Source organism: Diabrotica undecimpunctata, chromosome 5 (genome assembly GCF_040954645.1).
Source record: "Diabrotica undecimpunctata isolate CICGRU chromosome 5, icDiaUnde3, whole genome shotgun sequence".
Lineage (NCBI taxonomy): Eukaryota > Metazoa > Arthropoda > Insecta > Coleoptera > Chrysomelidae > Diabrotica > Diabrotica undecimpunctata.
Window position 1 is genome coordinate 83,313,010 of NC_092807.1, and position 265,536 is coordinate 83,578,545.

At 33.4% G+C, this 265,536-nt stretch overlaps 1 protein-coding gene across 2 annotated transcripts; it reads left to right on the forward strand.

Moving 5' to 3' along the window:
- Positions 1-19,644: 19,644 nt before the first annotated feature.
- On the forward strand, positions 19,645-234,530 carry LOC140441423 (uncharacterized). 2 transcript variants are annotated; one of them, XM_072532146.1, is made up of 8 exons: positions 19,645-20,211; positions 112,268-112,482; positions 125,736-125,959; positions 150,200-150,370; positions 153,165-153,243; positions 192,804-192,964; positions 226,757-226,916; positions 232,843-234,530. In XM_072532146.1, the coding sequence occupies exons 2-8, from the start codon at positions 112,280-112,282 to the stop codon at positions 233,114-233,116; spliced, it is 1,272 nt and encodes a 423-aa protein (XP_072388247.1). In that variant the 5' UTR covers positions 19,645-20,211; positions 112,268-112,279; the 3' UTR covers positions 233,117-234,530. The 2 variants fall into 2 exon arrangements, with proteins under 2 accessions (XP_072388247.1, XP_072388246.1); XM_072532145.1 differs by lacking the exon at positions 19,645-20,211 and adding an exon at positions 72,312-72,632.
- The last annotated feature ends 31,006 nt before the right edge of the window (positions 234,531-265,536 follow it).

A 265,536-nucleotide genomic window follows, 5' to 3' on the forward strand; every position in this document is an offset into this window, starting at 1 on the left:
ACTATTGATCCAATAAAACCATTCCCGAATTCTCTGAAGGATTTTTTTACACCGAAGTGCCCTCCTGATGAACTTTCGTGTAACTAACGAAGTACTTCGGCTATTCCGTTAGTTGGAATCTGTCTTTTCTTTTCTGAACCATCATCATTTTCCAGTACTCGTTTAAGCAAGCTGTCTTCCATGATAAAGGAGTCTCACTGGGCCCAATACATTGTAACTATTGAGCATAGGCTTGATATTTCTTGCCAAGATATTCGACGGTTTTCTTCTTTCCATTTTAGAATTTTCTGTAACATTGGATCCTTCTATTATTTTTCTCTGATCTTGGTACGCGTCCAGTCGTCATTGACAGGTGAATTTAATACACCTGCATTCATGTGTTTTATCGACCTCACTAAAGCCTTCGATTATATAAGACTAAAAGATGTAATTGAACTACACAGAGAGACTATAACAACCACTATTGCACAGATAATATAGGATATTATCTATGATCACAAAATAAGAATAAAAATAGGAACCAAACTACCGGAGAAAGTCCACATTCAATCAGGTATAAGACTTACCTATAAGACGTATTACGTATAAGAATCGTTATTTATCTTGATTATGGACAAACTAATAGAAGAAGTAAAAAGTCAGGAAGTCAGGCAGTAATAATATCAAATAATGAAGATAACCTACAACGAATGGTCCACGCTTTGGAGGTTAATGCAGAAAAGTTTAACTTGAAAATATCAGCACTATAAACAAAGTCCTTCGTTATTATTAGGGAGCCGGTGAGATGCAAAATTGTAATAAACAAAGGAATATTAGAAAAAATATTGAAATTCAACTATCTGGAAACGCAAATATCGTATTATGAAAACATCTGCGAAGGAACCCGCATACAAGCTAATAAAGCAGCGTAAGTATCAGGATACCTACAAGACGCGATATGGAGAAATAACAACATGAGGATAGAAAATCTTAAGAACAACAGAGATGAAAACACTGAGGGCGATGGCAGGTAAAACTTTATGAGACAGAATTTCTAATACACAAATCAAAGACATGTATCAAGTACATAATATCTTCAGATCGGGACGCAAAAGAAGACGAGAATGGAACCAACACATTAACAGAATGGAAAGAGAAATACTTGCACGAATAGTAAGAGATATAAAACCAGAAGGTAAAAGACCACAAGGCAAATCCCCTAAAAGATGGAGAGATAGCTGTCACACAACATCGTAAATACTGCTAAATAAGACCAGAAACAACAGGCCTTAAGGTCTAACATACGAAGAAGAAAAACAAGATTTAGAGACAGACCAGCAACTGCAACCAGTCGATTGAATTATCGACTGATGGTCGTTGGAATTATCGGATGTTGTTGTTTGACGGATTATAGACGTCACAGGTACACAGGTTCTTACTTTTATCTCTTTCTTGATGGTCACTGGGTAGTCATTGACATAAGTCTTACAGGAATTTCTTCAGCAGAAGTCACCAATTCCTTTCCAATTATAATTCCTCGGCCAACCTCCTTGGTATAGTTCCAAGGGTCGATCATAACAGGTCTTTTACAATTCTCTGTAGCCGCGCTACTATAATCCTTTCACTACTCGCAGACACAACTGTTTCTTCTTTAACGACTGCTTGTACAGTGTTGTCATTATGTGGATGAAGAAATACGTCTTCGTTACCAAATTTGATTACCTTATTCTTAAAATCTAATTGAAATCCATGCAAATTCCTTACGTCAATTACGAACAATCTCTTCCATGTCAGCAGAACAATCTCTTCTATGTCAGCAACTATGCAACAGTATGGACGAACTTTTTCTGTTCCAATTCCTAATTGTATCTATATTTCTCCATGGATGTTGGCATTTTAACCTGTGATGGTTCGCAGTCGCAACCTCGTTGGTAAAAGTTTCTTACGTTTGTTTATAACGGTCGGCCGTATAATGGTCCTGGTCGTTCTGGTATCCACGAACAATGTATGTTGCTACCATTTATTTTTCCATCTACATAAACACTATATTCATGACATTTCAAAGAAGCTATTAGTACTAGATGGTCTTTGGAAAAGTTCCTGGTCGAAACTGCACCCTCAGGCATTTCCTGCTGGCGAGTTTCTTGACTTGGGTTGTACTTAGGGTGTTTACTTTAACTTCATGCGTGTTCCTTTCCACCACTATTACAACATTTTATGGTCCTCGTTTTCTTGAATGTAATGTCTTTCATCGTATTAGCAAGCTGATCATGTTTGTCTTCAATCTCTTCCTCTTTTACAGTTCTAACTTTACTGTACCCACCAGAGGCCTAAGTAGCTGATTCGTGTTCGAGGGCTGTGGATAAGACATCAACCAGCGTCTTGTGACTAGCTAATCGCAGTATTGTCTGTGAGACCATCAATAAATGTCTGAACAGCCAAATTTTTAATCATGTCTTCGAGAGCTGTTGGATAAGCATATCGTACTAACCTGGCAATATCTACCTCATATTTTTGATAAGCCTCATCTCTTTTCTGTCTTCGATTTCTAAACTGCGACTGGTAGACATGTTTCAAGTATTCGTGGCTGTATCATATGTGTACCCTCTTCTTAAGTTGTTCGAAATTATCTGTCTTCTCTATGGCTATAGTTTTAAGCACATCCAAGGCATCTGCTCGAAGAACGATAGTCAGGTTTAGAGCTTTTTCTTTCTCGGATCATTCATTCGCACTTGCAGCTGATTTGAACTGTTTAATATAGTTGTTTCATGATGATTTTTCGTCTAAAGTTGGGACTTTACCACGAACCATGAACATTTCGTCTTGTCGACCTTTGTCTCTACTGTAATTGATTTGATAATTCTGTCTGTTGTCCCTGTTTCCTCCATCTTCTTTTCAATATCTTTTAGTTTCTGTTCAGAAGAAGAAATCTTCTCAATCTCTTTGATCTTTTCTTCAAACGACAACATATTGGCAGCAAGTTGGTTTTTTAATGAAGATATTCTATCGTCGAGGGCAGACATTTCAGAAGTAACTTTAGAGATTTCCAAAGAGATTTTAGCAGAAACGTTGCTTTCCAGAGAAGAAATCTCGTTACAAACTTTGTTTTCCAATGAGTCAATATCCGTAGAGAAACTTTGGCCACATCGGAAGAAACTTTTGAAATATCAAAAGAAACTTTGTTTTATAAAGATGTAATGTCGCCGGAAACTTTTCTTTTCTAAAGATGTAATGTCACCGGAAACTTTGTTTTCTAAAGATGTAATGTCGTTGGAACTTCGACGAAATCACAGCAGGATTCCTGTCTTTAAGTTCATAAGTTTTCAGATCAAAGCCTTAGTGTTTCAAGGCGTCCTTTAGTCCTTGTACTAAATCAGCCTTTTTCCGGGAAGCATTAAGTTCTAGTTCTCTTCTTAAATCGATAACCTTTAGTTCACACATCGTAGCCATGTTTCCATAATTTGTTTAAAAATATCCTTCTTCTGACACCGATGTAACGATTTTATTAAAGTCTAATTTATTGTCTTTTAATTTATTATTAAAATGTTCTTAAAACACTAATTTATTTATTTATTTATTTACATTATATAATTTATTACAGTATTCCACGCTTATTCTAATTCACAAAAAGAAACATAATATTAAATTAATATACAGCTTATGCGGTACAACTTCTTCAAGTTTCAAGGCCCGTCGAATAATTTCGAGGGCGGCACGGTATCTCGCAATTCAATGGACCGACTACTGGTTTGACAATTACCGTTACATCGAATCCGATGGAACAAACGAGATCAGACAGGTAGCTTCAGCAGTGACTTTAACACATTGCCATTGAGGATCAGTAGCGTAACATTAAATTAAATTTGACCCAATAGTTTATGCAAAATTAACGATTGAATGTCCAAAAATGTCAATTTTTCGCCATTTTTTATTTTTAAAATAATTTTTGATGCAAAAAGCATTATATTGTAGCGCTTTTAATTAAACGTCGAATGAGACTTCGTAAGATATTATCGGTCAAATTCAGATATGTTTGATTTTTTATAAAAAAATAATTAAAGGTTTATAAATTTTTCAGGGGCAAAACTAGATCCAATTCTAAACGGATTCTCTTCTAGGTCGATTATAATAGGTGTGAGGTAATATATGACAAAATTTATCTTATATAATATATAATGACGGCATGAGATAAAGATCCTGAGCTTATTTTAATTTAAATTAGGCTAAATATTTGTTGAATACCTAATAACAAATTTACGGATTAATTTGCAAAACTTATTAAAATTAGAAGGTTTTTGTACTGTTAATGTAACATATTAAAATCAACTTTTGAGTTCAAGAGGTAATGTCACAATTTTAATTATTACTAAATTGATCGAATAAATCGTAACAGTATGTATACTTAATTACAGGATCGGAAGACTTTTGAAGGGGATATATATTTTATATGTACCTATACAGAAACAATGAGCAAAGAGTTGACGTAAATATAAATTTAGATTTGTTGTTTATAAACAGTAGTCTACTATTATATACAGTTGTGGTAATCTGAAAACTATATATAGCACCCATAATTAGTGCGAAAAGGTATGAGGTTGTTCTGCTAACAGAGAGACCGAATATAGTATGAAACTAGTACCAATATTCGAGCTTGTTTTTAACACCTATTAGATTAAATTCTAGTTTTGTCAAAGTGACATTCAGTTTTGATAACGTCAAATATACGTTTATTTTTTCATTACTAATAATTCTGGCTTTATTAGCAAAAAATAGAATAAAGAAATGGATATTTAAGTTAGGAAAAAGATAACCTTTACAACTGAACTTAAAATTCTAATTATTAAATGACATTATTCTGAAAGTAGTGCCGACGATATAATCGAAAAAAACTGGTTGTGTCAAGAATTATAGAAAATGCACGGATAGTGATGAAAATGTAAATTAACCAGCTCGTACAATTAATAAAGAATGGAAACAGCGTGAAACTGCCGTATGTAGTCTAGCTGAAATCAATTTTCCTTGTAACAACACCCTAATTTCAAGAGAAACTGGTATTAGTGCTAGAACTGTACGAAATATTTTAAAAAGAAACAATTACCATTGCTACAAATTGCAAAAAACTCGGTAAATTTTCCCTGCTGATTATAAACAACGGACGGTGTAAGAACATGATGGAACGCACTAATCAAAAACAAGATTTCATAAAAAAATCTTTGTTAACAGATGAGTCATTACAATCCATCTGCTACCGTAGGGTACTCTACAGAAAATAGGATATAAGTGTTCCTTCCAAAACACAATACCGTCAAAAGTCAAAGTCTGGGCTGGTATTTTAGGTGGCAACGTAATTGGCCCTTTTTTCATTGTGATCCCTTTGTTTCGTAAATATCTAGATCTCCTAAAAAACTACATAATTACAACAGTTTGAGCATTACCTATTAATATGGATAAAATTTGGTTGCAGCAAGATGGCTGTCCAGCTCACAATGTACAAAAGGTGTTAGATTGTTTAAACATTTCGTTTCCAGATAGAGTTATTGGTACAAAAGGGACCATAAAAATGCCGCATCGCTCTTTTGATCTTGCATATTTGGATTTTGTCGTATGGAGTTATGTGAAGCAACAAATTTACCGATATGCGCATGAACGTGTTGGAAATTTAGACGAATTACGTTAAAAAAAATCATTCAGGCCTTTCAAAGCATAACACCCGAAATGTTGCCGAACACTCGAAGGTAATTTTACAATAATAGATTGGGTACAATACTGCTTGGCTGAACGTGGTGGACTTTTTGAACATTTAAATGAAAACAGTTTTAATTAAAATTATAAAATTGTTATTTTTTAGAACAAATTTTTTTAATTTATGCCATTAAAAATTTATTGTTTTAATTTTTAATTATATATAGTAAGCGACTCTTCTACAGCTGGCGCCGTTTCTCACATCCTAATTTCCAGCGTTTTCTGTCGAAACAATCTTCCGTTTTTAAATCTCTGCCTGCCATTGCATCTTAGACATCTTCTCTCTATGACCATCTTGGTCTACCTCGTTTTCTTCTAGTGGGCGGAATCCATTTATCTATCCTTTTGGTCATCTATTTTCAGGCATTCTCTGCAGGTGTCCATACCAGTTTAGTATTTTGGCTTCAATAGTTTATGTCTAGGTCAATTTCTATTTTTCTCCTAATGTCTACGTTCCGCACCCTATCAAGTCTGGTATTGTCTAGAATAGTCAATTTCCACTGCCTAAATTTTTGATTTTTGATTTGATTTAATTTTGAAAAAAAAGTTCTACATTGTAAAATTTTTTATTAATTGAGATTACAGAAACTGTTGATTTAATCAAAGATATGAACCTGCGTTTAAATCTCGTAATCACATCTTTGAAATATTTTCTCAGACCATCTAAAAAATAAACTTTATTACGGCAACAATGTACAGACAAGGCTACCCATAGTGCTTATGGGTCTATCATAGACATGTGGTTACATATTATTCTCTCGAACATACCAGTCTATATATTATTTTTTCTTAGTTCGTTGCGTTGTCTTAACGCCCTATAGGCCCTTTTCCAAGTTAATCCTTCGTCAAATCTATAACTACTTTTGTTGGGATAAAAAAATTCTTAGCATTATTGTTTTCTTCTCCGCAGTATACTTTAAGTTATACAAATAGCCGCCTCCTCAACATAACTTAGATATTTTAATGCCAAATTTGTGGTGCTTATTGCTATGTATTGTTTAAATTTTAATCGCCATTTAAATAAACTGGAGTTTCATCAATACATAAAAATTCTGATGGTACAATAGGCTTTGACAAAAGAGAACTTATAACAGCTTCGTAATCAGCGAAGCAGTTAACGATTGAAAACGATTTCTTGACATTAGCTGACAATGTTCATTTTTATATATGAACTTTTTGGACCATTATAAAGAAACTGTAGGAAGAGGAAGAAGTCCCATCCACATTATTAGCCCCAAAAACTTACCATTTCTTCTGTTATTATATCTTTCCATGATAGTATGCGTGATCTACGTTTACATTGAACATTTTGGGCGCGGCATATCGATTAATTTCATTTGTAAATAGTTCAATTATGTCATCAGTAATTACAAGTTTTTAAAAGTCGTATGGAGTCATATTGTATTTATATATAGAACTACGGATCCCTAGATTTTTCTCTGAAAATACAGTTTTTCAAATTATCCAGGACCCCTGTCAGTTGATTGTAACATTTCTACATTAATCGTAGTATTATTGTCGTCAGATTCAAGAAAGACTGTATTTTGCTCAATAACATCCTCGATAGACTTTTTAATATCACATGTATTGGCTTTAGGTTTAAAATCTGTTATACATTATCAGGAAAAGATACTGTTCTGACAGATCTGCTTCTGCGACATTTAATGTCTATTCAATTTCTCCTAAACAAAACCCTTGTGCTATCGGTTGTTGAGAACTAGTTGCTTTCAAAGTCATATATTGTGTTTTAAAACCAATCCTGGTGAATCCAATAACCTCTGACATTTCTTTGGAGATATTGGCTCATCTATCATCGTCAAAGGACGCCCTATTTCTCACCATAGTGATATCAATTGTTCAAAACACACGTGTGCCTTATCCACACACGTTTTATCAATAAACCATCAGGCTGATTTTGAGAGTACTGAGATTTTAGCCACTGAAAATAATGATTTTAAAAGAACTTTCCTTGAGATGTGTCACATTCTCAAATAGCCTTTAACTATGAATGGGCGCAATGATATTGACCATCTCAGTGAAATTTATCATTCGCTCATTTTGCACAACAAAAAGAGTCTACCTTCTTACCTTTTTTTCTCCTGTTATCCCTCTGGTTTCTGGGAAATTGCTTTGTGAGTTAGTTGCCCCCTTTTCGTTCCACTTTCAACATTACAAATATATATATATATATATATATATATATATATATATATATATAATATCAAAATTACTAAGTTCTCGGGAAGAACCGCGTTGAGAATTGACAGCTCGACGTTTCGGCACCCATTTTGAAACCATTATCAATAGTGATACGGTTTCGTTCGAGTTCGGGGTCTCAATCTGTCTACTCCCCTCACTCGTGATGTACTTTTATCTTGTTCTGTATAAATACAAGAACCGTCAAACGGCACTGAGGTCTCAATCTGCTTACTTCTCAGTGTCGAGTGACGACCGGTCTTACCCTGTGTGGCTGCTTTTATACTCTCAGTATGCACGGGAGCGGTATGCGCTGACATGGTCTGAGCTGACGTGGCCTGAGCGGTGTGGGCGGGAGGTCGCTGAAGCAGGGGTCACCATGTTGCCGGTAGTCGTTTAGCGTCATCGCGTGTATTTAAGCTGTTAGGCCGTTTTTCAATTTCGATAATTCTTGATTTTAAGGAGCGGATAGGGGCGACGGTTTTTGCTGTTTCGAAATCTATTTTGTGGCCTGTCTCAATATGATGTTGGGCTAGGGCTGAAGTAGTATCGGAATGTTTGACTGATATAGAATGTTCGTAAATACGGTTATGGATTCGTCGGTTTGTCTGTCCTATGTATGTACGTGGGCAACTGGAACAAGGTATCTCGTAGATACCATGCTCTTCATTGTGGATTTGGTCTTTTACGGATCTGACGAGATTGGACTACTTGGAGTGAGTAATGAAGATCGTTTTGATGTTTACAGGAAGAAAAGTTCTACTGATCTTGTCAGTGACACCTTTAATAAAAGGTAGAAAGATTTTGGGTTCATCCGGCGGCGCGGTTTCTTTTTTGGATGGAATTAGGTTTAAATGTTTTTGAATGCTCTTATTGATTTAAGTTTTGTGATAGCCGTTTTGTAAGAGTGTTTGCCTTATTGAACTGACTTCTGAATTAAGTTGGGCGGGGTGATGATGTGACTGGCCATTAAGATGAAAAACTGTGAGGTGGCTTTTTCTGAATAAGAACATCAAGAAATGGCAACGATGCTTCAGACTCAAGCCGAAGTTGCCAGACAAGATGTCGCCAGAATTCTCGGTACTTCCAAAGCCCCACCGTCAAATATCAGTCTTTCAGAAAGACGCGCTCCCCTCAAAGAACTTTATAATAACCCTGACATGTCATTCATGTGACCGCGGAAATTTATCCGAACATATATATATATATATATATATATATATATATATATATATATATATATATATATATATATATATATATAAATATATATATATATATATATATATATATATATATATATGTATATATATATATAAGTGAAACTCTTTGTTCTTTATCAAGCTTTCGCAAAATTTATTTGCTTCTTTAGAATATGCTAAAATATGGTATCAGTAAATACAATGAAATTAGAATTAAATAGCATTGTATAAAACTAGTATAAAAACTTACAACGTGAGGTTAATCCATTAAATTTTCAAATTTACAAAACATTAAAACTTAACTTATTAAAATGATATAGTTATCTAAGTACAATATTTTAATTTTATTTAATTTTGTACAAATTCATTATGACATTGATTATGTTGATGTTTGATTTATGTCAGAAAGACACTCGTTTCTGTTTATTATATCTTTTGTTGTTGATAACTAGCTCTTGATTTTTATTATGGTTACGTACAAAGTAGCGCCAAATATGAATATTTAAATTTTTTGAAATTATAGTATTTATGGTCAGAAAATCTAATATTTGAAAATTATAGTATTAATTTTCGTAAGACAGAATGTAATTATAGATATTGCTTAGTTTATCAATATCAGTTTTTTTATTAACGCATTGATATTTATTTATGCATACCATTTCTAAGAATTCTCTTTTATTTAATTGGTTTTCACGTCTTAATATATTAGTTTCATTGAAATTAAATGAATGATTTTTATCAATTGCATGATCTATTAATGCACACGTATTTTTATTATTTCTAAGGTCACTTTTATGTAATGTTAGTCTGCCTATTAGATTTCTAGATGTGTGTCCGATGTATGACTTATCACAATTTTCGCATGGTATTATATAAACTACATTTGAGCTTTCCGTAATGCTAATAGGTGATTTAGTTTTTGTATACAATGATGCTAATGTTTTAACATTTTTAGTTGCTATTTTAATATCAGAATAGTTAGCTGGTATGTAAGGTAGTGATGTGAAAGTAAATTGAGATTGCACGATTTGTTGATTTGGTTCTCTTGTTTGATTCATGTCAATCATTCTATTATTAGGATTGTTAAATAAAAATTTGTTAATTATTTTAATTGGGTATGAATTCTCTAATAGCCACCTTCTTTGTCTTTTATTTCTCTACTTCGACCGAAAAACTCACCACTCTTCGAGTGTTTCCTTAGTATATATATATATATATATATATATATATATATATATATATATATATATGTATATATATATATATATATATATATATATATATATATATATATATATATATATATATATATATATATATATAGCGAAACGTCTTCAATAAATAGATGAAGTAGCCACCTTCTTTGTCTTTTATTTCTCTACTTTGACCGAAAAACCCACCACTCTTCGAGTGTTTCCTTAGTATATATATATATATATATATATATATATATATATATATATATGTGTTATTTTAAGAAAATTTAATATATTTTTAAATTAAATAAGTACATTTTCCCTGTAACCAGGTATTGCAAAAAACAAGACAGGTATATTGGTTTATCGCTGGAATTTCGCTTCCGGTATTTTACATACATATAAAAATTCATATAAGAATATTTAAAGTTTCAAGGATGCAGTTTTTATAAAACATATTTTTGTAATTGATAAATATTCTGCTTATTTCCGCTTGTCTAGATAATCTTATAGGCAACCACACACGTAAAGGTATGAAAATTTGGTAGGTAAAATAAAATATACATAGAAGGTGTTCTAAAATGACTTAGCATGTAAAATGACATGTCGTTACTTATTTCAAAACTACTGGTTCACCATCTAGTAAACAGGTACGGTTTTATTTGGCAAATAGCTAGCGAATTGCATGTTGGCACTCCATTTGGTTTGAAACTATGATACATCAAAGTTAACCTCAAAAAATTATTTTTACTTGTGTAAAAGTTTTAATTTGTATCGCCGCAAATTAGTTTTTCCTGGAAAATACTATTTGTTTTAAAGTCAAACTAATGCTAGGCACTAAGTGTAAGTATTTACTACAGATACACATACTCGGAATTGTCATTGAATCTTAGATAAAATAATTTAGTATGAATAAAAAACCACGTGTTGTTGCTGATAAAACGACATACCCTGCTATCCGTGAAGGTAATGACAGACTACAGAAGGTAACGTGAAGGAAATGACAGACTATGTCATTTTAAAAACAAACCTAAAATTAATTTTTATTTAAAAGTTATCATTTTTGTTTTTTTTTTTTTTTAGTTACATTATGGTGGCTAAACGCGAGAAAACATCAATCAGACAACCATGGGATGAAGCAGCATGCAAAATGCTATTGAGATAGTAAAAAGTGGTCGAATGGGATGGTTCAAAGTAAGCAAACTCTTTAATGTCCCCCAAGTGACATTAAGACGAAGAGCAAATGACGTAAACAAAAGAGCCAAAGGATGCACAAAAATTTTGGCATGTTTTTCAATAATTTTTATAGTCCATATTCTTTCAGATAACTACTACAGACACAAAAAAAACTTGTCACTAAAATAAATTTGAATTTGTCACTAAAAATATCATTTCAAATAGATTTAAAGATCTCAGCGGTGGACGAGAGTAGCTGAGAGGATTTCGTATGCTAGATCCTGAAATATCCTTAAGGCAACCTGAATCTGTGTCTGCAGCTAGAGATATGGCATTTAATAAGCCTCGAATAATAATTTAATACGTTGAAAATTTTCCTGCAAAAAGAGAACATTGAAGTTCATAGCATTTATAATATGGCCGAAAATGGTTTGTCCACAGTACAGAGGCTTCCATAAATGTTTGCAAAAACTGGAAGAAAGCAAGTTGGATAGCTCCGAAAGAGGTCAGCATGTAACATTTGTCTGTTGTATAAATAGTATAGGTAATTTCGTACCGCCAGCTTTGATTTTCCCTAGGAAAAATAGAAAAGAGAAACTTCTAGATACTTTACCTTCTGAGTCCTTGGGATTATTTTATGAAACTGGGTGGGTGACAACTGGTACCTTTGTTTTGTGGTTGGAGCATTTCCAGGATTTGGTTAAGGTATCTCTCGAATCAAAAGTTTTATTGCTTCTGGATCGACACACTAGCCATAAATCACTAAAAGCATTGACATTTGCCAAAAAAAAAACGGAATAATTAATTTATGCTTCCCTGCTCACTGCACACATCGTATACAGCCACTTAATGTTTCCTTCTTTGGTCCCCTGAAAACAATTTATAACCAAGAATGTGAACTATGGTTAAAAAAACCATCCCCTGGGTAGCGAATGGAAATTTCCGCTTTTTATTGCTTTTTGTCTGCTGTTTATTGCTCTTGGTGGACAATAAACAGCAGATAAGATAAGTTTTCCATGCCAGTCTTGAATTAATATTAAGGTAGCTTGTATGTTTATTTCTCTAGTTTTATTTGTGTTATGGTGTCCATGTGTCGTGGTGTCATCTTGTCATTTATCTTACTATTATTGCAGTCTCGCCATGAGCTTTGGATTTTGGATGTTCAATGGAGGTTTGATGACTTTGAACCTTAAAATAACTTTAATTTGCCAGATGTGCCCTAGAAATCAGCATGACGTCAATTTTGTTATGGGAAATAAAAACTTTTACTTTCCGTTTGCTTTCCAGACTTCAATATTTACATTTTTATTGTATGCCAATAATGACATACAAATTCGTTTAATCAATTTTAGAAATAAAAGAAAGGATAAAAATAAGAAACATATATTTTATAACGTCAAAGAGATATATAACACAAAACTTCTGTTATATTTCTGTTTTACAATAGACAAATATAAGAAAATCCAATTTATTTGTTTAAAAAGCCTATAGTATATAAGATTTCAAGTCTTAAAGGATCTTATAAAGCAAGAAAGGAATAAAATCAACAAAATATTCTTATCTGTAAAAAATATTTATTCAAAGAAGGATGAAATGGTAAAATAAATCATATAAGAAATTAAATAGTAATCCTTTATTTTTAAGGATTGCCTGCACATGTATGGTTACCTATATTTAGGTATATGTAAAGTTAATTTAGCAAATTATAAGTTGTGTGAATTCCATTGTAAAATTATTACAATCAGCTGTAGTAGTTTTTAATGAGTCATCCCGCATCCGTTGTAGGCGCTGTTTATATGAATTTGCACTATTTCGTCAGTTAAAGTAGTTGAAACAAAAGAGACTTAAAAAATAAATTATTAATTAACTTGTCATAGTGCACTATATTTATATTCAACTGTGCGTCTGTTCCCTAGCTCTTGCCTGTGTTAGCATTTTTGCCCTTCGAATATTTATTTCTAGTCCGGTAGTTTTTGCTTCTGCTTCTAATTGTGAATATATTTCTGCGGCCTCTTTCGTTCTGTCAGACCTAATGCTAATGTCAGAGGCATAGGCGGCAATCTGTATTGATTTATATGTTAGGGAATTACCTCTTCCTATATTTAGCTGTCTTATCACACATTCTAGAGTCCGGTTGAATAGTGTTGGTGCCAGCCCGTCTCCCTGCTTTAATTCTTTGACTATTAAAAAGTTATCAGTGAGCTCATTTTGTACTTTTACAACTACTGTGGACGAGTTTATTCTTACTTTCACTAGTCGGATGTATTTTTGAGGGATGTTAAAGCTATTATATGCAATATTTAATATAACTTTTGTCTATTAATTGAGTCGTAGGCCTATTTGAAATCTATGAATATGCTGTGGACGTTAATGTTGAATTCAAACGATTTGTTTTGAATTTGTTTTACTGTTAATAGCAGATCAATAGATCTTTCTTTTAGGACGCCGCTTTGATATTTTGCGACAATATTTTTAGTTAGTTGTGGGAGTCGTTTGTTTAGTATATAAGTAAAAACTTTGCTATGCTATCCCCAAAGGAGTTATGCCACGATAATTTTCGCATTTCAGTTTATCCCCTTTTCTATAGATTGGAGATAGTCCAATTTTCCAGTCACTAGTGATCTTTTCATCATTCCAAATCTTGTTCATAAGTATATGCATTTGTCCTACCAGCTATTTGCCAACTAATGTTGTCAATACGTAGAGCCGTGTTATTCTTTTGTGCTAGTATTGCTTGTTTTATCTCTTTCATCGTCGAGAGTAGAAGAGATTGTATTTATCTTGGATCAATATCTATATATATATATAGCAAAAAATACGACCGTTGATTAAATTTGGAATATATTCAATGGTTGAATAGCATAGGTTTTATCGGTCAATAATTGGCAAATAAAAGTCGTCAACTACTTTATTGATTTATTCGAATACGTTTCGCTTTTATTTTTTGAAAAGCAGCATCAGTTCACTACAAATAAAAAAGATTTTAGAATATGAGTAAACAACCAACAGGGTTCATACTTACAAAAACAATTTGTAGGGTTTTATTGTAGATGTTATAAGAACTCTACGATAACTTAACATTAAAGATTAACAACTAAACGAGAAAAACGAAACAAAAAAAATACAAGAAAAACTGTAAGAACATTAGTTCATTTAATTTTAACCGATGGCTTCATTTGAATGTTGGTTTAAGCTCTTTCGAGGGTCAAACCACACTAATCTTTTCGATTGTTTTCAATCAGCTCTAGGATGTCATAATTTTCACATGTGGCTTATTGTCGTACATGTGTTTCTTTGGAATGCTTGGTGCGGTTACGATTCGTGAGGGAATTAACAAGCGGAACGGGGACAGACTTTTTTTAAAAAAGGATTCATTTATTCCTTTTTTTTAACAAACAAACAAAAAAAATGGAAAGAAGAATGAGAATGAAATTACTGTCTTGTAAGGTTTTTTTTTTATTTGTTTTGTATGATGAGAGAGTGATATATCTGGCTCAAGTTGTCGATGTCGGTTCTCTTATTTAGGGACGATGGATGTTTTAGAATTTGACAAATTTCAAGGATGGATCGCTTATGATAATTTTGGTGTTTGCACAGTATTTTGGTATTCGTGAAGTCGATACTGTGTTTAGTTATCGACTTCGTTGGTTATGTTACAGTATCGACATCACGAGTACCAAAATACTGTGCAAACAACAAAATTATCATAAGCGATCCATCCTTGAAATGTGTCAAATTCTAAAACATCCATCGTCCCTAAATAGGAGAACCGACATCGACAACTTGAGCCAGATATATCACTCTCTCATCATACAAAACAAATAAAAAAAAAACCCTTACAAGACAGTAATTTCATTCTCATTCTTCTTTCCATTTTTTTTTTGTAAAAAAAAAGAATTAATGAATCCTTTTTTGAAAAAAGTCTGTCCCCGTTCCGCTTGCTAATTCCCTCAAGAATCTTAACCGCACCATGCATTCCAAAGAAACACATGTACGACAATAAGCCACATGTGAAAATTATGACATCCTAGACAGAGAACAACCGAACACAGAGAAGCGACAGTCCTTTGAAGTTACGTGGCCAAGCCGCCAATGACAGCTAACAACCAGAAAATTAATAGTCAGTGGGCATATCACACAATATAAATTCTTAAGAGCGTAGGCGCAAAATTTCGGGCCAATGTTTTTTAAATGCAATCATTTTTTTCGAATCCTGAAAAAACTAATAAGTATTTTTGAAAAATTTAAACGCAGAATGAAAGACTACATTATTACTGAGGGCCGAAAGTCCCTGAAAACTTCTATAATGTTTATTTTAATAAGTTACAGGGGTGAAAAAAAAGAGATAATTTAGTGATTTTTAATTTCAAATATCTCATTCAAAAAAACTTTTTGTTTATTCTAAGGGACTTTCGGCCCTCGGTAATAATGTAATCTTTCATTCTGTGTTTAAATTTTTCAAAAATATTTGTTAGTTTTCTCAGGATTCGAAAAAAATGATTGTATTTAAAAAGCATTGGCCCGAAATTTTGCGCCTACGCTCTTAAGCGAAACAAAGAAATTAATAAAAATCTTAAAATTACAACAGAACAAGACTTCAAAATTGCAAAAACATGGTTGCAAATAAACAAACTTACATTAAATTATGGAAAAACTAAATAGGTAGTCATCTACTTTTTGCTATATACAAAAGTTGTCTGCCAATTTTTAATTCGTTAAATATAAATAACAAAGATCATTGAAGGTACTGCGTCATGCGCCAATGTTTTTCTTCTATTTCCTTTTATAATAACATTATCTTCAAAATGCAGGTCACAAATCCTATAATTATTATAAAGTGAATCCATTTTGAATAACAAATCTTCTCGTCTGCAAGCTTCTAACCACACTTTGGCACTACAAATTTTTAACAGAACATATTTTAAACAAAGAACTTTTTCTGTATTTATAAATAATACTTTATTACTTACAACTATAAGAGTATTAGTATATTCTAAGTATATTGTATGTAATGAAATATTTAACTTTTGTCAATATCTAATCTTAATAAATTTACAGTTTTCTCCTGACTAAGTCACAAAAATGTCACTAAATATTGAGATATGCAACAAATAAAGTTTTAATATTTTTTATTTGTAATTCCCATTTAAAACTCCTAAATATTTTATGTACTTCGATCCATATATTTGATCTTTTTTATTTATATTTAACGAATTAAAAATTGGCAGACAACTTTTGTATATAGCAAAAAGTAGATGAGTACCTATTTAGTTTTTTCATAATTTAATGTAAGTTTTTTTATTTGCAACCATGTTTTTGCAATTTTGAAGTCTTGTTCTGTTATAATTTTAAGATTTTCCCAATTATCGGTCTAATTATGTTTCCAACAATTTTTAGTTTGAGCATTTTAGTAATTTCTTTGTTTCGTTTAAGAGCGTAGGCGCAACATTTCGGGCCAATGCTTTTTAACATTTTTTTGGAATCCTGAGAAAACTAACAAATATTTTTGAAAAATTTAAACACAGAATAAAAGATTACATTATTACCGAGGGCCGAAAGTCCCTTAGAATAAACAAAAAGTTTTTTTGAATGAGATATTTGAAATTAAAAATCACACTAAATTTTCTCTATTTTTTTCACCCATGTAACTTATTAAAATAAACATTATAGAAGTTTTCGGGGACTTTTGGCCCTCAATAATAATGTGGTCTTTCATTCTGCGTTTAAATTTTTCAAAAATACTTATTAGTTTTTTTAGGATTCGAAAAAAATGAATACAATTAAAAAACATTTGCCCGAAATTTTGCGCCTACGCTCTTAAATCAAAAATATTCTCGTGTATAAAACCCTCTATATATTTTTATTTCCTAAAAATACTATATTCGTATTGTTGTCTTCGAGCGCGCTGACACCCGGCAACCATCTGTTGATTTTTTGACCTGAGCCTTCGGAGACTTGCGTCTTTCAATAAAAGAAATAGCACTGACTCCAAATCTAATGTTTTCATTTTGAACTATCCCTTGGCAGACCAAAGTTTATTTTTTATAGCTCGGACAGACACGTCGGCGTCGGCTTACTGTTCGAAAGTCAAACCAATACTATTATGTAATAACTAATAATAATTACAAAGCAATAGTAATTACCTGTTATTATTCTTAGGAAATCTAAATAAACTTATTCCTTTTCCTGTCACAGATGAACATCCGCGAATCGCACAAATATATCCAGACATTTTAAATATAAATTAAACTTTTAACTATAAACTATAACTATAAAATTATATATTTAACTATAACTATAACCTTTTAACTATAAATAAATTATATAAATGGTCAAATGCACTTGTTGTGTCGAGTATTTACCATAGACGCCTACGGACTATCGAAAACAACCAGAATTAAAGAATAAGCACGTGTTTTTGACAGTTACACAACCAGAATCGGGCATGCGTATACAAAAATGGTACACGCTTTTGGACCGTTGCGTCGCTTCTATGTGTGTTCGATTATTCTATGTCCTAGAGCTGACTGAAAACAATCGAAAAGATTAGTGTGGTTTGACCCTCGAAAGGGCTTAAACCAACATTCAAATGAAGCCATGGGTTAAAATTAAATGAACTAATGTTCTTACAGTTTTTCTTGTATTTTTTTTGTTTCGTTTCTCTCGTTTAGTTGTTAATCTTTAATATTAAGTTATCGTACAGTTCTTATAACATCTACAATAAAACCCTACAAATTGTTTTTGTAAGTATGAACCCTGTTGGTTATTTACTTATATTCTAAATTCTATTTTATTTGTAGTGAACTGATGCTGCTTTTAAAAATAAAAGCGAAACGTATTCGAATAAATCAATAAAGTAGTTGACGACTTTTATTTGCCAATTATTGACCGATAAAACCTCTGCTATTCAACCATTGAATATATTCGAAATATATATATATATATATATATATATATATATATATATATATATATATATATATATATATATATATAAATATATATAATTAAAAAAAAAACAAAGACCAACAGATAATACAAATTCCAGTACCACGTTTGTAAAAAAATGTTTTTACGTACATTAAAAATTTGGGAATGGACAATACATGTTTTGGGTGGGTATTAAAGATAAAATTAGCACAACAAGAAATCATGTCATCGAAACTAACGAAAGCAACAATAAACAAAAGTTTATGATTTTCTTGACAGTTTACCAAAACTGATGTACAATATTGTAGAAGATACCGCCAAATTATATTTCGAGCCTATGTGGCAATCAAAAAAATCTAAATTGTATACAGAATACTTAAACTTTCCTGTTTTAAATAATGAACAACAGCATTCAGTATTTAAATTTGCTAGAGAACAGAATGTAACTGAAATTTTTTACACAATAGGCATATTGGGAGTAAATATGGGGCGAGAAAGAAGAAAGAGAAAGACTTTAGGGTCACAACCAAATGGAGTGTAACTCGATGCACGCCACGTTTGAAAGACATCTTAGAAATAGGGAGATCTATTCACCAGCAGGATACGTAGAAGTGGGTAAGATAGTTCGTACGCATTCTAGATCATACCAACTAAGGTACTTGGAATGCGACTTTTTCTTAAAATTTAAAGATGTCCCTTATGTAAACTCAATACATCCTGGTAACCGTATTGGAGATCCTGTTGTAGTGGATTTGTATGCAATACAATACCATCCTAAAGGTACGATAAAACTGAAGAAAAAACTCTCATATCCTTAGAAGAACTTTGACAGCTTTACAAAATTATATACCATGAGGAATTCTATTAAAATACACAAATTTAATCATCTTCAAGAATTAAAGATGGTTATTTCAAAAGATATTCGTTCATTGAACAAAAATTGCCTTTAAATATACTATCTATTAATATATTCATTATAAAGTACTTTACTTCGTTTGGAGTACGAGAAACTGAATTTACTACGAATTTTGACCATGATGAACGGCAGGTGGACTGCAATTTTTAGATTCCCTTGCCGAGTAATTTATCACGCTGGCGCTGTTTGCTTTGCAAGTTTTAGAAAGCACAGTAGTAAAAATTTAAATTCGGTTTGGCCAGGTAGAAATCGTTTGATTTCTCTTTTTGTATAAGGAATTTTATTTATTCTTGGAGCTACAGAAAGAAAAAACAAATACGAAAGTTTGAGAATTTCTTTATAATTCCAAGAGAAGGTGAATTTAGTAAACTATATGGTATGGTTGAAAGTTTTTTGATTGGATGAAAAATAATGGCGGAAGGAGAGAACGAGCCGATGTCTGGAATTAATGAATAGATTTTGGCGAGTTGTGTTTGTTCGATCGAAAGAAGAAGTCCAGTTTTGAAGACCGTGTGTTGGAAAAGTACCGCAGGTTGTGTTAAAAGTTACAAGTGTTATTAGCATAATAATGGAACGGGTGATAGACCAAGTAGAGATGTTCTTTTGAAAATTCCTTGGAGTCTGATGTGTCCAGTTGTGTAAGTAACGAGGAAAAGTTTGTTTGAATTTGTCGCACCGAGTCGATAAAAGAGGATCCTTGGGTCATAAAAAGTAGAAGTGATTAAAAAAAAAATGGAGATTTGCATCAGAAGAAGATAGGAACGAGCACTGTGAGAAGCAGTGAAAAAGAAGGAGAGCAGAATTTGCACAGTGGCAGAAACACATTGTTGGGGAACGTGGACGAGTTCTTTTGGTTACAACACAATCCAGGAAGGTCAGTCGTTTTCTTTTGTGACATGAATCTATGGGTTTTTCGTATTAAATACCATATTGCATATTAAATTTCATAATATTTCATTATTATAAAATTATCCAAATTCAATCAGATTTGTTTTTTATAAATTGTTAAAGTTGGTTTTAGTTACAAAGGAGGCAATAAGAAATAAGACTCTTTATTCGTGTTTTTAGTATGATATAAATATACTAGGATTAAGATAATTGCAATATTTAATTTAATGTTTGTGTAATGAAAATTCATGTTATAGTACCTGTGTAAGTGGCCATAGTAGCCGAGCACGTTAAAGTTGAAATAAAAAAAAAAAAAAAATATTTAATATTTTAATTCCTTTTGATAAAATAAATGGTATTGATAATTTCTATTGAATTTATGTCTGTATTTTTATTTTCCCGTGCCTATAGCGATAAGGAAATAACTAAGAAATACTAGAAGCCACGATTAAAGGTGATTTATTTGTTTTTTGTTTATGTTTTGATCCGCTTAATTAATAAATTTTTTTTTAATTAAATAATTAAAGTAGTTTAAGTCCCATCAACACCAACAGGTTAAAAGCAGACCATAACAATATATATATATATATATATATATATATATATATATATATATATATATATATATATATATATATATATATATATATATATATATATATATATATATATATAGATCTAGCGGTTAATGTGGGCCCCGTACTAAAACGGTATTATACTAACTCCAGGAGAATATACACCGTGTATATTATTATCTGGGTAGCGCTTTATGTAGACTCCGACCAACACGTAGGATTAAATGAACTCCGTAATAGGGTAAAACACTTTTGGGATCCGTATGTATTCTTCCCCGTACACAACTAAACTCCTCCGATGTTGCCAATAATTTGATTAGTCGTAGATTTTTAAATTTTATAGCAGGTACGTTTTGGAACTTGAAATTTATTTAAATATCAATCAATTTAGTCATCTAGAAATTTCACAAATAGGTACTCGGTTAATGTAGTTAAATACTTTATGGTGGTAATTTATATTACTTGCTTTAATTATTTTTAAACTTAAGTTAGTGTCTGTTATAAGCTTGGAAAAGGCAATTTTTATGTATTAGTATTTTTTTAATGCATTGACACTGAAAAATTTATTATATAAATGTACGTTCCGATGTTTCGATTGCTACGTTTTATGATGTACAATATTTGTTTCATAAAGTAGTAAAATTTAAATTATAATAATTTGTAAATCAATCTTAAAATTACAATTTTTTACTGTCTAATTTCAATATTTCAATTTTTAAATGTAGGGAATTCAATATCTTACTATAATACTTTAGTATGTAACTTGTAACAGATACTAAAATAATAAGTAGGCATAACACCTAATTTCGCTTTAACTATAAATGTATCGTATAACGTAACGTAGCAATCAGTAGTGAATCATTACTCAGATAAAATATTTCGGTGACTTTATGGTAATTTGATTATAGCCAACATATCTATTACAATTATTACATATAATATGTTCGGTTGTTTTAAAAAATACTTTGTCGCTTGTAAATTTTGTATCTTTCGTGATCAGGCATACGAGTATTTTATTTTTAATTTAGAAGTAAATGTATATATAATATTCTTTTTTCTGTCACTTATTTTAAATATGGTTCACTTATATTCTTCTTGCTTATTTATTTTTATTCGTAATACTTATAACGTACGTAATAACGTACCCGTTGTTGCAAAAAGCAACAACGGGTACGAAAGATATCAGGTATCAGGGGTGGTATTTGTCAATCTAAATGCCGCCTACGACACATTAAATTAGAGGACATTTCTCCAAAAACTGTATGACAAACTGTAAACATCGTTTTATCCGCGTATATCTACAGAACAGAAGATTTTTCGTATCATTCAATGGTAATATGGAGAACGCAGACAAACGGTCTCGCTTGGCGTAGCGTAATGGCACCTACACTGTATTACATTTACACAAATGATCAACAGATACCAGTAGATACTAGGATTTTCATGTAGACCATACATTACACAACCAAAAACTTTTGTTGCTGGAGTGGAGAAAAATCTAATAGATGCCTTAAATATAATAAAAATGAACTACGATTTAATTTTAAGCCAAACCCCGAAAATCTTAGGAACGCTCCTTCAATTTTCCCAACACAGGCGCTTTCACAAAACTCAACATCCAATAGTGTGATGAAATCCTTGAACTCTGAATTTCCTATAAATACCTTGTAGATAGTTTATATCGCACGTTGTCAATCACAGAATCTTGTTTAAAACTAAAAGGCAAACTAAGGACCAGAAATAGTATGCTCCGCAAGCTTGTCAGCTAAAAATGGGGCGCACATCCTTTCACCCTTAAAACGTAAATGCTTGCACTTTTCTTCTTGCTTAACTGTCTTTTTCCTTTTATTCCGATATACTCTGTACGAGTACTAGAAACCAATTCGTTAAGGATTTTTGCTTAGTTGAGGAGATATGTTGTGGAATGCAATTTTTAGATTCCCCATGTCTCTAATAACAGTTTTATCAACGTCTGTTTTTCCTTGCAATTCTTAGAAGGCACAGATTAAAGCAAAATACTGAATTCGGTTTCAAAAATTAGTTTACGTTTTTTAACCAAGTTTGACATCTTGGCGTCTATGCATGTGTCCGATCTACCTTAAGCGATTTATTTTCCTAAACAATATATTTATAAGAGCTTTCTTTATTTAGTATGTGTTCTTATTCTATACGGATTTGTAGCAATATGATAATGAGGTTAAAAAAGTTTTCTTATTATTTTTCTTTCAAATATTCGGAGTTCTTCCTTGTTTGTTTTAGTCACTGTCCATGATTCGCATTCATGTATTAAAATAGGTCTTAAGTGAATTATGCTCTGTATTGAATTGCTTTCTTCTGTTGATTCGCTTGTATTTGGTTTTTATTTTGTTGATTTTAAGTAAAACATTTTTCGTGCCCTCTTCACTTTGTTGAAGATGTCGTTTGCGGAGAGAGTTTCTTATAAGATCAATATCATTAGCAGATGCTAGGACTGCTTTGTACCTTGAGCCATTAATGAATTGCATTTTAAATAGACGTTATTTCTATTTTGGTAAGCTCTTCATTAAATTTTTGAATATTTGAATCGAGAATCTGTATTTTATTCAACTGTTTTATAACACAGAGTTTCTTGGCGCCTATCTTCATCTCTGTTTTTTTTTTTGTTTAGCGTATCATTATTTTTCTTCCTATGCCATCCCCATTAACGGAGGTTGGCGACCACATTTCTAAAAGTATCTCTGTCTTTTGCAACGTGGAATAATTCGTCTACAGTCATCTTTGTCCAGTCACGAATATTTCGCAGCCATGACTTCCTCTTTCTACCTATTCCCTTTTTGCCATCGACTCTACCCTGCATGATGGTCTGCAGAAGACTTTATATTCCTTAGTATGTGTTCCAGGTATGCAGTCCTGCGTACTTTTATTGTTCTCAACAATTTTTTGTCTCGACCCATCCTTCTCAGCACTTCCTCATTGGTGACCCTGGCAGTCCATGGAATTCTCAACATTCTCCGGTATATCTAAAATTCAAAGGCTTGAAGCTTCCTAACTATTTGCACTTTTACCGTCCATATTTCTACTGCGTACAATAGTTGAGACCAGACGTAACATTCAACAAACCTCAGGCTCAGCGCAGTATTAAGATTTTTGTCACAGAACAATTGCTTGAATTTTAAGAACGCTGCCCTTGACATTTCTATTCGTACCCTGATTTCTTAGTCTGAATCTAATTCTTTGTTGATGTAAGCTCCCAGATATTTATATTTTTACTCCCGCATCATTATTAAAAGAATTTTGCTGAATGTCGATCTAGGGAATCCGGTGGTATGTACATGATGTTTCCATAACCAACGTTCGAAAATTTGTCTTACTGTAAAGTCATGAGGATTTTACTAGGAAATATAGTGCTGTTTAATAATAATAAAGTTCAAGCAACAATTCCTATATGCACTAACTTGGTACTGATATCTCTCGATACCAGGTAGCAGTCCCGAAAACATTATAACTGCTACACTCATGCTTTCAATTATCCAACGATTAGCCAGTCCAGGACTATACGCCTTATTATGGTACTGATATTGCTGCTGTCCTTCATAAGTAAATATAATATGCAAGAAAGGTTTTGGCAATTTAATAGGATTTTGTATGTTAGAATATTATTTCTCCGAGAAAGTGAAAAATATCTATTTGCTATCCGGATTTAATTCATAGATTAAATATTAGAATGCTACAAAATAATGCTATTAGCAGCAAAAAACGGTCTGATAGTAAGTAATGAGAAAACTAAATAAATTTCTTTAACATACAAGAGAGAGGACGTAGGGTAGGGCATAACGTAACAATAAACCCATATAATTTTGAAAGATTGCAGCGTTTTAGGTATCGTAGATAACGCTGTTACATAAGAAATAAAATGGAATATTCAGGTAGCTAACTGATGTAAATATAACCCACATAACACTTTTAAATCCAGAAGTCTAATACAAATCCCCAAAATCAGGATATATAAAACAGTGATTAAACCAGTGCTATTGACTTAAATGTGACGAGAACGCTGACAAAACAATGTAAGTAAAACTTAGGTATTAATTAGATCAGGATTACTAGAAAAGCCATCAGAATTATTTTCCAACTTACAAAGGTCCGAATACTAACCAATACCGAACCGGAACTAATGCCAAGGTCTAACAGATATATAAAGATAGCAACGTCATACAAGAGACTAAATCTCAACGCCAAAGTTACGCTGGCTACATCCAAAGGCTTTCTAATAACTGCATTGCCAAGTTAAACTGGGAGAATGCCCCGAGAGAAAAAATGCCCTTAGGACGTCCACGAATCAACAGGGGAGGTAACATATGGTCAGATTTAGGAATAATGGAACTATCTACCGACCCATCATATTTATCAACACATGCCTGTACAACCAACTGCTATCCAACCTACAATCAATACTTATCTGTTGGGAACTATCAAATCCATTACATGTAGTCAAACGAAGTAGGCTTAAAAAAAGTTATCTTAGGAAAGGCACTAAAGAAATATTGATACATATTTTTAAAACGTTATTTACGTGGCTAAGTTTTCAATAGGAATGAGGAGACAAAAAGCAGAAAAGCCAATAGAACCTTGTTGCGTTCTGACTATACTATGACGATAACCTTTACAATATAAACAATACTTGAGGCAACTGTTTGTCTCAATTTTGTCATTCAGAATAATTATGTCTGTATTTTTTAATTTGCTAATTTCCATAGATTCTAATTTCCATAGAATCTAAATATATCTTAAGGCCTTTATTTTAAATATACTTTTTTAGTAATGAAAATACGTAGATAGAACCTGGAATATACATTTAACCTTTAATCTCTGGGATAAATCCATCTCCTAAACAATGGCGCCGATGTATTTAGTTAAAATTCTGTGCACTTATTTTAACCGTTTATGTCCTTATCATTCATATATGAGTTGTGACCGATATTACAAACTCATTTACTTTTCACAAGGAGACTTCATATTAACTATACTTATTACTATACAAATCTGATTCGAAATATCGTCGAAAAGTAACAGTGTGTAAAATTATTTTTAATGAAAAGTTAATTAGCCATTTCTTATGGGGTTAAAAAGAAAAGCCTTTACGAAAATTTGAGTACAAATAAGACCACCGAAATCAGTTGTACCCTGGGTAATGAATAATTAATTAATCGGCTAATCAGAATCACCCGGTCAATATGATTTTTGTCAAATCGGTCCTTTTTAGGATCAATTATTCTAATAATGTCTATAAATATTAAGGGCATATCTAAAGATAAAGACACTTTACTTTACTTAACCTTATCAGACATATGCGCTTAGCACAAATGTGACGCATTTCTAGTGCAGAAAATACATAGAAGGCAAAAAATAGTGTATTTGGTATTAAGCTGATCGCTGAAAATCACATAATAAATGTAAAAGTGCTATCTCTGCCGGCAAAGAAGCAAAGAAAAACTTAAAATGAGAGAGGACAAAACCAGTCAGCTGAAGGAACCTTTTAACGATGTTGAGCTTGGATCCACTATCTACGTATATAATGAAGAATAGTACGGCACTGACTGAAGATCTGAGCACAAAGCTTATTATAAAATTTGGACCAAAAATACAACAGTTACTGATATCCAAAGTCTTCAGACAAACAAAGCAAAGACAAAGTTGTTGCCTTGCTTAAACCTGGCAAAAACTCCAACGACCACAAAAGCTATCGGTCAATATATTTATTTTGTCAGCTTTACAAAATACTTCTCAAGAGGTAAAACAGAAGAAAAACTCAAATTAAAAGACAAAAGTTGCTATAGACAGGAAAGATCGTGTACGTCACCAATACTAAATCTTGCCCAACACAGCAAAGATGGGTACAAAAGATATTAGGTATGAGGAGTGGTATTTGTCAATCTAAGCAGCAATTTGCAGTTTTCATTCAACATCTAAGTTACGGTATGCCCTACTCTACGTCCTCTCTCTTGTATGTTAAAGAAATTTATTTAGTCATCTGGGAAAAATTTCTCAAACGATATTAATATTAAAAGGGACTTTAAAGAGCCAAAGCACGCTAAACCGTAAGGTGACTAAACCACACAAAATGGTTATTTGAGAAAAATTATAGCTCGTTCCAGAAAGAATTGTAAATATAACATTAATGTAATTTAAGAAGAAACACTGAAGAAAAAAAACAGTAGCGGTTAGCCTAAATAAAGAAAGACAAGAAGATGTAATTTAATGTTTTGAAAAAATTTTGAGAAAATAAAAGTGTTTTTATTTTCTCTTTTGTTCAACAATTAAAATGTATTACTATACTTCTAGATGTTCCAATACAATAAAGGATAATAAACATAAAGCACAGGGTACAAAATTTTATTATTTTCTATGTGCTAGTTATTATAAACACATAAGCTATACTACAATCAAAAACTATGACCACTATGAAAAAATACGGTAGACTATAACTACATTTGTGCTTTAGCACTATAGTAAGAACAATATAAAAAATCTAAATTCCTACATAATTATATTAACGAGAAGTTAAAAAAACTTTTGTTCGTTATCAGTAATAGAAAGCGCATTTCAGAATATATTATGAAAAATGTTGTTGATATTACAATATCAGATGATAGGAATACAAAAATAAAAAACAACTTACCTTTTCAAAACAACAATGAATCACTTCATTTTATCACGAAAATTTTAAAAATTGCAATGTAATTGAACCCATTTTGTGAGCTATAGTTACATTGATACTTATGTGGCAATTAGCTGTAAAGTCATTAGTCTTTTCCGTCGTATCATATTTTCCTAATATTTTTTGAAGGCAAGCGGTTTAGTTTGTGTAATATAATATCCCCAATTCGTCTCATAATATTTAGTTTTCAAAACAGCTGTTAATAATTCGTTCACATTTTTTAGAGCTCTTTGCAGTACATTTGAAAATAAGTCGACAGTAAGATACTTTACTTGTAGATTACTCCTTGTTAAATTAGTTTATTAGGTAAGCATAGTTCTGCCATGGTATTTCATAGTTTTATTCTTATGATTATATCAGTGTTTGTTTAAAATCTATAAATAACTAGTAGTTTAATGTTTTTTTTTTTTGTATTCCCAACATTTCTCATTAACTGCCTAATAGTGAATAATTGATCAACGATTTATTAGTTTTTCTAATTCCATACTAATAGTCTCCTATTTGATAGTTCACCTATTCACTCAATCGTTCCAGGTGTATTAGAAAAAATACTGTATATCCTAATAATTAATAGATATATAGCTTATATATAGCTTATATCGCTATAGTTTGTGCAGTACATTTTATTATCCCTTTTGTGTATGGTATGCTTTTCAGCAAGTTGGTACTTGCTCTTACTTCTAAATTGACAGATCAGCTGTTTAACTGCCTGTACTGAACTTTCTTCTTCATTTTGCAAATATATATAAAAATTAATAAAACTCTGACATACCGTTAATTAAAATATTGGATACCCTATACTATTCAATCAACGGAAATACTAAGATCACAAGAATCTATCTCTATCTAATTAGCCTTTTTCGGTCCATCTTTGGACATAGGCCTTCCCAATCCTTTTCCATTCTTCTCTGTCTGTCGGTATAGTCATCTACCTAGAGCCCACGTGCTTCTTGATATCATCTGCCCATCTCATTTGGGGCCTTCCTCTGCTTCGTTTATATTCCCACGGTCTCCAACTTATAAGAATTTTGTTTCATCGGTCTTCTTTTTGTCTTATATTGTGACCGGCAAATCTCCATTTCAATTTTGCAACTTCTTATCTAACATCCCTCACTTTTGTTTTCTCTCTTATCCACTCGTTTCCCTTTTTATCCATTAGTCTTATGTGCAACATTTGTCTTTCCATTGCTATTTGGATTTTTATGGTTATGTCCATGTTTACTTTTGTAAATGTCCACGTTTGGGAACCATAAGTTAGAACAGGGAGTACGCATTGATTGTATACTTTGGTCTTAAGATGCTGTGGATATCTTTTGTTTTTAAGAATGTAGCTTAGTTTGCCAAATGCCGCCCATGCCAGTCTAACTCGTCTTTTTATCTCTGCTGTTTGGTTTTCTTTGTTACGTTTTATAGTTTGACCCAGATATATATAATCCTGAACTTGTTCTACTTCATCTTGTCCGATCCTCATTGTGATGTTTTCATCTGTATTTGTTATAATTTTGGTCTTGCTGTAATTCATATTAGGCCTATCTTTCCAGCTTCTACGTCCAGTTCTTTCATCATTTCAAATAATTATTCTCATTTATCTGTTATCAATGCGATGTCATCAGCGTATATTAGATGGTTCAAGCGTTGTCCATAAATTTTTATACCTTTTTCTTCCCATTCTGATCTTTTAAAAATATCTTCCAGAGCCTGATTGAAAAGTTTCGGTGATATTGTGTCACCCTGTCTCACGCCTCTATTTATTTGTATTGATTTTGTTTATTCATATACTTTAATTGTTGTTTTGGCTTCCTTATATATATTGGCGATTAGTTACGTATATCTGTGGTCAATTCATTTTCTTATTCATTTTTCATTATTCATTTGCTCGTTCTATAAGTATTTTCATACTTAGTAAATGGTCACTTGTGCTGAATCCCTTTCTAAAACCAGCTTGTTCTTTTGACTGGTATCCATCGAATTTTGTCGTCAATCTATTGGTTAAAATTTTTGTTAGGAGTTTATACATTACATTGAGGAGTGTTATAGGTTGGTAGTTTTTTATATCTGCTTTATCCCCTTTCTTGTGTAGGATAATGGTTACGGATTCCTTCCAGTTGTTTGGGATTCTTTTTTCTTTTAATATCTTGTTAAAAACGGAATGCAGATTGTTAATTACCACTTTTCCACCATATTTCAGCATATCTGCAGTTATTCCATCTTTTACTGGCGATTTGTTGTTTTTCATTTCTTTCAATGCCTTCTTTATTTCTGATTTGCTTATTTCTGGCTGTAGCTCTGAGTTGACATTTTTTACTTTAGCCTTAAGTTGGTTTTTAATTGTTTCTGGTGGTTCCTTTTTTGTTTTATATAGTTCTGAGTAGAAATGGTGGATAATATTTATAATGTCATCTTTAACGTTTGTTTCTAGTCCGTTTTCATCTTTTTTTTTGTTTATTTCACACTTACCTAATTTCGGTCTTAAGCATTTCATATTTTTGTTGTTTTGTATTACTTTTTCTATTTTTATTTCTTGTTCTTTTCTCTTATTTTTTCTTATTATTCTGCTTATTGTTTTATTGATTTCTACATATTCTATAGCTTCCTTCTTTTATCCATAAGCTTCTTTGTTTCTGTTGATATATAATTGTTCTTCTTTAGATCCTTTTTTAGATTCTTTTTTGCTATTTCTTTTCCTGATGTAATCATCGTTGCTGTAAGTATGTTGTCTATTTCATCTATATCTTTGTCATCACTGTCTAATTTTTAAGTAAGTTGTTCTTTTAATAGGTCTTTGTATATCTCTTTATATTGCCCTAGTTTGTTTCTATCTACTAGATCCTAGTTTTTAATTATTTTTCTTTTCATTTCATAGTTATCGTCAACACTAATTTTTGCTCTGACCATCCAGTGATCGCTACCTGTTGTGAATCTGTTAAGAACTGTTACATCTTTAATGATATATCGTTCCGTGGACAGTATGTAGTCGATCTCATTTTTTGTGGATCCATTAGGGCTGACCCATGTCCACTTTCGTTGGGGCTTCTTTTTGTAAAAGGAGTTCATTGCGTATAGATGCTTTTCTTCTAGGTAGTTCATCAAAGTAGCACCTCTATCATTTCTCTGACCATAGCCGAAATCTCCTATTTTACTTTCTTCATTGTTTAGTTTTCTACCCAGTTTGGCATTGAAATCTCCAATTACTAGTATAAGACGATTTTTATGTTCTTCCATAGTCTTTGATATATCTTCATAAAATAGTTCGATATATTCCGTCATCATAAGCTGTCGTGGGGGCATATACCTAGATAATTTTAATTAATGTTCTTCTTATTTTAAGTATGACATAGGCTGTATTCGGGTTTCTTCTTTTCGTCGAGTTTCTGATAGGCCTATGATATCTCATTTTATGGTTGTTAATTCTTCTTTCAGTTCATGTACTTATTCATCCGTAGACATCGATCTAATATTGTATGTCCCTATTGACAGGTTGACGGATTTTTTTGATTTATGTTGTGTTCGTCTTAGTGGGTTTTTGTTTATATCTATCAAAAGCGAATTATTGCGTCTCTCAGATACAGCGAGGCAGACCTTTGAGGTGTGGGATAATATTATGGGTTATTTCTGCTTTCGTCATAATTTACACTGAAATTACTAACAAGAGAGTGCTCTTACTTCCACATGTTCAAATTGATATATAGTACCAACAGATGCTAGTTATATACCATCAGTACTAATAAAATGGAAACTATCAAATTAATGTCAATTTCATTGAATAATCAAAACAATCGAAAATATAAAATATACCAAAACAACACAATAAAAGTAAAAGTAGAAGAAGAACTAACCGACCCTATTGAAGCTGGTAATGGGATAAGAGAAGGAGATTTCCTGAGTCCTCTATTGTTCAACCGGATTATGGATGAAATAATAAAAAGTAAGAAATAAAAGAGGATACCAAATGGGAGAAAAACAAATTAAAATAATCTGCTATGCAGACGACGCAGTACTATTCTTTCAAAGTAAAGATGATTTACAACGTATGCTACACCAATTTCATATAACCGCCAGAAAATTTAACATGTTAATTTCCTCAAAAGAGACAAAATGCATGGTTACAACAGCAAGTTTACTAATATGTTAATTGGAGCTGGAAGGTCAGATAATAGAACAAGTGATGAAGTTTAAATATCTAGGTATCACATTATCTAGCTACGGAAAGCTCGAAACTTAAGTGGAAGATCCACTGAATAGAGCAAACAGAGCCGCAGGCTGCCTAAATGAAACAATATGAAGAAATAAAAATATCGGGAAAGAAACCAAAGGCAGAATTTACAAAATTTACAATAATGACATACGCAGCAGAAACAAGACCTGACATAAACAGGACAAAAAGGATGTTAGAAACAACAGAGATATAAACACTTAGAAAAATTGATGGTAAGACACTATGGGACAGAGCTAGAAGTACAGATATACGATGTAGATGCAAGGTGAAGAACATCAAGAACTGGTTAAGAAATAGAAGAGTAGAACGGAACGATCATATAAGCCAAATGACAACAAATAGAGTAGTAGACACGGCAAGAGACGGTTACCCAATAGGAAGACGATCAGTAGGAAGACCACGAAAACCATGGAACGGCAACTTACTGGAGGCACATTGAAAAACAGACAGAGTCATGGCTATATAAAAAGAAGAAGAAGAAGAAGAAGAAGAAGAAGTAGAAAAAGATACACAGGATAAACATTAAAATAGCTGCAAGAAAGAGAAAATGAATCAGTCATATTAATGTAGAATAGCAGAGGACAGAATGTTTAGAGAAAATAATGAATCAGTCATATTAATTTAGAATAGCAGAGGACAAAGTATTTGTCATAGCCTTGGACAAGTGTCCAATTGAAAAAAGACCACAGGTCGTTCAAAAAAGACGGAACTCTAGAAAGAAAATAGAATAGATTTAAAAAAAAAGCATAAACGTGTCTTTTCCTACTCTTTTAATATTGAAAATACGCAAATAGAACCTTGAATTAAAATGTAACCTTTGATATCTGTGATAAACCCATCACCTGAAAAATGGCGCCGATGTATGAAGTTGAAATTTTTTACACCTATTTTAACTGTTTTTATTTTTTTATTATCTATATATGAGTTGCGAACGATATCACAAACTTATTTATTTTCCACAAACAGGCTCTTTAATACCTTAAATTATTACTATACAAATCTGATTCGAAATATCGTCAAAAAGTAATACACGGCATGTAAAATTTAAATTTTCAATAAAAAGTAAAATATTAGGCATTACTTATGGGGTTCAAAGAACGAGCCTTTACGAAAATTTAGGTACTAAGAAAACCACCACAATCGGGTATACCCAGGGTAATGATTAAATAATTAATCGGCTAATTCTTCAGTCACCCCTTTAATATGATTTTGTCAAATTGGTCCTTTTTAGGACCAACTATTCTAATAACATAATGTTTATAACTGTTAAGGGTATATCTAGAGATCAAGAAATTTTACTTTACTTAAACTTATCAGACATATGCGCTAAACACGAATCTGACTTATTTCTAGTGCAGGAAACACATATAGGGCCTAACGTAGGGTATTTGGAATAAAGCTTATCGCTGAAAACCACATTATAGATATAGACATGCTATCTCTGTCGGAAAAAAAGCAAAGAATAACTCAAAGTAAGAAAGGACAAAACCAGTCAGCTTTCAGAGAAACTTTCAACGATGTTGAGCTTGGATCCACCATCTACATATTTAATGAAAAATAATACAACTACCGACATTGAGGATCTGAGCACAAAGCTTATTACGAAATCTGGACCAAAAACACCACAATGGCTTATCCGGATGATGAACAACTGTATTCAAATTATGGAAACACCCAAAATCTAGAGACAAGCCAAAGTTGTTACCTTGCTTAAACCTGGCAAAAACTCCAACGACCACAAAAACTATCGGCCAATATCTTTATTTTGTCAGCTATTTAAAATACTTTTGCACAAGATCGTTAATATGATTTCACCGATATTTGAAGAAAAGCTCAAATTAAAAGACAAAAGTGGCTATAGATAGGGAAGATCAGGTACATTACAAATGCTAAATCTTACCCAACACATCAAAGACGGGTACGAAAAATATCGGGTATCAGGGGTGGTATTTTTCAATCCAAATGCCGCTTACGACACCTTAAATTACAAAATATTTCTCGAAAAACTATACGATATCCCCTTAGATAACAAACTCACTTATATTATTTGCGTATGCCTACACAAGAGAATATTTTTTGTATCACTCAATGTTAAGAATAGCAGATGAAGAACGGTCTCGCTTGGGGTAGCATAAAGGCACCTACACTGTATAACATTTACACAAACAAACGATTCATACCGGTAGATATTAGGACTTCTATTATATAGACGAGACACCTATTATTGCACAATAAAAATAAACTATGAATCAATTTTCAGCCAAAACCCCTGAAAAACTCGTGGGTGCTCCTTCAATTTCCTCGACATAGACGTTTTCACAAAACTGAACATCCAATCTTGTCATAAAATCATTGAACTGTAGACTTCCTATAAATTCCTTGAAAATAGTTTGTATTACACCGGGTCAGTCACAGATTATTGTTTAAAACTAAAAGGTAAATTGAGGACCAGAAATAATATTCTTCGCAAGCTTATCAGCTAAAAATAAGGCGCACGTCCTTCCGCCCTTAAAACATAGACGCTTGTACTATATGCTTCTGCTGCCGAATATACCTTGTTAGACAAATTAACCATTCTTTCTATTAATTTTAACACAAAAATATCTATTGTAGCACTTAACCATATTTATTTTGAGATAACCTTCTATCAAGATATCATATGTAGTACACAAATAAGACCAGAACTAAAATATTAAAAAAGCTTTATACAATATATCGCAGAAGATTGGATAAAATAAAAGTAGTTTTTATTATTCAGATGCTTACATAAAATGTACAAAGACATACTCACGTAAACAAAATATATTACGAAATTTCTTGAACTAATTGAACTAATAAAATTATATTAAATAAAAAAACAACATCTTTAAAAATACAGAAAAAATAAAATTTTCGATGCAAGCGAACATTCCATTCAATAATAAGCCCAAATCCTTTTGTATCTACATACCTGTTTTTTAAAGAACCAGTTACATTTTAGTACTTAGTTATACCAGGTAATATAATATCCTCTGTTACACAGTGTAATGCGTATGACATTCCACTGTCTACAAACAGTAGATAAAAATAAGGAGCCCATATAAACCGTTCAGGGTATATGTTGAAAACATACGGTATAATCGCACAGTTGCCAAACTCTCAGAGCTTACTTAAACCGATAAACGTATGGTTCAAATATACAATGAAGAAGATCTGAACGACCCCTATAATATATACACGTGAACTAAGCGATATACATTTATGATACAGGGGTATTTACGGGCTCCAAAAAATTTTTATAAATTATTAAACTCTACATGTTGATGAATCTACTGAACCAATATTACGGAATTGTCAAGTGAGCTCCGTATATCGGTATCCACTTGACCACGGAGCTCAATTGAACCTGAATTTTAACATGGGCGGAGTTCACTTAATGCCGTAGATATATATATATATATATATATATATATATATATATATATATATATATATATATATATATATATATATATATATATATATATATATATGTAAATACTTTTTTCTTTTTGGGTGTGGTAGTCAATAAAAACAGAGCTTTGCTAAGGCGTACTATTTATTCTGAATCCAAGCTTTCGGTGGTTTTTTGCCACCTTTATCAAGGTCTACAAAGAAAATTACTATGTTGTAACAGTTTGAATGGTGCCAAAAAAAAGGCTATAAAAAACTATAAAAAACTTACCCGAATGTAAGATTCGTGGCAGAAAAAACAACGTTAAATAACATGATATACTGAAGTTGCAATTACACTTTAAAAATTACTGTTACAAAAAACACTTTAAAATTACTAAATACGTTGAAAGTTAAAAACAAAATGAAGGACGACATGTTAAAACAGTCGTCGCTGCAGGCTTGATTTCAGTCACATTTCACGAGCAGAAAGGGAACGTGGGTGGACAATTATTGTTTAAATAGTTAGGAGAAAATACAAAAAACAACTTTGAAATTAACGTCTCACAAAATACTGTTTATGAATTTTGAGTACTACCAACTGTATTACCAACTTAAAAATAAGCGGGAAGTTAAAAATGTTATTTATGACATAAGCAATCGAAAGAAAATAGTATTTAGTAAATAGGTTTAGAAAAAATAATAACTCAAACAAAACAAAACTAAATTAGTAACTGAAGTTTGATCACAAGTATTCAATTAATACTGAAATTTTTAACAAAAGAAAAGAACAAAGAAAACTCTGAGATGCAAAATAGCTCAGTCAAAAGTCAATATAAAATTGTAAATTTTGCTAAGATTCTGGATCTCAGATCTCTTATTACGATTGTTATTATCACTCTTGCTGATATGTACCATCTCTAAGAAAGTTCTCTTAAATTTATTTTTCTCTCTGGCTAATATTTTTACATTGTTGAAATCTATCTTCATTTTGTTTTTAACTTTCAACGTATTTAGTAATTTTAAAGTGTTTTTTTAACAGTAATTTTTAAAGTGTAATTGCAACTTCAGTATATCATGTTATTTAACGTTGTTGTTTCTGCCACGAATCTTACATTCGGGTAAGTTTTTTATAGTTTTTTATAGCCTTTTTTTGGCACCATTCAAACTGTTACAACATAGTAATTTTCTTTGTAGACCTTGATAAAGGTGGCAAAAAACCACCGAAAGCTTGGATTCAGAATAAATAGTACGCCTTAGCAAAGCTCTGTTTTTATTGACTACCACACCCAAAAAGAAAAAAGTATTTACATATATTTTTTCCAAACTATTCAAAAAATTTTGGACTACTTATACTATATATATATCTATATAGATCTAGCGGTTAATGTGGGCTCCGTATTAAAACGGTGTTATACGAACTCTAGGAGAATATACACCGAGTATATTATTATCTAAGTAGCGCTTTCTGTAGACTCCGACCAACGCATAGGATCAAGTAGACTCCGTAATACGTTAAAACATTTTTGGGATCCGTATACACCTTGTCTGGTACAAAACTAAGCTCCTGCAATGTTGCCAATAATTTTATTAGTCGTAGATTTTGAAATTTTACAGCAGGTATATTGTGGGACTTGAAATTTATATTAATATTCATCAATTTAGGCATCGAGGAATTTCATAGATACTTGGCTAACGTAGTTAAAATTTTTATAATATAAATTGTTAACCGACATATAAATTTATATTACTTTTATGTTTAATAGGCAAGGTAGTAATTTATATTACTTGCTTTAATTATTTTTAAACTTAAGTAAGCGTCTATTATAAACTTGGAAAGTTTCCATTTTTATGCATTAGTATTTTCTTTTAATGCATCGGACTGAAACATTTATCATATAAATGTACGTATATCGAGTGGAGTTTTCGTGTAACAGTTTAAGAAAGTAGTAGTACTCTAATATTTGTTACCACATAAAATTATAGAAAACTCTGTACAGCAGGGAGATCTTAGTAACTTTCTGATTGCTACAGTTTATGACGTGCAATATTTGTTTCATAAATTAATAAAATTTAAATTACAATAATTTATAAATCACTTTTTAAATTGGTCACTTATGTTAATAGAGGTCATCGTGAGTGCAAACAGTAACAACGAGTACGAAAGATATCAGGCATCAGGGGTGGTATTTGGAAATCTAAATACCGCTTACGACACCTTAAATTAAAGGGAATTTCTCTAAAAACTATATGACATCCCCTTAGATAATAAACTCACTCATTTTAATATATTAAACCTGCTGTATATAGAGATTCGCGGATAGCGGGTAGGAACTACTTTTTGGACAGTCCTATCAGGGAAAGTGAATCAATCCCTGCCTTCCGCAGATTCCAGGTGTTTCCTGGCCCGGGAAACTAGTACCTGTTAAGGGTCCCTTCTCCAGGGTTATGGATGAAGACCACAACGGCATCCAGGGTGGAGAAGAAGGTCTTTACAAGGGTCTGGAGGGCGGAGGTGGCAGCCCAATGGTTTTAGGGTTTATATAAAATCAAACCTGGAACGGGTCATAATGATTCAGTTGAACGCGAAACCCAGAAATATAAATTTAATACAAGTGTATGCACCGACAGCGGAAAGTGAACTGGAAGAACTTGAAAAGGTCTACGCCGATGTAAAGACCGTCACTTACCAACTCAAGACTAGAGATCTTACTATTCTGATGGGTGACCTTAATGCTAAGATAGGAAAAGGCAGACAAAGTAACATTATTGGATGTTATGGACTGGGCGATAGAAATGAAAGAGGAGATTATTTCTCAGATTTTGCAAAGAACATCATCATCATCATCAATCAGCCCTGAGTTGTCCATTGTTGAACATAGGCCTCCTCTAGACTTTTCCATCTGCTTCTGTTCTGCACCTCTGCTATCCAATTGGTCACGATTCTTTTAAGGTCGTCGGTCCATTGCGTTGGGGGTCTTCCTCGGCTTCGCTTGTCAGTCCGTGGTCTTCACTCAAGCAATTTTTTTGTCCAACTGTCGTCTTTCATTCTTGCAACATGTCCTGCACATCTCCATTTTTGCCTTGTAATATGTTCGATAATGTCTTCCACTCCGGTTCGTCTACGAACTTCCTCGTTTCTTATTCTATTTCTTAAGCTTATTCCAAGCATTGATCTCTCCATTTTTCGTTGTGTACTTCTCAATTTTTCGGCTGATATGTATTTTTGTGAGAGCTAAGGTTTCTGCTCCGTATGTGAGGACTGGTAGAACGCACTGGTTAAAAGCTTTTCTTTTTAAATGGATCGGTATATTTGTTTTAAATACGTCTCTTATTTTTCCGAATGCAGCCCAACCCAGACTTATTCTTCTAAGTAGCTCGCATGTTTGGTTATCTCGCGTTAACCTTATTTCGTGACCCAAATACACATATTTTTCCACAAGTTCTATGGGCGACTTTTCGATTTCTATTAGCTCATTGGGGACGAGATTGGTCATCATTTTTGTTTTTCCATAGTTTATTTTTAAATCGACTTTCTGGGTTACTTGCTGTAGTTATTGTAGCATAACTCTGGCTTCTCCTAAGTTGTCTGTTATGAGAACAATATCATCGGCATATCTGAGATGATTGAATATCTTTCCATCGATGCTAATACCCTTTGATTCCCACTCTAGCCGTTTAAATGCGTACTCCACAACTGCTATAAATAGTTTTGGCGACAAGGTATCTCCCTGCCGTACCCCTCTGCCAATTTTTATCTTCTCAGTTATGCAGTGGAGGTTAACGGTTGTTGTCACATTTTCGTATATATTTCGAATAATATTTGCATACCTGTGATCTATTCTGCATTCTGATAGTGCTTTTAAGATAGCAACTGTTTCGACTGTGTCAAATCCTTTGTGGAAGTCGACAAAGATAAGAGCAAGGGGTCTGTTATATTCGATAGACTTTTCGACTAGAGTTTTAAGGCATTGCAAATGGTCGTTTGTTCCGTGTCCCGCTCGAAATCCTGCCTGTTCTTCTGATTGATAGAAATCGAGTTTTGCTTCTAATCTGTTTGTCAGTGTTCGAGTAAAAAGCTTGTATAGGTGGTTAAGCAAACTAATTGGCCTATAGGTTTTGAGATCTGATTTATCCCCTTTTTTGTGGAGGAGGATTGTAACCAAATTCTTCCATGTACTTGGAATGTTTTCACTATGCAGACATAGATTAAAAAGTGTTTGGATTCGGGACATCAAAAGTGGACCTCCTAGTTTAATTGTCTCAATGACTACACCATCTTCCCCCTGAGCTCTATTATTTTTCATATTTTTGAGGGCATGTTGAATTTCCTCTCGTGATATATCTGGTATATCCTCCGATCCTACATTATGTACCTTTTGTATTGGTTGTTCGATGAGCTCTGGAATAACTTGACTTTTATATAATGTTTCATAGAAACTTTCTACTATATGTAATATGCTTGGTCTATCTGAGATATTTCAATTTTTGTCTTTAAGTTGGAAGATTTCTTTTTTGCCATTTTCCATTTTTCTCCTCAATGCTTTCATGCTTTTGTTGTCTTCTATAGTTTTTATAATTTTCTTGTTGTTGTATTTTCTAATATTCCGTCTGATGGCTTTAGAGATTTCTTTATTGATGCTGTTTATATCTTGTGAGTCAACATTTCCTTGACTTCTGAGCATTCTACGGTCTTCCATTTTTTGTTTCGTTTCTTTACTAATTTTTTGTTCTTTTCCATGTTTAGGGCCAGATTTTTCTTGAACTTGTGTTAATGTATCTACTATTTCTTCGTTTAGGTTATTTGCGTTTTCTCTTGTTGTATTTAGAAATCTCTAAATTGATTTAAGACTGTAACATCTTTGACTATATGTTTTTTGTCAGTGATGATGAAGTCGATCTCATTTTTTGTCTTACCATAGGGGCTCTTCCAAGTCCATCTTCTATGGATTTCCTTATAGAAGAAGCTATTCATTAAATATAGATTGTTTTCTAATAGGAAATTTAAGAGTATTTTGCCCCTTTCGTTTCTATCTGGTGTGCCAAAATTTCCGAGGGCATTTTCAGCTGGATCAGTGCTTATTCCTATTTTGGCATTAAAGTCGCCACATATTACCGTAAAATGTTCTTGGTCTTCTGAAACAGCTGTGTACAAGTCATCATAGAACTGTTCTATTTCTTCGTCAGCGTGACTCGATGTTGGTGCATAGACTTGAATGATCTTTATGAAGTAACGGGTGTTTAGTTGTAATTTTGCAAGTATAACTCTTGTGGAAACTGCCTTTACTGATATGATATTCTCAGCTAGTTTTTTATTAATAAAGAGCCCAATACCTCCATTCCCATCGTTTTCTCCGACATGATAGAAAATATGACCGGATTTTATAGTGGTTAGGCTTTCTCCTTTCCTTCTGACCTCAGCGACTCCAACAATGTCCCAATTGATTTTATTAAGTTCAGATTCTATTTCTATGAATTTTTCTTCTGATAGCAGGGTTCTTGCATTGAAAGTTGCAATTTTTAGAAATATATATCTGTTAGATGGTTTTCTAAAATATGTCAGAATTTTGTCCCCCCCAGAATCCGTGGGACTGACTGATAGTCTATCAGTGTGAGATTCTGAATTTTTCTTTTTACTCACCTGGGGTAAATCCGTTTTTGTATTTGTATCTGACATAATAAGGGGGTAATAGCAATTAAAACGTCACGCTTGCTTTGCGTGTTGACGAGTTTTTAGTTCAGCCGCCCATTATGGGTACAGACGCTATTGACAACCGCCCAATATGGGTCAGACGCTGTCGGTTTGATTTTATACCATCCCTAAAATCCAGGGATGCCACTTCCGCCATCCACGTCGCACCGAAGATCTTCTTCTCCACCGTGCCTACCGTTGTGGTCTTCACCTGTATCCCTAGGTAGGGGTCAGTGTTATACCCCACAGAACTGGGTCCCGATCTGGACTTGGCCATGTATTCACTCCGGCCTACTGAAATGATAGATGCCAATCCCCGCGACATGGACGCGCCAGATTGGAGTTACCCACGTGAGCGACAGAGAAGGTGGCTCTGTGCTCCGCAAAGAACATAACCTATGTATAAAGAACACCTTTTTCAAACTACCTAAACGGAGATTATTTACATGGAAATCTCCAGCAAACACTCCCCGTAATATCGTCAGAAATCAAATTGACTACATAACTATCAGTGAGCGTTACAGAAATGCAGTAAAGTCTGTAAAAACTCTTCCAGGTGCCGATGTTCCATCTGATCACAATCTGTTGTTAGCAGAAATAAAATTAAAACTTAAACGGATAAAGCAACAACGATCCTATAACAAACTGTATATGGATTTTATTAGAAACAATAGCCAGATGATTGCAAACAATTTAGAGAGCAATTTTGATAATTGTGAACAACAAGAATCCATCCAGGATCATTGGAACCAAATCAAAACGATTATAAGCAACTCAACTCCAAACTTAAAAGAGAGCAGTCAAAAAAAGCAACGGTGGATGAACGATGAGATTTTGAATTTGATCGAAAAAAGACGCAATTTTAAGAACCAAAACGTAGAAATGTATAAAGTAATTAATAAAGAGATAAGGACTAAAATAAAATCTGCAAAACAAACATACTTCGAAAACAAATGTTCAGAAATTGAAGAATTACAGGGAAAACATGATTAATTTAATATGTATAAAAAAATAAAACAACTGACAGGTCAGAACAAAAAACAGGCAAATAACAACGTTGATAGAGACGGAAAACTGACTATCACTAATTCGCATAAAATAGACAGATGGAAAGAGTATATTGAGGAACTGTTTAGTGATGAAAGGCCCGAGCTTAAAATTAACGAAGTAGTTACAGGACCTGACATAACTATGGACGAAATTGAACAAGCAATACGATTAGCAAAGATCCGAAAAGCGACGGGACCAGATGAAATACCGAGTGAAATAATAAAGTGCTTCCAAAGTTCAGGTAAAATATCTCTCCTTCATCTGTTTAATAAAATTTATAAAACTGGCTATATACCAACAGATTGGCGGCTGTCGATTTTTGTGACGATACCTAAAAAAGCAAATGCAAAAAGATGTAGTGACTACCGAACCATCAGTTTGATGAGTCTCAAATCTCAAAAATCCCTCTTTTATACCACTTAAAAGAACATAGTGAAGAATGACGGTACGCTGATCTATATCATGTGTTGAATCAATAATTAGAGAGTAAAATTTCGCTTTCTGTAATCTGTTCACTCTTATGAGTTGCAGATATTTCAATACAATAGAAATAAATTCATCACATATTGTAGAGATAAATAATTTATTATACCAATCTTGCAGTTAGATTGAACTCAATAAATATTCCAAAGCACCTATTTAATTACCATTATTTTCACACAAAATCATTTTTACCACGAAACGTTAAAGTGTAAGAAATAAATTTGATTGTCGCTACCATAGGTAAAAGTACTTCCCTTCAATATATTTTTTTCAAATATTATTTTTAAACACGTGCATAGTAAATAGGAATGGGAACAATATATCCTCCATACATTAAATATATCAATATCGCTCAACAGTATTAGTACAGCATATTGGCACGTATGTAATATGATCCAGAATATATTACATACTAAAAAATACTATGTCTAAGTAGCCATTGTCAAGATCAATAGCGCCGATATAGGTAGTTAAAATTTTGAATACTTATTTTAACTGTTTATTATCCATATAAACGACTTGTGACTGAAATTACAAACTTATTTACTCTGCATAAAGAGATTCTTTATTACCTACAGTTATTAGTACACAAATCTGATTCGAAATATCGTCGAATAGTAATAGTCTGTATATAAAAATTAAATTTTTCATAAAAAGTAAATGATAAGCCATTACTTAAGGGGTCAAAAGAAGGAGGCTTCACGAAGATTAAAGTACTAATGAGACCATTGCAATCGGACGTACCCTGGAGAATGATTAACTAATTAATTGGCTAATTATTCAATCACCCGTGCAATATGATTTTGTCAAATCCAACCTTTTAGGACAACCTATTCTAATTATGTTTATAAAAATTGAGGGCATATCTAGAGATAAAGAAACTTTACTTCACTAAAACTCATAGGTAAGACATGTGTCTAACACAAATGTGACGTATTTCTAGTGCAGATAAAACCATGTGATTAATAGAAAAGTGTTATCTTTGCCGGCAAAGAAACAAAGAAAAACTCAACGTGAGAGAGGAAAAAACCAGTCAGCTGAGAGAACTTTTCAACGATGTTGAGCTTGGATCCACCATCTACATCTCTCTCTCTCCAATAGCGCTACAGCCCAAATCGGGCCTTGGTCTCCTCCAAACTATGCCTCCAACCTTGTCGGTCTCGCGCCGATCTTCTCCAGGTTCCCACGTCTAGCAAATTTTGCGCGTCCGCTGCCACTTTATCCTCCCATCTTCTCCGTGACCTTCCTTTTGGTCTTGCGCCCTGCATTTTGCTATCAAGGGCTCTTTTCGGCAATCTTTCTGTCTCCATTCTTACTACATGACCAGCCCAGGGAAGTCTCTGAAGTTTAACGAATTCTGAGATCGGTGTCTCTTTGAACAGTTGGTAGAGTTCATGGTTATACCTGGATCTTCATATTCCGTTTTCGTTAATAGGTCCAAATATCTTTCTTAGGACTTTTCTTTCGAAGACTTCCAGTTTTCTTTTTGTCTCTTCTGTCATCACCCATGTCTCGCATCCATAACATACTATTGGTCTGATAATAGTTTTGTAGACCCTGATTTTCGATCTCCAGTGTGTGTTGTTGGAGCGAAACACATGATCGAGTGAAAAATAAGCTTTGTTTCCCTTTACTATTCTTCTTTGGATTTCTGGCTCTTCTGTTCCATCCGTGTTTAATGTAACTCCTAAATATATGAAACTTTCTACCGTTTCAATATCGTCCTCTAATTCAACTGTGCGTCTCCCCTAACTCTTGCCTGTGTTAACTTTTTTGTCTTTTGAATATTTATTTCTAGTCCGGTCTCTTTTGCCTTTGATTTTAATTTTGAATATATTTCTGCCGCCTCTTCTGTTCTGCAAGACATGATGCTGATATCATCGGCATAGGGCAATCTGTATTAATTTATTTGTTAGGAGATTACCTCTTCCAATAATCAGCTGTCATCACATATTCCAAGGTCAGGTTGAATAGTGTCGGTGCAAGCCCGTCTCCTTGCTTTAATCCTTGAGCTATCGTAAAATTTTCAGTGAGCTAATTTTGGACTCTGACAGTTGCTATTGGCGAATCCATTGTTGTTTTTACCAGTCGGATGTATTTTTGGGGGATATTAAAGCTCTGCAATATTTGATATAACTTGTTCCTATTAATTAAGTAGTAGGCTTGTTTGAAATCTATGAATATGTTGTGGACGTCAATGTCGTATTCCCACGATTTGTTTAAGATTTGTTTCACTGTGAATAGTTGGTCAGTTGTAGATCTTCCTTCTCAGAAATCGGTCGTTTGTTTAGTATGTAAGTAAAAATTTTGTACGCCGTGCACAAGAGGGTTATGCCGCGATAATTTTCGCATTTAAGTTTATCCCCTTTTTTTGTAAATTGGGCATATAATCCCGGTTTTCCAATCATTAGGGATCTTTTCATCATTCCAAATCTTGCTCATGAGCACATGCATTTGTCCTACTAGGTGATCGCCACCTAATTTATATAGCTCAGGTGGGACGTTGTCAATACCTGGAGCCTTATTAATCTTTCGTGCTCGTATTGCCTGTTTTACCTCTTCCATCGTTGGGGGTTCTATATTTTCGGTGTCTCCCTCATTGTGATGCATGTCAATATGATCTTCATTTTCTTGTGTCCCTAAAAGAGTTTGGAAATAGGTTTTCCAGACTGATTTTATTTCTTTTGGACCACTGGTTATTTGCCCTTCTTGATTTCTGCATAGATTTGTTCGGGGTTTATATCCTTCTCTTAAATTGCGTAGATATCTGTACGCCTGTCATATTGTTGCTCTGAACATTTTCTTCCATTTTCTGTATATTCCGTTTTCGTATTTTCTTTTCTTTTTTCGGCATATTTTATCTGCCCTCCGTCTTGAATCTCGGTAACTTGCCCTTCTTTCTCTGGTTCTTCTTTCCATATATTTCTTGTGTTCTTCATTTCTTTTCTGTATGGCCTTATTAGACTAGTCATTGAACCATTCCCTTTTTTTATTTTTCTTATTCTTGCCTATGATTTTTCTTGCTGCGTCAATAACTTTTGTTTTGATTTCTTCCCAATGTTCTTCGGTACCTAGTGCTGTCAGTGTTTGTGTTATTTCTCTTTCATAGGTCTGTGTGACATCTTGTTGTTTAAATTTTTGTATATCTAGCTGTTCTGTTCTTTGTTCCTGTCTTTCTTTCCTGTTTCTCTGAATTCTGCATTTGTATTTTATCTGTACTAGGAGATGGTCAGATCCGCAGCATGCTCCTCTTCGGCTTTTCACATCTTGTATGCTTGTTGTGGCCCATTTGTCTATCAAGACATGAGATTAATTTGGTTAGCGATTGTTCCTCCAGGCATAATCCATGTCGCTATGTGTAAATAGGTGACGATAAAAGAAAAGCTTTCTATGATCAGTTAGGTGGTATACTTAGAAATATTCCAACTAAGAAATGACTCATAATAGAAGGTAACTTCAACGCTAATATAGGCTAATTAGACAGAGGAAATGAACATATAGATGGAGGATACGGCATTGGAACTAGAAATAACGCAGCAGATAATATACTGGAATTAGCAGTAGCACTAGGTATGGCCACTGTTAGTAAATGCTTTTAGAAGAGAGAAAGCCAACTTACCAACCAATAGAAATATTAGAAAATCAGTTTAAATTCACGCAAGGCAAATCAACAACGGATGCAATTTTTATCATAAGGCAAGTAATGGAAAACTAATGTTAGAACAGGTGAGGGTAAAACTGATAAATTTCATTTAAGAACAGTATTGCATCAGGGGTCAGTGCTAATCCCTTATCTCTTCTAATTAGTGTTGGAAAAATTAACAAAAACATGTCAAGGAGATATTCTATGGTGCCTGATGTATGCTAACGATGTGGTGTTAGTAAGAGATAAGGAGAGATAATTCAATTAATGATTGAGACAATGAAGATGGGCGCTTGAGCAAAAAGGTACTAAGGAAGACAAAAACAGAGTATCTAAAGTGTGCATTTAAAAATTAACTTCAACTTCACTTTAAATCAGGTTGTAATGTTGGCTGGTGAAATTATTGAAAAAAAAATCGTTTTAGGTAGGAATCTAGATTTGATGTTACAAAGCAATGGGGAAATAGATGGAGGTATAGTAGACTCAAATACGGATGGATAAAATGGAAAGAAGCAAGTGATGTCTTGTGTGATAGAAAGGTTCTTACGAAACTGAAAGGTAAATTCCATAAAACGGATATAAAACCGTAATTGGACAGTTAAAAAAATAAGAACAATGAATGCATTTGAACGAAATGACAATGCTTAGATGGATGGGTGGCTTAAAAAGAAAATATTAAATTAAAAATTAAAATATTAGCAGAAGTCTAGGCGCAGCACCTCATCTATGCAAAAATGAAGAAGCATAGGTTACGATAATTAGGGCATGTTGATCGTCGACACGAGAGTCATGCAATACATAGGATTCTGGTTTTCCAGGTCCCAGAAAGTAGTAGGAGAGAAAGACCGAAAAAGAGATGACGGGAAACGAATAGGAGAAATATGTGTATGAAAGAAATTCATCTTGATATGGCGAAAGATAGAAAGATATCTCTGTATATAAGGATAAGGCGTAAAGGGATAAAGGCAAAGAGAATGATGATGAAGAATCAGTAAATATGGTGATACTTGCATATATACATAATTTTTCAAAATAAATGAATCGCTTATTTTTATTAATTATTCGCTACTCGATTTATTCAAAATATTTTATAACAAATTGTTCATATTTGTTAAATCAGTAATGTTAAAACTGTTTGAGAAGCAGCTAGTTAAGAACCACCTTAAGTTAATGAAACCAATAATAAAAGAAAAGAGCTGATTCCAAACTGATAATTTTTATTCAGAGATAAAAAATATCCTATGATTAATTGAATATACAGAATTATCGATATAGGTAACTAAGTGAGAAACTTGTTGAGAAACACGTTTTAGAAAAAAAAAATTGTGCTAGTCTTTTTTGACATAGCTTAGGCCTTTGCTAAAGTATAGCATGGGAGTTTAACCTGCAAATAGTATATCTACATGGTCATAGTTGGAAATGACACTGTCATACTCACAGTATTTGACAACAGCAAAGTAGCAGCAAAAAAATTATAAGTTATTAAATAAAATTCATATGTACTTAAAATTGGAAACCTAAACTAAATGAGTCCAAATTAATGAACGTCAAGTTTATACATCTGAAAATCTAAAACATTAATTTTACAAAAAACGATGTCTAAATACCTTATGCATTTTTCACAAAATACATGGAAACTGTACTTGAGACTTCTATAGTATATGTTAAAAAAAGGGAGGAACTCAGAAAAGTTATCAGAAAATGTATCCGCAACTCCTATAGACATTAACTTGGTACTGATATCTCTGCTCCCCGATTTTAGCAAGCAGTCATCAAACCATTAAAACTGCTACATTCATACTTCCTATTATCCAACGATTAGCCAGTCCAGGAATATATGCATTATTATGGTACTGATATTGCTGCTGCCCCTCATAAGTAAGTAGAATAGGCAAGGAAGTTTTTGGCAATTTAATAGGGTTTTTGTGTGTTACAATATAATTTCTCCGAGAAAGTAAAGAATATCTATCCGATATCCTGATTTATTCCATAGATTAAATATTAGAATACTATAGAATAGAATATAGTAATTTATAATACTATAAATTACCAGCAAAAAAACGGTATAATAGTAACGAGAAAACCAAATAAATGTTCATTAACAGACAAAAGAGACGATGTAAAATAGGGCATATAACGTAACAATAGACCCATATAATTTTAAAAAATTTGAGCGTTTTAGATATCGCAGATAACGTTGTCACATAAGAGACAAAAGGGAAAATTCAGGTAGCAAACTGATATATGTATAACCTCATAACACTTTTAAATCCAGAAGTGTAATACATACTACTAAAATCTGGATATATACATATATAAGACAATGTAAGTAAAACTCAGGTATTAATTACATCAGGATTGCTAGAAAGATTGCCCTCAGTCAGAAGTGTTTTACGACCGGGAACTAATGCTAAGGTCAAACAGGTATATAAAAATTGCACCGTCGTACAAGAAACTAAATCTCAACGATAAAGTTATTGTTTTGCACTTCGTATTGATTTGTGATCTGATTCATAATAGAATTATATATTTCTCTAAAAATTCTTCTTTCTGCGATGCTCATCGGCTCTTATTTTATTTTTTCATTGTTCGTGTTTTACTTACATACGTAGAATATTATTTTTCTTACTGCGGGATGTATTTTTGGATTTAATTTTTTGCTTAAAACGTAGCAATATGTAAATTACAAATTACTTTGTGTAATTTTACTTTTTAAATAGAGTTTGGAATGGAATCTTCCTGTTTGAAATCAATGTACATTTGAAAATAAGTCGACAGTTTTCCTTGAAGTCTGATTTTACTTGTAGATTATTCCTTGTTAAATTAATTAGTTTATTAGGTAAGCCTAGTTCTTCCATGGTATTTCATAGTTTTATTCTTATGATTATATCAGTGTTTGTTTAAAATTTATAAATAACTAGTTTAATGTTTTTTTTGTATTCCCAACATTTCTCATTAACTGCCTAACAGTGAATAATTGATCAACGATTTATTAAGTTTTTCTAATTCCACACTAATATCCACCTATTTTATAGTTCACCTATTTACTCAATCGTTCTAGGTGTATTAGAAAAAATACTGTGTATCCTAATAATTAATAGATATATAGCTTATATCGCTATAGTTTATGCAGTACATTTTATTACATATTCCTTTTGTGTATGGGTATGCTTTTCAGCAAGTTGGTACTTGCTCTTACTTCTAAATTGACGGATCAGCCGTTCAACTGCCTGTACTGAACTTTCTTCTTCATTTTGCAAATATATATAAAAATTAATAAAAACCACTCTGACATACCGCTGATTGAAATGTTGGATACCCTGGCCTATACTATTCAATCAACGAAAATACTAAGATCACACGGGGAGAATATTATGGGTTATTTCTGGTTTCGTCATAATTTACACTGAAATTACTAACAAGAGAGTGCTCTCACTTCCACATGTTGAAATTGATATATAGTACCAACAGATGCTAGTCATATTATACCATCAGTACTAATAAAATAGAAACTATCAAATTAATGTCAATTTCATTTAATCAAACGTACTAACCTTAGACATGGTCATTTAAGGAAACACACCTCAAAAATGTTGACAATAAATTAAAAATATCTTAAGCGTTATAAAAGTACCAGAGCAGCAAAGCTCACAGCATGAGAATATTGCCTCGTACTTTTATATAGCAATTTGTTCTCACAATTTTATAGTTTTGCGAAAAATGAACTCCGATTCGAAGATTAAAACGTCAAACAAAATGTAAAAACCTATTCATATTTTGAGATATAAAATCTTCAATTTAGATATTGAACATTCTTAATAAATGTATAATCTAATATTTAAGCCTGTTTAAGTTTTACAGACTTGGAAAACACTGAACAGACAAATATTTTTTCGTTAATGTACTAGGTTCTAAAAAAAGTGTACTCAAAACGAATAAACATTATCTACCAAGTGTTTTATTCCAGTTTCATATGAAAGCACCAGATATTAGATATTATAAATTTCATAGGTACAAATTTGAGATAAAAACCAAATGATAGAGCATATAGTGAAATATAAATATCTTAGAATAGCTGTATCGAGCGAGGATAAGGTTATTGATGAGAAAAAAAAGACCTATCGCTGAGGAAGTAAGAAAGTAATTGGCAAACGCAAAGAGCACTTTAATTATATTAAATGAAATATGCATTACAATCTATTATGATACACATATATTCGTACCGCAGAAACAAGACAATAAATACGTTAAGAGAATCTTAATAATAACCAAAATTTAACTTTTAATACACAGAAGAAATAATGATATACAGAAGATATATGAATTAAAAAACTTTATCCACTTATTGTACGCAAGAGAGGTACCTCTAGAAAAACTCAAAACGATCGAAAATATATACCAAAACAACACAATAAAAGTAAAAGTAGACGAAGAACTAACCGACCCTATTGAAACTGACAGTGGGATAAGGCAGGGATATTCCCTGAGTCCTTTATTGTTCAACCTGATTATGGATGAAATAATAAAAAAGTAAGAACTTAAAAAGGATACCAAATGGAAGAAAAACAAATTAAAATAATCTGCAATACTACTCTTTCAAAGTGAAGATGATTTACAACGTATCCTGCACCAATTTCATATAAAATTTAACATGTTAATTTCCCCAAAAGAGACAAAATGCATGGTTACAACAGCAAATTTATTAAGATGTTAATTGGAGCTGGAAGGTCAGATAATAGAACAAGTGATGGAATTTAAATATATAGGCATCACATTATCTAGCTACGGAAAGCTCGAAACTGAAGTGGAAGATCCAGTGAATAGAGCAAACAGAGCCCCAAGCTGCCTAAATGAAACAATACGAAGAAATAAAAATATCGGGAAAGAAACGAAAGGCAGAATTTACAAAACAGTCATCAGACCAATAATGACATACGCGGCAGAAACAAGACCTGACACAGAGAGGACAAAAAGGATGTTAGAAACAGCAGAGATGAAAACACTTAGAAAAATTGATGGTAAGACACTATGGGAGAGTGCTAGAGAGCTAGAAGTACAGATATACGACGTAGATGCAAGGTAAAAAACATCAAGAACTGGTTAAGAAATAGAAGAGTAGAATGGAATAATCATATATGCCGAATGACAACAAATAGAGTAGTAAAGACGGCAAGAGACGGTTAACCCATAGGAAAATGATCAGTAGGAAGACCACGAAAACGATGGAACGGCAACTTACTGGAGGCACATTGAAAAACAGACAGAGTCATGTCTATATAAAAAGAAGAAGAAGAAGATACACAGGATAATCATTAAAATAGCTGCAAGAAAGATAAAATAAATCAATCAGTCATATTAATATAGAATAGCAGAGGACAGAGGATTTGTCATAGCTTTGGACAAGTGCCCAATTGAAAAAATAACACAGGTCGTTAAAAAAAGACGGAACTCTAGAAAGAAAATAGAATAGATTTAAAAAAAATAAAAGCATAAACATGTCTTTTCCTACTTTTTTAATATTGAAAATACGTAAATAGAACATTGAATTAAAATGTTACTTTTGATATCTATGATATACCTATGACCTAAACAGTGGCGCCGATGTATGTAGTTGAAATTGTTTACACTTATTTTAACTGTTTATTTTTTTATTATCTATAGATGAGTTTCGACCGATATCACAAACTTATTTATTTTCCACGAAGAGTCCCTTTAATACCTAAAATTATTACTATACAAATCTGATTCGAAATATCGTCAAAAAGTAATACACGGCATGTAAAATTTAAATTTTTAATAAAAAGTAAAAGATTAGGCATTACTTCTGTGGTTCAAAGAACGAGCCTTTACGAAGATTGAAGTACTAATAAGGCCACCGCAATCGGGCATACCCCGGGTAATGATTAATTAATTAATCGGCTAATTCTTCAGTCACCTCTTTGATATGATTTAATCAAATTGGTCCTTTTTAGGACCAACTATTCTAATAACATGTCTATAACTATTAAGGGTATTTCTAAAGATCAAGAAACTTTACTTTACTTAAACTTATCAGACATATGAGCTAAACACGAATCTGACTTATTTCTAGAGCAGGAAACACATATAGGGCCTAACCTAGGGTATTTGGTATACAGCTGATCGTTAAAACCACATTATAGATATAGACATGCTATTTCTGTCGAAAAAGAAGCAAAGAATAACTCTAAGAAGAGAGTTATTCTTATATTGTAGAGTAAGAAAGGACAAAACCAGTCAGCTGAGAGAACCTTTTAACAATGTTGAGCTTGAATCCACCATCTACATATTTAATGAAAAATAATACAACTACCGACATTGACGCTCTGAGCACAAAGCTTATTACGAAATCTAGACCAAAAACACTACAATGGCTGATCCGGATGATGAACAACTGTATTCAAATTATGGAGATACCCAAAGTCTAGAGACAAGCCAAAGTTGTTAACTTGCTTAAACCTGGCAAAAACTCCAACGACTACAAAAACTATCGGCCAATATCTTTATTTTGTCAGCTATTCAAAATACTTTTGCACAAGATCGTTAATATGATATCACCGATATTAGAAGAAAAACTTAAATTAAAAGGCAAAAGTGGCTATAGATAGGGAAGATTATGTACATCACAAATACTAAATCAAAGACCAGTACGAAAAATATCGGGTATCAGGGGTGGTATTTTTCACTCTAAATGCCGCTTACGACACCTTAAATTACAGAATATTTCTCCAAAAACTATATGATATCCCCTTACATAACAAACTCACTTATATTGTCTCCGTATACCTACACAAGAAAAAATTTTTTGTATCACATAATGGTAAGAATAGCAGTTGAAGAACAGTCTCGCTTGGGGTAGCATAAAGGCACCTACACTGTATAACATATTTATTTTGAGATAACCTTCTATCGAGATATCATATTTAGTACACAAATAAGAGCAGAACTAAAATAATAAAAAAGCTTTATACAAGATATTGCAGAAGATTGGATAAAATAAAAGTAGTTTTTATTAATCGGATGCTTACATAAAACGTACAAAGACATACTCACGTAAACAAAATATATTACGAAATTTCTGTAATTAAAAAAAAACATCGAGTTCAGCATTGAACTAATAAAATTATATTAAATAAAAAAACAACATTATTTTTAAAAATGCAGAAAAAATAAAATTTTCTATGCAAGCGAACATTCCATTAAATAATAAGCCCAAATCCTTTTGTATCTATATACCAGTTTTTAAAGAACCAGTTACCTTTTAGTACGTAGTTATACCAGGTAATACGATATCCTCTGTTACACAGTGTAATGCGTATGACATTACACTGTCTGCAAACATTAGATAAAAATAAGGAGCCCATATAAACCGTTCACGGTATATATTACGGTATAATCCCACAGTTGCCAAACTCTCAGAGCTTACTTAAACCGATAAACGTATGGTTGAAATATACAATGAAGAAGATCTGAACGACCCCTATAATATATACACGTGAACTAAACGATATACATTTATGATACAGGGGTATTTACGGGCTCCAAAAAATTTTTACAAATTATTAAACTCTACATGTTGATGAATCGACAGAACCAATATTATGGAATGGTCAAGTGAGCTCCGTATATCGGTATCCACTTGACCACGGAGCTCAATTGAACCTGCATTTTAACATGGGCGGAGTCCACTTTATGCCGTAGATATATATATATATATATATATACATATATATATATATATATATATATATATACATATATATATATATATATATATATATATATATATATATATATATATATATATATATATATATATATATATATATATATATAAACAGCACAGTTTATTAGGGTTGCAGTCAGAAAATTGGCGGGGATGTTACACTGTAACACTCTTTTGACTTTTGTCTAGCTTTCGGAATGGTTTTATTCCTTTTTCGATACACTATAATAAGAAAAATCTGTAAATATTTATAAAATATCATAATACTTCAGTGCAACTTACTAGTCGTTGAGATTATTTATAAAAGCATTGACACTCAACATTAATAACACACATATAAAATATAAAATAGTAGACAAAATACGCTCTAAAGTTTTTCAAATTTGGGTAAAGATAGTAAAACTTAGTTTATGGCATCTTTTACTGGCGTGTTTTAACTCTGACACATAGAGAACAGAAAGTAAAAACCCTATGATTAAAAAGTAATTAGGTGTACTTAATATTATATTTCTTTTTAGTAGCCAGTAGAAAAAAGAACAAGAGAAAGACCGAAGCTGAGATACTTAGAACAAATAGAAAATGATATGACAACCTTAAAAATAAAAGACTGGAGAAAAAAAGCACGAAACAGATCAGAATGGAGAAGAATCCTGGAACAGGCCAAGACACAAAAAGGGTTGTCGAGCCAGTGATGATGATAATGAAACCTAATAAACTGTGTTGTTTGTATATATATATATATATATATATATATATATATATATATATATATATATATATATATATATATATATATATATATATATTAAACCTAGAGCTAAGATTAATATTATTATAAAAATTAATATTAAACTCACCAGTCTTCCGGGTTGAACCGCGTCGATATCCATTAGGCCGAGCTTTCGACATCCTCTCTGATGTCTTCTTCAGGGCTTCCGAGATCTTAGTCTCCCGAGCCCCAGACATTAATACACTCACTAGTCACTGAACTACTCACTACAGTAGTTCTTGAGAATCTGACACATTTCAATAAAGAAGCTGAAACAACTCAAGTTGCAAAAGCAAAAGCACCAATTGAAACCTAACCAAATTGCAAACGCAAAAGCGCCAATTGAAACCTAAATAAAATTTAGGGGTGGTATATGGAGAAGGAGATGATCAATTAGAGAAGAACTAGCAAAGAAGTTATAATAAAAAGAATGGCTTAGCTCAAAAGAACACAGAGACACAAAACCTCAAGCACGAATTCGGGCTAGCCTCACTACACTAGAATTTGGCTTTGAGATAAGGGGAAAAGAGATCTTTTAACCAAAAGAATACAATATAATAATGCACCGGAAAATCTGGAACTATAAAAGGGGTAAGATAAGAGAATATACGGAGATGCCTAGGAAAATACTAAAATGGGCGCCAGCTAATTTCTGAAGGAAATTAACAAAAAAATAAATGAAGTTATGAACAACAAGGAATAAAGTACTATTGATTTAATACCCTGTAATAATGTTTAAAAACCGAAAAGACACTATTGACCTTGTTCTGCTATATTATAACTGTAAGCAGGAACTGAAATAAAAGCAAAACTATTTGTAACAAATATATTTATAATATTAACAACTAACAAAACTCACCTATATATATATATATATATATATATATATATATATATATATATATATATATATATATATATATATATATATATATATATATAGAAAATATAATTACAGTAGTGGGGCTACGGTATGCGAGGACCAAAAGGCCACGACAAAATTAGATATCCCCACTACTGGGCCAAACGAAGGGTGTATTAGTAAATCTATAATCTAAGTCCATGGGAGAAGCGAGATCTTAACACTAAGGTTAGTTACGAAAGTTAAATCCTAGATAGGTAAGGTAGGGAATATAAATACTAAAAAAAACCGTGACGGTTATACAAAAGAAACTACCTTACCTAACAAATATACGACTAATATGTGTCGAAGCAGCTAAACACCAGATCTATGTGTAAGTGTTATGCTTACACACAGATGCTGGGAGATATCTAAAGTGATCAAGTGTGATGAGTATGGCCAACAGACTCGGAAAGATATATATATAATTTTTAAAAACCCTGATACATAAATTTCTTCCCTTCCCTTTTAAAAACCGCTATACAAAAATCATGAACCCCTTCCCTAACAATGAATCTAATTTAATTAATTAATAACTGTTTACCTAACTTTTTATAGATGTTACAAAAACTGTAATAAGTACTAACCTTGGTATATGCATATACAAAGTTGTAAATTACAAGAAAAACCTTAACCCTGAGAAACTAGTTGTTACTGTCTGTCACAACACTACAGCGGTCCTGGATAAGTCCCCTTAAGACTCTGACGATCCTTGAGGCTCCGAAAAAAAACGAATGAAGAGGAACGCTGTGGTTCTAGAGACAATCGGTTCCTGGTTTCCAATGGGTTGAATTAGGTGTTTGGTTAAACTAATTCTAGTATTAAACGTTATCCTAATCGGGTGAAATCTACAAAAAATAACATTTAGAGAAACATCAAGGCACCCAAAGATGACTGTCAACACATACTCTTACATCGAATTACCACAACAAACAAACATTTTATTTTATCAGCTGACTGTCATCCTGTCTATTTATTGCGTCTGCGCATTTAAAGAATATCTAGTAAATCAGGCATGAAACTTTTTATACCGAGTAGGTATACAAAAAAACAGAAAAACTAATTAGGTGTCCGATAAATTAACGATCTAGGCTCAAGGCCACATGATACATATGAGAAAACTCGGATTTTACACTTTTAATATTTCAAAAGACAATGAAAATATCAATAAAATGATAGGCCTATAAAACTAAATGATTTAATTGCTCACCTGGGTTTTAAATAATTATTTCAGTAGATTTGGAAGCCGGGTCTTAAATATTCATTTCTATAGATTTGGAAGTCGGTTTTTCAATCAAGATTCTTTATCATCTGTTCTAATTTCTCCCTTGATGTTCGGGTAAAATATTAAATCCAATCCCAGATTTTCTACCCGATTTAAAGACAAAAAAATGCCGGTTAAGGCTTGGAGAAATACACCTCTCTGCTTGAGTTGTTGGCCAAAACTGACTTTAGCGAGCTCTTCTTGACCTGTAGTTCGCGCATCGTACCGTCTATTGCCCATGAACGTTTCATAAACGGGATTCTGAGGGGTTTTAGGATTTCAATAATAAATTATATTAATTAATTATATGTTAGTAGTTGTGACTGCTACATCCTCCCTCAACTCCAGAAAAAAAGGAAAACTTTCCACTTACCAGAAGTTTCCTTTTTTTTTTTATTGTCTAGGACAATCTAGCCTTAAAGACAAACCAGATGATGAATATGATGAAGCCGAAACGTTGTGGTGTCAACCACAAGGATTTTGAGCTTATCAGCCACACTGTTTACTCATTAGATGGGATAAAAGTAATGACACTGACAGACGTACAGTAGACAGACAGCATGTGATCTATTTAATAATGCGTAATTTACCAAAAAAAATTAAAATAATTTAATTTATTTAGACAAAGTATTAAGAAAAGTAAAAAAAACATATAACCCAATCACTTAGGTACTTTCTAAATATAATTCAATAACTTTATAGCAATATCAATCTCAATACCAATATATTCAATATAATTCAATTCAACCTTATATAGAGTAAATTAACCTTCGACAATACTTAAATTCTATATTTCCAAGTATTAGTAAAACTATTAATAAACTACACTACTGAGGTGTGTTAACAACCTCTAAAAGATAGGACCAAGAACCATTCACAACACAAACTCAAACAAAGTCCTATCAATTTTACCCAACGTTGACACTAGAGCGAACAGATTCTATTAATCACCCAAGAGTTCAATGAGGGCTTAATTTATTAGGACTAGTTGAAACTATATTACTACAAACCTAAACATCTATATGATATGGTTCTGGATATCAGCAATATATTCGAAAATTCAAGGTAAAAGATAATTCAATACATCTACTTGCTTTAGCAGCGGTAGGAATAACACACAATCGGTAAAGGCACTAGCAAGCCTAGATACTAGCAAGCCCACTATACTCATGGTATAGGGTATGCTAAAAAAAATAAGTGAGTTAACTGCAATCCCAACTCGTAGTAAAGAATATGCACAAAAGGTAAAAGATAATTGCAAGTCCAGATCTACTCATGGTAGAGGATATGCACAAAACTCACTTCTACCAGCTATACACTTGGTAGAAGGAAAGGTAAAAGAGATCCTAACTGTAATACCCAAACTGTACTATTGACGTGGTCCAATTCTTTACTCACGACAAGAACAGTAAAGGACAGATTTTTAGGACTCCATAATCAAGATAAAGATAAGATATATATTCATAAGATATAGATAAGAAATAAACTTATCAAGGTAAAGGTAAAGATAACTAACTTAAGGTAAAGGTATGAGATAAACCAATTAAGGTAAAGGTACGAGATAAACTCAATTAAGGTAAAGATAAAGGTACACTCAAGGTAAAGATAAACTCACATCTACCAATCCGTACGAATGGTAGGTAGACAGGTACAAACTCAAGATACTAAGATATGTTAAACTCAAATTCTTGAGAAGATAACAACATAGGAGATAACAAACCAAGTTAAACAGACTTACTTATTGCTGAATATCAGAACGATCCAATTCTAAATGACACATTCTAATTTCAACCTAAGAGACATTCAAGAAACAACTAATATGTATAGATATATTTCTGAGCCAAGTGAGGGCACACATCCAGGGTGATCAATCCTGAACCCACGCTAAAACACCGACACAGTAAGTGAATATGAATGCATAAGCTTTATGGCCATGGTCCACAAAACCATACAACCCTATTAAAGAAAATATTTGGAATGTTTTCCGCATTATCCCTGTAAATATCTATTCAACTCAGAACTCAAGATGGGGAAATTCCCATATATCCATCCTGTACTCCTATGATATGCAGTTGGACTTTTTAGAGAAAACAAACAACAAAATTAACAAGTCCATAAACTAAGATAATAACCAACATTAAGATAAGATAAAAAAATAGAAGGCAAAATAGCACTACTCTTATTGTTTTGCCAGGTAAACAAAAATAGATAAACCGATCCTAAACAACCAAACTGGTACAGCATTGATAAGGGACCAGTTAATCTTCATCTGAAGATGAAGAATCCAAATTATCTGACAAGTTATGTGGACCTACTGTCTTGTCCTCCAGTAAGTCTTTGACATGAAACCTTCCTAGTTTCCTGCCAGTGGAAGTTTCCTTCAACTCATAAATTAAAGGAGAAATGACCTTAATAACTGTGCAAGGTATGTACTTCTGACATAACTTGGCCGAATGAAAGTTCACTTTATCAGATTTGACAAAGTTTCTTTTCAACACAGAATCTCCAATTCTGAAGGATAACTCTCGCTTTCTCAAGTCATAATGGCATTTATTTCTAGCATAAGATGCTTTCAAACGTTTGCGAACATCCACATAAATATCAGGAAGATGCTGGATATCTTCTAAACGGTGTAATTTATCTGATATAGTGGGAAAGGTATTGGCATTTTCTGAAATTGTACCAAAATAATCACCAGAAAGAGGAACATGACGACCAAACATCAAATAAGATGGAGGACATTTGGTTATTTCGTGAGAAGAAGTCCTGATAGCCTGTACTATAGAGTGGATATGAGTATCCCAAGCTCTTTGATCAGGAAAGGAATATGACCTTAAAGCAGTCACGATTGATTTATTAACTCTTTCGGTATGATTGACTTGTGGATGATAGTTCGCATTGTACCAGATCTTTTGGACATTATATTTAGACATGAGGTCGCAAAAAGCCTTAGCTGTGAACTGTGGTCCATTATCGCAAGACACGATCTGTGGAACACCATAAATTAAGAAAACCTCATTCTCAAGATACTTGATAATGGATGAAGTAGTTGCCTTAGACATAGTATGAACCAAAGGAAATTTTGTAAAATAATCAACAACTACCAAGGCATACTGAGAACCTTTATAAGACCTAGGATAAGGACCAATGAGATCTAAAGATATAAGTTGAAATGGAAAATCAATCCGTCGATAACTACCCATTAAACCTGGTTGGGGAAGATTTGTCGGTTTGCATGTAGCACAGATTTTGCATTTAGCGATATAGCTACGTACAGTTTGACGCATCTTCGGCCAGTAATAGAGTTCCGATATACGACGGAAAGTTTTGTAAAAACCAAAATGAGCTGCAGTAGGATGGTCATGAAAAGTGGCCAAAACCTCTGCTCTATTAGGAGTTGGAACGACTATCTTCCAATCCGACATTCCAGTAAGGGCATCCATGGAACTTAAGACATGTTTATACAAAACACCATGTTTAACTTTAAAATCAGGAAATTTACCTGGTACATTCTGTACATCACACAACATTTTTCGATACCAGTCATCTGGTTGCAAGGAAGATAAATCTAACAAATTAATATCGAACGTTCTAGAGAGTGCATCAGCGACTACTACACCTGCAGCTTTACGATGAATAATCTTATAATCATATTGTGCCAATTTTAAAATCCACCTAGCCAAACGAGGAGATGGGTTCTTCATATTCTGTAACCACACCAAACTACTATGGTCAGTTATGACCGTGAAAGAACGACCCTCAAGAAAATATCTGAAATGTTCAATACCAGTAATTATAGCTAGCAACTCTTTTTCAGTTGTAGTATAATTTTTCTGGGCTTTATTTAATTTCTTGCTTGTATAAGCTATAGGGTGTTCTTCTCCATCTACCATTTGATAGAGTACACCTCCAGATGCAGTGTTAGAACAATCTGTCATCAGATAAAAAGGCTTAGTAAAATCTGGGGCTACCATAACAGGAGAATTTGTGAGAGCCTCCTTGATTTTAATGAAAGCTTCATTAGCCTCAGGAGTCGACACAATATTTTGTCCCTTTTTCCGATTTTGAAGTAAATCTGTGATAGGAGACAACAAGGTCGAATAAGACTTAACAAACTTCTTATAATAACCAACCATTCCTAACAATCGACGGACCTGAGTGGTATTTTTAGGCACAGGAAAATCCCGAATCGCTGACATCTTATCAGGATCAGTACGAAGACCCTGAGAATCTACAACATATCCTAAAAACTTAATAGAATCACGACAAAAGCTGCTTTTATCCAAATTAATAGTCAAATTTGCGTCTTTTAAACGCTGAAACAACTGCTGCAATACAGAGATATGAGTTTCGAAATCAGGAGTAATGACAAGAATGTCATCAAGATAGTATTGACAAAATGGGTCTAAAGCAGGACCTATTACCAAATCCATTAATCGACACATAGTCTGAGGAGCAGACACAAGACCAAAAGGCATTGTAGTGAACTGATACAATCCTTTGCCATTTACTGCAAAGGCAGTAAGCTTTTTGAAGAGAATGATGTGATGACACTATTTAACTGCTCTAATTCCTGAGCATTAAGTCGACTCATATCTTTAACAGCATTGACACAAGAGATATTGAAAGAAGACACAGATAAGGAAAATTCAGTAAAATTTAATTCACTATTAAAAGTTTTCAGAAAATCCATACCTAGGATGACTGAATTCTTAACTGAAGGAATAACAAAGAATGTAATCATTCTTTTACACAAACTAACAGAAATCTCAGTAGTGAATTGACCTAAAATTGGTTGAATTTGACCATCAGCTGTAGTCACTTGCAAACTTTGATCTATTCCTATATTTACATTTGAATTCTGGAGAAATTCCAGACCTAGAGAACCGAAAATAGAGATATTGGACCCTGTGTCCAGTAAAGCTAAACAAGAATGTCCTAAGATAGATATCTCAAGATATGGACGATTATCCTTGTTTTTTCGAACTAACAATGAGTTTATATCTAAATCAACAAACGACGACAAGAGATTACTTGAAGAAACTACAGAAGAATCACGGTGTTCATGCTCAATTAACGTTGTCCTCTCTTCGGTTGGTATTTGCCGTTCTGTGGTCTTTTGTCTTTCGGTAGAGCGTGAGATGTTTGGCTTGTGGAAGCTTGGGCATCCAGACTCGAGAAACTGGTTCCTTGGTTTTGAGGAGTTTGGACAGTGTTTGTATTCCCTGTATTTTGACGAGGAGTAGGAGCCAGGGCCAACCCACCCCTTCTGTCGTTTCCCGAACAGAATTCACACTCAAATTTACGGACACCTTGACGTCCACAACCATAACAGAACCGAATTCTAGGCTCAGGACATTCGCAATACCCATGTCCTGACTGACAACAATTCCAACAGGTAAGCTTCGAATTAAAAGAAGAGACATTACCAGACCGAGAATAGTTAGGCCTACCAGAATAGGATGAGTCATTATTTCTGAAATTTCTACTATTACTAGACCGTGAATAATTGGGTCTATCAGAATAAGATGAGTCATTATTTCTGAAATTCTGATGAATAGGGACTCTAGACACGTTGTCAGAAGACCATGACAAAACTTCCTCTAACTTCTTACACTTTTCCGTTAAGTCAGCAATTGAAGAAATATCTGTAAGTGCCAGACTAGAATGATACGATGGCAACAAATTTTTTCTAATGATCCTTATGATATGTGACTCAGACAAAGGAGTCTCCAACCGTTTACACAAACTAACAATCTCATTTACAAATATAGTTACCTTCTCCTGCGGAGCTTGTTTTCGAGACTTAATTTCATCAAGAAGATTGTCCTCATAGTTATATGGAAGAAAATCTGACCTAAGTTTGGCAACTAACTCTTGCCATGAAGCAAAACTACCTCGGTTATTGAGATACCAAGTGAAGGCTGAATCCTTAAATAAATCGGCAGCAGAAGAGTAACACTCTTCCTCGCTGTTACCACGCGCTATACGCAGACATTCTACCTTCTCTAAGAAACTAACAACATTTTCATTATCTTGACCTGAAAAATGGACACCCCATTTATGAATAGGAGCAGACTTAACGAAGGGAAATGGATTTACTGAAACACTAGCATTATGAGGAGTTGACTGTGCCTGTGGAATCACTTTACAATCAAGTTCACCTTCCAGAATCAGAACCCTGAAATTAAGAGACCTCTTCACTTCCTCCTCTTCCTCTGTTGTAGCTTCTAACAGATGGACTCTAGCTGCAACATGACCTAAGCGAGAAGTATAGCGAGCATAGGCAGTATCACTAGGAGAACCCACAAAAGAACCAATTTTGACCACCAGATCTGCAAGAGTAACCTCTATTTCCGCAATCTCGTCCTTAAAATTAAGATGGGAAGCAGACAGAACAGCATAACTCCGATTTGCTGCAGCTTGCTTTAATGCACCACGCAACACTACCCTTTTTCTTTCCACTGTTGTCAAAGATGGATCGTTTAAGTGCCGGACTCTCAACTCGTACTCTAATTCTGGACCTAACAGATGCTCTACCTTGAAAGCAGACATTTTATACAACTTGGAAATATACCAGAAAATATATGAGGAAAACTATGATAAAATAGGTAAAGTCTAACTTACTCTATGTTTCCAGGTTATTATTATAATTGAATTATTTTACCAGTAATGTTTGCTTGTTTATCCAGTCGTGAACTCAGATGCAAGGTACGGCTACAATCCCTGAGAAACCTAGAAATTTCAAAAAAATGTTACTTCCAGACAGTGGTGAATTACTTTGGTGCTACTCCGGACTTTTATAGTGTTAAGATAGTTAAATTTAAAATATTTAAATAATTTTCCTTTTTAATATATACTTATGTTATTTATTATTAATCCAATATGGATATTTAGTTAATCAAAAAAAGCAATTTATTCAGTCTACCCACAATATAGCAAAAACAAGGGTACTACGGGTATATTTAATAGATAATGTAGATAAACTAAATATTGAAATACAAAACCAATGTTGCAGTTAAGAAACCACGAGTTAAAGAAAACAGCTGAAAATTAAAATACAACACCAAAGGTACACAACCAGAAATTAAAGTGGGAGAAAAAAAAAACCAAAGATATAAAGCCAAAAGTACGTGCAAAAAAAAGAGGCCCCACGTTGGGCGCCAATTGAAACAACTCAAGTTGCAAAAGAAAAAGCACCAATTGAAACCTAACCAAATTGCAAACGCAAAAGCGCCAATTGAAACCTAAATAAAATTTAGGGGTGGTATATGGAGAAGGAGATGATCAATTAGAGAAGAACTAGCAAAGAAGTTATAATAAAAAGAATGGCTTAGCTCAAAAGAACACAGAGACACAAAACCTCAAGCACGAATTCGGGCTAGCCTCACTACACTAGAATTTGGCTTTGAGATAAGGGGAAAAGAGATCTTTTAACCAAAAGAATACAATATAATAATGCACCGGAAAATCTGGAACTATAAAAGGGGTAAGATAAGAGAATATACGGAGATGCCTAGGAAAATACTAAAATGGGCGCCAGCTAATTTCTGAAGGAAATTAACAAAAAAATAAATGAAGTTATGAACAACAAGGAATAAAGTACTATTGATTTAATACCCTGTAATAATGTTTAAAAACCGAAAAGACACTATTGACCTTGTTCTGCTATATTATAACTGTAAGCAGGAACTGAAATAAAAGCAAAACTATTTGTAACAAATATATTTATAATATTAACAACTAACAAAACTCACCTATATATATATATATATATATATATATATATATATATATATATATATAAATATATATATATATATATATATATATATATATATATATATATATATATATATATATATATATAGAAAATATAATTACAGTAGTGGGGCTACGGTATGCGAGGACCAAAAGGCCACGACAAAATTAGATATCCCCACTACTGGGCCAAACGAAGGGTGCATTAGTAAATCTATAATCTAAGTCCATGGGAGAAGCGAGATCTTAACACTAAGGTTAGTTACGAAAGTTAAATCCTAGATAGGTAAGGTAGGGAATATAAATACTAAAAAAAAACCGTGACGGTTATACAAAAGAAACTACCTTACCTAACAAATATACGACTAATATGTGTCGAAGCAGCTAAACACCAGATCTATGTGTAAGTGTTATGCTTACACACAGATGCTGGGAGATATCTAAAGTGATCAAGTGTGATGAGTATGGCCAACAGACTCGGAAAGATATATATATAATTTTTAAAAACCCTGATACATAAATTTCTTCCCTTCCCTTTTAAAAACCGCTATACAAAAATCATGAACCCCTTCCCTAACAATGAATCTAATTTAATTAATTAATAACTATTTACCTAACTTTTTATAGATGTTACAAAAACTGTAATAAGTACTAACCTTGGTATATGCATATACAAAGTTGTAAATTACAAGAAAAACCTTAACCCTGAGAAACTAGTTGTTACTGTCTGTCACAACACTACAGCGGTCCTGGATAAGTCCCCTTAAGACTCTGACGATCCTTGAGGCTCCGAAAAAAAAACGAATGAAGAGGAACGCTGTGGTTCTGGAGACAATCGGTTCCTGGTTTCCAATGGGTTGAATTAGGTGTTTGGTTAAACTAATTCTAGTATTAAACGTTATCCTAATCGGGTGAAATCTACAAAAAATAACATTTAGAGAAACATCAAGGCACCCAAAGATGACTGTCAACACATACTCTTACATCGAATTACGACAACAAACAAACATTTTATTTTATCAGCTGACTGTCATCCTGTCTATTTATTGCGTCTGCGCATTTAAAGAATATCTAGTAAATCAGGCATGAAACTTTTTATACCGAGTAGGTATACAAAAAAACAGAAAACTAATTAGGTGTCCGATAAATTAACGATCTAGGCTCAAGGCCACATGATACATATGAGAAAACTCGGATTTTACACTTTTAATATTTCAAAAAAAATGAAAATATCAATAAAATGATAGGCCTATAAAACTAAATGATTTAATTGCTCACCTGGGTTTTAAATAATTATTTCAGTAGATTTGGAAGCCGGGTCTTAAATATTCATTTCTATAGATTTGGAAGTCGGTTTTTCAATCAAGATTCTTTATCATCTGTTCTAATTTCTCCCTTGATGTTCGGGGAAAATATTAAATCCAATCCCAGATTTTCTACCCGATTTAAAGACAAAAAAATGCCGGTTAAGGCTTGGAGAAATACACCTCTCTGCTTGAGCTGTTGGCCAAAACTGACTTTAGCGAGCTCTTCTTGACCTGTAGTTCGCGCATCGTACCGTCTATTGCCCATGAACGTTTCATAAACGGGATTCTGAGGGGTTTTAGGATTTCAATAATAAATTATATTAATTAATTATATGTTAGCAGTTGTGACTGCTACAAAGCGTTTCTGATGGTTATTTTGTTTCGCCAGTATTTTGATATTTGTGAAGTCAATGTGATGTTTGGTAGAATTGGCGTGTTGTACAAGGGCAAAAGAGGGTTTGGAAAATCTAATATCGCTTTTATGTGAAGTTATACGCCCTAGAAGTGACCGACTGTTCTGGCCAATGTAGCAGGAGTTGCATTCAGAACAGGGTACCTATCTAACACCTGTATTTCTTATAAACTCTATGACATCTGTTGTATTTTAGATTACTGATGAAGCTTTAGACATATAAAGCCAAACGTCTTCGATAAACTAAAAAAGTAGTTGACTTTTTTTTTATTTGCCAACCTGAATGGTCGATTAAACCTCTGAATTCACTAGTTGAATACCTTTGAAATATATATATATATATATATATATATATATATATATATATATATATATATATATATATATATATATATATATATATATATATATATATGTATATATATATATATATATATATATGTATATATATATATATATATATATATATATATATATATAATTTGGTAATATCCCTATTTAAAAAAGCTAAGACAGGTCTCGTGGTTTAAAATTTCAAAATGAATAAAACTTTTTTAAACTGAGCTGAAAATTAAATAACTGCCAAATAATAAATAAATGGAGGCCATCTTTATTATAGCGATATTATTTGTTGCTTATAAAAAAAATGAAAATGTGCTACCCTTTACTTAATAATTTATAACTTTGAAATGAATCGAGACACAAAGAAAACAGCGTAAGGGAAATGAACCAAGCTTGCATACCGGATAGTTTTGAGTAACCACTAAAAAAGACATATTTCACCTTAGAGTGTTGTAAACCTAGATGATAAAAATATATATATATATATATATATATATATATATATATATATATTTTGTTTTTCGTATAATGTGTAAAAACCCGACCTCTTTTGGAAGTCTGAATAATGTGAATTAATATAATATGGGATAAATTATTCTACTTATCAGAAAAATACTTAAAATAAGTCATAAATAAAAAAAGTTATGAGGGACCAAAATTGACATTTTGATCTCTTACAACATTTTAAAACGGCTGTTTTAAATACACCTGAGTGTACTTAAAGATTTTTTTAATTTATACTTTCAATTTAAATTAAAGTCTATTAATATGTTTTACAAATTTATTCAGGAGTTTACTGTGTTCGGTTTTACCAGTAAATCCATGTTTTTTATAAAGCCTAAGAAGTAAGCAAATTAAATTTGCTAAATTTTGCATTTTAAATACCTTATTTAACTAAAAATGATAATGGCCTTTAAATAACTCAACCCGCAAATTCCTGGAAGTCACAACTAAAAAGATACTGTTATCACACTTGACAATTAATTATCATTACATATATGACGTACATACTTTGTTACCTATAAAAAATATAAAAAAGCGAGTAGGCCAGTTATATATATATATATATATATATATATATATATATATATATATATATATATATATATATGTATATATATATATATGTATATATATTTATATATTTATTTATATATATATATATATATATATATATATATATATATATATATATATAAATATATATATAAATATAAATATATAAATATATATATATATATATATTATATATATATATTATATATATATATATATATATATATATATATATATATTATATATATATATATATATATATATATATATATGTATATATATATATATATATATATATATATATATATATATGTATATATTGAGATAATATTAAATATAGGAGAAACGAAGGTAATCTAGAATGAACTTAAATAGTGATTAGAGAAATAATTTATAAGTTATATACTAGAGAATATTATAAAAAGTATTTATATGGGGGTATTCGTAACAAATTAGCATAATAATAAGTTTAAAAAGTTTTGTATTTTGCAATCTATTTAGTTATTTTCATAATTATGATATTATAAATATATTTGAGTAAGCCATCTTTATAGGCAACCAAATATACACTGAAGTAAATTTAGTTGTGGGAACTTTTGTAAATAATATAATTTGTAAATAATTGATTTAAAATAGTGTTATTTATTAATTTAAAATGTTTAATTTATATAAAAGTTTACATTCTGATCTGAAAAGCCTAAATTTCTATAAAATTCTCGATAGAAGAGTAAAGAATTATGTAGAACTCTAAAATAAGACGTCAATAGAAAGAATTTAACCTTTTTTTGTGGTAGAATATTCGCGAATATTGTAATGTCTATGAAATAGAAGGATTCGAATATATTTTCTTTCAAGAAGATTCGTGAACATTGAAATGATGTAAATACGATGTGATTTGGATTCAAAATGGTTCAGTCAGTAGAGTCAGTCAGTCAGTTAAGATAGTCAGTCAAGATAGTCAGTCAGTCAAGATAGTCAGTCAGTCAGTCAGTCAGTTAGTATAGTCAGTCAGTCAGTAGGTCAGTCAGAATAGTCAGTCAGTAAGTCAGTATGGTCAGTATTAAGGTAATAGTACAGTATTCAATAGTCATTAATGCAGTAGTCAAGATAGTCAGTAATCAGTAATTCAGTAGTTGGAAAGTATATTAGATGAAGATTAAAAAATAGAATAAGGAAAGTATTAATTGGAGATTAAAAATTATATTATGTATATGGTGATGGGAGATTGGAAGAGAAAAAAAGATTATTAGAAAGAAGAATAAACAAAAAAGCAATAAAAAGGAAGAATATTTACCGATTTATAAATGCTATTAAGAAGAAAAATATTTTAAAATGGTGGAAGCTGATAATTAAAACATTGTGGTGTATTTGGCAATGCAAGTTCACAAAAAAAAAAGGATAACAGAGGCTGACAACGAAGACATTGAGTGGTGATTAAAATCTTTATTTTGGAAAACAGTTTCATTTAGGCATTCAGTGACAGAAAGGTACCAAATTTTGTTAATATAATTTAATTAGTGTCTTAAGAATTTCAATTGAAAGATAGTTTGTTGTAAATTTACATTGTCTATATTAGATATATATGTGTGTTTCATAATAATTATAATAAAGATAATTTCAAAAAGTGCTTACAAACTAATTCTTTGAGAACCGCGATAAAAACCCTATATATATGTTATTTAAAAACACTCACTACTCATGAAACTATACACAAAAAAAACATCATAACAATATATATATATATATATATATATATATATATATATATATATATATATATATATATATATATATATATATATATATATATATATATATATATATATATATATATATATACAGGGTGGTCCTTAAGTAATTGTACAAACGAAAACCGTAAATTCTACACTTTAAAATATTACGATTTAAGCCAACTTGCTTTAATAAAATATTGATATTAAGAAAGATACAGGGTGTTAAAATGAAAATTTAAAATTCTATTTTTCGCTATAACTTTTACGTTTGTAAATATTTTTGGACAAAAATTTATAATTAAATGCTTTAAAGCAGGATAAATTATAATTTTATACAAACTTTAATGTAACTGATAGAGGGCGCCACATATGCCACATGTGTAGCATAGATTTGCGCTTAACTTTTTTGCTCTCAAAGTTAGCTCTATTTGTGTTAAAAAATATTAAAGATACATTATTTTTACAAGGAAAAGGTATACTTGTTGATAACCTCAAAATTTAACCGTTTTCGAGATATTCGCATTTTATAAGTCAGCTGCATAATAATTCTTAGTTGTAATATTTGTGCGGTGAAGCATTGAATACCTGTAGATAAGCATAATTCACAGTTTATTCTTATTACAACAACTCAAAGATGATAATGTAACATTACAAAATTTTTGTTATGGCTGCTAAATGTCTTATTTTAAGAAAATATTCTTCATCTTCTTTTTTAGGTGCCGTGTCCGTATTCAGACGTTGGCCGTCATCATGTTTACAATTTCCCTTTTCTATTGCTTCTTAAGTTTCTATACCTACTGGAGTTGTATTACTTTTTCCCTATTGTAAAATGCTGAAAACCCAAAATATGTGGTTTATGTAAGATGGTAGACCACCACATTCTAGAGAGAAGGCAGTGAGAACATACTTAAATATAACTGTTCTGAACGTTGGATTGATCGTGGCAGTCATATTCCTTTGCAATGTGGTAAGATATTGATATAATTATTTAATTTATAAAAAATTCCAAAAGAACACTTATCATTCATTACGTAAATTATTTAACCATTTTTATTAGGACAATTAGAAACTAAAGCCCAGATATTGAATAACACATATGTGTCTTGTTTCATAATACTTTTTCTACCAATCTAACCTTAAAGACTCAGCATTTTTACAAAAACATCATCGTTGGCCTAATAACCGATATTGTTATAAATATAGTAAACACACAGGTAATTTAGTTCAGCATAATATTAGTTCGTTAGTTAATCATAACAGACCATTTGTTCGAAATGTAATTATAGTTACTCGTAAGCTGTAACGTAATCATATAAATAAGTAATGACATCGATAGGTTATTCCGTGTTTATATAAGTAACCCATGAATCAAATACATCACAGTTTAACACATTATTTAAACTCTGCCACAAATAAGATGTAGTTCCATAATATAACATATAGTTTGGATATGTATCCAAAAGAATATATTCATCCATTATACATTATAGCCACCACGTATCCCAGAATTTAATCCGCTTGATTTTGGTGTATGGGGCGTATTAAAACAACGTGTCTATAAGAATCCCATAAACATTCGCAACCAACTATGGGAAGAAATAAATACTGCAGCAGTTTCTTTAGAACCAATGATGCTATTTAACATGAGACGATCTTTTATGTAATATATTCACAAATGAATTAAAGAAAATGGTGGACATATCGAACACTTACTTTGACAAAAAGTTATGTTATTTAGTTTAACTATTTCTTAATTTGGTTTTGTAAACAAAATGTTTTGATTATGACTTTAATTTAACATAAAACGTAAAATGTTTGATGTAAAATCCTATTATTCTGTTTTTGTCAAATCCTATTATTAATTATCCTGCTGATATATTTATTTTATTTAATCTTTCGTTAACTATTAACTTTAGTTAAAGGTATTTTATACCAAAATTTAGATTTATTAATGTTTTTGTCTATTTTTTCCTTCGTTGCCTGGAGTAATTGCCTTAAATCAGAATTATACAGCTGATTTGTAAAATGCGAGTATCACGAAAACTGTTAAGTTTTGAAGTTATTAAGAAGTATACCTTTTCCTTGTAAAAATAATGTATCTTTAATATTTTTTATCAAAAATACAGGTAACTCAAACAGCAAAAAAGTTAAGTGCAAATTTATGCCACATATGTGGCATATGTGGCGCCCCCTATCAGCTACATCAAAGTGTGCATCAAATTATAATTTCTCATATTTAAAAATACCCAGTTGTAAATTTTTATGGATAAATCTTTACAAACATGAAAGTTATAGCGAAAAATAGAATTTTAAATTTACACTTTAACACCCTGTATCTTTCTTAATATCAACATTTTATTAAAGCAATTTGGCTTAAATCGTAATATTTTAAAGTGTAAAATTTACGGTTTTCGTTTGTACAATTACTTAAGGACCACCCTGTATATATATATATATATATATATATATATATATATATATATATATATATATATATATATATATATATATATATGTATATATATATATATATATATATATATATATATATGCTGAAAAATAAATAGTACGTTAAACGTAGCGTTATTTAAACATAAGAAGAAAAGTATGATTTTGAAGAAACCAAATATAAACAGCCTTAATAAGTTATCATTTTACTTCATCACAAATAATATTATTTCATATCATATCTTTTATTGAATTTATTTTTATAGTTTTTTGATGAACCATCTTACGTTGTTAATGAGTAACGAGTTCAATTTTAGTTTAGTATAATAGCCATACCATTAAGTTCCAATGATAATACATAATGAGTTCAAACTACTAAACTTAAAACTGGTCATATAGCTAATGTTTTTAGTTCTCGATAAGATGGTATACAATCTATCGTAGGTAAATGTACTGTTCATCATTTAATTATATAAATAAATGTATAAATTACTGGCCTATATAATTATGTCTGATTATATTTACTTTCAAAAATTTAAATCGCAAGAAATCTTACCAACTAAATGTGGTTAAAGTTTCCACTTCCGTCCTTAGCTTTGTGTATATTTGGTTAATAATAATAATTTCAATTGTTATAACATTAAATTAAAAATTAAAGATCAACAGGTATCACAACTGAAAAATTCATAATATATTCTTGATCTCAATGGCATATATTGTCGAAGTGCCTACAGTTTGTTATAAAAGAAATAATAACATCTAAACTTCATTGCTTTAATAAAAAATATTTAAATATATATTAATATGTTAGTTAATTTACAGTTAGTTTTCTTATTGCTAATATGTCGGCATTATTGTTGTGCGCAACAATCTACATCTAATCCCGAAGTTTGTATCACAAAGGTATGTATCCGAAAATGTTTTCTAATTGTTTTAGATTACTCCAGGAAAGTCAGTTTTTTTGGGATTCTAAACCTATAAAAAAAATAAATGTTTCCAAAGACCTCCAAAGGTGGTTTTTCTTATTACTGAATTTTTACTTACCAGGAATTTTCAAAATTTGTCTTCAATTCTAAAAGTTGTAGATAAAACTAATTTTTTGCTTCAAAAAGTGTAAAATAAGGCAAACTCCTTATTTGTGTGTAGGCCTATTAAAATTAATCTACGCCATTGACATTGCATCCAAACTTGGGACCTGTCATGATTCTTAAACCCATTAGATCGATACATCGATTATTTTAAAATTGAATTAATTTGTTCATTCATGAATTTGTTTGCAATTATTACCCATAAAATAATAAAAATACTGTAATACTTGGCGTACTATATGAAAGAGCCACAGTTGTACCATCAATATGTATGTATTAAAAAGAATTATTTTTTTTGTGAAAAAGGCTTTTACAATCATTTTTAACGTATAAACTTTTGGAACAACTTTTAGATTACTTTGCTAGATAACAACTTTTTTATCTTAATTAAAAAAAAATATGCTGCACGAAAATTTGGAGCAATGTTTATAATAATTACGAGATATGGGTAGCGAAGTTTTACGATTTTTAAAAATTGGCCTCAATTGAAGACAACAAAACTACAACAAAAATAAAGAAGAAACTATTGTAGTTTTCTATATCACCGGATTTTTTATAGATTTTTATATTTTTTCTTTTGTATGTACTTTTTGCGTAAATTGCAAATATGTAATTGGTTGATAAATCTACTAACAATGCTTTTCTTTTTCTTGTTTCATTTTTGTAACTTGACGAAACCTAAAAATTAAAAGGATTAGTGGTGCCATTCTTCTACTTTAACTGGGATGATCCCTGGATTATCTTTCAAGTTTTGGATTTAAACTTATTGGGCTGCTACTAAGATACATCTGCGAAGCAGTTTTAGTGTTGGTCTTTAGGATTGGTTGGTGTTTAATGTGCTTTTTGCGTACTGATGCATCTTAAATGTCGATTGTCACTGGATTAATATTTTTCACAATGCGGAAGAAAGTCTCGATAGAAGTTTGTTTCTTTTTACTGTTTTTCTACTGTACACTTGGAGCTTGGTTTATAAGTTATCGGTGCTTCTTTTTTTCAGTTATTTTGTCGATATTTTGCTGTTTATCTTCTTGTAGCATTTCGTTTATTTCTTTTTAGATGTCTTTTGTCTTTAATCCGCGGTTTTGTCTATAGTAGTTTATTAGGGTTCTATTAACATCGATGTCGAATGAAGCTTAAGAATCCTTATGCCCATGGAGGGTTTCAATTAGCTTTTGTTTAGTTGATAATCGATTAGAGATGTTATATCCCAGGATAGCCTATAACATTTGTTCCTTAATATTAAAGAATCCTTATGCCCATGGAGGGTTTCATTTAGCTTTTGTTTAGTTGATAATCGATTAGAGATGTTATATCCCAGGATAGCCTATAACATTTGTTTTTTAATATTAAAGAATCCTTATGCCTATGGAGGGTTTCATTTAGCTTTTGTTTAGTTGATAATTGATTAGAGATGTTATATCCCAGGATAGCCTATAACATGTGTTCCTTAATATTAAAGAATCCTTATGCCCATGGAGGGTCTCATTTAGCTTTTGTTTAGTTGATAATCGATTGGAGATGTTATATCCCAGGATAGTCTATAACATTTGTTCCTTAATATTAAGAGTCTTCATTTTTTCTGATGAATATTTATAGGTGTTCTAAAATTGTAGAGTTAAAACGTTTTGAAACGTTCTGAAAATTTACTTCTAGACCCGTCTTGATGGCGAATCTTTTTATACAGGAAAATTACTCATACCTTTTTCGGTGGGGCAATTTCAGCGTCGCCGTTTGGGGGTCAAGCCAAGTTGACGTCAGCTGTTTCGATGTCGGCCATTTCGGCGTCGGAATTAATTGGTGACGTTACAGGTTACTTCTGCCAGTGCAATAATTAAAAAGTTGACTCCAGACTTTACGTTTTTAAGGTAACTGATGTTGCCATGGTCACTTTAGAAAACGAATAAACAAAAATAGTACCACTATAAAAAATATTTTATTTGTAAATACAGTATTACATTTATTACATATTACGTGTTTATATCTAACCTACAAAAATTATTCAAACAATATAAATTAAAATAAAGTATTTACATATTGTAATTATGTGCCAGTCCTCTTAATAATTGTAAAATATTTCGGTTTAAATGAAATTTTCTAACAAGCCGTGAAATGGGGATCATCTGCCACAAGTTGCTCGAAGTATACGTTTCGACTTTTCTGTATCTGATGCAAACCATCTATAAATTTCCATATGGTTGGATGTTCTGCCCCCATTTCCATCTTAAGTCTTCTATGTGGGACCTCTGTACTCTGTGTGGTTATTTGTCCGGTCTTCTTGATCCAGAGTCCTGGGGTATAGGATCCACATTCTTTAGGGGAATAAACTTGGTCGACTTGCATTCCCTCTTCTGTTCATATTATGGACGATATATTTATCTTAAAACCAGTTTATAAGTGATTGGTGTTCGGCAGGTAGGGTTTGCGCTAGAATGTCAAAGGCGTGATATTATGACATTCTGCAATTTAAAGCGAATTATGGATCATTATTATATTCTATCATATATCCTTTAGAAGCTACTTGTTTTCTTGTATTTTAAGCTAAATGGGAGGAACAACCGTTGATGGCGACAATGGCGTTGATGAAAAACAATCTTCCATTACTTTGAATGCCGCCTGTTCGAAATCGCAATGGATTGCTCTGGGTTGCAAATTTGAAACAATTCGTTTAATCAGTTCAAACATACAGGTGTATGTGGCTATTGATTTATTTGACAGCATGGCGTAAAGTATTGGATGGACTACATTGTTTTGTGATCCTAATGGTGTACACTTGCGAAAATAAGGACGGTGCTATCGCAAATGTACCGTCAGCATACCACACATCTGAGGTCTGCAGATGTTATAGCCACTATTTTCTCCCGAAACTCAAAATCTTGTGTAATCCTTCTCCATAATCTGCCAATAGAAAATGTTCTTCTACGCTATCCTGTATCGTGTAAGACAATAGCGCTCGGGAATTACTAATCCTTCAAGAGCTCTAGGATTTGGCGCGTAGCAGGAATTTTGTTTCGTTTACTCCTAATTAATTTTCTCATCATGCCAATGTTTGGTAGCCGATCATACCAAGCAGGAGTTGTTGTCTCTTAGGCACTTGTTGATTACAACTATGTCTAAATTCATTAGTTTTTCAGATATTTTCTTTTTTAAAGCAAATTATTAATAATGTGTCTAAATTTTTACAAATTTTACGTAAGCTATGACTAAGTTGTCTAAAACTGACAGTTCACCATAATTGTTTGTATACAAATTACTACACCGTTAAGATGAATTTTACTGATGATGAAATTGTAGATATGATCCGGATATTGGGAAATGCAATAAAAATGCGTTATTATCAGGAAGAATTTATCGTGAACAGTTTCCTGGGAGGCAACAACTTACAACAGCAAGCTTTGAAAGATTGTAGGATTGGTTTAACCACACTTGTTCTGTTATATATACACAACATGAACGAACAAAAAGTACTATAATAGGGGAAAACAAAATATATGTATTGCTAGCAGTTACTAAAAATGCATATATACTTACGTAAGTATACGGAGTATTTCCAAAGAAAAAGAACTTACTACTTCTACTTTTCTGCAAAGAATTCTTGCAAAAAAAATAAAATGCACTTTTACCGTATTCCATTGCACCAAGAATTAACTTAGGAAGATTTTGAAAGGAAAATCATATTTTGTTAATAAGCCTTAATAAAATCAATTAACAGAGAGATTTCTTCGATAATGATCTCTTTGGAAATGAAGCTACGTTCCATAAAAACGTTTCTGTTAATAGGCATAACTTTCACTATTATTAATATTTAACAACTAATTTACAACACATATTTTCTTGAAGAAAATCTAAATGGAGAGATATATTCAGCTTTGTTGGTAAATCAATTGAACATATTAATGGAAGACGTTTCACCTCGTATACGTGAAAAAATGTAATTTTTGCATGATGGTGCTCCTGTTTACCATAATGATTTCATTCAACTTGAACTTGACGATCAGTTTCAGATCAGAATTTAATAAAATGGACTCTTGGATGGATTGGATTTTTTTTCGATTACATTAAGAATGAAGTTTATAAAATACCTCCAACAACAAGAGATAAGATGAAAGATAGAATACGAAATGTATTTCGAAGTGTTAGTGTACAAATGCTTAGTAATGTAAGTAGCTCATTCAATAACCGTTTTCAAGCGTGCATAAATATTTTAGGAGGTCATTTTAAATACCTTATGAAATTAAATATTAAAAATATTTTATAAAAAGTAATTTCTAATTTTTTTATTATTTTTTTATTTTGTGTTTGTGTTTTTCTTTAGTAAAATTTAGTAATAATAAATTATTTTTCTTTCTTTATGTGTTAGATTATTACATTGATTACCGGATTAATAATCACTAATTGTGAATTGTCAGTTTTAGACAATTCAGTCATGGCTTACTTAAAATTTGTAAAAATTTAGACATGTAATTAATAATTTGCTTTGTAAATTGAAAATATTTTAAAAACTAATAAATTTAGACATAGGGAATATTAAATAAAAATTTAAGCATGGTAATGGTACTTTTCAATGGTTACATAAATAGCAGAGAGTTTTATTTAAAATTACTGAGAAAATAATGTACTTGCATTTTGCCTCACCCTGCACTCGTTATAAGGAAAATTGGCAATATCAATCATTTTTGAATATTTTGAAAATCAATAAAAATTGTGGAAGCAATAGATTATTGTTATTGTGCTTCTTTTTAATTATAAAGGAAGTTAAACTTATTACGATTTTCATCGAAAATTGTTTATAACTTTGTAAATACCCTATATAACATAAAACAACTTTCTATTGTTGTACAAATGGGCGTAATGAGCAAAAAATTTGCGGATAAAGTTAGAATTATTCAAGCATAGTGGATAAAGCTTTATATTAGTGAATATTTCATTGCATTCTGAATTTATTCGATTAATATTATATAATATTATCCTGTTCAAATTAATACCCATTTCTAATTTGTTATAAAAAGGAATATTATTTTTATCCCTGTTAGTTATATTAAGACTTAAATGCTAGATCTATCTCTTGGGCAATATTTCTGTAGTAGATTGTGAATAAAGATAAAAAAGCAAATAAAATTTACACGTTTTATCCATTTGACATTCGGTATATCTAAATTAACCCGGATAAATCAAGAAGTTAACATATATATATATATATATATATATATATATATATATATATATATATATATATATTGATATGATATAGGAGAAAGAAAAATAGTAATTAGAAATTAATTTATAGATTACACATTAGATAATATTAGATATTTGGTTATTTTAATAAGTTATATACTAGAGAATTTTATAAAAATTATTTATGTGAGGGCATTTTTAAGAAATTAGCATATAATAATTGTAAAAAGTTGTATTTTAGTAATTATGATTTTGTAGATATATTTAAGTGAGCCATGTGACTAGGCAACCAACTATACATACTCTCCAAGTGACATTTTATGTAATAATTGGGAATATAAAGTGGGGTTATAATATGTTGTTTAAAATGTGTATTTTATTAAATTAGAGTTTTAGTTACATATTTAAATGTATATTCTGATCTGAAAAGCCTAAATGCCAACAAAATTCTCGATAGATAAGTAAGGAATTCTCTAGATCACCGGAGATGGCTTTGTTTGCGAAACGTATTGTTCCAGAAAATTCTTTAGATATAGATGGAACAAATCGAACATGATTTATTACCAGATGATTCTAGAACATGAAAAAAGATATAAATACCCGGTGATTTGGTTTCAAGATGGCCAGTTTATTATGAAAGTTAGTAGAAGATAGACTCATTTAGTTAGTGAAGTCAATTGTTCAGAATTTTCAAGATAGTCAATCAGAAAATTATATATGAAAGTTAGTTGGAGTCAGTCAATCAGTTACAAATAGTCCAATTGTTTAATATAGTGAGTTAAATGAAGATTAAAAATTATGCACATTTATAATTATACACAAATAATTATTGAAGATTAAAAAAAAAGTATATTAGAAGAATATTGGTTGGATATTGGAAGAAATTAAAATTATATTATGATTGGAGATTAGTATAAATCAACTTATAATAATTATATGGTGCTTGGATATTAGTATCTTGAAAAGAAGAATAAATATAAATGCTGTTTGCTGGTTTGCTTGGTGGTTTATAAATGCTGGTGAAGAAAAATATTTTAAATTGGGGGAAGTTGATAATGGGAAAAAAATAATTTTACAAAAACAAGGATAACCGAAGAAGACATTGAGTGGTGATTAGAATCCATATAGTGGAAAACAGTTCATTTAGGCATTCAGTGAAAGAAAGGTACAAAATTTTGTTAATATAATTTTGTTAGTGTCATAACAATTTCAATTTTGAAGATAGTTTGTTTAAATTTTACATTGTCTATAGAATTTAATTAGTTTTATAAGAATATCAATTTAAAGATAGTTTATTTTAAATTTACATTGGCTAGGTTAGATATATATGTGTGTTTCATAATAGTTATAATAAAGATAATTTAAAAAAGTACTTACAAACTAATTCTTTAAGAACCGCGATAAAAACCCTATATTATTAAAAATACTCATTGCTCATCATTCACAAACAATACATCATAACAATATATATATATATATATATATATATATATATATATATATATATATATATATATATATATATATATATGTATATATATATATATATATATATATATATATAACCAAAAAGATGATAACGGGTACTAGTAATATTCAGTGAAAAGGAGATAATGCTGTGAGATACCCGTTTATCCCTGACGAAGCAAAATAAAACTCGGGTGCTTTGTTAGATGTGCTTTTTATTTATTAGTCTAAGCTTTCGTCAATGTTTATTAACATCATCAGAGTAAACTACAAACAACAAATAAAAGTCATCGATGATGACCTCGATCACATCTTCTTTGAATGTCCTATGTCCTAAATTTATTAAGCATTCAAACTCCCTGTATACAAAATTAACTAAATGCAATACATACGCTCCATATAATATACAGTCCTTGTTAGTCATAGGTTCTGTAACAATATATTATAATTTAATTATAGAATTTTTGTCAGACACATGCATAGCTTTCTAAATCTGGTACTCGTTCATGAAAATTTTCTTGAACGTGTATAGGGTTAGACTTGTACCCTTTGTTTATCCTATATATAACAATACCTTATCCCTGGTCCAGTAGTGTTTGTCTGTTAGAATAAATGTTTTGACGGACCCCTAAACGAAAAGCGAGTGTCCTTGTATTTTCCTTCGACGTATTCTTCTATTAATTATTCGTCTATTTCGTTTTAGAGATATCGCTGTGCATTTGTCTGAGAGATATAATCTGTACTTATGTGTATATACTTTCTTAAGGAATATATTATAACCTTTCGAGACTGGCTGAATGACGAAAGTCTATGCCACAAAAAAAAGTAAATAAAATAATTAAAATTGGTAAATTAAAATAGTTAAGAAATCTAACCTATATCACTCATATATCTGGGCGACAATTTTTTAATTCCTGAAATATTTTGTTTAAGCAGGAAAGTGTAGATGGAACTTAAATTATCCACTTCCTTCTTGTGATTGATGGCATTTTTCGCACTATAAATGTAACACGTCTCCAGGATTTTTCGTTGAAAATCTCTATTAGATGCATTTAAGATGAATGTGTCATTATAGAGGACTCTGTGGTCTTTGCTATTAACGTGAATACTAAGACTTGTGGATTGTGGTTTGAGTTTGCAATAACTTTTATGAAGGGCCAATCTTTTGCTTAAGCTTTGGCCAGTCTGACCAATATAAACTAAGCCACATTCACATGGGATGCCATATATTACGTTAGAACGTTGTAAGGTTAAACAAGTTAAGCGTTTTTTGGTTATAAGTAGATATTTTTATATTAAACTCACCAAATAAACTAATGAGTGATCTAGATAGATTTTGTATAAAAGGTAGTTTACCATATCTCGCAGGAGTATCAAATAGAGTAACATTGTGATTTGCATCATTGTTTACAATTGGATTCGAGAATAACAATTTGTTAAGCAGTTTTTTTGGATATTGGTTAGATAACAATATATCAAATAAAATTTTAATGTTTTTATTAACAAATTTTAGATGGCAAATCATGGTAATTCTATTTTTATTGCTAGAACAACATAAATTTTCTGTTTTTCGGGATGATAGGAATTGTATGGAATAAATCTCCCGAAATTAGTGTTTTTACGATACCAATCAATGCAAATCCAATTACTGTCAGTTCTAACAACTTTCATTCTATATACACAGATAACAGTTTTTTGCTATAATTTGGGTAAGTGTTTTATTATTTTTATACTTAGTTTCCACCTGTTCATTGTTTGTTCTGTTTGTTTGTTTGTAGTTTACTCTGATGATGTCAATATTCATTGACAAAAGCACATCTAACGAAGCACCCTAGTTTTATTTTGCTTTCTCAGGGATAAAAAGGTATCTCCCAGCATTATCTCCTTTTCACTGTATATATATATATATATATAACTGTTTTGGATAGGTTGGAGTCAATAAAAGGGCTATTGGTTAACTATTTATTATCTCGAGCTTGTGTTTACAATTATTATTATCAAGAGCTGCTAAAAAAGACAAAATATCTTACAAAGTTGAACTAGAAAGAAAAAAATTTTTGTTAGCTCACCAAATAAAATTAGTTTGGTAAATAAAAATTGCTGCTAATACATCTCAAAAATAATTAATATAAAAATGTCCTAATCCAATAAGTGCTTCTCTGAAAATTTTAGTATAATTTTGAAAACATTTTCTTAACACAAAAACAATTGAATTTATAAATAAGTTAGAATAGCAACCGATTACAAATAAGCCTCAATGTCATAAATGCCAACTTAAAATTTTTATTTTTGACAATATGACTTGATAATAATTGTAAACACAATTGAAAGCTCGAGATAATAAATAGTTAACCAATAGCCCTTTTATTGACTCCAACCCATCCAAAACAGTTATATATTTTTTCCAAACGAGTCACAAGTCCTACTTTTTTCTTATTCTTATATATGTATATATATATAAATATATATATATATATATATATATATATATATATATATATATATATATATATATATATAAGAAAAAGGATAATGCGAGTTGATAGTAAAATAAAGGTAAAAGATATCGGCATAGCTCGCAACAAAGGAAAAAAAATATAATAAAATATGTGTATAAGATGGAAGGCAACCGTACTATATACGTATTTCTGACTATTGGTCGTCTTCAGTACGGTGCAGCCAAGTTAGAAAAGGAACATATTAACTTGGAATTATATATAATAATCACATTAATACTCCTGTACTGATCCTTTCCCAAGTTAATATGTTCATTTTCTAACTTGGCTTCACCATACTGAAGACGACCAATAGTCAGACATACGTATATACGGTAGCCTTCCATCTTATACACATATTTTATTATATTTTTTTTTCCTTTGTTGCTACCTATGCCGATATCTTTTACCTTTATTATATAAATATATATATATATATATATATATATATATATATATATATATATATATATATATATATATATATATATATAGAGTGATGTCTCTTTGAACGGAAAACTAATTGTTCATAGGTATGGTGTCCATCTAGGTATGGTGTTCGTTGAAGGGAAAAATTTAACAAACTGAAATTTTGTTAAATTATGTGTATATAGCTAGTATATGTATAGTTACGTAATTCATATTTAAATTAAAATTGTTTAATAATAAAATAAGTCTGCAATACTAAATATGTAATTAAAATAGGTATAAGGGTAAAGTACATAATTATATATAACATTTAATGTTATTGAAAAAACCAGCAATTGTGGTTGGCTTAAGGCTAGTTAAATTATATTATAAAATTGAAGTTTATATCTAATTTGCAAGTTGAGAGACAAGTAGGCAAGCTAGAATTCCCCTTTAATGTTCCCCAAAAAATTTTTCGAAAACTAAGATTTTTGTAAACTTCGTTAATGTCTTTTGTATTCGAATCACTGATTTCTCCATTGTCGACTTAAATTTTTGATAATGTTGCAACAACTTCGTTCAGCTGAAACTCGCGTACACACTTTTAAATACCTATATCAGGATTGTTCACTGAACAAGGTACCATCAAATTATAGTGTAATTTAATAAATTGTTTAAATAACAGTTGTGAATAAGTATTGTTTATTTTAGACAACTCAGGAAATGGCAAATATTTCTCGGAATCTTCTTCAGGGTTAATATCGATCTGTTTACTATAGTGTATTTTTATGTATGAGAGAGTAATAAAACAATAAATTATGTATGCAAATCCCTAAACTGTTGATACGGGTGACTCAATGAAAAACAGATATTTGTCAACAAGTTTACAGAAGTATATAGGAAAACAATTTTAAATTGAGTATGACCACCAGGTATAAAGGTTGGAGCAGAATAGAATACAATAGTTGTAAGGGTTACTAATCCCTAAATAAGGTTGCCAGTGTCGGAGTGATGGAGGTTAACAGGTACTAATGAATTTGCAAGAAATGTAAGATGTTTATTTTATTGGTTATATATAACCAATAAAAGTTTAATAAGTACCTACCTATTTGCAAAATAAAGTTTAATTCTTTAGATAAAATAAAACGTTTTATTTTATCTGAAATGAGTGCATTCCACGAAGTAAGGGTTTCAACAATCAAACATTTAATTCCTTAATTCCAGGAATCTACGACAGTAATTGACTAGATAATTACCTTCTAAACTTATTCCACAGAAAATGTGATAGTGGGTTTTTCCATTTTGTAGGAAGGTCCAAGTGGCGTATTCAAAATTCTTAACAGTTCACTAAAAGTAGGTACTTCAGTTGCAAGGTGCAGTTTATTGTGTATACTAGTGTTATGGAAAATTTGGAAGTGCCGTGTAAACGCCGAAAAATTGGTCCTCTAACAGTTAATGAAAAAACATTAATATTTAATTGTTTTAAATCATTTACAGACAAACGTTTATGTGAAAGTGTTGATGAGACCGTTGAGTTAGTTAGCAGTACACTTGGTGTTGGGAAATCTACGATTTACAGAGTTATTTAAGAAGAGAAATGTGGTAGTTTTCAAATGCCACGTAATGCTCCAGGGAAACCAAAATTTCAAATAGAATATCATTTTAAAGAAGGACTTCGACGGAAAGTGCATGAATTCTTCTTTAGACAAGAATTTCCAACATTGGATAAAGTTCTTGTCTCAGTTCGAGATGATAAGGATTACCCAGAAATGAGTCGAAGTACGTTATGGAAACTTTTAAAAGAAATAGGCTTCCGCTGGAAAAAGAATCCCAGAAAGTCTATTTTATTAGAAAGAAGCGATATTGTCATATGGAGAAGACATTTTCTAAGAACCATAAAGGAAATGAGAAACCAAAAAAGAAAAATATTTTATCTTGTGAAACATGGATCAACGAGGGTCATACACCAAATAAATTTTGGCAGGATGAAACTGTTACAAGTCAAAGGCACGCTTTTGTACATAACTTATCTACTGGTTTAAACCCACCATCAGGAAAGGGACGCAGGCTGATAATAGTACACATTGGCAGTTCAGACGGTTTTGTTGAAGGTGGTTTATTAACTTTTGAATCAACTCGTACCGGTGACTACCATGAAGACATGAACGCTAATGTCTTTCAAGAATGGTTCGAACAAATGATAGATCTTCTTCCTAAGAACTGTGTAATAGTAATGGATAATGCAAGTTATCACTCCAGACTTATAGAAGGACTGCCCACAACCAAGTGGTTAAAAAAAGACTTGCAGAATAGGCTGAGTTCAAAAAATATTACGTACCATCCCGGATCTATAAGAAAGGAACTTTATTCGTTGTGTGCCCTTCATAAAGAAAAATTTAAAAAATACGAAATTGATGAAATTGCCAAAAATCGTGGAATGACAGTACTTAGATCCCCACCATATCATTGTGAATTAAACCCGATTGAACTGGTATGGGCACAGATAAAGAGTGAAGTTTCAAGAAAAAATACCACTTTTAAAATTCATGATGTTAAACAGTTGTTTTTGGAGGCCGTAAATAATGTAAAACCTGAAAACTGGGAAAAGGCAGTAAATCACACTATTAAAGAAGAGGAAAAAATGTGGAAGCTGGAAAATATTACTGATAAAATGATCGAGCCAGTTATTATAAATCTTGGTTCTGAAAGTTCATCTTCTGAATCTGATTTGGATTTGTAACAAGTAGCTGTAAGTTTTATATTAATATTTTTATTCATCTATTTAACATACCTTAGACGGTTTTAAAAACTCTTTTTCTCTTTTGTAATTTTTAAAAATTAAAAAAAATGTGAATTTTTTAAAACCCTTTTTAATGTAGGCCAGTCAGTTCTAATATAGTGTGTGATAAAAGAGGTCACTTTTGTTTACATACACATAACACTTTATAACACTGAAATAATTCATTTATTTTTTACAATTATTCAAAGTAATTTTTCAATTAATCTTGAGCACGCCCATGGAGTGGTCAGAGCTACCAGTTAAAATTATGCTAATTACTCTCTCGTTTATAAAAATAAACTATAATTCCAGCTTAGTTTTGAATAAACGTTATTGCATAGAGTTATGGTCTAAATTAAAGCGTTGATAGTGTTGATAGAAGTTTTAATCTCGTTTGTAAAATAATGTTTGTCAGAACGGAACATTGAACATTTGTATCTGAGTCTGAATTAGATAATATAATTTTCGATTTTTTAGTAACTTTACGTGACAATGTGGAATCCAGATCTCAGTCGCGATAAAATCCTACTTGAAAATGTTCAGCGTAGAGCCACAAGACTGGCATACGGCCGTGTAAGACCTAACTATGAAGATCGACTATCCATGGCTCATCTTACGACATTCGAGCAGCAATATCTTCGAGGTTACCTAATTATGTCCTTCAGTATTTTAAAACATAATTTTGGAAACCTAAACACCATATTCACTTTGAATCAAGACGAAAGATTAAGAGGCCATCGATACAAATTAAAGAGGGAACAAACTACTACAAGGTCAAGGGTGAACTTCTTGCCAAATAGAATCTTTAATATCTGGAACAATTTGGATCAAGACACCATATCGGCAACTAGTGTTAACATCTATAAAAATAAACTTGATAGCGCTTTATTTTATTTATAGGATTGTGTTATTTTCGGACAGCATTATTAATTTATTTATTGTTTCACAATTAAATTTTTATATAATATACTTAATTGATTAACTTTACTTTATAATTGGTATTAGTTTTATAAGGATATTTTTTTTAATTATTTTTTGCTTTTTGGGCATAATAGGAACTCGCTCGTTTGCTCTTATTTGTTATATAATAATAATAATATAATATAATATAATATAATATAATATAATATAATATAATATAATATAATATAATATAATATAATATAATATAATATAGTATAATATAATATAATATTATATAATTAAAATATAATATAATATAATATAATATAATATAATATAATATAATATAATATAATATAATATAATATAATATAATATAATATAATATAATATAATATAATATAATATAATATAATATAATATAATATAATATAATATAATATAATATAATATAATATAATATAATATAATATAATATAATATAATATAATATAATATAATATAATATAATATAATATAATATAATATAGGGTCACCAATGAGGAAGTGCTGAGAAGGATGGGTCGAGACAAAAAATTGTTGAAAACGATAAAAGTACGCAAGACTGCATACCTTGGACACATACTAAGAAATAATAAATATAGTCTTCTGCAGGTCATCATGCAGGGTAGAGTCGATGGCAAAAAGGGAATAGGTAGAAAGAGGAAGTCATGGCTGCAAAATATTCGAGACTGGACAAACATGACTGTAGACGAATTATTCCACGTTGCAAAAGACAGAGAAGCTTTTAAAAATGTGGTCGCCAACCTCCGTTAATGGGAACGGCACACACACACACACACAATCACGCTAAGCGATCAACCCAACCTCTAGGAACATGTGTATACCATACTAAGCATGGGATCCACATGTCCGAAGATCAAACCGGTCACACCTCGCTAGTCGAAGTGGTACCTATCTGACCCCCAGGTTTTTCCACCACCCCTCCTCATCGTGTGACATACGTGAGGAGGCTTATGATCTTGAAAGTTACTAGAGTTGCCTTGGGTAATGAGACAACTCCCGTTTTTAATTATTGTGGTTATGCCACCTAACTGTAGGGGTAGCCACATCTAGGCTTTTCTCCCTAATTACTTTACTGATTCTATAGATTTTACTCTAACTGCACTTCGGGACTTGAGTCCCTAAAACAAAAAGAAAAAGTAGCGTGTGTGTTCCGTCCATGGAGTCGACAGCCTGAGCTGTCGACTTCATGTTCGGAAAGAGTGTGTGCTCGATCACTCAGCCGCCGATTTGGCAAAATAAATTTTGTTCTCCTCGCCGGCTGGGTGTCCGATGTGGGTCCGGCCACTGAGCCCATGTTTGCCGCACATGACCTCAGTGCTCGGGTGTCGCGAGAGGATCAGTATCACTCGATCCGCCTTAAGGGCCTATTCCGCATCAGCGGTATATAGAAGGCCTGAGGGGTCTTCTATATGGAGAACTTAAATTGACTTTGCGTTAAAACGTTTAATGATTAATATTGATTAGAAACTAACTGTATTTAAAAGAAAACAACCGATTTTTTTTTTTTTTTTTTTTTTTTTTTTTGTGGGGTCTTCCTTGGCGTTGGGACTTTAAAATGCCGGCACAATTCTTACCCTTTTATTTCTTACATGCTAAATTGTGTGGGTGGGTTGGGGTGTGCATTGCAGGGTGTATACGGCCTCCACACACCCCGGTGTATAGTGTCCTTAACTAAGTGCCTTGGCACCTGTATCCTCTCGCCAGAGTCCTAAAAGAGAAGGATTTTTTTTGGGTGGTTGTTTTCTGATGACTGCATTCTTTTATTTAGACGTCTTTGCGACCATCTCATTCTTCATTTATTGGTTTGGGACCCTATATCCGGCTATTTGCTGTTTAGGTCTTCTGTGTACCGTCCTGGTGTTTGCGTTGTAGTTTGTCAGCTCTCTCAACATGCTACTTGGGTGGTTATTTAGTCCATTGAAAAGTTCGTATGCCTTTTTGTCCATTGTGTGTAGGATCCTTGTTTGTCCTGAGTCTCTGTATAGATTTCTCAGAGGTACGTATCTTGGCAGATTCAGTGCGTCTCTTATTATTTGATTTTGCGCTGTTTGTATTTTCTTCCTGTTAGTTTTACAGGTGTGTCCCCACGCAGCAGAGGCATACGAGAGGACTGGTAGGATAATGCTATTCGCCATCCTAATTTTGGTTTTGAACCTTAACTTGCTTCTTCTGCCAATTAGCGATGAGAGCTGACTTTTCAGCGCTTTGGCTCTATACGTTTGCTGATTTATGTGCTGCGTAAATGTAAGCTTTTTATCAAGTAACACTCCTAGGTATTTGGCCTCATTTGTCCATTGTACTGGGGTGTTTCCAATTGTTAGTTCTTGATTCGGTACACTTTTCCTGTGACTAAACATTACAGCCTGTGTTTTATCTGGGTTTATGGCTATTTTCCATTTGATGCACCATCTTACGAATCTGTTGAGTGCTCTCTGCAGATGATTAGCTGCATGATTTGGATTTCTCCAGCTAACAGCTATTGCCGTATCGTCAGCGTAAAGACTTAACAGGGATCCTGGTTCTTTTGGCGTGTCGGCCGTATAGATGGTGTACAAGTAAGGCGACAAAACAGCTCCCTGAGGCACACCTGCCTCCAGGGTCCCGACCTCGGACAGGGTTGCCCCTGTCCGAACTCTGAACCTTCTGTTGGCTAGGTATGATCCAAGGAGGCATGTCATCGCCTCGCTGTATCCCATGGTGTTCATTTTATAGATGAGTCCATCATGCCAGACCCTGTCAAATGCTTTACTGACGTCCAGAAATGCTGTTGCCGTGTACATTTTTTCGTTATATCCTTTAGTTGTGAATTCTGTGAAACGTAGAACTTGTAGTTCACATGAATGTTCGCTTCTGAATCCAAATTGTGCTTCTGGTATGGTGCCTAGTGCTTCCGATTCTTCATTGAGTCTTTTTAGTATAACTCTTTCCGCTATCTTGCTTATTGATGATAATAAGGTGATAGGTCTATAATTTTGCGGAAAAGTGCCATCTTTCCCTGGTTTTTTGATCATAATTATATGTGCCTCCTTCCATCTGTCTGGGAAATATCTTAATTTGAGCATGTTGTTTACTATGTTCGTTATATAGACAATAGCTTTGTTGGGTAGGTTTTTGAGTGCCCTGTTTGTGATGTTGTCAGGTCCTGGGGCTTTTTTGGCATTAGAGAGTTTGATTAGCTCTTTAATTTCCTCGGGAGATGTATGAGTTATTCCTATTCTGCCCTTTCTTCTCTTTAATCTTCTAGCTGTTCTTTCTACCTCTTCTTCGAAGTCTATGTCTTCGTTGGGATTTTCGTTGTTTCTGCATGCTCTTTCTAGTTCGTCCTTTAGGACTTCAGCTTTATCTCTCTCCGTATGAACAATCCCGTTTTCTCCGTGTAAGGGAGGTATGGGTTTCTTGTCCTGTCGGAGTATTTTCGATAGTTTCCAGAAGGCGGATTTGTTTGGGTCTAATTCTTGGATATAGTTGTCCCAGTTTTCGCTTCTATGTTCTCGTAGTTGTCTTTTAACTTCCCTGTCTAGCTCATTGGCAATCCTTTTATCTTCTAGAGTTCTAGTACGGTAGGCTCTTCTTCTTTTTCTATTTTTTTCCTTTATTAGGTTTTGTAGTTCGAGACTAATATCTCCGAATCTTCCTTGTTGTCTGGTAGTGTTTTCGGTTTTTGAGCTGGCATCGATAGCATTATTTATGGTTGTTTCTAGTTTAGTTACACTGTCTTCTAGTTCTGTGATGTTGTTTATTGTTGGGATGTTACCGATGTTTTCGCTAAAAACCCTTCTGAAGTTTGACCAGTTTGTAATCTTCTTTTGGTGGGGCTGCAAGTAGTTTAGTTCTATTGCACCCAGGGTCAGGACGATTAGATTGTGCGTTGAATCGCCTTCATTTAGAGATTGTATCTCGTGTTGTTGACCCACGTTGTGTAGGATTGCTATGTCTAGATGTGTTGGGAGTTGTCCGTGAAAACAGGTCGGTCCTGTTGGTCCGGTCACGTAGGTGTTAGGTCTATTTTCGAGATGGCCGCAAAGTCGTCTCCCGTTGTTATTGGTTGCTCTGTCGAACCATAGGGGAGATCTCGCATTAAGGTCTCCTATAATCACTGTGGGCTCTTCTGTATCGAGGATTAGGCTCAAGTCTTCATCGAATATCAAATCGTTAGGTCTGACATAAGCTGACACTATTTTTAGTGTTTCGTTGTTGGCCTTTAATCTGACTAGCGTGGCTTCCATTGTCACCAGTCCATCTGGTGTTGGTATGTGTTCATGTTCTAAGCCTTTTTTAACTAGTATGGCTGTTCCTCCTGATATCGCTCTATGGTCAGTTCTATAGATATCGTAGCCAGGGAATTTGGTTTTCTTCCTTTCCACTAATTTGGTTTCTTGAAGGGCTACGATATCGAGCTCTAATCTGTTGATCATCTCATCCAAAAGGTTGAGTTTTTTGAAAATTCCACCGGAATTCCAGGACCCTATGCGTAGATCCTCCGTACGGTTTGCTAGCATTGTCGGTGTATTTCTCCGAATGCAGTCATCATTTTAGTTGCACGGTCCATCATGGACATCATCTCCATCATCTTCTTATTATACTCCGTATGAAACGAAGCAATAAGTGTGGCAGCATCATGCATGGTAGGAGCTGCTTCTTCTGTAGTTGTTTTGGCAGCTTGAGCATAGCTGAAGCCCGTTGTTGTTGTTGCTGGTGTGATCGGTTTGCTCGCCGGTTTTACGGGGGCAGGGATCTTCTTCTTAGGAGCTTTGGAGCATCCTCTGTAATTCGCTGTGTGTGCTTGGTCACAGTTAGCACATTTTGGGGCTGTTTCTTTGCTCTTTTCACAATCATTGCTGAGATGGTTTCCTCCACACTTTACGCATCTGGAGATGCAGTGACAAGCCTTAGAACTGTGGTAGTAGCCCTGGCAGTTGAAACATTGTAGGGTGTCTTTTGTCATTTTGAGTTCGTCTTCGAAACGAACTCTCATGAAGCACAAATTTGTGACTCCACGTATTTTTTGGATATCATCCTCTTTGAGGGTGATCAAGAAGAAAGGCAAGATCTGTTTTCCTTCTTTTTTAGAGTACATGTTGCTTACTCTAGTAACGTCGACATTTTTTTCCCTTAATTCGTTGAGAATTACATCTGTTTTTGTATTTGCAGATAGCCCTTTTAGTATGACCCTCTTCAGTTTTTCGTTGTCGATTGGGTAGGCAATATACTCTACCTTAGGTGTGTACTCTTCGAGTATTTTGACTACTCCTAGGTAGTCTTCCCTTGATTTTGTATTTATTACTATTGTTCTACCAGATCTGGCGAACTTGTTGTCAGAAATAATACCTGCTTTTGCCGCTTTTTGCAGGATTGCTTGGTGTTCTGCGACCGTCTTTAAGATGATCGCAGGAGGTTTTGGTTTCTTTACGTTAACCTCAGCAGGTTTTTGAGGGGTTACGCTGTTTTCTTTTTCTACTTGGGTTTCTTTCGGAGACTCCAAGTTTTTGTGGGCTTTTTGCTCACTTCTTTTTTGTAGATCTTTCGCGGCTTTTGTGAGCGCTTCGTCATTTCTTTCTTGTATTTTTTGCGTTTGTTTTTCAACAACGCTTATTGGTTTTTTTGGTTTTACTGTCTCACTACTGTTTACTGATTTCTCAGTAGCGGTGCCTTTTTTGTTTTTTTCCTTCTTTTGGACTTTTGTCCATCCTGCTTCTGATTTCTCTGGTTCTTTTCCTTCTGTTTTGCGTTCTTTAGGCTTGGCTGCACCCCCAGATGTCGAGGGAGTGGTTTTCACCGTCTTGCATGGGGTTGTTTCTCGGGGCCTGTGGGTTTCCCACAAGGCCTGGTCTCTTTTCTTCTCGCTTTCTATTAGCTTTTCGTTCCTCTCGGTCAGGGCCATTATGTGGCCGACCAGTTTCTTGATCTCTAGGTCCTTCTCTTGATTCTCCTTCCTTAACTCAGTCATCTGAGTTAGGAGATCCTGGATTTGGGCCTGTGCCTGTTTTTCGCGCTGCCTGCTTTCTTTCTGGAGTTGTCTTATTTGTTCGGTCAATAAGTCGACCGATTTGTAAAGACCGCTTTCGTCTTTATCCTTAGTAGATTTTTTTGGCACTTCTTCTTCGTCGGAGTGTTCCGCTGATGGCCTTTGTCTTTTATGTTTCTTGCCTACCTCCGGCTCGGCATCGTTGCTGGTGGAGATGATGTCCACTCTGGGGTCCTTCATTTCGATGAAGTCTAATGGGGGCGGGGCTTCTACGCTTGCTGCGTCAGTCTTGGCGTTCAGTTGTTCGTCCGTCTGAACGTTCAGGGCTTCGTCCGACTGGACGTTCAAGGATTCGTCCGACTGGACAGTTGATTCGGTGGCCGGGCTCAGCTCCTCGTCGGGGGTGACCTCCATGGTGGTAGAGACGCTATCGTCTGTATCCACCTCGCTGTGGTTTTCTTCCTCGTTTGGTACGAACGATTCATCATCGGAGGTATCTTCGATTAAATCGGAATCAGGGGATAATTTGGATTGAAAATTATTATAAAGCTTAATCGCTGAAGCGACCGTAGGGGTGAGTGACTCGGGATAGTCACCTTCTTCTTTTTCTTGTGATGTCACCTGCGTGACATCACTTTTTTGGGGGGGAATTTCACTCATCTTGCCGTAAGGCAGTGAACATAAGTGTTCAAAAGAAAATAGGATTTTATTACACAGAAGACTCTGTTTTTTTCGTTCCGCCAAGCCGCTGCCTGACGGTTTTCCTGGGTGTCGTCCCAGCAACCTCAAGGTAGTTCACTCCCTGATTTCTCAGGGAGGGATCCTCTTGAAGTTTCTCTCACCTCAGAGGCAGGGGCCGTTTCTGTCCGACTTAGAATACAAATTACTAAGCCTTACAGTGTCATCCCTGTCGACCCACTGAGATGAACCCGAATTTTTCGTAAACACGAAGCTATCAAAAGCCTCCTACGAGGAGCCCATAAAGGCAACCCCTCGAGGTTTAACTTAGTGACAGCCTCGCATCCACTCTTCACTTATTTGAGATACAAGTGCCTGTGTCACGCACGGTGTCTTACACACCGGGAGCTGAGAAGCTCCGTTGGCAACAGGTCAGTCGTCCTCACAAGTACACTGCACGTCCTTACCGTCCGACCACTAGAGCCAGACTTGATAATGGGAACGGCATAGGAAGAAGAAGAAGATAATATAATATAATATAATATAATATAATATAATATAATATAATATAATATAATATAATATAATATAATATAATATAATATAATATAATATAATATAATATAATATAATATAATATAATATAATATAATATAATATAATATAATAAAGACTAAAATTCACCTTCAAATACCTGGTGAAACCATTATCGAAACTGAAGATATCTCTATTAACCGGGGCCTTTTTCAGGGAGACTCGTTAAGCCCACTTTGGTTCTGCCTAGCGATGAACTCACTATCTCAGCTGCTGAACTCCACTGACGCAGGATTTAGCATCAAAAATAACAACACTGTTGTGGCGAAGCTTAATCAACTGTTGTATATGGATGATTTGAAATTAATGGCTTCCACTCGAAACCACCTAGATCAGATGCTAAAAACTGTAGAAACTTTCTCAAATGATATTAGTATGCATTTTGGACTAGACAAGTGCCGTATACTAAATAAAGTCAGAGGAAAGGTTCAGCCTGTAGGTTTCGATATGCAAGATGGCCAAAACATCGAGGCAATGGGTGAAAATGATATGTACAAATATCTCGGAGTACAGCAAGCGCGAAAAATTGACCATAAGCTAATGAAAACCGAACTAACATCCGAGTTCGTAAGAAGAGTAAGACAACTAAATCGGTCATATCTTAATAATAAAAAATTGTTTAAGGCATTAAATACATACGCCTGTTCCGCGCTGAGCTACACATTTGGTATTATAGAGTGGTCAAAAACGGATATAGAGAGTCTTCAGCGGAAAGTAAGAACACTTCTCACAAAGGCGCAAAAACATCATCCACGCAGTGCAGTAGAGAGAACAACATTACCGCGATATCAAGGGGGAAGAGGACTTATGGACATACGTGAGCAATTGGATAAACAGGTTGCTAGTTTAAGAACTTATTTTCAGGTGCAGGCTGAGACATCTACCTTACATCGAGCAATTTGCGCAGTAGATGATATAACCCCGCTAAAACTGAGGGAACAAGAAATGCGCGTAAACCATCTGACTAAGCAAGAAAAAATGCGCACCTGGATGAGTAAACCTCTGCACGGGCGACATCTCAATGAGATCAGCCAAGAATATGTCGACAATACAGCGTAGAACTATTAGTTGACATCAGAAAAGATGTTTCCCGAGACTGAGGGCTTTCTACTTGCCATTCAAGATCAGGTTATTCCAACTAAAAATTACCTGAAATATATTGTTAAAGATCCTCAAGTCCAAAATGACAAATGCCGATATGGATGCCAAGCCCAAGAAACCATTCAACATCTTACCGGGGGCTGCCAGGCGTTTGTCGGAACTGATTATAAAGAACGCCATGACTCAGTAGGAAAGATTATCCAACAAGAACTAGCTGACAAACTGGGACTTCTCCAAACCGACCATCTTCCATATTATCAATATGTACCTGACAGAATGCTTAAAAATGACAACTACAAGCTATACTGGGACCGCACTGTGCTCGCAGACCAACCAGTGGCACATAATAGATCGGATCTCATACTAGTTAATAAACTTACCAGGTAAACAACACTTATTGATGTGGCGATAACTAACACCAATAATTTGCGTGTTAAGTACAACGAAAAGATCGCCAAGTATAAAGATCTAGAAATACAAATCAGGAGACAATGGAGAATGGAAAGTACCCAGACAGTACCTATTATTCTATCTACTACTGGTGTTATTCCCAAAAACCTCCTAGTGAACATCAAACAGCTGGGTCTAAATGAACATCTTTATAAGGCCATGCAGAAAGCTGTACTCCTCGCGACGTCCAGATGTGTACGAAAATGTTTGGGAGATATTTCAACATATCAAGTCACCTAGGGTTCGATAACACGAAAAGAGTCCCACCAGAGTTTTGATACCATAGGTATCTGGGATGAGTGAATTTTCCCCTTAGAGGTAGTGTAAGCCGTATGGCTAAATCTAAAAATATTAATATTACTGATTATAAAGAACGCCACGATGCAGTAGGACAGATTATCCGCCAAGAACTAGCTGACAAACTGGGACTTCTCCAATCCGACCATCTTCCTTATTATCAATATGTCCCTGACAGAATGCTTGAAAATGACAACTACAAGCTCTACTGGGACCGCACTGTGCTCACAGACCAACCAGTGGCACATAATAGATTGGATCTCATACTAATTAATAAACTTACCAGGCCAACAACACTTATTGATGTGGCGATACCTAACACCAATAATTTGCGTGTTAAATACAACGAAAAGATCACCAAGTATAGAGATTTAGAAATACAAACCAGGAGACAATGGAGAATGGAAAGTACCCAGGCAGTACCTATTATTCTATCTACTACTGGTGTTATTCCCAAAAACCTCCTAACGAACATCAAACAGCTGGGTCTAAATGAACATCTTTATAAGGCCATGCAAAAAGCTGTACTCCTCGCGACGTCCAGATGTGTACGAAAATTTTTGGTAGATACTCCAGCAAACCAAGTCACCTAGGGCTCGATAACACGAAAAAAGTCCCACCAGAGCTCAATCCTTTTGATACCGTGGATATCTGGGATGAGTGAATTTTCCCCTTGGAGGGAGTGTGAGCCGTATGGCTAAATCTGGATAATATAGTCAGAGGAACGTTCAGCCTGGAAGTTTCGATATGCAACATGGCCAAAATATCAAGGCAATGGGTGAAAATGTACAAATATCTCGGAGTAAAACAAGCGCAGAAAATTGACCATAAACAAATGAAAACTGAAATAACTTCGGAGTTCGTGCGAAGAGTAAGACAACTAAATTGGTCATATCTTAATAGTAAAAATTTGTTTAAGGCATTAAATACGAACGCCTGTTCTGCGTTTAGCTACTCATTTGGTATTATAAAGTGGTCAAAAACGGATAAAGAGGGTCTTCAAAGGAAAGTAAGAACACTTCTCACAAAGGCGCAAAAACATCATCTACGCAGTGCAGTAGAGAGAACAACATTACCGAGGTATCAAGGGGGAAGAGGACTTATGGATATAGGTGAGCAATTGGATAAACAAATTGCTAATTTAAGAACTTATTTTCAGGTACAGGCTGAGATATCTGGTTTACATCGAGCAATTTGAGCAGTAGATGATACAACGCCGCTTAAACTGAGGGAACAAGAAATGCGCATAAACCACCTGACTCAGCAAAAAAAAATGCGCACCTGGATGAGTAAACCTCTGCATGGGCGACATCACAATGAGATCAGCCAAGAATATGTCGAAAATACAGCGTCGAACTATTGGTTGACATCAGAAAAGATGTTTTCCGAGACTTAAGGTTTCCTACTTGCCCTTTAGGATCAGGTTATTCCAACTAAAAATTACCTGAAATATATTGTTAAAGATCCTTAAGTACAAAATGACAAATGCCTATATGGGTGCCAAACCCAAGAAACCATCCAGCATCTTACCGGTGGCTGCCAGGCGTTTGTCGGCATTGATTATAAAGAACGCCATGACTCAGTAGGAAAGATTATCCACCAAGAACTTGCTGACAAACTGGGACTTCTCCAAACTACAAGCTATACTGCGACCGCACTGTGCTTACAGACCAACCTGTGGCGCATAATAGATCGGATCTCATACTAGTTAATAAACGTAATAGGCAAACAACACTTATTGATATGGCGATACCCAACACCAATAATTTAGGTCTTAAATACAACGAAAAGATAGTCAAGCACAGAGATCTAGAAATACAAATCAGGAGACAATGGAAAATGGAAAGTACCCAGATAGTACCTATTATTCTATCTACTACTGGTGTTATTCCCAAAAACCTCCTAGAGAACATCAAACAGCTGTGTCTAAATGAACATCACTATAAGGTCATGCAGAAAGCTGTACTCCTCGCGACGTCCAGATGTGTACGAAAATGTTTGGGAGATATTTCACCATACCAAGTCACCTAAGGCTCGATAACACGGAAAGAGTCCCACCAGAGCTCAATCCTTTTGATACCGTAGGTATCTGGGATAAGTGAATTTTCCCTTTAGAGGGAGTGTGAGCGGTATGGCTAAATCTGAAATAATAATAATAATTTACTTAATATTTCTTCAACCTGTACAGCTATTTGAAAATGACCTTTAGTGTCACGATTATTGTGAACTATTGCTAGATTTAGAAACAAAAATGTTTTTCTTTTCTTAAATTATATTATTGCTTTAATATATCACTGAAAGCACCATGTGTGCAACTGACGTTAATGGAGTAATAATATTTGTCTTGAGAGGCGGGAAAAAGTATTATTATTATTTGAAGAGATAAGAGACACCGTAAATTTGGTTATTGTCGTTGAATCATGTATATTTATCTCAAGAGTGGCAGGAAAGTGTAGAGAATATTTTTGCCAATGCACTACTAAAAGCTAAAGCATTACTTTTTTCTAATTTAACGTGCACTGTGCAATATATAATCAATAAACTTGACTTGTGGACAGATAAATCGGAGAGATTGTGTCAAAACAGCATTTTTTATATTACACATAGCAATTAATTGATCATGTTGTGCTAAGCTAGCTTGTCCAATTTTTTTTTGTTGACTCTAGTTGAATTTAATTTAGTGGGAATTTGAACAGTTGTTATCCCCATTTCATTTAAATATAATGTCGCCAGGCAGCAAGTAAAATTCGCTCAGTACCATATTGAAACAATAAAGACAAAAATCTATTTTTAACCAATGTTAAAACGAAATTTTTTTTTGAAAAACAATAATTAAAGCTATATTATGTTATATAGTTTGTATTAAAATATATGTATTTTTGAAGTTTTTGGTTGGTTTATTCTTGTACCTTGTTGTAATTCTTGCCACATGTTCTGAATCTGGTAATTTTACCAAGTTAGCCTTGTTCTGTTCGGAATTCAGAAATCGGTAATAAATTAATATAAGCTGGTTTTAACTCAATAACAGCTGTTCGGATTTAATCGAAACTGGCAACAGCGCTCCCACGTCTTACCCCTTGCTGAAGCATCGCGTGGTCCAAAATTTGACTCTGCGAAAGAATATTATTACTATTTATCTTTTGAAAATTCACTAAATAAATACTTTTAATATTTTACATATCGTAAATATTATACTTATTGATTTCACAGTGCCTTTATATATTTAACAATTTTATAAATACTACACATATTCTACGACACATTTAAAAAATTCATTTTATCCATATTTTAATTGATATTTTTATTGATTTTGTTGTATTGTATTGTTTTCCTTTAAGGGCGCTTATAAAATTTGTGCTTTATCTAACGCGGTAGTACTTTCGCAGTGAATTTAGGGTGTTTTTAGCGATTGCATATCATACTTGTTTAGATTTAAAACCTATATTTAATAATGGACGCACTGAAGAAACAACGAGTAACGGCAAAGTCGGTAACGCGAGCATATAATTGGTGTGATCAATTTTTATATTCTCAGTTAACTATCAAAAATCAATTATTAAACATTTTACACGTTATAATGTTATACAAGATTACATAGCACAAGCCACTGATGATGCCGATGCTCTTGAAAATCGTGATCTTATTGAAAAACACTATTTTAAATATTTAACTTTATTACGCGAAAAGTGCAAATCTCTCGTAGAATCAAATTTACCCACGCTTTCCACTTAAACTCCCACTGTTACACAAACCACGCCTACTAATGTAACACTATCCCAATTATCTCTTCAAATCTTCTCAGAAAACTACGATTAATGGATACCATTTTATCAACTCTTTACCTCTCTAATCATTTATAACCCCTCTCTGAGAAATATTTAACGGTTTATATACCTGAAATCTTCCCTAAAAAATGAAGCTCTCGCTTTAATTGACTCTCTCGAATTAAGCCACGAAAACTTTACCTTGACCTCTTGACCTGTTGGAAAAACGATACTCTAACAACTTAAGTATAATCAACGCGCACTTAAAATCCATTTTGGACTACACCACTCTCATTAAGGTTAATGCCCAAACACTCAGAGACTTCGTAACTACAATAAGAAAACACATACAATCCTTAAAGAACTTAAAGATTCCAGTAGACACTTGGGATATCATCTTAGTTTATATTTTATCAAAAAAAATTGACTATAACTCCAAAAAACAATACGGAGAAAAAAGAATTAAATCAGATTTACCCACATTAGACGAGTTTCTAGACATTTTTGAAGATAGGTGCAATTTATTGGGTGATTATAATGACTCACGTAACTATAAAACGAAAAAAACTATTGCGAAATTCTCTCGCACTACTTCTCTTCACACCAATGTTACCTACAATAATTCTTCTACTTCTAAATACATATATTGTAATGACTTGTCTCATAAAATATATCGTTGTCTACGTTTCTCATCTCTACCACACTCTGATAAATTAAATTTCACACATTCTCATCATATGTGCACAAACTGTTTGGGCACAGGACATTCTTACAATGAATGTATCTCTAAAACTTGCTCCATTTGTTCTAAGAAGCATCACACTCTCTTGCTCATGCGTAAAACCCACAACACGAACTTCTCGCATCCATCTCCCAATTCAGGCGAATCTCAAGGCCAAAGAACTACCTATTTTAAAGGCAATCAGCATAATTGGAGATACAATTCAAATCAAACACATTCTAATGTCAATTCCAGAAAACATAATTATCGTCAAACTCAAGAACAATCAAACTGTAATTTAAATTCTAATAAAAACTGCACAGAATTCGACAACATGCCATCCTCCTCTGGTAATAACATTCTCCTCAAGTCCGTCACAGCGTTATCTGTAGATACCATAAGCGACCTTACATTCTTAGCTAAACCTTGTAATGTTCTATTAGCAACAATTAAAATAACCATTCCATCAAAATCAGGACATATGATAACAGCCAAGGCGCTTCTCGATAATGGTAGTCAAAGTAGCTTTATATCAAGGAATCTTTTCAAAAAAATTAGCTGTAAAACCCACCAACAACCACTTCAAATTTCTGGAATTGCCCAGAGCTCAATAATGTCTAACATAATGGCAAAACTTACATTTTTCTTGACTAATAATAAAAGCAATAGATTTAACATGTCTTGTTACGTACTCGATAAAATAACTACCCCACTACCATAGACACACATACCCCTAGAATTGCTCGAAATACCACACAACATTTCCTAAGCCGACAATGAGTTCTTCTCAACTTCAAGCATTGACATTTTGATAGGTGCTGACAAATACTGCAAACACATTACCGATGGCATCGTAAGATAATAAAAAAATCTTCCTGTACTTCAAAACACATTTTTTAATTGAATTCTCGCTAGTAGTGTACCTCATAATCATCTACAAAATAAAAGAGTATCCTTTTTTACTCAAACTTCTAATGTTATCTCTGAAAACACTTCTTCCCTTAGTTCGCTTCTTCCCAAATTCTGGGAAATGGAGGAAATACCCACTAAAATACTTCTCATCCCAACTGAAGAAATTGCTGAACTTGAATTTAAGAAAAACTTTAAAATTTAAAAAAATGGACGATTCCAAGTCAATCCTCCCCTTAATTGCCCCCCAGAGCATACCAAACTAGGTGACTCTTTCCTTATCGCTAAAAAACGATTCGAAGGTTTAGAAAAGAAATTTCAATTAAATTACTCTCTATTTCTCGAATACAAAAGGTTTATCGATGAATACATTACACTTAATCATGCACGATATATCCTACTCACACTATACAATAACTTATCCGAACACAAATATTTTTTGCTTCATTATTGTGTGATAAAAGAGAGCAGTACTAGCACTCGATTACGCGTTGTTTTTGATGGATATTGTAAATCCTCTTCTGGAACGTCTTCAAATGAAATCATGCTCACAGGTCCACAGGTACAACCTGATCTATTTGACATTCTTTGCCGTTTTAGAATACCCCAATTTGTTTGTACCGCTGATATTCAAAAAATGTACTGTCAAATAAATATCAACCCAAATCAAACCTACCTGCAAAATATACTGGGGAGAGATAATCCCTCTAAACCACTTGAATGCATTGAACTTACTAGCGTAACGTACGGCCTCAGATCCTTAAGTTTCTTTTTTACTTGGGCTATAAAAGAGCTTGCATCCACTAATATACAAAAATACCCCGTCGCTTGTGAAGCCTTACTTACACAAATTTACGTAGACGACAGCCTCTATTGTGCCGAAACTGAAGCTGACCTAGAAACCACATATCACGAAGTAAATACCGTTCTAGGCAGTGCTTGCATTTGAACTCACAATTGGGTTTCCAATTCCACAAGGTTCACTGAAAAATATTGTAATAATGATCAACCCACTTCATCTGATATTTGAATTGAAAATGTCTCTAATAAAGTTTTAGGACTTTCATGAAATCCTTCTCTAGATACACTCTCAATTTCAGTACCTGAAGCCCCAACTGACACTCACGTTACAAAAAGAATTGCCTTATCCACTTTAGCTAAACCCTTAGGGTTGATAACTCCTGTAATTCTACATGGAAAGTTATTCATTAAGAAACTTTTTCTCAAACGAATGGATTGGAACGATATCTTGCCTCTTGCCTCTTTTTAAAAAGAATGGAAAACCTTTGTAAATAATATACCTTACTTAAAATCCTTAAAAATCCCACGCTGTCTATTTCTTAATAGGAAAATCGCACACATACAAACTCATGGCTTTGTTGACAGCAGCGAAAAGGCTTATGCAGCATGCATTTACTTTCGTACTTTCGTACTGTATACTCTGATAACATAGTTTCCTGCATACTGGTTACAGGAAAATCTCGGGTAAGCTCTATCAGGACAACTACCCTACCTAGACTTGAAAACTCTGTGCCATGTTACTCCTCTCAAAACTCATTAAAAGAATCATATCAATATATGAAAACAAACTGTCATTCTCTAGTGTCAATTTGTGGAGCGATTTAAGGATAGCACTATCGTGGATACAATCTCACGCATCCCGCTGAAATACCGTTGTTTCCAATCGAGTTGCTGAAATCACTGAATTGACAAATGCCTTTCACTGGCGCCACATAGAATCTGCAGAAAATGCTGCCGACTCCCCATCTCGAGGATTACTAGCCCAAAACATTTAAAAATTAGATTTATGGTGGTTAGGTCCTTTATTTCTACAAGACCCCAATCTGAATCTCGCTCATTTTAATGAAAAAATTAATGAATGCAATTTACCAGAAGAGAAAAAAATCTCACTTCTTACCACTAAACCTACCGAAGAAAATTTTTGGCATAAAATATTTCTAAGATTTTCTAACTTTTCTAGATTAGTGAACGCAATAGCATATGTTCACAGATTTATTCACAATTTAAGATTTCCCACTAAAACTCTTACTGGTCCACTATCTGTAGATGAACTCCTAACGTCCACTAACTCAATTTGTAAAATTGTTCAACACCAACACTTCAGTTTAGAAATTTGTGAAATCCAAAATAGCAAATCACTGTCAAATAAAAACATGGTCTCACTTAGCCCATTCATAAATGACTCTGGTTTTTATGTGTAGGTGAGCGCTTAAAAAATGCAGACATTCTAGAATATCACAAATACTTTATTTTACTTCCCTCTAAATCACATGTAGTCACTCTACTGCTTTCACACGAACATACTAGACTTGGTCATGTCGGACCACAAGCCATACTTTCCAACGTCAGACAACGATTTTGGCACTTGAATGGCCTCAGGAAAATTAAAAAAATTATTCGAAATTGCTCTACTTGCTATATATTTCGCGCACAACTTGCACAGCAAATCATGTCCGATTTACCAAAGGAAAGAGTTTCGACCTCACGCCCCTTTCAAAATGTTGGGACTGACTATGGTGGACCATTTATGATAAAAACATGTCACCTTCGTAAGGCTCCTCTCACAAAATGTTATGTGGCAATCTTTATCTGTATGAGTACAAAAGCTGTCAATATAGTGCTCGTATCCTCTCTCTCTGGTGACTCCCTTTTACTAGCACTAAAACGTTTTATTGCTCGTAGAGGGAACCCCTCTATTATATTTAGCGATAACGGTACCAATTTTACTGGTGCTAATAACTCAAAACCTCTTAAAATTCTACTTCAATTCAAAACTTTGCCTCAGAAAATCTAATAAAATGTAAGTGGATACCCCTCATAGTCCTCATTGGGGAGGAATTTGGAAATCCGCCATAAAATCTACAAAATTTCATATTCGTCGAATATTAGGCAACGCCCACTTGACTTTTCAAGAATTAGCTATTGTATTAATTCAGATAGAGGCTATATTAAATTCCAGACCAATTTGCCCTCTATCTAGTGACCCCGCCTCATATGTCTTACCACTCGCTGCAGCATCGCGCGGTCCAAAATTTGACTCTGCGAAAGATTGCACAGAGAATTTCTTTCTCTTGTTTTTCAACTGTCGACCAAGGAAGACACACCGCTTTTACGTTTCAACTGCCGACAAAGCAGCCACTCGGTGAAACATCAAATCACGGATTAACCATTTTAAGTTATATTTTTCTTATATAAGCAGAGAGCAAATAAATAGTAACTGTATTATCTATCAAACAATTTAAAGGTATACTGTTTATAATTGAAATACATTTCCTACTGAGTAAGAAGTACTTTCTGGCTGATTGACACCTAGTCTATGCCAATAAAAAAAAGAAGTACTTTATTTAAATACACACAAAAAAAGAGCCACCGCTTAATGGAAATATACCAAAAGTCGAAGGAATAATCTGAAGTAATTATACTTACCTAATTACTTGCATCCGGCCGAAATATTTATTCGGCTACAATTGGAGGGTGTTAGAGAAACCCTGCCCGTTTATATGGTCCTTCTCCCCGATGATATAAACTAGGATTTATAGCCATTCAACACAAATAAATATATTTAAAATATATATTCTACAAAATGCTACACGTGCTCACAGAATAATTTCGATACTAGGGAAGACATTATTGTTTTGCGTAAAATAAAAATTCTAATAATAATTCGTTTAACAAATTCTTTGTAATAATTAGTTTTAAGAATTAAAAACATTTATTTCCTCAATATTGTATTGTATAAAATTTGTGCTTTATCTAACGCGGTAGTGCTTTCGCAGTGAATTTAAGGTGTTTTTAGTGATTGCATATCATACTTGTTTAGATTTAAAACCTATATTTAATAATGGAGGCACTGAAGAAACAACGAGTAACGGCAAAGTCGGCTTTAACGCGAGCATATAATTGGTGTGATCAATTTTTAGATTCTCAGTTAACTATAATAGAAATACAGCTAAGAGAAGAATCAATTATTAAACATTTTAAACTTTATAATGTTATACAAGATAACATAGAACAAGTCACTGACGATGCGGATGCTATTGAAAATCGTGATCTTATGGAAAACACTATTTTAAATATTTAACTTTATTACGCGAAAAGTGAAAATCTCTCGTAGAATCAAATCTACCCACTCTTTCCACTCAAACTCCTACTGTTACACAAACCACACCTACTAATGTAAAACTACCCCAATTATCTCTTCAAATCTTCTCAGACAACTACGATGAATGGATATTATTTTATCAATTCTTTACCTCTCTAATCATTGATAACCCCTCTCTGACAAACATTTAATGGTTTATATACCTGAAATCTTCCCTAAAAAAATAAAGCTCACGCCTTAATTAACTCTCTCGAATTAACCCACAAAAACTTTACCATTGCTCTTGACCTCTTGGAAAAACGATACTCTAACAACTTAAGTATAATCAACGCGCACTTAAAATCCATTTTAGACTAATCCACTCTCACTAGGGTTAATGCGCAAATATTCAGAGCTTTCGTAACTACAATAAGAAAACACATACAATCCTTAAAGAACTTAAACATTCCAGTAGACACTTGGGATATCATCTTAGTTTATATTTTATCAAGAAAAAAATTGACTATAACTCCAAAAAACAATACCGAGAAAAAAGAATTAAATCAGATTTACCCACATTAGACGAGTTTCTAGACATTTTAGAAGATAGGTGCAATTTATTGGGTGATTTAAATGACTCACGTGACGATAAAACGAAAAAACCTATTACGAAATTCTCTCGCACTACTTCTCTTCACACCAATGTTACCTACAATAATTCTTCTACTTCTAAATGCATATACTGTAATGACTTGTCTCATAAAATATATCTTTGTCTACGTTTCTCATCTCTACCACACTCTGATAAATTAAATTTCACACATTCTCATCACATGTGTACAAACTGTTTGGGCACAGGACATTCTTACAATGAATGTATCTCTAAAACTTGCTCCCTTTTTTCTTAGAAGCATCACACTCTCTTGCACATACGTAAAACCCACAACACGAACTTCTCGCATCCATCTCACAATTCAGGCGCATCTCAAGGCCAAAGAACTACTTATGGCCTGGGTGGGTCTTGGCTGACTGTTTTCCAATTTGTTCGGTCTTCCATCATTCTTCTTCAGGTTCCTTCTCCTATCGGAGGTTGGAAATCATCATCGCTATCTTAATTTTATTGGCCGCGCTTCTGAATAATTCTAATGAGCTGCAACCGAACCACTCTCTCAAATTTCTTAGCCAGGATATTTTGCGTCGTCCTGGGTTTCTCTTCCCTTATATCTTCCCTTGCATAATTAATCTAAGTAATACGTACTTCTCGCCCCTCATTATATGACCCAGATATTGAATCTTTCTAATTTTAACAGTTTTTATGACTTCACATTCTTTCTTCATTCTTTGTAACACCTCTATATTAGTTACTTTTTCAGTCCACGATAGTCTGTGGATTCTCCTGTAGCACCACATGTCAAAGGAGTTTAATTTTTTGATTTCAGACTGTTTTATTGTCCACGCTTCCATGCCGTATAGTAAAGTAGAAAAAACGTAACAACGTAGCATTCTTGTGCGGATCTCTAGATTAAGGTTACGGTTGCAAAGTAAGTTCTTGAATTTTATGAACGTGTTTCTTGCCATTTCTATTCTAGATCTGATTTCTTTTTTTTGATCTCCATCTCCGGTTAGCCACGTTCCTAAATATTTATATGTTGTTACTCTTTCGATCGTTGTATTATTGATGATCAGGTTATCTACATTTTGTGTTTTTTTTTGAGAATATCATTGATTTCGTTTTCTTGAGATTCATTTGCAGTCCGTACCTTTCACATGCATTGTATACATGTTGTATTATGTACTGTAGATCTTCCATGTCACTTGCAAATATGACCGTATCGTCCGCATATCTAATATTATTAATGCTATTTCCGTTGACCAAAATACCTTCCACAATATCCAATAAAGCTTCTTGAAATATCACTTCACTGTAGACGTTGAATAAGAGTGGTGAAAGTATGCACCCTTGTCGAACACCTCTAAGTATACTTACTTCCTCTGTCAGTTCTCCTTCGACCCTTATTCTTGCTTTCTGATTTTTTCATATTTCTGATTCATATCCAGACATCGTTGTGTCAGAACATTGACTCCGAATAATCCTTCTCTAGTTTCTAGACCCTTTCTAAAACCCATCTGTGAATCACTTATTTCTTGTTCTAGTTTCATGTGGATTCTGTTATGTATGATTTTAAGGAAGGTTTTCAATGTGTGGCTCATTAATGCAATTGTCCGATAGTCATTGCAATCTTTAGCATTTGTGATTTTTGGAATCGTTACAAAAGTTGAGAAAAGCCATTCTTTGGGTATGTGTCCCGTCTTGTATATGAAGTTAAAAAGGTCTACCAAGACATCAATATTATCTTCATCAATTATCTTCAACAGTTCAATTGGAATATTATCGAGTCCTGGAGCTTTTCTACCTTTTGTGTGTTTTATGGCATAAATAACTTCCTCTTTCATTATTTCTGGTCCCGTGATTTCTCCGTCAACTTCTAATTGTACTACTTTTTGGTCATAAAATAGGTGTTCAATGTATTCTTTCCATCTACGTAATTTGTCTTGCGTTTCAGTTATAGTAGTACCATCTGTATTTGTTAATATCCCGATTGGTTTGTTACGATTTCCTGAAATCATTTCTTTAACCTTCTTATGGGTATTGAAAGTGTCATACCTTGTCTCACATTCCTCAATTTCTCCACATTTAATGGACATCCATGTTTCCTTAGCTTGTTTTATTTTCTGTTTTATTTGTTTATTAATTTCTTGATATTTAATTTTATTTTTATTTTTATGTATTCTTCTTTCGTCCATCTTTTCGAGAATTTCTTGTGTCATCCATTCTTTTTTGGCAGCTTTTGTAAATGTTAATGTTTTCCGTCCCACAGACTCTATTGTGTTCTTTATATTCTTCCATTTTGTTTCAATATCTGTAGTGTTCTTATTTTGTTGTTTTATTTTCTTGGATACTCTGATTTATTTTATTTCGAGTTTCTTGGTATGTATTTGGTTCTCTTAGTTTATCGATGTATATTTGTGGTCTAGATCCTTTCATTAATGGTTTTCTCAATCTTACATTCATATTTGCTACTACTGGGTTGTGGTCCGAGTTTACATCTGCTCCAGAGTAAGTCTTCACTACTGTAATAGAGTTCTTGTACCTGTTACTTATCAAGATGTAATCTATCTGATTTCTTATAATTCTATCTTTTTTGTCTCCAGGAGCTTTCCACGTGTAGTGCCGGCGATTTAGTAATTTAAACATTGTATTCATAACTACCAGTTCTTCTGTTTGGCACATCTAAATGAGTTTTTAACCACGCTCATTTCGCTCACCCAATCCATACATTCCAACACAACTCTCCACACTTCCTCTACCCACTTTGCCATTGAAGTCACCCATTAGTATCAGAACTTCACGTTTTTTTGTTGTTTTCATTCTTCTATTTAAGAAATCTTCTATTTCTTGTTCCTCCTTGTCAGCCGTCAGCCTTGTCAGCCGAAACCAAGTACGGATTTATGTATTTCCTTGCTTACCATTATGGCCACACCATATCGGTTTGTTCTATCAGAATATCCACTATAATATATAGCTTCGTTTCTAGTTCGTTGTTTTCCAGACCCTGGCCATTGTACATCGCTTATTCCCAGAATTTCGATATTTAATCTTTCCATTTCTATCGCAGTATTATCTACTTTACCTGATTGTAGTAAGCTTTGTACGTTCCATGTTGCAATTCTCATATTTCCTCTTGTGATATTTTTTAAAAGTGTTCCATTATTTACATCACAGGGATTTCGCTGGCTTACGACCTGGGAAGCCCTGTGGCTAACTTGTGATTTAATTCCCCTGCCGGATCTTGGTTTCCGCGGCCCATGATCAGTAAGGTTACTTATTTGGTTTTTGCTAGCCATTATGATTGTACTAAGGATGCTCTTGTGAGCCTTTACTACAGTGGTTTCCCGTGGCCTTCTGTAGCCCTATGTCGTTGACCATCTTCCTGGTTCATCCATCTTTGAGACCGATTTCTCGATCTCAGGACAAAGGAGTGCTCTTCCATTAACCAGCTCGTCCGCCCGAAGCCGTTGGCCAGTAGGTGGGGGATTGCTTATACCGGCAATCGCTCGGTGGTTTTTCGCCATATCTGGCTACCCTCACTTAGTTTAGCCTGCAGACTAATGCAGTTGCCCAGGATGTGGCACGTGGAGCCATAAGTGAGAGTTAGGTGTCTTATGAGAACCAGTTATCAAGAACCATCTCCCGTCTATGACGCTCGATATGGTCGTTCCGATAAAAGGTACTACCTCTATAACACACCCCAAACACCCCTGGTCTTCCATCAACCTAGGGTCAAATGGAATGTTCATTTTCCGGAGATCTGCTTGGATGTTATCTCTCCATCGCATTCTGGGACGTCCGAGTGGTCTTTTGCCTGTGGAAATCTCCTCCCATACCCGTTTTACAAGTCTCTCATTATGCAGTCTGTGCACGTGCCCTGCCCATCTTAGTCGCTGTGATTTAATTTCTTGGACAATATCGGCGTCATTGTAGAGTGCTTTTAATTCGATATTGGTTCTGATCTTATACTGGTTTGTGGTGATGTCATGGTGAGGTCCGAACATTATTCCAAGTATTTTTCGTTCAAAGCGTCTGAGCTTTTCTTCGTTTGCTTTGGTCATGGTCCACGTTTTGCATCCGTATGTTATTACAGGTCTGACGATGGATTTATAGATTTTTATCTTTGAACTTCTTGTAAGATTTTTTGATTTTATGAGCTTATCCAGTGCGAATAGACAGCGGTTTGCAGATTGGATTCTGTCTTTGATTTCTTCAGTAACATCGTTGTTACCTGTGATTACGGCCCCCAGATACTTAAAACGTTGTACTCTTTCGAAATTGAAGGTGTTGGCCGTCACATTTTGTCCTATTCTGTCTCTTCGTGTCGTTCTATTTATACACATATATTTCATCTTCTCTTCATTAATCTTCAGCCCTACTTCACTTGTTGCTCCTTCCACCTTGTTGAAGATGTCTTTCGTGGATAGAATGGAGTTTCCAACGAGATCTATGTCATCTGCATATGCGAGTAATAGCTTGGGACCTTGAACCGATAGCAATTCTGTTTTTATTTCGGCCGACCTCCTGGCTTTCTCTAATACAAGGTTAAAAAGTAGTGGAGATAACGCATCACCTTGTTTAAGTCCACTGTTGATTTCAAAGCTGCCAGACAGTTTATTAATTACTCGTACTTTAGATATTCCACCCTCCATACAGACTTTGGTCATCCGAATGAGTTTCTCTGGTATTGAGAACTCCGCCATAGCATTCCATACTTGGCTTCTTTCTACGCTATCATATGCCTGTCGAAAATCTATGAAAAGATTGTGTATGGGTCTATATTGGTATGTATTTGTATGTATTGGTATGGATTGTGTATGTTATACCCCATCCCTTTTCTAGAAGTTTTCTCAGCGGCAATAGTTGATCTATTGTTGCTCTGTTTGCCCTTAAACCGGCTTGATATTCGCCTAGGATATTTTCAGCATAAGGGATTAGTCTACTAAGAATGATGTTTGAGAGGATTTTATATGCCGTGTTTAGGAGTGAAATTCCTCTATAATTCGCGCATTTTGTTTTGTCCCCTTTTTTGTGGATGGGAACTATTATGTTTTTCTTCCATCGTGCTGGTATCCTTTCTTCTAACCATATGTGGGTTATTAGCTGGTGGATTTGACGATGTAGTGTGTCTCCCCCATATTTCGGTAGTTCTGCTGGTATCTCGTCCATACCCATCGCTTTGTTATTTTTCAGCTTATTTAAGTCCTTTTGGGTTTCTTCAATGGAGGGATATATCTATATCTATATATATATATATATATATATATATATATATATATATATATATATATATATATATATATATATATATATATATATATATGTAGACATTGCAAAAGATACGACCGTTGAATTAAATTTAAAATATATTCAATAGTTGAATAGCAGAGGTTTGATCGGTTAATAATTGGCAAATGACAGTCGTCAACTACTCCATTGAATTATTTGAATACGTTTCGCTTTTATTTTTAAAAGCATCAGTTCACTATAAATAGAAAAGATCTTAGAATATAAGTAAACAACGAACATGGTTCATAATTACAAAAACAATTTGTAGTTTTTTTTCTAGATGTTATAAAAACTCTACGATAACATTAAAACTTACTAACTAAACGAGAAACAAAAAACACAAGAAAAACTGTAGAAAAGCACTATTGTTCATTTAATTTTGACCGATGGCTTCAGTTGAATGTTGGTTTAAGCTCAACCTGAAAGAGCTGTTAGTTAGTTAGTTCTGTTCTGAATTCAGAAATCGGTAATAAATTAATATAAGCTGGTTTCAACCCAATAACAGCTGTTCGGATTTAATCCAAACTGGCAACAGTACTCCCACGTCTTACCCCTCGCTACAGCATCGCGCGGTCCAAAATTTGACTCTGCGAAAGATTGCGCAGAGAATTTCTTTCTCTTGTTTTTCAACTGTCGACCAAGGAAGATACACCGCTTTTACGTTTCAACTGCCGACAAAGCAGCCACTCGGTGAAACATCAGATCACGGATTAACCATTTTAAGTTATATTTTTCTTATACAAGCTGAGAGCAAATAAATAGTAACTGTATTATCTATCAAACAATTTAAAGGTATACTGTTTATAATTGAAATACATTTCCTAGTGAGTAAGGAATACTTTATTTAAATACACACAACAAAAAGAACCACCGCTTAATGGAAATATACCAAAAGTGGAAGGAATAATCTTAAGTAATTATACTTACCTAATTACTTGTACCACGCCGAAATATTTATTCGGCTACACTTGGACGGTGTTAGAGAAACCCTGCCCGTTTTCAACAGCAGTTTCTGGGCTTACCTTTCCAGCAATATTAATCTTTTATAATCAGATGTATAATCGTATCTCTAAAGCAGTATTTTAGGGTATTATTTTTAAAATTTTATGGTTTTTATTTTAAGCCATAAGACAATTTGACAGCTTTCATTTTTGTTATGAATTTTAATATTGATCGAAGCTAAAATCATTCAATTTCAGCAAATTAATTTAATAAACCCCAATCAAGTCACATTCCAGATTATTCGAATGACCGGACTCTTTTGAACTTTTTCATAGCATGTAAAAGTTTTATTTTTTGGAAATGTGCTATAATTTTTTACGGAATAAAGTAATATTGCTACATTTTGTTGGTTTTGGTTTTGGTTTCGGTTGGTAAGCATATACAAAAATCACAGCAAGAATAAAAATCAGGTCATAAGATAAAGCTAAAATTACTTGTTTAATGAAACAAATACAACACAATATTATTTTTTTTAAGCAATTTTATTATTCTGATTAACCTTGCATTCCTCCATACCTCCCTTTCCTTATCATTTCCATATCAAATAGTTCTTCCATTAGTTCATTTATTCTAAATAGTTCTCTATTCACATAGCAAATAGTTTTTTAATATAACTGGAACCTTATTATAGCTGTAACATAATTATTGCAGAAAATATACAATTTATTTTTTTAGGATAACATTACAATGCCAAAATTTCCAAAATGTTGTAAGTATATAAACCAATATTGGAAGCAACCTAATTGCGCTAATATATCAGAAAAGGAAATGGAAAATATATACTGGTATCATTATTTTTATGAAAGCAATGAAACTCACATTAATAGCAACAGTGTAGTTTTTGATCCCATTTTTGATACCAAAGACCGGATGCTGTCATGTCCATCATAGTAAGTTATAAAAGAGTATAATAAAACTAGAAATTTTCATTTTTCTTTTTTTTACATACTGCTATAATACTTATTACTTTAACAAGTATTCAGATATATTCTAGCATAATTGTTTCATCTTTATAACCACATATACTTGATTTTAGATATAAACAAACTGTTTTACAATTTGTGAAACTAACACTGTCTTTCAACTGTTTCACAACATCATGAAGAAAATAATTTTTTATCGACTTTTTAACGCAACAAAGATATATTTTATATTGATACAGCTTCAAAATTACTTAAATAAGAACTAAAAATAATTGTTTGTTACACATAAGCGAATAGTCAAAGAGATCTAAAGGTAAATCGTCCACTTTTTGCTTTAAAATTATCTGTGTAGCCTAAAACTCTGTCTTTTACAACACAGCCAACCTGAGTCAAACAAGTACTTGTAGAAGGTTGCTTGGCCAGAAGCAACCATTCGGACCTTTGACTGCACAGTTTGACTTTGATTACTAATGAATTACTTGCATGTCTTAAAGAAGATTCAGATATAGAGAACAACCTCATTCAAGAAGACAATATTGATGCAGAAATTGCTGGAACATATGAAATTTACATTCACGAGTAGTTCATTCTGATGAAGACGATATCGCACTGAGTAAAATTCGCAATAAAATGCGAGAACCTAATAAAAAGAAATTAAAAATTTTGCCAAAATTGGAAACAAACACCACTACAGCAGTCCCGTCTCACCCTGAAAACACCAGCAGTCGTTTATTAGAAAACATCAAAACCAGCCATGTAGAAAAGTGGATTATTGGCATATTTTCATTATTTTTCGATGATAAAGTCACAAGCTAGATAGTACATTTTTCAAAAACTTTGCAGCACAAAACAATCGACACAAATTCGATATGAGTTGAAATGAAACGTTTTATCGGTATCTGCATATTATCGGCTATCACACTTTGCCACAATATGACATGTATTGGTCTAAAGATGAAGATAAAGAAGAAGCTATTTTGAGGGAAACCATGTCTAGGAATAAATTTTGATCAATCAAACAAAATATTCATTTGTCTGATAATACTCAATTAGACCAAGATAATAAATTTTTTAAACTTACTCATATCTTTCATATGATGAAAAGGGTATTTTTACAATTTGGTATATTCGAACATAACCTTTCAATAGACAAGTAAATGGTAACATCTTTTGCAATATATTCATTTGGGGAAAGTCTGTAAGATTTAATTTCAAATTATGATGTCTTTGTTCACATACAGATTATTTATATAAATTCATACCATATGGATGAAAACAAAATAATAATGTGGATTTAGGTAATAGTTTGGACACGAAAATAGATTTAGAGTTACTTTCTGACGTTGATAAACTACAAGAGCATCGAGTATTTTTCGACAATTTTTTTTTATCTTATGTTCTATTTGCGACACTTCAGGATCTAGGCTTTTCTTTTACAGAATTCAGCTGTTTGTTTTACAGAATAGCAAAACATTCAACAAGACAGCACGGGGAACATTCGAATCTACATTTGATAGTGTGTCTTGCTCGTAATATGGAATGATAATTCTGCTGTTACGGTAATAACAAATACCCGCACTTACTACTAATACTACCTGTTTTTTTAAACAGAACGGCACAGTCGGTAAGAACACAATATTCTCGTTTCTCGGCTTAAGATAGTAGCCTAATACAATCTATTGATGGGTAGTGTGGATGTGCATGATAATGGCATTGCTAATTACCAAATTAGAGTAAGGGGGAAGAAATGGTGGTTGCTTCTATTTATGAATCTTACTGATAACACAGTCGTAAATGGCTGGAAGATTTATAATATAGCAAATGATAGTAAAATGTTACAATTAATATTACTTATGAAATTTGAACGTCGTGCTGAAACTGTAAACTCGGAATTAGCTGCTCACTCATGTTATGGACTTCTCTAAAGATAGTTAGTCTGACGATGTAAGATTTGATAACACTTGTTATTGGATTACAAGGCACAATACAAGTGCACGAAAAAAAATGTACGTTATGCAGAATTTATACAATACATTTATGCAAAAAATGCAAAATTCATCTTCATCTCAAATGTTTCGTGATCGCAGAATCTTTAGCTGATGTCGATCAACAAAATTTTAGCGACAAAATAATTTCTTACGAATCCCTAACTTACAAGAAACAGATAAGAAAAAAAAACAAATACAAAACACAGAAGCTTCTATAATTCCCATTAGCAACTCTGACAGCCCCTTAAATGTTTTTATAACTCTTTAAGAGTTAGAATTTTCTCTCTCAAATCTAAAAAACACATTTACAAGACCAGATGATATTCTACCAGTCTTCATAAAAAACTTACCATTCGGAGCTAAATTGATTCTGTTAGATCTATATAATACTTGTTTCCTAAAGCATGAATTCTCAGACCTCCGGTCGTAATCAACAACCCTACCTCTTAACGACCCATCTCTCTTACATGCTGCATGTGCAAGATACTAGAAAAAATTTTAAACCTTTACCTTATATGGTACTTAAAAAATAATAATTTTCTTTCTTGGTTTTCGAAGAGATAGATACACAGACAATCACGTTGCATTGGAGACTTCAATTAATTAAGATTTTGCAAATAACCGTAAACTAATAGCAATATTTTTCGATATAACATCAGCCTACGATAGAGCATGGAGGAACTGTATTCCACAAGCATTGAAAGATACTGGCATTAAAGGTCACATTTATAAAAAACTTTTTAAGAAATCGCGTAATTTAAGTTAGAATAAATGGTGTTATAATACAAGCTCATCCAAGATATTAGACAATGGAATCACTCAAGGTTCGATATTCTTAATTTCTTTTAATAGTATTATGGATTTAATTAAAGCACCCATTAAAGCTAGTATTTATGAATATGACATTGTTGTTTATACTAAATCAAATAATGTAATGACAGGAACAAAAATTATACAAAGTTTTCTAAACCGGCTTCATAACTGGCCGATAAAAATGGAGAAAAATCGCGATACTTAAAATTAAAACCCACCTAACACCTAGTCTAACATTAAATAATTTACCTTTAAAGCAGTCAAAAAAATAAACTTTTTAGGTCTTACTTTTGAGAAAACTTTAAATTGGAATTCGCAGATAAATTACCCACGCTTTTCTGCCAAAATAGATTAGAATTAGGCCTTACAAATCGCTCATTAGAACTAAAATCGATTATGGTTGTATATGTTACGATGCTGCATGTAAAACCACTTTAAAAAAACTAAACAGTATTCAATCCACAGCTTTGAGATTACCACTGGATGCTTTTAAAACTAGCCCGGTTAGTAGTATAAAAGTTCTAACTGGAGAACCTGAATTACATACATGACGACAACAACTAACCTTAACACTTAAAAAAGTATCCCAAATCAACTACAAATTCCAGAATAATTAAACATCTATTCATGGAAATTCTAGACCATTATCCTACCTATTTTCCAATCTTTACCGGTGCCTCTAAAACTCTCAATCGTCACGCTGCTGCCTACTACTGTAAAGAAAACTCTGGTAGCATATCAATACAAACAAACTGCAGTATACTCACAGACGAGGTCACTGCTATTTTGGGAAGCCCTAACCTTCTTCAAAAAAACTATAACGATGAAGTACATTATCATAATAGACTCACTAAATGCGTTACTGGGATAGAAACAAATATATACCAACGAACCTATTTTACAGACTATAAAAAACGAACTAGAAACATTCCGATCATTGGAAAAAGAAGCGGATTTTATTTGAGCACCTTCACATACAGGTATCTACGGAAATGAAAAAGTAGATCAACTGGCAAACCAAAATCGAATGAGCTCAAACCATACTGCGAAGTTGAAAACATATCCATACACCGATCTAAAGAACCTGGTTAAAATCCACTGTACTAATACAAGGTAAAATTATTGGGAAAAATTAGGTACCAAATTAAATATAATTTGCCCAAAAATAAATGCTGTCCTGGAAAATTCTTTAAACAGAAGAAACCAAGATATTATTAATCACCTAAGAATTTGCCATACTACCTTAACACACAAATACTACTAAGAACCTGTACCAATCTGCTTCAGCTGCTCTGATCCACTAACCGTTAAACATATCCAGCTTGATTGTCCGCAATTCATGGAAGAAAGATTTCACGGATTCAGTTCTCACCAAAAAAAATTTCAACAGTGTTAATCTATTTAAAAGACATCAAGTTATACAATTCTATTTAGTGTAATGTTTCTTGTGTTTGTTATATCCACTAATAACCTTCCGCGGTAGATGTGGTTTTGTGTTTAAATAAAAAAATGATTGGCTAAAGATGCGTACACGCACCCCTAATTTTTCATACATAACTTAGATGAGGTATTTTCAAGTAGTTTCAATAAAAAAAAATTCGAAAAAATTGTTGTTTTTCATTGCTTGTCCGTTAATGGGCTAAAATTTTTTAATCTACAATGATTATTTTTTAAATATGTCACACGAACAAAACCTAAACCCTCGTAACCTAAAAGGGCGTATCTCAAGGAAAGACAACTTTAGGGAATCAGCATTTTAGTAAATCCACAAACCTCACTCACTTCCCCCCTTTCATTTACATTTTTAAAAGTGGTTATAATCAAGTTCATGTGTATATTTTATAATTATGTTGTAATAGTTTGAAAATTATTTGTAGTTATTTATTTTTATGAGATACGTCTATTTGGCTAAGGATCAGCCTTAAAAGTAAAAGACTTATCTCAAAAATGTAAGACTATCTTTCTTAAATGTTTTCTTAAAAAATACATCTACTAATTAGAAATCAATTTAAAACTTTTTATTATTGTAGTTTTATAAAATAATGCTCCTAATTTATTAAAAATATTGTTTCTTACCTTCTCATTGACTAAAACAACAACGTAATAAAAACCCTCAAGATATAAAATACATCAAGCACATTTATTTTGATGCATGATGAAATATTGAATTTATTCCTCTTTTTATTGAAATATAACTCCAACTATGTATACCTTTTTATAAAAGTATAACTAAGTAACTAATAATCAGTAATATGAAATATTTATCAAATGCAACACAACTATTAAACTTTTATTTAAACAAAAAACTTAAACTATACATACAATCAATTAATATTTGATTTCAATTCTCTGGAATGTTTTCCCAAAACTTTAACCTATTTTTTTCAATTAACCTTAGATTTTAATGATATTCTGCTTTTTTCCCAGAAATTCCACAAAATTTTGTTTCCATTTTTGGTCCTGGTAAATTGTTAGTTTTTTTTATTTCTGCACTTAAAAAATCGAGTTCAATAAATTCCCGGTCATCAAAATCATTTGTATATTTCATTGTCTTATGACCTCTCGTAAATATCACTTCTACCATATAGTGTAGATATGGTCTAGGCTTTGTGTTACTTAACTTGTAGGTTGAGGAATAATCTTGCCACTGATAAAAGTTCCTCATCTCCATTTGATATGCTTCAGTTTTTGATGACACGTTTTTCACAACAGAGACAAAATCTTGTAAATCGTAGAGTTTGTTTCCCATTTTTTGCATTGATTGTTCTACTTTATAATAAAAAAAAATCTGCTGCCATGAATGTATGTCCTGGTTCAAAACACCTAAAAACAATTTCAGAAGTAACAATTTCTTCTGAGTTAAGTATGTGCAAAAAAGGGAAAACAAAGACCAATTTTTATTCTCCGCAGTGCAGTTATTAAGCTAGATAGTAACACGTTTAGTATCCCTTTTTGACAGCAAAAATTGATTAAAAGTGCTGATGAGCTCATACTTGCTTCTTCCAAACATGCCCTCATGACACAAGGCAGCAAAGGATTTACACTACTTTTGTTTTTGTCAATTGGAACAAAACTCTTATTGTACACAACAATTCTATGCATAAATAATGCAGCTTTGACTATGTCCAAACGCGGCAATGTTATAACTTTTTCCATATCCGCCCAACATATTATATAATCTAAGTGTACGTCTTTATTTTTGTCATTGACATACTGTAAACGGAATTTGTCAGCTCTATCTATGTTTTTTCCACTTTTTACACATTTAGCACGATTCATCTATGTTTTCTTTTGTGTGGAAGATGTCATGGAATGAAAATTCTTCACACAACTCGCACTCTTGATGTCCCAACTTAATCAAAGAAACATTCATTCTCTTTGCAATGACTCGATATTTTTCATTATACATGGAAACAAATGATAAATAACTTGTTAGATACAACTTATTAGGGGTATGTTCTTTTCTATAATGTAAAATGGTAGGTTTGAAAGAATTAATATTAGTTTTAATAGATTCATCATCTATTTTATTTCTAGGTTTCTTCAGATACCTTTTGTCTTTAGCTGGGACCACTGAGTTCTTAGAACCTTTTAGAACATATTTCTTAAAACCTTTTCATTATTTTTTTCATACTCAAGACTGGTTAGAAAGAAGAACTTACAAACCGTTTGAGCTGTACTGTCATTGTCTTTTAGTGAGTACTTAAATAAGTGGTTTCGTTTAAAGCCATTATTGTTTTTGGGCTGAAGCATCAAATAAGTTATTTAATAACTGATTTACGCACACACACACGCAGTGATCAACTCTGCCCCTAGGAACATGTGTATACCAATGTAAGAATGGGATCCACATGTCCGAAGATCAAACCGGTCACACTTCGCTGGCTTTTTCACCACCCCTCCTCATCGTGTGACTTACGTGAGGAGGCTTATGATCTGAAATTTACTTAAGATGCCCTGGGTAATAGGACATCCTCGGTTTTTAGTGAATGTGGTTATGCCACCTAACTGTAGGGGTAGCCACATCTAGGCTTTTCTCCCTATTTGCTTTACTGACTCTATTGATTTTACTCTAGCTTTACGTCGGGACTTGAGTCCCTAAAAATAAAGAAAAAAGAGCGTGTGTTCCGACCATAGAGCCATCAGCCTGAGCTGATGACTGTATGTCCGGAAAAGAGTGTGTGCTCGGTCACTCAGCCGCCGATTTGGCAAAATAAATTTTGTTCTCCTCGCCGGCTGAGCACCCGAGAGGGGTCCGGCCACCAAGCCCATGTATGCCGCACATGACCTCAGTGCTCGGATTTCGCGAGTAGATCTTTCATTCGATCTGCCTTAAGGGCTTGGTCCGCGGAGCGGTATATAGAAGGCCTGACGGGCTCCTTCTATATTTGCTATATAAGGTAAATTTACGTTAAACGGTTTAATGAAAAGTATGAATATATCAATATGAATTTACGTTATTTAATCAGAAAACACATTTTTTTTTGTGGACTTCCTTGTGGCTTCGGAACTATAAAATACCTGGGCAACAATTCTTTCCTTTTTTTCCTTAATCCTATTTGTGTGCGTGTATTGGGGTGTGCATTCCCAAGTGTATAATGCTCTCATACACCCCGGTGTATATTGGACTTATAATTACCTAAAAACCTAAAAACCTAAAAAGAAAAGCGTACCCTCTCGCCAGAGTTTTTTTGGTGTGTTTTCCGATTGACTGCATTTCTTTGTTCGTTCTTCTTGCAACCATCTCATTCTTTATTTATTTGTTCGGGTTCTCCCTATATCGAGATATATGTTGTTTTGGTCTTCTGTGTACCGTCCTTATGTTTTCATTGTAGTTAGTCAGCTCTCTTAACATTCTGCTTGGGTGGTTTCTTAGTCCGTTGAAAATTTCATATGCTCTCTCGTCTAGCGTGCGTAGGATTCTTGTTTGTCCTGAGTCTCTATATACGTATCTCAAGGGTAAGTACCTTGGTATCTTAAGGGCATCTCTAACTATTTGATTCTGAGTGGTCTTTATTTTCTTCCTGTTTGTTTTACAGGTGTGTCCCTACGCTGCGGATGCATATATTAGGACTGGCAGGATAATACTATTCGCAACCCTGATTTTGGTTTTAAATCGTAGTTTACTTTTCCTTCCTATAAGTGTTGAGAGCTGACTTTTCAACGCTTTGGCTTTGTGTACTTGCTGATTGATGTGCTCAGTGAACGTTAGCTTCTTGTCTAGATGTACCCCTAGGTATTTAGCCTGGTTGGTCCAGTCTACTGGGGTATTTTCGATTGTAATTTCGCGATTTGGTACACTTTTTCTGTGAATAAACATTACAGCCTGTGTTTTGTCTGGATTTAGGGCTATTTTCCATTTTATGCACCATCTTTGGAATCTGTTTAGTGCTCTTTGCAGATGATTAGCTGCATGATCCGGGTTTCTCCAGCTAACAGCTATTGCTGTGTCGTCAGCGTAAAGACTCAACATAGAGCCTGGCTGTTTTGGCGTATCGGCCGTATAGATGGTGTACAGGTAAGGCGACAGCACCGCTCCCTGAGGCACACCCGCCTCCACGGTCCCGAATTCGGATAGGGTTGCCCCTATTCGAACTCTGAACCTTCTGTTGGCAAGATATGACGCAAGGAGGCATGTCATCGCCTCACTGTAACCAAATTCATTCATTTTATAGATGAGTCCATGGTGCCAGACTCTGTCGAAGGCTTTGCTGACGTCCAGAAAAGCTGTAGCTGTGTACATTTTTTCATTAAATCCTTTGGTGATAAATTCTGTAAGTCGTAGTACCTGTAATTCACAGGAGTGTTCGCTTCTGAATCCGAATTGAGCCTCTGGTATGGTTCCTAGCATTTGTGATTCTTCATTGAGTCTTTTTAGTATGACTCTTTCCGCTATCTTGCTTATAGATGATAATAAGCTGATAGGTCTGTAATTTTGCGGAAATATGCCGTTTTTACCAGGTTTTGCAATCATTATTACGTATGCCTCTTTCCACCTATCTGGGAAATATCGTAGTTTTAGCATGCTGTTTATTATGTTAGTGATATAAACAATAGCTTTTGTTGGTAGATTTTTCAGCGCCCTATTTGTGATGTTGTCGAGTCCTGGGGCTTTTTTGGCATTTGTCATTTTTATAAGTTCCTTTATTTCTTCGGGAGATGTATGTGTAATACTTATTCTGCCTTTTTCCTTCAAAGTCTTCTCGCTGCTCTTTCTACCTATTCTTCAAAGTCTATGTCATCGTCGGGGTGTTCGTTGTTTCTACACGCCCTACCTAATTCGTCCTTCATGACTTCGGCTTTGTCGATTTCCGTATGGACAATCCCGTTTACTCCGTGTAGGGGAGGTATGGGTTTCTTGTCCTTTCGGAGGATTTTAGATAACTTCCAGAAGGCGGATTTGCTAGGATTTAGCTCATCGATATAGGAGTCCCAGCTTTCATTTCTATGATTTTGAAGTTGTTTTTTCACTTCCCTGTCTAGCTTATTTGCAATCCTTTTGTCTTCTACCGTTCTTGTGCGGTAGTCTCTTCTTCTTTTCCGGTTTTCCTCTTTGATTAGGTTTTGAAGTTCTATACTTATATCCCTGAATCTTCCTTTTTGTCTTGTGATTGTTTCGGTTTTGGAGCTGGCATCGATAGCATTGTTTATTGCTTGTTCTAGTTTTATTACACTATCTTCTAGTTCTGTAGTATTATTAATTGTTGGGATGTTACCGCTGTTCTCGCTCACAATTCTTCTGAAGTTTGGCCAACTTGTCTTCTTTCTGTTGTGGGGCTGCAAATAGTTCAATTCTAATGCGCCCAGGGTCAGGACGATTAGGTTATGTGTCGAATCGCCTTCATTTAGAGAGTGTATCTCGTATTGTTGACCCACGTTGTGTAGGATTGCAATGTCAAGATACGTAGGGAGTTCTCCGTGGAAACATGTCGGTTCTGTTGGTCCGATGACATGTGTGTTCGGTCTGTTCTCGAGATGGTTGCAGAGATATCTTCCGTTTCGGTTGGTCGTCCTGTCAAACCAATTGGGAGATCTAGCATTTAGGTCTCCAATAATTATAGTTGGCTCTTCTGAGTTCAGTATTAGGCTCAAATCTTCGTTGAAAATCGGATCATGTGGTCTGACGTAAGCTGACACTATTTTTAGTGTTTCGTTGTTGGCCTTAAGTCAAATAATTGTGGTTTCCATTGTCACCAGTCCGTCTGGTGTTGGGATGTGCTGGTGTTCGAGTTCCTTTTTGACTAATATAGCTGTTCCTCCTGATAATGCTCTATGATCCGTTCTATAGATATCGTAGCCTGGAAATTTTGTTTTTTTCCTTTCCACTAGTTTGGTTTCTTGAAGGGTTACGATATCAAGCTCTAATCTGTTTATTATTTCATCCAGAAGGTTGATCTTTTTGAATATTCCGCAGGAATTCCATGACCCAATGCGTAGATCTTTGTTTTGGTTTTTGACAAATTTGACAAATGCAGTCATCATTTTTGTTGCTTTGTCCATCATGGACATCATTTCCATCATTTTGTTATTATACTCTGTATGAAAGTTTGCGATGGGGGTAGCTGCGTCCTGTACCGACACTTCTTGTGGTTGTGCTGGAGCTTCTGTAGTGGTTTCAGCGGATTTTTTCGCTGCCTGTGCGTAGCTGACTCCTTTGTTGATTGGAGCGCTGTTTATGGGTCTTCCTACCGGTCTTGTTGGGGCAGGTGTTTTCTTTTTGGGGGCCTTAGAGCATCCTCTATAATTTGCTGTGTGCGCTTCACCACAGTTTGCACATTTGGGGTCGGTTTCCCGGCTTTTCTCACAGTCGTTACTAATGTGGTTTTCTCCGCATTTTACACATCTGGATCCGCAATGGCAAGCCTTTGAGCTGTGATAGAACCCTTGACAGTTATAACACTGTAGGGTGTATTTGTGATTTTAAATTCATCCTCCACATAGATGCGCATGTAGCATATATCAGATATATTTTTTTAATTGTTGCAACGTCTTCCTCTTTGAGGGTGACGATGAAATGTGGCAGTACTTTTTTATCAGCTTTTTTGGAGATCATATTAATCACCCTTGTTGCTTCCATTCCTTTATTGTATAGTTCGTCTTTAATTGCTACTGTGCTAGTAGTAGCAGATAGCCCTTTTATAATGACTCTTTTTAGTTTATCGCTATCTATGGGATATGCGATGAATTCTACTTTTGGAGTGTGTTCTTCTAGGATGCGTACCATTCCTAGGTAATATTTTCTAGTTTTTGTGTTAATAACAATCGATCTGCCTGACCGTGCAAACTTATTGACTGACATTATGCCTTGGTTGGCTGCTCTCTGCAGGATTTTTTGGTGTTCTCATACAGTTTTTAGGATTATCGCCGGTGGTTTCTGCTCTTTTACTATTAACTCTTTTACTGTAGGCTTCTCGCTTGTTTGCGGTGAGTCTTTTGGTACGTCGTTTACTTTTTTAACTTGGCTATTTTTGCTCAAGTTATTTTGGGCAGTTTTCTTTTTCTGTCTTCTTTCATGAGCCTCTTTCGCAGCCTTGTTAAATTCGTTTTCTTTCCGCTGATTTATTATCTGCGTTTGCTTTTCGGCGACGCTTATTTTTGTTTTCACACTACTGTCTGATTTCTCAGTAGTGTTGCCTGTCTTTTTTCCTTTTTTGTTTTGGACTTGTGTCCAACCTGCAGGTTCTTTGGTTGTTATGATTCTTTCATAACAAAAGGACAAGGAGATACAAGTTTTTGTATCTCCTTGTCCTTTTCCTTATTTTCGTTTCTCAGTCATCTGAGCGAGAAGGTCTTGGATTTGTTTATTCGCCTTTTCCTCGCGGATACGGCTTTCTTCTTTTAGAGATTTGATCTGTTCCGTCAGTACATTGACCGACCTTAAAAGCTTATTAGCCTTTTCCCTTTCCGCCATTTCTCTGGCCTTTTTCTTTACTTCTTCGTCTTTTGGAGAGTCTTCTTTGGGCCTTAGCCTTTTCATTTTCTTGCCGATTTCGGGCTCGGCTTCATTTTTGGAGACGTTGTCCACGACGGGTGGTGTCTCTACTACAGTTGGGGGCGGAGCTTCGCGCGATTCTGCGGCTGGGCTCGGCTCTTCTTCGATGGCGTCCATCGTATTTACATCGTCATCGGTGTCGATTTCGCTTTTTCTTCCTCCGACTCGGGCAGATAGGAGTCATCGTCAGAGGATATCACGATTTCTATGTCATCGATCGCGGGATTAGTCGATTTAATAAATTTATTATATAGCTCGATCGAGCTGGCATTAGAGGGGTTTGATGATTTGGCTAAATCAGCCTCTTCTTCTTCCTGTGTTGTCACCTGCGTGACAACACTTTCTGGGGGGGGGGGGGATATCACTCATATTGCCGTAAGGCAGTGAACAAATAGTTCATAAGATATAAGAAAATTCTACTTAGACGAGACTCTGTTTTTTTTTCCACCGACTGACCGCTGTCAATACGGCTTACTGGGTGCCGTCCCAGGTACCTAGCGGTAGTTCACTCCCTGTATTCACAGTGAGGGATCCTTTTCCTGTTTCTCACACCTCAGGAGCAGGGGCCGTTTCTGTCCGACCTTGTCAAATGTCAAGGCCTTACAGTGTCATCCCTGACGACACACTGAGGTGATCCCGAATTCTTCGCAAACGCGAAGCTATTATAGCCTCCGCGAGGAGCCTATAAAAACAGCTCCTCGACGGTTTCACTAGTAACAACCTCGCATCCGCTTTTCGCTAATATGTAGGACAAGTGCCTATGCCACACTCGGTGTCTTACCCACCGGGAGCTGAAAAGCTCCGTTGACAATAGGTCAGTCGCCCCCACCTAAGCACGCTTCTCTCTTGAGCACGTCCGTACTGTTCGACTGCTCGAGTCGAACTGATCTACAACTGATTTACTTAGCGGCTTGGACGTATAAATATGTTTAGATATGTCTATTTTCCTTATCACAGCTGACCATTCAGTTTGTGCATCAGGTAGCGAAATGGCCGCATCTCAGAATTGCGACCTTTATGCTAAGTAAAATGAGATATGGTAAATTTGCTTAGGATTTCATGACTTTTTTTAGATACGTCTTTTTTAATAAGTGATTTTAACTTGAGATATGACTTTTTTGCTTGGTATATAGATGAGGAAGTAGTTTAAAAATACCATGCCACCAAAATCTTTTTTTTTTTGCCTAGGAGGGCAGTATAGTGAATCCACAAATTTTTTAAATACGTTTTAATGTCTTTGGCTACATTAACTATTCGTTAAATAAATAATATCTTATTGGACATAAATCAAAAAATATAAATATTTTTCATATTTAACATTTCAGTTTCAGTTTTTTGTACTTAATTATCTTGTTTTATAAACAAAATTTACTTTTGCACCATATTAACTACCACCAATAATATTAAATTTTTCTTCTTTATTTTAGTTCTTCAGTAGGGTTCAACGAGATTGTTGGATTTACTAGTAACGGTTCAGCAATTATCAAAGTAGACAGTAGAGTTATACCAATTTATTTCGAAGATTATTGTTTAGATCTTTTATACGATGCCAGGCTCGGCATGTATGTTTGTAAAACAGCATTATCTAGCAGTTCAGCAGGAATGTTTTTATTATCCAGTGAGACATTGGATGCACAGACTTATATACCAAGTAAGTTTTTATTATGTTTAAATCGTGATAGGTTAAGCGATACAATATAATAGATATGTTATAGTCAAACCTCGAATCTCCGTCGTTCCTAGATTTGACTAGTCAATCCTAGGGTCTTACTTAAGGTATTAGTCAAAGCCCGAATGAATGACATCTTTCGACCATTGACTAAAGACTTTTCTTCAAATCCAGAAGATACTAATTTGGTCAGGCAAATGTAGAAACTTAATTTCAAAGTCCAATCTATTTTTCTTGTGACACTTTTCGCACAACTCTAAGTAATAATAGTCCATGTTATGAGACCGCTCTTGTAGAAAAAAATGTTTCTGATTCAGTTTCTTTACGGATTCTTGTTCAAAAATATCATCTTTAAACAAATCTGAAGGGTGTCGGGTGAAATTTTTATGCAGAAATTGTTTAGGCGATTTTTTCAAACAAATTCCAAAAAGCACCTTTTTGCTCCGGAAAACAGTGTTATAGGATTTTGTTTCGTTTTAAGCAAAAAGGGTTTTTTTTTGTAATTTTTCTCTAAACTTGACAGTTTTCGAGAAATAGGCGAATTAAAATATTAAAAATGCAAATATACGCATTTTCTAGTCTTGAAAACTCATATGTATTTTTGAGGTTGGCAAGTGCCAAAATTCAAATTTAAACATTCAGTTTTAAGATTCTGAAGAGCGATTGGAACTTATTTCAATTTAGACCGTTGTTTTTTTAGTTGTTAATTATGCGCGTTCACTCGATTATTAAGCTGCGAGTCTAATAATATTTTCTCTAGGGTTGCTAGTTTACGAAATACAATATTAAAACCCTTTGCATCCCTTTTTTCAAGATGACGGCCGGGTGACAAGGGTGGCGGATCCCACAAACTTGAATTTAAGTTTATTCTTACCCCTCCAACACATAAAAAAAAATAAAATTGCATCCTCTTAAAAATGCAACCCTAATGTAACTTTTCAATGGACTACTAAAGCTTCTTTATCCACGTTTTCAGTAACAAAACTATTTGAAACACGCATCTTCAATCTTACACACCTTCACTCTACTGTACAGCGTAAGAAGTAGGAAAGTAAATTTGTCTAGCAGTTTTACCTTTTTTGCTCAAGCCTAAAGACAGTTTTATGTTAACAAGGTAATGAAAAGATTCAGATTTTTGAAACATAATTTTATTTTATACTTTCCTGCAAAATATTTGTTACAATCAGATTAGTTTTTATTTAGAATTAAATGTGGTTATACTTAGTAAGCTCTGAGAGATTACCGGACTACAAGCCCATGGGAGATTTTTAATGGGTCATTTGGCCCAGCATGAATCACATGTAAAAAAATACTACATTACGCAATAACAACTTTAGAAACTATGCCGTGAATTCTTATCGGTACAGGTGAAAGAGAGGTAAGATAAACTTACCACTCAAAGGAGGGGAGTATTTGGCCCGAACATACTTAACAAAAATAATGACCTGTGACCTAATAAAATACAAAAATATTGATACAATGAGCAGGGAAAATTTTTTATTTTCGAAAAACTTTTTTCCCATTTTCGGCAATTTGACACTGTATATCATTCATACATAAAGTTTCGGACCGGTATATAGAATAATTTTTTGCAACGCTGTACATTTCGGCTGGAACAGCCGAACCTTAGATTACTAACCTTGAACCACCATGCTTTAAGTATCGATAAGAATTTGCGGCATAGTTTCCAAAGTTGTTATTACATATTGTAGTATTGATTTATCTGTGAGTTATGTTGGATAAAATGACCCCCTAAAAATATACCATGGGCTTGTAGTCTATGACATAAGCGTAATATATATTTATTAAATCCCCCATAGCATGTATTTGGGTTTTTGACCATTCGGAGAAACTGATACCTTATGATGAACCTTACTTTAGCGATACTCTCAAACCGGTTGCAAATTAATGGTAGCCTAATAAGTTTTTATAGTAGGACTTTTGATTGGAAAGAGTTTGTTTGTGTTTTGATAGCGAAAATGGCGGGACGTATTTTAGACATAAATAAAGTCATATTTTATTTGCACGCTTACTTTACTGCTGAAAAAGCCAATGGAGGCCCTTTGCAACTGGTTCAATCCGTACGTAAACTTATATATGTATGAATTGGGTATTAGTAAGGCAAAACTCAACTCAGTTTTGAAAAACAGAAAAATTGTAAATAGAAACGAACAAGTCGCACAATATAAACGTAGACCACACCATAAGACTAGAGATATCCTTGAGGGCTGTTTCAAGTTTAAAATTAAGACATTACATATAAATATCGTGAAAACAAAGAACATGTTTCTATACAGTCAGTGTTAAAAAAATTTTAAGAGAAAAATATATTCGAAATTTTCAGAATAAGTGCCTGGAAAGTTTTCTAACAGATTAGGTTTAGGTTCAAACTGAAAGACAATAGAAAAGCCTTGTGTGACAGATCTGGTGTCCTTCACACAAGAATTGAGTTTTAAAAAACTGTAATAATTAAAAAAAAAACACGTTTTATTTGCTTATTTAGACGAAATATGGATTTCTGCTAAAGGTGGAATAAAACGGCTTTGGCAAGACGGGAGTATAAAATCCATAAAATACACCGAACATGGTTTTGTTGATGGAGCGGATCTTGTGTTTTCATCAAAATCAAATTTGGCTAATTATAAGGATGAAGGTGAAATAGTTGAAAGAAAATGGATAATGCACCATATTATAAACAACCAACAAATTTCTGGATAGTACATAATATTAAATGATGGTTACCGAATTAAAATATTTTCATATCCTCAGGATTCTTTCAAGCCGGAATTACTTCAGTTAGCCAAAAACAATAAAAACCCAAAAATATTTATAGTAGACGAAATAATGAATAGTTTTGGACAGAGTGTGTTAAGGCTGCCCTGTAGCATTGTAAATTCAATCCTGTTAAACATATTTAGGAAATATGCAAAACTTACTACGATCACTGTATTGAACGTACCGGTGTATATATACCGGTGTAATATATTGTGTAGTAGAGATGGACGTGTAAAGTTGTGTTATATAGGTATCACCTTTTATCGGAGCGACCACATCGAGCTTCATAGACGGGAGATTAATAACTGGTCCTCATAAGACAACTAACTCTCACTTATGGCTCCACCTGCCACACCCCGGGCAACTGCATTGCTCTGCAGGCCTAAACTAAGTGAGGATAGCCAGATATGGCGAAAATTTCACCGAGCGATTGCCGGTATAAGCAATCCCACACTTACTGACCAACGGCTTCGGGCGGATGAGTTGGTAAGTGGAAGGGCACTCTTATGTCCTGGCGCTAAGAAATTGGCATCAAAGGCGAATGAATCAAGTAAATGGCCAACGGCATAAGGAGGCAGAAGGCAAGTATGTTACAGGTTTAATATTTCCTTTGTTTATTTTCCTTATGTGGTCGATGAAACTAGAAATAGAATAGACAATAAATTGGTTTTGAAGTTATTTTATAAAAACTTACTTTAATCTAATTTTTCTTAATTCTCTACCTATTTTTTTTTCTATATCAAAACTGTCACATGTTAGGTTAATGGCAGGGAATGCTTACCTTGAGTGACATGACATTTAACCTCTTCCGACAGGTTATTTGACATCAACTTCTAAAGGTCAATTTATTGGTTCATGGAACTAAAAGTTGTACTTTGAATTGTTGGTCCTAATAGGTTGGAGACAGGATATCTTGTCATCAGTTCAGTTAAAAGTTGGATTTGTGTTTTTTTTTTTTTGGTTTTTTTTGAGAAAAAAAGTTGAGATTTTTGGGTTCACGTGTGCCAAGGGTACTGAATACACAGGAAATTTCTGGATTTAAATCTTAATTTTACCTTAACAGGATCAGTAATCAATTCTATTTGTCAAATAGGCGCTTAGAGCGGATTAAATTCTTAATTGAGAATTATTTTACATTAAGGTCATCTTACATTAACGGTAAGTCCTATCTAAGACCTATTATTCCATAAATCACAACTGAAACACTTTCTAAGACTATTCGTTTACTTTCAGACCTTATACTTTTATTTTATATTCTTCTCCTCCTTCAAATCTTCTATTTGGTGTTTACTTTTTATTGGCTTCCATACCAGCTGTTCGTCGTTTGGATCTACAACTTCAAGAAGCTGATTGTAGGGTTATTGGATATAAAGAAGTCTATAGACCCTAAGAAGGAAAGTGAACAATAAACTTGGTGAGAATTAAACATCTTACCTTCCCTGCAACCATCTTGTCTACCTTACCATACTTCTCTTCCATCAGACGTTTAGATAATTGAAACTCTTAATATCTGAAATAAAAGTAATCTTAAATTATAATTAGTAGTTTAAAGTATAATTAGATTAAGTTAGATTACAAGTAAAGTTAGATATTTAGTTACTAATTAGGGGTATAGTTAACAAGGTTTATTTAATTTAGTTAAGTTAGTGTTAGAAACTTAGTAGGAATAATTACTATAAAATACAGACGGTGTGATATTATATTAAGTTAGAAACTCACCGTTGACAAAGTAGTGTGCACCTAAGGTATATATATAAAAAAAAATTAAAAACGCCATAAGAAAATAGCTTCAGAACAATATTAAAAAACCGTTATGTTCCCGGCGTTATTCAAAATTTTCGGAGACTGGAAATTCTACACAAGAAACTGGCACATTGTCAAAATTCAATTAAGGTATATATATATATATATATATATATATATATATATATATATATATTGTTATGATATGTAAAATCAAGAAAATATTGGTTTGTTTAAAATATTTCAAAGTTCAACAAAAAATTAAAATAATTCAGATAAGTAGGATAATATCCAACAAACATTTCGGAGAAGGAAAGTTATTAAATCCTTGAATTACCTGTACCAAACAAAATGTAAGCTTTACATCAATCATTTCTTTGTTATACTTAAGTGACCCGCATAAGTTTAAGTGAAAGCCAAAGAATTGAACGGGGTTTTTCAAAATCCATTAATGCAGTGATTAAAGACAATAGAAGGGATTATAGAAAGAGGTTTTTATTAGTTTTTAAGATTTATAGAAAAATATTATTTGTAAATAAGTTTTAGGAAATTTATAATTATAGGTAAAATTTGTTTGTTATCGAAATGAAGAAATGGGGGAATTGTGACGAGTTGTGATTGGCGGAGATTGAAAAAGGTGGGATAAGTGTGTGGGAGAAAGTTTAGCGAGATTGAGGAGAGAGAAAAGATAAGGTAGTTGGTTTCCAAGTCTGTGAGGGGAACAGGGATTGTTCTCTGGCGGTTCCTGAAATGTAGCAAGCAGTAGTGTGGAATGTTAGTGAGTTTTTGGAGTTAGTGTATCTGACAGGAGCTGAAGCAGCAAAATATTGTAAGTCATATTTCTCTACTTATATTCCAAGAGTCACTGTTCAGGCCAACGAGAGATTCAGTTTATCGTAAAGAGAAGATATTTCAAGAGTCATTTTTCACTCGGGCCAACGAGAGATTCAGTTTATCGAGAGGAGAAAAGGCTATCATAATTTGAATGATTTGTGCTTTTGAAGGAGATCATTAAGGACGATATACTTGCAACAATCTGTGTAAGATTGCTGATTACATAGGGAGCGGTTGAGAGGAGATAATACAGTCTATAAGGAACAAGGATTTGGACCACTCATCATCAGAGAGAGATATTTTGTTTTCTGCAGTTTTTCTTTTATTGATAACACAATTTTTACACTTAATTTAGAAAGGATATAAATATTTTGATTAGGAGAGTTAGAATAGTTCGGAATTTTGAGATTTCAATTAATATTGTTTGTACCATTTAATTTGATTGTTCTCGTATGTAGAACAAAATTTTTGAGAATCATTATATGAGATTTGTTTATTGAAAACTTTTGAGTGTGAATTATTTCATTATTTTTATTTCAATATATAGTGTTAGATCATATGTGTTTTTTATTATTCCGGTATTCTCTGGACCTTACCTTTCACATGTAATAACATAGATATTGAAGCACGAATTTAACCCTGAGATAAAAGAATTAAAAATTGTGATAGAATCATAATCATATCATTTAAATAATTTTAATTAATCAAAAAATTAATTAGCTAATTATTGCTTGGCGCACCAAGACTTTAAATATCGCAATAACTGGCTTCCAAAACGTGGGGCTTGAAAATATCGCAGCTTTACATGTGAAGGAAGGGAAAGAGATCTGGAATAAGTACAGGTGATCCAGAGATAAAAACATATAACATTGAGGGAATTTGAATTTGAAAGTATTTTGACAATTTTTCCAGGGAATATAAATTTGATTGATTGATTGATCGTAGTTAGTGGATATTTACTGCTATTGAATTATTTGATTTTATTTTCTTTACCAATCGTACATTTGATATTTATTTTGAATTATTTGAATTTTACTGATTGCATATTTGATATTTGTCGTGAAAATTTAATACATTTGGGGAGAAATATTGTCGTGTTCTGAAACATATAGAGTGTTGTAAAATTTCACATTTGGCGGGGACAAAAACAATAACAAAAAGTAACAACATGTCTGTCACAAGGAGACAAAGTAAAATGCAGGAAAGGAAGGAGGATAACAGAGAAGATGAAACAATTTTGGAAGAAGTATCGGATAATGAAGGAAATGTGACAATAGTTGAGGAGAGAAAAGAACTATCAGGAATAGATAAAATATTACAACTAATGCAACTCCAGTCACAAAAAATGGATGAAACAAAACAAACAATAGAGAAAAACCAAAATGAAACATCACTAAAAATGGAAAAAAAACCAAATTGAAACGAAACAAACAATGGAAGAAAACCAACGGGAAACAAGGCAAGCAATAGAACTAAATAACAGGAATATAGAGAAGCGTTTGGAAAACTATGAACAAGAAATTAAAGGATGTGTTGAGGGGATAAAGAAAGAACTGATACAACAGATAGAAGAAATAACCATAAAGAATGCAAAACAAGAGACAGAGATTAAAGATATCCAAAATACAATGAAGGAGATGCAAAATTGCCAGAGAAAGGAACTAGAGATGCAGAGAGAAGAAATAGAAACTAAAATGAAAGATAGTAAGACTGTCCAGAAAAAGGAATTAGAACAGTTAGAAGAAAAATTTGAAATGGCGCTACAAGAAGACAGGAAGGAAATAGAAAGAAGATTAAAGCAAAATGAAAAACAAATGGCAGAAATTGAACTAAGAGGGGTAGAGAGAAAAGAAGTTATCATCCATGGAACAAGCGAGTCGAAAATACAATTTGGCGGGGATATTCGGAAAACACACCCAGTACCGTTTGTTAAAAATTTGAAAACCAAATTACAACATATTAGATATTTTGACGATTGCAAAGAAACAATTAGAAACCATTTGAAAGAAGGAGCAGCGTTATGGTATGAAAGCAAGGAAGATGAGTTTGAAAATTGGACAGATTTTGAAAATAAATTTCTCAACTATTTCTGGGGGAAAAATAAACAGAGAGAAATCAACCAAGAGCTACAGAATGGAAAATATCACGAAAAAATGGGAATATCTGAAGAAAGATATGCTTTGCAGATATATAACAATTCAAAATATCTAGAATACAAATATTCTACCGAACAGCTGGTAGAAATGATCAGCAGACATTTTGAGGAAACGTTGGAAGATCACGTGATTTTGAGAAACTATCAAGATATTGATAGTTTGTGCCAATTCCTTCAATTAAAAGAAGCGAAAAGAAAAGAAATGAGAAATAGAAGACAACATGACCAATATAATGGACCGGAAAGAAGGTATTCATCAAATTATGACCAGAGAAACCGACATCCCAGATCAACAAACGAATATAGGCCGAGAAATTATAAAAATTACAATAGACAACAAAATTACGATAACAGGAATGACACACAACAGAGAACATATGAAAATCACAACAGGAATAGAGATGCACAAAATCCTCCGAATAGGAATACTAACGAACAAAGGGACGATAGAAATAACCAGAGCTTCCAACAACAAAATAGAAGGGAGATGAATCATGTAGCAATAGGAAACGACAGACAAATTTCTAATTCTAATCTAATATTTTTAGATGCATTTATAAAACATAAAGCGATTAAAATTGTGATTGATTCTGGATCGGAGATATCGCTAATCAATAAAAAACTAGTAAAAGAATTAAATTTGGACAGATTTGTGTATAAGATTCCTAGGGTTGATTTAGTGGGTGCAAACAATAAAAATTTGACGACAGTAAACGAAGGCTTGGGAGTACAGATAAGAGTGGGAAACAAATTCCATATTATGAAATGTGTGGTGATTGAAGATTTAAATCATGATATGATAGCGGGAATTGATGAATTGAGGAAAAAAGATATCACCATAAATTTTTCGGAAAATAAACTGGAAATCAGAGCAGAACCAGACAACACAGGAGAAGAAAAGCAAACAGATAGGAAAACAAATTCTGGAAGGATCAATGCACAGGAAAAACGCAAAGAAATCGATATGACTGTAGAGGATAAACCGAAAGTACAAGAACAAGATCTAACAGAAAAGAAAAAGAGAAGGAAGAAAAAGAAGAAGAGTTCGAAAAGAAAGCAGGAAAATAAGATGGAGACCAGAGAAAAACAGGAAATAGAAGGTACAGAAGAATTGTTGGCAACCGACGATAAAACAGAATGGAAGCAGGAAGAAAAAGAAGGTATCATCAGAGAAATGAAAGGAATAGAAACATGGTGCTCGGAATACCAAAGGGAATTAGAGGATAAAAAGAAAACAGAAAAAAAAATGGCACTGATGGACGAGAATCCAGAATTTTGTGAAGAAGTATTATGGACAGTGAACACATGTGAACAAAAGGTGGATGAAAGAAAAATAAATTGTGGAAAAAACATGGAGAAGGAAATAGAGAAGATTTTAGGAAACCATGAAGATTTTGTTAATAAAGTAAATCAAGTGGTTAAAAATTATGAACTTTCTTTTAAGGGAAAATACTTGGAAAAATTTAAAACGAAAATATATCCAATCCCGTATAAAGACAGGCAATATACGGGGTATTTGAACATTCACGACATTTGTCAGTATCATAAGTAGATTTTAATAACATAGTGAAATAATTTGATCCTAGAAAACTTTTGTCATTTTAAAATTTAACAAAGAGTTTTCGGCAGATCAAATGGCGGGGATTTGTTATGATATGTAAAATCAAGAAAATATTGGTTTGTTTAAAATATTTCAAAGTTCAACAAAAAATTAAAATAATTCAGATAAGTAGGATAATATCCAACAAACATTTCGGAGAAGGAAAGTTATTAAATCCTTGAATTACCTGTACCAAACAAAATGTAAGCTTTACATCAATCATTTCTTTGTTATACTTAAGTGACCCGCATAAGTTTAAGTGAAAGCCAAAGAATTGAACGGGGTTTTTCAAAATCCATTAATGCAGTGATTAAAGACAATAGAAGGGATTATAGAAAGAGGTTTTTATTAGTTTTTAAGATTTATAGAAAAATATTATTTGTAAATAAGTTTTAGGAAATTTATAATTATAGGTAAAATTTGTTTGTTATCGAAATGAAGAAATGGGGAAATTGTGACGAGTTGTGATTGGCGGAGATTGAAAAAGGTGGGATAAGTGTGTGGGAGAAAGTTTAGCGAGATTGAGGAGAGAGAAAAGATAAGGTAGTTGGTTTCCAAGTCTGTGAGAGGAACAGGGATTGTTCTCTGGCGGTTCCTGAAATGTAGCAAGCAGTAGTGTGGAATGTTAGTGAGTTTTTGGAGTTAGTGTATCTGACAGGAGCTGAAGCAGCAAAATATTGTAAGTCATATTTCTCTACTTATATTCCAAGAGTCACTGTTCAGGCCAACGAGAGATTCAGTTTATCGTAAAGAGAAGATATTTCAAGAGTCATTTTTCACTCGGGCCAACGAGAGATTCAGTTTATCGAGAGGAGAAAAGGCTATCATAATTTGAATGATTTGTGCTTTTGAAGGAGATCATTAAGGACGATATACTTGCAACAATAAGATTGCTGATTACATAGGGAGCGGTTGAGAGGAGATAATACAGTCTATAAGGAACAAGGATTTGGACCACTCATCATCAGAGAGAGATATTTTGTTTTCTGCAGTTTTTCTTTTATTGATAACACAATTTTTACACTTAATTTAGAAAGGATATAAATATTTTGATTAGGAGAGTTAGAATAGTTCGGAATTTTGAGATTTCAATTAATATTGTTTGTACCATTTAATTTGATTGTTCTCGTATGTAGAACAAAATTTTTGAGAATCATTATATGAGATTTGTTTATTGAAAACTTTTGAGTGTGAATTATTTCATTATTTTTATTTCAATATATAGTGTTAGATCATATGTGTTTTTTATTATTCCGGTATTCTCTGGACCTTACCTTTCACATGTAATAACATAGATATTGAAGCACGAATTTAACCCTGAGATAAAAGAATTAAAAATTGTGATAGAATCATAATCATATCATTTAAATAATTTTAATTAATCAAAAAATTAATTAGCTAATTATTGCTTGGCGCACCAAGACTTTAAATATCGCAATAATATATATATATATATATATATATATATATATATATATATATATATATATATATATATATATATACGCTGGGGTTATTCAACAAATCACTGTAATCATAATCCATATTCTCTGCTCTAAGCATTAAATCATACCAACCATTTGATACTGATAATGTTATTATTTGATTTCTTACAATTAACCTCACTTTTGAATAAAAAGATAAACTATAAACATAAAGTGTAGTTCTTGACAGGTGATAACAACACCTCCGCTGGGTTATGGCTAATGGTCTGATACGCGGCATTATTCGATAATTTGGGCCATAACATTTTATCCACCCCACTCTCCGGGTATATATTGGATTTAAACCAAATCTTAAAGAGCTGGTACGACTATTTACCACCTTTAATTTTAAAATAGAATTTTTTTTGTAACAAGGAGAAACCACTGCATTAAAGATCCCATTAGATATCTCTAGTACAATCGTCATGGCAATGAGTACTAAAAGAAAAAAGAAACTGATTATTCATAGATTACAACAAGGCTTTCGATAAAGTACGCCACAAAGAGCTATTGGACTCAAAGCAACACAATTACAATACAATGACCCTCGAATTATAACAAATTTATATTATAAACAGCAGGCACACATACGCATTAATGAACACTCATCAGAAGAGTTCGAAATTAAGAGGAGTGGGACAGGGGTGTGTATTGTCATCACTATTATTCAATGTATACTCTAAAGAAATTATGAAAAGAGCTCTTGAGGGAAAAACAGCAGGAATAAAGGTCAATGGAATACCAATTAACAACATAAGATATGCAGACGATACTATCGTAATAGCAGACAACCTCCAAGACCTCCAAAAGCTAATGAACAAGATAGTTGAGTATGGAGAAGAATATGGATTATCAATAAACATCAAGAAAACTAGAAGAGGCAGAAAACTTCAAGGAAAGGCTAAATATAAGCGGTGAGACAGGGCTCCACGAATCAGAAATCCAACTCGAGGACATTGACGACGAAAGAGAGAAATATAACATCCCAACAGAGGTAAAAGTCATCCAAGCTATACAAAAATTAAAAGAAAATAATTGGCAGGTGGCATTCCTTCAGAACTTTTAAAACATGGCAAAAAAACCTGACATACTGTATATGTAGACTGGTAGAACTGATCTGGAAGCAAATAAAGTTGCCAGAAGACTGGAATGTAGGTATAATTGTACCTATCCACAAGAAAGGAGATCAAACAATATGTGACAACTACAGACGAATAACCCTCCTAAACGTAACATACAAAAGATTGGCATATATTCTTTACGACCGACTATCGGGATATTGTGAAGACATAATAGGTAAATATCAGTGTGGGTTTCGTAAAGAAAGATCAACGACCGATCAAATATTCCTTCTTAGGCAAGCTCTGAAAAAAACATATCAGTATGACATTGATACTCATCACCTGTTTGTTGATTTTAGATGTGCCTATGATAGTGTTGAAAGAAACGCACTGTACAAGGCTATGATAGAATTCAGGATACCAGTACACTTAGTGAATTACAATACAGTAAGTAGAGTACAGTACAATAGAGAGTTACCAGTACAATTGGTGAAAGCGACCCTCTCAACAGTCGAGTGTAAAGTTAGAGTACAGAACGGAGTTTCCAGAACGTTCCAGTCTGAGATAGGACTTAGACAAGGAGACAGCCTATCATGCCATTTTGTACTAGAGAAAACGATAAGAGAATCTGGAATAACAACTAGATTAACTATTATTAATTGCAGCGTACAATTACTAGCGTACGCCGATGACATCAACATTATTGCAAAAAGAAAGGCGGACGTGGTCGAATCATTCAAGGCGCTTGATGCAGCAACAAAAAAAATGGGACTAGAGGTTAACACTAGTAAGACGAAGTATTTGAAAGTATCAAATTATATACAAGCAGCACAACCCGAAGATCTAACGATCGAAACATATACTTTCGAAGGAGTAAGAGAGTTTATATACCTAGGCTCACAAATTAATCAGAATAATGCAGTAAGGGCAGAAATTAACAGACGGATATATCTGGCAAATAGAGCCTATTATTGATTTAAAAAAATTTTTAACAACAAGCCTAGTTACAAAAAGAACGAAACTAGTGATATACAGAACTCTTATCAAGCCCATCCTCACCTACGAGTCGGAAACATGGACGATAACAAAGAGCGATGAAGAACGTTTAAAATGCTTTGAACGTAAAATCCTCCGGCATATCTATGGAGAAGTACAGGAGGGCGGATTATGGTGTAGACGCTATAATTTCGAACTTTACCGCCTGTATGACAGACCTGATATTATTAGGTTCATCAAAATAAACCGGCTGCGGTGGTTAGGTCATATAGAGAGAATAAATTATATGGAGCAGCCAAAACATATTTATAACCAAAGAATAGATGGAGTGAGAAGGAGAGGCAGACCCAGAGCATGATTTAAGGATCAGGTGGAGGAAGACTTGAGAATGTTGGGAGTACGAAACTGGAAAGCCAAGACGAAGAAGGAGAGAATGGAGACTTATCCTTAAGCAGGCCAAGACCCACCATGCGTTGTGGAGCCAATGATGATGATGATCAAGAAAACTAAATTTATGAGGATATCAAAAACCCAAAATAATTATAAAAGACTGACAATTAACGGTAAAACTTTAAAACCAGTTGAGAACTACAATTATCTTGGCATAATAATTAGTCATACAAACGATTACTCCAAAGAAATCAAAGTTTGAATAGAGAAAGCACGAACAAACTTCAATAAAATGAGAAAGGTACTTTGTGCAAGAGAACTGAAATTAGACTTAAGAGTTAGGCTGGCAAGCTGTTATATTTTCTCGACTCTACTTTACGGGATAGAAGCATGAACACTTAACGCATCGACTACTTAAAAGTTGAAAGCATTTGAACTGTGAGTGTATAGAAGAATCCTGAAGAAATATTGGAAACCATCAAGACACGAAAGCTGCATACAACCATGAGATTCTTCAAGGAGAAGCATCTCATGGTTGTGTAACTTAAGGGAATGGTAGGGATGCACATCAATCGAATTATTCAGAGCGGTAGCATCTAAGATCAGAATAGCCATGATCATTGCCAACCTCCGTCGCGGAGATGGCACGTAAAGAAGAAGTAGAGATCGACTTTTGACCAAGTCTCTTAAGCTACGGTTTGTTAGAACAGTGCGTAGCGCACAGCATACACGTATAGCGGAATCTGTTGTACTCGGCTCACGGTAGTTTTGGGTGAGTCGGTTTGTTAGATTAATTCGCATAAATATTTTGTCGCTCTGAAAACAAGTTTAGAACTAAGTTTCACGTTTATTCTCTCATGGTTGTACGTTTAAAAAATGAATTCTCGCAAACTTAGCGCAATAATTTTATTACTCCAAGAGGAAGAAGAAGAGTTGATAACGTTAAATCTAAATAAAAGAAATAAAAATGTAAACGAAATTTTTTCATGTCTTAACACATAAGGTGCTTTTAAATTAACAGTCGAAGAAAGATTGTTTCAAAACGAGGAAAAATTTCGAGAATATTTTAGACTTTCCAGGGATTTATTTGAAACTGTCTTACAATTTGTACTAGATCCACTAGTTTTCATCTTCCTCGGGAGAAAATTTAATGGACATCACTTAATTATTACAATAATAATAACTACATGAAAATACAATTATAATTTCGGTATAGATGTGTAAGCTGTGAGCTCAGCTGAACGTTTGCGTCCAAATCAAATCGCAGTTGAATCCAGCGCACATCATCGACGTACACGGCTATCGCTCTGCAGTGCGCGCAGCTCAGCAGAACCTAACAAACCGTTATCATAGAGAACCATTTCTTTGAATATGACGAACGTGCGCGGCGTTCGACTGACTGTGAGTTATGCGTCGCTCACTGTTCTAACAAACCATAGCTTTAAGCTACGGTTTGTTAGAACAGTCCGCAGTGCACAGCATACACGTACAGCAGAATCTGTTCTACTCGACTCACGGCAGTTTTGGGTGAGTAGGTTTGTTAGATTAATTCGCATAAATCTTCTGTTGCTCTGAAAAAAAGTTTAGAAATTAGTTTCACATTTATTCTCTCAATGGTTGTACGTTTAAAAAAATGAATTCTCGCAAACTTAACGCAATAATTTTATTACTCCAAGAAGAGGAGGAAGAAGAAGAGTTGATAACGTTAAATTTAAATAAAAGAAATAAAAATGTAAATGAAATTTTTTCATGTCTAAATACAGAAGGTGCTTTTAAACTAACAGTCAAAGAAAGATTGTTTCAAACCGAGGAAAAATTTTGAGAATATTTTAGACTTTTCATGGATTTGTACTAGATCCACTAGTCTTTCATCTTCCTCAGGAAGAAAATTCAGTAGACATCACTTAATTATTACAATAATAATAACTATATGATAATACAATTATAATTTCGGTATAGATGTGTACGCTGTGAGCTCAGCTAAACGTTCAGTACCTTATGTAAGATATATAGTGCTTCTGGAAATGATTACGTGCGAATCATATACGCGAAGGCCAATCAGGGTTAAATAGCTTAGCAAATATAGAAAAGAAAATAGATACAGACACAGCTAATAATACGAAACCCATACGGAATTGCTCGATCTTTCATAGGCGTCAACATGGTATAATAATCAGAAAAATGTAATCATGATTATATTGGGAATTTTAGAATTATATTGATTAGATAACCAAAAACATTTATTATTATTTATAATATAAATTTTATGAAATAACTCTTTAAGTCTAATATTCCACAAAATAATAATTTTAATTAAATATATTAGACATTTGTACGCAACTGATACGAGAATACTTCAAATTTTTTTACAGTTCAGCGTGTGGCAAAATTGTTTTAAAGGCGCTTTTTTAGAGTAAGAATTTTGTTTATGTTTTAATTTCTTACACAATTTGATCATAATATATTATATATTAATAAATTGTATTTATAAATACATATTAAATTTAGATTAATAGCTTTAAAAACTAATGATTGTTGTGTATTGTGATTGTGCTATGCCACAACAACCAAATCGTCTGTAGAAAGCTGATAAGCTTTCATATAAGATAGATTATTTTGAACAAGAAATAATGGCGGGACGTTTTTACTATTAACGCTCTAAAAGAGGTAAGTTTAAAGTTTAGAATATATAATTTTGTATTAAAATGTTTTCTTATGTATTTTAGTGTGTTGCAGTAATCTTAAAACTAAGTGTATTTACTGTTAATATAATAGTTTGACAAATAGTTGACATTTTAAAAATTCCTCACTTACTTACTATTCTGATGTTTTGGCAACGATGTGGGGTTCTGACGTCATAAATCTGGAATGACGTGCACGCATTTTTATATGAAAAATACTATATATTAAAATAATTGTAGTTTCGCATTTAATTAATAAATATTCTAACGTTCGTCTGTGGTTAATTGTCAAACAAGTTGACGTTGACCTAAAAATAATTAGAGAATTGAAAAACGTCAACGTTTTGACAAATAACCAGAGGCGGAGGTTTTAATATTTATTAATTACATGCGAAACTACAATTTTAGTATTTGTTTAATTTATTCGTCAAAATGAGCTTAAACTCAAATAAAATTAGTATGGTTGAATAGGTATTTTCAATACCTTTCAAACGAAGGTATTGAAGGTATTTAAAATTATCTGTCACAGTGGCTGTAGCGTCATCTGTCACTATTACGTCACTTGTTATGAATAGTTAAAAAGCCTCCGTCTGTTTATTACCTCCCTCTAAATTTCACTATTACATATAAGTATAACCGTTCAAAAGATACGAGGGGCGAACAGACTTTTGACTATAGAAAATGTCACACTGAGAGTGCAGTACGGGTAAGATACGGCAATGCTTTTCTTATGGAGAATAAACGCGCAGGGTTGTCGGTTTTCTCCAGCTGTTGATTGCTCATTGTCTCACAGGACCGGCTTGGATAAAATGCATCTGCCGGCACGGCAGTACGAGTAAAATATTTTATAGCATGTATACGTATACAGTAGAATAAAAAGGCATTGATGAGTTATTGACAACGAAAACTATGAATTTTGCATATAAAACGTCAACATGAGATATACAATTGAATCATATTCATAAGAGTAACATTTGAACATCTCTTTACAAGAACAACATACAATAACTGTAGTTTTAATGTTTTACATAAAATAGAAAAAACTTACATAATTTCTAGGAAAGAATTTGGAAACTTGGAAATGATATTATTTATAGATATTATATATAATATTCAAATTTCCAATTCTTTCATAGAAATTAGATTTTTTCTATTGTATGTAAAATATTAAAAATACAGTTATGTTGTTTCTATAAATAGGTCTTCATTTCTTTTATAAAACTTCTGCTACAAATTATCATCATTAACATAATCACCCAAATATGGCCATAAACTTGTTTGTCATAATTAGTATTTGATAAACTCCAAGCTTTCCCTATTTCACCCCCTACCCATCCTTAGAGTGAAAGTGCTTTTGGAAAACGAAACAATACTTCAAAATTTAGTCCGAGTTTCAACAGAGAGCATGGAGTCCCATAAGTTTAAATCCGGTGAATTATTTAACGGTTGCGCTAAACTCGTAGTGTTAAATGTGTTGTGTTTTTTTACAAAATACGGAACAACTTAATGTAAGTGCTGCTGTAAGACGTACTTCGTTGATGACTGGTGTTAGCGAAAGAAGCATTTACAATTTCAAAAAAGAAAAAGAACAGAGTGGAACGTTGAAATCGCCAAAAAAAACGAGTGTGTCAATCAAATTCTAGAATATTCACATATGACGAGGGTGTAAGAAGTATTCTACGGAGAATTGTTCATTGAGAATTTTTCATGAAAAATTTGCCGCCATTCTTAAAGCATATACATAACTTCATACAAGGTAATGAGAATATACAGCCGTTGTCTCTTTCTACTTTATACAGACTTCTGAAAGATATTGGATTTGTTTATAAGAAACGTGGCCGAAGAAGCATCATGGTGGAGCGAGAGGATATTATTCATTGTCGCCATAATTTTTTGAGAACTATACGACGTTTGCGAAAAGACCATTGCAATATCATATATTTGGACGAATCGTGGGTTAATGTTGGCCAATCTTTAAATTACGAATGGTGCGATACTACGATACAAAACAGTCGTAATGCTTTTCTCAAAGGTTTAAGTACTGGCTTAAAAGCACCTACTAAACGAGGTCCACGATATGTTTTATTGCATGCAGGTTTTTCAGGAGGTTTCCTTCCTGGCACACAGCGTGTTTTTCTGGCAAAGAAAAATGATGGCGACTATCACGATGAAATGCCGCATATTTTAAGTCGTGGTTTAAGGAGACATTAATATCAAATTTACCAAATAATGGACGCAGGAATGTCATTGTAATGGACAATGCATTGTACCACTCCCGTAAAGAGAGATTCCCTAACAATTCCTGGAATAAAGCTGCAATCAAGGAATGGCTAGTGGAAAAAGACATTTTTTTCGACGAGTGTTATTTGAAATCCGAGCTATTGGAAGCAGCGCGTGCTTTTAAAGATCAATACGATAAGTATCATCTTGATGAGTATGCTTCACAACATAATGTTTATATTTTAAGGCTTTCTCCATATCACTGCGAATTGAATCCTATAGAAATGGTGTGGAACCAAGTTAAGCGATATGTAGGTACCCATAATACCACTTTTAAAAACGACGAGGTACGCCAGTTGATCGACGACGGTTTCGCATGCGTCACAGAGCAAAATTGGCGCAATTATGTCACTTATGTTGTTGAGAAAACGGAAACTGAGATGTGGACTGCGGACAACCTGCAAGATGACGTAGACCAATTGATAATACAAGCGAACACAGGGGAGAGTAGCGAAAGCGAATCCGACATCTCGGATGTAGAGGACGACTTTAGTATAATTAATTGAATATCTGTGAGTAAGCTCGATTATTTTACACTGTATAACCAATAAAATGCATTTACCAGTCCAATCAGAGTATGGGCTTTTCGGATATTGGGCTAGGTGCACGGAAATCGAGTTCCCGGAGGTTCCACCCTGTATATTTATAGCTATCAAGAAATGTAATTTAAAATATATTTGTCAGTTTAATAAAGTATAAATATAATATAATGTTAAATAACTTACACTGTAAACCTTATACCTGCTCATCTGGTCAAGTGTGGGCAAGAAAAACCATTATCCCATATGGACTAACACAAGGTTTCGCTAAAAACTACCAGGTTGCTATGCCAAGGAACTAGGTAAACTTATGTTGTGTGTAAAAAATGCGAGACTGCATTATGTTTTAACAAGGACAAAAACTGCACTTCAGATTTCCACAAAAAAAAATTTCATAGTAGGTGTTAAAATTTCGCAGTGATTCAAGTGCGCAACTTGTTTTTTTAATAACATCGCCGGGATTGAAAAATGTGCAAAGCTTTTTCGATGTTCCCGTTCCTGATAATTTTTCACATATTTACAAAAGAAAAAGTTTTTCTTGGATATTGGGCTGGGTGCACGGAAATCGAGTTACCGGAGGTTCCACCCGGTATATTTATAGCTATCAAGAAATGTAATTTAAAATACATTTGTTAGTTTGATAAAGTATACAGTTTTATAATAAAATTCTCGCTAAAAACTTAAGGTCTTTTTATTCAAATTCATGCCTCTTATTTGGCTACATAAAGGCAATTATTTTATCAATATATTATTTTATAATAAATAACAGAGCCAGGCGTAGAGATCTGGGTACGGTTCTGTGACTACCACTTGGACCTGTTTGTATCGCCAAGCACAAGGCGTGAAATCCGGCAATTGTGCATTCCTATATTAGCCGTACTGCACTCTCGGTGTGACATTTTCTATAGCACTGCATAGAGTGGTATTGTTGTTATGATTTTTTTTGTACTAAATTCATATTTTGGCGTAGTTAGATGTATTATTGTAGGTGTATGTTTTTGGTACCAGACTCCAATCTCAAACAGACACGCTCTGACTAATCCCAGAAGCTCAGTTAGTTCGGATTTAGCGCAGATCATTTCAACGAGCTACAAGTACTCAGACTAACAGAGTACATAACAGCCGGATTTAACGATAAGTAGTATACAGGAGCAGTCTTCTTGGATGTAAGCAAAGCATTCGACAAAGTCTGGCATAAAGAATTGGCATGAAAAATAAGAGGATATGTATACAGTGGAGCTATGACGAGACTGATTACTTCGTAGTTGGGCAACCGAAGCTTCAGAGTTCTTGTTCGGAACTCCGGAGGCTGAAGTGCCAGAAGGAGAGGTCCTGTCACCCTTACTGTATACAATATACACTGCTGATGTTCCAAGAATACCTGGAAACGCTTCTTCTTCTTTGAGTGCCTCTCCTATCGGAGATTGGATATCATTAGGGCGATTCTAATTTTATTTACTGCTATTTTGAATAATTCATTAGTGGTACAGCCAAACCACTCTCTTAACTTATTTTTAGTATACGGCGGTAGCACCACATCTCAAAGCTTTCAAGATTTTAAATATTCCTCTATTTAAGAGTCCATGCCTCAACACCGTAAAGCAAAGTACTAAATACATAGCATTTTAACATTCTAGTTCGTAGCTGAATACTAATATCACGATTACAAAATAATTTTTGTCATTTTTATAAAGGTAGACCTGGTAATTTCAATGCGTCTTTTTATCTCGTGATTTTGGTCACCTGTTTCATTGATGAGGGTTCCCAAGTATTTGTATTTGCTTACTTTTTCGAGTTGAGTACCGTTTATTGCGATACTAATATCATGTATTGAATTCTTACTGAGGGTCATATATTTGGTTTTTTGACGTTCATCCTTATGCCGTAGTTATTACATATCTCATTCATACTTTCAACTAGATGTTGTAGATCCGCTGTTTTAGCCATTATCACAGTATCGTCAGCATATCGAATGTTATTGATAACTTCTCCATTGACTATTATCCCTTCGTTTGCATGTGAGAGAGCTTCTTGGTATATTTATTCGCTGTAGATATTAAACAAGAGCGGTGACAATATACAACCCTGCCGTACTCCTCTACGTATTTTTATTTCGTCCGATGTTTGGTCTTCTATTTTTATATTAGATCGCTAATTCCAGTACAGATTTAATATTATTTGTATGTCTCTGGTGTCAATGTTTTTACCCTCCAGGATTTCTTTGAGTTTAATGTGGCGTACTTTGTCACAGGCCTTTTCAAAGTCTATAAAGCAGGCGTGTACCTCTTGGTTAACATCTAGACCAGATCTCTGTGTTAGGACGTTCAAGGCAAAGAGAGCTTCTCTTGCACCTAATCCTTTTCTGAATCCCATCTGTGTATCGTTAATATCGATATCGAACTGTTGATAGATTCGGCTGTGAATGACTCTAAGAAATATTTTAAGCAGATGACTCATCAAGGAGATTGTCCGGTGATCTAAACATTGCATTGCCTTAGTTTTCTTTGGTATGGTGACAAACGTAGACAGCAACCATTCCTGAGGTATTATACCAGTACTGTATATTGTATTAAATAGATGTAATATTATGCTTACGGATTTATCATTCAAAAGCTTCAACAATTCTGTAGGAATTTTATCAGGTCCATTTGATTTTCCATTTTTAGCATTTCTTATTTCGTATTCTACTTCTTCTTTCAATATGTCTGGCCCAGTTGTATTGATTATCTGAGTTAAGTTGTTTCTATCGTCTTCAAATAATTCATTCAGGTATTCTGTCCATCTTTTATTTTATTCTCTAGATCTACAATAAGATTTCCATCTTTGTCCTTAAGTTTACCTATTTGGCATTTCCTTATGTTTCCTGTTATCTCTTTTACTTTTTGTGCATATTGAACGCATCGTACTTTTTCTGATAGGTTTCCATTTCTTCACACGTTTCTTTAATCCACGCCTCTTTGGCTTCTTTTATTCTCTTTTTTATGTGTTTGTTTATTTCTTTGTATTTATCTAGGTAATTCTTCATATTTCTTCTTTGTTCCATCAAGTCTAGTATATCTTGTGGCATCCACCCCTTATTCTTTGTTGTTGTTTTTGTAAGATGTTTCTTTCCTGCTGTTTGTATAGCTGTATTTATGTACTTTAATTTTTGGTTAACTTTATTTATATCGTTAATTTGTTGGTGCACTGAATGGAGGTTTTCATTTATTTCTTCTCCTGTTTCTTGTCGTATATTTTTGTTTTTAAGTTTATTTTAATCTAGTGCCTTTCTGTGTGGTCTTCTTATCTTTTTGGTCTCGCCTCTATCACAGTTACTACCGGATTATGATCTGAGCCTATATCGGCTCCTGGGTACGTCTTAGTACATTTAACAACATTACGATACCTCCTTGCTATCATAATATAGTCTATTTGATTTCTCACTATTTTTTCTTTGGTATGTTGTGGAGATGTCCATGTATATAACCGCCGAGGAGGTAATTTGAAAAAGGTGTTTGTTATTACGAAGTCTTTGCTTTGGCAAAATTGAATCAATCGATCTTCTCTGTCATTTCTGTTTCCAAGTCCATAGTTTCCTACTTGTTCTCCTACCTTACCTTGACCCACCTTGGCATTAAGATCGCCCATAATTATGTTAATGTGTTGCTTGTTTATTGTTTTCAGCATTTCTTCTAAATCGTTGTAGAATTGTTCTATTTCATTGTCATCTTCATCTGCTGTTGGTGCATAAACGTTACTCAGATTTATCCAATGGAAAATTACCATTAACTCAAAAAAACACAAGTGTTCCTCTTTAAAAAGAGAAGGGAGAGCCCAGAAGAACAGCTGACGGTGCAAAACAATCCCAACGAATGGAAAAGAAATGCTAAATACCTGGGAGTTACAATGGACCAAGGACTGTAGAGGATCACCTTACTGATGTGTAACATTAGAGCTTAGAGTCTATAGTTGTTACAATTATTAATTGGACCTTTCTTATGTAGAGGTATGATTATGGTTTTTCTCAAATCCTCAGGCCAGATGCCTGTGTGTCAGATTTCGTTACATTGCATCGATTGTTCATTACACAATCGATGTAATATTCTCACTTCACATACCAGAAAATGCTTCAAGACATCAGCAGTAATGAAATCCTAGCCTGCTGCTTTGATTAACTTAAGTCTTCTTAGAGTGAATTTAACTTCGGAAAAAAGTATTTTATGTTCAGATTTAAAGCTGGTATGGTGTGTCCCAGGGAAAGAAGAGTAGAAAATGGAGGCCTGACATTCAGGTACATACTGGGTGTCCGCGGGCATCTGGTCCATATCAGCGTATTAAGACTTACAATACGCCCTCCAAACATCTATAACCTTGTCTGTAACGTCTGTACATTGCCTTCATTATCTTTTATAGACCAAGATTTCTGCTTGAATTTACATGTGAGTAGTCTGATAAGGTATTCTTTGATGTTATTTCTGTTAGCATGTAGTTAAATCTCACTGCAGATTTCTTCTACGTGCTTGTTCTTGTCTCGTCTACAAACAGCCTGAATTGCTCTAGATACCAGTCGGTACTGGGAATTCGTAAGAGGGTTCTTTTTACCAATTTAGAGTTTTCTACGTTTTTCAACGAGGTCAAAAGTATCTACAGACATCCACACTTTTTTGGTCCGGTTGAGTCGGCATTAGATTGGTGCGTTGCAGTCAGTCACGAGCTGTATTAAGGTAATTTTAAAAGATAGCCAAGTCTTTATGGAATCATGAGTGTCGATGGTTGATAAAATATTTTCCAATCTTTCATTACATTGGCTTTTAAATTGTTGTGTATCTTTTATTTTTGATCTTCTCTTATTTCGGACCCTAGCACATGCTTTGAATTTTTGCTTTCGTGTTGCAAAAAAGAGTTGGTGAGTCGCAGTCAGCTCCAGGTCGTGTTTTAAATTGGCTAATACATGTTTTCCAGCGATGTTGAATCGTTATGTAATCAATCTGATTTCGGTGTTGTCCATTAGGTGGGATCCCAGTGTATAATCTTCTGGGGTGTTGCCTATACACAAAGTTTATTATGGTCCAAATCATTGTCAACGCCAAACTGGATAAGGCGGTTTTAAATTACGTTCACCAAATTTATATATGCCCACAACATTAATTTAGTATATGTTCGTGAGCCATAGTAACACCGATTTTTAAGTTTAAATCGCTCATGGCGACATGGCGTTACATTCAGAAACCAGAAAATTGTCAAAAAGAAACCGAATTATTATTATCACATTAAGGTAAGCAGAAAAACTAAGTTGGAAGCGTATATATACCTTGTATCAGTAACAGAAGTGCACTTGGTGTTCTGCGCTGACAGTTTGGGTTGTCTGTGTACCTACGATTATAGGTTGATAGCATCTCCGCGTCGGTGATGCAATATAAACACAGAATATAATACACTATGAATTTTAGGATGCTAAGTGGAAGATTTCATAGCTCGAACAAGTGAAAATGACTAAGTCTGCATTCGTATTTTGTGAAATATTCTGCAGTCCTAGACATTTTCTGATGATATTTTCATTTTCAGCATATCAAATTGGTGTAAATTATTCAAACAACTTTTTGGTTGCAGACCTGTGTTATGGTTATAATGGTCTTATTGGCTTAGATTATCCTATACTAAATAATTATTGTAACGTTAATACTTATAGTTTTCTATTGTTTTAGGTATAGTAATTTCAACCTGTTGCTACTACATTGCTGCGATTATTTATCAATTTGTTTTGGAATCACATGAAGGACACAGAACGTGCTTTACAGCTTACTCAATAAGTATGGGTACAACTTTTTTATGCTTAATTTTGCTCCAAAAGGTTAACCTACACTGCACATGCTTGGGTAAGGACTATAACCGAAATTTAATACCTTCTATATTGATAATATAAAATCAATAGATAATGTATATCAAAACCTAACCGCGGTTATTGTACTAACCACGGAAATCTTTCCGAACATATATATATATATATATATATATATATATATATATATATATATATATATATATATATATATATATATATATAATATATATATATATATATATATATATATATATATATATATATATATATTAATATATATATATATATATATATATATATATATGTATATATATATATACATATATATACATATATATATATACATATATATATATATATATATATATATATATATATATGTATATATATATATACATATATATACATATATATACATATATATATATATATATATATATATATATATATATATATATATATATATGTATATATATATATACATATATATACATATATATACATATATATATATATATATATATATATATATATATATATATATATATATATATATATATAGCCAATAGCCCCTTTTATTGACTCCAACCCATCCAAAACATATTTATATATTTTTTCCAAACCAGTCACAAGTACTTCTTTAGATAAAAGTTTTTGTAGGGGGTAAAAAAATTCTTAAATCAAGAGGGGTAAAGACAATATTAAACTAACATTACTGACATTAAAAATTTTAATTTTTAAGTTTATATATATAAAATTTATTGATGTCAACTTTTATATAAAGTTCCATAAAAGAGGTATGAAAAGTTTGATTTTTGCTCCAAATAATTACATTATTCCAAATTATACCTATTAATTATTATTCACTTAACCGCTAATTGAAGCTCAATATTTTTTGTTAATTTGTTTTTTTGCTAATATAAATAAATTTTATGATTTACCAACTCGTGAGTACGCAACATATAGTTGACCATGTGAGAAACATGGATTCCGCTTCTCTGAGGCTGTTATTACGGGCTACTTGTATCCTCTTTTTATTTCTGTTACTTATGTATCCCTAATACTTATGCATTTGTAATTATTGGAAGTATAATACTGTTGATCAATCTTACTTTTAACTTTATTTGTAATTTGTTTATTTTACCTGTGAGCTCTTATTGCAGCTCTGGCTGTTGTTGTTTTTTGGATGGTTTTGTCCACATGCTGCGTGAATTTTAATCCTTGATCCATTGTAAATCCTAGGTATTTTGCTTCTCTTTTCATACCATGGGATTATTTTGCACTGTCAGCTGTTAGTCTAGGTTTCTTCTCTTTTTGTTCATAACCACTTATGTCTTCTCTGAATTAATGACTATTTTCCATTGGATACTCCATTTTGCATTCTATGTTATCCAATGCTGTATGTAACTTATTCCTGTGTCGTCTGCATAAAGGCTGAGTAGCATTCTTAGTGGTCTTGTAACATTGGTGGTAAATATTGGATACAGTAGTGGTGACAGGACTGCTCCCTGTAATACACCTGCCAGCGGAACTCCGTGCTCAGACAGGACTTGTCCTATCCGGAATCTTAAGCCTCGGTCGTCCAAGTACGAAGAGTTTAATCTCGTCATGGCTCCTCTGTATCCGTAGTCTCTCATTTTGTATGTTAGCCATTTATGCTAAACTCTATAGAAGGCTTTGCCTAAGTCAGTAAGGCTGCTTCTGTGTACTGTTTGTTGTTAAATCCAGCTGTTATGTACTCTGTTAGTCTGAAAACTTGAATTTCGCTGAATTGTTCTGCTCTAAATCCGAACTGAGCTTCTGGTATTATTTCTAGCCTGTCAGTTTCTAATTGGAGTCTGTTTAGTATGACCCTTTTTACAATCTTGCTAACTCTGGAAGTAAGTTTATCGACCTGTGGTTTTGCGGAAACGTGTTGTCTTTTTTTGGCATCAAAACTATGATAACATGGGCTATCTTCCATTGGTTTGGGGAGAGCTTGTATCCGAGTATCGCATTTGTTATATTGGTTACAAATAAAATTGCTTTCGTTAGTAGATACTTTAGAGCTGTAGTTGAAATTTCATCTAAACCAGGTGCTTTTCTCAGTAAACTATTTTTAATTAGTTTACTTATTTCTTATGGAGATGTGAGTGTAATTATCTTGTCTAGTTGTTCGGGCATTCTTTGGTGTTCTTTGACTTCTTCGATAAAGTCTACGTCTTCGTCTTGGTGATAATTTAGTGTACACTTTCTCTCTCTCTCTCTCTTGAGAATCTTCCCTATCACCATGGTTTTTTTTCAATGGAGTAGAAAATTCCATTTTCAAGTGTAGTGGGGATATGGATTTTCTGTCGTTCCTTAATGTCCTTTGAAGTTTCTAAATATTTTGCATATTTGGACTGTTTCTCCATTTCTTGTACGTGGTTATTATACTTTCAGCTTCGATGTTCTGCTAACGCCGTATTCACTTCTCTGTTTATTTTTCGCTAATTAATATGCAATTGACTACTTTTATTTAAACGTCTTTTCACTACGTAAAGATTGCAAAAAAATGTTTTTTAAGGGTCAACTGTAGATGTATTGTCGGAATAAAAGCTTACTCCTAATATCGTCCAATAGCTACAAGTAAGCTTGGACCTTCAGTTCACCTAATTCGCTATTGAAGAGAAGTCTTCTGATTTCTCGTTAAGACAAAAATATTTAAAAAACGGTACTAGGATATAGATGCTAAAAATGATTACATTATACACCTAATTAATTATTGTATTTATTTTCTCTTGATAATAAAAATTTAATTTCGAACGCGATAAGAAATTTCTTTGATTTGCATTTATTTATTTTTTCAGGTTCCATATTCTTTTTGTTTATGTTAGCTTCATGTGTATGGCTTTATTGCATATGCCACAATACAACATTTAGTGTCAAGTAAGTATCTCAAAAAAAATAAAAAAAATATTACGTACTAGTTCAAAATTCCACTGTAGGATCACTACGTTTACATACATTTAAAATTAGGAAAATATATTAATAATAGGTTTACCAGTCAAAAAGTGACCGCAAATATTTGTAATTTAATTAATAGTAATTAATTTTTGAACAAACTTTTGTTTCGTTTATTTATTTTTTAAATGAAAAATGCTGCTCATGACGTATGTGAGAGAACCGTCAGCGAGGGCGAATACGAATAACTCAGAATCCAACGTTTGTTATTTATATTTAAGTTGTACAGTCAATCATTGTTTAGTAAGAAACTAAGGTAGGACCTTTATAAAAATTTACGGTTAGAACATGATATGTTTTTCACTCTTTAGAATTAAGTTATCCTCTTTAGGACTTGTTGATGATTTTTTGTTATACAAAGGGTTATCCGGTAGTCCATCCTGGAGTATTCAAAGTAAGAGTGCAGTGCATATGTGGAGGTCCGCTCGAGAGGTTCTTAGAGATGTTTTTCTAAATTGAAGGAGAGAAAGACTGATTGATCAACAGATGTGAGTGCGTTGCTTTTCTAGTGGAGATAAAAAGACATACTTTGAAACTTTTGTTAGTAAGATAGATTTTTAATAGCAGGGGTTACTGGGGAAATATTTCTCAGTAACCCCTACTAATCCCTTCCGAGGAAATAGAAATTGGAAAACCACAAAAACCAATCTGTCCGTGGTTATGATGTAAATATTAAGTGATAAGGTGCCGTGTACTAGAGGGTTGTGCTGAGATTAATTACTCTGTAATTAAATCTAACTAGTTTGTATCAAGAGGTCAATATTAATCTGGATATCTTTGTAAAATGAAATATTGCGAAACCACAAAAATCAATATCGCCCTGTCCGTGGTTAGGATGTGGAGATTACGTGATAAGATACGGTATGCTAGGGGGTTGTGCTGAGATTATTTACTCTGTAATTAAATCGAACTCGCTTGAACCGAAAGATCAAAATTCATCTGGAATTGACTTTCGCAAGTAAATAAATAAACGTTAAGCAATGTTAAATAAACATAAGTACGTCGCAACCCAATATAGCATTGCAAAAGAGACGATTATTTTGATAAATACTTACAAATAAATAATATGAAATACGAAAGACAATAAATTATTATTAAGGACCCTTAAGCTAGCGGGGACAAATGAGCGGAATTCAATTTAACCTACGTAATATTTTTCACCCATTTTTCACTAATTTATTACCACCTTAATAATTTTTCACCATCAAACCACCCTTAATGGGAGCGATTCTGTTGGCTTAAGGTTTAAGCTAGTAGAATTAAAAAAAAAAAAATATTTATGGTATACCACAGTGCTGTGCTAGGTTTTTACGAACTTATTATCAAACTAGTAATTATTCACCCCACAACTACTCCTTATGAGGTTAATAATTCTGTTGGGTTAATATTTAAGGTGATAAAAAATCTATTTTTACAATTTTATTGTACTCTGCTTGTAACTGACAGTATAAATTGCTTGCCAGGATTTTACTGAATTTTATCCATTCTCATAAATTTTGACCCCCTAAGCCACAGTTAACCCTTTCGATACTGTAGCCGTAAAAGTACGATTTTCATTTGCAGCTTTGATGAGCGAGCGCCGTAATTACGCAAATTAATCTCCATCGTTCAGATTCTGTCAACGTACATTTTTAAGTATTTGCATCTTTGAAGAGCTATAATCGTAATAGTACGTTCTACATTGTCCATCTTGCTTACTAGTATCGTTCATGTACGTTACGATCCACAAATACACCATACTGATGCCGTACATACGCAGCAGCACATCACCCACCCTAGCGCCGTTCTTTCTGAATACCGTTTTTTGAAGTTTTACGAAAACAAATTCCACTACTTCGATAAAACGAATTAAACAAACTGCCGTCAAACGAAAAACGATTCAACCACTTTAATATAAAGAATGTAAACTACTGAGTGGCCGTCTCAGTAGTTTACACTCTTTAAAATTTTCCCGGCGCCGTATATGAGCAACGCGCAACCGATACTTGGCCCGTAGCGAAAGGGCTAATGAAAAACATTCAACAAGCTACGCATTCACGCTAGCTAAATGCAAAATCTTTTTGGAAATATAAAAGTGCTCTGCTAGATTTTTACTATATTTTTACCAGCCTAGTCATTTTTTCTTAACTACCCTATTTGAAAACATTCTGAAATGTTCCTCTGTGCTAACTAATATTTATTTTTTAAATGTTTAAATATTGAAAATATGATAATACTTTATTCCAAAAATTATAAGTTTTAACTGATTTATAAAATTGACTGTGATTCGAATAGTGAGTACATGGCTAAGCGAAATCGAATCGTGAATTTTATTATGAATATAAAATAACCGAAATCCAGTTGAGTTTTAGTAAATACAATGGAATTGTTATATTTCACAGAATAATTACCAGGTAAGAAATATTCAAATTGAAATAATTTTATTATATCTATTACATTAATTACCTAACTTTAATGAAGAGTCGGGACACCTTACGCACATATTGTTAAAAGACTAAAAGATTTGTATTTATTAGGTACATCCATAGACCTGAGCGAAGCGTACGGCCAATCAAGGAGTGGGGGCTGCAGTCTTAATCGGATATTATATTGATATCGCCCGCTTCACTAATATTAAGCTTTGGCAATACATTACAAATAAAGCGCCTCTGTACTGTCTCTGAGTGTGTTTTATGCTGAGTACAATAGTTTTTGAGTAATTTTTAATAGTAAAAACCAGTACACATTCATCTACGCACGATCACGTCTGATTTGTATTGTATTTGACTGAAGAGCTGAACGCCTGAAAAGTTGATTTGTATTTTTTTATAACAGACAACAAAGTACGACTTTACACCCCCCAAAATTATTGTCTAAAGTGCGGAATTTACGCCCAGTGTGTTAGGTGAAAAATATGAAGATAACAAAAAATAGTAAAATGTTGAAGTAAAAGTGTAATACAAAAAAAATATTAAAAATACCTTTTTTAATTTTGTTTTGTCAGTTCAAAATTCAACCTAGAGCAATTCTTGGCTTCTCATCGAGGGATAAACAATTGTGAAGGTGGTAAATGAATGGAAAAAACTTTGTAGCACACAGTGATGTTTAAAAATTACTTTTTTTTTATTTTAACCTACGCTACTACAGGTTAGTTGAGAGGTGAAAAATTAGTAAAAATCGAGAGTCATGTGGTATTTCAAAATTTTTATTTGAATTAGCTAGCTTAATATTCGAACTTCCGCTCAATAGCTTAATATTGACTTCCCAGAAGGAGTAGATAAGGGATGAAAAATTAGTAGGGTGGTAACACATTTGTAAAAATCTATCAAAACACTGTAGTATTTCAAAAATATTTTTTTTAATTCTGCTGGCTCGAATATTTAGCTAACGGGAACGTTTCCAAATAAGATTGCTGTAGTGGTGGAAAATTGTCAGAGTGGTGAAAGTCTAGCAAAAACTTACCAGAACATTTTTTTATTTTAATTATACAAATAAAAAAATAAAATAAAATTATAACATATTCATTATCTGACTCAGGAGCAACGTCGTCAGCTTGCTCACTGGTACGCCACTGGAAAATTTTCTCGTAAAATGGTTTATTATTCTTCTAAAATGCTGTTTTGAACTTGCTTGATATTTGCAATTCTTTTGGGATTAATGGCTACAGCATTATTTGGGTAAGCTAATGATGTTGGTAGCAACACGGGGTGTTTGGTTTTGGAAAGACGAAACGTATGACTAATGAAACCGTCAATAAAATCGTGAGTCACAATTGTACCTTTTGCATGCTTATCATATTCAAACGACAAAAACGACGATGGAGAGAAGGTTTTTTTTGTTGTTTTTATACCTTTGAACCTAGGCTTTCATTTCAGAGGCAGTTTCGCTTGTAACATGTTGGCCACCAATTACGATAATCTACTATCTGACGTGTCTTCATCTCAAAAACGGAAAAATTTGTCCCAGCTCCTGCCATAAGGGAATAATATTGGTCTGGCACATAAATTCTCTCATGCTTCTTAAGTTTTTGATTTTAGCACCCAAAAATCAATGATGGCAAAAATAAATGTCCTCTGATTGGAAAGTAATGGATTATTTTGAAAAATCTGCCTGTATCCGTCAATGAGAGCAAAAACCGGATCATCGTATGGTTCTTATTTTGTCCAGAACAGTTGTCGCAGAACAAAAACACTTCTTGTACGTTATCAGGTAAAAAAGTTTCAAAATAATGGGACAACATGGAACAAACTTTATTAGCGCCTTTATTGTCTTGGCCTTTATGATAAACATAAAACACAAATTCCTTGGTTTTAACATTTTTTATACCGAAGCAGTTCACCCATAGTTGACGCAAATAAAATATCTCTTGTATCGGTATACAGGGCAGAGGAAGATGTTGCAACAGAGAACAACTGCGTCCTCTCGATTTTCACAAATATCTTTCACAAGATTTATCTTGTAAAATTTTTTGTGCTCCTAGGTACTGGCAGTTGATTTTTATAAAAAATTCTTCGCACTTAATACAGGTATCAACTTGGGCTCTACCAAAACGCAAAGAAAACTGTTCTTCAAAATATTTTGCGTAGTATTTATACTTAACATCCACATTTGGATTTTTTCTTTAAAAAGACTATTCATGGTTTTGAAATCTAGGCGTGCATCATTCCATTTTTTACTTGCATAGTGTGTCTGTTTTATAGGAAATTACAAAATATGATCATAAATGAGCTTATGAACTTCAGGTGATTTGGTATTCCATTTCGGGTGTTGTCCTCGCCTATCACGGGGGTCAAAGACTTAAGAAGCAAGTTGCAAATTCTTCTTACACGACCTTCTGATATCCCATAAATCGAAGTAAAAGCCTTTTTACAGACCTTTTCGTTCTTCTTTCGATTTGGAACATGATAGGTGAATTGAAATTCTTTCAACACTACTCCTTCTTTTCGGGCACGGTGTCTCTAAACGGGCACCTTTTTGATATTTTGCTGAAAGAATATATCTTGCTCATTTTTGGTGAAAAAGTTGTTTAGTCTGTCAACGCAAAAAGGCAATTCTTCTTCAGAAAATTTTTTGAAACATTTTGATCTGCATCTAAAAAGAAAAGAGATTTTTAAGAAATGGTAAAATTTCTAGTACACTAGAACATAAAATAAGTTTGTAGCTCATAAATTCCTGTATAGTGATATTAAACCTCTTATTAATATTACAAAAATCGCCGATTTTTATCCTTGGAACAAGTGTTCATTGAACTGACACTAAGTTTATATTTTTAAAATTTGCAAAACAAGAATTTTAACGACAATATAACATTACTGTAGTTTGTTTATATATTGCGGAAAAAATATGGTTTTATTAATGAAATATTAAACTATGTTATGGAAACTATAAAAATTTGCCTATTGCTGATACAAATGGTAATAAACAAACCTCTAACTTTGTCATTACGTAGAACATTATCTCTGTATTTGTCTGGATTGAGTTTTCTCTTTTTTAAGGGTAAATGTTCATGTACACTATCGTCAGATGAAGTAGGCATATTATTTCTTTGTTTAAATAACAAAAAACCAATAAATTTAAATTAATCGTTGTCAAGCACTTAACCTCACAACACAACACATTAATGAAATCTGAAATGGTAACATGGTAACGTAAACGACTCAACAATCATACGATCTCGGCTACCAACCAAATTCTTAGAAATTATGTTTACAAATGCACCTCAAAAACTGCATACGTCCAGGACTCGCGTTGTTTTTGCACAGACCTTCAATTTTAGTTGTAGAATATTTCGATAGGTTATCTACGGACTGGTGTCGTTTTTTGCACACAACGTGTGTTTATCTTAGAGGAGTCTGTTCCTCACAAAAAGTTAGTTTCTGAAAATTGTGGACTTATGCACTTTTTGAAATGACTGATTCAATTGTAAAAATAGATTTTTCATCACCTTAAATTTTAACCTAAGAATTGGGGGTGAAAAATTACTAGGGTGGTAATAAATTCGTAAAAACCTAGCAGAACACTGTGATATTTTAAAAATAATTTTTATTAATTTCTCTTGCTCGAATGTTGCTAGCAGGAACGTTTCCAAATAATATTGGTTTAGGATTGAAAAAATATCATGGTGATCAAAGTTTAGTATAAACTTAACAGAACACTTTTTTATTTTAGTTATAAGTAGGGGAGACTGAAATTATAAAAAAATCACCTTAAATTTTAATCTAACAGAATTATTGACTTCCCATATGGGGTAGTTGAGGGGGGGAAATTACTAAGGTAATAGATTAATAGAGTTGAGGTAATAAATTCGTAAAAACATTGCAGAACACTGTGGTATATTATATTTTTTTAACTCTGCCAGTTTTAACTGTGAGCCAGCAGAATCGCTCCGCTTCATGGTGGTTTGGTGGTGAAAAATTTTTAGGGTGGTAATAAATTAGTAAAAAATGAGTGAAAAAATATGGGGGCAGCAAAAAGTTTTTTTTTATTCTGCTAGCAGAATCGCTTCCATTAAGGGTGATTTGGTGGTGAAAAATTATTAGGGTGGTAATAAATTAGTAAAAATGGGTGAAAAAAATATTACGTAGGTTAAGTTGGATTCCGCTCATTTGTCCCCGCTAGCTTAAGGGTATCTTATTATTATTAGAGTTACAGTCGACATGTACCTAGTTTGATTCGTGCCAGTAGAATTGTTAACTTAGTAATATTGACCCAGCCATTTCATTTACCATTCTGCAGTTGTAAAACTAATGACCTAAGGACCACAACACATGACAGTACCTATAACAATACAGGGTGGCTTCAAGGCGATTTGTGTACTCGTCCGGATGTTTGACTAAAAATGCAGGTTTCCACTAAAATTGACGAGGGATGAAGTTTTCTGTTTTTAGGTATATGGACTCATACGTTTTCGAAAGCAGCACATGAAGTTTTAAAGGGTCTCTTGGGTTCTGGAGTGTTACCCATTGATAACTTGAAGGGTCAAATTCCTGTTTCGAGAGTTTAACCTCTAGATAATTGTAGGGATTTTTGAGATGTCATGAATTTCTCGGGAGGGAAATCGCTAGGTTTCCTAACTTGCTCTATGTGGGATAAAGAGTTCGGTATAAAGCAGTTTTTGTTTCAGAGAGGCATTTAAAAACAGCAGGTGTTCCATCTGTACTTTATTAAAGGTCAAATATAGGCTTCAAAAGTATAGATAAATGTTTTTACATGCCACTTTCCAATTCTTCCCGAAAGTGGATTTAGAAGTAGTGCTCTGTTTTTTATGCTATCTAAAGTTGCCTTTAGATCAACATATCAGCTGAGAATCCTGGTGAACTGGACTCCAAGATAATTTGCTATCGTGCAGACAGAGAGTCTTTCTATCATTAGATCATCAGTTTATTATTTTCTATCATCAGTTTTAAGAGGTACTGGTTTTCTCTTCACTATCATCAGAGTAGAGCAGAAGTTGAGTGCCTGAGATATTTTGGGTGGTCAAATTGTTGTTGTACACGAAATATAACAGCAGAACTAGAATTAAGTGGGTAGGTGGGTAGTTGTGAGATTTCAGCTAGTGGAGTAAAGTGTGTTGAGACATGACCACGTATTTTTGCTCTTACGGTTGCCTCACTCAGATATGATTTTTTAATTTTTATAAATTGTACAACACCTTAACACCCTCTCGAACATCAGGAAACTTGGCCATAGCGACTATGGTCTATTAATACATGTTGGGTAGATTTACTAGATTTAAGTCCATATTGAGAGTTAAGGATAAAGTGGGTTTCGAAAAATCCGATGAGTCTTTCCTTAAGGATATACTCAAGGATTTTCCATAGCATGTTAGTAAGAGAGCTAAGTTGGCAGCATTCAACATGAGGTCAAGGTTTACAACATAATCGTATCAGCTATTTTCTGAGGAGTAAGAAAAAGAGTTTTAGACATACATTAATGATTTTTGCGAAAAGCGGAGTAATACTTTCTGGAAGTTGTTTTAGACATCTACAACTTAAGTCATCAGGTTCGGGAGAATTATTTTTACTTATGTGGCAATAAATGTAAATTGACGATGAGAGAGTATTTCGAACGAAATGTTCCGTTTGGAAATTTTTTCCAAGCAAATTTTTAAAGGATTTTTCTATTTTTCCTTAAGAATTTATTATTAGGACTTTGAGTTTATTCCAAAATTTAGCGGCTTCTCTGGAATCTAGTTTAGAGATTTCACTATCCCACTGGTAAGCCTGTACGATGGATATTTACCTCTTAATTCTAGCACAGGAATGGTTGTATCCTTTTTTGATTTTGCAAATTTTGTTGATATTGCATTGACGTAAAAGCAGTATTTTTTGTTTTATTTTGGCTGGATGTATGGAGGGTGCATCGGAGAGAAATAGCTTATTTACCGGTTTGGAATGAAGCATGTGATAGCCTTAAGTATGAGACTTTCTATTTGAATTGCACTTTTACGGTACTTTTAGTTGTATGGAGTTCATCTAACTTAGGGAGATTTTAGAAGATATACTTTGTATACAGGTTCTAATCAGCGTGTCGATAATCTCGTATTATTCTGGTTGAAGTTTTAGGAGATAGTATGTTTGAATTGACCAGAATTGAAAGGTGGTCAGATGTTATCGAATTTTCTATTCGAGTCGAACATTTGAATTGGCGTTTAAAAATGTGATGTCACTGTGAGTGATTCTAAAAATGGGAAGGTTTAATAGTAGGTATGTCCTAAAATTATACCCCTCCTTGACTTGTTCTTTGATTGCCGAATTGGGTATTTCTACAGATGGATACAAAACGATTCGAATAACTGTAGTAAGAGATTATTGTAAAGGTTATGTTGTTTTTAAGAGGCAGATCAATTGCCAGGTAGTGCACACCGGTAAGTTGTGAAAACTTATATAAAGATTGTGGTATGCCATGTTTAACTAAGACTTCACAGGGAAATCTGACAACGGTTTCAGTGTTTTGTTAATACTTTGCAAAAGTAGGCTCAGTTTTACTGCGAGTGTCGATAATCTCGTTTTGAAGAATCCCTGCCAATTTTCTGCACCTATGACAAAATCAATGAAAGGGTTTAGTAGTTGGTATAGAATGTCAGTGAGACGTTATTGTTTTAGCCAGTCATGAGACAGGGGTGACCAAAAATTTTTTTAAACCAATTTAAATGACACCGCTCTAAATACCACATGGTATTTAGAGCGGTGTCATTTTTTATATATGTGGTGAGATTTAAAGATGGTATACTCCCCTCCACAAATACTAGTTGGATCGTACTAAAAGTTTGCGGAATTTCCTGTCTGTTAGGGATGATTTAGATAAGGCATGGTATTCTCCACTGGAATTTAGGTATTTTGGTCTGGTGCTGGTCTTAGGCGCTCTGTTTGATTTGATTTTCTGTACTACAATTTGGGCAGGTAAAGTTTCTGTTTCTACGTTTAGAGATAAAGTAGCCGTTTTTGCATTATTTGTTGCAATATTTTCTATTGAGCTTAATGGGGTTTGATTTTGAACGAAAAACGTGAGTTATAGTCGTTGACCCTATAAGCCAATACCCTAAATTCGATACGTCAGCACCTGAACTATGATCGACCTGAATATAAAGGTGCAACTCGTGAATTTTATTGTTTTATTTTCCAATGTGTAATGTATTTCATTTTTATTAATTATTATTCAGTCTCATTTGAACCTTTGTACAGTGAAGTGTGATTTTAATATTGCAACGTTTAAGAACGTAACAAAGTTCTCTCGTATTGGTTAATTAAATATTAATTTTTGCTATTATCCTGAAGGGCAGAAACTATTAGTGGCGAAGTTTTAGTGGATTTTTCGTAGAATTCAATTGCGGATATTGGTGAGTTTTATCTCTTTGACGAAAAAAGAACCAGTTTCCGTTTTTCATTACCTTTTCGAACTGTCAGTGATTTTGGGCTACATCAGGACATCCAGAATTTCCAGGGACAGTGATTTTAATATTGCAACGTTTAAGAACGTAACAAAGTTCTCTCGCATTGGTTAATTAAATATTAATTTTTGCTATTATCCTGAAGGGCAGAAACTATTAGTGGCGCAGTTTTAGTGAATTTTTCGTAGAATTCAATTGCGGATATTCGTGAGTTTTATCTCTTTGACGAAAAAAGAACCGGTTTCCGTTTTTCATTAACTTTTCGAACTGTCAGTGATTTTGGGCTACATCAGGACATCCAGAATTTCCAGGGACACCAGAATGAAGAAGCAGAAGTAAATAAATGTGGTAAGCTAATAATTTTTATTCATATTCAGACTCCTCTTTGACTATTAAATCCTTTTGTGAAAATAATAGTCAAGAGTACGTATTAGTTACTTATTATTTTTGACTGGTAAGAATATAATTAAGAAAGAAAAAGAGTAAATAAAAAAAAATGACTTCACCACGTACTTCAAATGCTACTATTATCGTACCTAAGTTAGATATCGCAAATTTAGCCATTATTCCTTGTTTTGATGGCAATATCAATAAACTTTATAGATTTATAAATGCTACCGAATCAATCTTAAAACATTATTTTGATACAACTAATCCTAATAGCTTTCAAAATTGTTTATTATTGAACAGTATATTAAATAAATTAAAAGGAAGAGCTGAAAAAATAATTGCGATTAGCGGCAATACTGATTGGAATGGTATAAAAAATACATTAATTTTAAATTTTGCTGATCAAAGAGACGAAAATTGTCTAAATCAGGATTTAGTTAATCTTAAACAAAACCCCAAAACTATCAGCATAATGTCCAAAATTCTAATAGGTCAACTCAAAATGTTTGGCGACTAAATCCAAATTTTGTTCCTAACAGATCCACTAACATGAGTATATCTACTAGGAATAGTACTCCCCAGTTCAAAAATAGCTTTCAAAACCCTAACAAGCCAGCTTAGAACGCTTGGCTACCAAATTCCAATTTTGCTCCAAACACATCTACTCCTATGAGTACAACAACTAGAAATAGTACTCCCCAATCCAGAAATAATTTCCACAACCCTAGAAATCCAAATCAAAATTTAATATTCGAAAAACTATATAATACCGAATACAAATCGATTAATAATAGTGATCATCAAAATACTCCTCAGACTTCTCATCAACAAGCTTTTGATATTGTTAACGAAGAGCATTATCAAAATTTTCAAGACAGCATCTTTCAAAACCAACCGACTTAATAGAATTAAATTTTTCCACAAATAAAAGAGAACTGCCATATATTCAGATTCATGATCCTCCATTAAAGTAATTAATTTTGACACATTGGCGGCATAGTTCGCGTAAAGAGGTGTTTATGTGTAAAGTTACTGTGTCCTAGTCGCAAACGTGTTATTTTCACTTGGTCGTGTCTATTCGCTGTGGGTTGGAGCCACAGTTCTACTAATTGTTTGATTTCCTTGAGTTTATTTTGTGATGCACTCCACTTATTTTGCCACGCACTTAACACTTTATATTTTATTTCTGACTTGAAGTCATCTGAAAAAACCTCATTAATAAGAATGGAGTCCTGGCTGAAGGATGCTAAGCGGGCTAGTTCATCTACTTCTTCATTTTCTTGTATACCTGAATGTGATGAAACAAACATAAAGTCAACAGTGATCTTATTATTATTTAGAATCTCTTATTATTTAGAATCTATTATAAAACATTAGTGCGAAGTATTATGACATATGGGGCCGAAAATTGGATCATAAACAAGAAAAACAGCAGTAAGATAATAGCAACAGAGATGGAATGCCTGCGAAGATGCTGCAGAGTAACAAGAATGGATAGGAGAAGTAATGACGAAATAAAGCAAAGAACATCAATAGAAACAGACATACTAACATATATAGAACAAAAAAGACTAAAGTGGTATGGACATGTAAGAAGAGCTAGCGACAGCAGATGGATAAAAAGAATAACCGAATGGAGCCCCATAGGAAGGAGGAAAAGAGGACGACCCCGAAAATCCTGGAGGAACGAAGTAGACGACGCCATGAGTAAGAGAGGACTAAACGATGGAGAATGGAACAACAGAGAGAGATGGAAACGGTTGAGCGAGGGAAGGCAGTGAATACTGTAGAATCCCTAAATATATATATATATATATTTTTGATTTGATATGTGAGGCAATTGGATTATTTTTATATAAACGTTTGATAGTGTGAAGTGAGCTTAGTGAATCGGTTATTATGAGAGACGGGTACTGTTTCGACTCTTTTATGTGGATAAGTGCTTGTAATATTGCAAACAACTCCGCAGTGTATGACGAAGTAATGGGATTAAATTTAAATTTTAAGGATGTATTGGGTGTAAGGATAGCTGCACCAACACCGTCTGAAGATTTGAATGCGTCAGTGTATATCTTATCGTGATTTTTATAAGTTTCCATTTCTGTTAAGAATGATTGTTTGATAAATGATAGTACTAAACAGCTATACCAACGACGACGGGATGAGAAACTACGAGAAATAGAGAGACAAACATTTTCAGATATTTACGAGAATATTATTGCTAGTTTACACCAGGCCTCTAAGAATACTCAGGGACAACTCGAGGAACACTCGGGACCCAGCAAAACAAAATTAGTAACAAAATATGGTGGAACGAAGAAATCGAATATATGGTAAAACAGAAAAAAGAACAGCATCTAAAATGGCTAAATACAAAAAATACTGAAGACAATCAAGCTTACAAAGAAACCGATAGACAACTTCGAAAAATGATAAAACAAGAAAAGAATAAAACATGGGATCAGAAATGTCAAGAAATCAATACATACATCGGAGGGAAGCAATGTACAAAGGTATGGAATTTTATACAATCAGTAAAAAATACAGGAAAAGACAAAGCACACATACACACCATAAAACCAAGACAATGAAAAGATCACTATGAAAGCTTGCTGACAGAGACAAGACAAGAATACCTAGCGAACTCCCCAACACAGTCAGTACATATACAAGAAAGTCTTAGGATGTCTAAATGGTATACTGTGGAGTAAAGAGATAACGAAAGGAAGAAATTTTAATATATATGAGACCATGATTAAAACTACTCTTCTTTATGGCGCTGAAACATGGAGAATTAGTGAAAAGAACAAAAAGCGAATAGAAGCAGTAGAGATGGATGCAATGAGAAGATCTTTAGGTATTTCCAGACGAGACCGAATCAGAAATGATGTAATAAAACAACGTATGGGAATAGAAGGAAATATAACTCAAGATATAGAGAAGAAACAATTAAGGTGGTATGAGCATGTTCAACGGATGCCAGCAACAAGACTCCCCAAAAAAGTAATAGAATGGCAACCGATAGGTCGACGGAAAAGAGGAAGACCCAGATTAGAATGGCAACACGGCGTAAACAAGTCCATTAGCGAAAGAAATTTAACAACAAACGACTGCGAAGATAGGAAGAGATGGTGTTTAGATATCGGACAACGTCGAAAGACGTTCTAAACCGATGTATATATATGATTGTTTGATCAGGTCTGTTATAGTCTCACGTTTTTTATATATTGTTACGAACATGCTTTCGGCATGGCCCATGTAACGGTTGTATCCCGAAAAGACAGCGGGAACCTTCGCGATGTATCGAGTACGAGAGAGAACAACCCGTCACGTAGGCGAATTAGAGGTGGGCTACTAGGAATCTTCTAGAACATAGTAACTTTGGTATATATATATATATATATATATATATATATATATATATATATATATATATATATATTGTTACGAACATAATTTTGGCATGGCCCAGGTAACGGTTGCATTGCATCTCTAATACTCTCGAAAGTTCGCGGCGTATCGAGTGCGAGAGAGAATAACCGGTCACGTAGGTGAATTAGAGGTGGGACAACGCCAGAATATTCTCGATACAGTAACTGTAGTATATATAGGTAACAATGTTAGAAGTAGAGTTAGTCGATAAGAGAGTACCGAACTGTAAAGTTATAAATAAATATATGTATATAAATTCGAACCGCTCGTTTTATTTAATCACGCTACAGTGGTGTTACGGTGTGAGATTTGCAAATAAATTCAGCAGTGACTTTTGAAAAAGACTTTTGAACTTTTGAAAAGTATTGTTCGTCGGGAATATCCGCGTAGTTCGGAAGTGTCCTTCGTACGAAAGAACATTTAAAAAGTACGTGTGTGCCTGACCAAAGATGTTGCTAGTACAACTTTCAGTAAAACAGTTGCGTGAGCAACTGGAAGAACGCGATGAAGACTGCAGCGGGTCCAAGAAGATACTCCAAGAACGACTAAAGACTGTTCTTAACAAGAATGGAGATGATCCAGAGACATTCCATTTTCAGTCAGCAGAAGAAGCAGTTTTAATGAAGATAGAAGAAACTTCTAAAAAAACTGATGATAAATTCGAGACTGTTTCCAAAAGATTCGATGAAACGTCTCAAATGATTGAAGAATCTTCTCGAAAGAATGATGAAAGATTCAATGAAACGTCTCAAATGATAGAAGAATCTTCTAAAAAAAATGATGATAAATTCGAGAACGTTTCCAAAAGATTCGATGAAACGTCTCAAATTATTAAAGAAGCAGCTAAACAAAATGAAGAGAAATTCGAAAATGTTGCTAGAAGATTCGACGAGACTTCTCAAATAATTAAAGAAGTATGTAATCAAAACAATGAGAAATTTGAGGAAGTCTCAAGAACATTTGATAAAGTAGAAGAGAAGATCAAACAATTAGAGAGCATGATAACCAATACAAAAGTGCTACCACCAGTTAATGCAGTAGCCTTAGATCCGGTAGTGAAAGAAGAATTACCTAGAGACGAAATGACACATCATATGAGATTCAAATTGCCACCATTTGATGGAAAGTCCTCTTGGTCCATATACCTTAGACAATTTGAAGCTATTGCGACAGCCAATCATTGGACAGAACAAGAAAAAGCTGTTTCCTTGACTGCTGCTTTACGAGGTGATGCTGCAGATATCCTAAGATCGATTCCTAAGGGTCAAGAAAAATGTTACCAGACCTTGTTCACTCGACTAGACAAACGTTACGGAGATGCCCATCTACAACAAGTCTACAAGGCGCAACTAAGAAGTAGAATTCAACGAGCAAGTGAAAATTTACAAGAGTTTGAAGCAGATGTTGCTCGTATAGTGCGGTTGGCTTATCCGGAAGTACCAGACAACATTTTGGAAGAAATTGCTGTAGATACCTTCGTCAATGGGTTAAAAGAAAGTGAATTACAGAAAGCTTTACGACTAGCAAGACCAAAAGTTCTGGATGAAGCGCTCGCTATTGCGTTGGAACATGAAACAGCTAGTCAAACTACACGGAGCCATCGAGTAAGAACCATCGAAGAAGGCGACGAACCAAACGATGAACGTCTGGAAGAAATGGTACGAAAAGTAGTTCGTAACACGATGCCGAAGAGACGCGAGCCCAGATGTTGGAATTGTGGTGACGTAGGTCATATTCGCCGTAATTGCAAGAAAATGATACAACAGTCGGAAAACTAGAACGGGTCGACAACAAGGGGCAACTGCCGACCTCGAGAAACACAGCCCCCATAGTAACTGTGAACATTACGTCCTCAGGTGGAATTCATAGCTTGTACATAGAGGGTCGTATCAATAATAAATGTAGATCGTTTTTGGTAGATACAGGTGCAACGAGAACTATTGCACGGCCAGAAGTAGTACGAGGCCATCTTAAATTATTGCCTGCAACAGTAAAGCTTAGAACAGCAACTGGTGAGATAATTAATACATATGGCGAGGCTAATCTGTCAGTATCCATTGGCCAGACCACAGTGAAACATACATTATTAATTGCAGATATCTCCGATGAGTTCATATTGGGGATGGATTTACTAAGGAAAGTTGGGGCTGTATTGAATGTCAAAGATGGAGTTCTCGAGATCAGTGGTGAAGAGTTGCCGTTTCATGAAGACCAAGAAGATGTTATCAGCTTAATAACTACTTGTGACGTAACAATACCCGGTAATAGTGAGAAAATTTTAATGACCAGACCTGATGGTTACTGCCGAGAGGAAAGTTTAAGGATGGTCGAAGATGTGAATAATACCGAGTTCCTAACGGCAAAAGCTTTGGTGAGAATTCGAGATTTCGTTCCTGTAAGAGTTATGAATTTAAAGGGAACTGCTATTAAGTTAAGTAAAAGAACTTTGATTGGACAGTGTGTTCCCGTGGCTTCGATTTGTTCCATGAATACTAATGAGAAACCGTCGAAATCTAAGTATCCAAAGGAGCTTGTCGAGACGATGATTAAAACGTGCCAAGATCTTGATGATGAACGAACTAAAAAAGTGAAGTCTATGCTGATAGAATTTCAAGATGTTTTTGCCATGGATAAGAAGGATAATGGCAAAACAAGCATAGTAAAGCATAAAATTAATACCGGAGACGCTCAGCCAATCAGACAACAACCTAGACGACTTCCATTTTCGAAAAGAGATGAAGCCGAAGACATCATCAAAGATATGAACAAACAAGGGGTAATTGAACCATCAAACAGTCCATGGACATCACCAGTAGTCCTAGTAAAGAAGAAAGATGGTTCAACACGTTTTTGTATTGACTACCGACAGCTCAATGCAGTAACTAAAAAAGATAGTTATCCTTTGCCCAGAATAGACGATACTTTGGATACACTTTCTGGTTCTCGTTGGTTCTCCACACTCGATCTGAAAAGTGGATATTGGCAAGTAGACATGGAGCCAGCCGATCGTGAAAAAACCGCATTCTCGATAGGATCAGGGCTTTGGCAGTTCACAGTTATGCCCTTTGGTTTATGTAATGCCCCGGCCACATTTGAAAGATTAATGGATGCAGTTTTAAGAGGTCTAACATGGAAAACATGCCTGGTTTATTTGGATGATGTAATTGTAGTTGGAAGATCCTTCGATGAACATGCCAATAATCTAACAGAAGTCTTTCAACGATTGCGGGCAGCGAATCTGAAGTTGAGTCCGAAGAAATGTCACTTGTTTCGACGAGAAGTGAAGTACTTGGGACATATTGTAGCAAGTAATGGTGTAACAGCTGATCCTGAAAAACTTGCAGCGATTAAGGATTGGCCAGTACCAAGAGATAAACACGAAATTAGAAGTTTTCTTGGCCTATGTACATATTACCGCCGTTTTGTCAAAGGATTTGCCAATATCTCCAAGCCATTAACAAAGTTGACAGAAGAAGGCAAAGAATATACATGGAGCGAAGAGTGTCAAAGAGCTTTTGAACACTTACAAATGGCTCTGATCAGCGCACCGATTTTAAGCTACCCTAGACAGGCAGGAAAATTTGTGTTGGACACCGATGCAAGCAACAGTACAATAGGAGCTGTTCTTTCCCAAATCCAAGATGGACAGGAGAAAGTCATCGCTTACTTTAGCAAAGTCTTGTCAAAACCAGAAAGAAACTATTGCGTTACCAGAAGAGAATTGCTAGGCGTAGTGAAGGCTTGTGAGCATTTCCATAAATACTTGTATGGCAGAAAGTTTCTTCTTCGCACGGATCACGCTGCTCTAAAATGGCTCCTACAATTTCGTAATCCAGAGGGCCAGATGGCAAGATGGTTAGAACGATTACAAGAATATGATTACGAGATCGAACACAGGGCTGGCAGAGTTCATTCAAATGCTGATGCCCTTTCGAGACGGCCGTGCAGTGCAAATTGTAATCACTGTCTTAAATTAGAAGAACGACTTTGCCCCGTGAGACGAACCACCGTCATTAATGAGCAATGGCAGCCTCAACAGCTACAAGACGCTCAAGCAGATGATCCATGTATAAAAAGAGTATTGGATTGGATGCGTCGAAGTGAGAGACCTTCTTGGCAAGACATTAGTGCATGTAGTCCAGAAGTCAAGTGTTACTGGAGCCAATGGAATTGCCTAGTGCTGAAAGATGATCTTCTGTATAGAACCTTTGAGAACGATGATGGTACAGAAACTAAGCTTCAGTTGATTGTACCTAAAAGTAAAGTGTCAGAAGTATTGCGTCAGTTGCATGACGGTGCATCAGGTGGACACTTTGGTATCACGAAGACTCTGCAAAAGGTTCGAGAACGGTTCTATTGGTTGAACTGTAAAGATGATGTAAGAAGATGGTGCCGGAAATGTGAACTGTGTGCAACCAGTAATGGTCCAGCTGGTAAAAAGAGGGCACCCATGAGACAGTACAATGTTGGTAGTCCTATGGAAAGAGTAGCAATCGACATTGCAGGTCCACTTCCAGAGACAAATGATGGAAATAAATATATCCTGGTAGCCATGGATTATTTTACGAAATGGACTGAGGCCTATGCGATACCAAATCAAGAAGCTGCTACCGTTGCAGAGGTACTTGTTAAAGAATTCTTTAGCCGATTTGGTGTTCCTTTGGAGATCCACTCCGACCAAGGGCGAAATTTCGAGTCAACCCTTTTCCAAAACGTTTGTAAATTGATTGGTGTCAATAAGACCAGAACGACACCCCTGCATCCTCAATCAGATGGAATGGTCGAGAGAATGAACCGAACAATGGGTAAACACCTGTCCAAAGTTGTATCAGAACATCAAAGAGATTGGGACCAGCACATTCATTTATTCCTAATGGCCTACCGCTCGGCCGTGAATGAAACTACAGGCCAGACTCCAACCTGCCTGATGTTAGGTCGTGAAGTTCGTTTACCCTGCGACCTAGAGTTTGGCTGCAGACCTTCCGAAGAACATGTTGCAAGCGAAGATTATGTCGACCGCCTGAAGTTAAGAATGAACAACATTCATGAACTTGCCCGACAACACATCCAGATAGCCAGTGACAGAATGAAAGATCAATATGATTCTCGATGTAAGAGTGAAAGCTATGAAGTAGGCGATCTTGTTTGGCTTTATAATCCACAACGTCGTCGAGGCTTGTCTCCCAAACTGCAAAGACAATGGGAAGGTCCATATGAAATTAAAAAGAAAATAAATGACGTAATATACCGAATTAAGAAGTTGCCGAAAGGTAAACCAAAAGTAGTTCACATAAATCGTCTTGCACCATATGCTGGCTCAAATGAAACAGAAGAAGCACGAACCCTTCAACATGAGATCAAAGATGACCGGCGACCAAGCTTTAATGAATTCATGTCAAATTACGCAGAGAGAAAGAGTGCTAGATTCGGCGTGACCACAGAAGTTCAGCAGGATCTTTTTAGTGTTCCGCATAACGTCTCTCTAGCCCACTGTGTTGCCCAAGATCTTGAGATGACTAAAGGAATCTCATCCGTATTTTATAAGAAATTCGGTCGTTTGGACGAGTTAAAAAACCAGCAGCCTAAAGTTGGAAGAGTACTGAGATTAGAAGATGGTTCCCGATCTTTGCTGTATATGGTGACCAGGAAGTCTTATACAGACAGGGCAAGCTACGAGGATATATGGCGTGCTCTAACTAATTTGAAGAAAATTGTGTGCAATTACGACATCAAGAATTTGGCCTTACCCAAGATAGGCCATGCACTAGATAATCTGGACTGGAAGATTGTCAGAAGCATGCTTGAAGTGATCTTCCGAGACACCGGCGTACGAATTACTGTGTGTTGCATTAACCCGATGGGATCGTATCCTTCAAAGTCAGTAGACTGTTATTTCTTTCTAAAGGGTTCATGCAGAGCTGGAGAGTCCTGTAAATTCCGCCATGCTGTGCCTACCGGAGTTGCTGATCGGGACGATCAGATTTAAGAGGGGAGCAGTGTTACGAACATACTTTTGGCATGGCCCAGGTAACGGTTGCATTGCATCTCTAATACTCTCGAAAGTTCGCGGCGTATCGAGTGCGAGAGAGAATAACCGGTCACGTAGGTGAATTAGAGGTGGGACAACGCCAGAATATTCTCGATACAGTAACTGTAGTATATATAGGTAACAATGTTAGAAGTAGAGTTAGTCGATAAGAGAGTACCGAACTGTAAAGTTATAAATAAATATATGTATATAAATTCGAACCGCTCGTTTTATTTAATCACGCTACAATATATATATATAACGATGTTATGAGAGGAGTCTCATAACAGGAGAAGGAGGAGATGTTATGTCTAGAACTAAAAAAAATGATAATAAATTTGAAAACATTTCCAAAAGATTCGATGAAACGTCTCAAATTATTAAGGCAGAAGCTAGACAAAACGACGAGAAACTCGAAAAGGTTTCTAGAAGATTCGACGAAGTATGTATTCAGAACAATGAGAAATTTGAAGAAATCTCTAAAACATTCGATCAGGTACAGAAAAATGTAAACAACGTAAAAGAGAAAATCAAACAGTTAGAGACCATGATAACTAACACGAAAGTGCTACCACCAATTAATACGGTAGCTTTAGATCCGGTAGTAAAAGAAGAAATACCGAGAGACGAAACGACACATCATATGAGATTCAAATTACCACCATTTAATGGAAAGTCCTCTTAGTCGATATACCTTAGACAATTTGAAGCTATTGCGACAGCCAATCATTGAACAAGAAAATGCTGTTTCCTTGACTGCTGTTTTACGAGGTGATGCTGCGGATATCCTAAGATTAATTCCTAAGGGCCAAGAAAAATGTTACCAGACCTTGTTTACTCCACTAGATAAACGTTACGGAGATGCTTATCTACAACAAGTCTACAAAGTACAAATAAGAAGTAGAATCAAACGAGCAAGTGAGAATTTGCAAAAATTTGAAGCAGATATTGCTCGTATAGTGCTGTTGGCCTATCCAGAGGCACCAGACAACATTTTGGAAGAAATTTCTGTAGATGCCTTCGTCAATGGGTTAAGAGACAGTGAACTACAGAAAGCTTTACGACTAGCAAGACCAAAAGTTTTAGATGAAGCGCTCGCTATTGCCTTGGAACATGAAACAGCTAGTCAAGCTTCACGGAGCTATCGAGTACGAACCTCTGAAGAGAGCGACGTACAAAACGATAAACGTCTGGAGGAAATCGTATGGAAAGTAGTTCGTTACATGATACCGAAAAGACGTGAACCCAGATCTTGATATAGTAACGACGTAGGTCACATTCGTCGGAAATTGCATGAAAATAATATAACAGTCAGAAAGCTAGAACAGATCGAACACTGGGCTGGAAAAAGTCATTCAAATGTTGAGGCTCAGTCAAGACGGCCATACAGTGCAAATCGTAATCATTGTCTTGAATTAAAAGAACGACTTTGCCCCGTAAGAGGAACCACCGTCATTAATGATCAATGGCAGCCTCAACAGTTACAGGACGCTCAAGCAGATGATCCATGTATAAAAAGAGTATTGGATTGGATGTGTAGAAGTGAAAAACCTTCTTGACAAGACATTAGTGCATGTAGTCCAGAAGTCAAGTGTCACTGGAGCCAATGGAATTGCCTAGTGCTGAAAGATGATCTTCTGTATAGAACCCTTGAGAACGATGATGGTACAGAAACTAAGCTTCAGTTGATTGTACCTAAAAGTAAAGTGTCAGAAATATTGCGTCAGTTGCATGACGGTGCATCAGGTGGACACTTTGGTATTACGAAGACTCTGCAAAAGGTTCGAGAACGGTTCTATTAGGTGAACTGTAAAGATGATGTAAGAAGATGGTGCCGGAAATGTGAACTGTGTTCAACCAGTAATGGTTCAGTTGGTAAAAAGAGAGCACCCATGAAACAGTACAATCTTGGTAGTCCTATGGAAAGAGTACCAATCGACATTGCAGGTCTACTTCCAGAGACGAATGATGGAAATAAATATATCCTGGTAGCTATGGATTATTTTACGAAATGGACTCTACCGTTGCAGAGGTACTTGTTAAAGAATTCTTCAGCCGATTTGGTGTTCCTTTGGAGATCCACCCCTACCAAGGGCGAAACTTCGAGTCAACCCTTTTCCAAAACGTTTGTAAATTGATTGGTATCAATAAGACTAGAACGACACTCCTACATTCCTAATCAGATGGAATGGTCAAGAGGATGAACCGAACGATGGGTAAACACCTGTCCAAAGTTGTATCAGAACATCAAAGAGATTGGGACCAGCACATTCATTTATTCCTAATGGCCTACCGTTCGGCCGTGAATGAAACTACAGGCTAGACTCCAACCTGCCTGATGTAAGGTCGTGAAGTTCGTTTGCCCTGCGACCTAGAGTTTGGCTGCAGACCTTCCGAAGAATATGTTGCAAGCAAAGATTATGTCGACCGCCTGAAGTTAAGAATGAACAACATTCATGAACTTGCCCGACGACACATCCAGTTAGCCAATGACAGAATGAAAGATCAATATGATTCTAGATGCAAGAATGAAAGCTATGAAGTAGGTGATCTTGTTTGGCTTTATAATTCACAACGTCGTCGTGGCTTATCTCCTAAACTACAAAGCCAATGGGAGGGTCCGTATGAAATTAAACAGAGAATAAATGACGTAATATACCGAATTAAGAAGTTACCGAAAGGTAAACCAAAAGTAGTTCACATAAATCGTCTTACACCTTATGCTGGCTCAAATGAAACTGAAGAAGCCTAAACCCTTCAACATGAGATCAAAGATTGGACCGGCGACCAAGCTTTATTGAGTTTATGTCAAATTACGCAAAGAGAAAGAGTGCTAGATTCGGCGTGACGACAGAAGTTCAGCAGGATCTTTTTAGTGTTCCGCATAACGTCTCTCTAGCCCACTGTGTTGCCCAAGATCTTGAGATGACTAAAGGAATCTCATCTGTATTTTATAAGAAGTTCGGTCGTTTAGATGAGTTACAAAATCAGCAGCCTAAAGTTGGAAGAGTACTGAGATTAGAAGATGACCCTCGATCTTTGCTGTATATGGTGACCAGGAAGTCGTATACAGACAGGGCAAGCTACGAGAATATATGGCGTGCTCTAACTAATTTAAAGAAAATCGTGTGCAATTATGACATCATGAATTTGGCTTTCCTTACCCAAGACAGGCCATTAGATAATCTGGATTGGAAGATTGTCAGAAGCATACTTGAAGTGATCTTCCGAGAAACCGGCGTAAGAATTACTGTGTGTTGCATTAATCCGAAGAGATCCTGTCCTTCAAAGACAGTAGACTGTTATTTCTTTCTGAAGAGTTTATGCAGAGCTGGAGAGTCCTGTAGATTCCGCCATCCTGGGCCTACATATAGAGTTGCTGATCGGGACGCTCAGATCTAAGAGAGGAGCAGTGTTACGAACATGCTTTCGGCATGGCCCATGTAACGGTTGCATCTCGAAAAGACATCGAGAACCTTCGCGAGAACAAGAGAGAACAACCCATCACGTTGGCGAATTAGAGGTGGGCTATTAGGAATCTTCTAGAACATAGTAACTTTGGTATATATATATGTAACGATGTTATGAGAGGAGTTGGTTGATAAGATAGTTTTGTGCTGTAAACTTATAAATAAATATACTTATATAAATTCGAACCGCTCGTTTTATTTAATCTCGTTACAATATACTAAGGTGAGTATTAATCTTGGGAATTGGTATTAACCAAGGTGGAGAAGTTAGGAAATTTGTTGGGAGAATTTCAGAAAATTCAAGATGTAAAATGGTGGATCTAGTCTTGTTGTCGAGAAAGTGTCTTGAAATCTACCTGTGAACGTATTGGTATAAGTAGGGTGTTCTTTATTACTAGCTAGTTTAGAAGCATATGAGAGAGAAAAGTATTTGCATCGTAAACTTAGTGGTGGTTCTCCTGTTAAGCATTGTAAACTTTCAACTGGTGTCGTTCGAAACTCGATTCGTTCGAGATTCGTAGAGCTGTGTTTTAAACAGGTTCTAATGTTTTTAATACTGATACTTTGCTTGATGAATAAACTATCGCACCATAGTCGAGTTTGGATCTAACTAAAGATTTATATACATATAATAGTGTATTGTGATCTGCTCCCAAATTTTGCTGGAAATAGTTTTCATAAAATTTAGTCCTGCTTGGCATGATTTTTTAAGTTCTTCTGTATGTTTTTTCCAGGAAAGCTTTTGGACGAAGACCATACGTAAAAATCTGATATTATTTGCGAAACTAAGGGTTTGATTATATAGCTTCAGATGTGGAATTAGAGTATTATGTTTTTGTGTGAATAAAATACATTGGGTTTTTGTCAGTGAAAATTGTAATCCGATAGTCCTAGACCATGATTCTAACTGATTGATTGTTTGTTGTAAATGTTTTTGAATAGATGTAGAGTTTTTTCCTTTGGCAAATAAAACTAAGTCATCAGCGTATAATCTTCCCTTAACAATCGGCAAGCATTGTTGAAGTATGTCGTTTATGGCTATTAGAAAAAGGGTTGAGCTTATAACTGATCATTGTGGTACTTCGTTCTCTTGAACTTTTTTATCTGAGTTAACGATGTCTGATCGCACTATGAAGCTGAGAGATTGAAGAAAATTGGAAATAAATTTTAATATATTGCCTCTGATATTCCAATTCAAATTCGCCAGACAGTATCATAAGCTTTATTAATATCAAAAAAAACTGCGATACAATCTTGCTTATTTGCAATGATTCAGATATTCCTGACTCTAAGTCTATTAGGTTATCTATAGTGGATCTATTTTGCCTAAATCCGCTTTATTGTGGAATAAGGAATTTTTGTTGTTCTAAATACCATCTCAGCCTTTTACTCACCATTTTCTCTAATACTTCACATATAATATTAATTAAAGATATTGGTTGATATGACTCAGGTGATGTCCGGCATTTCTCAGGTTTAAGAAGTGGTTGTATTCTTGCTTCGGACCAAGTTGATGGGAAAACCTGGTTACTTCAGATAAAATTATAAAGGTCTAGTAATAAATTTTTCCATTGTCTAGTAGATGTAGTAGAAATACTAAGGGGATACCGTCTGGTCCTGGGCCTGAATATTTGAAAGAAATAAGGCTTCAGCAAGTTCTATGAAGGAAAAAGGAACGTTAAGGTTGTGAATCTCATGTCCGTCGAATCCCAATATGTTTTTTCTACGTTGTTTTTATGTATTTTAAAATTATCAGTGTAATTTTCATCACTGGAATTTAATTCGTATTGGTCTGCTAACATAATATCTACGATTTATTTTCTATTACTAATTATTTTGTTATTTTTTGCTAGAAAAGGAATCTTATATGGTTGGCTTTTGTCAGGGATTTTTCTTAAGTTTCTCCAAACTGTAGTTATGCTTGAAGAGGTATTTAGAGATGAGATGAATTTTCTCCAGGATTCTTTTTTATTCTTTTTTAGAATGTATCTTGCCTCAGCTCTTCGTTTTTTGTAGTCCGTTATGTTTTCGCCTGTTTTATGATGCTTTAGTCTATTGAAAGATTTCTTATACGCTCTTGTAGCTTGGCTGCATTCAGGTGTCCACCACGGAAGAGGTTTATGTTTCTTTAAAATTTTTGTTTTTCTTACATACGTCTCTGCGGCTGCTGTGATGGTTTGTAAAAATGTACTTAAAAACTTGTCAATGTCGTTTGATGATGTAAAGTTGGTTTGGTTAATGTCCTGTTCGATCTGTTTATTAAAATTAGTCCAATCAGCATTTTTAATATTCCACTTTGAGATAGGCGATTCAATATTTGTGGTTTTCTGATGCGTTAAAGAAATTATAATGGGAGAGTGGTCACTACCATATAAGTAGGGTAGAACGTCCCATGTTAACGTAGTGGACAGAACTGGGTCACACAGAGAAATATCAACTGCCGATGATGTGCCATTATATATGTTGAATCTGGTTGGTCTTTTGTCGTTAAGTAGATTCAGATTTTGGGATGTTATAATATCTTCTATAATTCGCCCTTTCGGGTTGAGTTTTATAAAACCCCACATCGGATTTTGGCAGTTAGGATCTCCAACGATAATTCTAGGTGAAGAAATTTGTTCCAAAATAGCTGTTTAATCTTCTTGGGATATAGTTTGATTTGGTGGGATACACATATTACATATATATAAATATACATTTTGAGGTATATTTATTGCAATAGTTATTAATTCAATATTATTTGAAGTCACTGGTAACTGTGTGATCATGAATTTTTCATCCACGTAAATTGCTACTCTTCCACTGGCAATGTTTTGGTTTAATCTGTTATTATAAAAACATGAATAATTTCCAAAGTTTTTGAATTTTTGAAATTTGTTTCTTGTAGACAGATAATAGATGGGTGTGTTTCAGAGATAATATGTTTTAGTTTTTCAAAATGGGTCTAAAACCCATTTAAGTTCCATTGAAGCAGAGAAGTGAATGTAATTATTCTTTAGAGGAATTATTTACCGATGAATCGGAATCTTCTTCCGACAATAAAGTTTTCACTGCAGGGAGAAAACCTATATGTTTGCCAAGTTTTCGTATTAATTTGGTGCTTTTGGTTTTCAATCTTTTGTCGATGTAGTATGGATGCAATTCTGATAGAAACTTTATAAGTGAATTAGAGTCTTCTGAGTACAATTTTGTTACGCTGATTATGTCTTTTGATCCTTGTATATTTTCGAATAGATCCACTAGTTGGTCGAAGTTAACAATTGCTTTTCCCTTTCTACATATTCTCTAACTGGTTCTAGTAATGTTTGGAGATTTGGTATCTCACCTCTTAAGTTTTTATCATCAGTTTTGGTTTTTTTCTTTAATTAAAGCTTAAGTTTTTCAAAGTTTTCTTCGGCGGGTGGCGTGATTGCACCTTCTAGGGTTCTTTTTCTGGTTGCTTTGTTCGAAGTTATCTGGGGTTCGTGAGAATTTATATGTGTATTTTTATTTGGAGGTAAGTGTTGACTTGTTTCGGGTAAGGTCGATTTATGTTTTTGGGTATTTAGAGGATGACTCGGACGATGTAGGCGTTGCAATTGTAGTGTTAACTGAATAAGTGTTCAAATGTATAGATTTATATTGTAGTGAGCACTGTTGGGTTTGGTTTATTGATAAATTTGGGATTGCTACTGTTTGTAATGTGGTTTTAGAAGACGTAGTAAATGTGGAGGAAGTGGTATTTGAGATTGTGGGAGTATTTTGAAGATTATCTTGTTGAGTATGATTTATTGATGAATTTTGTCTCATTTCTGTTTGCATTGCACTATCATTATGAGGATAGTTAAAAGGTGAAATATTTGAACAATTAGCTGCCTGGTGTCCAGTTAATTTGCATTTAAAACATGTTTCGTTTTGGGCTATAAATATGTGGTGTGATGTTTGTTCCAACTCGATAATAAAAGATTCAGGTAGTACAAAGTTGTCTGGAAAAGGTGAAACGAAAATTTGTCTTCGAGAGCTTAGAATATGACTGAAGGCAGGATTGGTTGCTCCTATCCGTAGGTATGATATGTCTGAGAGAGTATTTAAACCTAGTTTTATTAATTCGTCCATTATTAAGTTAGAAGGTATGCTTGGACATGCATTGGTAACAATTAAGCGGAGTTATTAATCTTCTCGCTTGCAGTATATTTCCATTTACTATTATCTTATTTGTTTCTGCTATGAATTTATCTACTTGGTTTTTGGATGATAGATATATGCATATTCTACCGTTTGATATACGGGATGCTTTAATTATATTTTTTGGTTCTATATCCTGACTCAATCCTTCAAGATGGTCTTTAATTGTACAATTCTGTAGAGTGTTAAATAGAATAGCTTGATCTTTCTTTGGAATTAATATACTACGTGGTTAACTAACTGCTTTTAAGTATGATGCATTTTGTGGTAGCTGACTGGAAGATGACATCTTTTAAATGGATTTAAAATCCGACTAAAACCGGTGCTGTTTTACAGCTTTCGTTGTAATACCAGTTTATGAAAATTGGATAATACTTATAGTTAATTGCAGTGATTTACTTAAATATATAAATCCAAATAGATAAAAAAAGTATATTTTATCTACTCACCATTCCAATATTCAGTATACAAATCACTTTTACTTTTATACTTAATTCCTTAATTAAGCTTGTTCGATATACGAATTGAATTATATCTCTTGAAAGACCGCACTTGAATACTAATTAATTGTAATATAACTATTAAATACTATTTAATATACACACAAGTATTAAAAACTAATAGGAGAACTTTTAATTATCAAGTTTAACTTTGACAGTTACTTGACAATCTCCCGAACCCTTTGTTGTTTCCGCAGTATTTCAAAGTACAAAAAAGGACTTTTGTGCAGAAATACCCATTTTTTTTTAATTTAATCAGGAAGGTAAGATTAAGTTCCATCTTTTTGATTTTCATAGAAGTTTCGATGGTCTTTTAGGACTAGATAACATAAAATATCTTAATGCTAAGTTAGATTTCAAAAATTCCCAATTAACTACTCCATATTCTAGTATACCTATCTCTCTCTCTCTTGTCGTTTCCTCATTGCTGAGGATCGTGATTTCCTACAATGCGGGCTGTCAATTCTCTCCATCTCTTGCGATTTTGGGCTGCTCTCATGGACTCGGAAAACGTCTCTTCAGTGGCTTTCTGTACTTGATCTGACCATCGGATAGGTGAGCGTCCTCTGCCTCTACGTCCTTCTACGTTTCCGCACACAATTAGTCTTTCTAAGGTGTCATTGTCTCTTCTCGCAATGTGGCCAAAAAACTTTAAAACATTTGCAAGACACTGAGAGGAGAGTCTGGTCTGAATGTTTAGCTCTTCGAGAATCGACTGATTGGATTTGTGCTCCGTCCACAAGACGCGTAGCATTCGTCTCCAGCACCACATTTCGAATGCGTCAATCCTTTTTTTATCCTCTGATTTTATTGTCCATGTTTCGGCACCGTAACTGAAGATTGAAAAAATGAGTGTCCGTACCAGTCTCATTTTGAGTTTTTTGGATAAAGAGCGGTCCTTCCATATTTTTGACAGTCGACTCATCGCGTTCTTGGCCATCCCTATTCTTCTGCGAATTTCCGTATGGGAGGAGGCTGCATTGCTTAAGGAAGATCCTAGTTACGTGAACTCGTCTACTTTCTCGAATTGATTTAGGGCGCCTGTTGTTTGGAGGATATTCGCGTGGTCCACAATCATGATTTTTGTTTTCTGATTATTAATCTTGAGCCCACACTTGTTGCTTTCGGTTTCTACTCTCTTTATCAGTCTCGACATCTCCTCTTCAGATGTTGCTATCAGTGTTGTATCGTCTACGAATTTTAAGTTTGAGATCTTTTTTCCTGCAATGGAGATGCCGCCTCTCCATCCATCGAGTGCGTTCCTCATTATGTATTCTCCATATAAATATAGTATACCTCTCCAGTATACCTATAACATACTATAAATTTGATCTAAAAATAATCTTTAACCAAAAATTGGACCCCTTATCTTGTAGTGTAGCCAAAATTCCAGTTTCTCAAAAATCAGGATGTATATTTATCCCTGACCAAACTATTCAAATATGTGAAATCCCTGCATGTCTTTCGAATGCAATAGACGGTTTTGCTCTAACCGAAATGTATAACCGAACTCAAGATGAAATTTTTGTCACCTTAGATGCTCCAATTGATACTATTCCTTTTGACGAAAATTGTCATGAATTATTCCATGCAGACATAGTGCCTGCTGACGAAATCGAAAAATTTAATATTGAAAATTTAATCCGTACATCTCATATGAACTCTAAAGAAAAACAAAATATTCTAAAAATTTGTAATAAATATTCTAATCTTTTTAATAGCGAGAATAAACCTCTTACATTTACAAATAGAGTTAAGCATTTTATAAAAACTAAGGATGAACTACCTATTTATAGTAAATTGTATAGATATCCCTTTGCTCATAAACCATAAGCAAATAGTCAAATAAACAAAATGTTAGAACAAGGAATTATTAGACCAAGCAACTCACCTTGGTCCTCGCCTATCTGAATAGTACCCAAAAAGCAGATGCGCCAGGAAAAAAGAAATGGAGAATTGTCGTAGATTATAGGAAACTGAACAAGAAAACAATTCCAGAGGAGTTATTAATTGAATTTTACTCATTACCAAATATTATCGATATACTTGATAAACTAGTTGCAGATGCAACTATTTTAGTACACTTGATCTAGCTAGTGGTTTTCATCAGATTGAGTGAGATATTGAGACGATATTCCCAAGACAGCTTTCAATGTTGAGAATTGACATTATGAATATGTTCGTATGCCATTTGGACTCAAGAATGCTCCTGCAACTTTTCAGAGAGTTATGGACGATATTCTGCGAGGTCTTCAAGATGACATCTGTCTTGTTTACTTAGATCTCACATTTTAAATTTAGAGAAAGTTTTTAAACGTTTACAAGCCAGCAATTTTAAAATACAACTAGATAAGTGTGAATTTCTAAGAAAAGAAGTAGCCTATCTTGGTCATGTTGTAACTACAGAAGGTGTAAAACCAAACCCAGATAAAATTAATGGAATTGTCATATATCCAATTGCTAAAAGAGCACACGAAATAAAAGGATTTTTAGGATTGTTAGGATATTACAGGAGATTTATAAAAGATTTTGCCAGATTGACTAAATCGTTAACGAAATATTTAAAAAAGGATGCTAAGATAGAACACACTCCAGAATTTGTAAAATGTTTCGCAGATTGCAAAAATCTATTAATTAATGAACCTATACTTCAGTATCCAGATTTTGATAAAGATTTTATATTATTTACTGATGCAAGTAATGTAGCAGTAGGAGCCGTATTATCTCAACTGGTAAATGGTCAAGATAAACCAATAGCTTATGCCTCGAGAACATTAAACGAGTCCGAACAAAACTACAGTGTTATAGAAAAAGAACTTCTTGCGATAGTATGGGCAACTGAGTATTTTAGACCTTATCTATTTGAAAGCCAATTTAAAATTATGACAGACCATAAACCTTTACAGTGGCTTATGTCTCTAAAAGAACCAAATTCACGATTAGTGAGATGGCGTTTAAAATTAGAGTAATTTGATTACATAATCGAATACAAGAAAGGAAGTTGCAATGCAAATGCAAGAATAGACTCCCTATCTAGAATAGAGATTCATTGTAATGAATTTTTAAAATACATGAAAGAACACAATAAGACTCAGACAAGGAACGATGATGATAGCGTTTCGATGGCTGTAAATATCGACGACGACATTAACCCTTAATATCCTAGCGTGACATATAAGTTACGCAATATTGTGTAATTTAAACTGCGTCCTGTAAGGAAACTTGTGATAGGATCGCATAGATTGTATAAGTATTGTGCAATTTGACAGTACCTCTAATGCATGTTTACTAGTTTGCAGACATAGTGTGCGAAAATGTTGTGCCTGTAAACATTTAAAATAAGCTGTCGATAAATATTTAGAAAAAATGGACATGAATCTAGAGTAAGTACATTTATTTTTTTATCTTGCAATTTTTTAGCTCAAAAAGTAAGTTAAGCTTTACATAAAGGTACATAACGTACATCTTTCAATTTTTATTTAAATATTTTACTTCCACTTAAGACCCGTTTACACGGGTAGAGTAATGATGCAAGTACTTGGTAGAGTAGAGTAACTCTACTCGTAAAAACGCTCAGCGCAGTAGAGTAGCAAGTAGAGTGCATAGTACTTGGTAGAGTAGAGTGACCAGCAACATGTGGCAAAGTAACTCTACTCTACTACCACCACCACCGCCAAAATATCCACTCGCCTGCGCACTCTACTCATGGAACGCGGTCAATTCTGGTAGAGTAGAGTAGGTAGGAGAGTGCATAGGGACGCTGTCATTCCGTCTGGTGTTGTGTTTTGTGTAAATAGTGAAAATTAGGTTCACCGAAGATGAACTTCATTTCACTTTCCCTTTAAAACTTGTAGAGATGTATGGCAAATACCAGTGTTTAGGAATTTAGGTAGTGTACACTACAGAAATAAAAGTATGAGGCAAGCTGCGGAGGATAAAATCGTCGAAAGAATGGCAAAAGGGGGCTTTGGAGTAAACGAGCTCAAGCAAAAAATTAAGAATATAAGGTGCACTTATAATCAAGAGTGTTTAAAAATACAAAAATCAAAAAAATGGGGTTCAGGTTTAGCCGATGTATACGTTCCGAACGTGAAATGGTTCACTCCTATGGAAGCAATCATGAAAGGTGCAAAAAGAAACAAGGAAACTGAAGGCTCACGGACAAGTTACAGGCTTTTATTACTTGTTAATAAAAAATACAATAAGAAATACAAAATGTATTCTTATCAAGGTAAAAGAGCTGAGGCCCCGTGTGTATTCCTTCTTTTAAGCCACTCTCTCATCCACTCTTTTCTTTGTTACAAAGCGACCTCAATTACAAATGCATTTGCAACAGTAGCTAAACAATTTTGAATCAATTTTCTTTTTCTTGAATTCATTTTGTACTAAACAAACACCTACTCCACAGTATACTAGCATAAGTACTATACTTGTAACTCTCCTCGTGTGAACGGTATCAAGCCATTTTTGGTAGAGTAGTGAGTAGAGTCGACTCTACTCTCCTCACAACTCTACTCGTGTAAACAAGTCTTTAGTTCTGGGTAGCCCCAAAGTTCGGTATTACATATATGCAACGCTAGGATAATGTTATACCGTATTTCGGCAAAAATAAACATAAGACGTGATTTCATTCCCAGTGAATTATTTACTAAGATTTATAAATCATTGTTAACTGCCAGTTGGATAGCGATGATCATTGAAAAGATATCATGTATCAGGTATCAATTTCATGGTCACTGTGTCATCACATATGATAAATATTATGATATTCTCGTCGATTTGAGGAACAACGATTATTGCCATCTAGGGATTTACCAACAGAGAATTTTAAGAAACTATTTTGTTTTTATGTAATACATAAACGTCTTTATGGGAATGTATTTCTTATTTGGCATTTATGGGTTTTTTTTTTCATTTTAGGCACGGTTTTACCCTTGAAGAAGCACTTCAAATAGCTTACAATAATAGATTTAGATGCCATCTACACAGAACCTCCAGAAGTAAACGTCCTCACAGACGAAGAATCTGGAGATGAAATTGATGATGGAGATCTTCACCATTTGCCAGGGAGACAACTTCGTACCTAAGCCGAGATAAAACTTTTAAATAATAATAGAATTGGCGCCACTGAAGCCAGCGCACCTAGAGATGAGCCATCAAAATGTTCATATTCTTGGTTAAAAGGAGGTGATTTTCAAAATCGTCTGCATACTTTTTCAACACCAAATTTTTCTGATTATGAGAATTTAACACTTGTTGAATCGTTCGAGTTATTATGGGATGGCCCGTTATTCCAGTACTTAGAGTATATGTTCTTTTCAAAAATGCTGCAGACCCATATATCTCATTAAACAATTGAAATGCTTTATTGGCATTTTGATTTTTAGTGGATACGATCCAAAACCAAAAAAGAGCTTTTACTGGGATTCAAAACCGGACATGGAGCATCGTTTTGTTAAAAATGCAATGAGGCGTAATCGATTCGAGCACATTATGCAATTTGTACATTGGGCAGACAATAATAGCATAAACCCCAAGAATAAAGCATGGAAAGTGGAAAGATATTCCAAACAAGAAAAGACGATGATGCGCATTTGAAAATTGCACTTCTGTTGTTAGAACCACGTTAGAACCATGTGTAGAAAGTGTGATTTGTGGTTGTGCATTGATTGTAATGCGCAGTTTCATACAAAATAATTCTCTATACATACCTATGTAAAACATATTTTTTGTTTAAATATATAATTTAATAAAGCTTTTGCGTTTTTTCTTATTTTGCTCCCTGTATGTCCTAGAGTGACATATATGTCACAGCTAATAACTTTTTTTTGTTAACTTTTTTTTTTGAAAATAAGCTTAGAAACTTAACTAGAGGACTAATACGAACAATAAATTAACATAAAATATATCATTTTTTAAAAATATAATAATTCAGGATATTAAGGGTTAACGAAGAAAATCTACAACAAGGAAATGACGAAGATAATGACATTGAAGATAATGATGATGATGGAGAGACTATACATACTAGTATAGAGGATCCAATACTAGAAAAGCTCATTTCTGATAAACATCTCAATGTTTTTGATCACCAAATTGTAATTGATTTTGTTTTACATTCAGCTGCTAAACCAAAATGGAAAACATATTTCCCTTAGAGAAATACTTTATATCCAAATTTCCAAAAATAATATCGTAGAAAAAACTATTAATATATTCAAAAATTACATTGACCCAAAATACAAATATGCTGTGTACTTCAAAGAGGACATCTTTATACCTGAAATATTAGAAACGTTAAAAAATACATTTAAAAATTCTGTTTACAAGTTAATAAAATGTAACAGCATCTTAAAAGATTTAGTAGACAAAGATGAACAGCATGGAAAAATAAGGTTATTTTATGAAGGAAAAACTAATCACCGAGGCATTCTAGAAACAGAAACTAGAATCAAACGTACCTACTATTGACCAGGAATAAAACAAGATGTAACAGATTTTATAAATAATTCTAATATTTGCCAAGCAAATAAATATGATCGATGAAATAAAATCAAAAATTAATGATTACACCCACAGCTACAAAACCGTTTGAAATAATATTTTCAGACATTTTTCAAAGTCAAGGCCAAAAGTTTCTTAGTATAATAGACACATTTTCTAAAGACGGTCAAGCATACCCACTTTCAGCTTTGACAAGTACTGAAATTGTAAGAGCTTTTTTAACCTTCATGACACATCATGGAATTCCTGATCTAGTATCTATGGACTGAGGCACAGAATTAAAAAACTCTGTTGTACAAGAATTCTTCGACATACATAAAGTAAAAACTAAAAAATTAATAGTACCCAATCTAAAGGATCTATAGAGAGATTTCATTCTACTCTAATAGAACATCTACGAATAATAAGAAGCAAATCAGATGGAAAAATTGATATCTTAAATCAAATGCCTTATGCTATTTTAGGATATACTAACTCAATACATTCCGTAACTCAACAAAAGCCTATAGATATTATAAATGGACACGTTAACACTAAAAAAATATTTGTTATGAACATAGACCAAAAACTGATTAATAATTATATGCAAAAACATAGAGATATGACCAAAGAGATCTATAAAGAACTTCATAAAAGATTGATCGAACAAAAAGGAAAAGGTATTGAATTTAACAATAAGGATCAACACGAACCACTCGCATACGAAGAAGACAGTGATGTTTACAGGAAAAACACTACACTTGTACGAAATAAACTTAACCCTAAATTTATGAAAGATAAAGTTGTTAAAGATACAAAAATTAAAGTTACTACTTAAAAAAGACTTTTACACAAACAAAACTTGAAACGACCAAAAACTAACCGTAAAAACTCTTGCAGGTTCCTAATAACAACGATGATAGTCCTGGGCCTTCAACAAGCCGAGACTAAAGAAATCACTTTTACAAATCTTAAAGACAATCCTGGAATACTCTTTTATAAATTAGGTACTGCAAAAATTAAATCCAGTACTTATTCATTTATTCATTGTGTCAATTTAGAACCAATTCAAAAAGAAATTAAGACCCTAACTGTCTTACTAATAAAACACTCGTATTTTAAGGTTATTCCGTATTTATATCTAGAATGGTTATCCTAAGTATAAGGTAAATATAATACTAAAATATTTTGTTACAAATAAACTCGGTATATGTTAGTTATAAGTATTCCCACTTTATTCCGAAATAATAGTTTGGAAATGTTGCAATCTTTTGCACAAATACATAGAACCACGCCATATTGAGTGAAATATGTCAATTTTGATTTTTCTTTGAAACTGACAACTGACACCAAATATATCTTTTTCTTTATTTGTTATCTTATATGTTGAGTTTGAGTATTTTAAAATTGCAAAAAAGTTGCAAAACGTTGCAAAAAATTGCAAAAATTGCCAGTGTCTTTTGAAAATGGATTTATTGAAAGTTTTTCTTTTTCGTGTATTTTCCATCATGTTAATTAAATTATCAACTTCCCCGACAACCGCAACACTTCTTAAACACATTTTTTTATTATATACATAGCTACTCACAAAACAATACAAAAAATAATATATTCTTGTCACTGATGACTTTGACATTCATAAAATAGGTTATAACACGGTTATCCCAGACTTAAACAAGGGTGTGGGTCGGTATAATCTTGGAATAAATTCTTATACCAAGTATAACTTATATCTAAGTTATTCCATGTTTATTGTTAGTGATTTTGCCTATACCTGATTTATTCTGAGTATAAGTTTTATACTTGGTTTATTAGTTATGATGTAAAACTTTCCTACCAAAATATAACAGCTGCAATTAAAGACGGCCTTAGTAGTCCTTATTATTCCGAATTAGAAAATTTTGATCGTGTCCTTTTCTTCCAGCTACAACTAGCTGAACAAAAACTCCAATCACTCTTACCTAACCACAGAGCAAAAAGAGGTCTTATAGACGGACTAGGCTCAATTATTAAATGTATTACAGGAAACTTAGATACAGAAGACGCAAAACATTATTATAGAGCACTAGAAGAACTAAAAAGTAACCAAACAAAAATTGTAACTAAACTTAATAAACAAATTTCATTATCGACAGAGATTGTAGAGAATTTTATTAATATTATTTCTCTCATAAAGAGTAATCAAGAAGTAATTTTCTCTGGTTTAGAATCTATTTGTTCAAACCTTAATAAATTTATTTTTAATTTCGAAGATTTCCTTATAACAAGAAATATTTTAGATCAATTACGTATAAGTATGAATATTATAGTACAGTTGCTAACAGACATAGAAAACTCTATAACATTTGCGAGACTAGGTATTTTAAATAGTAGCATAGTGAAGATTAATAAACTAAAGTCAATATTAACTTAAATTATGAAATACCATTCAAGAAACGAACTAATTTATCCGAATATCACATCAGACATAAATAAATATTATATCTTAGAAACTGAAGCGTACTACTCTAACTTGACAATTGTTTTCATTGTCTATGTTCCAATAGCTTATCCCGACGAATACTCCTACTATCATTTATACTCGATTCCTACTGTAAATCGAACTATCATAGTGCCCCCTAACACCTAACTGATAATGAATGAAAATTTTTACCAATACACATCTGTACCATGCTCAAATCTGAAGCGCAAATTCTTCTGACCCGAGACTCATCTGAAAAGTAAAAACGAAGAAGAGTGTCTATTTCAACTTCTTCAACTGAAATCTAATCCTACGAGATGCCAAAGAATAGAAGTTCACATTTCGAAAAAATATGATCTAACAAGTAGATTAGTCCCACTACATCGCTGTTTTGGTAACCAAAACCAAAATCCAAATGAACTGTACTAACACAGAAATTATTTTATTATTAAAATGACATTTAGATTTGTTCTAAGCTTTTAAGGTCGAACAGAAGAAATTGCCGTTGCCAAAAACATGAAGGCTTTAGAGCACTATGGCATGGAAGATTCTATTGCCTGTTGACAGTAGGTGTGTGTAGGAGTAGAAATATGAGTAGAGGTGGATTTTAAGGTGGTTTTAGGGATTTTTGGATTTTGGATTTAGAGTTGATTAGGTTGATTACGGGTTTGATGACATTTGACATTTGACATTTTTTTTTAATTTTGGGTACGATATTCAAATACTTTTCCCCGCTTTGTAAACCTGAGCTGAGATTAGTGTTCCATTTAGGGTTTTATGACGTTGTAGTTGGAGAGTTTGTTGCATTTTAACATCCTGTATTCTATCTAAGAATGGATGTATACTAATTTGTTTCAGAAACTCTTTAGGTATCGGAGGGTATGCCAATTGTGACCAATGTGGGTGGTTTTAAAATTTTGCTTGTTCTAATTGTGCCTGGTTTAACTATGGAAGATGATAAGGCTGTTTGTTAAGATTCGACATTATTTACTAAAACAATATTAGATAAAGAATCTTGCGTACTATTTTTTCTTAATTCAGCGTTGTGTCGTATTACATTAGATTGTAAATGTTTTGTTGTAGTACTATTTTATTTTCTAAATCGGTTTTCATAATGTTATGTTTTCTGTTGTTCTTTTAATTGGTCTATTCTACTATTAATTTGACTTACCTCTAACTAAATTTTTTTGTGAATTTGAGATCTACTACCGTTTTTCTCTTTTCCTCTTGTCTACGCTTTTATTTCAGTTCTTTCTCTTCTTTTCCAACATTTCTATTCCAGCTCTTTCTCTTTTTGTCCACGCTTCTCTTTCACCACCATAGGATTTTCCTTTTCCTCTTCCATTTTAAAAACAATGCAGGGGGTCCAGACGTATACATTTCTACAACAAATTCAGTAGATCTTGTATTAACCATTACCAACTATTTAATATCTCTTTTATCCCACCGCTCCCACTAATGTTACACTTTTTTCGTATCACTTTTATTAAAACACAAACAATATTAGAATACTTAAAAACAACTTTAACCAAATGGCAGAGCTATTCAAAAATTCAATTACTACTACTACTTAGAATGTCAACTTTCTGTGTTTATATGTATTTTTTGACGTTCCAGACCTTACGAGACATTTCGGAATTTTTCGATGACATTTCAAACATTCTAGATTTTTAATATTTTTTTTTGTCAAGGTACTTTTTCTATATGGAATAAATCTTGCAGAACTATCGTAACAAACTATTACTACCACATATTTTTTATTATATGTTTTTACATTTACGATACCTGAAACAAATATAACACTAAATTTCTCCACACTCATTAATTTTTCTCAGATATCTAAAGTTCTTAGATTTGTTCTTGAGTTTTGAGATTTTCTTACTTTTTGTGTTGTTTTTCTTTCGGCCTTCTTGGTATAAATCTTCTTATTGGTGTGGAAAGTTAAATTTAATCTGTTTTAATGTAAGTGTTGCATTGCATGTATTAGATATAACGGGATTTTCTTGGATATTACTAAACTTTTCACTCCTTCTGATATCATGCAGAGCCAAATACATGTTATGCATATGGTTTGTTTTAAGTGAATATCAAAATATCATTATTGTTATTTTTAATTATATATTACAGGTGTAAAAACTACTTCAAAAGTTTGTTCTACCTTATTTGCCTAAATCAGAGGAACATTTCTGTATAGATTATATCTTTTTTGACTAATCAGAACAGATAATACATGAACATAAAATCATATTGCTAATATCGAATTAACTACCCCAATTCTCATCGATAATTTAGTGCTGTAAGTCTTGATGAATTATAGAAACGTTGGACATTTTGACAGTTCGTTTCTCTAAATTAAGGAAAATGATATGTTAAGATTACAGAGTGAAGGAATTCTTTACTTAATTAAGTACAAAAGTTTAGTTAAATTGAGCTCCTAGAAATAAAACTTGGACTTTAAACTTTAGAGGAAAGAGAAGATAATCAAATATTAAAGTGATAAACGACGTTTAAACAAAAAATGCGATCTATAATAATTACTAAGTATTAGCAATTCTTAATGTAAAATATGAATTTTTAAAATCATTTATTTTGTAGGTACTACTTGCTTGCAATTTTTAGTTTGTAGTTTGTAAGTTTTAAAGTATGAACTGAATACTTTTAATCTATATAACAAATCTTTTTATTTCAGAACATTCATGAAAGAAGACCAAACGTCAAATCGTTTTAAAATGTATACTGCACTTTCGATTATAGTTCCAGTAAGTATGTTACTGATTTCTATAATTCCTACAGGGATTCCAGATGTTCCTCGACTTTTTACAAAAAACTTGGGAATGTGTACATTTAAAGGTATGTTAAATTGTGTTTTTAGGTTCCTAATTTCAAAATGTATTTTTTGTTTTATTTTGTTTATTTATTTATAATTTACATTATTAATGATAATGAAACTTTTAGATATAGCCTAAAGAAACGTAAATATAAATTAAAGACAAAAAATGTGTAAAGACTGGTTTTTATAAATTAAAATCCTTCATGTTGAATTCTTGTCTTAAATAATAGTAACTAAATTATTAGCAAACACGTGATAGAAATAAATTTTATCAGTACACAATTAATAAATAAAAATGTATGTAGTATAATGATATACATATGAACGAATTTAAAACGGAACATACAATTTAATATAATGTCTGTTTGAACTGCATTTGAAATAGTGGACCAATATAAAACTTGTACAAAAATAAATCCATACCCTGTGATAGACATTGTATAAAATATCGTTCAACTATCTGTCTCCTCTAAAGGAAAGAGGAGCTTGCCTAATAGTCGGAGAGATAGAGCCGAAATTTTGAACTGATCAGTAATAAGACAATTCTCTATTGGAATATATTCATTATAACTGGGTTAAGACTTTGCCTTACAGGCGGACGCCCCTCGTGGTACAGGGGGTGGCTATACAGGGATGAAGTTGTAATTTTTTTTCGGAAAAATTAACGATCGATAATATGGCTGAAAATTTGCCCAGAGTAAGATCTTGGTATAACTAGACGAAATCCCAAAGGGCGGACGAGAGAGTGGATACATAAGGGGTGGCGGACAGGGGTGAAGTTGCAATTTTTTGGGGAAAAATTAACGATAAGTAATATGTCCGCCATTTTCATGGCTCATTATTTAGCCCCTAAAAACTCTAAATCGAAAAGAGCGGACAGCTGGGTTGGTACAGAGAGCCATAAAACGGGATCAAATGTACCACTTGTGTCCAATATCAAATCTTCAGAATTCATATCCGAAATTGGACAGTATAATTTTATCACCCAGTAGACCGAATGAATCTATTTGTTATTAAATACACACACGTAGTTAATTAGGTTACATACACATTTGGTCAATTATAAATAATAATTTGGACATCAGTCAAAAGTACTGACAAAGTTAAACAATTTACATAAATTAAATACACATATCACGCTAGGTACGCGAAAAATATTGACCCAAATAGAATTTATATAAAACTAATATCTCTTGACTAGAGAAATATTCAATCAATATTCACTCAACGAACATATAGTCTTCAACGATCAACTTCATCAGTCTCTACTCAAAGTAATCCCGGGTCTACACCCATAGTGTACGTCTCAACAATAAACTCTGCTACTATTATTTGGTGTTTCCATTACAACAGAACGAACATCTTCACTGAGCCAACGAGGGGAATTTGTTCATGGTCCTATCGAGAAACAGAATACTTCAAGGAAGTTTGAGAGAGCCTATACAGTCCACGCCAGCAACACCCTCAGTAGCAGAGAGAGACCACTAGACCCGGGAGAACGAGAGCAGTACCAAAGCCGAGAGCCATACTAGAGCCGAGAGCGGTACCAAAGCCGAGAGCCATACTAGAGCCGAGAGCAGTACCAAAGCCGAGAGCCATACTAGAGCCGAGAGCGGTACTAGAGCCGAGAGCGGTACCAAAGCCGAGAGCCATACTAGAGCCGAGAGCGGTACCAAAGCCGAGAGCCATACTAGAGCCGAGAGCGGTACCAGAGCCGAGAGCAGTACCAAAGCCGAGAGCCATACTAGAGCCGAGAGCAGTACCAAAGCCGAGAGCCATATTAGAGCCGAGAGCAGTACCAAAGCCGAGAGCCAAACTAGAGCCGCAGAGCAGCCAAAGGACAGGACCGATTGCAGAACCCACCAGAAGCGAGGGATACTTAACGTCTAAGAACACAAAAAACCGTAAGTTTTTAAATAATTACAAAATCTTCCAACTTTTACAATCTTACAATTTAACAAGTTTTTTTTTTTATTACAATTTAACAATTTAGAACAACAATCTCCACTCTATCAATCGTATAATAATGTACTTTAGAATGCATACCATTTAAATAATACAGAGAATTGATAAAACAAAAATAAACGTCATTCACAACTATAATTAACTAAACAGTAATTTTGTATGACAATTTGAAAAAAGAAACGTTCATACATATAGCTTGCTTTTAATTACAATTAAATATTTTATTTCGAAAAATTAAAATAATTACGTAGCAAATAATTTCATTTATTTTGATAACAATATATATATATATATATATATATATATATATATATATATATATATATATATATATATATATGTATATATATCATTATAAGAGTGTGTGGATTACATCTTGACCTACCTCAATGCAAAGAATAGCACAGCAGGCAAGGTCAAACTCATATTTAGCTAAATTGCACATTCCGATAGAAAAGAAAGTGTTATAATACAGGTATACTTATTTAATACATAACGTACATTTAGTATTGTCTAATATATTTACCGCTGAATGTAAAAATTTTTAAAATAATCATGGAGAGTCTATACGTTAAGCAAGCGGAAATAGGAACAGAAATAGTGAAACTCGTTTCAAATACAAAAAAGGATTCCCAATCTCGGAAAAATCAACAATACATCCGGGATAGACAGGAAAAATTAGAAGAATATTGGGCAAAATTTTTAAATAACCACGAAAAGCTGCTAGAAGGGGGTATAACGAAAGAAAAATATTTTGAAACAAAATACTATGATCAGGTATTTAAGACATACATTGAGGGGAAAACCCTGTTGGAAGAATATGGAAGGGTGCTGGAAAGAGGAAAAGCACCGAAAGTAAAGGAGATACAGATAAGAAAACAAAGAATCGAGGAATTATTACGGCCAGAAAATGAACAAGACTTGCAGGAGGATGAAGAATTGCAGTCAGAGTTAAGAGAATACATGGAAAAGGTGAATACACTAATGATTGAAGCAGCAGTAAATGAGGAACTGGACGCTACAGATATTGGAGAAGTAGAGAGAATAAACCATCTAAAGAGGAAAGTCAGGGAAGTTTTAAAGAAAATAAGGCCAGGAATGCAACGGCCAGAAAGCACACAGAGGAGGGACGGTGTGACATTGCCGCAGGTAAAAATCCCTGTGTATGAAGGCAGATATGAAACGTGGAGAACTTTCCACGATCTGTTTACTAAAGTAATACATGAAAACGACCAGTTATCAAACGCAGAAAAAATGCAGTACCTAAAAACTCAAGTAAGAGGGGAAGCCAACAGAATGATATAACACTTAAACATATCCGAGGCCAACTACGAAGTGGCCTGGAACATGCTAAAAGATAGGTATAAGAACCCAAGGATGATATTGTTTAAATTAATAGACAGGATGCTACTAGCGCAGGAAGTAAAGGAATCTTCTGCTAGAGCATTGAAATCACTACATGACACCTTCCACGAAAGTCTGGAAGCCATAGGAGGGTTAGGAACAGACACGGAAGCGTGGAGCCCATTGATAGCCCGAATTATCATAACGAAATGGGACAATGAAACTAGGAGGCTGTACGAAAACCACATTGGAGACAGTAGAGAGATACCGACGTACAAATCGACACAAACATTCTTACAGCGAAGATTTCAGACACTGGAACTGCTGGAGTCAGAAAAAAGACAAGAGAAGCAAGGAGGATCTCGTAGGAAACCAAGAACACATTGCGTGATATGCAACGGAGATCACGGAGTACCGAACTGCAGAGAATTTCAGGAACTCAATGTAAGAGACCGGAACAGGATGATAAAAGAAAAAGGATTGTGTACAAACTGCCTAGCACATAAAAAAGAAAAACAATGTTATTCACAATATAGGTGCAGACACTGTGGCGGAGACCACCACCATATGTTGCATTATGAAAAAGGAAACACAAGCAACAAAAGAAACTCCAATGAAACGAAACGAGAACAAACACAAGAAAGAAATGGAAGAGATTCAAACAATAGAAGAAACGGGTACCAAGCTGATAGGTACAGAGGAGGAAATAATAATCCATACAACGCCAGAGAACAAAATAACGGAAGGCGAGAAAATACACAAGATACCAATGGGCCTAGGAATAGCAACGACCAGCAAAGAGGGCAGAATTGAGTAAAATGTGCAAGCCATAAGGAAGGTGAAGCATTACTAGCGACAGCTGTGGTACGCATAAGAGATGTGAAAGGAGATTCACACATAATGAGAGCACTAATCGACCAAGGGTCACAATGCGCATTTATAACGGAACAAGCTGCGACGACGCTAGGAACAACAAGGAAGCCCATACAGGCGACCATATCCGGGATAGGCTCGTCAGGAGAAAAAACAGCCAACTGGAGTATGAAACTTTTAATCGAAACTCATTACGAAAGTGACTTCGAGATGGAAATAGAAGCACTAGTACTACCGAAGATAACAAGGAATTTACCGGAAAAGGATATAATTCTACCGGACTATAACGAGAAAAATACAATACTGGCAGATCCAAGATATTACAAGGTAGGGAAGATAGACTTACTACTAGGAGTAAAAGAATACAGTTACATATTGACAGAAGGGATGCACAGAATAAGTAATGGACTCCTGAGTCAAAACACCAAACTAGGATGGATAGTTTCGGGAATAGCACGAGAAAGGGAGAATATAAAAGCAGAAGTATGCTGTATGATATCAAGACAAGAAATGGACGTACAAATAAAGAACTTCTGGGAATTAGAAGAAGTAAATCAGGATACAAGTTTCTCAGTGGAAGAACAAGAATGTGAAGAACTGTATCGACAGACTGTAAAAAGGAATGAAGAAGGGAGATACGAAGTAAAAATTCCGTTTAGGGAAGACGTCGCAAAGTTAGGAGAATCTAAACATCAAGCATTCGCCAGATTGATGCAACTAGAAAGGAAGTTTGCAAAAGACAAACAGTTAGAAGCGAATTACAGACAATTCATGGAAGATTATGAAAACCAAGGTCATATGGTAATAGCAGAAAACCAGGGAGATGGGTACTACTTACCTCATCATCCAGTGAGAAAAGAGGACAGTACTACAACGAAAATAAGAGCCGTGTTTGATGCATCAAGCAAAAGCTCATCGGCAGTAAGCCTGAATGATATTATGCACACAGGGCCGAAATTACAACAAGACTTGACAAATATACTATTACGATGGAGATCCAATAAGGTAGCATACTCAGCGGATCTGGAAAAAATGTTTAGACAAATCAGAATGGCAGAAGAAGACCAAAAATATCAAAAAATTTTGTGGAGAAAGGACACAAAGGACCACATACAAGAGTATAACTTAACGACGGTGACATACGGCACGGCCGCAGCACCCTTTTTAGCGTTAAGAACAATACAACAATTACAAGAAGACGAAGGAGCGAGGTTCCCGTTGGCATCGAAAATTGTAAAAGAAAACATGTATGTAGACGATATACTAGGAGGAGCTGAGACAGTGCAGGAAGCAGAAACAGCCCAAAAGGAATTAATACAACTGTTCAGAAAAGAAGGTTTCACTCTTAGAAAATGGTTGAGCAACGAAGAAAAAATAATGGAGAACGTACCGGAGGATATGAGGAACGTAGACTCGAAGGCATTCAAACAAGAAGAAGTACGGAAAACGTTAGGAATACACTGGTCACCTAAAGAGGATATAATCACATTCAAAATAGGGATAACGACGGCAAAGAAAATAACGAAAAGACACGTACTGTCAGAAGTAGCAAAACTATACGACCCACTGGGATGGATAGCACCTGTAGTAATTCAGGCGAAAATGTTCATACAGGAATTATGGGAGCAAAAGACCAGTTGGGATAAAGAATTAACTAGCAACCAACAAAGCAGGTGGAATACATACCAGGCGCAATTAGTAAATCTGGAGAAAATAACATTGCCCAGGTGGAACAACTTAAGCAAGTTAAACAGAGTAGAACTGCATGGATTTGCAGATGCGTCTATGAAAGGATATGGAGCGGTAATCTACTCAAGGGTATTAGGCCCAGAAATTAAAACGAATCTAATGATAGCAAAATCGAAAGTCGCACCATTGAAAGGGAAAACGACGTTACCGAGGCTCGAGCTGTGTGCCGCGGTACTACTAGCAAATTTAATGAAGAAAACCCTACAAGCATTGAACAGGGAAAACATTGAGGTATATGCATGGTCGGACTCAACGATAACCCTGGCTTGGATAAGGGGATCATCAAAAAGGTGGAAAATGTTCGTCGTCAACAGAGTAGAGGAAATAAGACGCGTTATAGGACCGAAAAATTGGCATAAGGTAGATACAAAGGAAAATCCAGCGGACATCCTCTCACGTGGAAGTACCGCATCAGAATTATTAGAAGCAGAGCTATGGTGGAAGGGACCAACTTGGCTGACTAGTAACAAAACTTTAACTCAGGAATCAGAAAAAATACCAGAGACAAATGAGGAGGAAGTCAAAACGAAAATAACGGTGCACACGACAACGATAAAGGAGGACATATGCGAGAGATTCTCAAATTTAGAAAGAATGAGAAGAGTACTTTCATATTGTAGGAGATTTGCAGACAAATGCAGAAAAAAGAAGGACAATGGACAAAGTCAGCTTACAGTCCAAGAATTAGAGGAAACGCTATTAAAGGTGATAAAGCACACACAGCACGCCTACTTCAAACAAGAAATAAATAAGCTGGAGAAGAAACAGCAATTAGACAAGAAAAATAAATTAGCGTCATTGGTACCATTCCTGGATAGACAAGGAATTCTAAGAGTCACCGGAAGACTGAGACACACGAATCTAAAGTACGGAGAAAAACATCCGATAATTTTGCCAAAGGATAGTGCATTAACAAAGTTACTTATAACAGATAGTCACGCAAGAAATCTACATAGCGGATTACAACAAACACTACAGTACATAAAAAGGAAATACTGGATAATCAACGGCAGAAGAACCGTGAAAGATTATCTAGCAAAATGTTTAAGGTGCAGGAGGTATAAAAGCCAAGCAGCACAACAATTAATGGGAGATCTACCGAAAGACAGAGTGAACCCGAGTCATCCCTTTACTAACACAGGGATAGATTATGCCGGGCCAATAAAAATAAGTACCACGAGAGGCAGAGGACAGAGGAGCTATAAGGGCTACATCTCAGTATTTGTGTGTCTGTCAACGAAGGCAGTACACCTTGAGGTAGTAAGCGATATGTCTACGGATGCTTTCATCGCAGCGTTCAAGAGATTTACGGCACGCAGAGGACAGTGCAACAACGTATACAGCGATAACGGAACCACATTCGTAGGAACAGCAAATTTGTTGAAAAAAGAAAATCAAAAAATAGATGACGAGATAAAACAAGGATTACTGGCACTAGGTACCCAGTGGCATGTCATACCTGCATATGCACCAGATTTCGGAGGATTATGGGAGAGCGCAGTGCGAATAATGAAATATCACTTGAAAAGAATCATCGGGGAAACAGTTCTAACATATGAAGAATTGAGTACGGTGCTGGCACAAATAGAAGCATGTATGAACTCGAGACCATTATATGGGTCATCAGAAGACCCTGAAGGGAAAATAGCCCTGACACCAGCTCACTTCCTTATAGGGAGAGAAATTATATCACCAAATCGGGAAGAAGAGCTTACGACTTATTTGAAGATGCCGACGAGGTGGAGATTAGTGGAGAAAATAAAAAGAGACTTCTGGAAAATTTGGAAACAGGAATACCTGCACCAATTACAACAGAGAAATAGATGGCATAAGGCGCACCCTAACATAAAAGAAGAAGAAATAGTTATAATTAAAGAAGAGGATACACCTCCAGGCAGATGGCCATTAGCGAGGGTAACAGAAACACACCCTGGAGCGGAGGGATTAACCAGAGTAGTAACAGTGAGAAAGGCAAACGGGAAACTGACTAAAAGACCCATACATAAGCTAATACGACTGGAAGAAGAGAAACAGGAAAAGCCGAAAAAGGCAGCAGCACTAAGATGGAAGAAAATACTAGTAGCTATAATGTTTTTAACGATGTTAAAACCCATAAAGGCAGAACCGTATAAAATATATAATCCGGTACCAGGATTTTTCACAGAAGACCTTGGAGAGGTCGTCATAGACCGGGGAACATTTCGAATAAAGGTGTTACTCGAAAAAGGAAGAATTCGAACAGAGCACCAACTAATAGGAAATATGATACAAGGCGTACGAGAACTGTGTCATGAGATAAAAATCGTGAATTGTAAGGATATAATAGAGAAGTTAGAGGAAGGACAAAGAAAGGCGGAGTCAGTAAGCGAGGGGTTGACAGTAGAAATAAAAGGAAGGGAAAGAAGAGGAATATTAGGAACAATATTAACCTCAGTATTTGGAGTCAATGACGAAGCCTACAGTAACATTGAAGCATTAGATAATAACCAAAAGGAGCTAATAAAGGGATCACAGCACCAGGCGAAGATAATGTTAGAAACAATAACATCAATCAATCACACAGAGAACAGGATAAACGAGCAAATGAACAAGTTTAACAAAGCACTAATCACAGGTCTACAAGAAATATCTAAAGGACTTAACGAAGTAGAAGACAAAGCACAAAAACTAGAAACCGAATATAGCACGTTACGAATACAAACGATAGCATTACAAGTTATGGACTTCATAAACGAATATACTCAATTTTACGAGGGAATATTAAACCTTCACTATAACCACGGACACTTCATTGATATAGTGAAACCGGGTAAAATAACCAAATTAATAGGGAAAGCAGGGCAGATACTGCCTCAAGGGGTCGAAATACGACGACAACCCATTATAGAAACAGAAGTCAGTCATGACGACAGATATATAACAGTCATCGGCTACTTCATAGTGACAGGGAAAAATAAGTACAGCATGCTCAAAGTCACGGCCATACCACTTAACGTTGAGGGGTCGGTGTTGCGCACATTTGTCGCCCCAAGGAATCTACTGGTCGTAGATTATAACACACTGCACTACTTCGAATTGACCACGGAAGATAGAGAAAGGTGCTTACTGTTGACAAAGGCGCAGATAGCGTGCTCACCAACGGCTATAAGAAACATGGATACCCAACCAAACTGCATACTAGAAGAAATTTATGAGCGATCTAAGAATAGCACATGTCCAGTGGTAGCCAGGACAATACAGACAGCTCAATGGAGTAAGATGGGTACTCCCAACCTCTGGCTAGTTATCACGCCAGTCACGATACACATATCCATTATTTGCGATGGAAATCGGAGCGAAAGAGTACTGGAACGAGTCACATTCCTGAAGCTTTCACCCAAATGTATCGCCCAAACGAAAAATATTACATTACTCCCCACTAGCAGTGGGGTGGACAGAGCAGTGACGAGTTACCTGAAGTCGCCAATCACTCCCGTGGCCCAACTGGTGGCGAGGACACCCCGCAAGTTTAACACGCCTCTAAACACCTACCTTGACATACCAGGAGGAGAGCTACGTCATGTGTTACTTGAGGAGGAGAGTCTGGAACAAGAAATGACGCATACGCAGTGGCGATCGATTCACGAATCTAATTGGCATTATTTTGTGGCCACCGGGATCATTACTATAATGGTAATAATTGGGATACTCACGTTATGGAAGTACCGTCCTGTTGCACGACTATGTCGTTCAGGGAATCCACAAACTCAGACTAACGAACAGGAAGTACCTGTATTAGTTAGTAATCGGCACAACAATGTACGGTCGACTTCCCAAGTTGACATCCCACTTTCCACATTTTCATCCAATTGCCCTAATTTTAATCTAGAGATAGAGTCGGACATTGATAGCTAGGGTACGGTTGGAAGATTATTGATTATTCTTAAACTATTTATAATTTATCATGTTTGAATTTTACTATGTTATGTAATACTTATATGTAAACTTTGAGTATTGACACTTGGGCCAGATTGCCCGATTCCGCAGTATGTCCAATATCAAATCTTCAGAATTCATATCTGAAATTGGACAGTATAATTTTATCACCCAGTAGACCGAATGAATCTATTTGTTATTAAATACACACACGTAGTTAATTAGGTTACATACACATTTGGTCAATTATAAATAATAATTTGGACATCAGTCAAAAGTACTGACAAAGTTAAACAATTTACATAAATTAAATACACATATCACGCTAGGTACGCGAAAAATATTGACCCAAATAGAATTTATATAAAACTAATATCTCTTGACTAGAGAAATATTCAATCAATATTCACTCAACGAACATATAGTCTTCAACGATCAACTTCATCAGTATCTACTCAAAGTAATCCCGGGTCTACACCCATAGTGTACGTCTCAACAATAAACTCTGCTACTATTATTTGGTGTTTCCATTACAACAGAACGAACATCTTCACTGAGCCAACGAAGGGAATTTGTTCAACTTGCCTGCGCATTTTAGGTCTCGGTAACAATTTTCAAACTGATTTTATTAGGGGAAAAGCGTGTACCTTGGGACAAAATTTTCTTTTAAATTTTTATGTTTTTTTCTTTCATCTGAAACTGAAATGTATTTGATTCATGTAAAAGAATGAAGATTTAGGCACTGGACTGATATTAAAAATATCGATAATAACCAACGAGTAAATCAGTAATTACCATATAAGTGTACAGTGATATTAGTCCCAAGGTTCAACCTGTGGTTTACCCTTGGGACAGTGTTGTTTGTACATTGGGACATGAACTGACTGTATTTATATAAATAAAACAAATATTGAAATAACTTTTTTAATGATGAAAAAACCAATAAAAGTATTTTATTGTATTTATATATTATTTAAAAGAAATATTTTGTGGAAAGGCAATGTTGAATGAATGAAATCCTCGCCGTATTTTGGGCACAGGCAACACTTTCACTATGCTTGAATGCTTCACGACGGCAATATCTTCAACATTTGGGAAGACAAAATAAACTTTCCGTTTTCGGAGAAACTTCACAGTAACTTCTTGGTTTATGCTTTCTTGAACCAAACCAGCATAGTAAACATCAGTGGATGTAGCTTTTCCAGTGACTTCAAATTTTACCACAACCCAGCTGCCAATGGTAAAATTGAGTGCAACTTTGTCTGATGGAAAGAAATCAGGAACATCTTCATCTTCGGAACTTGAGTCAAATCTGCTTCCATCAGAGATGTCTTTAAGCTCGAGCTCGTCTTCATCTTCAGACGAAGAAGAAGATACAACTAGTGCTCTTTTGACTGCCTCTTTTTTCCTCGGGACTGGCTTACATATTTTAATTTTCTGCTCCTTGATTTTCTGCAACTCCGGTGAGTCTGTGACAATCATACATCTTCCCGGTCTCCTTCCCCTTCCACCAGTCTTACGCGGTGGAACCTTCGGAAATGGGCGAATTTGTTCAGGGGTCATTCCAGTAGTGGAACATGGCGCACTGCTTGTTGATGGTATGGCTTCATCAACTTCCATAAGTTCTGTCTCTTCAATATCAGTTTGTTTTGGTTCATATGGCCTGTTGGTCACCTCAGCTGGTAAGAACTCATGGTCTCCGAACACGTTTGCATTAAATGGCCATATACCTGCTACTTTGAAACCTGACGAAATGTTATTTGGGGTAAACGCCAATGGGAATGCTTTTCCTATCAGCTCTGACATGTCGTAAATAGATATAGGCTTTCCCGGATGGTTCAGCATCCATTCTTTGCTAGCATTATTGAAATAATTTTTAAATGGCCCAAACACAGACCTATCCAACGGCTGAAGTTTGTGACTGGTATGCGGAGGAAAGGTTAAAATTACTATTCCATTATCCCTAGCTATGTGTATAGCAGCCAATGAGAGGTGGCTTTCGTGGTTGTCGAGGATAAGCAACACTTTATTTTCAGGAGATGGCTTCACAACTGAAATGAAATGTTGAAGATATTCAACGAATTCAAAAAATTTAGAAAAACTTTTCTAAAACATTTGATAAAACTCTACGTCATCGTCTGAATCTTTTATAGAATATTTTGTAGATTTAAAATGATATTATGATAATGTTTTTTTTTCAAACTTAAGTCATATTTACTTTACAAATCACATTTTTTTCTTAAATATACCTCTGGGCAAATTTTCAGCCATATTATCGATCGTTAATTTTTCCGAAAAAAATGACAACTACATCCCTGTATAGCCACCCCCTGTACCACGAGGGGCGTCCGCCTGTAAGGCAAAGTCTTAACCCAGTTACAATGAATATATTCCAATAGAGAAATGTCATATTACTGATCAGTTCAAAATTTCGGCTCTATCTCTTGGACTATAAGGAAGCGATAAGTGGTTTGACAGCATAATAACTGCTTGTGTAGTCTTGTTTTTTCAGTGATTCTAGGCAACCTATTTGGGTGGAGTTTTGACTTGTTCTTGAAAGAATTCAGAATCCAGCAGCCCGCTGAAGTATTGGATTTTTATAATATAATTATTTGACAAGCTTTTGTTGGCCAACCACCTGGAGCGGAGTTGAGCCGAAATACATTGATTTCGTATGTTCCGTTTTAAATTCGTTCAATCTGTATGTTGAGTATGTATACAAGATTTTATATATTCCGGTAGTTACATTACCGTATGAAGGGTACAGGAAAAAAGGAGGTATGTCAAATGACGGGCGAAAATGAGATAATTAGACCATATAGTGGCACAAACTGGATACTATTTCATGTAAAAAATTCACATTGATGAAAGAGGTTAGTCACAAAGTTACACATATTTTTATATTTGTTATACAGAGTAAAAAAGGAGGCATGTCTAAGCGCTACAGGGAAAAAGGAAGGATGTCAATGTGACCGACGCCGACGAAGCGGTTAATACATTTAGTTTTTATGTGGTTCAGAGGTGTTTAGAGTCCATGTAATGGGACCGGATTGTAAGTGCGTTAGATTTAAGTGTTTTCTACAAATACCGCAACAAGCAAGAATTCAAATTATTAGAAAGTTCAACTTTATGGAGTCGACAGATGCCCAAAATATATACTTATGAGGATTATTACTGTACAAACTGTACAACAACGAAGACACGAATCAGGTCTTCATAATGCCGTCTTTAGTTATAAAATCCGTTATAATGTAAATGACGAAACACAAGAAGTTCCAGTATATCAGAAGGCCTTTTTGGCATTCCATAGAATCGGGAAAAAATCTTAGAAGTTCTACAAGTCACTAAAATTGACAGGTAACGCCCCAAAAGATACTAGAGGAAAACATGGAAACCATCATCATCAAGTTTCTATGGAAACAAAAAAAATGTATAATGTAGCATATAGGGTCTTTCAGGAGCGGAAAAAGTCATTATAGTCTAAAAGACTCGTCATAATTATACTTATCTGAGGATTTAAATATTAACAAAATGTACACAATGTACGTAGAAAAATTTACAGACATGCGAAGTTCATACGAAACATACAGAAGTATTTTTTTAACTAAATTTAATATTTCCTTTGGTTTTCCAAGGACCGATACGTGTAGTTCTTGTGATGCATATTTAGCAAAAATTAAAAGTATTGAGAAGCACTGTATATTAGCGAAATCTTTCTTCTTCTTCATGTACCATGTCCTTTCAGAACGTTGGTTACCATCACAGCTATCTCAATTTCATTCACTGCCACTCTAAATAGCATGCTTGTATCAACAACATACCAATCTCGCAAGTTCTTCAACCATGAGGATCTTCTTTGCCTTGGACTTCGTTTGTCTGCTATTTTTCCTTGCATGATATTTTGTAGCCACCTATATTTGGGACCTCTCATTACATGTCCGAAATACTCCAGTTTTCTCTGCCTGATGTTTTTTATGATCTCAGTAGTCTTGCTGAGACGTTCTAGTATTGTGGAGTTTCAAAAATTCTCCACCCAGGAAACTTTTAAAATTCTTCTATAGCACCACATTTCGAAAGCCTCAAGGAAATTTAGATCGATTTTATTCACAGTCCAGGACTCGAAACCATAAAGTAAGACCGAGAACACGTAGCAGCGAAGTAGGCGGATCCTCAATGCCAATTTTAGGTCTCTGTTACATAACACCTTGAACATCCTTCTAAAAGCCGCTCTAGCCTGCTCTATCCTAGATCTAATTTCCCGTGACTTTCTGCGTTACAATTTAATTGCTGTCCAAGGTAAACGATTTTGACTTGCTCAAGTTTTATACTATTTACATATAGATGGTTTTATATGCTGTTGTTTACTTATTACGAGTATTTTGGTTTTCCGTATGTTCAGATCCAGACCTGCCTCCCTACAACTCTCAACGATACTATTAAGTGGTGTTTGCAGATCTTCTTGACTAGAAGCTAGGAGTACTGTATCGTCCGCATATCGCAAATTATTGATGACTTCACCGTTCACAAGTATTTCTTCTTGTTTTTCAGAAAGTGCTGTTCTGAAAATTCTTTCGGAGTAAACGTTGAAAATCAGGGGTGACAAGAGGCATCCCTGCCGTACTTTTCTTTTAATATTAAGAGCCTGTGATTCCACACCATCTAATAAAACTGATGTTGTTTGATTCCAATATAAATTTGCAATTATTCGAACATATCTGCCGTCCAAGCCAATGTCTTTTAGAGCTTCGATCAATATAGAGTGCTTAACACGATCAAATGCCTTTTGGAAGTCAATAAAACAACAGTATATGTCTACAGATATATCTCGACATCTTTGAGCAAGTACGTTCATTCCAAACAGTGCCTCTCTCGTTCCAAACCCGTTACGGAAACCAAACTGTGTGTCATCCAGGTATTCCTCGCATTTATTGTAGATACGACCATGTATTACCTTCAGAAAAAGTTTTAATAAGTGGTTTAACAAACTGATGGTTCTATAATCAGCACAGGTTTTTGCTGTTGTTTTCTTAGGTAGAGCTTTAAACAGTGAATGAGACCAACCATTAGGTAATTTTTCGCTGGTATAAATGGTATTGAAAAACGAAGTTATAGCCTCTAAAACATTGCCATCTTTTATAAGCTTGTATATTTCAAAAAATTTTATTAAAAATCCTTTATAAGAGGTATATAATTTAAAAACCCAATCGGGCTATATCACAAAACGTTTTCGGAATCCATATTCCATCATCAGTGCACCTAAAAAGTATATAACCACTTTAAAAAGAATGTGAGATTTAAATTTTGACCAAGGTTAATACAAAATGTGGTTAATACTTACTAGGTGGGTATACATGTATTAAGCCACTAAATACGTGGGTTAAAACCCGTTAAAATTTTTTTTGTAAATTTGGTTTACATTATATGGTGATAAATTCTATGATGTTAAAGTTATGAGTGCATTTGGTAACATGGCGACGTATAACTCCACGTGAAGTTGCTGGTCCTGAGACGATGTGTCTACGAGGACCTGATAAAAGCAACTGATTGAAATGACAATCTTGACAAGTTAGGATGGAAGTCCGAACAAAGCAGTCAGTGTAACTTTATGTGTTAGTCCAATTAAGACAGAAGCCAAGGTTATTTAAAAATTGAAAAAGTTAAAATTAAAATAATGTAACAATAGCAACCATCAATGTTGTTGTTTTAAGTTGTTAATTTGTCCTGAATTTATTTTTAAGAACATGGTTGGAATTGTTTTATTAATTAATGTATGTGGTAAGAAAATTTTGTGGGTATTGTTAGGCAACCAACTGTACACACGTCTTAAAGTAGTGTGAATTAGAGATTCTAATATAAGGCCCCTTATGGTTTCTCAACATTTGGTACCATGGAAAATATACACATGTGGAAAGTTGGATTCTTGAAAATTTATTGTTGATGGGTGAAATAGGAATTGAAAATTGAAAATTCAATTGAAAAAGATAGCGATGATGTTTGTTTACTGCTTCATCACTATATCTACAGCTATCTTGATCGAAAAGTACAAAACTTGAATATTTTCTGCGACTCGTGCGGAGGACAGAATAAAAACTACACTGTTCTTCGGTTTATTCATAACATAGTCTATCATGAGAAGAGACTGGACTCTTTGCAAATAACTTTTCCTGCTAGAGGACATTATTACCTAGAATGTGACAAAGATTTTGGAGTTGTCAATCAAAAATCAAAAGCCGAACTTTTTCAAGACTTGACAGAAGTGTATAAAACTGCTAGATGAAAACCATCACCGTTTCATGTTGAAGAGTATCCTCAAGAGTATTTCCGAAAGTGGACTGAATATTTACGCAATCATTAGGAAAATAAATGCTCTTTCCAACTCAACCCACCCGCGAGCTAAAAGCTGTTAGGGATCATCCTCGTCTTTTTTACTACAGAACAACATCCAATGGAACTTGGGAGATAACACAGCAGAGATTGACTACTCCCAAATTGCCAGAAATGGAATTTGAGCTACCTCCATATGCTTATACAGGTAAAACCCCCCCAATTAATTAGTTTTATAAAGCTTACTTTTGTTATTTTTTAGCACTTCTGCCGATCAACCAAGCCAAATATGCAGACCTGCAGCATCTAAAAAGATTTTGTGGTTCAGATGCCCAAAGTTATTTTGATGAACTTTCGCATTAATAATTTAGAGACCCATTATACCCAAATCTAGTGTAGACGCTATAAAATTGTTCGAAAAAAACTATTTTTAAGTTCTTTTACATAAACATTATTTTTATAATAATCGTTGTTGGTTTTCGGAAATAAAATGCATTTTTGTATCAACGTTGTTACTACTTTTTTTGAAATGCCTTCTTTTTTACTTTAATATTTTTAATTAATGTGTAAAATTTCTAAATTTTTGGCAAAATAAAGAAAGTAGAAAAATTTATGTTTTTGCAATTCAACTGAAACCTTATATTTAACCTCTGATAATACCTTAATCAATGTAAATGACAAGACTATAATCTTTGTGCCGTTTTAAAGTATTAAAATCGCCTTATTTCAGAATGTGTTATTTCTGACATACCTCCTTTTTTCCCTGTACCCTTCATATATTATGAAGTTTAAATTTCTATTAATGCTAAAAAGAAAATGCAGATAATTTGGATACTTATGTAGAAAAACAACGTTTTAATTAAATCAAAAATGACGACAAATTTGACCGAAATGACAGAAAAAAATTATTGAGGGCATATCAATACAAAGACGTTAATAGGGCGTTCAGAAAAATGGTTAGTGATGATAGCGGATATTTTAAAATTAATAAAAAAATTTAAAATAAGGTATATATATACAGAACAGAAAAAAAATTCCAGCAGACAAAAATTATGTGTATGTGTTTTCGACATTCGTTTTAACAACCACCTCGCTCGCTAGTCAAAGGAAAAAAATGATTTTAGAGAGTAAATATAGAAAAGCGAAATTCTGCAGGTATACATTTGATCCGAACACCCCTTTTTAATAGTAGATATATAAAAAAGAAGTTACAAAAATACATAATTCCATGATTGCACCTTATAAGTGACAAATATTTTATAACAAAGATTTTTAAACAAGAAAAGAAGTGTAAAGAAAAATAAACAATCTAAACCAACAGTACATTCTGGGTTGCCCTGACTTTACTAAAATATTAGTAATGTACCTACTATCTTTAACAAAAACGAACCAACAAATCCTATCTCCACGTCCTCGCTGTGACCACTGGATAGTACATCGAGTACAAAAGAAGATATATAAGATTAGATATCATAAATGAATACTGGAAGACAGCCAAAAAATTGATGCCAGCCACATATCTCCTATAATTATTGATTTTAACAAATCAGATACTGAATCAGATTGTGAATTCAGGAATGATATTGAGGAAATATCTTAAACTATTACCGATATGGATATTTATATGTATTATAACGGTTCTTTTTAGAACCACGACATTTTCTTGAAATGTAAGAAGATATAATTGATGTCAGCTACATATCCCCTGTAATCATTGATTTTAATTAATCAGATTCTGAATCGGATTGTGGATTGTTTGAAATATAATATTCGTTTTTGTTATTCATAAAAAAAGAAGGTAAACTTACAGTCGGTATCTTGTTTTTTAACTAAACTCCATTAATACTATTTAATAATCATAACTATTTAATGATAAATTTTCACCAAATTAAACTATTGGCTGCCACAGAAACTTATCAGAAAATTACTTATCCGAATATACTGATTTCAATCGATGTTATTTTATCACAGGAATGTTTGCTTTGATACCTTGCAATTGCCAGTAAATTTTTTTATCTCGCAGTCAACTCTTAAAAGATTCTATAAAAAAAGAAGGAGGAAGCGTTATTTTAAATAAACAAACATTCCAATTTCATAGTGTGTGTAGTAAATAATAATAAATCCATAAATAAATCTCAGCTAATTAAGCACTTTCCTTGGAATGTATAGACTAGGAATTATAGAATAGGAACTGCCGTTCCAATATAATGCGCAATAATAATTTTTATACAGGACGGGACCTCTAATATGTAAATTAAAAAAAAATTTAAATTGTTAAAGTTTTTACTCCACATTTAAAAAAAAATAACCTTTTCACATTTAGCCGATTACGATCCTGCAACTGTCAGATTTAACTAAAATGTCATGCAATCATTCTCGACATTCTTAAAATCCCATATGACGTCAAAATTAGTGACTCACTAAAAGAAGGGTTTGGGACAGACCGTAGTAACACAATTAATATCTGACATCACTGCCACCCGATGACGTAGGATGGTATGACCGGATGCTGTCAATTGATATTCAGCCATTAAATTGCAAGCTATGGAAATTGCAACGTTTTGTTGTAACCTATTTTTAAGAAGTTATTGTTCTTTTCGGTAATTATACCGCTTACAGTAATGCGCATTTTATTTATTTTAACCTATATTTGCTACTAATTGTATTTACAGTGTTAAAGTACCAGATACCAAGAAACAGAAATAATATCATCCTTGTCGTGTACCTTACACCCTATAACCTACCACCTCTTATAATTGGCATTATTTGTAAGTATGAAAGTGCTTTTTAATAACTAAACTTGGCTGTACGTATAATTTTAAATTATAACCCTAGATTCCAGGCCTTAATTTGCGTAGTTTATCCATATATCGATTTTACCTTGACACGCATCTATGAAATCGACTTCTCATTCTGATTTCCGATAATTTTTCGAATCCAATTCAAACCAGCTGCTCGCTTGTTATTCTATGCAGTGTTGCTTATGCCTAATATAATTTCGTAGTTCTTCAAACTTTTTTACGAAAGTATAATAATTATGTTTTCCCAATAAAATAACTTTTATTGCATATAGCTGTTATCCATTTAGTAATATTTGGTTATCTGTTATATTTTAAACAATGAGAAAAGCTAATTCAGAAAATCCTGCAACAAGCGCATGCTCTGCTTCCTCTTTAATAAAAATCTCCCAAAATCAGTTTGATTTTTTACTTTCGGTACTTACAAATTCTAGTAAAGAAGTATCTGAAAATCTCTTGGTGTATCTCTTGTAAATAAAACTTGTACACATATGTCAGGAGAAAATTTCATTAAATGTAGTGCTCGCTTTGATGGTATTAACGCTGATGTTAAAGTTTTTTTCGACAACATAATTACTTTTAAGGACTCTTCCCAAATAAGTGATAAGAATGATCTTTGTGGTTTATCTATGCTTCTTAATGGTTTTGCTGGTCCATGTTGGCAAGGTAATAAAAATACAATTCTCACGTGGGAAGATGCTGAGCAAGCCTTAAAAGATGCCTATTCGAAAAAAATTTCGCCTCCTATTTAGTATTTCGAGAAGTATTCTCGCGTGAACAAAATTCTAGTGAACCTACTAAATTATTTGTCTCTTATATTCGAGCTTTGCTTGAACAATTACCTTATGTCCTAACTAAAGAGTTGGATATTGTTTATGGATTAATGGTAAGTAAATTACGTTACAAAGAAATAAATTTCAAAATTTTAAGGAACTTTTAATGGAATCTCGAGAAATTGAAATATCCTTAAAAGGTTTAGTTCCTATCAACTCTAATCATCGACAAAAACTTCAATCAAATCAAGAAAAGGACTCTTGCAAAATAAAATTAAGACCAAAGTGTACGTTTTATAAACATTTTGGCGATATTCAGTTAGAATGTAGAAAATTTAATAATATTAGTCAAGAGACTAAGTAATCGATGACTTCTATTGCTAATGATTCAGTTAGCACGTATGTACCTCTTAGTCGTTTAAATACGAATCCTAGCACTTGAAATGTATTTTCTCGACGTTCTTCCAGTGTAGTTTGTTATGGTTGTAATACGCCTGGTTACGTTCGCTTACTGTAAAATTTTTGTAAATCCTATTACCACAGAAGCAGTGTCTTCTGTAGAGCTTCTTTGGACAGAACCTAACAATTTGAATATTCGTCCCCTCTTACCAATAAGTGTCTTAGGTTTGAGAGGTTGCGCATATGTTGATACTGGAGCTAAATTTGCTATAGCTGGAATTAAACTTTACAGTCATTTTTTAAACAAAGGTCTACACTATGGTTCCAAGGAAACGAGATTAGTGCTTGCTTTGCTGAAGTTGTAAGCCGCACGATAAAAGCTCATGTTTTTCATCTTCTCCTGTTAGATCGATCTATACCTACAACTTTTGTTACATTTCCTGAGCACACATCGGTTAGAAGTCTTTTTGACATAGACATCTTAAAAAATGCTGACATTATTATAAATATCCCTCAAATGAAATTTTTATTTGCTAATTCTCCTGATATTCAACATAAAATATTACGGGAACCTCCTGCAATACTTCAGTTAATCTTCTTAACTTTCGTTACAAAAGGAAGAATCTTCACAATTAAATACTTCTGAGCGTAGTACTTTACAATGCTTTATAAATCAGTACAGAGGAGTTTTTACGGAACATAATGAGCCTACAATATTTGCTGATAATTGTATTAATTTAACCAGCGGTATTCTTATCGCTCAGCCTTCTTATAGAACAACTCCTCAAAAAGCAGAAATACTAAAAAATTAAATCCATCATTTAATGGAAAAGGAAATCATTGAATGCGACTTAGCTTATGCTGCATCTACTGTGCTCGTTCCCAAAAAAGACGGATCTTTTCGCGTTGTTCGTGCGTTGATTACAGGCGCCTTAACAAAATAACTGTATTAGATGCGTATCTCCTACCGAGGATGGATAATCTATTGCATGCAATCGCACAGACACTATACTATATAAACTTCTTTTATTACTTCATTTGGTATTTTTAAATTCAATCGTATGGCTTTTGGTCTCCGACACGCTCCTGCTACCTTCCAAAGGCTTATTGATCGTTTTCGTAGCGGATAACCAAGTACTACTATTTTGGCATATTTGGATGATATTATTATTATATCTAGCTCATTTGAAAATCATATTAAAGATCTAGCTAATGTGTTTCAAAGGTTACAAGTATTCTGTGTAAATAGAGAAAAATGTACTTTTGTGTGAACCTTAAATGTGAGGACGCTCAGTTAGTAGTGCCTCAAAGTAAAATAATTAATATTTTAAAAGAGTGCCATGACATGCCCCTTGTAGGACATTATGGTGTCTAAAAGACGATCCAAAAAATTGCTCTTCGTTACTACTGGCCTACCATTAGGTGAAAGGTTGTAAAGCATATAAAGACATGCATTGACTGCCAAAGATATTAACCTTGAAATTTAAAACCGACAGGTCTGATTCAAACACCTGTGTTGGCATAACGCCTTGAATGCGTTGCAATTAATTTAGTGGGTCCAATAACTGTGACTGAAAAAGGAAGCAGATGGATTTTTGCATTGGAAGATACTTCTACGAAATGGATAGAACTATTTCCGTTAAAACAAGCTACTGCGGGGAAGTGTACAAAGGTAGTAAAACAAGCAAACTATGTTTACGATACGGAACACCTCGTGGAATATTAAGTGACAATGGACCCCAATTTGGTAGTAAAATATTGCAGTCTTTACATACTGCCTAGGTATTCAGCCTTCACTCATCCCTTTTTATCACCCTGTCTTAACTTAGAGGGACGTAAAAATAGAGATCTAAAGATTCAGATTTCCATATTAGTTTAAAAGGGCTGTACTAAATGAAATAAAGTGTTACCCAGTATTCGTTTTTTCATGAATACAGCACCAAGTTTAGCTATCGGCTATAACTAGGCACATTTAAACTTTGCGCGAGAGCTACGTACGCCCAGAGTGCGAGTTTTGTTGTTAAGATAATGCCTTACTTGCGCAGACATAGTGACGTGTTATTAAGTGCGCGAGAAAATAATGAGTTACGTCAAGACGCTTCGAAATTTCACGCAGATAAACATTTTAGCGAAACTGTTGTGTTTAATTAAGAAGAAAGTTTGAGTTAAGACGTGAATTTTATTTATTTTAACCTACAGTTGCTACTAGTTCTATTCACAGTGTAGTTAAAGTACCAGATACGAAGAAACACGGAGAAAACACACCACCATCCATGTGGTGTACCTTACACCCTATAACCTCTTACAAAGTTTTATTTCTTGTAAAATTTCTTAGTTCCGCTAATAATCTTCCTACTTAAAAGTAGATAGATTTAATAAATATATAACTTACATTTTCTATTTAGACTATGACTTATACGTCTAAGGTCAATGGAAAACACATTATACTACCAGTGTTTGTTGAGACTATCTTTTTTTGTCCACTACTTTTTTATTTCAATACTCTATAAAAACCTTTTTTAACTGAGAAAAGAACAATAGAGTAAATAAGAGCTTTGATTTTTGACGCCCACCCAGGTACTGCAATCAACTACAATTAAATTTGAGGATAAATTTGGGAAGAATTTTTTTTATTAGCTTTTGGTTGTCTTCCCCCATTTGGGAACTTTTCCCTTCAGAATTCAATATGAATTCAGACCATATGAGCATCTGTCTTTTTACATGTCCAGCTATTGCTCCAAGACGGTAAGCGGTTATGAGCACATAATTCTGTTTTCGCAAGACAATTTAATATACAATATGTTAGAACCTTTTAAGGTCTTTATTTTTTCTTACTATGTTACTTACTCAGTGGTATGGTTGTTATTAAATAATTATTGCACAGGGAGTACCCCGTCAAGGTTCTGCCCTATTTTACTTGAATCTTAATAAATAAACTACCTTAGGGAGTATTTGTTCAAAATATATCCCTACATTCACTTATAGGTATATATAGTAGAATTTCTTGAGCTTATGTTCGTAAAAAAGGTTGTCTATGATATTTTGTTATCTACTTTTTATTAATCTAATTTATTAACTTTATTTATTATAAAAAATGTTCTAACACTTAGTTTATTTAATTTATATAAAGTCTTACAATAATTTATTTACACTATTTACACGATTCTAATTTATATATATTTCCGCGTTCAATTCAAACTCGATACAACTATTCAGACTGTTTTCAAATAAAAAATTCCTCTAAATAAAATATATATATATATATATATATATATATATATATATAATATTAAATAGACGTTATTCCAGAGTTCCCTCGAACCGGATTGTGACCTTTGTTGAACTCCCTCGAACAGCATGGAAAGAAGACAGGTTTTATCGTAGGGGAAACTACTAGAAAAATACTTATTAGAAAAACATGTTTACGGTTTAGACATGAGTCATATTTGTCGTAACAATGAACTAACATACACAAAAAAAATAATAAAATTAAACTTTGACTTAACAAGCATGCAAAAGCCACAGTTGAAATAATGATAAAAATATAAGACAGACTCACTAAATCATTACATACATTGTATAAAATATATTTCAAATTTAATATGTTGTGTATTGATGTTTGGTGTATCATTTAAACAAGCAATTGTTTTTACATCATACGCGTTCTGAAATTATCTTTTTGTGTATTTTAAATTAAATTGAAATATATCTTGTTTAAATTTTTGATTTCCTTATCATTTATTGCATTATTATTTTTTTTTTAATTTCTATAGACTCCAGGAGCTCCCTGTTTTTTTGTCACGTTTCAAGGTCACTTTTAGGACCTTAATTTTGTCAAAATCAAAGGGTACTTATTTAAAAATAAAAAAATTAAAAAATAGCATTTTGAGAGTGAGGGCATTTTGCCTAACTTAAGGGGAGTGCCCTTGATGTTCTTTTTTTTTCGTTTTCATGTTTTATGTGAACTTTTTAGTTTTTTTTTTGCCATATTTGTAGAACGTATTCTAGAGTTGAGTAGCTGACTGATTTGTCCAATATATACCATCGCAATTTAAGCAGGTAATTTCATATACAATGCGATTTTTTTAATGGAGCGGGTTTTCTGTCTTTAGTTTTGCAAAATTCCTTGTCAAAAGATTGTACCTTTTACGAGCAACTGTATTGTTATGTTTAGACAGGAGGTTTGCAAGTTGGTCTGATGTTCTGATTGTTTTATATAGGGATGAGACATATAATCCTTCTTTTGTCCTTATATTTTTGTTGTTATTCCTGTTTTTATTGTAAAATGTATGTATTCATGACTTGTAGGTGTTTTCGGTGAGGTGATGAGTTAATTTACAACCAACTTTTGCATGCTTGGTAAATTTTTTTTTAATTTTTTTTAATAAAGTGTATTTTAGTCAATAATATTTCTTAAAAAATGCGTGGATATCCTGCCTAAATAGTGAACATTTTTTTTTAACCTAAACCCAACAGAAATTTAATTAAAAAAATTAAAAAATATATATTAAGGTTCAAGAACCAAACTCAAACAATGTTCGGAAATATACATGGGTTTTTAAAATACAGAAAAGAGGGCAATTAACAAAGTTTAGATTGTGACAGATAATAGATTTAAAATATTAGGTAGAATTGTTAAATGTTGTATGAATAGAAAGCGTTTTGTTTTAAAATTGAGGGAAAAGCTTTTTGAGATTGTTTTTTAACGAAGGGAATATAAAACAGCGGTTAACCGTATTCAGCTACTGTCTTGTTAAAAATGGGAAAATTTGGAATTTTAATTTATGCAGATGCTATTGTTGGGTGTATATCAAAAACAAGAAAATCATAATTTGATGGATTTCGTCAAAAATGGGAATTATATGAGTTTGTTAGAAATACTAAAAGATCATTGGTTAAAAATGGAGATGGAAAGGGCAGTTGTATGTTTGATGGGATTTTGAAAGCAGAGGAAAAGACAGTCTGTTCCTGGTAGCAAAAAATAACATCTAAAGAGAAAAAGAAATTGAATACCGGTGTATTTAAACGGTAGAAGAAAATTAAGTTGTGTGAATTAAAAAGAAATTTTATTTTTGAAAGTGTTTGAAAAAGTGGTAGCAGTTGGCGATTCCATGTATGCTGAATGGTAACAGTGCAGAAGTTAATGTTATCAGCATTAGTAAGTACCAATAAATTATCATTGCATCGGAAGAAGCTTAGAAGAGATTCGTTTTTGGGAGCAGATCTAAAGAGAGTTGACAAGAGAATACCCGGGTCAATTTTAGATTTAGAAAAAATTAAAAATCCAGCGGTTGAATACAATTTAAGAACAATAGTACAAAGATATAAAATTTTGAAACGGAACAGTAACTAATTAAATTTATAAATTTGTTTTTGTTTATAAGTTTTGTAAAGTAGTATGGGCGATTAAGTAAAGCGAGTCAATATTGACTTCGCAGTTTTCAATTGTTTAGATAGGGACGAAGCGATATTTATATTTGGTTTGTCTCATTATGTGCCATAACATTTCAAGCTGTTTTATTAATATACTTGTTTTTTTTTAACAATATACATTTCTTTTATTTCCTTTTGCTTCTGTTGTATATTTTTTACACTATTATGAGGAAAAGGTATTTCAGAACTCACAAAATAACCCTGATATTTAAATAATTCAAACAATTGATTTCAATTAAATTAATTATTTACTATGTCAAATTATTGAAAGTTATAAGATCAGTAGGTAACTGGATTTAAATTTAAATCAAATTTCAATATCATAATAACTGTCTCCCAAACGTGGACGGTTCTAAAGAAATATCGAGCATGATAATGGAAAATAAAACAGAAGTAGAAGCATTTATGTTTTATAATCTATTGACCAGCTTTCTTTTATACATTATGTGCGTTTTGGTTTAGTTTGAGTTTTCTTACAAGCTCTCTCTGATGACGGAAAGACCCAGAAACACGTGTCAGGGAGTGGTAAGAAGCTCGAATTAAATCGAAACGCAACCATTTTCGTATATTTATCGTTCTTACTCGACGCAATGAGTACAAGAAAGATAGTAATTTATATGGGTAAATTGTTGATGCATAGTGGAATATAAATATTCCCAGCATCGCTCTTAATGGCTTGATTAAGCGTGAGTATACAATTTACTTTAATTTCTATCGACACATTTAACTTCATCTTTCATCACTAGATGTCTCTAGTAGCATACTCTATTAATTATTTTTCTATAATTGCCAGAGTAGTCGGTGCGTTTTGGTTTAGTTTGAGTTTTCTTACAAGCTCTCTCTGATGACGGGAAGACCCAGAAACACGTGTCAGGGAGTGGTAAGAAGCTCGAATTAAATCGAAACGCAACCATTTTCGTATATTTATCGTTCTTACTCGACGCAATGAGTACAAGAAAGATAGTAATTTATATGAGTAAATTGTTGATGCAAAGTGGAATATAAATATTCCCAGCATCGCTCTTAATGGCTTGATTAAGCGTGAGTATACAATTTACTTTAATTTCTATCGACACATTTAACTTCATCTTTCATCACTAGATGTCTCTAGTAGCATACTCTGGTAATTATTTTTCTATAATTGCCAGAGTAGTCGGTGCGTTTTGGTTTAGTTTGAGTTTTCTTACAAGCTCTCTCTGATGACGGGAAGACCCAGAAACACGTGTCAGGGAGTGGTAAGAAGCTCGAATTAAATCGAAACGCAACCATTTTCGTATATTTATCGTTCTTACTCGACGCAATGAGTACAAGAAAGATAGTAATTTATATGGGTAAATTGTTGATGCATAGTGGAATATAAATATTCCCAGCATCGCTCTTAATGGCTTGATTAAGCGTGAGTATACAATTTACTTTAATTTCTATCGACACATTTAACTTCATCCTACATATATATATATATATATATATATATATATATATATATATATATATATATATATATATATATATATATACACACCTATATATATATATATATACATATATATATATATATATATACATATATATATATATATATATATATATACATATATATATATATATATATACATATATATATATATATATATATATATATATATATATATATATATATATATATATATATATATATCGACATCACACATACATTACAAATTAAATATGCTGATCAAAGAGAAGGATAGACTAGACACTCCGCCACAGTATAGAGTTCAATGTCAACTAGGTGTTGAAAAACCTTTCTTTTAAAAGCTCTATAGTGTGTTTCCTGTTGAATGTCAGACGGTAAACTATTATAAAATTTAACACACGCATACAAAGGACTTCTCTCTGTTTTAGACAATCTGTGAAGTGGCAAATTCAAATTAAGGCTTCTTGTATTATACTCATTATTAGGAAGCAGGTGATAAAACAAAGAACAATTTTTAAAAAGAAACATAATACATTCAAATATATAGATGGCTGAGAAAGTGAGTATACTGAGTGATATGAATCAGCCTCTACAGGATTCTCCCGCCTTTATTCCTAATATCACCCGGACTGCCTTTTTTGGACTATAAAGACAGTTGAGGTATCTACTGCAGCGCTCCAGAAGATTACTCCATATCGCATAACAGAATAAAAGTTTGCATAATATACTGATAGTAAAATTCCCTGGTCTAGATAGCGCTTTAACACTCTTAATGAGTAGCAGGCTCCATTCAATTTTTTTGTTGTATTTTGTATTTGTTCCCTCCAATTCAGATTCTGGTCAATATGAATGACAAAAAATTTAACTGATCTAGCAGGTTCCGTGTTTTGTGATAGAAAATTAATTGTATCTGGAATCTGTTCTCGTGACTGGCTGGTTCTAAAGTAGACAAAAACAATATTAAGCAACAACCGATTTCCACTGAACCATTGTCCAGCCTTGCTTAGAATTTGCTCTGCCACTGTTAGAAGTATTTCTAACGTTTTTTCCCAGAAAAGCACATTTGAGTCATCAGCGAAATCTATGAGGTTTGAGGAACTATTAACCACCGCATTTGGAACGTCGTTTATGTAGACCAAAAAGAGAAAAGGCCCCAGGGTACTTTCCTGTGGTATGCCTAATTTTAAATTGATCGGTTCAGAGTAAACCTTACATTCCCTTTTCTCCAGGCATACATTTTGCGACCTATCTGTGAGAAATGATTTTATCCATTTTAATGCCGGTCCCTGTATTCCATAAAGATGTAATTTTTGCAATAAAAGAACATGATATAGGCTATTAAAAGCCTTAGATAGGCCCAAAAAAGCAACTAGTGTTTTCATCTTGGCCTCCAGTTTTTTTTAAATTTTTGATGTAAAATCATAGGTAGCTGTCTCATCAGATCTCCCTGCGAGAAAACCATGCTGTGAACTACTAAATAAATTGTTTGTCGAAAAAAAGTTTCGTAGCCTGAAATATATTGCTTTTTCGAATATTTTTGGGAATAATGGAAGAAAGCTTATTGGTCTATAGTTCTCCATCTTAGCAACATCAAATTTACCACTTAGTAACATCACCTTTTTTATGTAGTGGCTTGACAAGTGCCAGTTTTAAACTTTGAGGAAATTTACCTAGCTGAAAGAAGCACTAACTATAAAAGAAAGAGGAAGAGAAATATCTGATGAAACATATTTAATTTGGTTGGTTGATATTTCGTCATATCAAGAGCTATGCCTGTTTTTTCAGTTATTTATTATGTGAGTTATTTCTTTTTCTGAAACGGGAGTTAAAAACATGCAATGATTAGTTTGTGCGATATTAATTTGAAAATTTTTTACATGCTTCTGGCGCTGCATTTGCCATAAATTGATTTATTTCGTTAGAAAGAACCTGAGGGTCACCCTCCAAACAGAAATTACCTTGATTTTTGGAATTACCCTTTACCAATTGCCAAGCCGTTTTAGTTTTATTTTTGCTATTTTCAATTCGTTCTTTATAACAATTTTTTCGAGATTGAGTTAGTAAAGAATTTTGTTTGCGTTTTTCTGTCCTGTAAATATCTTTATAATCAACATTATTGGTAGACAGTGTAAACAAAACATCAAGCCTAGATTTACAATGTTTTATATCATCATTTTTAAAGTACTTTTGTGATTTTTTTTTATTTGCTGTATTTATCTCTTTGAGTGGAAACTTTGAGTGGAAACACTGTATAAAAATTTTTTGAACTATACTCATAAAAGCATCTAACTGGATTATCCACTTCTAATGTCTCAAAAACAGATACCCAGTCTACATTACCTAACATGAATTTAAAAAAACGTTATTCGCCTTGCTAAATATTCGTTTTTTACTATATTTGACTCAAATTCATTTAATTCAAATTTTACCTTTTGAGCAGTATGATCAGATGTATGAGGATTGAATACAAAAGAATCAAATATGTCAAGATTTGTAAAAATATTATCTATACAGGATTTTTTGTTACCTTGTATGCGTGTATAGTCTTTGACGGAAGTTTTAATATCAAAGGAGCTCAAACACATTTTTAATGTGTCTGGCCACCTCGCACCCTCAACAGCATATCTAAGATAAAATCACCAGCCAGAAAAATTATGGAGTCCTTGTCAACTAAATCACAAAGTATTTGGTTTAATTTGTTTATTAAAACTTGTGGGTCTTCTTTTCGGTAGATGGATAGGATTACAATCTTCTTCTTATTAATCGCACCTCTGCAGCGGAACACTCAAATACCGTTCTTTCTGATAAACTAGAAATATCTTCCCGGGTTTTTGCAATAAACGTGTCTTTGATGTATACTACACTGCCACCATGCTCCTGTGAACTGCTTCTACAATATAAAGAGATCAGTTTAAAATTCCGCACATTGTAGTCCCGCAGTTGTTCTTCTATTTTCCAGTGCTCAGTTAAACAAAGAGCAAAGCATTCATCATGATCTAGGATAAAATTAATGGCATCAATACTTGTTTTAATTGATTGCGTATTTAAGTGGATTACTGATCATTTCTTTTGGTGTGTGCCGTAGACTGTCTTTTGACACTGTGGTGCCTCTGTACATTCTGAAAATGGTTAAAAATTACACCATTCGGCCATAATTCTTGCTGCATTAAATGAGGTATTTTTAGTTCTGGAACAGTAATTTTAAATAAACTTTTATACTTATCTGTCCTGGTTTTCATTTTTTCGCAGATAACGTTTTCATCTAGTTTTCTTTCTTTTAAATAATTAAGTATTTCCTGATCTTCCGTTTTTGGATCGAAACCTGACAGGAAAATCGCCATATGTTTTGTGGCCACACGCAGAATACTTCCAGCATTCTCATTGGTTCCCTGGAGTGGATTTGGTCGTTTAATAAGTGTAGGACGAGTTGTTTTGTAAAAACCTTCTTTTTTTGGGTGTCCCATTTATCATTTTCATCTTCAATCAGCGGACGGCCACGGGTGCAATTAAACTGCTTGGTATTCTTGGTTTAGGTGGCAGCTCAGACAAATCAACAGAACAAAGTGGCTGTTCTTTGACTGCGTCAACTGACATTGTAGTCTCTTTCAAATCATTTTTTTCTTTTAAAATTAATGGATTGTTATTGTTATTCTTAGTTTTTGCAGTATTTTTTACCTCCATGGAATTTTTTGTTAACTTTTTCTCTATGCTTTCTATTTTTTTCCCATAGCAGCTTATTATTTTGTTCTAGGATTTGATTTTTACTTCTTAACTCACAAATTAGTTCATTTAGCAGATGAATGATTGTATTTTTCATGATATCCCCACTATTTAAGGTTATGGTAGAATCACAACTAATCACACGCGTTTCATCTAAAATTTGAAGTTTTCTGGTCCAATCCCGTGCCGTGCATGATTTATGGAAGGCTTTTCCACACTTTACATAATATATTATTGTGCTTATTTTCTTAGTTCTCTTTCTTCTTCTTTTTGTACCGTCTCCCGATCGGAGGTTGGATATCATCATCACTATCTTTACTCTAGCTACTGCTGCTCTGAAGAGTTCTATAGAACTGCATTTAAACCAGTCTCCTAAGTTCTTCAACCATGACACTCTCCTTCTTCCTATACTCCTTCCTCCTCTTATCTTTCCCTGTATTATCAGCCTTAGCAGTTCATATTGCTGTCCCCTCATTACGTGTCCCAGATATTCTAAGTTTCTTATTTTTATTGTATTTTAGTTCTCCTAAACTCTATTAAACTCCTCCCGGGACACATACGATTGTGTTTTAAATATCTTATCATCTTTTTGATTTTATCCGTTGATATCTTTTCATTTTTTGATTCTCTTTTTCATTGTTTTCAATAAGCTCTTGCAGGTCTTGTTCTGGTAAGTAATTTATTCTGTCTTCCTTTACTAATTTTTGTAGATCTTTCCATGTGCACATCTTTAAAATTTCCAGATGCTCCATGCCCCTCCAAATAATGCGACTGTTTCTGATGGTTTTTTATGCTTCCTTAGACTTTGTTGAGCTCATATATCTACTTATTTCGTCACATTTTTTTTCTCATGTTTTATTCTTTTCAATAGTAGTTGCTCTCTTTACTTCTCTATAGGTCTTTATATAGCGTTTTCTATCCTTTGTGCTATTTGTTAAAGGCTCCATCTCGTAAAGTCCTTTCTTCTCTTTCGCTTATTTTTCTATTTTTGTTGTGCATTATCATTGGAACTTCTTATGCCTGTCGTTTGTCGCTATTCTGAGTGCTTCGTATGTGGCTTCTTTTATTTTGTCTATTATTTCGTGTTACATATTTTCTGTTCAATAGTGAACGTCCTTTAGCTCATTGCTTAATTTAAATTTCTAAAGAAATGGAGTTCAATCGTTATGAAGGCTTTAGGTATTGCACCTTATTTTTTCTGATTCTAGTTCCATGGCCGCTATTGATCGTTGGATATCATATTGGCTACTTGAACTCTAGGGGTAGTTTACCCCCTGCATAAGGTTGATTAACTCGAACTCACTGGATACTCATAATTACTTTATTGACACAATATTAGAAAGAGTACTCAGTTGACGGATGACAACACTAGCTTCGACTGTTAACTCTTAATTCTTAATGATCTACTCCCGTTATTTTTCAGGTATTTAACTCACGTGCGTTTGTTTATGCATTCATATTTTACTAATATAATTTGAACACAATATTAAATAAGCTTTTGATTATATTGCAAACTTCACTAGGTCAGCGTCTCGGTAAGCGTGTTTTAGTTACACCGATATTTTCAATGTCATAAACAAACAATTGCATTGAGCAATAAGCAATTATTATTATTATTAAAAGGATTTTAAATTTAAAATTAAACTGAATTGGGTTACTTAGATCTGATTTCTGGATACTTAAATAAATCCCATTACACTTTGAATATTCATTTGGGTATTCTCTTTACCATATTCGTCCATCTCACATTCGGCTTCGCTTATATACTCTCACATGTTCAAGTTGTATCTGTGTTTTTTATCTGGATATCACCTAGTATATAATGGACTTAATATTTCAGTTGTAACCAAGGATATTTCTGAATGGCTTTGTGTTCATAGAAACCATCTAATATTTTTAAAGAGATCTAATCAATAAGTATTTTGCCGTTATTCCTTACTTTGTTGTCTTCAAATATTCATATCACCTTATTGTTTACTCTTCTACATGTCCATCTATTGAAGTCTCCCAACATGACCGCTTTTTACTTTTTGCCGATTTGTTTAATAATTCCTGCCAACTGTTCAAACACAGACTCTTTTTCTTTATCCTTTACATCGTTGCATGTTCTATAAGCCCCTACAACCTCAATTTTATGTCCTTTCCAAGACATATCTTAATAAATCTTTTACTTACACATTCGCATCTAGTTATAAATTTTGCAAGTATCTTTCGTATCAGAATAAAGGCTTTATGGCAAATTATGGCGTCAATATAACAAATACTGTGTGTAAAGGCACCTTAATAGGTATCTATGTGACAAATAGGAATAAGAAAATTATGCTCGGCTAAATAAAACAAAAGGGCTTATTGCGTGAGAGTCACCACTAGAAGTCTCAACGATGGAGTCGGCTAATTTGCATGGCTGTAAAAGACAGTAAAGTAGTCAACAGGACAATAACAAACTTAATAAAATGAAAGTAACATACAAGGTATAAATAATCCTTACTAAAAGTAAAGATTTGCGTGCCAGGAAAGTAAATAGAATAGTCTTCGCCAAGTTGTGCAAAAGAAATCCTTTGTTTAGCTGTAAGAATAATAAAGGGTTTATAAATAAACTGTATTAAAATTGTTTCTTAAAAATCCTTCTACATTTTAAAATTTATTGACACTCATTCAGTTGCGCTGCTAAACTATATAGGGTAAACATCCCAGTTATTGGACAGTTAAAGTTTTTTTTTTCAATTTCAAGTCGCTGCCCCTCGCTGGTGTAATTTTTTAATTGTTTTTTGTAATTGTTTATTATTCTGCTATGCCAGATCATGTTATTGTTATTATTGAATTCATTTACCGCAGCTTTCATCGATTACAAATTATATTCATTTGCAATGATTGCAAACTAGACATATAAAAAAACTGTGTAAATGAATGCTTCAGTTATACAACACATTGTGAACCAGTTATTGGACAGGCGTATATTCTTAATATTCTTAAGTTGAATTAAAAATGGGAAAATTGCTTTATGAAATACAACAAGAATATTTGTTTTATATTTCTTATTAATATATAATTTTATTATTCTAGGGGAAGACACAAGGGTTGCGATCTTGTTTGGTCCAGTAATATGTTCAACAGTGATTTCAACGTTAACCGTCATCTACAGTTTTTGTTTAATAAGACAATTTGACAAAATATATAAATGTGATATTATATGGTTGGAAAAGAGGAATTTACTTCGATATATGTAAGAAATTTTGTATTTTTTATTTAATTGATACATTTTATATATTCATTATATCTAATTTCGTATTTTCCACTCTTACTGATGCTTAAGATATTTATGACTGTCTACTATGAAAAATAAAATTTGAAAATACAAGACTTCAGCCCTCTCGCCATCTCTTCATTTATTTCGGTTTCTATTGTTCTTGCACATTCGCCTATTATAAACAATATGAGGACAGTAACACACAAGCACACACCCACACCCACACACACACACACACACAGGCTCACACACACGCACACACACGCACTGTGTTTACCACTATACAGTGGGACCCTCATGCCAGAAGATCAAACCGGTCACACTTCGTAATGAATTGGTACCTATCTGACCCACCAAGCTATTTATCGACCCCTCCACAACGTGTGACTTACTATAGGGAGGCTTATGAACTGATCTTTACTTTGGGTGTTCTGGGTAATGAAACATCCTCTGTTTTCCTTGATTGTGGTTAGGCCGTCTAATTCTTGGGGTAGCACAAAATCGGCTTTTTTCCCTAATTACTTACTGTGTTTACTTTAATTTAAAACGCATAGAATATGTAATATTAACAAGAAAATGTGAAAGTTTACTAGTGAGTGACATCCTCTTTGTTTTTAATTACATCCAAAAATTTTTAAGGCAAAGTTTTTACAAAATTGTGGCAAAATTGTAATGTAAATGATTTCCATATTTCTAGAAAGTTTTGCTTCAATTCGTTGACGGAGCTGGCAGGATGTTTCCTCAATGCTTTTTTTTTATTTCGAGACACAAAGTTTCTATCGGGGACAAGTCAGGCATGTTAGAAATACATTTCAGAGGTCGTATACTATGGACTTAAATCCGGTTTAAACTCTTTTTTAATATATAGCAACCTTAGCCGTCCTGTTAGCAGACAAAATCTGTCGTCGATTTTAACTTATTTGAAATGACTTTGTTCTATAATCAAAAAAAGAGATTCTCTAAAAGCTGTAAATATTTGTCCTGATTTAAAGTCCCATCAATAACATACAACTTTTCCACACCTTTAGACATGCTGCCCGAGAGTATGATACTCTGGAAATTTGACTTTTCTTTTGAGATATTCAGGCTGAAAAGCTTCATTTTCCCTACGAATAAGACGACTGCTACTGTCTCCAAGACACACTTTAAATCTGGACCCAGCACTCCATATTACTGTAGTCCAATTTTAAAGCTCTTTTGGTCATTTTAAACTATTTTTAATTGTTGTAATGTTAAAAGTGAATTTTCCTTAACCTGAGATAAAATGAAATTTTTCAAAAACAATTCATACTGATTTATTGAACTACTTAACTTAGTATGTATGTATTAAATCCTAATTTGTGGGCCCGTCGATGTCGTTTTGATCTACAAACATGTTTTCTGACATCACTCCCCAAAATACCTACTAGTAACTCGATAAGTTGCACGTCGTTTTTCCCCTATAATTCGTTTTATTGCCCTTCGATCTGCTTAGGTTATTTTGCTTTTTCCCACATTTCTAGGTTTTGTGATGACCAAACCTGAGGTTTTGTGATGACCAAACCTGAGGTTTTGTGTCTTTTAACTATATTTCTTAGACTATACCGTGACAATTGAAAGATATTCGCGATTTTTGCACTGGATTTTTCAGAATTAAAAAATCTAATGATGATTGAACAAATGTTATCATCAATAACTTTATCTCCAACCATTTTAAAACTAACAAACGGCAGTAGGCTTTATAATACCACAAACTACATATAACCTTAATTGACAATAATTGTTTTGATGTCTTTTTTACAGCAAACTCTGGTTTTAATATAAGTATGAAAAATCAACGTATGTTGATGTAAGTGAATGAAAAACCACGATTTAGCGAATTTTGTTCTTCTTGTTGGAAATAAATAAAAAAACCATAAGGGTAATGTTTTTAATAAGTAATAATAAAAAATGCCGCAATAATTAATGTAGGAACTTATAAAAACATGTAGATTATGATTTGTTTATGATAATCGCCATAAACTGCAACTTTCAAAGGTGGGCCAACTGAAATGGTAAGAGGCTCGTAGATAAACCAGACCGCTGAGGCGTATGTAAGGTTTAGCGGAATTATAGCATTTGTGATTCTGATCTTAGTTTTGAATGTTAATTTGTTTTCTCCCATTTACAGAAACTTTAAAGGTCCTATGAGACAAAATTTTTTGTATAAAATGAAATATATTTCAGGTGATATTATGTTTGGAGAAGGACACGATTGTAGCGAGTGGATCTGTGTCGTTCAAAGCTAGATTGTTCTTTCGATATAATTTTGTATTTGTCAAGATACCATATAAGACGTTTATTGATAATTTTTTTTAAGTATTTTCACATGTTACAGGTAATAGATATAGGCCTATAAAAATCAGGGGCAGAGGCAGGTAGTTCATTTTTTTAATTGGTAATATTATTGACGTTCGATATCCATCTTGAAATTTGCGGAAAAGTCATATTTTATTATATATTTCAAGAAGTTTATAGTAAGAAGAATAGTACGAATAGCAAGAGACAAATCGCCAAATGGAAGAAGATCATTGGGACGACCGAGGAAAAGATGGTCAGACAACGTCAATTGCAAGACAACGGCTAAAAACCGAAGTAAAACAGGCATTTTGCCTATTTATAAAGTAGGAAGAACAAGAAGAAGAAGTTTATACAACCATGAAGGTGACAATTTCTATAAGAATTTGTAGGGAACGTCATCAGGGCCAGCAGCTGTGTTTTTACAGCATTTGAGTGCAGATTTTAGCCCGGAATAGGTTATAGGAGAGTTCATATAATTGGTATCTTGTAAAACTGTGGATGAATAGGAAAAGGGTAAAGGAAGAAAATAGAGAATCTTGGCTATTTCTTGATTGTCAATGATAACCTCTTGATTAAAAAAGAGATTGGAGATTTTAAGGTTATTTTTTACCCTGTATTTGTAGAATTTTTTCACGAACTAGTCAGTTACGAAAATAGTCAGTTTCACTAATATTCTTCTTTTGGTGCCTATTCGTTTCGAATATTGGCGATTATTCTGGCTATAATTATTTTATTAACTGATGATTTAAATAGATTAGTTGTTGTTGTGGAGAACTATTTATTCAGGTTTTTAACCATGATATTCTTCTTCTCCCAATTTCTCGCTTTCCGAATACTTTGCCTCGAAGGATTAGTAATCTGTCTTTAGTGCCGGTTCTCATTATGTGCTCGAGATATTCTAACTTTCTCATTTTAATCGTATACATCATTTATCTTTTTTCCCCATTCTTTGTAGTACAGTCTCGTTGGTTATCTTGTCCATCCATGATATCCTTAAGATTCTTCTGTATAGCCACATCTCGAAGGCTTCAAGTTTTTTCTCCATCGCTTTAGTGAGTGTCCAGGAGTCAACTCCGTAGTATAATATCGAGAAGATATAATATCGTAGGAGCCTTACTTTTATATCGAGATTAAGGTTGTGGCTTTTAAAGAGTGGCTTTCACTAATATAACTAGACCAATTACAATTTTTTCAGCGCCACAAACTTTTTGTCAGTATATGTGAATTTGTTGTATCTGAGTTAGTTATAAGGATTGGGAAATGATTCTTGTCGTGGGGATAATCAGATGTAAGCCATGTTATTGTAGGGGTTACTTTTGGTTCGTTAAACCTTAGATCAATATTGGAGAAGGAACTAATAGAAATATTAAAAATAAGACATATGATAATGACATATATCAGCGCAGTTAATAACATTTTCGACAATTTTACCTTCACCATATGTGTGACTGAAACCCCACAACACATTATGTGCATTGCATTCGAAGTCCTCCTTGTCAGGGATTATGAATGTTACCCTACAATAACTTATGATATGTGCAATATGTGCATATTGATCATCCGATCTTCCGCATCTTACAAAAGTAACAGGTGCTGCTAGCTGTAAGCCAATATCTTTTAGGCACTGTTCGATTAGTTAATGCGGGATGGAAGCATATACATTTCAAATAAGTATTCTTTTGACCGGAGAGATAAGCCTGCGGATAAAGACGATGGTAGAAATAATTATGACGTGCGGTGTATTTTAGTTGATAACGATGTCGGTAGATGTGAGAAAAATGCAGATTCGAATACTTAAAATGCGAGATGTAGCAAAATGTTTTGGATATTTGGATAACTATTTCACCAATTGCTTTAATATATTCAAATAAAACAGTCGAATGATGTGTGTAGTCGTGGTTACCAAAACCGTAATACAATATGTAAAAGGACCTAATAAACCGTCTCGCAAATTGGAAAGGAAGAAAAAAGGATCTCACCCGATTTCTCAGAATTTTAATCAGTTTTCTTTAATTATTACCAATATAGCCACAATTAAATAAGACTATTGAAATATTAAACCAAATTTGATACTCTTTTTCTTATTACATTGTACTTGCAGCACTTCGCTTCGTATTTTTAACTCGTCGATGAATGATTTTATCTGTTGAACACTGTTTAAATCTTTAAAATCCGTGAGGAACTTTAAAAAGCGTGTTTAAGCTTTGACAGTTATTTGACGTTTATATGTATTGATTTTAAAGACAACTAGATTGTAATAATACACCGTACGTTTAGTTAAAAATAAATATATCTTACTTTTTGTCAATCATTAGTTGTTTTTAAATTTACATTAAATCTGGCTGTACTCTATTCACATAAGTTAATTTTTTTATTGTTGGCGCCTGTATATTTTTTCTATAACACTCATATTTATATTTCTGTTTCATTTTATCTTCTCTACTTTTTATTTTCGTTTCTTTTAGTTTACTTAGGCATGTATTTCTTTTAAATTTTTAATTTTCACTGGAATTCAGTATTATTGGTACTGTATCTTGTGTATTTTAATTTCTTCACCCAAGTCAGTTTTGATTTTTGATCAGTTTGATTTTTCACAACATTATATTAATTACATAATGCGAAGATTTGTGGAATTTTATTTGCACATATCTCTTGTTCTGTTTGTTTTTATTTTCGCTAGTATATATTAATTGGGTTAGTTTAAGTGCTATACATTTGTATACCCTACTTGTGCTTACAAGATTTGTGTTCGCTTTTATGTTCTACATAAATTCGTCCATTCTGATAATTACCAATCATAGCCTCAAAATGTTATCCTGCTTAACATGCTTTTATTCTAAATTCCCCTAACATTATAACCGTATTTGTATTTTATTATTTAATGTCTTATATAAAGATTTAAACTAGTTGTCCTCGTTATTTTGAAGAACTTCGTTGTAAGAATATCTTTGCTTTCTATCAAAAATCATTCTTATACAACAAAAATACTATATAAGTAAGGTCAAAGGAAATTATTATTTTAATGGAAATAAGCCACAATTGAAGGTTAAAGTAAGTTTATTGACGTTTCAATTTCCACTTGGAAAATCGTTCTCAAAAAACAAACATTAATGTAATAAATAAATACAAAGTACAATATAAGTATAAACACAACAACCACAAATCTTTTCAGAGCAGCAGTTTGCAAAATACTGATTGCCGTGATGGTCGCCAACATCCGAAACGGATAGTCACTACAAGAAGAAGAAGATATAAATCTTATTTATTAAAATGCAAAGTTCCATTTTCCTTTAGATGCTTTTTTAATTTCTGTTATATTATCCTTATTACATACTATACTTAATACGTACCTGCAATTTAGTTTTAAAATTGATGGTTGTATGTGATCACTAGTTTATCAATGTGTTGTTTTACTAAAGTTTAAACCGATCTAATTCCTATTTATACCCTTGTTTTGAATGTACTTTTTCAGAGTAATAGGTACAATAAACGTAAACACCAAATGAAACAATATAATTAATTAACGAAGCCATATCCCTTTTAACATAAGAAATGTATTTTTAACTCATTACTATTATTTCAGGACTCACTCATGCTTCCTCATACTGATTACGTCAAGCTTTTGGATTGTCGACGCAGGATTAGAAATAGCTGAAAGTGAAATAAGTCTTCGACCAGCATATAGTGTTATAGAAGGTTTACAGGGGGTGTACGTGATGGTAATATTTGCTTTTGATAGAGAGACAAGGAAAGATATTTATAAAGTTTTATGTACAAAAAGATTTCAAATGGCAACACCTAAACGATTCAGTACGCTTCTAAAAAAATTCAAAAGCGAGAAAAGGGTTAAAAATTAGAAATAATATGACAAGTTGACGATATTACCAGATAAACTTTAAATATTTTCACAGGATATTTGTTTGTTGTTCATATTTTGTGAATCTTCTATCAAATCTATAATTATTTATTCAATACAAATGTAAACAAGTATAACTATAATGTTGCTGATTTGCTCTATAAAATTGTAAAGTATTCAATGTTATCCTTACCTCTTTGATGGAAACGCATGGAGCGTATGCCATCTTATTCATGTCTTCTATGTTATCTAAATCATTATTATCTATTTTATGAGCTACTGAATCAATAATTTCGTTATCAGGTAATCTATCAGCAGTCGTTAGTCCATCATCACACGTAACAAAGTCCTCAAAAGGATATTCTTGATTTAGACACCACTTTATTCCATTCAGCAGGAGGTAAAATAAAAAAATATTTGCTTTCAGCTTCTTCTAATGACAACACTGACGGTGCAAACCATAGTGTACATAACAGCTTGTTATTGTAGTCGCAGTTATATTTCCCCAAGTTTTATCAGCCATTCTTCTGGCTTGCAATACATCTAGAGTAGAATTCTTTTTTGTTTTCATATTATCCAACACGTTTCTTACAACTTCTTTTTGATATCATGATTTAAAGTTTTTAATGATACCTTGATACTTAGGCTGTAATTTTGATGTGGTGTCGGCGGGTAGATATTGGATTTTATTTTGGATTGGATTTGTGGATTTGGATTGTATTTTGACAATTTCATTTTATTTTTTGTGCTTACCTATTTGCTTCATATTGCAAAAGTAGTGATTGACATCTTGCAAACGACGAGGCTTTTTAGATTTACCGATCACTAATGGTGAGAGTTTTTCTGTGCTTGACATGTTTGCTACTATCAAAATAGACAAAAGTTCCTTGCTATGCTTTCCACCATGTCATTCGTCGTATCAGGAAGATATTTTAAAAAACAGTTTTGTTTCGTCAGCATTGAAAATATCAGGTTCTTAACAAATCTTGCAATTCACGCATCCAAGCCCAGAGATTCTGCAATTCGTCGTCTTTTACAGGACAAATTTTGACCATTTTAAATTCTTTTTCTGATATCTGATTCATTTTTTATTATCGTTAATAGAGTACTTATTGTTAGGCCAAATTGTTTAGCAACATCCTTCTTGTGTAGGATCATAGCAACATCCTTCCTTGGAAGTGGTCCTCATTAGAGCACTTCTAATTTTTCAGCAAGACTCTAAGTTTTCAGTTTACGTTTTACAGCACTCATGTTTTAACAATTTTATTTGCTAGCTGTCGTGCAAATTGATGTATATTACGAAAGAATCACACCACTTCTGACACATTTTTAATCGACAACAAACTAATTGCTTCAAGTTCAAATGAAATCTAATCCCCCTACCTATAAGAATCTATATCAAGGTTTAATAATTAATACATATACATATATATCTATATAAATATATATATATATATATATATATATATATATATATATATATATATGTATATACATATATATATATATATATATATATATATATATATATATATATATATATATATATATATATATATATGTATGTACATATATATATATATATATATATATATATATATATATATATCTATATATATGTAAATATATATATATATATATATATATGTATATACATATATATATATATATATATATATATATATATATATATATACATATATAGTATTAATTATTAAACGTTGATATAGGTAGGTATATTGCTGATATGTGTGTACTAGTTCTTAATAATGATTCTTAAATATGATTCATTTTTTATTATCGTTAATAGAGTACTTATTGTTAGGCCAAATTGTTTAGCAACATCCTTCTTGTGTAGGATCATAGCAACATCCTTCCTTGGAAGTGGTCCTCATTAGAGCACTTCTAATTTTTCAGCAAGACTCTAAGTTTTCAGTTTACGTTTTACAGCACTCATGTTTTAACAATTTTATTTGCTAGCTGTCGTGCAAATTGATGTATATTACGAAAGAATCACACCACTTCTGACACATTTTTAATCGACAACAAACTAATTGCTTCAAGTTCAAATGAAATCTAATCCCCCTACCTATAAGAATCTATATCAAGGTTTAATAATTAATACATATACATATATATCTATATAAATATATATATATATATATATATATATATATATATATATATATGTATATACATATATATATATATATATATATATATATATATATATATATATATATATATATATATATATATATGTATGTACATATATATATATATATATATATATATATATATATATATATATCTATATATATGTAAATATATATATATATATATATATGTATATACATATATATATATATATATATATATATATATATATACATATATAGTATTAATTATTAAACGTTGATATAGGTAGGTATATTGCTGATATGTGTGTACTAGTTCTTAATAATGATTCTTAAATATGTTTATTTTATTATAATTATTTTAATGACAAGCAAGCTTAAATTTGCCGATATTACCATATGTGTTAATTATTATATCAATTGTATGTATTTGAAAATAGCACTTTATTTTATAATTTGTTCATAAATATTTATAAAAAAATATCTTGTATAACTAATAGGTAAATATATTGTATCATAACATACTAAATAAATTATGACAGAATTATGCGTTTTTATCTATATTTAAAATTATTATTTTTGCCAGCGGCCAAAAAAAATCCTCGAAAGCATTTTGGATATTTGCCTTTTAGATTGAATATATATAGTAAATTATGTGATATAAACACATTAAGAACCGGAAACTAAAGGATTCTCTTGTGAATATCAGTTTTAAACATTAATTTGTAGTCATTGAAAATTTGTTACCATGTCTTATTCCATTGCGGAAAGAGTAGATATCGTTTCTTTGTATTTCGTGAACATCAAATGTGCCAAAATGACAGCTCAGCATTTTAATAAACTACATTAAGATAAATACGACAATAGAAAGTATGTTTTAAAGTTAGTAAAAAATTCTTAGAAGCTGGGAATGTAGTTATTAAAAAACAAGGAACTGATGGGGCTTTAGTTAATGTACCAAATGAAGTAGCAATATTACGGTAAATATCAGCTAAATTCCATGTTAAGTACGAGGCAAGTAGCAGCTGTATCTGGAATGAACTGAACTAGCATCCAAGCCATTTAGAAGAACTAATTCCATCCATATAAAATACTCTTAGTGCAGTGACTTAATGTAGGATTTCGAACGCCATGCTCTTAACAGTTTCGTGAAATAATCAGTAAGCCAGCAGTAAACGATTCACCGTTTCGCTTTTAATATTTTTTTCCTTGATGACGGCACTTTTTTACTAAATGGTCTGTAAATCGTCAAAATTGCCGTTATTGGTCTGATTAAAACCACAGGATTTTCCACGAGGTGCATATATTGCAACCGCAAATTTTACCGCCTTTTTTACCTATCTATTTGACTGGCAATATGTATTTTCAATTACTGAAAGACGTGATTTATCTTGCCATGACTGATATTATTGAAAATGATCAACAATAAAAAGATCATTTGATTTTAAAATTTTACATTTTGGGAAATGTCGAAAGAACTCAGAATACTCTTTACCTATGTATGGGAATCCTTAAAAAAGATATGGTGTCCCATCAGAAAAATTAAACTTTAGTACTCTACAATATATTTAAACACCCTCTATATTTTAAAATAATTTTAAAATGTAACTTTCATGTACTTCTTTGCGTAACGTGCTTGTTTTCAAACGTTGGCTATCTTTATATGTATTAACAAGCTGATGCAATGTTTTTTGGTCGGCAACTAGATGAAAAAATTCCTTCGCAGTTCGACCTGTCCATTGCATATTTGACCTTTTTTATTTTGATTATGTTGATAAGTTCTCGCTCTTTGTGCTTGGACTCGAACACATGTTCGTTTGATATGTATGCTGTACACGGAATTTTCAACCTGAGACGGTAACACCACAACTCAAACACTTCTAATTTGTTAAGATTTTTTATTTTTGTTGTCCAGGTTTCACATCCGTAGAACAAAGCGCGCCAGACGTAGCACTTCGATACTCTTAGACCTGTGGTCAATAACAGACTTCTACTGCACAATACAGAACGCTACTTAATAAAGCTTTTTCGTGCAAGTTCTATTCTGGTCGAAATTTCCTCGTCACTTTCAGCGTTACAACATAAATCATTACAATATTTTACTATAACATTAATATTTTCTTAAACCATCCTTGGCACTAAGCATTGCAGCCACTCTACTAGGCATGCTGTTTATGCATTTTTCTGCGATTTCTTTTAAATTTTCGATGTGATTCCAATGGAAAAAGATTGTTTCTATCAACTGAACCTTGTTGGTAACTATTTCCTTGACTAACTCTATTTTTAGGTACTCCCAGACATTTTCAATGATCTTCGTTTCTGGTGAGTTGCCGGGCCATGATAAAAGCGGAATTTTTTGTTCTAACAAAAAAAGTTTGATACGTTTAGCCATATGGCAAGGTGCTTCATCTTGTATAAATATCTTATGGCTGTTACCAAAGCCATTCGTTCACTTGTAGAATTAATCTTGTCAGTAAACCCCTTTTATATTAGTCTTGTCGCATGGTTCCTTCTACGACATAAAAATCTTTGCCACTAATCACCGATCATATCATTACTGAGGTGGAATGTTTAATAGTACTAATTACACACCTTTTTTCATATTTTTCCCCTAAACCCCTTTGTATAAACTGGGCTCTGCCAGCCATAATTTGGAATGTGGCTTCATCGCTGAAGCAAACCTGTGAATGTGAATAACAATTATAAAGTGCGAACATAAAATAACTTTAATATAATAATAATAATAATTCACCTTACGTCAATCATCAATAGACTAGTCTTTATGCGTTTTTTGAGCATGGTATTAGTTTTGGCTTCTTAACAAGCCTGCGACATTTGAAGCCCATGAAATACAAATTACGGCGTATGGTGGTCCCCGATACTCAGCACCCTGCTTCTTCCACCTTATGTCTTAAATCTCTATGAGTGGCCCTTCTGTGTGTTACAGCTAATTTTTTTTAAATTCGTTGTTCCCTGGGGGTGACTGAAGGTTTTTTGTCACACCGGCCCTTCCGAACTGATATCTCAGGTCGCTTCTCATTCAGTTTTTAACTCAATCTTCTCACTAACGACTGGGATACACCACATTTTCGTGCTATATCTCTGTATTCTCTAATAGATCAGTAATGAACGTTTTCTCAACACCAAGATCTTTAGATTTACCCATCTAAAAATTCCAATCAAAGATTAATCGTCTTGTTTTATAATTAAAAATTAACCAAAATAATAAGTAACACTATTATATATTAATGTCAATACATACTGGTGAAAACTTTAATAATGGACTGGCTGATGGAGTTACCAGCTAATGTCCGTTTGAAGAGGTTTACTCTCCGGACGCTGGTACTCACGTGAGGCATGGTTATATGTTGCCTGAAGTTAAATCTAATATAAAATTAAACATCACTCACTTTTAAACAACAACATGTACATTTTTTGGTAACTTAATTTTTTTGCAAAGGGTTGTACCCTTATAGTTTGGTGGCTCAGGCATGTTAACCTGCTTTTTAACCTGATGATGGAATTATTATTCCGAAAACGTTTGTGTTTTTTGATGTAACCCTTTTAAGGGTTTTTTAAATATACCTATATACAAAGATTTTAATATAAAAAAGATTGGTAGATGTTAACAGGGCGTTATGAGAATAAAAAACTTATTATTCACAACCACTTAAAAGCAATTTTTGATCATCCTGATTATTGATGATAATGTCACTAAAAATTTACGGTCATTCAATAGTTTAGGCTTAGATACAAAAAGTTGGGATAGTATAATAATACTTAGGTATAATGTGTTCTAAATTTGTTGCTACCACGAAAAGAGAATGGGAATGTTTTAAACATGAAAATGATATACCCACTATGGGCGATTTCAATAGATTTTTAAAAGAGAAATATGAAATGTTGGAGAAGCTTTAAATATCTTCTGGTTAAAGAAATAGTAAAGCAAAGGTTCGCAATGTAAGTTCTCGAAGTTTTGCTTCTATTGAAGGATATTTCAATGTCAAATATTACTTTTGTCAAAAAGATAGTCAGATATATAAATGCGATGCATTTCTAAAATTAATGTAAATGACAGAATCTCGACTGCTAAAGATTAAATTTGTGTTTAAAATATTTAAGGAATTCACATCCAACGTAGAAATGCAAGTTACAAAAATGTATAAAATGTCATAAGTTGCATAATACATTATTGCATTTAAATCATCACAACACAAATAATGTTTCTAGAAATATGGCTACTACTAATTCAATTGATCCGAATCAACATCAAATAGAATTTAATCAAAACATCGACAACTGTATTGAACGCTCACACAGCGGTCAGCGCCATCTATCTAAGTTCTGCTCTTCACGTTTCCAACCGCCTTGTTAGCTCTTATGAGATTTCTGAGGTTTTATTATCGAAGGTCTTAATTCCCATTGTAAATGGAAATAAATCGATAAAAACAGTCTAGTTTGACCACTAAATGTCGAGTAGTCTTTGATGGTTTTGCAAAATCAAGTTCAGGTCTGTCTATAAATGATGTGCAGTATATAGGTCCATATCTTCACCAAGATATATTTTTAATGCTCCTAAGGTTTCGTCTACACAAGTATGTAATAAGCAGTAATATCCTAAAAATGTATCGTGCAGACTCAAAGGAAGAATTAAAATGTTAAAAAATTAAAAAGTTAAATACTGTTAGATACGGTACTGCATCTGCGCCGAATCTGGCTGTTAAAAGTTGGATACAAGCTACTGAAGATAATAAGCATGATTATCCATTAGCATCAAATATAATTAAGTGAGACTTCTATATAGACGATTTGCTCAGTTCCTCAGATTCAAAAGAGGAAATAATAAAGATACAAAAAAATGTTTTGGGTGATTCGTGGTTTGAGTTACGAAAATGGCTTCGCAATGATCCAAATATAGTTAAACATTTTAACATTAATAATGATTTGGATGTTGTTGTACTCCCATTAGGTGAACAAAACAAAATGTTAGGGATCTATTAGGATCCTCAGAATGATTTTATAGGATATAAAATAAATATTGATTATTCTATTGAACCAGGGCAATGGAGAAAACGTAGTATTCTGTCAGTAATTTGTCAGATATACGATCCATTGGGAATATTATGTCATATTGTAATAAATGCAAAGCTAATCATGCAAGATTTATGTAAAGAAAATTTGAATGGGACCAAGAGTTACCGCCAGACTTTATTAAAATTTGGTTAGAATTTTATAGTAACTTAAATTCTTTGAATGAATTTAAAATACCACGTCGTGCTAGTATATCAGGTTATATTAATATTGAATTACATGGTTTCAGTGACGCATCTACATGGGCTTACGGTTGATGTATATATAAGATGTTTAATGTCGTCTGGATCTTACATATATAATTTGTTATGTGCAAAATCAAGGGTTGCACCATTGAAATTGTTAAGTCTTCCTAAATTGGAACTTTGTGCGACAGTTTTATTAAAAAAAGTTTTGGATTATATATATATACATATATATATATATATATATATATATATATATATATATATATATATACATATATGCAAAAGTAAACCTATGTTTATTTTAAGTGAAACAGCAGGGTTTAGTTATTTTTAGTACGACTGTTTAAGTTTTATTGACATTGACATATTGTAAATTGTATGGTACAATTTTCAAATTACTTAATGGCGTAAGAAATAGCATTGTTCTTGATTCTCTTTTTAGACGAATTCAAACTGCTATCTCTTCACATGAATAAGGGTATGATATTATACTTATAAATCAAAAACTTAAGCTGATAAAAAAAATATAGTGATAACTATAAATTTCCAAGCCGTTATTTGGACAAAACGATATTTAAGAATGAATTTTACATCAATGAGAATTTGCATGGCTATAGAAGCAAACAGTAGTGATAGTAAGAAAAATGTATATAAATTTAAGTGGCTGCAGCCAACAGGGTCCCGTTTTTATTATGAAATCCCCTTTGAGAAACAACTTCAAATTGATCATTCTGAACTATTTCATCTGAAAAAAGTGAAGAATATGTTAGCCTCTATGAAAACAAGAGGATCCTTTAAACATGCACTATAGCATTAGAAGACAATTTGAAGGAGATTTATTTTGATTCAAATGGTGATGTGGTTTATCAAAGTGAGTACTTACAACAGACCTTATTACCACTGTATGAGACGATAGAAACAACTGAACAATTTCCATCATATGCTGAGTTGCTCCAGAAATTTAATGACAAATTTACCTAAAGTTAAAAAAAAAATTTTAAAAAAATAAAAGATGATTTTGTACTTCGAAATTTTGATGGAAATAATGTTCCAATGAATTCATGGCTCAAGACTTTCGAATCAGAATGTTTGCGATGTGAGGTGGTTGCTGATGAAGACAAGATTTTGATTCTACGTTTGTTTCTTGATCGAATAGCAAAAGAATGGTTTGAATCAAAAATAATAACATTAGGCTTAGATAACAGTTTTGAGGTATGGAAAATTAATTTTTTAGATAGTTTTTGTGAAGCAGGTTGGCATAATCATAGGCACGCTTATTCTTTTAGGTATATAGGTGGTAGTATTGTTGATTATGCGTTTCCTAAAGAAAATTTATTGCTAAATATAAAGAATGATTTTCCCATTGATATACTAATTGATTTAATTGTAACAAATTTGCCAATTTATATACAAGATAATATTAATAGAGCTGACGTTACAACAATGGAAAAATTGGTAGTTGAATGACGAAAATTGGAAAGTTTAGTTATAAAAAAGAAGAATAAATTGGAGACAAAACCAAATTTTTATCAAAAAACTACTATAATACCAGAAGAACAAAAAACTACTTGTCAATATTGGGATAAAAAAGGATTCACTGGGAGGTTTCATCCAGAGGAAATATGCCGTTTAAAGCAAACAGATAAAAAGGTAACAAAAGTAAACAAATCAAATGATATTAAATATATTAATAATATTGCTATACAGGAGACATTAAATGAAACAGTAACCGAACAAAAAAACTAGATTTGCTGTCATTGATCAAATTAAAAGTATTCCTAAATAATAAAGAATTATGTGGAGTTTATGACCCAGGCTCAAATGTTACTCTTCTGAATTCGAAGGTGGCAAGAAAGTTAGGATTAGATATTCAAGAAGATAGGAATATGTTTAAAACGATAAATGGCAGAACAAATTTTACATGAAAACTAATTGCAAAACTGAAAATTAATAAAATTGAGAAAAATATTAATCTTTTTGTAATTAATGATGAATATTATGAGTACGATATTCTACTCGGATTAGATTCCATTTTAAATTTTCAAATGAAACAAGATTTTGATTTAGAAATTTGTCAAAGATTATACGGAAAAATTGAAGAAAAAATCGAAAAATTTAATTATAATATTAATATTACAGAATACTCCATAAACTTTAATGAGGGAATTCGCACAGAACTTTTTGAAGCAAAATTAGAACATTTGTTGCCATATCAGAAAAATAAAATAGAAATATTACTAAATAAATATGACAATATTTTTGCAAAACATAAATTTGACATTGAGCAGGTTCAAAATAATGAAGCTCAAATTAAACTTTTAGAACATAAATTTGTTGCAAAAAGGCCCTATAGATGCTCGATAGAAGACCAAAAAGAGATAGAATTTCAAATAGGACAATTATTAAAAGCAAATTTAATAGAAGAATCATCTTCACCTTTTGCAGCACCTGTTACATTGGCTTTTAAAAAAGATGAAGGATCTAAAACAAGATTGTGCATTGACTTTCGTGAGTTAAATAAATTAATTATTCCTGAACCCCAACTTTTTCCTTTAATTGACGAGATTTTGACCAAAACAAGGAATGCTAGGTTCTTTACTACTTTAGATATAAATTCTGCTTTTTGGTTTATTCCAGTTCGGATAAAAGATAAATACAAGACAGCCTTCGTTATCCAAAGTGGTCATTGGCAATGGAAATGCTTACCTTTTGGGCTTAAAACATCTCCCGCAATATTTCAAAGAATTTTAAGTAATATTATCAGGAAGCATAATTTAAATTCATTTTGTATAAACTACATAGATGACATTTTAATATTCTCATTATCATTTGAAGAACACTTAGACCATATAGAAAGATTAAAAGTGAAACTGGAACAAACCATGAAGTGGAAATATCCAGGACACACGAACACCACGTGCTTCATATAGAAAGACTTATGAAAGCAATTATTGAAGAGGGATTTAGGCTCAAACTTGTAAAATGTAATTTTGCAAGAGAAGTGGTTAAATATTTGGGACACATTGTGGGAAACAATTCAGTTCGTCCGTTACATGATAATTTAATATCGATCAGAGATTTTCCAGCACCAGACACGAGAAAAAAAGTACGACAGTTTTTGGGAAAAGTAAATTTTTACCACAAATGTATAAAAGATTCAGCTAGGTTATTAGAGCCACTACATAATTTACTTAGAAAAGATATCAAATTCCACTGGTCTTTAAGCTGCGAAACAGCTTTTGATAGGGCAAAGAATATCCTCTGTTCTGAACCTATACTAGCCATTTTTAACCCAAATGCTCCTACAATTATATATACAGATGCTGGTGTTCTAAGAATTGGTGCGATTCTGAAACAAAAACAAAGAGATGGAGAAATGAAACCCGTAGCATACTTTAAAAAAAAAATTTAACAAATATCAAAAAAATAAAAAGGCTATTTTTTTAAAATGCCTGGCAATTAAAGAAGCAATAAAATTTTGGCAATACTGGCTAATGGGAAGAAAATTTCTCGTTATTACTGATCATAAACCCCTTGAGGGAAGAGAACTTCGTACAAGACCAGATGAAGAATTAGGAGATATGACACATTTTCTTTCACAATTTGACTTCGACATTAAATATGAACCTGGAAAAGAAAATGTAGAAGCAGACTGCCTTTCTAGAAACCCAGTTTTGGAAAATATGAAAAATGCAGAAACATTCAAAGAACAGTAAACCTAGTCACATTAACTGAGATAAAACAAGACGAAAATAATAATCGACAAGTTATAGATACAATGAGAGGAACAATTTTGAACCAAGATATATTTTATAAATTAAGGAAGAATGAAAAAAAAATAATTTTATTCAAAGATTTTGGAAAAGAGTTAATAACAAAAGTTCACAAATTTTATGGTTATGTTTGTGCTGGTAAAGTAACAAACAAAATTAGAAATTTTTACTACATTAAGAATATAGATTCACTAGCAAAGGATATCTGTCAAAAATGCGAGATCTGCTGTAAAAATAAAACAAGAATCGGTCCAAAATATGGTCTTTTGTCACAATTGGGTCCAGCAAAAGAACCTTTTCAGATAATGTACTTAGATACAATAGGAGGATTTGGTGGCAATCGTTCGACAAAAAAATACCTCCACTTACTTGTAGATCACTTCACCAGATATGCGTTTGCAGTTACTTCTAAAAATCAGACCACAGATGATTTCATAAAATTAATCGCCAAAATTCATGATAAACACCCCATAAAAACATTATTAACAGATTAGTATCAAGGAATTAATTACAACATATTTAGAAATCATATGAAACATTTAAATATTCAATTAATTTTTACATCAGTAGACTGTCCATTCTCGAATGGATTAAATGAAAGACTTAATCAGACATTATGTAGCAAAATACTGGGGTGTGTGAGGAGAGAGGTATAAGAAGAGTGGTCTATATATATGGGATAAAATAGATAACAATTAAGTAAAGAAGTATGAAAAAAAAATATTGAACGGAATGTGGCTAGGCTAGCAATGCAGGCAAGAGAATGACCACTAGAAACTCAAGGATGGATACGGCCAATTTGCATGCCTTTTAAAGACAGTAAATCAGGAAAATATGTATGATGGATAGAAAAGAAGATATGAAAAATAAATAGATATAATGAAAATTAACAAAGAAAACAAATTGAGGGCGCCAGAAGAGGGATACTACTCTAAAAAGAGTAACAGTCACTCTTCCAGGTATCGTATACTGCTAATATTAATTAAAGTTGACTTAATAAACAATAATGCTGTAAATGTAAAAAGGTAAGGAAATATTAATAAAAAAATTATATGCAAAACAAATTCAAGTTTATTAAATATAACTTCTTAGATTCTGACAATCTCTAAGTTACCAAAAAGTATATGAAAATTTCACAATATAATATTAAAAAAAATGTTGAAAACAACTATAATAAAAAGTGGAAAATTACACAGAATAACTCTGATATAGAGTGTACAACCTACATCTAGGTTAAAAAAGCAACCTAACACAAAATAATGCTAACGTTGGAAGAACGTATAGCCAAGTAACTATATCATACTAACCTACAATATGACCAACAATATTGTTAAACAACTCTAAATTCAAATACAAACAAAATAATATATATAAATGGGAACAAGCCAAGTTAAACAATTGAAACGGTATATTATCCTGAAGGGATAATAACCGGAGTTAATAACGCAAGATGAAATATAAAAAATTAGTTAAGTAAACAAATAATGAAATAATTAAAGTTAATAATGAAATAAATGGTTAATACAAAAAAACAATGGAAGATAATCTCTGGGTAGAATTTGAGCTCAAACTTACCGATACCTTACACCAAGGGGAGTTATATTAATTAATATATATATGATATAAAAAAAACCTATAACTGGTGAAACAAGATATATATATATATATATATATATATATATATATATATATATATATATATATATATATATATATATATATAGTTTTGAAGTAAAAACCAACTGTCCTCCTAGGTGAAACAGTTGTCTGGAAGGATACTCCCGAATGGCTTCGGTGTCCCAGCGAAGTCCTCCTTGAGGTCCGAAATTAGCACGGAGCTGGTGCTAATTGGCTCAGTTCCGATGATGACTGTCCTGCCCTACCTCTAGGTGCAGGCTGGAGAAAAAAAAAAGGGTGGAGTAGACAATACCCCCTGGCTTGTCCCAATGACCCTGATTCTTATAGAGTTGAAGTGGTACTCTCCCTCTGATGTTCTGAGGGAAATTTATAATTCCATGGTAGGTGGCTGAAAACAATTCCCCGTTACTTCTAATCTCAACATTGATAAAAAAAAGGAATCAAAGAAGAATTGAGGAAAGTTTCTTTCAGCATAAGAAACCGGAGCAAAAAGATAATTATAGTAGATAAAAAAACCCATCCAATCGGATGTAGCGTGACCTTGCTTTACATAGATTAAAAATATAAATGGTCTTGAACAAAATACTATATTAAAATATGAAATAATGAATCTGAATAATAGGATATAGATAAAATACTCTAATGTTCATTAAAATATCTGTGGAAATTGTAATAGATGTTAAAAATTTACGGAAAATTCAGAATTTTAATCAGATTCATGCCAGAATGATTGTAAGCGGCCATACTATACTTGAATTTGTGACCCAAGGTCATTCTGAATACAATGTGGGAACAAAAGTTAGTTTTTATAATATAAAAAAAATTATTATTTACCAGATAGCTACTTGATTCCGTGCTAGAAATCTCACTTCAACTTCCTGAGTTTCCGAAAACACCGTCAATTAAATTGTTATGGCTGTACTTAGAATATTTAACTTCTTGAAGTGAAGGAAATTCTATGCATTAATTGGATTTTCTTTCGCTAACTACCACCGTTGTGTACCACTTCAAACTCCCGATCAAAAGTGAATTTTAATTCACAGTTAATTAACCAAGAAGAGCCATTTTTCCACTTCCCCTCATCTCCTGTCATCTCTCTTGTCCGCAATGGTACCAAATTAGATCAGAGTGACAACTTAAATTATTAAAAATATACACTTAATGAGCAAATGAACACTTAAAGTTAGGCAACCCATACAACATCTCTGAAATTATTTTAATATAAATTGTTTATTATTTAACAAAAAGAGAAATCAAACGATTTCTACTTAGCGAAACCGAATTCAAATCTTAACCACTGTGTTTCCTAAAATTTGCGAAACAAACAGCTGGATGAATTACTCGGCAAGGGAATCTAAAATTGCATCCCACAAGCCGTTCATCCTAGTCAAAATTCGTAGTGAATTCAGTTTCTCGTACTTCCAACGAAGTAAATAACAAAACAGAATGACGGTATTAGATTTTTGTTTTGATAGAGTGCAGCACTCTATCAAAACAAAAATCTAATACCGTCATTCTGTTTATTATTTGTTTAATTGTAATAAAAGTAACGACTGTTACATTCCCCTACTAGTCGGGAAAAAAAATTTTAATCAAAAATTTTTTTTTTCCTAAAATTAAAAGTATCAATAACTAAGTGTACTGGCCTAACATTCCACGTTGATCTGCAAGTTTACACAAAAAAAATAACCACGAACTAAAGATCACGGGAAAAAAAAGAATGGTCATGGCGCCAGACACCACAAACTCAGATGACTCGAAAGTCGAATCAAAATCTCAATCGACAATATGCTTAAAAGCCAAATATTAACTAAATATACCAACTAAATTCTTGCTGACAAATAAATGTCGAATTGGGCACTAAATCCAAAATTGAACTATCTATGGACATCAGATCTATAAGACTAAGTATATCCAAGGACGAACAACCAGGCAAATGTATGAGCCAATTCAAACAATATCTCACCCGGAGATATACTAAACTAAGATCAAAGAAATCATAAACTAAATAGGTTAAGAACTGAACACTTAATCCAAAATTGAACTAACAATGGACACCAGATTCATAGTAATATATCCAGAGAAGAACAATCAGGAAGATTTATGGAGCAATTCTCACCAAACCAAATAACACCAATAGTAATCTAAATCGTAAACATACCAAAGTATATCAAAGACGTAATAACCAACATAAATGTGAAATAGGACGCTTAATCTAAAGTCAGACTATCAATGGACACCAGATTCATAAAAGCATATCCAAAGAAGAACGACCAGGAAGATTTATGGACCCATTCACACCAATACTAAATCTCAAAACTAAATGAGGTCTACGTACACCCACATATGGTGATACGAACCTACATAACCAAATAAACCAAATAAGTGAGGAATCAGACACTGAATCCAAAATCGGACTATCGATGGACACCAGATTTATAAATAGAGCATATCCAAAGAAGAACGATCAGGAGAGGACCAATTCTCACTAATGCTAATAACTAAATTAGCTCTTACCCTCATCCGGTAATATGAGCCAATACCAACTAAGTAATTACAATAAAGCAAAATTTCCTAAAGTGTGAAGCAGCATCGTCACACTTATTCAGACTAAGTAATGTAATATGTAACTGAACTAAACCAAAGATAAAGATAAATACCTAAAGTCTAAAATCTAAAATGGACTAAAGGAATTCAGAGGCTAAATAAATTTTGAGTGTGCTGGTATTCGCTAACTATAGCATGTGGCTACAACAGATGTATGAGAATAACCAGACACCGATAAAATTCCAATAGAAATCCTAAGAAAATATAAGTGGTGGACTTTTCCTATAATACCATTACTAACGAAAGAGAAAAAAAATATGTCGAGAACAAGCAACCAATTTTGAACAAAACTGTAGATTTATAACAAGTTCTCGCAGCATGGAATTATCCGGGAATAGTCCTAAATCTAAACAGCAATTTATGCCTAAGGAAAGAAGTGGGATTACACTAAGAGAACAACTCATTTGTCTAAACTCTTAAATAGTGAAGATGACTATCTTGACATGTGTAGGGATAGTTAAAGATAAAAACATAACCTGAAGTAAGATAACTAATATGAACTAATTAAACTTCCCTATCAAGTTGTGAAAAGGTAACTGGAATATTTGGACAATCACACAAGAATGGTTAGGACATGTCGCGAGCATTTCCTGACCAGAAATATTATGAGGCATAAACATCTGCCTACTCTGCAATAAACACATATAGTACGAACCTAATTGAGCAGCAGTGATCAGTTGCTGAGCAACAATCTCGAACCCACGTATTTACTAAAGCTGAGTATTGACAGATTCATTGACAGAAAATTCAGAGGAATAAATAAGAAGAAATAAGAAGGACACCGGCCATCCTTACCTACTTCAAAATTCCAAACTAATTCCAGAACCATCCTGTATATGGAATCAGGACATAAATTATTGTAGAGTATTTAAGATTTTCGTGACAAGTGAAAATAAAGCAGACCAAAGATAAAAAAAAATCACAACATCTTTCCAAATTGGCACATATTGAACAAATATATCAAAACAAATACTAAGGAATCAAATATCAAAAATATAACACACAATATATGATCCAGTAGTGTAACAACATAGTTCCATAGTTCCTTATCAGTAATAGGATTAACTATAAGTATAAATCTAAATATGTAAATATATACTAAACAACCCTCGTATCATATGAGGTTAAAAGGAGTAATTCTCCTGGGAAGATTAGTACTTAAGAATATTAATTCATTATAAAGTGCATCATTTATAATACAAAAGAAAATGGATAAGTCATACATACTAATTATCTAATAAGTTATAGAAGTCATTAACCAATGCCAAAAGATACAAAAAATAGCGGTGTACCTACGTTATCTGGTGATTAAGAAAATCTTAGACTAAAATGCAAAATATAATCAAAATAAGCTAAAGACAAACAGAGAAAGAGATTAGCTTAAACGAAAGTGTTAAGTTAGTCTTCTTCTGAGGATGAAGAACTAACCTCGTCGATGGTGTTATCAGGCAGTAAATCCTTTACATGAAATTGACCAATTCGTTTGTTGGACGAATTGTCCCTTAATTCATATACCAAAGGAGATATTACCCTTACAACCGTACACGGAATGTATTTCTGGCAAAATTTTGCCGAAATAGCATCACGTTTACTTGATTTTACAAAGTTTCTCTTTAAAACTCTATCGCCAATAAAGAATCGCAAATCTCTCTTCCTCAAATTGTATTGACTTTTGTTTCGGAGGTAAGAAGTTTTTACCTTCTTCCTGATATCAGCAAAAATTGGAGGTAGAGTCTGAAGGTCATCTAGACGATGAAGTCTCTCGGATATTTGAGGGAGATTTGCGGAATTTTCAGAAATTAACCCAAAATAGTCACCAGATAAAGCAATGTTTCTGCCAAAATTCAAGTACGATGGGGAGCACTGTGTCACTTCATGGACAGAAGTCCTTATGGCTTGAGCTATGGAGTGAATATATTGATCCCAAGCTCTGTGATCTGGGAAAGTGTATGATCTCAAGGCTGTGACAATACTTCGATTCACTCTCTCAGTATGGTTTGCTTGCGGATGGTACGCAGCATTATAAAAGATCTTCTGAACCTTGTATTTGGTTAGAAGGTCTTTAAAAGCTTTAGACACGAACTGTGGACCATTGTCACAGGAAACAATTTGGGGAACACCAAACAACAAAAAGACTTGTTCCTCCAAATATTTCACGATTGCTGGAGTTGTGGCCTGACGAAGAGGAAAAACTAAAGGGAATTTAGTGAAATAATCCACAACTACTAAACAATAGGTATTTCCTTTGTAGCTACGAGGATATGGTCCAATGAGATCCAACGAGATCATTTGCCAAGGAAAATCAATGTTCCTGAAGGAACCCATGAGTCCAGCTTGTGGTAAATTACTTGGTTTACAAGTAGCACAAACCAGGCACTTAGCAATATGTTTTTTTACAGATTTGCGCAAGCCGGGCCAATAATATAACTCTGCAATTCGGTGATACGTTTTATAAACGCCAAAATGACCAGCAGTAACCTCATCGTGAAACATATGCAAAATGTTTTCTCGATTTGGCGTAGGTACGACTATTTTCCAGTCGGACATATTAGATAATGTCTCTACCGGACCTAAAATGTGTTTGTACAGCACATTGTTCTCTACCTTAAAATCAGGATACTTTTGTGGGTCTTGAGTAACCCTATAAATCATATTCTGATACCACGCGTCAGGAGTTAAAGAGGATAGATCTAAGACGTTAATGTCATGGACACGGGAAAGAGCATCTGCAACTACTACGCCGTTTGCCTTTCTATGGATAATCTTATAGGAATAGGCAGCCAGTTTACAGATCCATCGGGAAAGTCTCTGTGAAGGGTTTTTCATGCTATGAAGCCATAATAAAGAATTGTGGTCTGTAATGATAGTGAAATTACGACCTTCCAAATAATAACGAAATGCTTCTAACCCATGGATAATAGCTAAGAGTTCTTTCTCCGTAGTGGAATAGTTCTTCTGTGCCTTATTCAACTTCTTGCTCGTATAAGCGATGGGGTGTTCAGAGCCATCTTTCAACTGAAATAACACGCCACCAGAAGCAGTATTAGAGCAATCAGTCATTAAATAAAAATGCTCATTAAAATTAGGTGACATCATGACTGGAGCGCTCGTTAAAGCATCTTTAACGCGCCTAAAAGCTTCATCTGCCTCAGGAGTCCAATTAATAGTTTGTCCCTTTTTCCTGTTCTTCAGAAGATCAGTAAGAGGTGACAACAAGGTAGAGTAAGATGGTACAAACCGACGATAATAACCACACATTCCCAATATCCTACGGACTTGGGTTGTGGTCTTAGGTATAGGAAAATTCTTAATGGCAACAATTTTATCAGGATCAGTCCTTAGACCCTGATTATCAACAACATAACCCAAAAACTTAAGACTAGGACGGCAAAACTGACATTTATCTAAATTAATCGTTAGATTAGCTTCTTTAAGGCGTAAAAACAACTTATCTAAAATTTCCATATGAAGGGAAAAATCAGGAGTAACAACTAAAATATCATCCAGATAATAGAAAACATAGGGCTCTAACTGAGGACCAATGACTAAATCCATCAGACGACACATTGTCTGGGGAGCAGAAACAAGACCAAAAGGCATAGTGACAAATTGAAATAGTCCTTTGCCACTGACGGCAAAAGCAGTATACTTCTTGCTCTCTTCACTCAATGGGATCTGTAAGAAGGCCTTAGACAAATCAATAGAAGAGATGTATTTGGCATTCTGAAGTTTGCTCAAAATCACATCTATTCTGGGGATAGGATAAGCATCCCGGTTAGTGGTAATACTGTTCAATTTCCGACCATCAAAGCAGATCCTAAAGGATCCATCCTTCTTTTTCGTTAACCATAGAGGGCTACAGTAAGACGAGGTAGAAGGTTCTATGATGTTTAACGAGAGCATCGAATCGACTTCTGTTTCTAAATCAGCCTGCCATGCTTGAGGTATGGGATACTGATAAAGTCTAAAAGGAGTGGGATTTCCCACCTCAATAGTGTGAGATATTAAAGACGTACGACCTAGTTTGTCTTTGGAAGAAAGAGTAGTAAATTTAGAGATCATGTTCTGTAATTGCCTTTGTTCAGAACTAGATAGACTAGAAAAATCATGAGTAGCACTCAGAGTAGCTAAATTAAATTCAGAAATTGAAAACGAAAAATCAGAACAACTTAACGTGCTATTGAAAGCATTGAAAAAGTCCATGCCTAAAATTATAGAATTCTGTACAGAAGGAATAACATAAAATGTGATTTCTCTACATATATTTGCAACAGTGATTTCAGTTTGAAGTTTGCCTGTAATAGACTGAACTGTACCATCTGCAGTAGATACCTGCAAAGATAAAATGGGCATAATGGAAGAAGTTGCATTTTTCAAAAGATGTAACGAATGTGCACCTATCAATGAAATATTAGAGCCACTATCTAACAACGCTAAGCATGCTTGTCCTAAAATCTTAATGGGTAAATAAGGCCTATTATCATTAACCTTCCTAACTAGTAAAGAATTTAAATCTAAATCTAAAGTATTTGATTGGTTATAAATATTATATGGTACAACCATAGACATATCATCATCATCAACAAACCTAGAAGTTGATACTGATAATGGAACTATTTCACTACTGTAATCATTAGAATTGTGTTTAACGCTACTGGGTAAAGAAGAATTGGTAGTTGACCATCTGTGATCACTTAAAACAGGCGGATTCAACGTTTCATGATTAGTAGCTAATTTCGGGACTGATTTTGTCTTGTGGTGTGCTTTGCTTTTTTGAAAGTTACCCCTTTTCCCTTTCCGACTCGGAGATGGGTTTGGGTTGCTGGATGTGCTTGGACCAGCGGTCTCGTTTGAAGTTTGGGTTTGATTCCCTGATTGTATGGTGGACGGAGAAACGCTCAGGGGACGGACCTCCGACAATTCGTTTCCCGAACACTTAAAACAATTTCTCTTTAGAGTGTTTTCCCTACCACAACCATGGCAGAAAATACGAGTGCGAGGGATCGAACATTCAACAAACGAATGACCAGACTGACGACAATTCCAGCAGACGATAGAACTTACAACTGACACATTACGTTCAGGGCCCTTATTTTGCCAAGAACGATGACTAAAAGAGTTTGACTGAGAAGAAAAATTAGAAGAAGGTCGAGATGTGGATGAAGACTGAGAGGACCAGGATAACGTTTCCTCTAAACGTTTACACTTTACAGTAAAGTCATCAATAGTTTGGATGTCCATAAGAGCTAGTTGATGATAAAAAGGTAACAGACATTTAAGAATAATTTTTATCTTAGCAGAATCTGATAAAGAAGTCTCCAAACGGCTACACATGCCCAAAATAGTGTTAATGAACATGGTGACAGATTCTCCAGGTTTCTGCTTATGGTTTTTGATTTGGTCCAATAGATCATCCTGGAATGAGTACTATCTTACAACAGCTGTTGATGATAAAAAGGTAACAGACATTTAAGAATAATTTTTATCTTAGCAGAATCTGATAAAGAAGTCTCCAAACGGCTACACATGCCCAAAATAGTGTTAATGAACATGGTGACAGATTCTCCAGGTTTCTGCTTATGGTTTTTGATTTGGTCCAATAGATCATCCTGGAATGAGTAAGGAAGAAAATCTGACTTCAACTTGTGTACCAGATCATACCAACTAGAAAAACTACCTCTATTATTCATGAACCATGTAAAAGCTGTTTGTACCGGTGAACAGTTCAGCAGAAGCAGCAAACAAATCCTCTTCAGAGACACCTCTAGAAACACGAAGACATTCAACCCTTTCTATAAATGACATCACATCAGTGTGCTGTTTTTCACCAGAAAATAAAACACCCCATTTGTGTACTTGCACAGGTTTGGAGTATGCGAAGCTAGGAACTACATTGACTGGAGCATTAGGAGTAGATGTAACAATGTAATTAACTCTAGAATCAAGTTCACCCTCCAATGTAAGTATTCTCAGAGAAACAGTCTTTTTAAAAGATTCCTGCTCTTCAGTAGTGCAATGTAACAAATGTACGCGGCCAGAAATGTGAGCTAAACGAGAAGTTAGTCGCGCATACAAGTTATCTTGTACAGTTCCCCTGAAATCTCCTATTCTCGTCGACAAATCATCTAAGGTTTCGGATATTCCTTTCTGTTGGTCATCGAAAGGGATGTGTGTAGCAGAAATCTGAGTAAAACTCCTATTGTCCTGTTTCTGCTTTAAATCTCCACGCAAAAGCTTGCGTTTGTCTTCAACCTTTGCCGACTCTGCAGGCGTTATACCCCTAACATTCAATTCGTAATCCAATTCGTTTACCAAAAGATGCTCAACTTTGAAAGCACACATGATGAGAGGAAAAATATGGACAAAGTGATACCAAGATCAGAAATATGAAATACTAATTATTAATTATACCTAAGTTGTAAAAAAAAATGTGGACAAATTATTAGCAACACACCACCAAGATCAAAATAGCCAGCAAAAATAATATATATATAATCAAATAAATACCTTAGTTATCTTACTAAAATACTCAAAATAATTTCTAGTTATATGTAAATTATAACTATTCTAAACCAAATATTAATATATATGCAACAATTAATAGTACCTATAAGTATAATACTGTTGGCTGTAGGAATAAAAGTTTATATAATATACGATATAAGTATGTGTAGGTAAGTAAATAAATATAAGTTCTCAATAAAAATACAAAATTCAACCTAGAATGTAAGTTGTACTACTATAACCTATCACTGAGGTCTCAAAATATTAATAACTAATAAATCTAATAAATAAAACTAATAAATCAATACAGCAGTATAGTATACCTGTTTAGTATTAATAAAAAATTTAAAGATAGAATAAATCAGCAATAATATGAGTAAAAAAAAGAAAAAGCAAAAATACAAAAACTCAAGTAAGAAAAAAAAAGAAATCAGCTAAAAGCTACTGTCTTAAGACCAAAAATTTGTATTTTGATTTATATGTAAATTATAACTATTCTAAACCAAATATTAATATATATGCAACAATTAATAGTACCTATAAGTATAATACTGTTGGCTGTAGGAATAAAAGTTTATATAATATACGATATAAGTATGTGTAGGTAAGTAAATAAATATAAGTTCTCAATAAAAATACAAAATTCAACCTAGAATGTAAGTTGTACTACTATAACCTATCACTGAGGTCTCAAAATATTAATAACTAATAAATCTAATAAATAAAACTAATAAATCAATACAGCAGTATAGTATACCTGTTTAGTATTAATAAAAAATTTAAAGATAGAATAAATCAGCAATAATATGAGTAAAAAAAAGAAAAAGCAAAAATACAAAAACTCAAGTAAGAAAAAAAAAGAAATCAGCTAAAAGCTACTGTCTTAAGACCAAAAATTTGGAAAAGGCACCGCGTTGGGACGCCGATGTAGCAAAATACTGGGGTGTGTGAGGAGAGAGGTATAAGAAGAGTGGTCTATATATATGGGATAAAATAGATAACAATTAAGTAAAGAAGTATGAAAAAAAAAATATTGAACGGAATGTGGCTAGGCTAGCAATGCAGGCAAGAGAATGACCACTAGAAACTCAAGGATGGATACGGCCAATTTGCATGCCTTTTAAAGACAGTAAATCAGGAAAATATGTATGATGGATAGAAAAGAAGATATGAAAAATAAATAGATATAATGAAAATTAACAAAGAAAACAAATTGAGGGCGCCAGAAGAGGGATACTATTCTAAAAAGGGTAACAGTCACTCTTCCAGGTATCGTATACTGCTAATATTAATTAAAGTTGACTTAATAAACAATAATGCTGTAAATGTAAAAAGGTAAGGAAATATTAATAAAAAAATTATATGCAAAACAAATTCAAGTTTATTAAATATAACTTCTTAGATTCTGAAAATCTCTAAGTTACCAAAAAGTATATGAAAATTTCACAATATAATATTAAAAAAAATGTTGAAAACAACTATAATAAAAAGTGGAAAATTACACAGAATAACTCTGATATAGAGTGTACAACCTACATCTAGGTTAAAAAAGCAACCTTACACAAAATAATGCTAACGTTGGAAGAAAGTATAGCCAAGTAACTATATCATACTAACCTACAATATGACCAACAATATTGTTAAACAACTCTAAATTCAAATACAAACAAAATAATATATATAAATGGGAACAAGCCAAGTTAAACAATTGAAACGGTATATTATCCTGAAGGGATAATAACCGGAGTTAATAACGCAAGATGAAATATAAAAAATTAGTTAAGTAAACAAATAATGAAATAATTAAAGTTAATAATGAAATAAATGGTTAATACAAAAAAACAATGGAAGATAATCTCTGGGTAGAATTTGAGCTCAAACTTACCGATACCTTACACCAAGGGGAGTTATATTAATTAATATATATATGATATAAAAAAAACCTATAACTGGTGAAACAAGATATATATATATATATATATAGTTCTGAAGTAAAAACCAACTGTCCTCCTAGGTGAAACAGTTGTCTGGAAGGATACTCCCGAATGGCTTCGGTGTCCCAGCGAAGTCCTCCTTGAGGTCCGAAATTAGCACGGAGCTGGTGCTAATTGGCTCAGTTCCGATGATGACTGTCCTGCCCTACCTCTAGGTGCAGGCTGGAGAAAAAAAAAGGGTGGAGTAGACAATACCCCCTGGCTTGTCCCAATGACCCTGATTCTTATAGAGTTGAAGTGGTACTCTCCCTCTGATGTTCTGAGGGAAATTTATAATTCCATGGTAGGTGGCTGAAAACAATTCCCCGTTACTTCTAATCTCAACATTGATAAAAAAAAGGAATCAAAGAAGAAGTGAGGAAAGTTTCTTTCAGCATAAGAAACCGGAGCAAAAAGATAATTATAGTAAATAAAAAAACCCATCCAATCGGATGTAGCGTGACCTTGCTTTACATAGATTAAAAATATAAATGGCCTTGAACAAAATACTATATTAAAATATGAAATAATGAATCTGAATAATAGGATATAGATAAAATACTCTAATGTTCATTAAAATATCTGTGGAAATTGTAATAGATGTTAAAAATTTACGGAAAATTCAGAATTTTAATCAGATTCATGCCAGAATGATTGTAAGCGGCCATACTATACTTGAATTTGTGACCCAAGGTCATTCTGAATACAATGTGGGAACAAAAGTTAGTTTTTATAATATAAAAAAAATTATTATTTACCAGATAGCTACTTGATTCCGTGCTAGAAATCTCACTTCAACTTCCTGAGTTTCCGAAAACACCGTCAATTAAATTGTTATGGCTATACTTAGAATATTTAACTTCTTGAAGTGAAGGAAATTCTATGCATTAATTGGATTTTCTTTCGCTAACTACCACCGTTGTGTACCACTTCAAACTCCCGATCAAAAGTGAATTTTAATTCACAGTTAATTAACCAAGAAGAGCCATTTTTCCACTTCCCCTCATCTCCTGTCATCTCTCTTGTCCGCAATGGTACCAAATTAGATCAGAGTGACAACTTAAATTATTAAAAATATACACTTAATGAGCAAATGAACACTTAAAGTTAGGCAACCCATACTACATCTCTGAAATTATTTTAATATAAATTGTTTATTATTTGTTTAATTGTAATAAAAGTAACGACTGTTACAATTAGTTAACAGAATAAGATGCAAACAGAATGAAACTAGAATTCGAGCATGGACAAAAATAGCTGAAGAATGTATAGAGGAATACACTAAAACAGATTATTCTGTAACCGGATATAACCCAGAATATTTGCTTTTTGGAAAAGCAGATCTGATTGTTCCCGAGGAACTGTGTGAGACAACAAATGTATCAAAAGATAAAGAAATAGCCTATAAAAATTCGGTACGACATCATGAATATAATAAAAAACTGTATAACAAAAATAGAAAATCCTATGAATTCAAAGAGGGAGATTGGGCATATGTAGAAAATAAATCAAAACTAAATAGAAAAAAAACTTGACGAAGTAAGAGTAGGTCCATTTCAAATAAAAAAACAAATTTCAAATACATTATATGAAGTAGATATTGGATACAAAAAGAATGATATGAATTATTTCCATATTTCAAAATTGATGCCTTGTGATAAACCATATACTTAGATGGTTGATCATACCTTTTTGGTAGGGGGATGTAAAAGTAAACCTATGTTTATTTTAAGTGAAACAGCAGGGTTTAGTTATTTTTAGTTATTCAAAGTTTTAGGTTGTATGACTGTTTAAGTTTTATTGACATTGACATATTGTAAATTGTATGGTACAATTGTCAAATTACTTACTGTCGTAAGAAATACCATTGTTCTTGATTCTCTTTTTAGACGAATTCAAACTGCTGTCTTTTCACATGAATAAGGGTATGATATTACACTTATATATATATATATATATATATATATATATATATATATATATATATATATATATATATATATATATATATATATATATATATATATATATATATATATATATATATATATTGAAGTTAATGGTATTTATTGTTGGACTTACTCCACAATTTGTTTGAATTGGATTAGAGGTGATCCTAGTAAATGGAATCAATTTGTTGCCAATCGAGTGCAAGAGATGAAAAATTTGACTATTATGAATTACTGGAATCATATTGGATCAGAACACAATCCAGCAAATTTGTTGTCACGGCAGACAATTTGAGGAATAATAACTTGTGGTGATCTGGACCAGAATGGCTTCTTAAAGATAGTAAAGAATGAAATATTTTAAATCCTGAACAGTGTCAGAATTTACCAGAAGCAAAGGTTGTTTCTTGTGTTGCTGTAAGTAACTTTTAACTATTTGCTAAAACGTTTTTCTTCATTGAACAAATTTTTAAGGATTTTAGCATTATATTTTACGATTTTCTAATAATTGTAAAGTTCAATTATCGAAGAGAAGGACTTATGTTCTAACATCAGAAGAGATTGAAGCAGCTCTATCATTAGCAATCAAATATGTTCAACGGGAATTTTTTTACTTAGAATACAAGAATTACCATTAAAGAAATACCAAATAAAAGTAAAATCATAACATTGAATCCTTTTATTCATGAAAGATTACTAAAGGTTGGTGGACGTTTAAGAAATAGTAAAATATTCCGTTGGGCCCCAGAATGGGCCCCAGAATAAGGTAAAATAGTTTTTCAGTTTTTCAAAATGTAAGTACTGATTACAGTTGTTCTTTCTTTATCAAGGATCGAAAAACTAGATTTGCTAAATAAATCAAGGCTTATATTTGCAATTTTATTTGCATGTGTACTGAGGCTGTACATATTGAGTTAGTGTCAGACCTTACCACTGATGCGTTTTTAGCGAGTTTCAAAAGATTTATTATTGTTGAGAAGAGGAAGACCTTCTAATATTTACTCTGATAATGGTTTAAATTTTATAGGCGCAAACAAGGAAATAAATTATGAGTTTTTAGAAAATTCATCTGACTCCATTTCTTAAAGTATATTACATGAAAAAATAAAATGGCATTTTATACCTGCAAATTCTCCTACGTTTGGGGTGTATGGGAAGCGGGATAAAAAGATTTAAGTCTCTTTAAAAAGAGTAATGGATTATCGGTCTATGACTTTTGAAGAATTTAGTACATTACTGCATCAGGTGGAAGCAGTCCAGCGATCCTGAGGATAGCACTGCCTTGACGCCAGCACACTTTTTAATTGGACGTACTTTAACTATGTTGCCAGAGTGTGATATTACTCATATTCCTGAGAACCGTTTTGACAAATGGCAATCTATACAAGTAATGGCTCAACAGCTGTGGTCAAGATGGCAACTGGAATACTTGAACGAGCTACAAATGCACCGGAAATGGAAATCTAATTCCCACCAAATATTAAAGCTAGGTTCTTTGGTGCTGATCAAAGATGACAGGACTCCTCCACTTCAATGGTCTTTTGGACGAGTGACAGAAATGCATCCATGTCCAGATGGAGTTACTAGAGTTGTGAGTGCTAAAATGCGTGGTAGTGAAACAAAAATAGCACTCAATCGTATATGTGTTTTGCCAATACACTATTAATTTCAATTGTTTTAATTCAATTGATAATGTTTTGTATGTTAATTTTAGTTTAAGAAATGAGAACTGACAACGTTTAACTGTAGTATTAATCTTTCCTTTTAATTCATTAATCATTGTTTTTATTTTGTTAGTTCTGTAGGTTTTGAAAGAAACTGCGTCCTTTCAAGGGGGGCGGCATGTTTAGACATACATTTTATTTTGTTAAATTTAGGTACTTGTGTAGTAAAAGAGTTGGCAAGCCTGTTATGATTAATGTAACTGCTGTCATATTGTAATATCTCTCTCTTTTCATGCAGCAATAAAATGGTAAACACGTCTTCTTATTTAAGTTTTTATGTACTTTAATACTAAATGATAGAATCAGGAATATGGTCAATCACCATTCATTAGCCAGAAGTTCATACAGTAAGAGATTTGGTAAAAGTTGGAACATACATAGGATCATACTCTAAACATATTTTTAAATATACACGGCCACCCATATTGACGGGGTAGAACGGGGTAGAAACTTATCTTTTTAATGGAACACCCTATATATTTTTACATTTTAGGAAGCTGACGTAGTAACATTCTGTGGTTCCAAGGAAAAGGGGGCTGAGTCGCATTTTGTCTTAAAATCGTCGAAACAGTTCAACCTAAATTATTTTAATTTTTCTGTTTGGTAAAAAGAAACATTTTTGACAAATGTAATGCATTTCTTTATTAAAGCCATCCAAAAATTAGGCATGAGTCAATGTTTTGTCCGTACCAATACAAAACAGGAGACCGACTTGAATTATGCCTATTAAATCGAAAGTTGCAACTGCCGAACGGCTCAGAACTCACTGGCTCCTCCTACGGTGACATTGTTTGAAGTGTTTTTATGTATTTATTTTGTGCCTTTGTGTAAGTATTACAGGTATTTAATTGAGAATTTAACTAAATAATATCTCTGAATCTCAGTTTAATAAAAGCAGAAAGATATTAGATTTGGTACTGGAAAACGAATTACAACATGAAGGTAGATACAAAATCACCTTAAAAATTATAAACTTGTCCATAAACTATAATTTCTATGTCAGTAATATGAAACATATTTTAATCCTTGATTTTATTTTGCTATGTACTAGGTAAAAATTATTGATTGTTAAAATAAAAGCTTAGTAGCATTCATGGCTTATTATTGGTTTGGTAGTATATTAACAACTACAATTTATTGCTGATTTAGTAATCTGTTAAAGGTTCATAATTCTGTTGCTTAACACTTTCGCTGCTTGCTTCTATGATACGGAGTTGAGTAAAAAAATTTTAATTTTTTTGGCTTTATAATTGCTTTAGTACTAAACGGAACCCCATATATAGAGAAGTTTAGTTGTTTTTTATAAATATCACGCATGCGCACCTAGGCATAACTTTTTTCCATGTGTTGACTAACACGCATGCGTGTCAATGTATTTTTTACTACTTTAAAAGTTCATTGAAGACAAGTTTAATAAAACTCAGTAAAAACAATTAAAAACAAAACAAAAAGTAATAAAAAACTTAAAAACTAGATGAGCAATAAAAAAAACTTAAAATTCATAACGTTACTACATAATTTGTTTATATGTATAACACAAAATGTTGCACTATTGATGGTAATCGTTAAAACATTGGACGCATAATCCGGTAGGTTTTATTCTGGATCTATTCCGTCTATCAACAAATTCCGTTATTTCATTTTCAAATTCATTAGTGATATAAAGGACGCCACGTTTGTCCTTCCATTTACCAACTAAAATATTATCAGAAAAATGAGCCATTCGCTCACCTTTTTTTTGGTTTTTTTTTTAATAACGTATTTGGGATTATGATTTCTTCTCATATTTAGTGTTCCCGTGTGGTAAGTAATTTGATTTGTTAATATTTTAGCTATTTCATAGGAATTATAAAAAATTGTCCATGTATACACTATGTCCATGGTCCAAATATTCCTGAAGTAGCTCTAGAACTACTTTTGTTGTGTGGCATGTTCCACCCCCATCATTCAGAGCTCCAGTGTAGACTAAAGATTTTAGAACTTAACCACTTGGCTCTGTAAGAATATAGAGTTTTATCCCGTATTTATATGTTATATATATTTTATATTATACTTGTTCTTGATATATTGTCGGAATACCAAGCATTCACGCCAGAACACCATTGACTCATTAAGGGAAAGGTTTTTTCCAGAATAATAAAAAGCAGACATTTTATTACTGAAGAACATTATTATAGGTCGTACTTTAAACAATATAGCTTGAATTTCTTTTTCACTGGTTCGGTTACTAGCAAATTGTAAGCATCTCATTATGATAAGAAAACGATCTCCACTCATATGCTCCGAAAAACATTTTAAATGAAATAATGGATGAGGTTTCCAGTAATCAGTAAGTCTATTTAATTTGATGGTTTTAGTGTGAATCAATAGTGCCACAAATTTTAACATTTCTTTTCGTGAAACTGGTTTCCAGTTTGTAATTCTTGATTTTCTCGTATATTTTTAGAAAGGAATACCTCTTCTGCATACAAGTTGGTTTCACTAACGATTAAATCCAAAATATTGTTATCAAATATTATTTTATAATAATCGATTGGCTCATTGCCACCTGGTTGAACCAAAAGTTCGTTTGTTTTCAAAAACATAAAATCTTTGATACTCATAAGAATATTTGTTTAGTGACAAAATAAGTGGTCTAACACAGTTTCGTTTTTGTTGTGTACGTCATCTTGGGTTTAAATCGGTATTTCATCTACTGTAACAATAAAAAAAATTATTAGTATTGTTATCACATAAAATATAAAAACTTACTCTCTCTATCATCGTCTGACTACTCCTCGGATTCAAAAGAAATGCCCTCGAAATCAGAATCTGTGTTACTGCCAAATAAAAGATTACTAAATAAGTCCTCCTCGTCCGTTGATTTATACAACAAAGCTAACATCTCACTTTCACTTAGTTTATTAGAATTTTCCACCAGTACTTTACATTTTGCTTACCCAATTTCATTTCAACCCCGCCATTTCAATAACCCAAAACAGACTATACGCGAACTTAACAAAATAAATACGCCAACAATCAACCTTAAACTGCAACAAAACATTCGCACTGCTAGAATTATTTAAATCCTTGTCCGACTTGACCGCGCTAATTTGTATCCCCTACTCTAGCATGCCCGAATGCCGCCTCGTTGGGAAATTCTGAATACGGCAAACATATTTTAAATAAATTTTTTTTCTTTTTAAAATCCTTTATAAAAGGTATATAATTAAAATACCCAATCGGGCTATATCACAAAATGTTTTCGGAATCTGCATTCCTTCATCAGTGTTTCTAGGTGTACATGTTTTGAGCCACTAAATATTTGGGTAAAAAACCGTTAAATGTTATTAGTTTAAATTTAGATTACATTATTCGGTCTTTAATATTAAGATGTTAAAATTACCAGGGGAATTGATAACATGGCAACGTATGACTCTACATGCGGTTGCTGGTCCTGAGACAAAGTGTCGTCGAGGACTTGTTGATGGCAACTGCTGCAGATGCAACACGTTGCGGCAAAGATGGAGTTTACAGCAGTGACTGCTGTATAAGACATCAGGGAAACGAATAACAGACTAGAGAAATAAGGAGTTGTTTCAGTCTGTGGAGCAAGATATAACTCCATTCGTTCTCGTCGTTACACAAGCACTTTCGACTTTCGACTTTTTGCATCATTAAAATCGGCCATACACCTTAAAAAGCGGCATTCAAAATGTTTATGAGTAAAATTGGAGAGTAAAAATAAATGTTAGTCCAAATACTTACCATGTAATCATCCAATCATCCTTACCAATAGTATCCTGAGGTTTTTGACGTGACAACATCTTAAATTAGGTTGTGGCTCGGAGTCACTCATGAAAAAGTGTAACGCCCGCTCACGTCTGTTACGATGAGTCACCGAACGAGAGAGAGGCCCGCCGGACCGGCGAATGCCTTGCGTCTCTCTCCCACTCAAACATGATCGGTCCGCTGGTGCGATGCTATTTCTCCTATCATCGTCCTATGCTCAACAAAATCACTCAAATAGAAATTAGTTAAGTTTAAGTTTACATGTACAATGTTTTAGTAAACAAAATATATTTCTATAGTTAAAATTTGTGCAATTCTTATTTTCATTTAATTCCTTGTTCCTATTGTGCAATATAATAATATTCATATCAATAAATATTCTACCGAGAAAAAGACGTTGTCACGTAAAATCTTCGCCCGTAAAACCGACTTTACAGGCAACCGATTTTTTTTTATTTTTTCCTCATGATTTACTATGGGATCACTAACAGTAGAATTTTGCTGTGATCATTACGTATGGTTGTATTTTTAAAGACAAATCATATGCGACGATTTTTCTGATGGACAGTCTTAAGTTAAAGTTGATTTCATGTAATCGAATGAACTATCCTACAGATAAAAATAAAATCGTCTCAGGAACGCATTTCACATAGCAATATCATTTTAAAGTATGTTTTAACGTATAATGGTAAAATATGTCTAAATTGTTAATATGAATAACTCAGATAAATTTAAAATATAACAAAAATTTTACCAAACAACACAAAAACAACACAAACAAAATTTGTTTTATTTATTAAAGTTTGTATTTTGAGAACGATTTCCGAAGTGGAAATCGGAAAGTCAAACTTAATTTTAAACTAAAATTGTGGCTTATTCCCAACAAAAATAGTAAATTATAAGTTCATAGAATTAAAATAGCCTATTAAAGTATAAGTGGATATTGAGGTCTTTAAAACGTGCGCGATTTTTCGAGCACGACAACACAGCTGGAGTGCTTGAAATAAAGTGTTTTAAATTACAGTTATTCACGAATACTTTACGCTATTTTTTTATTGGTACACT

Coding starts and splice junctions, on each gene's coding strand:
- LOC140441423 (XM_072532145.1), top strand. CDS start 72,534: ATGTTAGTTAATTTACAGTTAGTTTTCTTATTGCTAATATGTCGGCAT. Junction 112,483..125,735: donor ATGCTGTCATGTCCATCATA/GTAAGTTATAAA, acceptor TCTTTATTTTAG/TTCTTCAGTAGGGTTCAACG. Junction 150,371..153,164: donor CCTACACTGCACATGCTTGG/GTAAGGACTATA, acceptor TTATTTTTTCAG/GTTCCATATTCTTTTTGTTT.